The sequence below is a fragment of the Agelaius tricolor genome, unplaced genomic scaffold, assembly GCF_023055355.1.
Source record: "Agelaius tricolor isolate 1412-34295 unplaced genomic scaffold, bAgeTri1.0.p SCAF_2, whole genome shotgun sequence".
In the NCBI taxonomy this organism is placed as follows: domain Eukaryota; kingdom Metazoa; phylum Chordata; class Aves; order Passeriformes; family Icteridae; genus Agelaius; species Agelaius tricolor.
Window position 1 is genome coordinate 39,651,224 of NW_027269262.1, and position 288,358 is coordinate 39,939,581.

Consider the following 288,358-nt stretch of genomic DNA (forward strand, 5'->3'; position numbering starts at 1 on the left):
TGGAAGTCCTGAGGGCAAATCCCATCCTGGGATGGCTGAAACAGTGTCATCAGCCAGTCAAGTGAAGTAATTGTCCTGCTCTATTCAGTGTTGGTGTGGCCTCATCTCGAGCGCTTTGTGCAATTCTGCACCCCACAATTTAAGAAGGATATAAAGATCCTTGAATGAATCCAGAGAAGGACAAAAAAGCAGGTGAAAGGGCTGGAGGCAATATCCTTGAAGGAGCAGGTAGGGATTTTAGGCTTGTGTAGCTTGGAGAAAAAGAGGTTGAGGGGCAGCCTCATCACCCTCTGCAGCTTCCTGAGGAGGAAATGTGGAGAGGGAATTGCTGAACCCTTCTCCCTGGTGTCCAGTACCAGCATGCATAGCAATGGTTCAAAGTTGTGCCAAGTAAGGTTTAAACTGGACATTAGGAAGCATTTCTTTGCAGAGAGTGTGGTTAAACACTGGAAAAGGCTTCTTAAAGATCAGTGACCCAAAGCTGTCAGTGTTTAAGAGGCATTTAGGCAATGCCATTAACAAATGCTTTAGCTTTTGGTCAGCTCTGAAGTGGTCAGGCAGTTGGAGTAGATGGTCACTGTAGGTCTCTTCCAGCTGAGCTATTTTGGTTTATTTTATTCCAAACACAGTGTCACCCACTGTTTCCATATCAACTAATACGGGACCACAAGACCACATAAATCATTCTTTCCTATCTTTCTGCACATGCAACAATATTAAATAATACACACGTTGATGGTATTAAACAAGGTTTAATTGAGCATTGTGAAAATTATTTCCATGTCATTCTATCACTGTGTTTACAATCAGTTTGCAAAACTGACCACATAAAAGATTCATGCTATTTATTACCTTGCAAAGGAAAATAGGAACGACTATTTTTTCCACTGTTTTAGGCACCATTCATCTCAAAAGATGAACAGCTCAATTGTTTGCTACCAGATTTAAAGTTAGTTTTCTTGGCTTTCCCATAATTATGCTTGGTGACCTTGAGCAAATCACTCCTGCACAAATATGTGTATCTTCACTTCCCACATGGAAAATGTGAAGGGGAATGGGTGGGAACATTGGTATATAGCAAATATTGTAGGTGTATATTTAAGATCAGGAAATATTCTAGTATTATTATGGGAAGGTCATAAATTAGCATTCTCACACATTCTCAACTCCAGCCAGGGTAATCATACATCATCTTATTTCGACTCACTTTCAAGTGACTAATTTATGGATTTACTTCTTCAGAGAAGCCTCTGAAGTTCTCTGTGTATATAAAGATGAAATAAATATTTTATTTAGATAATGGAAGTAGCTGAGTTTTCTCTGTCTCGGGCAATAGGGAGAAATCATGAAAAATTAAGGCATCTTGTGTGATCTATAAGAGGAAAGAAAGAAAACTTAAAAAGTGCCATTCAGAAGGTGCCTGAAAGTAAAATATGATCAATAAGTGATCAGAAAGATATGTGTGGGATAAATGTCAATATTAACTACTCCAAAAGAAACTAAAATTTTCTCATGAGAAAGAAAAGATAGTGTACTGACATTCTGTAATATAAATTTTAAAACTAGTGTCATGTGGTGATATTTTATTGTCACCATGACTTTAGACCCGCCAGGAGTGTCCCACCTGCTGGGCTGTATAATACAGTGAACACATATGAAAGGGTTTATGGTAGAGTTAAAAAAGAGCAGCAGAAACTAGCTTCTGGTTTGATTTCCCTCAATATCCATGTTGCACTACCAAGCTGTTAGCACAGAAGTGTTCTCCAGCACCAATTAAGTGTTATTTGTTTTTCCTACAGATTTAGAAATAGAGACAGAAAAGACAGAATCACAATTTCCCCAGTAATTCCTAATATCATTTGACTTGATTTTTAGGCACAGTTATTACTGTGGGCTGAAAAAAATACTCTGGAGCTTATAGGTATTTTGGTCAGTGCTGAAACCATACTTTATCTCTAAAATAGCTACATTTCTAATGGCTTGTCAGAGGGAAAAAAAGAGAAAGATCTTATCTCTGAAGTTAATCTAAATGATACAAGCTTTTATCAGTAAGCTGTTGTGTTGCCATTCTTTCTAGTGCATCAGTATAACCCTAGAAGTACATTTGGCTGCTGCAGCACTTAAAAATCAATAATTATGCACTTTCCATTTCTATCATTCACATCAACATTTTCAATGCAGCCATTTCACACACTGTGGCATCGTGAAGACGCTGGCATAAGAAAAGCAGATGGAGTTTTAGAGAAAGTCGGTGTGCCATTTCACAAGGCATGGAACAAGATCAGAGATCTTTTGTCTAATATAAAACCTTGAACCAATGAACTAATAAAGAGAGGAAGTTTGAATTATGAAAAAAAGAACTATGAATCCTACTGTCAATTCTTGTAAGTATTACATGTTTAAATTCCATTTAAAAATAAATTTTCTCACAGCATCTCTGTACCTTGTTGACAAACTTGTGAATCAGCTACTGGCAACAAAGACAGAATTCCCTCATTGTATATCCCTTAGCATGTACTGAGGGGTAGTGGCTGAAATTAGTTCAGCATTACAAACATGAAAGAGGGTTAAGAATACATAAAAGTTGTCAAAACACAGATACTTCTGCTCTCACATCCCATCTCCAGCAGCCTAAAGCTCAGAAAGGGTCATAAGAACATTTTCTTCCCAGCTTCAAAGCATCTGCAGCTCAGAGAATTCCTGGGAAAAATGCAATTCCTGTGTAAGAAATAATCTTTAAGACTTCTCACTTTTTGTGTTGTCCTAGGTTGCAAAAGAAATCAAGAGATCTAACAACCCCCTCTTGGAAAGGAAATAGCTTTAAATAGAACTAGAGCCCTAAGATATGTTTTCAGTTTATGGGGATATAAGGAATGAAACAAACATATTCCTGAGCAATTACAGCAAGCCTGGTGAAATAGAATCTGCATATACTCATTATCAATTGCACATGGCAAACAAAATTATAATTTATGTCTCCCTTGATGGCTGAAAGTTGCTGATGTTTTTATGAACTGTAAATTTTCTAAAATCCTCAAAATCTGCTTTTCCAGTTTATCTTATTTATGTTACTTCCTCCATGACATTTAAAATTCTTTTTCATGGACAATTAATAAAGTAAAATTTAAATTAAAATGCAATATGTAGACAATAAGGTAAATTTGAGATGCATTTATTTTGTTATGTGACGAGTATAAGAAACACATAGGGAAAAGATTTTTTTAATCTAAATGTGTATGCGATAATTTTTGGGTATTTAAAATAATTTTTTTCCTTCTTTTTTCTAATGAAAGAAAAGTGTAATAGACATGTCACTCTGGTACAACTGGGGCTCCTGTGATACAGATATGTTTTCCACTGTGTTATGAAAGTAAAACACACAAGCAAAGCAAGAAACAAACCACTGACTTCCATTTCAGACTTAACATCTTCCCAGGACAGAATGTGATCCTGCCATAGATCATGCACATTTTAAAGTCCTTTTTCCCCAAGGTAAAATATAGAACATTTTAATTAAAGTCCACCTTTTGCTTTAGAAGAGAACAGTTAGAACAACTGGAAAGGAATGACAATGGCCAACATAACTTCTAGAAATGTGCACCCTGACTCTAGCATATTTTCCTTGGTTCTTATAAAAAATCAGGAATGCATAGAAACAATGCATACAGTATTCCTATATATATCTGACATGCACTTTTTCAATGAAACTTTCTTGTATGTCTTTATGAACAGTGTTGGCCTCTCCTCTTTGCCAGTAACCCTGCAGGGTTTTTTGGTGATCTCCCATATCTTCACTCACTGTCACGGTGGAATCTCCAACAACAGACAAGGAACTTTGTCTGGTCCCAAATCCTGCATTCACTTCCTTCCGCCTCTTTACTCTGGAATGGAATTTTTAAAAAGGTGTGACCACAACACGAAACAGAAAAGTCAGTTCAAGTTTAAACAGTTGCAGCTCAAATTTCTTCTAAGAAAAATATTTCAATAGGAGACATTAGAATTTAGATGGGAAAATCTTTCTGTATTGTACACATTGGATACTTTTTCAGCTGATTCCTTAATAAGAAATGAAAAAGCATAGTTTCAGAGCAATTACTTGGAATTGTCTTTCACAGAGAGAAGTGAGTTACACTTTTGATGACTAGGAGCCATTATTTATTGATTGGCAGTTCTGAACTTCAGTCCTATTGCTATTCAAGACACATTTAAAGCACTTACTTTCAACTCATGTGTCTTTTTGGCAAGAAGGGAAAGTGGGAAATAGTGTAAAAGATCAAACAGGTCTCAAACTCCTCATCTGACAGAATTCTAGCCACTAGTTTGGCATAATGTCTTCACATTAAATTAATAACAATAAGGAGCTAGTATAAGCACTATAAAATTTATAATTGAAACATAACTATGATAAAAGTATGTCAGTTTTTATAATTTTTGAGTTGATAAGTCGCATTCCTAATAACAATGTGCAGCAGAGCAAGAACATCCACTCAAGCTGGGTGCCAGAAACTGGCTATTACACTCTCGGGAATTTAGAGCACAGTGAACAGACAGTAGCCTTGCACAAAACAGCAGACATTTAGCAAAATGTATGATCTTAAGTACACCCAAAGTAGCTGTACTACAAGCTGACTCAAGAAGACTTCATGTAAAAGTGAGGAAATCATGTCAGATCTAAACTGTTTTTGTATGTTACTAGTTTTTATCTCATCCATGATTAATTAATTGTGCTTTAAGCTTAGGGGCATACATCTCCAATTCCCTCCATGTCATCTTGGCACTTTCATTCAAATCCTACCAAAAGCCATGGTGCAATTACTCTGTACTTGTCCCTTTATGTGTCTTGAACAGGTTTTCAGAAAAGAGAATTCATAAACACATTGGTTTACTCTTGATTTTTGGACCCCAATAGTCTTGTGAACAAAGTCTGAATACAATGTCAAAGAACCTGAGACTTTTTACCAAAATGTGGAGACTTTTTACCACTCTAATAGTACCCAGTTAATTCTTTGCAATTTTAATGCATTTGTAAATGCATTCCCTGACAGTGTGGACAGGTCAGTCATGCCACTGTGCACACACATCTAATCTAATCTGCCTACTATTTATAAAACAACAACATTCTTAGAAAAAACAGCGTCACATGTCAAAAACATTTAAGCTGCCAAAGTGTAAAAGCCTTTGAGCTGGCATAGCAGTGTAATTCTTTATAGTGTCAGGGACCCCATGATGCTCCTGTCTACTAATTAACATCCCCACTAATTATTCCAGATACAGACTGATTGCCAAGCCCTACATCAGTAAGAATCAATAAGCTGGCAAGTTCTTCACCCTGCTGGATACACAAGACTAGGTTGTGCAGCAACTTGGTTACTGCTACTGAATTTTACTGGAATCCTTTTGAAAGAGATAGCTGTTTCCTCTTTAATTACTTTCATTTAATGATTTCCAATAATGACTTTGCCTTATAAAAAATTCCAGATAAGTTATATGAACAGCTCCTTATTAAAATACTTGTGCAAAATTACTCAGTTTTATCCTTTCCCATTCATGTGCTAATCAAATATATATTAATATAAATTAAAAATAGAATTCCTAAAACTAGCAACTGAAAAGGTTTTAAATTAAATTTAAAGAAAAAAACCTAAAATATATGAAAAATTATTAGGTGTGATTGATGGCTATGGACTTAAATTACCTGATTTCCTAGGAATACACATGGTAAGTTTTCAGGATAAATCAAGTGATTTGTTTTTAAAATATTTCTTATTTAAACATTTCAGAAACAATTAGTCTGGCATTGCTAGATATCATGTAAGGTTACTGACATTATAAAAAAGTTAGGAGACTTTCATTATGCCTTCTATTTTATATTTAAACTAATGCAGCTGCACATATAATGAGCTGCTACCAGAACTGCTCAGTGAATATTAGAATGGCAAGTTTTAAATGTTCACACAAAGGTACTAACACTTGCCAGAAATTACTAAATCTTAGTTAAAAAACTAGTCCTGATCTGTAACGTCTTATAAGACTTAAGAATGGCTATTGACCAGCTAATGTATAACAACGTCCTTTTGCTTCTACATTGGTTTAAACAGTCTTCAAACACCTCCAGTAAGAAGCCCTGAGATCACTTTAATGAAGGGAATTTTTGCCAGGATATAACTAGAGTAAGTCACATGTATGTCAAAAGGATTTGGCCCAGCTGCTCTTCTCTGCTACACGATATATTTCCTCTGACTACTTCTGGACTTCTGTGACTTCACTGTGTGTATTCCATGTGATGGAAGCAATGAATGACCTATTTAAATGCGAACATTTATGAAGATTGGGCCATAAAAAAATTAGGGAAACCTTTCCCTTTGGTATTCTGTATCAGCCAAACTTGAAAACACGTGGTGTCCAGGAAATGATGTCACAAGAAGTTTTATTTTGTTTCTCAGCTGGAAGGGCAGTAGGAGTCAAGTGAAACGGGAAACTTTGCTGCCAGCTGGAGCTCGTGGAGGTTCCTTGGGTCAGTAGGGAAGAAGCCAGTTGCATGAGTGCTCAAGTAAGAAAAAGGACAAGAGAAAATAACCATAAGTTGTGCCAGTGGAGGTTTAGGTTGGATATTAGGAAAAATTTCTTTAGTAAAAGGTTGTCAAGCACTGAAACCAGCTGCCCAGGGAAGTAGTTGTGTCATCATCCCTGGGGGTGTTCAAAAGATGTGCAGATATGATGCTTAGGGACATAGTTCAGTGGTGCTGGGTTAACTGGTGAACTAAATGATCCTGAAGGTCTTTTCCAACCTAAAGGATTCTATAATTCTATGATTCTATGGTTGTACCATTCTGGTTGTGCAAAGCCTGGTGAGCTCTGCAGCTGTTGCTGTTGCTTTAGCCATCTGTTTGGCCAGCACTGACATTGATTTGAAACCCATCTGCATGTGAAACACTTAACTGTATTTCAAATTACTTCCAGAATGGGACTAAGACTATGCAAAGCTTAAAAATAAAAGAAATAAGCAACAGGTCTTGAAGAAAGTTTTAAAAATGGGGTATAAATTAATAAGCAAAATGATGGGTGCATGGGTTTCAAACTCCAGATAAATAAGCAAAACATTTTAAAGCCTTTTTCCTAACAGCAGACAAATAGAAAATGCTATCAAAGTCAGCTAACAAAATTGTGAAAAGACACAAGTGTATAAAAAGGCAGCATACCATATGTCCACCAATATCTGGTACAACAGAAATATTAAGAAAGCCATTAAGATAGTGTCCCCATTGTACCCAGGTATACAATAACATATGGTACATTTCCTGCTTCACTGTGCATTTCCTTGCTTTTGTTGTTTAGCATCACTATTTTAGAGCTCAATTAAGATAGTTTGTACATGCATTTCTCCACAGAATATTTTAAAAAAATTCACTGCTGTTTCAATTAATCTTCTTTTTAGTGAAAGTTCACAGTAAGTATCGATGGAAGGTAGGATTCTTTCCAAACCTTAAATAGATGGAAGAGCTAGATAGAACTATTTTAAGGTAGCTACACATGATACTTAAATTATTATTGTCATCTTATTTAATCCTCACACAGTTTGCTGTAATGATTCTACAGAGAGACATTACAAGGTTGCTGTTTGTTTTAATCAAGGATGACTTCCCAAGGACAGATGTGTGCATTTCTCAGGAGTACAGATTAGAGGCAAAATCATAAGGGATTAGTGCAGCAGCGTGAATGAAAATACAGCAAGAAATATAAGGTGACTATATTCTGATAAATATCCACCTGTAGGTGTGGAGAAGAGAGGAAAATGAAGATGTACGAAATATTTTTCTCCTTTAAGGGAATTAATTCTTGAAAAACTAAAGTTTAAGGAATTTATGGATTTCCAAAAACACAATGATACTTTGTAAAACACATTGTCTCTCTTTTTGGTATTTACAGATTCCATAGGCCTCTTAGATGAGCTGAATTTTGCCACATTAGCTCAATCCTATCAGGGTTCCTATTTAAATTTAGGACTCCTATGGAGACTAAAAAACAGTTCTCTTCTCAAAGGAATACTCTTAACTATGTCATGTGCTTTTCTAAAAGGGATGTACCGCGTCATGAACTTGATATAGAAAATGAAATAAGAATGAAAATGAGCCCTTACCACTAAGGTCTCAAATATTTGCATCAGAAACGTTTTGATCAAATAATTTAGACCAAATAATTAATACCCTGGATATGTAATTTTTAAATATAAAAAGATGAGAATTCACTTAGCAATAATCAATAATAAATTTCAGTTCAGAACCACTTCCATTTGTCATTTACTGTCTCAACAGTGGTACTATGCTAAGCTGTTTTCATTGGTGGATAAGGAAGGAAGGGATCTCTGGTATGAAACCTAACCAGAGTTCAGAAAGGAAAACTCTATAAGCTTGAGCTAGCATCTACTGGTATAAACTAAACTACAATTCTAGACATTTATTTATGAATAAAATAATTAATATTCTGAGTGGAATTACAAGCTAATGCCCAAATTATAGAACATGGATTTATGTCAGCTTCTGCTTTAATTAAAATGTATTTGCCATTTAGCATTAGGGGACTGTAAAAGATCATGAGTGAACATATGGATATTGAATTAGGTTTCATATTTTACACTGCAGAAATTACTCAAACCCACTGTAAACTCACCCACTATGCTATTCCAATCTCTAAAAATACTACATGTGCTCTCAAACAGCATGACATTTTCTTTAAATGTTAAAGTTGTGTTTCCTTTGAGATCCACAAGACCACAAGCCATCTTTTTCTATATTTCTCATTTAATTATTTTTACTTACTGAACTCATGAAAAATTATGCTTTTATTTTCCTTTCAAGAAAATGTTTGTGTTTTCTTATATAATTATAACCCCTTTTAACTTAAAAAATTTATATAAGAATAAATTTCCCAAGTACATTTCTGGGTACAGTATATTACAATAAGTACCACTGAAATTCACTTTACAATTACATGTAATATTTTCCCTAAAATAGAATATGACAAAATTAATATTTTTATCAAATTTTGCTACTAAACAAGACCCTTTGCTTCTGTATCATGGTAACTGTGCTGAAATTTTGAATAAGTTACCCACTGTAAGAACTTTTAGAATGGTAGAGGATAAATACAACTCCGTGGATACTTAATAGGAAAGGACTCCTTTGAACAGTCTTTCATAAACTCAGGTCTTGTTAACTATGGTTTTCCAAAATAAGAATTGTTCCCATTTATAACATAATTATTTCACTGTTCTGACATATGATTCTGACATATAATAATAATTAAAATAACCTACCTTTAAAATAAAAGCTCTCCTTTTCTTAAATTGTTAATTCTCAGCTATTCAGATATTTTTTCTCATAATAGCTTTGCATAATAACATCTTTCTTCATTTATAACATTTTAGAATATTACCATGGCAGGCTATGGGATGACCAAATAAGAAAACTTTCCCTTTCAACTAAATGATAGAAGAAAAATTCAATCCATTCTCCCCAAGAAAATGAACACAAGAAGTAAAATTTCCACCTTTAGGGGAATGATAGTAACAGGGGAGTAATGGCCTTTCTACCTTTGCTTTCTAGAATACTTTGAACCTCCTGGAATGAACCAGAATACCAATATCATCTGCTTTTACAGTGAAAGTATTCAGAAGAAAGTACATTTTTCAAAATTTGTCTGAAAATGCTTTTTTTCTCTTATCTACATCTCCATTTTTCACTCATGTAATTTTGCCAATAAATATTTAATTCCTTGCATATTACAATAAGATATCAGAAAATTTCCTTATGTTTGAAAAGAAAGCATGCCTCAGCATTTTTGCTCTTGCTAAGCATACATTTAGGCTAAATACAAACTGATTTTGCCATTTTTCTCATTATTCAAAGCACTTTCTCATTATTCAAAGCTTTACATTTGTATTGCAAGCACTCAAAATTCAAGTACATTTGAAGGTGAAAATTGAAAACAGATTTCAGGAATATTGAAGGATGCAGATAGTACAGGTGGCTGTTTTAGGACTTGTAAGTAGACATAAGAAGTCTCACTTGTATAACATGCTTTAATATTTCTTTCAAATACTTTTAAATACTTCTTTCTTTTTTAAAGTGTCTTCTGATTTTGAACACAGGAATAGCTCTTCTAGTCTTACCAAGAAGAAGATATAAATAATATATACATTCCTTTCTGTTTTAAGTGTGATTTGTATAGAACGTTTTCTGTGAGCAATTTTTTTTTAAGAATTGAAAAAAAGGCTAAGAAAGTGCACTTGGCACAAGCCCTTTTCTCATTCCTTTTTTAATACATTAAAATTCACTTGCCACAAAATCTTCACCTACACAATCTCCAGGCCAATAAAAATCATGATATTTTCCCTTCCCAGCAATTACATGGCTGCCAGCTTCAATTTCCTTTCTTTTACTCTTTCAGTATTCTCAACTTTTAACAGTTCCTCAGCATGCATCTTCATGGCTTTCCTCTTACTTCTTCCAGGTATGAAAGATATATCACTATGAAGCAGACATCAACTTTCCTCCCCATGTCCCTTTATTCGCTTGCTATTTTCCATCCATATATGTCATGAAACTAAATTAGGTATTTTCAGAATTATATTGGGGAAGTTCTTTGTACTTTTTCACAAGGAAAACACTACAGTGTGCTAAGATTTAGATTGAAAATCAAGTTCTCCTCAAAAAAAGGGGAAAAAAATCCATGTACATTCAAGAAAAGAAATAATTTAACTCCTGAAAAATTTGCTTCTAATATTGTGGTATCATTCAATATTATGCCTCCTAGTTATTATAGTAATTGAAGGAAAATTATATGAGAGTTCTGGGAAGCACTAGAGAGTTATGCTATAGACCATGTCCTGCCTTGGATCATTGCCCAAAACACTGCTCATCTCTAACAGTATTAAATTCTGGTATCTCTTGAACCGGCTGGAGTGGGAACAAATACTGTGCACAACTGCTGGGCCCTGATTATGAGCTTTGCAACAGGGAAAGCATTTCTTTTAAAACTTGCAAAGCTAGAGATAGAAAGGGAACGTGTGCATTACAATTAGTCATTCTGCTCCCTTCCACTCCTCACAGCTTCAAATTCTGACATGATAGCAGCTACTATCTCACCAGCTGTTAAAGAGCATGCAGCTAGAAAATCATAGAGCTGGAAGTTGGAACCTCAGCTTTCAAGTATCACAAAGCACTAATATCCAGTTCTGTGCCTAGTAGGGCTTTGACTGCTGAAATCATGTGGGAGCTGAAGTGAAAAGCAACAAATGGTGATGGCAATCTGGTGACATGAAGGTTTTGTTATCTTAGGACCTACCATGTCTGATAAAAAACGTACAAGGGCTCTCAGGACCAGTAAAATTCTTATGTATGCAAACAGCAGGGGGAAAGCCTCTGATGCCAAAATGGCAGTAAAGCTGACAAAGACAAAAGCAGTGAAAGAGTAAAGCAGTTAAAGATTAGGTAAAATACAAGTAGATAAGATTTACATCATGCTTATTTTTTTTCCCTTGTCAATTTTTTGCAATATTGTTTTATCTATTTACCAATGTGTTAGGAAAACAAATTGGTATTTGCCAAATACTATTCATAGATCTGGTAAAAATTAACAACCCTGCTTTTCTAAGTTTGGGTTTTGGTTTTTTATTGGTAAGAAAAGTTGCTTTTTCTCAAGTATCAACAACAAAGGTTCCATATCTCAATTATATTATTGATACACCTAATTCAGAATGCATTTCAGGATAAGTTGACCTATTACCTACACACTCCTTTGAAAAGTCCAGTTTATTGTCTCTGGATTACGACATTGCTGGGACAAAATTAATAATGAAATGACTGCATTTCTACCACTATTTTTCTGGTAGTTCTCTAGCATCCAGAACCATTGCATCAGGAATATCTGAGGATCCATTCCAGCTTTGTACTTTAAGGATTCCCTTATTGTCCTGTTGCCCAGCAGCTCAGATAACCAGTTCTGGATCCAGACAATGCATTTATTGTCCTCAGTACACTTGGAAATGGTTTCTAGGCTTAGTTGTTACCTGTTCAGGGGTCAAGGAGTGAGGCTGACTGTCCTGTGGTTTCCCATGTCTCCCTTCTGTACCCTTCTGTGCAAAAGGCTGTGCAAACTGCTGCCTTGTTATCCTTGCCTGCACCCAGGCTCCAGTGACCTCTGTTTCTCAGTTTGGCCAACAACAGTGCCATGCTCAGCTCATCTCCTGCCTTCATGATTCTGTAAATCTCATTCCCACCCCTCTCAGCTCCCTGTCTATGAGTGGAACTGTCCAAGACTCTTTCCTTGCAAAGTACCCAATACCCTCACTTGACCCATTCAGCAGCTGGAGCACACATAGCTGTTGGTTTATTGCACAGTCATGCTTTAAAGCTAAAAAAAAAACCCTAAGCATTACATGAAGATGGAATATTGGTAGCTCCAATTGCGTGTAACTGAGTTTAATTTCACATCCTCTACGATTTTACTTACAACTTCTAATGATAGAAAGGGTCTTATGTTTTGAACATTCTTTCTTTCAGTAGCAATATAGAAATCTTGTAATTTTTTCCTTTTTTTTTTGATAGAATAATTTTGTTACTGTTACAATTTTCTATCTGTTGCTTTGCAGTTCCTTGTTTTTTCAGATATCTAAAGTTTTTGCTACTTCCAGATTAAATTTTTCAAACAATTCTTTAGATGCCTGTAAATTGCTACTTATCAAAAATATATATAATAAATAAAAAAGGTTATAGTTCTATTTATGTCATTAAAATCAATAGAATATTGGATTGAAATGCTGTGAAGCTCTTCTCTGACTAGAGGCAGAATCCGGTTTTCTGCTATGTTTTTAGACAGGCATAGCTGATTTATTGTATTCTCTTTATTTCCTGAAAATTATGAATCACAGCAGGGGAGTTAGAGTGAGCATCACTTTACTGGGTTCAGAAATATCAAAAACATTTTGAGAATATTGTCTTCTTGGTAGATTTTCTTAGATTTTAGGAATTTTTACAGCGTTTTATGGAAGATACAGAAGATCCATAGGATATGCAGAATTCAGAGGCACATACATGAGCTATGCTAGATTTAAAGACCACAGAAAGTTAAACCAAGCAAGCTGGTTGTTTCATCATGTGGTTCTGAATTCTGTTCATATCTTGTAAATGCTGGATTTTATTGGTTTTGTGGCACTATAGTTACATTAACTGCATAAACTGACGCACAAAGAGTATTAGAATTACTCACTGTGAGATTGCAATAGTGATTGGCCTTGACATTTTGGTAAAGTGGCTTATCCATTTCAAATTATATTAGATAGAAAATTGAGCATAGTCCAATCATACATGAAAATAGAGACATGTTTGTTACAAACTCATGTATGTGTATGAGTTAATTTACCTCTGAATAAGAGGAGGCATGAACACAACATTTAATTATTCCTAAACCTGATGGGAGAAATATATTTTTCCCCTGAAAATTGTGGAAGAAGCACCACTGATGGCTCAGCGTTGATGTATCTCTAAAATTTATAGAGCTATATTCACAAAACTAATACAAATCATGAGCACACACAAATAATTTCTGTGGAACAACTCTTTGGTGTCAGTAAGAATTTCTAAGTTTTCTTGAGCCTCCCCTCCTTATAACCTAGAAATTTAGATACAGCATACAAAGAATATGAATAATCTTATATCAACTTTAACTTTGCAGTCTTCAACTATCACTTGAGAATTTTTTATGACAAGTGCAACTGTACTGGGAAGGGAAAGAAGCTCTTTAGTGGCAGTGTCATCTGCATAAGGAAGCACTTAAAGTGCCTCTAAGAGGAATACATTTGCATTCTCCAAGTGTGAGATGCTGTTTTACTTTAAAAATCTTATGTCTGTGAGAAAAATCGCTATGAATCTAAAACTGTAAGAACATTAGAATACTGGATCTGCTTTTCTCTATTAATTTTCTAAATTTTGGAACACAACTGAAGCATGATTGCACAAATGAAAAACTAAGTGCCAAATATTTTACAGGTAATTGTAAAGAAGCACAAGCCTATAAGCACCACAAATGCTGACAGACCCATGTTGACAGACCATCCTTGCTTGCTACTGTTAATTTTGGTAGCAAAATAGATTAAATAGATTGTTTCCTTTTTTTTTTTTGTAAAGGACACCATGATGGATATAGAAAAATACATTATTATTTCTCTGTCTAAAAAGATAAAAGTGCAGTATTTATAGTTATAGGCTCAAGAAACAATTTTGCACATCATCATTCAGGATTTCCAAAGATGATAGTTGGAGATCAGTGGAGTGACAGTGAGATCAATTCAGTGAAAGGAATCATCAGACTGTCAGCATTCAAAAAAAAGGAGAAAAAAGTCATATGGAAATAACTAACTTCTGATCTTCTGATTAGTTATAGACAAGTAGATTGTAAATAATCTTAATTAGCAGAAGTTGAAGTTGAAAACTTCTGAATTATTCCGCTTACAAAATGAATGGCTTTTTTTAGTTATCCCACTGCTTTTTCAGTGAGAACATGCTGCTCTCTTTGAAAGAAAATGGTTGATCATTATGCAGAATTTGGAAAGTGATAAGATACTGTAACAATGGTCTGGAATGGTAAAGTACCAAAAAAAAAAAAAAGAAAAAAGAAGTGAACTGCTAGAAAATAAGTGAGGCACACAATATTTATGCTACAATATTAATCCAATAAATAACTACACGATGAATACTGAATATAGTATTTACTGTACCTGACAAGAATTCATGCCAAACCAAGAAAAGGTTTGCAGAACCATCCAGACATGTTAACACATATATGGTCTTACTTGAACAGCAGAGGTGACTAGACAAACCTCATGATGCGTATGATGGAGTGGAGAGGAACAGGTCACAACCTCTATCAGTACTGAATAAATTTTAACAGTACATGAGTCTAAAGACATCTTGTAGTAAGCTGTTATAAAAGCTTTACATGGGAGCAGAAAGCAACTGAACAATTTAGTAGAGGAAAAGGCTTAAAAGATATCACCTCTGACTGAGGAGTCCTTGATTTTGATTTTCCTGGAATCTTGCATGGTACCCCTGGAACACCTGCTTTGTTCTTAAAGTCTTTCAGAGACTTACTTTTTTCCATCCCAGAAAGAAGACACCAGCTTAGATGGAATTTTGTGTGATGTTATTCTGTGGCACTCATTAGGCACTGTTGAGCATTCAGAACAACATCTGAAACCAACTGGGTTTTGAGGTGGCATCAGAAGAATTGTAAATGTGAAATGAAGTCTGCTAGAACTTGCAGGACTTTTTGCTTCTAGTGTTTTTTTTTTAATCCAACTGAATTTAAGACACATATCCTCCCTGACCAGGGAGAAGCATTCAGATTTATAAGGATGGGTTTCTCTTTTACCTCAAAGCATTACCAATGCAGCAAAATGCAGCAGAAGAAAAAGTTCAGCCTTTTTGATTTCAGATTGGGATTTTTCTCTGTCCAGTAAAACCCAGCAGAATTTTGCCTGTATTATGATTTCAAGGATAAGGTGAAATTACAGTTTCTCCTTTGGAGGACTCTGGACTACTATCAACCTTATACTTCATTGCAACTGATGCTAAATTTCTTGTTAATATTGATGAATTTAAGTAATCCAGATAATTGTAGTGTATTTTATTTCTTTTTTTGAGATCAAGAATGGCCTTAAAAATGTTGAAATAACATCTCCATAATTGTCACTTGAGAATTAAAGCACTGGACTCCTACAAAACTCTGCCTTATTAAAATATATAAAACTGGAAGCATCACAAGTCTTGTAATTTTTGCTGTATGCTCCAGTTTCACATAACTTAGCCTATTTGGCACCCATTTTGCAATATTGCTTCTCTCACTCTGCACTTTCCCATCATCCCATCCAAGATATTTCATTTTTCATATCTCATGAAACCAGCTTTAGCTGGCCTCCTTAGGGGCATGAGTCTAGAATATGGAAGTAAATCTTTGAAACACTTATGAAAATAATTAATCATTCCAATGATAGGTTTCCAGGACCTTCTGCAAAGTGCATAATTGCTTATAAATTCCACCACTTGGTCATACATCACTTTCTAATTAATGTTCCTCTTTTATACTCCTTTCCACATTAGCTTTTTTCTATTGCATCTATTTGTTTTGAATATACAAGTTAATTTTAAAATTATTCTGAAGTCATATATTTTGCTATAAATTGCAAGCTTTTTAGTAGATCAGTTTTGGGTACAAGCATTAAATTTTCCTTTAGATATCTAACCACAAAAGTTTTAGTGCTTCTGAAGACTTTAAGCTTGTCTACTTAAAATTGCAGTGTAATATATATTCTTATGAATTGGTTTCTAAAATGAAATACCATATAATAAAAATCTGATCTCTGTGTGTCAAGTAAATAGTTTTGCTTCAATATTGAGAACCTGTACTTCCTCAAATTCGAAATATTGATTGCATGATTTGCTCATGTTTAGTCTAGTGATTACAAATAAAGAAGTTTTACTGAAAAGTAACTTCAGCCCATCTACTGTGGTGATGGAATGATGCCGCACCCTGGGGAATTTTCTCAAAAATTGTAGGTTGTGTTGTGTGAGGGTTAAAATTTTAGTGGTGGTCACTGCAGGTATGTACTGATGCTTCAAAAATCATCCATGTTTTTTGTTTGCTTCTGTGTCTTTAAACACACTTCCAGTGTGGGTAAGCAGACAAAATCCATTCCTTAAAAGTCTTCTCCTTGTTTGAAGAAAAGTGAGTAACAAACAGTAGTATTTTTTGCAAGTGACAGTAAATGCAAAGCACAGCAGGAGGCTTTCAAGTGTGGAACTGATGGATGACAAACATGCTACCCAAAAAAAAAAAAAGTGTATGTAATGTAAGATTTAACTTTTTGGAAATGTTGTTGGAAGAAGCTATATAATAAAAATTCTTCACATTGCTATGTGAGAACGAGAAGAAAGTGATTCTTCTGGTCCCCAGAATAAAACATAACTGAAATATCTTCTAAGAAGTGATAAGCACAGCTAAAAGATTTAATTGAAGCTCTCAGGAATAAAGAAAAGAGCTGACACAGAAACTGTCATGACAAATTATCTTTTGAGCAATCTTTCACAACCAGAAAATGCACAGTTGACTAGAGAAAACGTTTTCAAAGTCTGCTGAAGACCATTAGCCAATCTCGTCCATGATACACATTTATGCTCTTCAGCATGAAGTCATGCATTCAGAAAAGTTGAAACTTTAAATGATGTGTAAAAAGAAGTGTATTTCTTGTATAAATGTTTTGTGACTTGTATGATTCTTTAAAAAACTTCTGTAAAATCACCATCTTGTACATCTCAAGACTCATAATTACTACTGCATCTCAAGTAAAGCATTTTGCTGTTTAATTACAAGTTAATAATCTGAATAATCATTCTACAAATGGTATTTCTGCTTAGTGACAGAACAATTTCAGGAAAGATCAACAATGCATTTTAAGAACATTCATGGTGACATAAATATTTCTATATTTAAGAAAATCATCCAATACTTCAGGTTAGGTTTCAGACTAATGCACTGGATATCTCTACTGTACATATGAATTCAATACTATTGAAATAAAATATGTTGTTGCAATCATTAAGAAGATTTAGAAAAAAAGACATATTGAAATCTAATTTTTTGTTGTCTTAAAAAATGTTAGTGATTTAGCCAAACTTTTTCTCCACTAGTGACCTAATAATCTCTAAATAATAGATTGAAATAGATCTCATGGAACCATGAGACCATATGTTCCATTTTCCCTTTTGGAACATTTATAGAATTTTGTCAAAATGCTGTTGCTTGCAGGGGTGGATATTTAGTTCAGACACAAAATCCAAAAGAATATAACGTAAGGAAAAGAACCTTTCAGATAAGTAGATAATAATATATATGCTGTTGATACTGCAGATAATCAGCATAGCATAAAAATATCCTCATATACCAAGCTTTTGCAGGTCTATAGGAAGCAATGTGGTTGATGCTGTGGACATAACAACATTGTCAGTCACAATGAAAAAAAAAAAGGGACTTGAATTATTGGATTACTAAATATTTCTTTCTAATACTGAAATTTACTTCTGTGCTGACATTAAATCACTAACAAAAAGAGTTCAAGGTCTTAATAAGTATGTCATAAGATAAATTCATCCCTGATGTCAGATTAGAAAACACATTCCATTTGAGAATGAAGGACATAGAAAAATGAGTTTGAATTATCTGGAACACTGATTCTAAAGCTATAGAGAAACAATATTAATATTTCATTTTTTTGCAGAAGCTAATAGCATCAGGACACTGTACAATTTGCCTTTTGCCTGGAATATTTAAACTGGTAGAAGAAGTATACAAAATCTTGTCTTTACAAAACTTTTACATATCACTTGATATTCTTTTCCTACATTCATTTTTCACAAGACAATGTAATAGCTCATGTTTATTGAGATAGTATCCATGTGATTTGGTACAGCAAAAATGTGAATAATTTAAGCTCTAGATTAGAGGAAGGTTTGGTACAGTGCTATAAATTTGGAATGAATCAATCCCCATGAAGTGACTCCTTTCCCAAGACCCACTGCTTCAAAACTTTTTGAATTGTCAACTCCACTATGAAAAATGGGTATATACATTAAAAATCCAATCAAAAAAAAAAAAAAAAAGCAAACCAACAAACAACCAAACTTTATATCCTTTCAAGGTACTTAATATCTCCACTGCAGAGGCAACAGCATCAAATGCAATTTTTCACACTTTTTTGCTAAGGGGAAAAAATCCTTTTTGAGACCCAACTTTCAAATAAAATTTCTACTTTGAAATTGATACAAGCATAAAAGTTTAGATGTTGCTGATGTTACAATGTATTCATTTGTAGCCATAATTTACTGCCCCTGAAGGACATAATACTGTAGCATGCACACCAATCATATTTTACATCTTTCAGCTTTGCCTGTTCCAAGTCCCACATATCTAGCTGTATGTAATTGAAACCTTCACCTTTTGTCACTCTCTGAATCTGCTTAAATAAATTTTTATTTTTAGAAGAATACATTATTGAAATTATTACTACAATACTTATTCTAAAGGTTTGTTGCTTAATGCTGTTGTTGAGTTAGTCAATTATATAATTTTTAATTAAATTTTTTAAACATACCTCTGTGTGTATCTAAATATGCTGTAACCCTCATCGAAAGCTTTTATGCATTAAACACAAAAAAAATGGATAAAAAAGCAAACTCAGAGTAATTAGTGTCTGAATATTGGCTGAATATTTGATGGTTATTCAGGAAGGCAAGTTTTCAGTGAAATAAGGTTAAACTACATCAAATAAGAATACTGCCCCTGTAAGCATCTGAATAATTCATTTTTCATATAGTCTGAAACCTGGAACCTTATTCCCAGATGTCAAATTTCATTTTAAGAAATGAAAATTTTATATATTCTTTTCAAACTGTTCTTCCATGGCGATAACTCATATACTTTCAAGAAAGAACTGATTTACACTGGATAGCTGCCTCGTAAGATCACAGACTGGAGGTTTGGAAGTCCCTTGATACAGAAAAACCACTCACTCTATTTCTTTCAGTCCTATATAAAGAAAAGAATAATTTTATTCAGTAAAGATGGAGATATTGATCAGTTTAGTTAGATACATCATTCTGAAACATTAAGTCAGCCTTCTCCTCCTCCCTTACTCTTGGAAAAAAATGTTATTAGCAGAAAGACAGCCATTTTGGGGGGATAGTAGTGGTACAGAACTTCGGAATTTATTCTCCACTGAGGACAGGGAAAAAAAAGAAAAAATCCAAATTGTGGAGGAATTGTATGATGGAAAGGTAAGACTTATGGGTAGGCTCTCCTCTTGCTTCTTGCTACAAAATCCATATAAGTTTATGGTTGCAAAAATCAAACGTCTCATAACCTAAAAGTTGAAGGACTGGCCCTCACAACTTTTTGGTGGACCCAAATTTTATTTAAAATACGGTCTTACATGCATGATTGAGAATTGCATCCCTATTCACATCTGCCCTGTTAATCACCCTTTCTTCTCCTAATCTCCTTCTGTCCCTTCCCCTACTATCTGATACTCCTGTTTGCCATTCCCATTGTACCTCTGCCCCCAGTTCCTCCACTGTGCATCACATCAAGGCCAGTCCTGCTGACCTTGGCCCATCTCAGCATGTGGATGTCAGAGGGCAATGTCAGATGCACACACGGAACAGAACCTGCCTCAAAACACTGCAGATTCCACAGGTTCTCTGCAGCTGGAAGAAGAAGTTCTAGCAAATATTATATTACCTCATGATTCAGGATTGATGTACAACAGGTAGACTGAAAAGCTATGAAGCATTTTGATTCAAAACTCTCAACGAGTCTTCAGCGCAGGAAATTGATTTCTGCCAGCTTCATCAGAATATTCCATGTTTTAACAGGGAAGGCAAAAGGCATGTATCTGACAGCAGAACAATCAATTTACCTGATTTAAAGTCTGTACTCTAAAGCACTGTGAGTCAAAAAGTTTAAACTCAAGTATTATTTTAAAGTAAGCAAATATTTGTGTTTTCACGGAGGCTGCACAGTCCTTATAGGGGCTTTATATAGCAATGTACACTCACAGAGACACATACACAGACAGCTTCAGGCCTTCCCAGACAGTGTAATGCTCTGCCATGGAAGTTTTTCAAATGTACAATATAATAAGATGAAGTTTTTTAGTTGTTATCATCACCATCATCATCATTCATCATTATCATATCCAGGTACAAAGGTTGCTATAAACATAAACTGTTTTTAAGCAAAGCCATATAAGATGCCATCTTTTTTCCCCTTTTTTTTTTTTTTTTGGTACATGAGCTGTTGCATACAGGTAGAGATATTATAAAAGTAAGGCCTTATAAAATATGGTTTAGGTCCTGTTACTCTAGCTAAGCTAGCAGTCAGCTTGTAACTTCCCTTGTGAAAAATCATAAGAATGAAAGCAGTTAGCACAACTGAGAACTATCCTGTTAACAGAACTGTTCACAACTGCAAAAAACAATAAATCTATCCCATGAGAATCAGTGAAGAAGATATATAAACAATTTAAGAATAGAGAGTCTCTGCACATACACACAAAAACACCTTTTAACCAATGAATTGAGCAGCGAGAAAACTATAGACAATTGGAGTTGGAGTTTTATACAGGTCTGTGGAAACTGTATAAAAATGAGTTACATAAATAAAGAATTAGCTTTTCCTGCATGAAGAAACTGAGTCCTGCTGCTTATTACCAAAACAATGAGCAACTATAGGAGACTGTGCAAATAGAAGAGTCTACTTTATGAGATTCTGATCCATCCAATATAATGAACATCAAGATTGGTGTCTCCTGAAGTTTACAAGCTGTACATGCACGATACTGTGCTGGAGCAGAGTAAAATTGTTTACAAATTGTTTATATTCAACACTTATGGGTGCTGTTTTACAGATGTCCATAGTTTCTTTCTAACCTTCTAAACACAGAAGTGAAATTGTATTCATAGCACAGCTGCATTTTTCGTTAATTTCAGAGAGCTGAATGTTTCTTAATAGCCACCAAGTCCTCCTCTGGCTTAAAGTCTAAGGTGAATACAGGAGATAAAATCTTGTCATCCTTCCATTGTAAGCCACGGGACAGGACATGAAGCTATCACATTCTTTCCAATGTGCAAAACCCCACACTTTTCTGTTACACTGTTAAAATTACAGTGGGAAGAATCGAGACAGTAGAAATGTTGGTTCATGTATTTCAAAAGAGATCAATTGATTTTAAAGGGTAAAGATCAGAATTTTCTTTTAGAGGAAGTTTTAAGAGCAAATGTATATTATGCCATATTCTGAAATATAATATTAAAAAGAAAATAAAATCTGTATTTTGTATTGTATCATAATGTGCCTCTGGTTTCCACTCCAATTAATTTGGAAATATTTTGCTGGTGTTTATTTTTTTTTTCAACCTTTTTGTCATTATGTTTAAGTAAACTGGAAATACAGTAGATGAATAGCTTAACTAAAGGAATTTCAAAGGATAAATGATTAAAGAATTTGAAGTCTAAATTAGATGGGACTGAAAAATGTGCTCATACATCTCTGTAGTACTAATTTGTCAACTCTCTGCTGTACTCCTGCCCCAAATCAAAACCTAGCTCATTAAAAATGACATCATGCATTTGAGGAACAGCAAAAGAGTTGCACAAATGATGTAGGAGAAAAAATGCAGCATGTTTTGAGTTTCCTTTTTCACTAAGTCTTATTTGCTGGTAATTATGCTTTTGTAGCAACCATAATTAAAAAACTCATAAAGTAGATAACAGCGTAAACTCTCAAACTAGAGAATTGACTAGAAGAAAATATATAAATCTGTAGGTACATTAATCTTTTTTCCAGGAAGATCCTATGGGTTATTCTTCCACTATTTTCAGGTTCATGGTACAATTGCAATTTTTAAAAAAAATTTTCTAAAATTTGTAGTATTTTATATTTTTCCAAAATTGTGCCTTATTGTATTAGATATTTTCCCATTACCCTTATATATATATATTAAAAAGATTAACATAACCACTATCTATAAATTCAATTTCTCAGGTTTAACACCAGCACCATGTCTGTAGAAGGAATTATTAAATGGTACAGATTTTACTGTGTTTCACTTGATTTATCCAAAGTTAAACTTCAATCAATTAAAAGATCAGAGCCTTTGGTACCAGGATCAGTGGGGTCCACCACCACCATTAATTTTAAAACCTGCTGACTCTTTCCCAGACTCAATTCCTTTCTGAGCTGAATGCACCAGTTCTAATTCTGTCCCCTGCACACAGAAAGAAGAGCAGACGATAGCACAGGCAGGATGCTGTGACAGAGTTCAGGAGCCCTCAGGGTGGCAAGGAGAGAGGGAAAAGTGGGATATTCATCAGCTAGAACGTTAGAAACAACACCGAGTTAAAAATGAACCAAAAGTAAATGCACTGAATAAACTCTCATTTTCAAGAATTCAAAAAAAAGCTTTAAGATATCTGAAGAGTAAATGAACTTAAAAATATCACTTCCTTTGTTACCTCAGGTTTTTGCTACAAATGCAGGTATGACTGAAATATCTACTTTTACTATCAAATTTATCAAATTTACTTTTGATAAAGGTATTTAAACAAAAAATTGAAAACCCTAATTGAATTCCAGTAAAATCCAAAAAAGAATGAGTATTTTATAGATTTTGTGAAACATCTCTTAAATTTCCAATTTTTCATTACTTAGTATATTATTTAGTGTAAACATAGTGTAAACAAAAGGAGCTGCAATATCAGTATCTTGTCAAAAAAGGAGATGTAGCCATGTCACTCACTTTCCTCCAAAATGTTTTTGTATTTGAAAATGCAGCTGTCTCAGACACTACAATAGGTATACCAGATGTCTGTGTTCATCAACCCAGTATAATTTCAGTGTAAAGATTCTTCACAATCCACAGAGAATATCAGACATTATATATATATATATATATATCTATATGTATATATATATATATATATATATACATATATATGTTAATTCTACTAAAACCTGATTGGATATAATTGAATAATCTACTTATTTAATAAAAAATTATTGCCTTAATCCTGGATTTAAGAGTTTTATACATCCTTCCCATGATTTTTTTATGTCTGCTGACTCTGTCAGCACATATTTTTATCCATGTGAGGTTCCAATCCCTTTTTTGATCTTGCAAATGCATTTGAAATTATACTCATTAGTATCAGTGGTGCCACAGGCTTGAAAGGCAATTCCTAATGACTTTCAACAGTGGTTAGTTGGGATAAAATGCTAGGAACTCAATTCCTAATACTGGTGATTAATTTTTTTAGAAGATTCTCCATGTTCTTGGTGACACTATTTTCTTCTCATTCATTTTATCCTCTGTTAAAGAGACACATGTTGAAATGTGCAGCCAGTCCATCATATTTCTCACCTGCTTCTGGCAGTTCTTATAATGCAAATACAGCAACAGCTCTGGACTACTGTCATTCATGGTTGCTGTGCTGTAAATGATAATAGCTATCACGTTAGTTGATATAATTCCATATAGTAACAAACGTCAATTTTATTTTTTTTTTCTGGATAGAAATATGGTATCCTCCAAAACTGCTACCTAAGGTCATTCAAATAACACAGCACTGTTAGAGAATACAGGTTTAAATTGCTTTATAATGTGTTTCAGAAATTTTTTCTATGGCCTCACTACATTGAACTAATATTTTGACATTTCTTTGAGCTTGGATTTTCCAATTACAAGATTATGAAAACTCATTTTCCCTTATAAAGTTTCTTTTCTTTTGCCTCTAATGGGAGGAAGGAAGGACTATGCTCTCAGTTTTTCTTCAGGCTAAATCTATAAATATGATGTGGGAATTATTTTGCTGTCGCAGTTGACACCAATCTGACTGCAGGTTAAATAAAGACAAGAGGATCCCATACTACAGAAGGGAAAATACTGGAGGAGATGTGAGAAAATTTTTCTGAAATACTAGTTGTATTCAGAAGTCTATTCAAACTGGACTGTCCTAAAAATGGAACCTATTTGGTTTTATAAACAAAAAATATTTATGCTATTACACAGTGGGACTTGAAACAGCATCACTCTAGGGAAAGTCAAAACAAAGATGAAAGAAAAATCAGCAAGGCATATAAGAAACACTGTGAGGGCACTTCAGAATGCTTTTAAAGATATATTCCCAAACCAGGAAGAAAGTTTGGACAGTACAAAGTTTGGATTAGTACAGTGTACAACCATACTTTGGAACACTCACCTCTGGGACCATTAGAGAGAGATGTCTAAGTTATCTGCCAGTTATGGTGTAAATCTCTTCACTAGAAACATGAATACAGTCTAATGATACATGTGGCCTAAACAATATTTTCTTTTATCCATTCATGTTTATTTGAAGCTTACAGAACCTTGAGAAAGGTAATGCAAACTGAATCAGAACAAAAGATAAAAAATCAGGGGCTTTAATGTACGAATAAATCAGTAAGACCACCCCTGGAACAGGTCAATGCTCCTTGGTACTCTGCTTAACAGCAGGAGTCAGGCAGTGCATATCAGAAGGGGAGAGGAGATGGGGAAGGAGTTACTGGTTATGATGCTTTGCATGGACAGTTTCATCAGTTTGCCTTTGGCCATTCAGCAGATGTGCACTCTGAGCAGTAGCTGTTAAAACATATCAGGGAGATGACCCTACTGAATGTAACGCTCATCTCTCTGCAGAGCCAGCTACTGAGATTCCAGCCTACAAGGTGAGAGGAATGCATAGCCCAGGAACAGCAGAAGTGCTGCCAGATGCAGTAAACCAACTTCAGGGCACCACACAGATGGCACTTTGGAACAGACACTGATGCTGTATCTTTGCTTCTAGGTCTGGAAGCCCAGAAACTGAGACCCAACTGAGCAGGATGAGATGCTATGGAGAGCAAAATAGTCATGTCCGAGTGATTGTACAGACCACAAGTAATCAGGTCAGAAATCAGCTGTGAAGGAAATTTGGAACTGTATTTACAAGTAAGCAAAGATTAATTCTATTTTATGACATTAAAAGAAAAAAAGAGCAATCCTTGAGAAGCTAAACTTCAGTTGTAGAAGGAATTCAGATTTGCAGAGAGTGAATGACAACAAAAGACAACACTTTTTTGTTTTAGTACTCAGGAAGTATCCAATGATTCTTCTTTCTGCCCTTCTGGTGTCTAGAAATGTATGAATCAGACTATAATAATATGGTAAGGAAAGACTTTAATACACTGTATTAGTCCCTTTTGTACTTTGTTTTTCAACAATCACTGGGTGAAATGAAGCCTTGTCCTGGTGGAAAGGTTCTATATGAAACACAAAGCTCATAAATCTTGTGACCTATTTAGGAAAGGAATTTGCAAGAAAGGATTGTTCATAAAACTCTAACAGGTAAACAGTGATAGTGTTTCATCACATCTATTACTTAAAAAAAGATATCAGCCAATAAAATTTATGGGTGGGATGCTTTGTTCTTCAATATTCTCTGCCTCTTATTCTCTTCTTAATTACTCAGTAACATGTACTTTTAAATATAAAAAACAATTTTTTCAGCAAATTTTATATGATGGATTTCAATTTACTAAAACTACTTAACCTCCAGTGATTTAGTTACATGTGAAGTTGTAATATCTTTGTAGAAATAACCAAAATGAAATGTCTTATTAAGAGAAATTATGAGCTGATTAATTAAAGAAACCCTTAATAATAATGACCCTCGTTTCATCAGGTTCCTACTTCAGCCAGAGTGTTATTGATTTAGAATACTGGTGTTATGGTTGTATCCAGGCATTGCCATGGAAGACTTGGAATAGTTAATGTCACAATTAGAGGAATACAAAAATGTTCTGATAATTTGAAGAGAAATATTGTTGGAAAACAACCGGCAGTGTGATGGCCAAGAACCATTAACAATCTGGTGCTTATTTTTGAGCAGGTGTACAATTTAATTATCAAAGCCAATGGGCAATGTTAATGCCAATTTTAGAGATGCAAAATACTGCTGAAGGTTCTGAGCCAACAAGCAAATAAATATCTCATTTCAGTCAGACAATCTAGGATAATAAGGAGTAGTCAAAACTGCTGTGGAAAATACTGCAGGCAAGAAATAAAAATGGTACTTCAATTCTTTGTAGCAAAAATAAGCAATACTTGCCATACAGACACATTCTTGCCAAAGTATTTTGCCCTTCATTAGCTCCTGAGACAAATCCAGATCTCATGCAGAATTACAAAGGGCAAGATCTAAATAGATAAGACAGGCATAAGTACTACATGCTATTATTTGGGTTATTTTCCATGTTTGTGCAATTGTTATAGGTCAGAAGCCTCTAGAAATTTTGGCTAAGAATACTTTATACAAAAAAATACACAGGATCTAGATGATGGAATTTGCTTAGAGTGTCTTTAGGAAATCTTTCTAGATGCTGGAATTAGGGCCCTTAATTGCAAACCCCTTTTTTTTTTTTTTTTTTTTTTTTTTACAAATACCATTACATTGCAAAGAAAATAATTTTTAGTTAACACTTCTTGACAATTTCTGGTAGAAATAATATTAGTAGCTTTGGATATTATTCAGACTTAAAAAAAGCATTACTAATAAGGGAATAACCTGTTTAAATCATTTCCTCCAGAAAGGAAAATCTTATTCCTACAAATTCTTCCATTTTAAAATTTTAAGATTCTTTCAAATTTCTAACTTATGTTGTTCATAATGTGTCAAATATTTTTGTACACTTTTTAATAAGTCATTTTAAAAAAATCACCTTCTCCAGTCTAGTTTCATATAACAAAGTCAAAATCATTATTTTTACACAGAGTGTTTTTCTTAAATAGGTGTCTTAGTCATGTTCACAGTGTAGAAATAAATCTTCACCTAATGGATCTCAAATTTATATTTGAAAGCCTCACTGGAGTTTCAGGGATTAAATAACATGAAAAGTGTCCCTTCTGCATTTCTTCTTAACAAAAAATATACATCCTCTGGCTTTTCTGGGGAAGACACATGGCATTATAGGGCTCAGGCAAGGTGTAATAAATTAGAATGACCAACCACTTGAACCAGACAGCATGGGTCACTGTACTGAGGTCTGCATAATCTTTACAAAGACAGGGATAACTCAGCTGAATTAGGTACTCACTGGTCTATAATCTGGTTTCCCTGTTGCCACCATAGCTGAAAAACAACCATACTGAAGCTGGTAATCCATGGTATTAAAAAAAAATAAAAATGAAAAGAGGGAAAGACAGAGTGGGGAAGAGAAAGATTGAGTGAGGGGAAGAGAGTGATGGGAGGGAAGAGAGCTTGAGGGGAGGAGACTTTGAGAGATAGGATTGACCTAATAATACTTCTCTTTTAGCAGCCATCTATTTTTGCATTCTTGCCTTGATCTGGGTGAACTGGGATTTTTCAGCTTTCAGGACACAGTGAAAAAGAAAATTTCCGCTAAATGTTCAGCCATGGTAGCTCTGTTCTGAATTTATATGACTGATGTGAAACCTAGTGCATCATTACTACACTTAACTTTTAAAACTAAAAATATTTGTCAGTGGATGTAGATAAATACTGTTTCTACATGATTGCAGACTGATCAATTAAACAAATACTTTCTGTACAGGATATTGTTACCAAAATGTTCCTAGAAAATATGTTAAAGGACTGCTGCTAGGTTAGAGACCGAATTGTTTTTATAAGTTTGTCAAGGGTTTTATTATCTTAAACTGCTTTGCTAAAGACCTGCAAATTTCCTACATACTTGAAAGACTTTTTGCAATCTCTAGCTAATTAAGTGTACTAACACAGTTCTTACCTAAGGAAAGGATCTCCTTCAAATCACAGAGAGAAAAAAAGATAAATCATAGAATCACAGAAGGTGGGAGGAATCTTAAAGATCATCGAGTTTCAACTTCCCTGCCCTGGGCAGAGACACCTTCATGCAAGACCAGGTTGTTCAGGGAACTGAGATTTACTGACAGATTATACCTTTATTCCAGCCTGACAAGCTTGGTCAAAGGGAATCACTTAAAAGCAAAATGAGAGAAAAAAGGTATTATACCAAGGTGACAACCAAAGTGAGCCTTCTGCTCTCTTCTGACCACTTGGTTTACATCAAAGAGGGTTGGGATGGTGCTGTCATTGATGTATACTGGTTTTTGGGAATATCAACTCTTCATGGTCATACACATATATCAGTTCCTCATATATTCAAATCACTTCTTGTCTACCACTGAATATTATTTATATAAGGACACAGGAGATATATTAGTTTTAGGAAACTTGGGGAATATTAGTTTTAGAAAACTTTGCAAGTCATTTCCCAATCTAATGTGGCATCATGCCCTAGGTTTTTGTATAATTGTGAAATTTCCACCCCAGTTTGCTCTCATATTTCAGAAAATGGACTGTTCTCTTAAATCAATTTTTGAACTCCTAAGAAATGCACTTTAAGCAACTATGCTGTGACTGACTACTAAACTTGAGATAGAAAGCCTTTCTAATATTATTTTAAAAAAATAAATGTAATACCCTGCAGTTCTGCCACTAATTGCTCTTTATACAAAACTATGTTTTATTTGAAAAAAAACCAAAAAAACCAACCCCCAACAACCAGACATTATGCTTAAATTATTTTGTTTTTATTATTCTTCACTTGCTGTTTTTATGAAAATAGATTACAGCCACTAATTCTTAAGAGTTCAATCAAATTTTGACCACAAACCAAGAATCCCTGCTTTGTATTATCTCTGTTATTGACAGCCTTGGCTGCAGTGATCACAAGACTGTGGACCTTGGGATCTTGCTGAGCACACTGAAGGTTATTTCTAAGACAAAATTTTCTGGATTTAGAAGAGGAAACTTCAGCTTGCACAGAGCTCATTTGGGAGGGATTCTGCAGGAAGCTTCCATGGAGGATAAAGGAGTTACTGAGAACTAGAAGCTTTTTAGGAGCACTCTTCTGGAAGCACAAAATCAGTTCATCCTCTTTAAGGTAAGGGAAAGCAGGCAAAGCAAGAGACTTCCTTGGCTTAACTGCAAGTATCTGAGTCTGCTCAAATGCAAAAAAAAAGAATTGTGCCAGAAATGGAAAACTGCACAAACAGACATTGAGAACTACAAGGGTATTGGCAGGGTATGCAGAGATGGAGTTAGAAATGAAAAAGCTCAGCTCAAATTGAAATTTGCTAGAGATGTTAAAAAATACAAGAAGGGTTCTTCAGGTGTATAAATAACAATCAAAATCAGAAGGAAAATATTAGCCTGATGTTGAAAAGGAGATCTAAAAAAGTAGAGGTCCTCAACAGTCTCTTTACCTCTGACTGCTGGCTTCCTGGCCTTGGGAATAAAAATCCAGGTTGACGAAAACACAGAGCTGCTGTCAGCGTAGGAAGGGTTGTATGTGAATGGTTACATGAGCATGACCCCTAAAAACTGATGAGCCCTGACATTATCTACCCAGCGTGTTAAGGGAGCTGGCTGACACAATTTCCAGGCCACTCTCCATGATCTTTGCGAGGCTATGGAGGTCAGGAGATGCCCTTGCAGAATAGAAGGAGGCTAATGTCACCCCCATTAACAAGAATGTCTTGAGGGAGGATCCAGGAAATTACAGGCCCATCAGGCTTACTTCATTCCAGGGACAGTTATGGAATGAATGCTCCTGGAGGTTCTCAAAAGTCAGATGAAGCAGGAGATTAGGAAAAGCCAGCATAGGTTCACCAAGGGCAAATGGTGCTTGTCAAATCCGATGTCCTGCTACAACAAAGTAACAAGTTTGGTTGATGCAGGGTGAGCAGTGGATGTAGTCTACAAAGCAATATCCACCTAAACCTTTAAAATAACTTATTTTGTAATTAACCACACAAGTTACTTAATTGTAATTACTTAATTACAATATTACTTAATTGTAATATTTCTTTCTTTCGTAGAGTGGTTTTGACCATTTTTATGCTTTCTGTTTCACTATCTTTTCTTTGTATGTTACAATGAAGTTTATTCAAAATATTTGAAATCCTGAATATGATGATCTTTCTAAGAGATTTCCTGTGTACATAACCTTAAATAAAATCTTTCTTCAATGTCTCTGTCTTTAAAGGGTTTATATCTAGGTTTAATCTTTGTTCCAGGAACATTTTTCACAAGTCACATTATTGTTCATGTCAGATTGAAAATTTTAGTAAGAAATTTTAATTTGAAACTTTTGGGGACCGTAAGGGGTATGGCAATAGTGGAAGTTAGTCAAGCATCCTGCAATATTATCTACATGTTTTATTAAGACTAAAAAATACAACAAATTCAAAAGACATTTTCTCGTGGTGGGATGTAAGTATACTTCCATAACCTCAGAAGTGAAGGGAGCTGGAGGTTTGTTGTTTTTGGTGTTACAGAAAAAACCAACAACACTGACATAAAAAAAAAAAAAAATAGTCTGCACCCCAGTTATTCCAAAACCATGGCTATCTCAAGAATAAAAACTTAGTCAGACAGTCCAGCAGTTTAATAGATGAGCACAGATATTATACAAAAAGAAAGAAAAAATGACAGCCCAAAGCCCAGCCTTCTCACTCAGCAGGCTGAGTGTTGTCACTCCCGACAGTAATTACAGAGTGCTCTGCTACATTCAGCACATCAGTCTGTGTTTAGTTGACATTTAGGAATTACAGAAAAGCCAACCCAGCAACTATAGTTTTGAGTCATTTTAATCATTGTTTATTGGAAGAATTTCAGCTCATATTAGTTTTAAACAACTCATGTACCTTATATTCCTAGTCATCAAACGCTTAATTTAAAAAAGTAACTTTGCATATCTTTTTTAATTTTTTTCCCAGCACTCAGGGTTTGATGATGACCTCGAGCATATAAAAAAATATCACTCTGGAGCTTATATAGTGGGAAATCAAGGATTTAGGCCAATGCTAACCTAAAACTCAAGAAGCATAACTAATTTTGCAAACCACATAAGGCTGCTATTGCTCACTAGCTGAGAGTCTTTAGTAAGCCAACAAAATATCACAATCCAAGAGAGCTAAAATTTTGACTATTGACACAGGAAGGTAAACCTTTATGAAATATTGCCATGGATTTTTCTTAATGTGTCCAAACAGTTGCCTATATATTACAAATGAGAATTTGTCAACACAACTAGAAAAAACCATTGTTGTGTTCTCATGACATTCCCACATACCTCTTATGTAAAACAAGAACAAAATCATCTAAATCAGAGCTGTAGATGAACATCTTTCTAGGGCTGTGAGTGTTCAAGAAAGGCCTTTAGCTTTTGAAAGGGAATTGAAATTATGAGAAAGTTAATGGATGTTGTAGATAATTCCTTTACAAATTAATAATTTCAACCTCAAACTGCATCAAATTTCAGAACATATGACAAGTGCTACATAAACATTTTTTGATGAAGGTATCAGCTTGTGAAAAGAAGGTCTGTAGTCAGTAAGGACACACAGTCTTCCAATGTTGTCAAAATTTCACATTTTCTAAACTGCCTTTTGGGGTGCAGCTCAGGCAGGTTATGGAGACCATGCTATACTTTGACTGGAGTAAGTAGAAAAGTCTTACACCAGTTTTTTTTTCTTTCATAACTTTATTTGATGATACAACAGAAGATGTTCAACTTGTTTTTCCAAACACTAACTCTGAATCCAAAACCCTAAGAGGAATTAGTTCTTGCCTATGTGTTTATCAAAAGATAAGATAGTGAAAAGAATGTGGATAGATTTGACCATTTACATTGTTTGAAAGCATTTGCTATGTATAGTGAGTATTTTCACATATAATCTATTATTTTGTCTCAAACGAGTCTCTTCATCAGTATTTTTCTAAAGGCTAAAGTGAAGGAGGTTTGAAGATGACCTGCTGTAAGTGTAAAACCAAAAGGGACACAAGTACTTAATCCTTCACTGAAGAAAGGCTACAGACTGGCATAATGTGTATTTCTTGTTTATCTCTTAGTCACCACAACACCTCTTAAAAATGCCTCTAGTTAAAGCTGCTAGTTAAATTATGAACTACATCCAAACTTCTGATCGATGCTCATCATGGGGCACCAGTATATTAAAAAGTCTCTGTTTATTTAGTCAATTAATTTGCTGGCAAGTAACTCCATTTCAGTATAGATAAATTCAAAATAAATGTGTACTGGTTTGTGATTGAAAAATATGACCAATGGCTGTAGAAGTGAGTATTTTTCTATATCTGATAATTATTACAATTACTAATGCAAATTAAGTGGTTTTTGTACCTGAATACTCATTCAGAATGGTATTTGACAGACAGAAAATGTTACCATACTGAAACTGGAGAAATGCCCTGAAGTAGGAGCTCAGTTATGTAGGGTTTGTTTCTGAGTTTTACAGCTAGAACAACAAATTGCTAATCTCAGTAGAGCAAAGTAGGAACCCAATCCATCATTTCCTGAAGGAGATTCTCATTACTGAGCTATTACAAGGTGATAGGAACACAGGAAATTCCAGAGTACATTACATTTTAATGGCACAGGTATTGTTTAGGAGGATGGGTAGTTCCTATCTGGATGCAATCGAAATCATAATTCCAGTTAAAAGCTTCTTTCCAGACATGTTTATAAAGACATAAATCTCATTTAACTAATGATGGGAGCTGAATGGCAGGAATACAGTGTATATATTAGCACATTATGTTTAGTATGATCCTGTCTGAGGCTGTTATTAAAAGATTACATTTGATGGTCAGTGTTATTTTTTGGAAATTTTCATGACATCTTATTTACCTCTAGCTTTGGGAACCAATCATAACACTTTTTGAGTTCCATTATTAATTTCCACCCTTATCAGCTCCCAGGTTTCTAAAGAATCTAGTTTTGGGTTACAGTTGTTTTTGAAAACCTAATTCTTGCTTTCTTTGCTGTCTCCAGTTTTAAGCTTCATTTTTATTCTAATTTTGACATGAATAATTTCTCAGTACTTTTAGCTATAACTGCTGTAGTAAAATGCAACATTGTGAAGAAACTGATTGTTATAACTCCCATTATAAATTCAGGCTGAAAGTCCCTTCATCAATTCTTGCTTCAATTCACATAGAAAAATCAGAGTATTCAGGTTTGGGACTCTAATCAGAGAGAAGCAAGAGAAATAAAGCAAGATACAAAAGAAATGAAAAAAGGTTCCGCTCAGCTAGAGAGATTATATGATATGAGAATGAAAATAATAGTAATAATAATAATAATAATAATAATAATAATAATAATAATAGTAATAATAATATAAAAAACTTATAGCATCATCTGAAAAATTCCATAGGCAATATTTATTTGTATTTTGCTCACCTTCTGATGCAAGTGCTTCCATCCTAGACTTCCATAGTAGAAAGCTATTTGTTAGCAACATTTGCAGTGACAAAACTAACACTGGGGGATTAAACCTCTTATTGACACACAATGTAGCACTGCACCTACTAACATGTCCAAATGTCAGTTTGGCATCTGTTTTTCCCTTCATCATTCTGGAAGCATAGTTGGAAGGTACTGGAAGAAAGTTTTTCGTTCATAGTCTTTCAATTTTCTCCAATTTGCAAGTGCAAATATTCAGTATGAATTATTTAGAGGACTGCATAGTTATAAATAAAAAATGCCAAAGCAAAGTAAGGTTATCAAGCTATAAATATGATAGTAGTGTTCAAATAGCTAGGTGGATGTAAAATTTGGATGTCAGGTCTCTCTATAGAAGGTAAGGGCTGTTCCAAACCAGCATATTGCTTGCTTGAAACAATGTATAAACCAGTTCTAATTTATCATTAACATATGCCTTGAATCGCCACATAACTCAAACCTTCCTGTTTAATGTGAACTCTTCTTTAACTACAAAATTCTTCTTGGTCTATTCCTATATGATTAACCCAAATCTGACTCGACATGGAAAAATACCAACTGATGAAAATCTCCAATTTGCTTTTACATTCTATTTATACCATGTTCTCTTTCTCAGCAAAAATTTCCATCAGCTCAAGTTTCCTGCCATTACTTTATGTTCTATGTATCCCCTCTGAGCAGGATGTATTGACTGTTAAGTAAAGCAAAAATTCTGAATATTATGTGACAGAAGTGAGTTGGTAGCAATGAGACCTCGATTAGTCCTGTACCATATCCATCTATCACATTCCTAGAGAAAAGGTTTTTGTTCTCCAAATATCTGTACTCCCAGTTTTGTTCCAAATGGCAAGTGGGTTTTGCAATTGTTGAAAAGCATAAAACTAAGGAAATTAGATTGTTAGAGATTACAGCTTTTGAAATCTCAGTTCAAGGAGGATAACCCTGCTTGAAATGTCCCCCTGCTGAACAGATCAACTGCATTTTAACAAGTGGTATCTCCCTATTAGCTCATCTCTTTTTCCAGGCCTCTTCCTGCATAAGAATGTCCTTTACCAGAATGGATGTTCCTTCTGTGTAGGGGGAGAGTGGCGGTAATTTTTGTATTGTACATTTGCATTTAAACTGCTGCTATGAAATATGGGGAACACATTGTTATTTAATTCTTTTCTTATTAAAAAATCATGCTATCAATATTCATTTATTGTGCTTCCTTCACTATTAGCACAGCAGTACAGTGAGTTAATTAGTCATTTTAATAAAATGTGACTGTTCCCTAAAAGATAATTATTAAGCAGAAAATTGCTGCTTATCAGCAAAATACTGGCTTTTTGTCCTACAAATTTATTTTTAAAAATTGATTTGTCACTATAAAGATTATTAGATTAATTTTCTCATGCTTTTCCTTTATTTATGCTAAAATTGAACAACCATCATTTTTCCAATCTACTCTTTATGGTTTATTAAGAATCTTTAATAGAAATAACATTTTTACTCATTAGTTATTTATGTTCATTGAATGCTGATGTGAAAATGTGACTTCAGCTTTATGAAATCAGCAGAACTTGACTATAATGAACACTTCAGAGCATGTATTAAGTGGGCATTTTTCATCTTTTCAGTTTCCTGAAACAAACCTACATTGGCCACTTGATCAATCTTCACTTATTCTGATGAATATTGTCAAGAATTTCAAAATACCAGCACTTTAATAATGCATACTTAAAATCTGATGAAAATACTGCAGTGTGTTTCCTTTTCTCATCCCTTAAGTTTTTTATTTTTACACAGGTTTTTATGTATGTGTATTTAAAAAAAAATAAAGTAGTGGAAGGAAAATATTGATATTACATTAAGACTAACCAGAAAAGAATAACCACCATAGTCATATCCCTTTGCCCAGAATTTGTCTTACCACTAACCTTGCATTTAGATTAAGAACTGCAGATTACCTATGAATAGTTGATGTTGATTTTATGTCTGGTTGAATCAAACTTTTTACTGTCTATAATGTTATATTCTTTATATTTCCATTTTAATATTGAGAATCTGGTGGTGGAGGGAAGAAAGGGATTAAGGCAAAATATAAACCACAGATAATAAGTATATCAAGTATCTGCCTTTGTATTCTTGCTTTAATTTCAGGAAAGAAGTCTTCAAATTTTAATTCAATCATTTTAGTAATATTCCTCTTTTTTTTTCTTTTTTTCCCTTTTTTATTATTTTCTCTGTTCTACATTGTCAATGAAGTTGTTGATACTCACTTGTTGACAAGCAATGACACAAAATCCCCACAAGAACATTTTGCTATAGAAAGCAGACATAGAATGCAAAATATTGCCAGTTGAAGTGGTATTTTGCCCAAGAGGTTGGCCACAAATGCAGGTTTATAAAGCCTTCTATCCCTAAGATCATCACTAATTAGGTCACAGTCACAGAATATATCCTAAACTGCAGTACAGAAGTTATACAAAACCCTGCCCTGCATATTTTGTGATAATAGCAATGAATTCAGCACTAATAACATACAATTTACTATTGTTTTAAAGATATTTTGAAAACAATTATGAAATCAAATAATTTTTAGGTTAAAATGAGGCTCATTCCTCTCTATAGCGTCTATTAACCATGTCCGGGATTAATAATGTCTCTCACCATATTTAAAAAAAAAAAAAAAAAAAAAAAAAAAATATATATATATATATATATGACTTTTATAAAAATATAAATGAGATGCACATGCTAAACTGGCCTTATTTTAATTCTTAACTTCCTCAAGAGAAAAAATACATTGGCCTAATCATCAGTAGTCTGAATGTAGCCTTCTAAACCTAGCAACAGATTATCATGATGAGAAAATTTCCTAAATTTTACTGATAATGGAATAAGTCCTAAGCTTACAGAAGGCTTCACTTTATTGCACTTTTATCTCACTTTTACAGCACATTTTCTTGTGGAAATTATTACAAAATGCTAAAGCAATAGTGAAAACTAGATTTCACATCATAGAAGCATAGTCTTTGGAGATTAGTAGATAATAATTTATATAGAGCTATAGGGTGGTTTGAGTTGGAAAGAACCTTAAAGATCATCTAGTTCCAACCTCACTGCACCAGGCAGAGACACCTTCCAGTAAGACCAGGTTGCTCAGAGCTGCATCCAGCCTGACCTTGAACATTCCCAGAGACAGGGCATCCACAAGTTATCTCGGCAAACTTTTCCAGTGCCTAGCAGTTCTTACAGTAAAGAATTTCCTGCTAATATCTAATCTAAATCTATCCTCTTCAGTTTGAAGACATTCCTCCTTGTCCTATCACTACATGGCATTTGTAAAAAGTCCCTGTCCAGCTTTCCAGCAGGCTCTCTTTAGGTACTGGATGGCTGCTGTAAGGTCTCTGTGGACCTTCATTTTCTGAAGGTTGAAGATGTTTCCCGAGACATAATGTCTTCTATATTCTAAAATGATATTATACCACCTCTTATTAACTTAATACACAAAAAGTTGCTTTTTGCTTAGCAGCAAATATTAAGAAATTTTAGACACCATTCACAGGGTGAAAGGAAGAAAATTTACAGACAGTACTTCATGACCGCCTGAGAAGAACAGATGGTATCTGCACACAGATGCTGCTGAAGGCAGATGACTACTCCACTTTCTTGAAGTAAACAATAGTCTAATTACTGACAATGGTTTGCCATTGTAATAAGAGCAAACAGTAAAATAAAAATTGAAGCATCATAATTTTCGGGAGCAGATGCATGCTCTAATCAAACTAAACAATACTAATTATTACATGTAAATTTTAATAACATTACTGTCACAGCTGGTCTGTGGCTGAGCAAATAATTTGGTTATAAATAAGAAACCAAGCCCAGTTCCATAAACCAGCCCCTGGGCTGAGCTATGATAGGATGGATTTGAACACATACAGGGACTTGACCCAATCATGTTCCACCTTGAGCCGCGGATATCTTATTGGCACAGGAGCTGGGCGGTGTTTAAGCCAGATCAATGAGCTGTCTGGACCAGGAGATTCAAATCCTCCTATTTAAGGAAGATGCAGACAATAAAACAATCAGCTGTCTCGTGTCTATTGTCTCTGTCTCTAACCCACTCCCACCTCGTTACACATTACTATCGACAAAATATACGTTGAGGTGATAGAATTGCTGCAAAGAAATATTTCCTCCCCTTGACTAGCTGACAGCAAAAGATACTATGTGTTTTAAAAGGGCACAAAAATGCATACTGTCGGACAATACCCTTCTCCTGACTCAGAGATGGGGCAACTGAGAGGCATTTTAAAAACTTTTATTCCATTTTCAGTCTCATCAGAAGGATGAGACTATACAGATGTTATAATTCACACCATCACAATTGGAAGCCAACTATTTCCTAATTACATGACACTATAAACATTTCTTGGCCTATCAGCTTTTTGCCACGCCATGCTGTAGATGCCTTAAAGCCAATCATCTAAAACTACCCCTCGTGGGTCCTACTACAATCCATCTTTCATAGTTCTATTTCTAAAAAGTATCTAGTCTTATTTGCAAGGCCATCCTTTGAAACTTTTTTCTAGCTCCATTTCTCTCTCAACAATATCTATCCTATTTCATGGCATTTCTAAGTCAGCATTTCTTATTTCAAAGTTTGCATATGGATGCATACTGTGTGGGCCTTCTGTTCTCAGGCCCTGAGAACTCTCTACAAATCCATTTCCCACAGCATGCCTTAAAAAAAGACCCACACCAAATATGAATACATATTGTCATATTCTAAAAGTTATGATTACATACGAAAGGCAATACAGACTTCTATTAAAGAGACCAGAAATATAGATATCTACTAGGAAACAAGAGTAGAAGATTATATGAGTTACATTAGGAAGTAATATATAAGATCACATAATCCTGGCAATATATATTACTCAGCAAATAAATCAGAAAGGCCAACAAAGATATTTTGCACACTGTATTTACTGAAAATACAAATGTGCTGGATATTTCTCCTTTACTCTTTTCTTTTTCTTTCCACAGTCAGGCATATTGCTATGTAAAAATGTAAGTCCAGTGATGAGATACAAATTGCCTTCTATCTCACAAAACTTGTACAGGCTCAGTGCCCACTTGTTTCTTTTGAAATATGAATTTATTGAATAGTCAATAATTTCAGTTATTATTAAAAAAAAAACAAACAACCAAACAAAAACCAACAAAACAAACCAACACAAAACCCAACAAACAATGAACCCTGACCCTTCCTCCATGATTGTGGAAGTGTTATAAGAAAAAAGGACAAGGGAAGGACATTATTTTGTTTGTGCTTGTTGCTTTGAATATTTGTTCTGTTGTATTTTCTCCTTTAGTTTGCCATGCTTTGACTGACAGGAGCAATTGACATAAAAATGTAACTAAGTACTACACCAAATATTTATTTGATCAATCTGCTCTCAGTGCTCAATTCTCACTTCAAGAGCATCCATACTTATGAAAAATGAGTACTATGACATTCAGCTCTTCACTTTTGGTATCTCAATGATAGCTCCTCATATTAATTTTGAATGACAGCCTCTAATGAAGGGTAACTCCATTAAAATGGAATCGTAAATGAGTTTACCTATGAAATCCATTTAATCATTTTGCAGATGGAACATTATTCTTGGACCACAGGGAAAAATGATACAGTAAGCATCCATGATTCAGACAGCTGCAGAAATGTTTGTTTATTTTGACTGCAAGGTAATTGCTTTGTTCAGAACACAAACTTCAGAATTTTATTTTTTTGTTCTCTTGAGAGACAAATTCACTTTGGCACTGAGAATGCATATTGACCATAGAAAAGTCTAAACAGAGTCATTGTGTATCTAGCCTCTTGTTCCAGCCCTAGTTGTGATAGGGACAAATACATCTGGCCCTTTCCTTCAATGCTGGAGACAAATATCCTTTTTCCTGACTGCAACAGAAACAGTATTAGCCCTAATCCCATTATGTGGTATCAGATATTAGTTTCTAAGTTTGAGAGTTTCTTATAAAAAAGGGAACTTATATTTTACTCTTGCATCTTGTGGAAATAATGGAAGCATTTTTATCACTTTATCAAAGATTTTTCTTCTTATTTTATAGCACTGGGCTTGGAAGCCTTACAATAATTAATAATTTTGGTACATTTAATGAACAACAGTTGTCATAACTAATATGAAACCAGTGTGAAAAAAAATCAAAATTATTTATATAAGAGTTAAGAGGTCTTGAATAAATAAAAAGTAGTATTAAATGAAGAAATAAGTAGATGAAAAAACACACAACATAAAATAAAAAATAAACTTAGTGTGAAATTACAACTGAAAAGATTTAAAGAAGCTCCTGGGCTGAGATAAAAAAGCATTGCTTTGACTAAATCAGTGGCATTATGCTTACTTAAAATAGATATGAATTTACCCATTTCATTTACTTTCTTCCAATCTTTGAGAATCCTCTCAAAAACTTTGCTTTATTGCCATAGAACTATTGCAAATATACAGATAGTTGGTATCTCAGAAGCCCACTGTGCTTGTTTCCTCAGACAATATTTACTAATAATTTATTAATCTGTAGTGATATTGTATATTGTGTTTGGGATGGTGACTCTTATTGAACGCATGGAGGTAAAGTTCCAATTAAAGAGATTTTCTCGAGAAATTGTGGCATCTCTGCTGCTGGAAACATCCAAAGCATTGAGTGGCTCTGAGTAACCACATTGGTCCTCAAAGTCAACCTTTGAGCATAGAGTTGGGCTGGATCTCTTCCTTTTCTTAGGTCCTTTCCAACCTAAATTATTTTGATTCCAAAATGCCACTGAAACTAAAATATTTATGTCTGACTAAAATGTAGAACCTAATTTTTCAGTTTTCCTTCTGATGAAAATGTAGTGAGTGTTAAGGACTTTGAAAAGTTTCAAAACCACAGCATCTTGTTTGATTTTCCTTGCTAAATATTTTAATTAGAAATAAGAGATGATACTGGATTCTGCAACAGAGACTCCTAGGAATGTTTAGGTACATTGACTATTTTCCAGAGAGTTATTAAGCATAATAAGTGTAAATAGTATATATTAAATAGCATGATTTAAAGAAATATATTTGACTGATAATAAAATAGAATAAATGTAGATGATTAATGTTTTGCAACTCAGCTACTGCTAAAGACTTCAGCTTAAGTACAGTATTCATAGATTGAAGATCAAACACAATCAGGTTTAAACTTAGATTTGTATCAGTTGCAATTAATTTGGTTTGAAAAATCCTGAAAACATACACTCTTTAAAATCTAAGAATAATAAGTTCCAGAACTTCAATAATCTTCTTTGTTAATTTCTGAAAGAGAGAGGGTCTAAATTTCCAAAGACACAAGACATGAATATGGATTTGCTTCTGTAAGAAGTATAATTTACTAAGAATAGTCAGATCTTCTGATGTCCAAACTGTAAATAAATTATTTTACATATCGAATTATATGCTATAAAGTTTAAAGTATCTTTAATTCATATTAAGGAAAAATGGCAATATAAACAGAATTTAAAAAGAAAAGAAAAAATGTGTAAAGCAATTTAAAGTATAAAGGCATGCTATAAAAATAAAGACTTTTTCTTTTTCCCTTCTCAAAACTTAGGCTAGAATTGTTATTTATTTCTTAGTATCTTCTCCTGGATATTCTGAACTAAATTTACTTTTATGCAACAGTTAATTGGCCTTTTTAGAGAAACATGTTCACAAAGTTGTCTTCTTTAAACAGACTAATTTTTATTTTTGCCAAGAAGTCTTGCAGACTTTAGTAACTTCTGGGAGTAACAACAAAAAAAGAGTGATAAGACACAATGTGCTTCAACTTCTACTGCAGGCAAAAATTCCACAGAATTTTTGGAGAATCAGAGAGCAGTGAAACCTTCTAACAAGTACAGCTTGAAATACTAAACATGCCCACTTGTACCTAAACAATTTCAGTCCAATAAGGAAAAAACCTGAAGAAAGAGAAAAATCCACAAGTAAATAGCTAAATCAATAAATTAAAAAGTCTTTTGACGTTTACTAAAAAAATAAAAATTAAGAAACATTGATGACTCATCTGATCAGTGTATGACTAAGGGACTACTCATATAAAAAGATATCATCAACAATTAGGATTCTTCCCAGAACAGCAATAGATGCAGTATATGACCGTGTACCATTTTAATTACCCCTTTCAGAATAGAATTGCATTTAATATCCTTCTCCTATCCATATAATGGCAGCATTAAGAGTATTTTCTCAAAATTCCTCTGCCATTTCTCCATATGTCAAATCTTCTGCTAAGAGCATTAGACCCAGGTTCACTCATGAAATTACCAAAAAACTCCAACAAAAAACACCACCACCCCCACAAAATAAAGTAAACAATCCAATTCCAATTCTATGCATTTTATATTACATTGCAAACATTTTCTGGTGTTATCTTTGCTAAAATGGAGTCCCTCTTGTTTCCTGTAATAACAAATAAGGCCAAAAAATGCTAATAGAAAATAGTAATACTCTAATGAAGTTAACAAAGGAGTTCTGCATTTCCACTAACTATGAAATAATAGGAATGAACACAGGCTCAGGGAATTGTGCTCATTTCTGGCGGGAGTGGCATACAGAAAGGATGCAAGGTAATGCAAAGACTGACAAGAAATAGGTTTGTCCTATCAGTGATTTCATACACCAGCCTAACATTTATCCTGCACCCTAAAAAGGGCTTTCCAGCTTTGTTCCAGGCTGGAATTGCTGGAAGTGGACTGGGTTTAATTTGACTACAAAACCAGTGTTTTTGGAAGTTATGAAGTAGGCTCTCAGGAAAAAAGTATTCGTATCAATAACCGAGACTATTTTATATAATAGTAAAATACAGATATTCTATCAAAGAGAAACAACTAAAATTTTTAATAACGTAGTGCGGCCTTCGATCTACAGGTTCATATTGCCAAAATTTGAACTTGCAGAGTCATGAAAAAGAGTATTGGAATAGACAAGGCTTTTAAAGCACTTAGTGTTTATAAGCATTTTATCTTCCCAATAGATATGAAAAGCAAAAGAAATCTGTCAGTGAAGTAACAAATTGATGTGTTAGAGCAGTGAGAATAAAATCCATTCCTTGGAAACACTGTCATGCAAACCAAGACAAGAAGAAAACATGAGTGATCAAGCCGGACTGTCCAGAGCAAATATTGAGCTTGGAAATCTTGAACACAAAAGTAAGAGAAGTGTGAACTTGCAGCAGTTTGAATAAATTATGTTTCAATTGCTATGCCATAACCTGAAAAGCAACATTGGTTTTATATGCAATGAGCAGATTTACATGAAACTAATGATCTACAAAAAGTGTGGTTAGAAATCTCAGATGGTGTGAACTACAGCTGAGTCTTGGCAACCAAAGCCACAGCATTTAATGCTTTATGAGGGATGTGATAGAAAACAAACAAACCTAGTAATCCCAAAGCAGAAATCGCCATAAAAAAGAGGAAACCACCCCCCTCCCCCCCACCTCCCATTATTGCATTAATAATATGAGATAATGTGGTAGATGCACAATATGAAGAAATAACAATGGTTACTGAGGTCTACAGAATTCTTCATCCCAAGGACTTGAAGTGGAATTTAAAAACCCTCTGAATTATTCTGAATATACTGTACAACTCAATATTATCTTTTTGTGCCAAAGAAGGTGTCACTTCAGGAAGCAGTAAGTATTAGGAATATGAAATACACATTATTTGCCACAAATAATCCTGAACTTCTATTTTCAAATATTTATAGTCTTACTTTTAGATGCTTTAAACCAGCATTTTCTGTCATTTGTAAGCACCACATCAATTATTTTCTTTCCTTATCCATGTGTTCTGTTTACAGGGCACAAATGAACTTACAGTTTTTCCTTGAATTTCACATCATGAATTGTAAATTGGAAGGTTTTTTAGAAAATCATATATAAACTTAGTTTTGCAAGGCAGAACACCTCAGAAATCTCCATACCTCATAGAAGTATGCTGCTAAATGCTTGTTGATCAACTGCAAAGAAGATGCATCATTTGCAGGATCAGAAAAAATAAGTTACTTCAAATGTAGAATAACAGTGAATATAAATTAAAAAATTACTGAGATGATTCAGCTTAATCATTGTGTTGTTGCATAGTTCATGGAAATGTATCAAAGAGCCTAAATCCATAAGGTCATAGATTCTTTTTTCTCCATGTAATTCTAAAAAGTAATGTAAACATTTTGATACATGAAAGATAGTAAAATATTGAAAAGAATTAAGAAGGCAACTCATTTCCCATATTAGGGAACATGAAACATTATCAGACTGAGAAGTGTTAATGTAAGCACTGCCTCACTGCAAAAATTATATCAAATATCTTTGTTATATTTTAGAAAAAAGCAATTAAGCTTTAATGTACAACCTGATTATTCATTCATGAGGCTTGATTAAGTTTGATTTAATTTTAATTCCGTTGTGTCACCAAGAACTTTGCCAGTAGACCATGGGGTTTTTCTTTATGCACTCTTCCCAGCCAACTCATGCAATAAAGCCAGGAATGAAGTTTATTAAAAAAAAAAAAAGGAAAAAAGAAAAAACCTCATCTTTAACACAATTACTAAATGATAGACAGAAAAGTTTCTTTCTTCTTGCTCTTTCTGCTAATGGTGTTTCAAAGCATCTCTTAGTAATAAATCTTAGTCTGGAGGTAGAAATTTGTAGCAAACACTGAACAGAACTCCCATGCACACTTCTAAATATATACTCATCTACTCCACCCAGCCATACATTTTGAAGACCAAGCATATTCAGTGAAAATCTGCTCTATTTTTTTACAAGTATTAATCCCAAAGAGCTTTGAAAGATGAAGTATTCCATACTCCGTCCTCACTATAAACATCCACAGATTCATAACAGCCTACTGACTGTTCAGAGAGAAATTTATTTGATTATTTTCAGAATATTTTGCTTTTTATTATTGTACTCCAATTCTGTATTATCTGACTTATTTATGAAAAATCTCATTGTGTCAATGATTTTTCACTGTAATATCACCAATGCAGAGCAGCATGTCCCTGTCTTTCACCAGAACTTTAATTACAATGGGACAGCAGTTCTAGATTGTAAAGACAGCACTTTATAAAACTTACAGTAAATTTAAAAACTTGTTTCTGTTAGGATAAGTCGAATGACATGTAAAAATTTCTTTCCTAAAATTTTACCTGGGAATAATGTCCAGACTGAGCACAGAAGCTAAAGAAAAGAGGAACACTTGTGCCTTTCTTATACTACAACACATATTAGTGGTCTGTAGTAGTAGAATTCAATTCAGTGCATTTCAATAAGCAGTCATGTTTATTGAAATACAACAACTACTGTGTTGTGTGTCAGCTATTTTTTCCCTTGGCTTCAAATGTTATCAAGCAGACACTGCTTAGCATAATGGGAAGAATAAGATACTCAGAGATAAAAGGAAAAAATCATTAATTTGAAGTAAAACATGATACTTTGCACAAAGACATTTCATATTTTCATAGCGAATTTTTTAAATTTAATTTTCAACTCGTAAAAGAGTTATTTTGGCAGTTTCTGTCCGAATTATTACATATTTTCTATAAAATTATTTAAAAGACATTTTATACATAAAAGACCAGCATAAAAACAACTCCATCATACCTGTCTCCACTACAAACAGTCTGGAAACATAAAAAGTTTGTCTCATATACTGAGCAACTTAAAAAAAAAACAAAACCGAACTGTAATAGTAATTTCTTAACTTCTGAAAACTTCTGTCCATGTAGATATGAACACTATGCCCAAAGTCTGACTCCAAGTACAACTGCCACCTTTGTAAAAAGAATAACAAACTTGGTCCCAACATTTATTACACATGAGTGAATGTGAAATATGGCAAGCTGAACAATTTTTTGTATGATTTTCCTAAAAATATTACACAGTTCAAATGGCTGTAATGGCAGGATTTCAAAAGTCAAACTCAAAATATATGGAGATACAGGAGCAACAAGCTACTGAGAGTCAGAGTGCACCAAACACCAACATTAAATTACACTGAAGTTCAGAATTATCACAGAGGGAGCAGCTTAGCCAGTGCACACAGATACATTTTCATGGACTCTGACCCTGAACTCAAGGAGGGAAAATATTTTAGTATACATGTAAAAATAAAAAAATGGTTGGCTATTAAAAAAGGGACTACAGTGCCATAATGAGAAAATGGGAATAAAAGTGTTTTGGATGATTTACTATCAGCATCCTTTCTAAAATGAGATAAAATGCCTGGAGAGATGCTCAGTCTGCTCCCTGACCTTGCTGTGATATGTCATATGAACAGCAGAACTGCAAAGCCCATTCTCTAAGGAGACACATAACATATTTGTGATTTATTTGACTTTATTCAGTAGAAACATGGTTTCTGGGTAATCATCCTACCCTGTGAGTAAAGTACTTGGTAAAGTTAGCAAAACCATAATGCATTGAGTATTATTGGTGGATGTAATTCATATGTGAGTCAGTACTACAAAAAAGACATCAAGTCAGGGAAAGACGAAGGTAAACTTTAAACATATTTATTTCTCTAACTTTTAATCTAAGAAAAAGAGATATTGCAAAGAAAGTACACACAGAAAATTTATTCACACAGAGAAACTGGGCCATGATCAATTTTCAATACAGTTTAGCTTGTCTGACCTTCCTAGACTCATTCTGAATTTGGTAACACAATACAGTACTATTCTTGAATTTTATTTTGCAAGTCTATTAACAGATAAAAATTATTATTAGAATTTATCCTATAGTGCAAGGTTGGGCCTCTTTGATACAGCAAAGTTGCTATTTGTTACAAATAAATACAACTCACACTGAAATGAATAAGTCAAAATATTTTTGGTCCTTGGTACCCTATGTACTTACATGTAGCCAGATTGGATTGTGTCAAGATATTGAAATTAAGATACTAACATAAAATAAGCATAAGACATCTTACTAGAAGTATCATTTCTGACTGCCAAGAAGATTGAATATATAAGAGCTGTTCTGCTGTAATACTGTAATCACTGAGAACCATAGCAAGACTTGCATAAAATTTTACTAGTTTTTTGGATATTTTGTGTGTGGGTTGCTTTTTTTTAAATGAGGAATTTCTAAGTGACTTTTGTAGTTTGCATTTAAATGTCAAAATTCTAGTTTACATAAAACATAAAAGTTCCAGAATCAGGACCTTTCTTTATTCTTAACACTACTCCAAATCAATAATGAAGCAGCTTCCTTCTCAGAGTACACTCTCACTGCACATTGTTACCTAACTGGGAGACAGATTCTCACTTCCACCATGTCTAAACAAGTGCAAAGTAAAATATATAGATATTTTGTTTGGATTCTCTTCCTAATTGATAGTTCTGGAAATCATAAAACTGGCAACAACACTTGACTTGATGGAGCTTGGTTCTGTGCATTTCAGGACTTCGTTTGTTGTATGTCCTGGCACAGCTTTCAAAACCTGGTACCTGAATGGAGATTGTGGTAATCTCTATACTCAAGAAAACATCAATTTTACATTATCTAACTACCAGCAAAGTAAAAATTCCATTGAAAAATTGCATTGCTATCAAAAGTCATCTGATAGCTTCCTGTTTGTCTTAAAAATAGAAAATAACAACAACATACCCCACAAAACAAGACTACCAAAAAAAAAAATGAGGCTGAAAGAGAGAATAAGGGATTAATACTGTGGTGGTTTGACAGGAAATGTGTTTTTTGGGATGCTGTGTTTTTGGCCAATGGATATTCAGGCTTTAATATTGGCATTTAACCTGGCCATTGGGACATGGTCACGCCTCTGAGAACACGGGTTTAAAAGCAGAGCTCTCCCCTGGGAGGGTCCTCTTGGGTTTCCGGCAGGAAAGAGTTCGGGTCTCTCCCCCGGCCCAGCTGCTGGCTGGGCAGGGGGAGGGGAAAAGCCATGTGGCCGGGAGAGGTAGGCCTGAGCCCCGGGGTGGAAGGGTGGAAGAGAGAAAGAGAGAGAGAGACACCGGGAGCCATCGGGCAGCCCCCCCCGAGAGGCACAGAGAGAGAGAGAGAAAGAGCCGCTGCCTGGGACTGTAACCTTGAAGCTTGATAAACATGGGCCTGTGCCGGCAGCACGGCTGGGACGGAGAAGAGGGGGGGGTTCAGCCGGCCACTTGTAGGAGCTTTTAACCCCTTTTTGGAGAATGAGAACTTTACAGAACATTGACCTTTCCTAGAAGATAGAGTGGAAGATGAGGAAGAAAATGGGCCAGTGTGAGAGAGGTCTGGGCAAGCGAGAGATAGTAGAAGAGTAGAGAAGAATCCTAGTGGGAAGAGATGATGGAGTAGCTTTTGCTGGACTCTTTTTGTATAGCCATGGACAGAACCAAGAGGGTTCAGTGTTGATGCCCCTCGGCCCCAGGGGGTGAAAAATATGGGGGGGACAGGTGTCCCAAAGGAGAGATTGTGGGGACAGGTGTCCCAAAAGAGAGATGACAGCCTCAGAACCAAGAGGGTTCAGTGTTGATGCCCCTCGGCCCCAGGGGGTGAAAAATATGGGGGGGACAGGTGTCCCAAAGGAGAGATTGTGGGGACAGGTGTCCCAAAAGAGAGATGGACAGACCCAAGTTCCTTGTGACACAGAGACTGCATTCTAGGGGGAGGCAATGGCCTCAGAACCAAGAGGGTTCAGTGTTGATGCCCCTCGGCCCCAGGGGGTGAAAAAATATGGGGGGGACAGGTGTCCCAAAGGAGAGATTGTGGGGACAGGTGTCCCAAAGGAGAGACTGTGCCTTTTTTGGATCGGGACAGAGCATCCTTAAAAGACAACCCTAGAAGCAGCTCTGGTCCGTGTTCAGTGGTGAGAGCACTGGACATGAAAAGGAAGAGGTCACGACGGCAGATGTTCTCCGGGCGGTGCCACGAGTGACACGGAAACACACGAGGCTTCGACTGTGTTTCCAGGGGAAGCCCATGGTACAAGAAGGACTCCTCTCCTCTTGATGAACTGAGGATTGATTGTCTAAAAGGTGCTGCTGGACCGAGAGTTGGTGATTTGAGGATCAAATGTATTGTGTTGAAATTTGGTGGGGGGAGGAGGAAATGCATTTGTGAAGTTTTCATTTTCCCAGTGTGTGTGTTTCATTTTATCTGTAGTTGTAGAGTAGTTAATAAAGTTCTAGTTCTTTTTTCCCTAAGTAGGAGCCTGCTTTGCTTATTCCTGGTCACATCTCACAGCAGAAACCAGGGAGAAGGTATTTTCATGGGGGCACTGGCATTGTGCCAGTGTTAAACCATGACAAATACTTACTGCCAAAACACCAGCAGTAAAGAAATAGAGGAATCAGTAAGGTATTATGGAAAACAGAGAGAAGTGTAACAATATTCTTTCTCCTCTCAAAGAGAAATATGCATTTGAAAAAAGAAAAAAAGAAAACCAATGCAGGGTTAACAGTGGGGGAGAAGGGGAGAGAGAAAGAAAGAGGCTGAAACAATAGTTGGCTGCAATATTTTTTTTTTACTCCCCAACATCACAAATAAGAAAAGCAGACTTGGAGCATCCTCCAACGATAAAGTGAAGAGATGTTCTGAAACAAACTTCACTCTAAATATTTCAGAACTCAGCAGGCTAAATTTTTGCAACATTGACTCAGGAAAGTTATTTTATCTTAAACACTTCATATAATTGTAATTATCACAACCTCTGTGATTTTAAAAGTCCTTCAAGAATATTTATATGCTGAAGTGCTAAAATTACAGTGGAATTTAGATCCCAACTGTTCTAGATGTTAGAGAAGTGCATAAGAGGGAGCATTTCACAGTCTAAAAAGACAAGAAATTAAAATTAAGAGACAAGGAGAGGATGTAAAAAAAGAAAGAAATTATTGCCTCAGGAAGTGAGAATTACGAGAGAAGTGATTGATCCAAGATCTACTGCAGAGTCACCGCCAGAGAACAGCATGTCCCAAATCCTTGTCTAATCAGACAACTGATAACCCAGAGCAGCAGCATTCGTGTCATCAACAGTTCATGGTGCTTTCATCACATAATGAAGGTATCTTATCCAGTAGAATTACATATAATGAGAAATGGGAAGAATATTATAGGCTTGTCTCACATAGAGACTCCTTTTTGACATCACTACATTTTAGCTAAATCTTTTAGAACTATTTAGCTGGGACCTGCCTTTGCCTAAAAGTTACAGGAGATCTAAGGGAGGCTTTTTAGTTTCATGCAGATTTTTTTGAGTTCAGACACTCTTCAGTACTGTTCCCAACATAAATGTGTCATCATTTTGATATCAAACCTCGAATTTATCACAGGTATGATGTTTCACATCTTTACTGGGAACAAAAATTTCTTTTTCTGAGTAACACTAAAGAGCAAACCAATCTTAAAATATTGACAGACACTAAATCAGACAATTACACAGCCAAGATTCTGACTGTGGAAAGGCTAAAATGTTAACACCTTGTGTCAATAAAAACTGACTTCAATTGAAATTGAAAATTCCTTCGAATTAAATCAGTGAACATTTACTAAAACTATCACCTTAGTCTAGTTAATGGCAATGTGCTAGAATAGCTGTGTGTCAACTTTGTCCCTTACAATCTAGTCCCTTGAAATGAAGCTATTATCTTACTAAATCTAGTGGGCATAAAATATTTTTTTGAAAATATTATTTTAAACATAAATCACAAAAAAAATAAAGAATATCAGCCGAAGTTGGAAATACCTCTGAAGTAATTTGCACAAAGGATTTTGATTTGCATAAAAAATTAATAATGACATTTAATCTAAATAGTACCTGTGTTTCTTACATACTGTAAAGCGCCTTTATGATATTAAGTAGACTCATTATCAAAAGATAAAAAAATATTTATCTTGTCATAAAATAGTCTCCTGAAGGTGTGAAGATTCTGCTTCTGAAAATGCATGAAGCTAGTTCACTTGGCTGCCCTTAACACTCAGAAGCAGATTAAGCATGCTATTCACTTTTATGAAGAACACTATTATACTTAAGCATCTGGATTACTTCTTGATAAATTATCTCCTCACTATTAATTTAAGATGCTAAGTAACTTTGACTTGACTGCAGAACAGCCATAGGACATTTTCAGTAGGAAAACTGTGGAATATATCTTGGACTGGTTGGGAGTGTAGGAATACATTTTAAAAAATTGACTGTACAGGAAGATGCAGGTAGGTGTTAAACACAGTTCTTAACTGCAATAATTCTATTTAAGTGCATCATACAGCATAATTAATATCTTACAAATATTTTGTAGTATTTTTTTCTACAACAATACTTTTTAGATTAAAAAAGACCTTGAATTCTGATGAAGTGATAAACATTGAAGCAGTGCATGAAGACCAAGGCAGTCATAGACCAGAGTCATAGACAATATAGTCATAGACAAAAGTTTCTGTGTATCTTATTAGTTGCATAATTTTCTGTGACAATCCCATAAATTTAATTACTGTCTACCGGGACTTCATAACTCTATAATTTATAGCTTATGCAACCTGACATCAGCACTTTAACAAAAATGCCAAGACAGCTCAATCTGTGATATTTGTACATATTCCTTTTCTTGAAATGGTGAATTTCTTTTCTATGATCACATTTGTTTTTATCTACGATTTTTATTAGTCCATAGAGTAACTTATTTCTTTATGACTATTAATTACAAAAAGAAAATAAGTATGAAGAAATTACTCTTTTTTCATTTAGATGTACCTAGGCTATTTTAACTAGATGTATTTTCTTAGGCAAGACCAGTACTGTATGATTACAGACCTTTGTTTAGTATTGTTCCATAGGTAGATGTGGCAGTATAGCATAAATACAGAGCAATATAGAAATATTTTTTTTTCAAAAAGGAGGTTTTAACATTCAGGGTAACCATGGATACAGGAAACAGCTGGTCATTAAAAGCTCAGAGAACTGAACACCTCCAGCAGTAGCCCAAATTTTTATTGCAACCCTGCATTTTCAAACAAAATCCCATCTGCTGACATGAATATAGAGGTCTCCTATGTGGTTTGGAGCTTTTCCAATATCTGCAGATTCTTTCAAAAGTACACTCAGACCCCACTAAATTGTCTGCCAAATTTAGTATATTAATTAACACTTTCTTGGTTTATTAAATACATAAGCCTTCCTCTATCCTGAGAAGGTAGCACCACAAAGGCAGGAAGAATATTGCAATTAAGAGCTTAACTGCTCTCTTGTGGTAACCACTTTTTGTAATGTAGCTGGCAGAATGGACATTAAAAAGACCTTAGATCGCCAGCTGATCTGCTGTTTGATTTTGGGTCAAATGTGGGTCAAGTAATTGAAAGGATATTTGGAAATTGAGTAAATGTTAAATCTTTTGTATTTAACAAATTGCTAACCATCTCCTTCTTTCTACAAAAACAATTAAGAACAGAATAATAGGCACAATATGAATAAGCACAATTAGCTGTCTCTCATGCAAGTCCTTCTGCAGGAGCATGAGATTTTTTTCCTTTCAGAGACGACACTGCTTGCCTGTACTTTGTCTGAACATTGCTACATCCATCTGACCTTAAGCCCAGCATTTTAGATTTGAAACATAGATGCAGAACAGAAAATTGGGAAAAAAATCACCTTAACTATTGTTGCAAACTGCAAATCAATGTTCTGAAAGCAAATCAAAATATAGTACATCTTCCCTTAATCTATCCATTTGAACATCACCATTGAGATCCAACTATTAATGTCATCTAAATACATTTCAAATACCTAGACTGAATTTGCAGAGTTTTTGTTTGCTTCTTTCTGTTTAATCCTGGCACTGCTGTAGCTTTTGAATCTAATTTAGCAAAACACTAAACTCAAAATGAATAGATTGATTTTCAAATATCCTAAGCACATTTTTACTTTGATGCTGATTATGGTGCAAGGTAATATTTGAAGCTGTTCTCTATATATGTACATGTTTCACTTTTAAAAGCTTTTAACTTCAAAGAATAGTATTCTGCTTCTCATGCTTGAAATAAAAGTTGTCAGATCTTATGCCATGTTTTATTACATATCATTGTACAGTATGTTCTAGGCTATACATGTCTTAGCTACCTTGAAATTCTTCCATTAAAATGTTATATGACAGTTCATGGACAACAGAGCATTACACACATTTTTCCTTCTAGTGACAGAAAAGGATATTTCTTTATCTTAATGTATTTCCTCTGTTCCTGTGACACTGACAACAAAATATTCACAAGACTGGAAATGCAATATAGTGCAGAGATGATTAAGAAATAAGTCACATATAATTTTCACTACAGGACTGTAATTTGAACCCTATGAAATCTCTCCAATGAAAACCTCTAATGGATGAAACTTCTGTTTTGTTTTGTTTTGGTTTTTTGTTTGTTTTGATACATTAACAATCAATGTATACCCTTTTTTTTTTTTAAAGGAGCCATCAAAAAACTTCTAACTGAGCATGAGCTGTTTTCCAAGTTCCATGGAAAAGAAACTTTCTGCATTTTCATACACAGTTGATGGACTGAGGGAGGTATTCTTAGTCTCAAGAACAAAAACTAATCCTGAAGAAGTACTATAGTGTGTCAAGTTTCTCAAAGGCATAACGTGGTGGGCCAAAATCTTGAATTTATACTTGTGAAAATAATTCTGAGTGTATTCATGTCTATACATACGTACATATAGTGATAACAGTTAATAAAATAGAGGAAAATCTTTTAATGAGAGGGTTGATATTATGGCTCAGAAACCATTCTGATTCAGGAGACTTTTCAACTAGTACTGAACTTCTTGTAAAGTATTCTGGTTCTTTTCTAGGCAAAGGCACTAGAAGAAGATGGTGATTGGCATGCTGAATTATTTTTTGTTGGTTAATATCTAATTTCTTCCAAGATAATTCAAAAGCCTTTCATAATTTGCTATACTACATATAATGCCATAAACTACAATTATTGAAAAGATACCCTACTGAAGTTGAAGCTAAAATGTTTGATACAACTAAATAAAATTTTAAAAAATCAGTTTTGTTCTTTAAACTGCCATGAAGTCATATATACTAAATTAATTTTAAAAATATTGATTTTATGGAATGTTACTCAATCCTAATTGAGTGTATTCTCATTAATAAGACTATATGTGTTACTCTGCATTACATAAGACAAATTCACATCACAGGAAATATGATTCAGATGTGCATGGTGTCCCATATTGAAAATGCAACTTGAAATGCAAATTTAAATGGAAAAAACCACTTACATTTCTGTTCAACTTTCATTCCACTAGTTGCTAAAGAGAAATAATTTGTATAAAATAATTTAACTGAAACAAAGAACATGTTAAAAAAGAGAAATGCTATTGAGCAAGCTGTTCTTCAATGCTTCCAGATCTATTCTTTTATTCTTATGGATCTGTACAAACATGACACATTTTTATTGTTTCTATGATTGTACTGTATTTCTGACTGTTATCAGTCATGGCACAAACTGCTGTTTTACAGCTATTGTTGCTTGATTACCTTGGAAAAAAGGACAAAATATTCTACCAACCTCTGCCAGGTCAATGACTTTGCCTGAATTTACCAGACCACTCAAAACTGCACAGGGAAAGAGAATAACAACTCTGCTTCACATGTATATATATTTTTTTCACTATAAGGAACACTACCTCTTCAGCCAACTTGGAGCATGAGGCAAAAATAAAATATTCATTTGGATGATCTTTTTAAACTATTCTATATACAAAAAGAAGTCACAGAGAACTTGTTAAATTTTCCACTAGAGGTAGCAATTTTGCCTGGCTTCATTTCCAAGTAAAACTAGCCTCATTTTTATGTTTTGACCAGACATGAATAGGTCCCTAGAAACAGAGTACAAAATAAAAAAAATCATAACTATGCAATAATTAGATGGATCATTTCTGTACAAGTATTAATAACTTTTTCTTGTCGTATCACTTGTACATATCCTAGAGCTAATGTGTTACTCATTGTTTTCACAAGGGAACTAAATCTTAATATAATTAATTGTCAGAATTTAACAGAATTGACAGTGACTGCCATCTCAGGAACTGTGTGAAGACAGCAATTTTCCACAAGACACGAAAAAACTCATGATGTTCACCAATAAAAATAATAGTAAAATAATATTTCTTGTTCTCAAGAGTCAAAACAAATAAACAGGCAAGTTCTGAATGGGAAAGAGAAAGGAAACATTTGTGCTATTTTACAGTTTTCTCGGAAGAGTGAAACTTATTTAAAAGGAAAGCAAATTAAGCAAACATGGGCCACCTAGACTTGAAAGAAAATAAATGTTTTTTTTAAGAACCATTCACAGCAGTGTTAGGGAAGTCATCAGTTGTCACAGTATGGTATTCACCAGACACAAAATGGAGGAAGCGGGAAACAAACTTGTGAGAATCTACAAATTCAGAGGGTTTTGGGAAAGCTGCAAAAGGCAGGCCTCAGAGGCAGCAGAACTGTGATTACAGCTAAGCAGCAGCCATGACGTAGGTCAGCAGAAAAATTAAACTGTAGAAAAGCAAGGAGAAATAGAACAAAGGTCTGTGTATCAACGCTTGTCTAGAATAACTCTATAAGCTACAGAAAATTTTATCTAGCAAGATATTAGGAAGTTTGAAGCTTAATAATAGAGGTCTGTGCATTGTGTTTTAAGGCTTACAAGTAAGTATTGTATTCAAAACAGGCAAACATTGTTTTAACCAAAGGTACATGTGCTTATAGTGATTAGATAGAACTACTGTCAATGTTTTTGCTTTGTGTGATTGGTCAAAAAGCTTATAAAGTAAGTTGCAACATAAAGTTCTTGGTCTGCTGCCTGGGATGTGAGCTGCTGGCATCTTCCCATTGTCATAACCATGTAATGAGACTGATGCTGGAAAATAAAACAGCTCAAGGCACGTTCTACAGCAGCTCCGTCCCATTCGTAATTTGTACATAGCCCTTGGCTGGTGGCAAAACTCAGTGTAAAGTCATTGATGGCCTCCAATTTCTTGTCTAGATGTAATGAACAAGTTTTCAGTTTAAAAGTTCAAATTCTCTTAGTTTCTTAAATTAATTCTCAACAAGTAGTATGATTCACCTGCCTCTCCAAGCATGCATGAGCATTGCTGGCCATAACCGGTGCCTCTAGTGACATTGGCTACCATGCTGGTGGAGGGAGAAACCAAAGACTTTCTTCTCTTCGTGAGTTTGCAGTGTACAAGAAACTTCCTCCTACAAATAATGCACATAGGGACTTTCGCTTTATAAAAACTAGACCAAATAGCTTATGTCATCCAAAGGATGTCTGATTATTTACTGCAAGTTTTATTCACACCAGGATAACATCATGAACTTATCTGGGAGGATCTAACTATCATTACATATGGCTTATTGTGAAAAAAGCCACAAAATGAGCCATGGTAGCATAGTCCCTAAGAAATAATAAAACATGCCCCAGCCAGATGCTTTAGTCACAGTAAAGGAGTCAAGAGAATAAAAATCTCTAAAAGAGAAGTAATTAAGAAAGCTACAGATATGTAATTGTCTTTCCTAATCATGACCTCTGGAATCCCTGAAGATATCCTGTGAATTTCTGAGCAGTTTCAAATAAGTGGGTTCCATGTGAATGCAACATACAACTTAATTCCTTACTACAGTGAATCTTCACCTGGAAAGAAAGAAATGTAGTCATTCTTAGTATTTCCATGAGATCATATGTCAAATCCCACAAATTTATATTGTTTGCTTCAACTAAATGTAAATGTTAAACCAGAGGACTTTTGGTGGGTAAATACTTTGCAATTTGCAATGATGGATGATATTAAGAGGCTAAGAAATAAACAAGCATCTAAATACAAAGAAACTGGAAAAGGTGATAGGTATTCCAATTTAACAGATTTCAAATAATTTGAAATGTTTATTGGAACTATAAGCCTTTAAATCCAAAAATTTCAGTATACTTTTATATGAGCACAGAAGGATGAGAACACAGGAATTACACTTTTGTTGAATTCAGCTAAGAACTACGGTTATGTCCACAGTCAAATAGCGAAATCTAAATAGTAAACACCTCAAAACAGTATTATTAATGCAATATTAGAACAAATCTGCACTTTGAAGTAAAAATTCTTTTTTGATAGAGAAGGAATGGGAAATCTTCAAGGACTCTAAAAAGGATATTTCTAACGTAACATTAACAGGTATGAGAACAAGGCTCTCACTAAATCTAGAATTAGTTCTAGTAGGATTTGAAATCTGTAACTAATTTTGAAAGTACTTTGCTAGCCTATGCTTACTTGCAGAAATTTTTCCTCACACAGAGCTATTAATTTTTTGTACATTATTTATTCTGGTTATTGTTTCCCTATTTTTAGGCTAGAACTTGCAGCAGAATTTTCTTGTTTTGCATCTGTTGTTCTTAAACACAATTATGAAAAGAGTGAAGCAAGTCATTAGCAATGCATTTTGGAACATAATAGTACTTTGTTATAAAAAGGGTTTTGTCTTGTTTTCTTTTCTTTTGCTTTGTTTCATTTGTTTGCTTGTTTATTTTAGTGATTTTGTTTGGGGGGGCTCACATGAAATAAATGTTGTTTGATGGCAAAATGATTTATTTATATTACACTACAAAGCACACCATCCTTAATTCATTTTGCTTGCAGGACTGGAAGTGGTGGCTCTTACACTGGCAATACATTTCACATTGTATAAACACAGTTGCCAGGCATACTTTAATATATTAGAACTGTAACAATCTAAATGGACTCTAAGATTCTCAAAACCTGTATTGTGTTTTTCTGTGTTGAGAGATTCTTAGCACGCTGCTTTGCTATAAATAAAAAAATACTGGTTTAACTATAGAAAAGTATCTCTATGAACCCATACAAAGCTCAGACAGGTTTCACAAATATGAAAACTGCTTAGCAATGAAGAGGATGAAAAATACTGAACTGAACTGAAACTCTACATAACTGTAGTTATGTCGAATGTAATTACCCAATTTGGAAGGAGGCCAGAGGAAACACAAGACAAATTCTGCCATCTGTTGCAGTCATACCATCTCAGTAAAACCAATGGGCAGAGTTTGGCTCAACACTGATTAAATGCTTTGAGCCATGGGAAATAATCACTGTAAGTGGTCAGTACCTTGGCCCTGTGCCTCTTTTGGAGGATTAGACATTCAATAGATTATCTTTAAACAACTGACTCTCATAGAAATCATCCCAGTCTTCTAAACAGTAAGAATGTTGAATTACCACCAAAATTACTTAAAGCATGACCGGTCGGGCTGGAGATGTTGGAGGATAGAACCTGGTATCATATCTGAAATGAACTATATTTTATACTGGTAATAGTTCTTTGAAGAATTAAAATTCTGAAAGAAAAGTAACTTGCTATTTCTAAGTTGGTTTTGTCCCATGGTTTGTAGTCAGTTGAATTGGTACATTGTACAAAATGAGTATATCAGAAGAGATCTGACTCGAGACATGCAATTATCTCAATTTTCAAGGCTGTCAGTTTGAAGTACAGACAAGTGACTCTCTTGACATCATGATGCTTCAATGGCAGAACTAGAATGAGAATTCAAGGTTTCTGAGTCTTAATTCAGTGGTTCATCATCTGTTACATGACAGCAACCTCCATGACCTCAAATATCTCTTAGACGTTTTTATGACATTTATCTAAAACAAAATTTAATAAAATATTTGATTAATCTGACTTTTAATATCTCTCTAAAGTTTCTTTTCTCTTTTAAATTATTTGTCTATTACTCTCTCAAGTGAATTCATACTGTTCTGAAGGACTGATGGTTCAAGAGTAGGACAATAAATTTTAATTCCACACAGACAAAAGTGGCCTTTTTTATGGGAAGGAATTTCACAAGGAGGATGGTCTTGCTTTATCCATACAACTGCTTTGTTTTAAATCTTCATTCACCTTATCATAAAAACGTAACCTAAATTGTATATGTAGAACAGTGCACTATTATTATGCACATCTGAATATTGTTTGTTATTGAAATAAAGAAGAAGCTTGATAAACTTTATGCCACACTGACCATACCTTCAAACTACCTACCTTAGGGCAATGTAGAACAAAAACTAAATACATTGAGCCTTTTTTTTTAGTTTGGCTAATATTTGTCTTAAAATGTAGAGGATATAAAGTTATAATGGCCTTCGAGTCAGGGAAAGATAAAAATATAAATGTGTAAGAATTTTGCTGTTTGATCCTAGTAGGCTTATTCAAACAATGTTGATCTAAATCTGAGAGACATTATATCCTTAGGTATGAAAGATAATTTTACTTATTTTCAGGGGAAGGAGTTAAAAACAGAAACAGTGCCAATTTATCTTTTCACCTATAACAAGATATCATTCTAGATGCAGACAATTTATTGGCATTATTCCAGGTATAGATACCCTTTATTTTTTTTCTTAATTTGCAAGAACAATATTGATCTTAAGAGCTTTGTGAAGGGCCAGACATTTAGTTAACAGAATTATTTATAAAAATGATATCCTCTTAGTAATGTCTAGGATCACTCAATCATTTCTTATGCTTAGATATGATATTTTAAATTATTTTCACTCTATTAAAATCATGTATGTTCAGAGCAAGTTCCTGCTGAACTTGTTATGCAGGCTGTCACCTGGAACCTTGCAGAAAAAAATTCAGATCTGTTGGGCTGAAAACTTTGTTTCCTTTCAGATAAATGCTAGAATGACACTGTACACTCAACTTTTCCCCAGAATTTATCAGCTTTCCCAACCATTTCTGTGCTAGAGATCATTTCAAAAGACATGGAGCTGTTATCATGTCTGTTCCTCATCAGAACAGCTTACAGTTTTATAAAACTGATGGGTTGAAACTATGCAATAATTTGAGATAATTTTCACACATTTGCATGGTACACTAGTGCAGTTCATGATCCTAATAAAAATGAATAAAGAAATTAATTTAATTTAAAAATATTTTTAGTTTTATATAACATTTTAATTCTTAAAATTTAAATTATTTAATTTTATTCCTTTCATAGATTTTCTCAATTAAAATCTATGAAAAACTGCATTTTTTCCCAGTGATTAATCAGTTAATTAGCCATCTGCATTTTTCCTCTTTGCATGATGCAGGCCAAAATTATTAATCTTTACTATGTCTTTTCCCCATTTGGAGTCACAAAATCTAGGAACCAAACTGCAATCAAGACCAAAATCTGAAAATTATGAGTCTTGACTCTGCCTAATAGGAGTTTCATTATCTCATTTGCAATTGGAAGCTTCAAGGCTTCACCTTGAATGACTTCCCAGAAAAAACCCCGTAGTGCAAAAGCCACCAAAAAAAGTCCTGAATGAAAGAAGACCTACAAGTAAATATTTTTCATGCAATCCACTTCTATTTGCAATTTTTTTTTAATATGAAGATCACTCTACTTGTATATGCATATGCATTTTCTACCTCTCCAGTTCAGATCCTAGTATTCACAAAATTAACCCAATAGGTTCAACAGGTTCTCCCTGCTAGCCAAGCAGGTGTTCCTCTCTTAGAGTCCATGCTGACCACACCCTCATCTTGTCCTTGCCTGGAAGCTATTTGCTCTGTCACATTTCCAGGGATCAAGGTGAGGCTGACTGGCCTGTAATTCTCTGTGTCCTCTTTCTGAGGATAGGAGATAGTTCAGTCCTCAAGCATCTTTCTCAACCACTACTGCTTTTCAAAGATAATCAAGTGGCCTTGGCAAGGACAACAACCAGCTCCCCCAGCACTTGTGGGTGCATCCCATCAGAGCCCAGAGGCTTATGCAGGTCCAGTTTTATTATGTATGTCCAGTTTTCTTATGAATTCCCTGATCTGATCCACTTCCAGCAAGTGGACATTTTTGCTGAGCCAGACTTTTGCCCTGGTATTCCTAAAAGCTGATCTTGCTAGTAAAGTCTGAGGTGAAGACACCATTCAAGACATTTTCCATATCCTTTGTCACTGGGCTCCCCACCCCATTCAAATTCTACTTAGTTTTTATTTTGTCTGCTATGTACTTATAGAAGACTTTCTTGCTGCTCTTGTCATCCCTGTCCTGCCTAAATTACACTTGGTTCTTGACTTTCCTATTGTATCTCCTCATGCTGAGGTAATATCTCTGCATCCCTCCCAAATTACCTGTCTTTACTTCCACCCTCTGTAGAATTCCTTTTTGCATTTGAGTGTTACCAGGAGCACCTTGTTCACCCATGCAGGCCTCCTAGGATTTTTACCCAATTTAATGCTCAAAAATTAGGGTGGACCACTCTAGAGGTCAGAGAAAATCACTGAATATTATTTGGGGGTGACTGCAGTTCCTATAAGGACCAGGATCTGTGAATGGGAGACTGCTTCTAACGTATGTAGAAGTCATTATCCACTTGTTCATCTAGTATCCCCAGAGCAAGATTTTAGCCAATCTCCTTTTCCAACCATGGATTTAATGCTCCTGTTCTGTTGCTTCTTAGTTCATAGAGTACTCCTTTGTTCTCAATTCCCTACCATTCCAACTATGAGTTTTCAAGTGTAAAAAGTCTCATTTTTCACTGAGATTAAATACAGTAAAGATGATAATTAAGCATATTTCCAGTACTTGAAAGGCTTTAATAATTTCAACTACTTCTGTAAAGAACAAACATCACTGCATCTGTAAATGCAGATTACTGTCAGAAAGCATAGGAGATAGGTTTAACATCACTCTTGACATTTTCATTCTTAAATTTGTTTGTGTTTGGTTGGGTTTTTTTTGGTTAAAACCTGGTAACCAGGTTACAACCTGGTAACATGAGGAGTTTTGGAAAACTAAGTACAGTTCTAAAGTGACTCTGTGAGTAAAATACCCCAATTATTTACTCATTTAGAAAACAGACTACGAGACACCTCATAGAGTAGAGCCTAAATGAAAATTCCTGCTCACAAAAAAAGTTAATGGACCAGTATCCTACAATGCCGTAACAGAGTTAAAAAATATAGGTGTTTCTGATTTTATTTATTGAGAGAAAAAAATTATGCATCAAAATTCTCTTTGCTTCTAGCCACGTTAGATTCAACATTATGTTGTTTTGGGCAGAAAACATTAACATTCATAAATAACTGGTATTGCTTACACCTTATTCATCATGCATACTCCAGTTATATGTGTTTTTATACAGCAAAAAGTTTTGGATGTAAATCTTTAAAGGAGTATCTTTTTATTGTCTCTCGTGAGAAAAATTTCATTTTCCTAACTCACCATAAAGAATTTAGTCTAAAACCACATGATAGAATTTAAACATTTACAGCCATAAGAAAAAAGAAAACACATTCCATTGTACAGGAATATACTATAATAATGAGCTACTACCTCACTGGAAACAAGGTAATATTGCTATTTTCAGCAGTATCTACAGCTGTACATAAACGTAATTTCACACACAAAACTTGAGTGCTATGTATTTTTAACATGCATTGTAAAATTTATTTGACTTGAGAATAATAAATCTAAAGAAAAAATGAACCTCTTTATCCTTGAAATTGTAAACTTTACTATAAACTCACTGCCAACACTGTTTGGAATCACACTTACTTGCCTTGATCACTTTAATGATGTGTGTCCTAAACAGTGCACAAAATAATGAGAAAATCTGACAGCACATCCCATTGTTGCATTAATCTACATAAATCAGATTGAATATTAACTGCATGTCAAATATTCCTTCAAAACCTGCTAGGTTATGCTATGGCTTTATAAATGTAGTCCTAAGAGAAGCAGTGAAAATTAATATGTACTATACAGTAAAATGAAAAGTAGCAGAGTCAGAAAAACTAAGAACTTTTCATTTTCCTGTGAGTCTCAGAATACAAATAACAACATTGCACATTTCATCTGAATACACAAGATAATTTCCTGACAATGAAACAGAGAAAACAACAGACAAAACAGAAAACAGAAAACAACCACTTTTGTGGTGTGTTAAAAACATACTGCCCATACCATTAAGTACAATTCTACTGTGCAACGTATATTAACTGCAAATATGTTGTGGTTAAGGGCTATCTAAAGAAAATTACATTAGCATTAGTCTTATCCCTTGATTCCTACCACTCAGATTTAAAGTGAAAACAGGATCTTCATGCTTTTTGCTAAATCACTGATAAATAGCTGTGTTAGGGAAAGGAACGTTGATAAATGTGATACTTTATAACTACAACTTCTCTCTCCTTTTACACAGGTTTTTTAAAAGAAAGGTAGGAAAATATATTCTTCCAGTACTGTAGATATTTTTCCTGTTTTTTTACTTATTACACCAGAAAGATCAGAGATGAGGTTTTTGCTTAGGATCAGGGAGTTCAATAGGTAAACAATATTATAGACTTGGAGCCTGTATTTTCACACTGTAAAAAAGATTCCGGATGAGTGGTAGTTTTATTTTAAAAACCACTTACAGTATGACAAGATGTATATTTTAGAAAAGAAAGTCAAATTATTTTGTAGTTATTCCTTATATAAACCCTTTCCTGACTCTTCTAGGAAATGTGTCAATTAATTTCAGAATCAAAAAGTCATAGAAGTGCTGAGGTTGGAAGGTACCTCTGGAGAAGATCTAGTAAAGAGGTCTCCAAACACTTTTGATCAGGTACCTTTATACTAAAATATGTTTGAGCAGGCATGCCAAATATATGTGTATTCATTCATAAAAGTTCTGCTGTGCTTTATTGATGCTGTAATAAAGAATAAATAAAAACTATAATGACAGGGTTTCTAATGCATTCTGCAATTGGAGCCTTTTCCCTGGAGAGATATCCCTACTGAATGCAGTGATCCTTGATCTGCTACTCAGAGTTTTAAAGGACTTGGAACCTGTGACAGCTAAAGCCATCAGCAATTGCATCTGTGTACCTAAGGTGCAAGCAGCCTGTGGGCTCACCTGGTGAAGCACTGGTGAGGTTCACATTAAGGCTCGGGAAGATCATGAAAAACCAAGCACTGAGGCAAGTTTAGTTCTTCCAGCTTAAGTGAGACAATTGAAGGTTTTACACAGGAATATATAGAGCAAGGATTTGCTCCATATATTCCTGTGTAAAACAGGAAACAGACAGACAAACAAAAAGCCAAACTAAAACAAATAAAACACCCAAATCCAAAATACTCAAAATGAGCCTAAAAATCCTTTCACTGCCCACCATCCCATATTTTCCTATTATTCCTACCATTTCCTATCTTTTCTTTGAAATCTCTTTGCTTGGGTCTGGCCTTTGTGTGGATTTGACTGTCAGAAATTCAATCACAGGAAATGAAAAACCTAACAAAAGCTCAACGAAAATTGACACATTCTTCAGGATAAGGGAAGAACTTCTTTATTTTACTTCACCTCCACCTGAGTTTTTTATGCATTGTGGTATTTCACAAGGGTCATATTGTTTGATAAGAAAATGTTTATTCTTACACAGTTCTACACAAGAAAGAAAAACTCAAGTTTAACAGTAGGGAGAGGCCTTCTTTACCCTTCTTTACACTGTATCATGACTAGGATTACACAAAGGACTATTATAGGCTTGAAAATAAAGCTTGTGATTCACCTCTCCCTGTCCCTTTCCATGAATTCAGGGGAGAGCAAACACAGAACTTGCACACACTTATAGATGAAGAGTGATCCTTGAAATGAAGTGCAATAATGAAAGTCCAGCCATTTTGCAGAGTAGGAAAGGCTGCTACTTCCATGGTCTTACTAATGACACTTAATCACAACAACATCAACAAGAAGAAACTTTTACTCTGACACTGGTGCAAGAGCATTTGTTAAGCCAGATTATTTTCAGAAAGAGGACAGATGCAGAAGAATGAATACCTCACACATACAGATTTAAAGGTAAAGATTGATTTCTTTCACATAATTTTTCATTTGAGGGAAATATCAAATGAAGTATTCATGAGGATCTTACACCTGCATTTAAAAAAAGCCTGCTAAATAATTATTTACAATTAAATTTAATTTTAAAAAGTCCCCTGCTTCTGCCCAATACCATTTTCTAGATAACTAACTGTGGTTTATTCCCTTCTTGATAACCATTTTCATTTATAACTCCTTCAAGTCTCCTCAAAGTAAATAATACTGAGACTTGAGGAAAAATCAGCTTCTTTTGATTTACACTAACGTGACTGCTGAAACTTACTTACATGTATTTTTAAAAGCATTAAGATTTTACCTTAAAACCATGTTGTGTTTTACAGATTAGCCTGTCATGATATCAATGACTTACACAAATACAGACATTTTAAATTTTATATATACATGCACACAGAGGTAGGAAAGCATGTATGTGTGTAGAGGAAAGATATAGAAAGAAGAGTATCAGCAATGGATTAGTCTGATCCTTGTCTAAATTCAGATATAAGTCTTGATTAATTTCCAATAAATATATAAATTTTCCAAACCTTGGCAGCCAAGTGCTTCTGATAAAATAATATACTACTAGTAACTTCTCCTTTGATGTATCTCAGCTTTTGAATACTTGACTCCCTAAGATTTCCTGAGAATTATCAGTATTTTAGCTTCAGTTTCAAGCCATTCTATTACTTTTTTTGCATATATCAGTTTTCCTCATTTTTCTCGATTCTCTATTTTCAGCTTGGTGTAAGCATGCTGTAGATTTTCGAGTTACTTTTAACTAAGAACAGAAAAAAAAACATGACTGGAACTCCAAGATCTCATCTAGAGTTATGTCAAAGATGCTGACTATTGCTGGAAAAAAAAGCATTATAATATTTCCAGTATGTAGGGACAAAAATATTGTATAATAATACATTGGTGGTTGTTATTCTTTTTGGTCTGTATTTGTCCACATTTGCTATATCTAAGGTAAGGCTTTCAGAGATATGTACTTTTTAAATAATTATAAAAAAATATTTCTGCTTTATTTATGCTAAAAAAAAGAATTTATATTTACAAGTGCATTTTTTATTTGAAATGTAAGCAATGACAGAGGCTGCTTGGAAAAAAAAAAAAGAGATTTAAAATAACCCTACTGTGACACTGTCACTATTATCATGTGCTATTCTACCAATCCTCTGCACAATCTGCTATTTCCTCCTGAGCACTAACGTGATATATTTACATTTATATTTACATTACAATACCATCCCTCCCTTGTGATAGTTTTTTGCATTTGGTCAGAAATAATTATTTTATTTTATATGGAAAAATGACATTATGGTTAATTTAATTCTTTTAGTTTGTAGAAGCAGATAATGGAACCAGCCTTTAATATTAAAAAAAAAAAAGACAATGTAGTCTATAAATGCGCGAAAGTGACTTAAGAACAAACACAGTTTTTAATCACATTGGTGCTTGGTACGATTAAACTAAAAATGTGCAGTACCATGACAGTCTGGTGAGAGCAAACAGAAAAAGAGAACTTTATCCTGAGCAAGCAACATAGAACATAAATAAAATAGAACTTGATTGAAGGCAAAATCTGAAGAAACCTGCCCTATCAGCTGCAAAGTTGAACAACTATTATTGACTACCATACTGTTAATTTCTCCTAGTAGTGAAAAAAAGCCACATTAGTGATTATGTGAAAGAAATGGTCCATATTTCCCGTCCCCACCATCTATTACTGCAATTTTCAGCTCCCGTAGTTCACAAATGGTCAACAATACGTCAGAATGACATTTGTAATGCCTGAACTGAATAAAATTTGTTTTGAGCTTCTAAGTAGTGAGCTAATAATTTCTAGACCTTGAACACTCATACCTCATACACTATATTGATGTTGCATGTGTGACTTGTTAGATAACAGAAATTTTCAGAGAGACATCCACTTTAGGGTGAAATGAACTGTATCTTAGAATAGCCCATTCTGCTAAATTAAGTTAAATGAGTTTCATTATTTGTATCCAAAGTTACATTTGAAGTCTGAGCTGCATTCATGCAGGCAGGAAAGTTGGAGACTGAAGGAAAGGTAAAATGGAAGTTTCTATTCAATTAAAAGTAACTGAGAAATACTACCATTATAGTAAATAGTTATTGCATAGTAAATGGTTTTTAAAATTCAGTCTATGTTTCAGCTAATTGTTGTTACCAGCTCACATCCAGAAGACCCAGGTTACACAACCCACTCCCTTTGAGCTATGGTGTAAAAATATTCATCCTCTTTTAGAGACCAGACCCCTATCAGTAATATTAATTATCTACAAACATAAGTTAGAATTCTTCTGTATTTTGTAATTTAGTATTAACAGTGTTTAATTCCCTCCCTTCCCTCACACATATAAATATATATAAACAAAATGGTCTGGAGAAGTGGCCTGGAATATTCTAAGAACTTTGAAATAGTTATTGAATCTAGGACTCTCAAAGCTGTCAATATTTCCTCCAAATACTTGAAAGTACTTACATTTGATTCTCTGACAGAACCAGAGCACGTTAGAGATAACAGTGTCTGTAAAAACTTATGATTCAGTAAAAACAATGACTAAAAATTGATTAAACAAAAAACCAGTATACAAAGTTTCAGTCTGTGAATTCTGAATGTTAAAACATGATTTTAAAAATTGTTCTAATTCCCTTACATGTGTATATTTTCCCTGCTGCAAATTTCTTCAGCTGCTATAAACACATACATTAATATGTCTGTAACCATCTATCAGCTTTGCATTCCATGGCAATTGATGCAAGAATATCGTCTAGATGAGGATAGCTGTCTTTATGTACATGGGGACCTGGAAATTAATGTTACATAGATGTTTTGAATGTCATGAGGCCTTCAAAGGCCACCAGGAATTACCAAAATATCAGTTCCAGAAGATCACTGATTCTCGGAAAAGCAGAAAAATGTGCACCAGAGATAAAGAAGAATTTCCTTATTATCTGGAACACAGTGTTTGCTTTTGAGGTGACTGAATAAAAATGTATTTTTCTGATGGTGACCTCTCCCTTGTAAGTCAAGGTGGTAAGTGAAGAAATGGGCAAAGTTTAATACTGGCATGAAGTGACACCTTTATCCACGCTAGAGTGTTTCAGTCCCAGAAACACATGGCAAACTAATCTTGAAAGTTAGAAGCAAAGGAGGAAAGAGAAATTATTTCTCAACATGCATCTAACTTTCAATTTAGAAATTACAGTAAAACACCTTGTGATCTGTTCAATGCCACAAGTTTTGCCAAGGTTTCATGCAATGCCAAGTATACTGCACGGTCAAGAAACAGCAAGTAACTGGAGAAACACTCTTTTACTGCATTCTTTTGTTTCACAGGTGTGGAATTCAATTACATCAATCTAGATTGTGATAATGAGCCATCATGATAGCCTTAGATCTGTTATGTCCTAACATTTCTAAAAACCTTCTGTCAAAGCAAGCTGTCTTTTTACATAAAGTATTAAAACAGTGAAAAATACTAAGAATTTTATCCTTTTTACCTACCAGAGGAGCCAGCACAAAAGGAATCTAACTTGAAATGCATAGTGCCAATATGTAAAAAAATCCAAAACCTTAGAGGAAAGAAACATTTGCTTGAAAAAAACTCTGAAAATAACAACAACAACAACAAAACCAACAGGACAACAGCAAAAAATTTGACTGCCATTTGCACATTTCTCTATCAAAACTCCTCATGGCACAGCTCAGGGTCACAAAGAACTCTGTCTGGGAATGCATGAATGCAAAGATTTGTGAGTGTGTGTGTGTGGTGTGTGTGTGTGTGTGTGTCCACACAGTGAACAAGAGCAGAAGCTATGTGGGAGTAAACCAGCATGGCCTGTATTACAGTATTCACACACCAGAACTTTGTAATTTCATTTTGAACAGTGAAATTCTTTGTAAATATAAATCTGTTCACAGATACGCTCTACTGATATTGAAATCAATCATTAAAACATGTTAAAAATTAGGATCGATAGTTCAGCTCTGATGTAATTAGACATAATATTTGAAAAGGTTTCTACTTCTCCTGACTTTTCCATCTTCTGAATTCTTTCCCATGACAGAATTTGAGGACAGACATTTGACTCCAAAATGTAATTGTTAATAAAATTGGTGAGAATTTCAATTTTTATGTTAGTGTGTGAGCTTAATGTATTGAGGCAAAAGTGCTAATTTCTCTCAGACCACTTGTACTACAGATAAGAGCACTGAGATATTGAGCTAACAGAGATTCATCAAAGAACATGGGCACACTTCCTAATCCTGTATAGCATCCACCATCCCTGTCACAGCTGAGATCCAGCTGTCTGTCTCTGCCTGACCTTTACAATGGTCAGAATATTCATTAAGACATTTTCTTTAAGTGATATTTGATCATGAGTGTAACAATTTTTCTTTGGCCATATTCCATAACTATTTGGAAGACCTCAAGAACTCTGGTAATATGAAAAATAAAAAGATAGTCCACTTCTTCAAATGGTTTGCTGGCACATCTTCATAGCACATTAGTGTGATTTTCACACATTTTCCCTGTGATGTTTACCACATCTGCTGTGGCCCAGCACTGCTCTCAGCAACATTTTAGCCATGATTGTTGAAATGAAGTGTCTTCTTACTTGTCACTCCCCTAGGAAATGTGAAATATCTCAACTTTGTTTCTGGAATTCCCTACTAGACCAGCCTCAAGAGTGACACACTTTTGCATTCCATCAATACGACCACACCATACCTTGCCTGGCTCCAAGCATGCCATCAGGGTGATGTTAATTTAAAAACCTGCTGTTAAATATCTTGTGTATAGACAATACGATCTACCCTCACAAGAATGTCAGTTCAAATCCAGTACTTAATAGCTTTAGAATTCATACTTCTTCTGCCTAAAGTAGCAGCTTTTAACTAATGCACCTAAAAATGCATTAGTTAGTAAAATATTTGTCACATGTTCAGTCAGATTGCACCAGAAGAAAACATTTCTTTCATCTGTGACAATTTTATATGCAGATGAAAAAGAAATTGCTATATTCTCCATCATATTTACTGTCTCCTTGAGTTACAGTGCTGCCAGATTTTGGTGCATTGTGACTGCAGATGAAAAAAAAGGTGAAAAAAATTAACCCTTCAGAAACAGAACAAAATTTTAAGGCCCTGTCATGAACATAAAACTTTTTCAGTTTTTCCTGATAACCAATATCACTAGTTGGTTTCCAGAAAGTTTTCTGGAAGACATCACTTACTTTACACCCACTACCTGATGAATTCTTTAAAGGGAGTCCCAAAATGTCTCTGAAGTGACTAGCATGGTACTTGTCTACTTCACAGTAGAGTAAATACTTCTGAATCCTTAAACAAGACTCCCTATGGAAAAAAACTGCAGCACTGTGTACTTAAGGCATCAGTGCCCTGTGGATGATCTGAAGGGCCCATATGCCCTGCTAAGTTTGCTGGGCAATGGCTCTATCAAAAAATTAGTGAGGGGCAGGGGCTGGGGTAGGTGGTGCATGGAGTGGTGGTGGTGCAAGATAGGGCAACACATTGCTAAGATAATGAGGCCAGGCCTAGGAGGTCCTGTGGATTTGGAATATAACTCATTTTACTCTCACTGGTCATGTGATAGCAGACAGTAGGGACTGTGGATATTCGAGACGTATCTCTGCCTCTTGAAGTCACAAGCTGGCAAAGAGTCAGGTGTGGCTGAATTTCCTAAGTGTCACTGCTGCTAATGTTTCCCATGTATGGAAAGTATTACCCAGCCAACCACTGATGGCTGAACATAAAAAATCTGATGAATGTCACTCTTGTGCTGAGAATAACACAGGAACAGGCAGGAGGCAGTATTGTAGAAAGAGCAAAGAAGGCTTTATTCAAGAGAACCGCGCGGTTTTTATAGAGTGATCTGATAGATTCTATTTGATTGGCTAACTAACAGAAACATCTTCCTCACACACTGTCCTTGAGAGGAACAGACAGATGAAGTAGAAAAACACCACCTGCAGATTGTTTATCCTTAACAAGTTATCGCATCCTTACAACTCCCAAGAAATTCTCACAAGCTGCTGTAAGAAACGCTTACCATTTCTCTCTCTCTCTGTCCCATGGCATCCACAGATGAACGGGAAGTTCCACCTGAACACAAGGAGGAACTTGACTGTTGGTCAAACAGTCGAACAGACTGTCCAGAGAGGTTGTGAAGACTTCCTCACTGGAGATATTCAAGACATATCTAGATCCAATTCTTTGCCATGGGCTCTAGATGACCCTGACTAGGAATATTTGAGTGGATGACGCAACTGCGCCCCCTTCCAACCTTACCCATTCTGCGATTCTGTCATCTGTTCAAGAGAAAGTGCCCAATCAGCTTTCCTATTGGCTGTTTCGGCAACCAATTAGACATTAAGAAGTTTTTAATTAGAAGTTTTCCATCCTTCACATTTCACTGTTCCTTGTGGTTATAAATTCAATACATACAGAAATTTAATAAAGCCAAGCAGTTCAAGCTTACTTTTTTTTCATTAGCTTCTCTAACACTTCATATCTTACAAAATAGGAATCTGACTTTTAGGATATTTCCATGTTCATTGAGCTGTAATATTTTAAGACATGGGGTTTATTACTTTACTACCATAAATGATTGCCTAATACCCAAAGAGGCCATACAGAAAGTACCCAAACTAGTATAGTGATAGTCTACAAACACTTCTCTTTTCTTGCCTTAAAAACAGATAGTAAATGGATTTTCCTATATTAGTATCCTGAGATCATCCTCTCTGGACAAAATTAGCTGTTGATAATAATATTTCAACTGCTCACTTTTTCACTTTTAAACTAAATGTTTTTCAAGTTTCACTTTGAGTTAAATAAATTATTAATCTATTTAATCTGAACAGTTTAATTTACTGCTCTGATCTTTATGATATTTTACTCAATGTCACAGGAATATGTATATACTCTTTAGCAAATAGTATTTTTTAATTCACTCTCCTAACTCCTTTTGATGTGGATACAAATACGTAGCCTCAACATTGACTTTGTACAGTGGACTAATCAGGAAAAAATTCTTATAATAATAAATGTTCATCAAACACTAAATTTTCCTTTTCAGACTGAAATTTTCCTGAATGCAAAAGACCGAGGAGAGTTGAGAAAAATTAATATACAGACTCTGGAAACTAAAAAAATATTGATTGATAAGAGGAGAAGGAGAAGATCTTGAATATCCAAATAACTTGGTGAAGGTGAAGTAAGGAGAAGAAAAAGGAACATAAAAACAGTGACTGTAGTTCTAAATATAAGATGTCAAAGGAAATTTGAAAGTGGAGAAGAATAAAGCTGTATTTCATGGCACCATTTACCTCTGGATAGCAAACAGGGAAACAGAGTCTGATGGGATAGGAAATGTGATGATCTGAAGGATCACAGATATTATATAGGAGGAAGAAGATGGTCACTAAACTGGAGGGACAATGAAATTGTATCATGAGATCTTACTTCCATTAGAGACAATAAATTCTGCATCTATTAAATCTATTTTATCACACTAAGGAAAGCTTGAAGAGGCATATCCTTTGGAAAGCAGGAAAGGTAAGAAATGAGTACCAGTCACACTGTTCACTTAAGATTCTTTCTGGTTTTTGATACACGATAACTTCTCTCACACTCTGATGCCCTGCACCTAACACCATGGTATGAGATCAGGTCTTTAGAAAGACATTTGCTAATGTAACAATTGATCACAAAAGCCTTTGTAACCATTTTCTGTCCTTATGTTTGGCTAGTTACAGTACACACACCAATCAAATTGCACAAATTAGCTTTCCTTTAGTTTTCTAAAGTACAACATAAATTATTACATAGTACATTACACATAAAAGTTTAACATAATGTTCATGGAAATTCCGAGTGCAGAGAAATTAATGGCTTAATCAAACTAGTTAATAGAGAATATACATTTGTTTTAGAGGAAAATAAAAGCACAGCAATATTTCCATCACTGTTATAAATTTTCATCAGTTTATTAAATCTTTTATTATGCCTAGAGATTCCCCAGCAATCTGAAATGAAATGGCCTACCTCTGAGGTGCTATTAGGATAAGAATAACTTACAGAATAAGCTTTACAAGACACGTAGAATCAATCATTTTTACTATTATAACCAAGACAAATTCCCATTAGAAACTATACTGCACTTACAAGCATCTATTTAAAATTTTTATATACTTGGTGCGCCCAACATAGCAGCACTGTGTCTCAAATTACTTTTGTAAATCTAATTGATTTAATAAATTCACACTTAAATTGCTATTCAATTACTTTTCTCTCCAGCAATTTTACAATCTTGAACATATAGCAGAACGAGAACATAATTAAAGGGCTTATTCATTAAAGAAATTCTTCTGTGCTGGTAGATTACCTGGGTTTTTTCTCAAGATACTGAAGCTACAGCACTTCTCTGCAAAAAGGTTAGCATGGAAAATTGGAACATTATAAACACTGGGTACTACACAGAGGAGACATGCCTTATCATGTAGTGAATGTGGAGAATTTTTCTGTACCTCATGTGACCATATAATACAGAAATATTCCTAATGTTCATTAAGTATTTATTTGTTGTCAGCTAGATATTTATACATTTTTCTGATTTTTAAAAAAATAACTTGAAGCATCAAAAAGACATCAGCTTCTATATAATTACACATATGAATGATTTATAGCTAAAATCAACCTGAAAACTTCATTTCCACGTATGCACATAGAAATGAGAGGCAAAGGTACCCACAGCCAATTATGTGACACAGGCAAATTGCACTAAATCCAAACAAACCAGGGGACAACCTCTTGGCAGAGGTCACAACACAGTGAAAAATATTAGTGTGAAAGTACATAGAGGTACTGAATATTAGTGTTTTAAGTTTCTCTCCAGAACTATGGACCCACAATACTCTAGAGCCTTTATGAGGAATTATTTTTGCTCATAACAAGGTAAAAAAGAAGGAAAGTATCATCTGTTTTGATTGATGAGAAATTTGAAGCAGGGTACTACTACCTGTCTTCTTCAAGTCTGTACAAAACCGAAGATAAAGCGCAGATCAATTAATCTTTAGGACAGTGCTTTGACCAAGACAATCACATCCTCTTTTTCTATATATATCAAGAAACTGGTTTCAGCTTGAAGCTGCAATAAATCTTGCTAAAGTGAGATGTTACTCCTCTGAGCACAGACAGATTGTCTTTTCCCCACAAGCAAACAGTCTGCTTGCTCTGCATTTCCAGCTTCCTACTTAGCATTGCTTAGAGTGGTTTCCCAAAAAGCTCTTCTATCTAGAGTAAATGTGGAGAGGGAATACTGCCACTACTTGTGCCTGGGGGCAAAACAAAGTATTCCAAAGAACAGCTTGACTCTGCTGCTAGGCAGTGCATGAGCTAATTCAGCTTTCCCCCCACCTTTGCACTTTTCAAAAAAGGCTGTGTATTACATGTTGTGCTCTTATAGATGTCCCTATACAAATAAAGACAGGATACTGCTTTCTTCATTTGACTCTCTGTATTTTCCTATGGCACTTAAATAATTCAATTAAATTCAGAATGAGTGAACCAAAACAACCCTCCATATGGAATATGACTTTTAATATACAAAAGTTACACTCATGGATTTCCATATGTGCTTAACTAGAGTACTCAGACTCTTAAATATGATCAATAGAAAAGAAAGTAAACTCAAAAACAATTCTACAAATTTACAATTGTATTTTCTGCAATTTTAATAGTGAAATACAAACTAGTAAAAAATTAAAGACGTTTGTTTAGAGCTCTCCAAAGACATTGCAACTCTCTAAGAAAGCATATATTACTCCTCTAATTAGAATATATCCTAGTTTGCTTAAGCTAGGAAAAATAAAAATTAAAGCAAATTTGGGTTTTGCCTAAATAAAACTGCTTAAGAGTATTAATACCTCTTTGGTTTTGAATCACTTCACAAATTATACAGACACTTACAAGAAGTCTAGATTTTAGGCTCGTAACAGATTTAATGGTGCAATATCTAATCTGGGATTTTGGACAGAATTGTGTGTTTGAATCATACCTGACATCTGCACAAAGCTTTTATATCATAAATTTACTTTGGAAATTGATGGGTTCAGGAGTTTCATATGTTACTATGAGGAAAATGTTTACTTACTTTGATATTATCAGTTACTTTGACATTTTGATGTACCAGCATTTTTTTTTTCTCAGACCAAACAAATGAAAATTTTTTATGTTCTTATCTGACTGTTGGACAAATCTTGCAAAAGGACTACCAAAGCTATTGGAAATGATGGCTCCATTCTCCAAAATTGTATCTGGATTTTATCCAAGCATCACCTTTATGCATCTGAAGAGTTTGCAATAAAATGTGGTCTACCTGTAGATGGGATACAGTCTACCAGAATTTTCTTTGTTTTTTGAAGTTCTTTATTGGTAACACCACAATACAATCCACATACAACCATATATTTTTTGATAAAACTTCAGAAATGCAGGCAAAAAACCATAAATATGCTGGCACTCTTGCATGAAATCTTTCTTCCAGAAAAAAAAAAAATTGAAAATATTTTGTATCACAATTTAGTGATTTTTAATTTTTTTTCACTTATCTAAGAAAAATGGGTTTACTATCTGGAATAAAACATGATGTCACCTACATATACAAATATATTTTTGGCACCCTTGTCTCAAAACCCTTTCAAAAAGAGAAAATGAATTGTGCAAAATTTTAAGAAGGAATATCTTGAAAAAAACATTCTGAAAGCACTAAAAACTTCTTCATTTCTGACATTATTCATCCTCTTTTCTACCTTCATAAACAGAAAGTTACTAAGGTATTGTGAAGATGACAAATTCCTGGTTTGAATAAGTAAAAAATAGAGGGAATTATAAAATCCTGAAAGAGCTACCCACAATTTTTCATTTTAAAACAGGGAACTGCAACTTATATATAGAATGAGAATGCAGTTCCTTATCAAAGAGAACCATTTAGCTAGGGCTCAAACTGCTAAGTCATTTTAGGTCAAAGCAAAACATTTTAATCATCACTCAGCAAATTGATTAACAGTCAGGAGTGACTGAGAAACTCAGTGATTTTTTTGCCTGAAACACCGTTTAGTAATTGGACTCCCTCTTATTTTACAAATCTCATCAATCATGAGAACCATGGTGAAATCTCATTTTCATTTCTTCTCACATAAAAAGTACTGCACCATATATTCCATTGAGCTTCTGCCAAGTAAACCTGACCATGTTCAAACTTAAATGCACCAGTAGAAAAGAGCAAAATATAAACCCATGGCCAGAGCCTGAATATCCAACAATCCACACTTCAAGCCATTTTTTAGTCCCTTCTTACCCCATTGGAAAAGGACAGATCACCAAAAACAAGGAAAAATACCCACTGTTAAGTTTGAGGTTGATCAAGTGCAAAGCTCAGCCTTTCTGAAGTTAATGATTGCTGCTGCAGTTTGCAGTTTTGTCAGCAACATCCCATTTTTGATTGTTTCTATGGTAATCATGGAAATGGTGGTGGTAAAGCAGCATGGAACCATTTATCTTCCTTCAGGATAGCCACTGTTAGCTAATCAGCAGTAGCCCTGCTGCTATTTGTCAATAACCAGAAACACAGTTGTGACCAAGCTGCCTGAGACGCCTGTCAGTAGGGCAATACTTCAAGTTTCCACAACTCTAACAATTTTATCTTTCATTTTTCTAATCAACAGTTTGTTGTAGGACTGCTTTGAATGGCACCTGAAAATGTCTGCACTCTCTGAACTGTATCCAAGCTGAATACCACAGAAAGATGACGTCACTACTCTCTCCACAATTCTTTTTAAATTATTGTTATATTAAAATTGATAGATTCTCCATGTTCTTTGATTTCAGCAGCTGTACTTTGGTCTGGAATATTCTAAAATATAAACAATATATTTTTAATATCCACAATAGATTAGATTAATTTCCAACTTTGGTATTTCACAGTTTATATGAAAAAATCACAAATATTCAGAATGTGGAAAAATTCAATTACTGATGTTAATTCAAAGAGTCATTTAATTTTTCAGCTTCATTTCCTTTTGTTTAAATTGCAATCGTTGCCACTTTATCAAGGTTTTTATATTCTCAGCATGATCAATATGCAGAAACCAAATGAACTGTGTATTTTTTACAATTTAAAACGTACAGGTTTGCAGCTTTATCAATACTTCAATTATTTTTATAACTCACTTGATGTAAAGATTGTTTTCAAATCAAAACAATGAAAATAAGGAGACATTTTTGCAAACAAGATTACTTTAACAATCAAGATATTAAAAATTGCCTCTCTGCCTACGAGAACCATCACTGGAAGCTAGCTAGGCAAAACCAAAATATAGTAATTTCAGAACCTATTCCATTTGGATAGTGAAGGATTTCCTGCTAATTCTTAATATAATATTATTCAGGGTGACTTTGATTTCTTAAGGAAAAAAAGTCATTGAAAATCTAGAAAGTCTAAGTTTCCTCTATTAAAATACAGCAAGCTAAATTTAAGTTTTTTAGTGAATATAACCAGCATGATTAAAGTTTTAAAGTAAAAATTCCTCCTTTTTTACTTTGGTAGAACATAAATATACACATACATATGGCAGTTACACAAAAAATCCTCTGTTCTTTATTCTATTTGTCTCTGAGTTTTTTCAGCAGCACTCCCAAAACATGAAGATTAAAAAACTTCCCCATCATTAAAGCAATTGTAGCAGTACCTAAAACTACCAACACATGCAGAAGTTTAATGCTTAAAAAATCACTACCTTGCAGAGGCCTGCTGATTATTGCAGTTACTGACAGTACAGTATATCAATACCAAAGCAAGCCAAAAATATTTCTTTTACTTTTATTCATATTTCACTCATAGTCATCTCTTCTTTATTATTTTTTTACCTTTGAGTTATTTCTCAGCTCCAGTTGACAGATTGTGTAAATAAAAATCAATATTAACATCCCAATATTAATATCCCTAAAGCACAGAGAACTAAGTGCAATCTCAAAGCTAAGCTTTATTTGTATGGGTATTGTTCTAAATCTTTATTCATACATTATATCCTCGAGTTACAGTAGATGCAGGAAACACCTTGTTTAAATTATTTAGCACTACTCATCTAATATACAAATGTTGGCTTTTAGTAATTACTGATTAAGATCAACTACTGAGTAACAATTAACCAAATATTTTATCTTCTACATGTTTCTCTTAGATATATTGCATTCATATACAAATTTTGGAAGATTGAAATTTTTGACTTTGCAGTTAATTTTATGAGATAAAATATCCAATCACCAAAATTGAAGGTAACACAAAATATGAAGTTGTGCTGAGTGAATGCTATGCTAGAGATAGAGCAAGCAGTCTGCACCAATCCTTCAGGCCATTCATGAACTTTCACAGAAATATATGTAATTAGGACCTACATGCTGTTCAGGTTTAATCCAGCACTTTTTTCCTAAATGACCAGCTCATTAACAGTTGACAAGGAATGATATTCAAAAGGCAGAAGTTCTCAGGAGCACTTCCCACATTACATAGGGGAAGCAAAGGAGATGTACCACTACAGAGCTCACCTAGCAGCTCTCCTCTTTAACATCTCATAGTTCCAGAAGTTTGGAAACATCTCTGCAATATGGTTATGTCTTTCAAAATTATACACAATATATTATGTCACATTTAGGCCATGCAGACACTTGTTGCAAATACTGTTGTGACCTCCTTCCAATGTTCCCTGTTAAGGACTATCATTGTTTCCCTGCTTGGTCAGGAGCAAAAAAACAATAGGGAATTTTTAGAGTACTGTAATAGAAAAATCTAAAAAAATAAAAGCACTGAAAATAGTCTATTTATTGACATAACTTATGTGCATTCCACTCACAAAGATTGAAAATTCTCCAGGGCAGGTATAAAAGGCATAAAATACAGCATACTTCCAAACCTTCCATCCTTATTGACTGTCAGTTTACTAAATGAAGTAAATAAAAATCTCTCATCATCATATAAATCACTGCTCTTAAGGCACTGAAAATTTTCTTTAAGGTATTACTAATCAATTTTAATAATTACTTCTCCTAATTCCCAGAGGTGTTTTCAACGTCCTTAACAGATATGTCAAAAAGACCAACAAAAATCAGTGAGCAGGAAGATTACTCAGTATGATTGTCTATTCACAAGGAGTGTAAGAAATGGATGTTACTGTAGGGGGATACAGTATGAAGGTGGTATACAATGTTATCTTATCCCCCAAAGAGTTGCAGCTCTACCAATTACTGAAGAATAGGAGCAGGCCTGATCTTAACAGGCCACACCTGTAGCCAATAAGAACAAGCGGTATAAAAGAGTGGATTGGTGGGATCAGGAGTCTGATGACTACTGCAAGGACCAGGAAGAGTCAGTGCTTAGAGGAGCTGCCTGCAGGAGATATGGAATCCTTGCTCTATAATGATAATAGAACTTGCAATATATAAGACAACATATTACCACCCTTCTTTGCTTAAAATAAAATCACTGAGCAGATCCACATACATTTAATCGGAGTCAAAAGGCTGTTACCCGTATTGCTTTTATTTTAGCTAATACATCTACATGGGGATTGAATTCAAGCTAAGACAATCATAACTTTGCATGTGACTCTTATTAAACAAGGGTAGGTCACCACAGATTTAAAATGCCAAATAAGAAATCCTGCTTAGCAAGCCTGAAGTACACCCTGATGATAGCCTTACACTTCTATCACATTTACTGATGCAAATATTGTAAATGATGAGTCCCTTTTCTTTTGGATGTTACAGAACTCAAATTATGTTTTATTTAACTTTTTCAGGTCTGCTGCAACAATTGTCAGAGGAAGAAACAACAGAACTTCTTATATGAACTTCTTATACAATCCTCTGATACACAAAAATAGAAAATAAAATTCAACAGTTAATATACCTTTATAAGATTACAGTACAGAAATTTTTGGTGTACACACCTGCAAATTTGAACAGGCAGGATCCATCTGTTGGCAGATATGCATTCATATTCAATCCATAACCTAAGTCACGGCATCACCTTAGTTTTTTCTACCCTCAGCAGTTTGATGCATCAAGCACCAAGATTTTCAAGGTAAAAGATTTATTATCCTCTCTATTCAGAGGACATAAATAACTGTCAATTTATTGAATAAAAAAAAAAATCTTGAATTTTTGATGATTCATTTTTCCAATGAATTGGAAAGAGAAACTGGGCAAAGGAATTGCAACTTCTACAGCTGTTCTGTACAGAAATAGTGGGGAAAAGCAATTCAAAGATAAATTTTACATATAATAGTGCATATACTTGGAAATTACATCCTTATTTTCTTATTTTTTTCTCATATGTCTCTTTAAAACAGTAAATATTGCTCGAAGGTTTAAATCCATTCAAACCCATAGGAATAGAGCCAAAATGAGTAGGCGAGTCTTCCTAAAATTTTTCTTTGTTTTCCACATTTTTTCAATGAGCACATTTAGACTTTTGAGACAAACTCATCCTTGTGACTTTATTTCTCCGACCCCAGTCACAGCAAATTCCTTTCCAAGCAGTATCTTTGCAAGATCTTAGGAAATGAGTTATCTGTGGCCAGATGAACCTTTGCTTGTACTCCCAAGTCAGTTACTTTCTCTTATGGGTATCAGCTGAACCACTTCATGGCTTTTATGGGTCACCATGTGATCAGGATCTGCTGGGATATATTACAAATAGTGAAGTATGGGTTTAAATAAACTACCTTCAAAAGAATCCATGCACCTTGGGCCATTCAATTATAAGGATTTACAGCACTGTAGCAAATTTTCTTTAAGACTCCATGTTCCTCAGGCAGTAGAATTTTGAGAAACAGGAGTGTAGGACAAGGTACATAAAAACAACTAAATGTTATCACACACTGAAAGAAAGCATTTTAGACCAAAGGGAGAGATAATTTTTTTATTTGTTTCATTTTTAGGCAGGAGCTGGAAAACCAAAATGTGAGAAAGGCAAGCTGTTCTGCTGAAGCTGATTAGTTTCATAATGTATCTCTGAAGACATCACTGTCCATCAGTGTCCTTGAATGAAAAGTTAAAAAAGGAAAAATGGTCATTGAGTAGAGCTGCAGAACATCAAACCTTGCTTGTTCTAAAGAACAAGAGCATGGATAAGCTCATAGGGTTCCCTCTGGTACTCCATAGTGAGTTACATTTCACTTTCAATTGTTCAGAGATTAAATTGTTATTAGTCTTTTTCTCCTAAATACTTTTAATATATTAACAGCAAATCTGACGTCTGATGCAACTTGATTTGGAACATGTCACAGTTTCACAGAATCACTAGGTTGGAAGAGACCTTTAATATCATCGAAACCATCCCAGCTAAATACAATAAAAATTATAGTGTGTCTTTGCTATAGCTACCTGTCAGAGAATCAACAAGTAGCTTTCCAACTAATTTCATTTATTAGCCTTAGAAGCAGAACCCTGTTGTTCCCCCGCCACAAAACCACATGAAAAAACCCTAATCCAAACAAGAGATGAAACCCCAAATTTAAAAATCCACACAGTAAAGGGGGTCTACGTGGAATATATCTCAAAGTTTACGCTGAGAGTGTGGTGGTGATGCCAGTCCATGTAGCAATTTGACCTTACTCATGGATGGCCACAGAATTTCTATTAACTCAGCAGTGCAATATCTCATGTCTTGTCTTGACCAGAATTGAGTTTAGCAATGTGAATACGATTTATGGCAAAGGTCTGACAAATCTATAAAGCTGATAAGTAGCAAACATTACCCCCTATACGTTACACTGGGGTTGGAGGAGGCCATCACAGAATGTAAACTAATAATTGCAAACTGCCTTCAGAAACGGGCAAATGCAGTTTAGGCAGCAACCAACAAACAGCAGTCAAACAATGGCAGAGTGTTTGAAAACATTTAAAAAAAAATCCCATGACAGACTCAAATCTGAGAAGGATGAAATGCTCAGCACCATCATAAAGTTCTTCATTTAAAAAAATCAGGACCAATAACTTCCTGTAATCCTCCCCCTGACTCCATCCTCCTGAGGATGTGTACCAACCTAAAATACTAGGCTGACAGCAAAGATGAAAAAAACATCAGAGAAGTGGAAAACTTGAGTAATTTACCTACTACAAATTTAACTGTATTTCTACTGAAAGCTTTTCTTTATTACCTGGATATTTGTCCGTAAATAGCAGCGTCATTGTAATTGAGATAGTAACTACGAATTTGGATTACACAATTAGACTTTAATTAGATGAACTTTATAACATAATCCAAAGTGTGGATGTGCTTCCTGAATTCGTACCAATTTCATCTGATTCTCCTAATTTGAAGATATACTCATTATGAACTCCTTTATTTATTTTATGTTTTCTTTCCTTGTCTTAGTCTGATACTGCAACCACTCCGCAACATTTATCAATCACTCAAAAAGAAAATGCAACAAATCAGACACAATTTCAAAGCTTACTATGCTTGAAACAATGCCCACAAAGTATGGTTTACTTAGAGTAGTGAAGTCCAAATCTTAAACAGAATGACAGTTAATTTTCAATGAAGAACATGATTAAACAGCACTTAACTAATGATTTCCTCTCTAATGTCTATTACTATGAGAGTAAAACAAAAACAAAGATGGATCAGGTTTGTGAAGAGACTACTTTATTTTTTATTCTACTTCTAATCCCTCTTAGATGAGAAGGAAAATCAGAGAACCCAGAAAAATTCAAATGAAGCATTCTTTGCTGTGGCTCAAGAAGTAAAGAAAGTTTGAGATGTCCTCAATGTTCTCATTGGTTTTAACACAAATATCCATTTATGGTGCACAAACAAAAACCCCCAACATTTTTTCTTTTTTTACTTTTGATAGATATTCTATTATTAAGCTAATAATTTGGCAAACTGACAGATACTGCCAACCTAACCAGATGTTTTCTGCTTTATTCCACTCTTCTGATTTTGAGATGTGAAAAAGAATTTTGCACACTTACAGAAAAAGTGCATAGCATGACAGCTGCATGTCCCTCAAAAAATGGGAAGAGATGGGATTTAAGGCCTTTCCAGAACTCAGTTGTTAAGAAAAAAATAATTCTGAATGCTCTCGATACATAGTGAAGTAGGAAGTGAAATAACAGAGCAGAACTCTACTGGTATTTCATGGAATCTGTTTCTGTTGATGGTAGACAGAGAAAGAATAAAAATATTTTAAAGAACAATCTAAAATACTACAAAAGAGCAATAATTGACAGTGTTGGTTTTTTTCTTCTTAATCTTGACAACAGAAGAAACAATCTTACTTCTAGATATAAGTGCCTGACATTGCAACTAAGACAGAGCTATGGCAAACAAAGAAGGAATTATGTTGAAAAAGTGAATCTTCAAATATGATCAAGTAATTAGAGACAAAAATAATTTTAAAAAGACAAATTTTATCACAGAGAATTTGCTAGATAGGAAAGGAAGACAATTAACAAGGAAGCAAGCCAAGAAGCTCGTTTTAACTTTTATTGTAAATTCTGTCTTTGCCACTCTCAAGTTTGTTAGACATTCAAAATACAAAATTTAGACAGAAACCAAAAATCTGTAATTTTTACTGCTATTAAAGTAAAATTTCAGTTCCCCTTCCCTCCTCCCACCCCCAGTATCACCCTTTTATTGTGCTATATTCTGAACACAAAATCCTGAAGTGACAATGGAGATACTCCATATAATTATTTTTAGGAGCATTGAATTTTTGATGTGGTTGAAAATGGTTCTTGGGTGAATCAGGAACCCCATGATTGATAGAATTATTCTTCAAATTAGATTAAAATAAATATGTCAAATAAACATGCATTCTTGCTATTTGAATAGTAATAAATGAATTTACTGCTCTCTGTTTCCTTTAGCTTGGCCTTACTAAGACTGAATCAACTAGAATTATTATACTAGCCATTTTCTAATGCAATCTTCCTCAAATCACAAAACTTCTCATCTTACTATAATATGATCATAGTATTACCACAGACATCATAGATACAGACCAATAAAATATATTTTTTGCCTCTGTAACATATTGTAATGGAATGACAGTAACAGAATCTCACAGTATTATGCAGCCATCCTTAGCTACACAGAGATATGGTATTTTTCCCCCTAGGTATTATTACTTTGTTATTGTCACCATATGTTATGTACAAAAAAAAAGAGCAGATGGAATGTTTATTTTTTAATAAAGATGGGTAAAGGAATCCTGGTCCACCTCCAGATTATAGCTAAAAGCTGTTCTAAAGGCTGTGAATCTATATCTGACAAAATTATTAGAAGCAAATGTCCAATTAGAAATGCATAATGATAGTTTCTCTGTAAACATAATTAAATAAGTATATATCATTGACATAGTTTAGTTTCACTCACTCTTTCTGTTTATCGCCTACATGTTATCAAAATAAAGAAGTAAAATAAACTATTGAAAGAGATCCTATCAACAGACAAGTGATGTCTCATTTCAAGCAAAGTAAAACTGCATTAAATCATCCTCAAAAAAGAGATCAATGTAACCTGAAGGAATCTTTCATAGTTGTACTTGTTTTGTTGGGACAGAGTTGATTGTCTCCATAGCAGCTCCTATGATGCTGTATTTTGAATTACTGGACAAAACAGAGTTGTGACATTAGCTGCTTCAGCTGTTGCTGAGCAGCACCTGCACAAAATCCCAGCCTTTTCTGCTTCTTGTGTTGCCTTGACAGCGAGGGGACTGGGGATGGGCAAGAGGCTGTGAGGGAACACAGCTGGGACAGCTGAACTCAACTGCACAAAGAGATATCCCATACCATGTCATGCTCAGCATATAGAGCTGGAGGAAGAAGAAGGTAGGGAGGACAGGGCATTCAGAGTAGGAAAACTACATAGCAAAAATCTGTTTTTTTCACCATTTACCTTTCTCAGGTAGACATACTGCCCTAGTGTTCAGCAGCATGTAACAGATGTCCTACTTAGCAAACGAGTAGAACGAATTAAAATTTCCAAGTCAGCTCTATTGAGTATGATGTTCACAGATGATAGGAGCACATTCAGGACAGGCAATACATTTTTCTCATGTCTGATTTACTGTGTGTGGTCAAACCAACAATGCAGAGTACTGCAGCACAATTTCTGCTTTTCCCAAAACCAGGGCACGACTGCACAAGTCTTATGAAGCTGATGTGCTTAATGGACCTGCCCTGGACCTCAGGTTTTCAGTTAGGAAATTTTGTAATCTAGTCAAGATTTGTATTTTGAACAAGACCACTACCAAACATCTATTAACAAGACCTCTGAATTCCACTTGAATATAATTTCTGTGGCTAGGGGAGAGAAGAGATATGAGCATAAACATCAGTAAGTTTTTTGCTTGCTTGTTTTTTATTTCAGCCTTGTACTACATCTTGAGATGGCTGCTATCATACTGACAAAACCATTAGTTTTGCAAGTTACAGTCCTTCTGTAAATACAGTCGTTCACATGTCATCATATATTCTAATGCATACATTAATCCAGCTCAGTTTACCAATTCCACACAGCTGCTGTATATTTATTACATACGGAAAAGTTAAAAGCGACGTTCCCATCTAGATTGCTTGTGTAAGCAATTTCATACAGTTGTCCTAAATACACATTAGCACATTATATTAGCACAACATATTAATATATTCATACTTATTAATTTTTTTTTTTACATATTAAACTTTTCTGTCCCACTGATCATTGGAGTTTTGCAGTAAAAACATGGAAATGCTACCTGGCACAAAGGGTTAAAAAACCACCCCAAAATGGTATAATTTTTATATATTCCTAGAAGCAATTCAGTTAGCACAGTGTGGTGGAAAGAATTCACAATAAGCAATTTACAGAGCATATCCAAAGCCAGAGTAATATTTCTATTGTAGCACTCTTCTTCCCCCAGATCACCCAGAAGGTAACTTAAATATCTGTGCTATGAGAACTGTAAGGCATTTTTGACAGGTCTCCTGAGCAATTTACCCAAGGACTATTCTAAAGCAGCATAATTTTCCTGTCAACATTTGTTGGTATCATCGGGGGAGTTTTTTGCAGCAGGTTGGGGCAAAAGGTAAGAGGACACAATACAGAGAAAAAATAAAAAAGTTTTAAGATTAAACTATTGCAGCATTCCTCTTGTCTTGTGAGGACAATGCATAGAAAGATAGCACCATATCATACATTTTTTTTATTTAGTATGCATGCTTTCCACCATTTCCCATATGTTTCTCACACCAAAAATTCCTTTTTGCCCAATCTAATATGGCCTATTTTCCCCCTTCTCAGTAGGAATTGTTCAATCAAACATTCAAATTCTGCTCAACCATTTCCTACCATGCTAAGGACATACTTTCTACCATATATACAAGTAGGAATCAATAAATCAATGATGTTGAGAGGCAAAAAAAAAAGGTAGATCTGCTTAATTTTTTTTTTTTTTTTTGTAAAATCATCTAAATATTAAGGACTCCAAATAAGAAATAGACTATACAAGTACATAATTTCAACAACAAAAATTTTGAGTGAAAGGTTATATTTGCCTAGGGATATATTAGAAAAGGCCGCCGTATCACGGGTGACATTTCTAAATATCAATTTAGCTGATCTTATGAAACAGCTCCTCTTTCTCTGGAGCCAAACTCAACAAATACTCCAGTGCAAGTTCCTTAGCCCAGCAGCACTGTTTAAAAATAAGAAAAATACAAATTCAAATATTTTGTCCACAGTTGAAAGGTAGATAGGAAATACTGATTTACATACAGTATTTACTGTATGTAATACAGCCTACATGGTGGACTCTATCAGCCTGCTTCTACTAGTCCAAATCCACAGCTCAGTAGTTTATACACAGACCACTCATTTAATTTAAGATACTGAATATCTGAATATATAATAATTATTGTGTTGAAGGAAAAATACATCCAGTAGGTAAGAGATCACAACAGGCAGACAAGTGATTGCATAGTATCTATTTTAGTGTTCATAAAAAGCACCTGTAAAGACTTCTGGTTCTGTTATTGTGCTGATTTACTGCTTGAAAATGTAAGAAAGTTGAACTCACATCAATGTGCCCGTGTTTTGGAACATGCCATGAACTGGATGGTTCACAATTTTCCTATGATTCTCCAGCACTACAAAACATTATTGTTTCTATTTCTACCATTAGTATTTATAAAACCAAATTATATTTTTCTGCGCTGGTCTCTACTGGAACCAGAGTCATTTAATAGCTTCATTAATGACAAAGATGAAGGAATTGAGTTCACCCTCAGCAAATTTGCAGATGACACCAAGCTGAGCAGTGCAGTTAATCCACCTGAAGGACAAGATGACATCCAGGAGGGAGCTGTACAAGCTCAAGAAGTGGGACAATGCAAATCTCATGACATTTAACAAAACCGAGTGCAGGGGGCTGCACCTCGGTCAGGGCCACCCCCAGTATCAACACAGGCTGTGGGATGAACAGATTGAGAACAGCCCTGTGAGAAGGACTTGGGGCTGCTGCTGCTGGGTGAGAGGCTGGACATGACCCAGCAATGTGCTCCTGCATCCCAGGAAGCCAAATGTGCCCTGGGCTGCATCCAAGGCACCATGGCCAGCAGGGAGAGGGAGGGGATTCTGCCCCTCTGCTCTGCTCTGCCCTGGTGAGAGCCCACCTGGAGTGCTCCATCCAGCTCTGGGGTCCTTAATATGAGAAAGACATTGAGCTGCTGGAGTGAGTCCAGAGGAGGCCACCAAGTTGATTAGAGGAAAGGAGCTCCTCTCCTATGAGGATAAGCTGAGTATTTAATCTGGGAAAGGGAAGGCTTTGGGCTAACCTAATTGTAAGCTTCCAGGACCTGAAGGGAGCCTACAAGAAAGATGGAGAGGGACTTTCTGCAGGGATGTGTAGTGACAGGACAGGAGGGAATGGCTTCAGGGTAAGAGGGTAGGTTTAGATTAGATATTCTGATAATTCTTTACCGTGATGGTGATGAGGCACTGGGACAGTGCCCAGAGAAGCTGTGGAGGTCACATCCCTGGAAGTGCTCAAAATCAGGTTGAATGGAGCTCTAAACAAACAAACAAAACAAACTGGTCTATTGGAAATTGTCCCTGACCATGGCAGTGGAGTTGGAACCAAATTGTCTTTAAGGTCCCTTCGACGTAAACCATCCTATGATTCTCTGATTCTATTATTCCATATATGCTACTTGGGAGTATGTAACATAGCTGTATTTTTTAAATTGCTTTGTCGTTCATATCAATGTTTTAGGATAAAAAAAATCCTAAATTTTGTTCCCTCCTTGGCTCACCCCTCTTCAGAAAACTTATTTTTACCTTCTATGCAGAAAAAATTCAAACCCCAAAGAAGCTTATTTAAAATAAAATGTACATTTACAACACACCAGCTAACAACTCTTTGTTTTCATAAAACAGCCTAAAGTGGAATGTGCTTTTAATCCAAACATGTTTACAATAATTTTTAAAGCTGTATTATTTTATAGCATAATTCTGTTTTCTTCTTCTTGGTTCAAAGCAAGAAGCCTCAAATAAGTAAAAATTTTCACTGTGTCTAGTTTTGTATGACTATTTATGCATTTAAACATTTAATAATTTGGAGAATAGAAAGAACAAGTGAAGTCTTGGCGTACAAGATTGAACACCAATATTTTTTAAAACTCCATTTAAAATATTACATTGTTTTAATTATAGATATTTTGGAGGGGTTTTTTTCATCAATTGATTCTTTTTTATTTTTTCAGTATGTGAACACATTTTTATAATGGACAAAACACAAATGCGTAGTATAAATATACCTACTCAGAAAATTATAAAAAATTATATAGAATATATTTTATTTTTCTAAAGTACTGTATGCAAGTTAGGGAATCAGATCCAGTATTTAGAGAAAAATCTTGTTTTCTTTTTTTCTTTACAAAGAAAAAACAGAGTTGGTTTTTTTTTCCATGTGAGGAATAAGAAGAATTTGAAACTATTTCTAGACATTTTTCCTCATAAACTCCAGTTTTCACAACTTCTCTTTGATTGGCATTTGACCTTCAGCATTCCAAAGTGTAAAACTTCTGCTTCATGCACATGATTCTGATTGGTTCTTATGAAATTTAATATAGGCTTATCCTGAAGCATTTGATTTAACATTTCTGTGTGAGTTGCATCCGCTGTTCGGTGAAATTAACTTATCTGCATTTAGAAGCTAGTAAGAACCACACACTCAGAAAGGTCTTAAAAACCTCTTGTGATTTGTCATCATGTATTTAGGTCACTAGTAATAAATTCTTTTTAAAAAATTAGAGGCTAAATTGCATTACCTGAAACATTTCAGAAAAATAAGCACTTGGAAGAAAATAGTTTTTGCTTGGATAAGAACTAATTAATATACTGGAAAAATTACTAGAAATTCAGAAAACATATTTTCCAACCCTTTGTTACCTAATCACTTAGTAGTCACAATGGTGTCAGGGCATATAGTTTCTTTAACATTTTTCTATTCCTATTTCAGGGGATGCATACATTCATCAAAAAAATCCCATAAGCATTCAAGGCTTTTTATTATCTCCACTATCCTTCATCTTTTAGTATGAACACCGCAATTTTTTTTACATTATTGAAGCTTTTATTACATCTTGATGGAAACAAATGGAACAGTTTATAAGCTACAAGATTTTTGTGGAGCATTGTGAAAACAGAAAAGAGTACAGTCAAATCTAGCTTTGTTGGGAAATAAAAAAATTTAAAATGTCTCATTATTTTTCTCTAGGACCTTATGTTCTTTCTCTTTATAGGACATTTTCCTAAAATTTTTGAATTTATGGAGTCAGTATTTTTTAAATAATAAAGATTATTCTTGTATATAAAATGAAATATTTTATTTATTAGACTTAAGAAGTCCCAGTAAGGTCAATGAAAATAAAGTTTCCACTGAGCACAACCATCAGTTTCTGAAACAAACAGAAACATCAATAGCTTTCTTCACCTAATCAATGCAGACAGATTGATTTTTCAGAAGGCAGACTATTAGGTATGTCTGAGTACCATGACCTTTCAGATTTTACCAACAATATTCTTCATGTAAATTGATCTGCCTTATACCATGGGAGCCAGGGATGCAGAACTGCCAAAAGCATTAACTTCCACTTAGTTAGCTGGAAATATTACTTACGAAAAAGCACCTTCTTCAATCATGGTGTGCCGTGTGATGAGTTGTAAATGTCTAAGACAATTCAGAACTGCAGATACCTTTACACCTAGTAATCATAAAACCACAAGAGTGTGAATGTAGAGTAATTGATTTAAACTTATCAGTTCTAGGCCATTAGACTTGGTAAAAGGTATTTCCACTCAACTATACAGGAGCCCATTACAGTCATTTCCATTTGAAGGTCAGCCATCACCAGTGTTGACCTTCAACATGACATAAAAGTTATTAATTGATTAGTTTACCAGAACAACGAACAAACACAAAAAAATAACAAAAAAACCAAAACACACCAAAAAAAAAAAACAACCCCAAAAACAAACTACCAAAACAAATCAAACAAAAAACCCCATCCACAAATAAACCAACAAAACCAAAAAACTCATAAAAAACAAAAACAAAAAAAGCAACCTCACATTTAATCAGTCTAAACAGAAGGAACTTATTATTTTGGTGAATTTGGCTGGGCTGAAACTATCACTGTTCAACAGTTTTACAGCCTCAGCCAAGTTCTAATTCAGATACAGTCATTTGATGCTAAGTGATGGACAGAGGGGCTCCAAGGGCAGAGGCTGGGCTGCCTGGGCTTTGAGCCAATTTAGAGGCAGTATAGCTGAGGGCATGCCCCTGCTCCCCTTTTAGAAAGGGCCTTAAATAAAGCTTGGACAAAATGCTCTGCTGGAAACCAAAAGTAAAAGTGCTGCTCAGCTCCTGACTCTGTTTCCCTTAGGGAATGGGTGCCCCTCTGACATATTGGAGTAGAGGTTAACATACTGGTTTTGATGCTGACACTGAAATTACTGTAGTGCAACAGAAGAGGAATTCTGGATTCTAAATACTTACAGCCATTACAACAGTGGCCAAAAAAAAAGCAGTCTCCAGAGACTAATCACTTGCAAAATTACAAGGACCTCTTGCAAATTCTAGGACGGTAAGAAGTTTTCTAAGATAACATTTGTAAGGGTTTCTACAACCTGCTTAAGCAAGGTGTAAAACAGTCTATTAAATATCTGGCACTAAAGAAATTGCATCTTCCAACATGGTTGCAATTCATTTGTACTACACATTTGATAATGTGAAAATAAATATCCTTATTTATTTATTTATTTAAGATGTATGGCTGAGAGTAAGGATTTGTTGTGTTATCTAAGACTTCCTGCTAAATGACTACATGATTGATATTTCTGTGTGTAGATAATAGGTAAAATAATGTTGAAGACTATTTATTTTCCTTTGCAATTATGTTATATGTCAACACAGCTTGAGAATGTCTTGAAATTGTTTTTTAACATATTCACTTCCCAACTATAATTAAACAAAGATATTAGAAATATTTGATGTTATTCCCTTACAAAAAAAAAAAAGGTAAATTCTTTCACAATTTTTTGCAATAAGAAGTGCAGTTTCAGCCTATAAGAAAAGAATATCTGTAGTATCATCAAGTAGAAATAAAATTCTGGTCAAAGCATCTTAAAAAAAAAAGAAAAAAAAAACAGAAAAAAAGGAATTTGCCTTTAGGTAGAGAAATAACTTTGGTCACCTTACATAAACTATTATTTTCCTTCATCACAAATTTTCTGGAACAGAGAAAGGCAAAGACATCAATATTCCTAAATGGAGAAAAGCAAAGCGTATGGAAGAGATGAGGTCAGACAAGAGGTGTTCAAATCCATAGACAAGTATTTATGCTGTTAGGGCACTACTTGTCTTCATTGAATCTTGACAAAATTACCTTAAATAATAACAAAATAAAAGCTGTATTTCTGTTCTCTTCTTTGGCACAGGACTAAATTATTATGAAATTCTCAAGCGACAAATTATTGTGATTTTTTTTTTTTTTAATAAGGTCTAATGAAGAAATACTAGACTATTTCCACTATTTTCAATTAGGTTTAGATTACTCTTTCCCTATATTCATAGAATCATAGAATGGTTTAGGTTGGAAGGAACCTAAAACATCATGTGATTCCAAACCCCTGGCATAGACAGGGACATCCTTCACTAGACCAGGTGGCCCAGAGCCCCATCCAACCTGGCCTTGACCATTTCTGGGCATGGGGCAACCGCAATTTCTCTGGGCAGCCTGTTCCATGCCTTACCACCCTCATAATAAAGAATTGCTTCCTAATATCTAATCCAAACCTACTCTGTTCCAGTTTGAAGCCATTCCGCTTTTTTCTGTCACTGCGCATCTTTGTAGAAAGTCCTTTCCTATCTTCCTTGTACGCCCACCTTAGATACTGGAAGGCTGCAAGTAGGCACCCCGGAGCCCACTCTTCCAGCTCTGAACAAACTCAGTTCACTCAGCCATGCCTCGTAGAAGAGGAGCTTCATCCATCTGATCATGGTGGCCTGGGCTTGCTCCAACAGCTCAATGTCTTTCTCGTGTTGAGGACCCCAGAGCTGGATGCAGCACTCCAGAGGGATCTCAGAGCAGAGCAGAGGAGAGAGGCAGAGACCTCTCCCTTGCTGTGCTAGCCATGCTGCTTTGGATGTAGCACTTTTGGCTTCCTGGGATGCAGGAGCACATTGCTGGGTCATGTCCAGCCTCTCACCCAGCAGCAGCAGCCCCAAGTCCTTCTCACAGGGCTGTTCTCAATCTGTTCATCCCACAGCCTGTGTTGATACTGGGGTTACCCTGACCCAGGTGCAGCCCCTTGCACTCGGTTTTGTTAAATGTCATGAGATTTGCATTGTCCCACTTCTTGAGCTGGATATACTGGGATAAATAAGTAAAAGAGGAAGGGAAGAAGGGATTAATGAGTAAGAGAAGAAGGGAGGAGGAGAGGGAGGGAGGGAGGAGGAGAGGGAGGGAGGGAGGGAAGAAGGAAAAGGAAAGAAAGAAGGAATAAGAAACATTATGAAGGTTGACATAGAGACATATTAATACACAAACTTGGCTAAAAGGGTTAGAAAGTGCGAGCAGATCAGGGACAGCTGAGCCATGATCTCTTCAATGAGCACAATAACCCAAGCTAACTGTTCTGAAAGAAATGGGCTATGCATAGCACGGCAAGGCAAAGCACAAAATATTCCAAACATCTACTGCTGACTGTTTAAAGAACTGAAATTTCCAAATATCAAAAATGTTCAAATCCATGAGCATGGATTTTTGAGACTGATATTGCTGAGGAACAATTCCTTTTGTTCTTTTTCCAAGACTGTTAAAAGACATCCCAAATTGAAGGCTGAATTAGCCTCTCCTTACTTTTTAATTTTTTTTTTTAATTTTTCTTAAAAAGTAATTTGAATCACAGAATATCCTTAGTTAGAAGGCCCCCACAAAGAAAAGTCCAACTCCTTTTCTTGTAACAAGTGAATTTGAAAGTCTGCTACTTCAAAGAAGATGGAGTTGAATCAGAGGAAGTATTTTAAAATATTCAGTAACTGTAGCAAGGTACCTTGCCAACTGAGACAAGCTTTCAAATATTTCACACAGGGCCAAAATTTCGATGTAACTGAAAAGATTAATCACTGATTAATCAGATTTGACAGGCTGGATTCAAAGGAATGAAACTTGAACAGAGCATTGGCACACTTGGACGCACATTTTCCCCTTTACCAAATGACAACTTAATCATGAGACAAAAGAAAAAAAAAACCCTAGTAAAATTCCTGACCTTCTATTAACAGCAATAATGTTAAGAAAATATTTTAGGAATTAATAAAATGGGGGGAAAAAGAGAATTAAAGATCAGGATTTTATCTTATTACAGATTTTGGGAACAATTTGAAAGCATATTCAAATCTGACAATAGAGCAGAAGAAAGTTAAATCAATTTCACATACATATATTCTAGGATACGGTTTACTGTGCTTATTTCATAAGGGAACTATATAAAATATTCTTTCACATGAATAGTGTAATTATCTTTTTACAAGGGGGAAAAATAGATCTTAAAATCTGGCAGTACTTTTATAAAGATAACTAGTAGAAGCCAAATAGGATAGGAGGAACAACTTGCAGAAATTATAAAAACTATTATTAATTCTTTTTCTAACAATTCAACAGCAAGAAACTTCATAGTCTATTGACAATTACATAAACATGAGTTTCCTCTGTATTCACATGGGAGAAGCATGGAAATAAATAATTCTGTGCCCATATTTTACATATATATATGCGTTAGATCAGAGGACCTATCTCAAACTGAACATTGTCATAAATCAAGGAGACAAAATGGGTAGTTAAAAATTCCTGGGATGAGATATCAGACATTCAAGAATTCAAAAAGCCTAGGAAACAGCTAACACAAGGACAATTTTTAAAGTGCTTCAAGAGGGTATAAAAAAGCCCAGAAAGAACTGATATTGACATTCTTAGTTACAAATAACATGAGGCATGGGCAAATATGATTTATTGAGGAAGAATCAAAACAATTTTTATTCAAAAAATCTTAGGTCTTAATAACTTATGCCAGTTTTCTGAATGAGTCAATAAACTGACTCTGCTAGATCAGAGGTCTTGGCAGGCCTTCAAATGGCATTCAACAAAGATCTTCCACAATGATTCTTAGAGAAACTTAGCTGACATAAAAAAAGGCCCTTACATACAGGAATACCTAGTTACTAAATTAGGAAGAAATAAGTGAGAAGGGAAAGAAGAGAGGAATAATTGAGCAGTTTCCATGGTATTGGAAGATCATATCAATGATGGTGTGAAGAAAGAGGGAACTGAATTCATTTTCTGTTTCACTATCATGAAAATGTAAAAGTAGATGTAAAGAAAACAATGTAAATATTTTACTAATGTGCAGCTAAATTTACAATTTTTTGTGACAGGGCATAGTGGATGTTAAAAATTAACGTGTGCTCCAAAATAATTCATAAAAATTACCAAACAAAATTCAGTAAGAAGCATTAGAGTTGAAAAACACTGATCTCATTCTGGAAACTTCTAAGACATGAGTTGCTAAGAGCCCATGACAGTTCTCTGAGACAGTATTCCTGCTGCTCTTAGTAAGTATTCTGTACATATCCATTTTTGGTCAATGTCAGAAATGGGATATAGGGCTAGATGAACTTTTATTCTGATGGCCTTCAAATACTCTCATGCTACTCTGTAAAAAAAAAAAAAAAAAAAAAGTAACTGGCTTTTCTAAAGCAAGCTTTCCCTATTGACTGGAAAAAACAGGGAGGGAGATGGTGCAACAGGGTTGGGAAACTACAGAACAGTACTAAAGATATTATCCTTAAGTGAAATAAAAGTGAAATAAAGTGAAATAAAAGTGAAATAAAAATATTGTTCTAAAAAGAAAGAATAAATATAGAATAGCTAATTATACACACGCATCAAAAAAACATATAGCTTTTCTGGTTTCCATTATCACAATAAAATGTGTAATTAAAAAATATTTATAAGAACTTTGAAAAATGTATCACTACAATTTACAGGTCCATTCAAGAAGTTAGAAAATGGGTGATAAAATAATAAAGTTAAATGAAAAATTTGAAGCATATTAATGCTCCTAAAGTTATACCACTAGTCAGATGCAAATGAGAGATTAATTTTTAAATCTGTTCTTGAACTTTCAGCTTTTCTTGTCAGGAATTCTGAATTTAATATCTTTGAAACTGGAAAAAAATTGGTGAGAAAAGTACGGTGCTGAGTGTTGATCCATAACAGTTTGTAATCCAGTAAATTTTTCCCTGACTTTTATTAAATATCAGCATAATTTGCTAGAGGAAACATATCTGTAAAGCTATATTTTTATTAGTTTTAGCCCTATAATTTAGACAATTTTCTAAGGAATTGAAATGAGCATTTCACCAGAAAGTAATTAGAAAACAAACATATAATAACAACAGTACTCCATGTTGTAATTCTGACAAAATATATTGTGTTTTAGAAATCCATTTAGGGAGCAAATTGTGCAGCCTGTACTCTTTTATCATTGCAACAACCAGCCCCAGTGGTTTTTTGTTGAAACAAATTTATTTCTCCACTGGTTGAACAGTGCTAGATGAATATCAAAAGGTTTAACAATATTACCATAATTCCATCTCTTCTCAAGTTTTGTTCTGATGAAGAATAAAAAATAAATACAACTCAGTCCAAGAGATCCATGACAGAAAACCAGGAATGAAACACATGGCAATTAATATAACCCCTAAGTATTTAAATTCCTCTCTTATCATCCAGGCAAATCATAAAACTCCTCCTCTGTACTGTGGTGCCTTCTCAAAATGCATCCATCACTCCCCAGCCATTCAGAGAGTGCACAGACAGATCACATCTACACGCTCTCTGGATGTGCTCACTGTTGACAAGGAAGCAGTTTGCAACTCTTTTGCATTTGGCCCTACTCACACCCTGAATTGAGCACGGCAGAAGTCGGTAATCAGGGCAGAGCAGCAAAAGTTAACGTAAAAATGACAAAACACAAACACAGGAGTCAAGATTTTTCCTGCTGCTGTGGCCCTTAGTCCACATGTGGCATTAGGCCATCCCAAAAACTTCAATGCTCCAGCCATATCCACTCTCTCAGGGCTTAGAGCAAGGACTGTCAATACCTGAAGTAGAAATTCCCACATGGTTTCCTTTAGAAAGAATTAATGTGTACAAAATCAGTCCGAATTAAAGCAATACCAATTCAAGTGGGGATGATGAAAGAATTTGCCTTAAAGTCACATTTTGTCTTTTAACCAAAATGTAAAGGTATGTTTATGCCGCTGCAGCAGTTTTCATCTTATCTTGCTCCATTTCTTTTTCTTGACTACTTCTTAAATTTGATTTTTCAACTGAATTTGCAAAAGCTGTTTTAATTAATAACTTGTGATACATTTCTGGGGAGCTCAGAGTAATAAGGCTGAGTAATAAGTAATAAAAGTGTGCTACTTTAGTGGTCTAGCCTTTATTAAAAAATAAATCTGAAAGTGAGTACAGTTGTGTTATAACTTCTTTAGAGATGTGCAGAGAAAGAGGGTTTTTATTTTGGATTTTTTTCTTAATTTGATTTTTCTAGATTTTAAAGAAAAGGGAATGCTTGAACTTTGATTTCTTGCTGAACTAAAAATATAGATTTAGGGAGCAGCAATTTAGTCTTATAGCCTTTACTAGTTTTGTTTTCTTTTTTAGTTAAAGTAAGGAAGAATGTCATTCACATTGTTCCTATTCCTACACCAAAACTTTGTATCTATAAAAATTAGAGTTTACACAGTGATAGTGTTAGGAGGACTTCATGGCTATGAAGCAGATGAATTATTTTCTGCATATAAGAAAACCATCATTAAATACCTCACATAATTAGGAAGAACCTAGGAAGTACCCCTTTCATTTCTAAGGGAGGAAAGGAAAAGGTCTAAGGGAAAGGAGACAGTGGATAATCTTCCTATATTTTAAAAATGCAAGGAAAATCAACCTCATTGAAGTTGCATCATTAAAAGTAACTTTTGCCTGTGAAATGTGAGGAACACATCCACCTCTGACACTGTGATGGGATGACCTTGACTGAATTCCAGATGCCCACCCAGCTGCTCTTTCACACCTTTCCTCTACAAGACATGAGTGGAAAAGAAGAGAGAAGGTTTCATGGATTGAGATAAATTTACTTCACAAAAATAGACTTCACTAGGGGAAAATTTAATATATTACCTGTTATAAAAATAGAGTAGAATGGTTAAAAACAAAGAAAAAACTAAAATAATCTTCCTTCTCACCCTTCCTGTCAGGCTCAACATCACTTCTTTACTCATTTTCTCCACTACCTCTTCTGTCTATGCACAAAAGGGGAATGTCAGGATGCATTCTTCTCTCTGCTTCTCTTTCCTCCTCACTTGTTCCCCTGTATCAGAGTGAGGGGTGTCACTCCCATGGGATACAATCCTTCACAAACTGCTCAAGCATGGTTTCTTCCTGCAGGCTACAGTTCTTCAAGGACTGGTTGAGGATGGGAGCCTTCTATGCAGTAAGACTTTTAAGAAAGACTGTTACAGAGTGGGGCCCCTGGGGTCTGAGATTCCTGCCAGGAGCCTGCTCCTGCATGTGCTCTCACAGGCTGCACCTTCCTTCGGAGCACAGGCTCCAGCAGAGGGTCAGGCATGGACAGTAAGATGGCCATTTGCTCCACCATGGACCTCCAGGGCTGCAGGGGCACAGCTGCCTCACCTTGGTCTGCACCATGGGCTGCATGGGAATCCATCCTCTGGCTCCCAGAGAACTCCTCCCCTTCCTGCTTCACTGACCTTGGTGTCTGCAGGGTTGTTTCTCTCACATTGGCTCAGCTTTGGCCAGTGGGTTTCCTTTGGAGCCACCTGGAGCTGCTTGTGTCTGGGATGGGGGAGCTCCTAAGCTCTTCTCACAAAGCCCACAAATGTACGGGTTTTTTTGCTAACAACATGATAACCTTATCATATTATAGATAGAAATCAAACTTAAAATAAAAATTATTTCACGCATCCACAAGCTCCACAATTCAATATTCAGGTCCCCTGAATATTCCATTAATTTAACATGTCCATGAACATATTCCATTAATTTAATATTTCATAGCCAGCTATTTACCATAATTATTAGAGATAATACAAAAGAATAGTGAATATTCCTCAAAATGAATTTATAAGTTTGTTTCAAGGTCATATTCACAGATGAAAGAGAAAATGTTTTTCCATAAAAATCATGTTTTGGGTATTGACTTATACCATCAACAAGGCGGGTTTTTTCATGCTATCCTTTCCTAGATGAACCAGCTAGATCCATTTAGTATTTGTTATCATGATATCAGTCAAATAATACATCTATTAATTTAAATGGTATTTTCCATTTCAAGAGGTACAATCAATAAAACTGCACAGCAACAATGTCTGGTCCCAATTGTTTCATCAATTCTGTTCATCTTGTACAACGGAACTTAACCTTTCAAAAACTGCATGTGGAAACATTTTAAACCAACCTACTGCCAGCTAAGAATAATATTAAGGACTTACGCTTTTTGAAAGACATAATTAGTATTACATTATATATTCAGAACTTCAATCTACATGGTTTACTACTATGAGTGGCAAGAGATAGCACAAATTCTATGTCCTATGGAGGTATGTATACATATTAAAGAGCAAGATAACTGTCACCATGAAACTGTTTAGACAAGGATGTAAGGATTTAATTTCTGTGTATTGATACCATGTTTTAATACTACTAAAACCATTACTAAATAAAAAATGTTGCAATTGTTTGCTTATATCCTCAAAAAGTACAAATCAGCCATATATCAGTTAATAACACTGAATATGGTTTTAAACAACTATTATGGATGATCCAAATAATCTCACAAATAGAAGTTTTGGAAAAAAAGTAGAATACTAGGCAACTGTGTCTTGGTTGGGGATTCACTCTACAAAAAATTAGCTGTATGTCTTATTTCTACTTGCTGAATAAAGCCATAATCATACACATAAAGATGCACAAAGACCTTTAAATAGCTTTAGTTTCAATTTCTGCTGACATAGACATCTAACCATCACCCACATTACAGCAGTCATTCTTTTTTACTACTCTAACCCTGTTTATAATGTTATTTTATTTGAACTTGAAGCTACCCAGAAATAAAAGGGTCTTGAACTAGAACTCAAAGCAATTGTTTTCAGGTTATTTATAGTATTAGAGAAAATCAGAAACAGTCTCAGAATTTAGCAAGGTTCAACAATGACATTAGGATGCATCTAAAAAGGAGTAGACAGGTTCCACCTAAATTTAGTTAGGATGGAATCCTTGAAAAAGGAACACTTTCCTTTCTTAACACCTGTTTTCCATTTAATAGCAGCAAGATTAACTTTCTCATTAAGGGTTTGCCACAGCACTTTAATCCTGTTGCTCTTTAATTTTAATCATGTTGTCAATGGGTGTTGGGTGTTACAGGAGACCTTTTGGTGGTCACAGAAGTTTTTGGTGGTACCACTTGCTCTCTGCAGCCAGAGGCCAGGAACCTTGGACACAGTTAGAAGAATGCTTAGGATTCTATGCCAGATTCTGGCTAGGAGATTGGGCTGGAAACATTGCTGAAGACTGCAAGAGACCTCAGCCGTGGGGATGATGAAGGGCATGGTTCCCAGCCTAAATGGAGCCTAAACACATCACGCGCTCAATTCACCACTCTGGAGGGAAAATGCTCCTATCAAGGTCTTGCTGTGTCCCTCTGAGGCTGGGGCAGGCAGGGGCAATATCCTTGCCTGTAGGTGCGATCAAGAAGTTCTGTTGTTAAGTTGAAGGAGGCCAACAAGAACCTTGTGAAATTTAGCAGTGACGAAGTCTTACACCTGGGAAGGAAGAGTCCCTTGCAATGACATGGTGATGTTTTTTCCAAAGCAGCTGTTGCTTAGAGACTGGCTAGGTGGTGGTGTTGGTCCCTTCTTCATCACTTGTTTTTTTTTTCCTTTCTTTTCCCTTTTCCCCCTTCCCAGTTATTAATCAGTCTCTATCTCAATCCGTAAGTTTTTTTCTCAATTTTGCCCCTCCAATTCTGTCCCCCAAGACACTGCTGGGGAGTGAATGAGGCTGGGTGGGAGCTTCACTGCCAGCTGGGATCAAGCCATCACAAACCCACTGCCCAGAGTAGGTCATGCAGACCTGGATGTTTTTGAGACCTCACTAGACAAAAGCTTGCATAACTCAATCTGACTTCGGAGCTGGTCTTGCTTTGAGCAGGAGGTAGGACTGAAGATCTCATGAGGTTCATTCCAGTCTGACTTTCTGGTGATTCCATGTTTTGCAGTTGTTGTAAATCAGACATAGGGGTGCTTTACTAATGGAGAGAGCTGCTACTAGCAGAGAGACTTGATCACAGATATCTAATAATTGTCTATGCAACTAACTGTTTTTTAAAACAAAACCAAACACATAAACAAGCCAGCACAGACATACAAGCAGCAGAGATTTGAAATATAGTAATATGCCTAAGCAGATGAGCCTCTTTCTGGCCATATCTCCAACCTCATGTTACTCGCATTACAAATAAATCAAGAAAATACTGATGTGATATGGTATGATATGATATGTATATGTTATCATAAAATAAATAGTAGTAAAGAAAAGCTAAAACCCATTGTATGTTATGTAATATATGTTAGGCTTATATGCATGAGCTTCCATTTGCTATTACTCAGTCATGATGGAAACAGAAAAATCCTATGATTACATTTAACAGCTACCAAGTATAAAACCTCTCTCTCAGTCTTTCCCAAGAGAAATTACCTAGTTACTAAACCCTAAATCTAGTTACTTAGCTGTCATTATTCAGCAGCAAATGCACATAAATTAGATGAAATGATTTGTTATTCAGGCAAATAAAAAAAAAAGCTGCTGTTTTTCACTACACACCTCATAGCATTGGATACATACATTTAGTGATTGATTGGTGGGTTTGGGGGCCTTTTTACTTTCTCTTTTCTGAACTTTCAGAGTCTCAATGAAAGTGGGAGCCTTCTGGATTACTATTTAGTTATCAGCATTAAAATCCATAAAATAAAGGAAATATGCTCAGCTAAGGGTCTTTGAATAAATTATCAAGACATTTTCAGCAGGACAATAAATGAACAGATCTTTGGAGGCACAAAAAAATAAGGAATAGGCGCTTCTTTCAGTTCTCCCTCTCCTAAGAAGAGATTTGATGTTCAACAAGACAGGGAAATGATTTGTCTCACAGTTATTTTTTTGCTTTGACCTTCATCAGAACTCTGTAGCTTGCAAAGCTCACTTAATCTCTTCTGTTCCTCCCAATCTTCACTTTTGCTTCCTAGTCTTGTTATACTTGTCATTTCTCCCTGCACCTTTTAAAAATGAACAGAAAATATTTTCTGTTTCTGTACCCTGCAGAAATTCTAAGCCACTGAGGTCCAATTGCTCAAGTCTGGGATGCAGTAAGGGCTGCTTTCTCTGGTATAATCTTTGCTTTATGGACACTTTTTGACATTTTGAAATAGTAATTTTGGGTGTGAATGCTCCCCAAATAATCCAACTAAGTAATAATACTAAAGTAAGTAAAAATAAGCTGATATTTACCAAAAGCCTACTTTGTGTATTTTAATGATCACAACTCAATTTAGTTAGTGTTGCTTTATTTTTTTTTTCATCTCCAGAAGTTCCTGAATTTCTTTTACCTGCATTTTGAGTTTTCTGGTCTCTTCTTCCAAACTTTGTTTTTCTTCTTCTAGTTGCTCTCTCTTTCCCCATTCAGAGGCATTCTCACACTGCATTCTTTCCATCTGGGAAGGTTGAGGGTAGGAGGAAGAATAACCAAAAAAGAAAGAAAAAGAAAGAGGAATAATCTGATTAAAACCCCCTGGTTTTCACTGGGTGAGGCAAATGGCTTCAACTCAGAGTAAGGTCAACACCTTAGAAATCAGCCCAAGGTGTAAGTCTTCCGTGTGTCATAAAGTTAAATATTTTAATTTGAAAATGACCAAGACAGTCAATTTCTCATCAAATGTACCTTCAAAAAAGTAAAGCATGTGTAATTTTTTATACAGTAAATGGTAACAAAATCCTATTCTTTTCCTGTTATTTCTGGAAAAATAGTATTAAAATAATAATAAAGTGTTTTAAACAAAACTGAGATTGATTTTGGCTTGACAATGTCAAAGTTCACTTTTTATTCTCTAAAATCAGCATGTTTTTCTTCTGTTTACAATTTAGAAGGATTGTAATAAATGTTTATTAAACTGAAGAAGTTCTAAAGTATACCTTCAGTGCTACATACAGTTATCCTCATAATCAGAGGAAAGATTTTTAAGTTTTCATGTTAATCTCTTTCTTGTGGTCATGATTAATAGTCTTAAGTGAAATATTATCTTTTATGGCCAATGCTGTAATGCTATTTTGGGATAACTTAATGATTTTTTTCATCAAATCCTTATATAGGACAAATTAAATATATCAACAAAAAGACACATTACTAAGTCACATAGAGTAATTATCAAAGAACTGATTTATTCTTCAGAGACAACTACATAGAGGCTTTTGTCAAGGCTGCAATAAATACTTCTCAGACTTCAAATGAAAATATTGTAAAGTGAATTTTTGTTTATAACACAAAACAGGTACTTATCAAGTTCTAATGGAAAATTTTTCAGAAGAATCATTATTGACAAGTACTTACTGTTAACAAGTTATTATTAACTGGTTCTTAATAGGAGATTAAAAGAGACTAACATAGATTAAAAATTGTGAAAATAAAAGGTTCCAGTTCTTTTGATTGAGGTGAAAAAAGAAGAGAATTGTGAATATATTAAATAAAAGGTCAAAACTTTAAGAGCTTTTTACAATTTTCAGTTCTGTGAGAACTAAAATCAATGGTTTGATAAAAATGGTGACTGAAAACATTGTAAGACACTTCTTCATTGAAGAAACAGGATATCTGTGCCAACAAGGCTTTAGAAAGTGCAATAGAGGTGTGCTTTTTCAGTTCTATTGGTTACTTTTATTCTAAAATCAATTTCTGGCAAATAATGAAAAGATTCTGAATGTAGAGCAAAGAGAATGAGCTGTTACAGCATAATTCTGATCCTATGAATAGTGACAATGTCATTCTCTAGCTAAATCAAATTGCAAACTTGTCTGTTCCCACCTTATTTCTGAGTAAAGAAAAACAATTGGAAACCCAATAAAGTTAAAGAAGCTCATTCAGATTATCAGAAGTCAGTAAAAGTGATTGTTCCACTCTGCTCTGTATTGGTGTTGCCTCGCCTTGAGCACTGTCTGCAGTTTTGGGCACAGGTCATCAAAGTATTTGTGTGGGTCCAGAGTGATAGACTACAAGTTGCTAACTCCAACACACAAGTAAATGTTTGATGCTCACATGTTCCAAATGAGGTCTTTAAAATCTATCCACTGAATTTCTGTACAATAGTTGGAAATTTATTTTATAGTTGGAATTTATTATTACAAGTATCCATGAAAATTCCAGAACATGAGAAACCCTGCCTTCTTGCAAAGGACCTGCCAAAACACAGAGCTGAAATTCTAAGCCTGAAATTTCACATTTTCACAGTGTTGACACTAATCAATACAAATTCATTTTTGTCAGACATCAAATAGAGAGAAATCACAAAACCATCCAAGATTGAATTTCATCAAAAAATGAAACAGAGGATGACTATCACACAAAGATCTGATACCAAAGATAAATTTATTTACCTATGTCTGTAAAATTTTAATTCATTGCATCCAAGATATAACTATGATAAATTTACATATTTAACAGTCCTGATTTCAGCTGGGATAGGAGTTAATTTTCTTCCTAGTAGCTGGTGCAGTGCTATGTTCTGAATTTAGAATGAGAATAATGTTGATAACAGAGGGAAATTTTCATTGTTGCTGAGCGGTGCTTACACTAAGTCAAGGCATTTTCAGCTTCTTATACTGCCCTGTGAGCAAGGAGGCTCAGGCTGCACAAGAAGCTGGGAGTGGACAGCTAACCCAGAGCAGCCCAGGGATATTCCATTCTATATTATGCTCTTGTGTGAAACTCCAAATTCTGATTTATAAAGAAAAGGGAAAGCTTAAGAAAAAATTTGCAACGTGTGAAAAAACCTTCAGATTTTTAATTTTCCCTTAAAATGTCAATATTTTCTCTCTATAAAATATCTGCACAGACTTGCACTGAATTTTACTTTTTAATAGGAAGACCAGAATAATGGTGGAAGCATAGAATGAGGTCAAGGTAGTGTCAATGAAGTGGATAATTGCAAAGGTGAATGGTGGAAATGAAGTACAGAGTACTGACCTTTTGAAACTGGATAATTACATCTTAGAGCTAACCTACACCATTTCATGAATAACATGAAAGGCAGAACCCTGAAAAAACCAAACACAGAAAAAGGAACTCCACCTTGTACAGTTCATTAAAAGGAAAATCTTAATGCTCTTGTTTAGTTTAAGGCAATATAACAGTGGTTGAGGTTCCAAAAGTTTTATTGAAACAAGATTTTTCTCCTTCCCCTTAGTTAAGATAGAGTAGGATGAAGGGCAACAATTAAGGTGCAATGAATGCAAAAAAAAAGATGATGAAGATGAAATCTAGCAGTCAACACAATTTCAGACAGTAAACAGAAGAAATTCTATGCACCCTTCTGCTTTTTTTTTTAGTGCAAAGATTTGTCAGCTTTCTATAAAGCTTGGAAAAGGTCAGAAAATGTATTTAGAGAACTATAATCTTCAGCTTTTTAAAAGAAGCTTTTAAAATAGAGTTGGACAGAACACAAGCATTATGTTAAAAAAACCTGTAGTTTTGATCTGATCTGATTTGACAATGATGTCACAAATAAAAAACTGCCAAACTAACCAGAAATTCTCCCTGTAAAATTTTTATTCTACAAAACTGTCATTTTCTTTACCAAAAGCACATTCTGTGAAAGATAATCTGCATATCTCAAATAAAAACTGATTTGACTGAGAATAAAAGAGTTTTATTTTTTCTTTTTTAAATGTACAATCTGAATCTTACACAACCACAGAAAATCATTAGCTTCTAGTGCTATCTGTCTTTATACTCAGAGCCTACAGGCAAGCTGAATGAGGCCTACAGACTTGTGACCCAGGGAGGGAAGAACTCCTGTTTAAAATAGGGACCTCGGGCAGCCTCACTCAAGTGCAAATGTAAAATATCTGCTTCAGTCTGTGCAGATCAAAAATTAAAATTTAAAATCAATATGCCTTTTTTTCTTTAAAATGACAATGCAGGGCTTTTTTTCATGTTGCAAAGCAAGATAAATGAACACATATTTTCAGGATTCTTGATATCCTCATTGTATTGTGCATGGAGAAAATTTCCATTCATCTATGCTACAAATTATTCTACAGAATTTAAGCAAGAGGTATATTACACTGAAAATTCAATAACCCACGGGTTGATTATGAATTAAGGACTGTGACACCCTCCTAATAAAGAAAACCTATTGAAATAACCATAAATCTTCATAAAGCCACAAGTGAATTTGATTCTTACAGATTTCTTCCCCGTAGTTATTCAGAAAACTCAGCACGAGAAGCAAATTTTTCTTTTCTGTAACTCAGACAGGAATACTGTCTCTCAAAAAATGTCATATCCAACAGTCTTTTCAGAGCCGAGAACTCAAAAATTGTGCACTTTTACCAACCATCTTTTAAATTATTGTACATTGATAAGAAATGCAAGGACAGAGAATCTGCCCTTTTCCCAGTGGTAATTTATGAGATGTCATCAACTTCCAAAGTATGGAATGTGCTTCAGCTGCTAGAAGGAATGCAAACATGCATCCTTAAATATGGCATCTAGGTAGATTGGATCAAATGAGTTGAAAGCAAGCTCTGCTTAAAGATCAAGCAAACATCAAGCAAAAGCATCACTTTCCTTCATTGAATTCATTGTGAAACATCATTACAATTTGTAACATAGTTGTACAGGGTCTGAAGATATTTTATCAGTGGTTTAAAAGAAATGGTATCAAGTGCTTAAAGAGAGTCTCTCAGCACAACTGGGAGAAAAAACTTCTGGGTTGCAGGATCAAGAAAAAACTCATACAGCCAGAAGCATCATCAATGAGTTATACAAGAGAAGAAAATAGTTATGCTGATGAATCTGGTTATCTTAAATCACTTCCAGTTTTAGTTCAGCTGTATCTACAGAACTTGGAAGATACACCATGGTTCCACTCCACTGCTCACTTCTCTTTGAGAAAGGTGTAAGAGGAAGATGGATTTCACATAGCAAGACAATTATGTGAAACTGGATAGAAAACAATTCCAAGAATCTTTTCTACTTGCAAAATAACCCCTATTTTGTTGAGGTAAAGGGGAGGAAGTCTGTTTTTTTTGGTTTTTAAAAATGATTTTCTATTTTTTTTTAATTTTATTTTGAGATTTCTACTCCTAGAAGTCTGTAAGAACATGAGGAAAACTGCCAAAGCTCCTAAGGTCTTAGAGAAAACTCATCAGGTTTCCTGCTTCCAAGATCAGGACTGCTGTATGCAGGTGTGATGTTTGCTGGCAAGAAAAATTATTACTTAGCATGTGTGACAATGGGCAGTTTTTCATTTATTATTTCCAGTATGTCTGGCATTTTCTAGAATTCTTTTCTTTTTTCACCTGAAACGTGCAATCAAAGACTACTAGAATCCATAGCACTCTTTCCACAGGAAAAGGAAGACAAATGTTTGCTACCATTTTATTTGACAAATGCTTCAATGCAGTAAAAAAATTTTACTCTGTTTTTTTTCCTGTTGTATGCAAGTCTGCCAAGAACACCATTTAGTCCATCAGCAACTATACTGAAAGCTTGATAAATGTTATTGTGCCTGACAATATCTTGAGACACTAAGCCCTGCAAGAAATGGAACTTTTTAATGAATGCTTATATTCATAACAATGCCTAGCACCAGCAGATTTAGTAATCAAATGTTTCTTCCTCCTGGTTCTACTCAAATGCTTAAGTCTGCTGCAAGCTGATATCATTGCACTATGCTGACATTAAATGGAAAGTTGCTGATTTACCAGTATTTTTTTTCCTCTCCCCTTGTCTGCACACAGAGAAAATTCTTTTGTGCATATGACTAGTTTAAAAGAAGTGATTTATGCAGGAATAGAAGTTGTCCATAGATATATAAAAAGGTTTAAGCATGAAAATTTACAACAATCAGAAATAATATATGAAGAGAGACATAAATAAGTTCAAGAATAGGAGGAACATGGTCAGGTGGAGAAAATCACCTTTGAACTTAAAGATCTTTCTTTCTATCTGAATCTGGCACTGCTTTCATCAGTTTCTTGTGAGTTCAATTTCATATAGACTGTGTATTATACTAAAATTAACACCGCCTCTCCAAGAGAATCTACTATTTGTTCAAGGAAAACAAATTTTCTATCAATGTCTACCATAGAAAATGATCCATAATGCCTATCTAAAATTCTACTTTCACCTATTATTTGTAAATAATTGAATACTACTGAGGAACTACTTTTACCTACCTAAACATTTGAGATCAGTAACACATCATGCACTTATTTCTACTTTAAAATTTTGAAGAGTTTCTGCATTTTGATCTCATTTTAAACAAGAAATACTTACATTTTTCATGTGGAAAAACTAAACAAGATGACTAAACAAATACTGGAAGTTTCTTTCAGTACCATGGAATGGAAAAGGTAGCCTGGTGGGCCATCTGGGCCAGCATCCCTGTTGAAGCAGGGTATGCTAACCTTCCTCATTGTAATCTTCATAAGAAGATTGAAACTAGAGGAATGTCCAAACAATCAGTGTCTACCAAGAGGTACAGTGCTGCTTATTTAGTCAACATTTTCATGTGTCAAAAACAATTTGAAAATTATGTAGGAAAAAATTTAAAACTAGAATGGACTGTTATAATGAAGATATAAAAACACATGCTATAAATAAAGAGTCTGATATTTATAACATGTAAGGACAATTTTGTCAAGTAGACATTCTTGCAGGCTTGCCAGAAAAACATGAATATTTGCATGAGTATTTAAAGCAAAGAAGAGTATGATTATTTTTTCTGATACATTTTGTGCTGTTCTATTCTCAGTGTTCTACTGATATATAAACCAAATGTTAAACCATTTGTAGGCTGACTTGGAAACTAAGGGACTTTCACCCATTGTTTAAAAAACAAGAAAATACAAAAATGCTGTTTATTTTTTTTAAAGTCAGGCGAAATATTAAATGCATCCACGTGTCCTGACCAGCCAAATCACTAAAGCACATGAAAAATGAGCCATATACTTTATTATTATCTTGCAGAGCCGAATTAAAAAATCTGTAGTTCAAAATGCAAACCTCCATACATATACCCTATCATACCAGTCCATACAAATACCTGTTAGTTTTGTTATGAGTAAAGAGTGTTTCAGCTGAGAGAAACACAGGAAAAAAAAGATTTCTTCATTTTTCACTGGAAAATGTACACTTGATGTACTTGATGAGAAGTAATGCATCTTCTATATGCAAATTTAATATGTGAAAACAGTAAAAATAATAAAAACTAAACATCAATATCGTCATCTACCTTTCAAATTACAACAGAGTATAAGCCTCATCTCAGTGTTTATTATTGATGCAGCTTTGTCTCATATTTTCTAATATGAATATATCAATATTTTATCACCATTTCTGATTGAGAAGCCCTCATATTGTCCAAAAGGTAGCAGGGCATATATTTGCCTACCTCAAAATAAAATATTTGAGTAAGAACCATTCCTCAATTTTGTCAGTTATATTGATATTGACTGAATTTCTGAGTAGCCTAGGTAAAATCCCTGTGAGTACATTCTGCAGGTTGAAGTTGAAAGTGCTCTGGCTTAAGTCTTGTCCTGACTTTCCAAGCATCCTCTCAGAGATCATTGAGGAGCTCATGGGAACCCTCTCAGATATTTGTGGTTATCTGCTGCTGCTGCATCAGGAACTATTGAAGTAACTGTCCCTTCACCACCGGAATCCTGTTTGCTGCATCTTAGACCGAAAAAATGCCCCTGCAAGAAAAATGAAACCTAGATTTCTAAATTAGGGAAAAAGATATGTAATCTGTAATTTGCTCCTCCATCAGTTTGAAAAATTTACTGTAATAAATAGTGCCTGTTTTTTCTTTTTGTCTACAGCCAGTTTAAGATTATCTCTCAGTTGCAAATATCCTATCTATCAAGATACTGGGAATTTTCCAGAATTTCCCTGAAATTCTCCTCTCTTCCATCATAAGATGAATGCAGTAAGTGAGAGCTATTTACTTACTGAAAAAAGAAAAATCCAATTAAATTACCAATAATAAATTGTCCATCAAATCATTCTTCCTTAAAACTTTTACTGTTTAGAAACAAATACTCATATTCTCTTATTTTATATATAGCCAAGCCATGGATAATTTCATGTAGACCCTATACCTCTATTATAATATGGGCAACAGTGGAAGGACTTTATTTTCCATCTGCCTGGGACTAAGACCCTCACCTCTAGCTCACACCACAAAGACCCTCAGCACAGACCCCTTGGGTGCCCTGAACACCCCAATTTAGTCCCATTCCAACAGCACCTCTATGCATTCTCTTTTGCTTAAATCTAAGAGAAACTTCCGTCTCTGTCTAGGGCAAAGAACCTCACCTCCAGAATTTCTGTCAGCATCACTCACAACTTCTCCTGCTCTGTATTTCTCATTTTAGCTGCTGTTCAGCTATATTCCCCTCCTACTTCTATGGCTTGCTGTGTTTCAAAAGTAATGCTCATGGTATAACATGTACCAACATCTATATAAAATATAACTTAGCTGCACAAAAAAGATGCTTCAATAGCTTACTTCAGTAATTTGACTCTACAAAATTACCAAATGATCTCTTTCATCATGGTCTTTCAGACTATCCAGTATCAGTTTTTTATTTGGGCTCCTTTCTAGCCTACTTCATACTAACCACTTCCAAAAATTTTCTCAGTTTCTGGAAATTGCCTATAAGTCAAACACTTTTCACTCTTTCCTGTACAAATCTGATGAGAGCAGTTTTCAGAGAAATTCCTGACTGCAGAAACAAAAGTTGAATAATTGGTTCCAACATAATTCAATTACTATTTAGTCATAACTTTAATGTTAGGCATCCTTTAAGTAGCATGTGACTTGAAGGCTATTTTTTTTTTTTAATAATGAAAAAACCAGTCATATTCAAGTGGTTTCTGTACTACCCGTAATTAGAAACAGAGAATAAATCTAAAGTAATTTGAATGCACTGGGCATCTTTTTGCAGCATACCTTCTACTGCAGGCTCTTCAATTATCTTGTTGTGGTTGTTGTTGTTGTGTTTATCAAAATATTGGTGCTTAGATAATCATGACCTTACATAAAAATTGCATGTACAAGATGCTGTTTGCTGTATTCCTAAATGAAAACGATATTTGAGATGGGACCAACACGACTAAATTATCAAACTATTTTTCCTTTTTTGACTAGAGATGAACATAGTAACTAGAGTTCTAACCAAGATTAATCTATACAAACATTATGCAGTGGTTTAGGTGAGTTTGAAATGTTCTCTGATCTCATTCAAGGAAATAATTCACATTTCAGCTAATCCCTTGGAGAATACTGCTTGAAATTTATAAGGGACACATGCCAACCAAAACTCTCAAAACTTGACAAGCCATCACTCATGTGGAGAGTGAGAATTACAATGTACAAACAAGTATTTCCTTTTGCTACTATGCACAGTGAGGTCAAATTTCTATTCCAGGGAATAAACAAGCATCCCATATTAAGTAATAATCAATTGATCTAATACCTGTAGCTCAAGTCAATTAAAAAAATAAAAGTAAAACAATAAAAACACACTTTAATATTTAGGTTTCACTAAGAAACAAGGTAAAACTTGAACTCTTGACATTTTCAATGAAGGGCTAGATTTGTTTACTTTACAAGCAGTAGCCTGCTTTTCTCATAGTTGATTGGATTATGATAAAACACAGAAGGGGTGGCAGTGGTTATAGAATAAACAAACTATGTTAAAAATTCTAAGTAAATGGCAAAGATTGTTTTAGGCATAGGATTACATTAATATTTTTCTGAATGTAATTTGAAATCTCAGAGGTAGAGGTTTTGGGCATTCTTAATCAAAAAAATTTGAAGCAAAGCAGGAACCTTCACCCCTTAATTTTCCTCACTGACATCTTAGTTTCATGAGAGGGAGAGGAGGGCTGAATGATTCCTTACTCTGTGCTGAAAAGCTCAATTCCAGACATTCTGGTTTATATTTTAAAGGAAAGTAAAATAGGCCCCTGCTGAGAATCTTGGTGGGTTTTTTGTTCTGTTTTTTTTAAATAACACCTGAAATTTTTTATTAAACTTTGCTTAATTCTCTTTTCATCCAAGTATTGCTGAAGATTGAAGTTTCCTGTTTTAAGATTTTTTTTTATCTGCATTTAGCTTACTTCTGTTACTAGTGTTCTTATCAGGGGGAGGGGACCATGTATGTATGTGGATTTTTGGCTGTTTTTCCGAGTCAAACCTAATACAACAAGCTTCTTCCTAAAATAAGGAACACAGACTAAGCCCTGGGAGACCTGAGACTGACTAATGCAAAACCTCTTTTTAATAGCAAGATAAAAAATAGATTTGTATGCCTCTGAGTAGAACTACATGTACATACCTTAATGGAAGCAAAAATGAGCTCCTATTCTATGGAAAGAAATGACCAGACAAATTAAATTTTCATTCTTAACTTTCCAAGCAATAACAATTTATATATCATTTACAGAAAATAATTTTTATATTTGGTATTTTTAAAAATAAACAGCCTAGAAATTTAATTGCAATCAGGATTATAAAAGCTTGCCTTCTGTTACTTCAAATAGTTATCTACTGCTGTGTGTTTATGTAGTTATTATTAGTAATTAATTTACAAACTAGAATATGTCATAAGTCATTCTAATAAGTACTGTAAAAGGAAGATGACAACCCTTCCTCAAAAATACAGGGATTGGTCATAAGAAGATGAATGCAGACATGTAGAAAATCATCTGGAAAAAGAGTAAATAGTGCAATGGGTAATATATTTGTTTATTTGTTTGTTTGTGAAGTTTTATTTGCTGTACAGATGGTCAATAACTCTTTTGCTTACAACCAATTTCTTAGCCAACTTTCCATCCTCACTTTATATTGTTGAATTGAGAAAAACGTATAGCTAAATAAAGAACTGTAAGGAAACAGAAAAATCAATAATGGTCAGCATAATTAGGAAGCATTGCAAACAAGTTCAAATTCTCCTCAGTCTCAAGAAGTTCCTAAACTGTGTGGGTATTACATGTTGCAGATCAGAACACTGTTCAACCCAATTTTAATTGTTAATACAATACTATCAAATTAATAATATTAAAGATATAATAGGAATGTTAATTGATATATTGGAAAATAAGATACTAACTAAACTTACAGTACATTTTTTCATGTAACTGGTAATGAATCATAACAAAAACCATCAAAATGACAGCAACAGTCAAAGTCTCTACATTTAACTTAGGGACTACACAAGTTCCCTTATCTTACAGATGAGAACTGTTGACTTTTCAGATTAATGGTCAAGGGATGCTGGGAATAGGATGTTTTCTGTAACTCTAGGTCTCTACAAATAAATACATGTCAGACTACTAGAATACTAAATAGTGTGAAACCACACTAGAATTTGCAATCATTACTTTCCTGTAGGAAAAGCATCCATACCAACATATTTAATTAAAATTTGCAAGTCTGATTTGACATAATGTGAAAAATTCACGAAAATCAAAATGGCATCAAGGTTCTTTGATGAGTACAAGATATGATACCAATGTTAATTAAAGCACAGATAAATTGCACTATAATACAACAGATTCCTAAAGTTTCCATGTTCTGATGCAGTAAGGTTTTTCCTTAAACATTAACAACACCTGCTAAAAAGGACAGATTAAACCAGTATTCAAGCTTGTTTTCTCCTCTGATCTGTAAGTTCAATAGGATTCAAGAAATAGAGGAAATTACTTGTTCAAGGAAATTTAAAAGTGTTGTGCTGCTTAGAGTTCAGATAAATATATCATAGGTCATTTCTCCATACAGCTCTCCTTTCAGAGTAAGAACCTGAAATATACAGCTTTAGTTGTTTGATCTAGATAAGCAGTTACATAAAATAATTTCTGTAGAGCAGTGGTCTGGTGGAAAGTGCCTGTAGCAATGGTTCTACTGCTTACAGTGTACATGTCTTCTGTTTTATCTGAGCCATACCCAAAATATAACATCATACTGGTAATCTGAAGTTACAAGTGTTACAAGTGAAGAATCTTTTGTGACAATTCCTAATCACCTGTTACTACATAGTTTAGGAACTGATCAAAGGTATATTGATACCAGCAGATTTCTCATTGACTTCAAGGTATCACTCATGCTGTTACTTGAAGAAATATGCAGTATTTCACCAGTGTGAAAGTTTTGCTTCAAAATGGAAGAAAATTATCTAAAGCGGTTTTTCCAGTCAAGCCTCCTCCCAAATTAGATTGTTAATTTTTAAGTGGCACATTGCTCCCTTTTTCCAGATAAGAATAAAAAAAAGGAACTGAATCACTAACTGCAAAATGCTTCTATCTTTAATTAAATACCTTTAATGTCATCAATTTTCAACATTCTACCTGTTGTTACATTTAATTCTTCAGTGGTTTGTTACTGTTTTCAAGTAAATTCAGCCCAAGCTGATTTTATGTGGATGAATGACAAGTAAGACCACTAGCAGAAATATTTACTTTAACAACTAAATGAATGCTAAAATACAATACCAAAAGTTAAATTGAGGACAGTTAAACATATTTTAGAAATTAGATATTAAAAAGCCTTTTTTTTTAACTATACACTGCAAAGAATTAATTTCTGATATAGAGAGCCATATGGCGAACAGACCGCATTAATACATGATTAAGAAGCAACTTTGTCATGATTTTGGGCCTTTCAATCTGAACTATGAAAAATTATTTTAATTAAAGATGCAATCATAGAATCATACAATGACCTGAATTGGAAGGAACCTCAAAGATCATCTAGATCCAACTCCCCTGCTCTGGGAAGGAGCACCTTGACTCATCCCAAAGACCAAGATCGCTTCATGTACACAAACACGCAAATACACACACATCTATGAGTGTGTGCATTTGCACATTCCTCCCTCATCTTCCTCGTTTCACCACCAAGTTCTACTTTCTGCCAGTGGCAGAACAGGCTAAACAAACCTCCTCAAATGGTGCCATTTAGGCATGGTGTTCCTTTCACAGAAAATCTGTGTGCAGAAATATGTTTCAGCATGCACACGTTCCTTCTCAACATGCTTTCTCACAGAAATAACTTTTCATCTCTCACTTGTCCTTAAATAAAAAATAAACAATAAATAATCCTTGTCTTGCTTGGTGTTTTCAATGCAAATTGTGTAATGAAGACAGAGAAAATATTGGCAAGTATGACTCAATGGAGTTTAAATATCTTGTCAGAAGCCAGTATGAGCAAAAATGTCAATGAAACTAAAGGCTTATCCTGCACTTTCCAAATTAGATTTGTGGAAAAATAAACATCAAATGGAACCTTAATTTTACACAGTATGACAAATTATACTTTATGCTGGACACTAAGAACATTAAGTATGTCATTTCCAGAGATAAAACTAAATATGAACAGGGACCTGATATATGAAAAGAGTGTAAAGAATAGTTAACTCTTTGCAAGAATTGCTGCTGAAGCAACAATACAGAATTCTGTCCTTACTGTCTGACCACCTGTCATTTATTATAATTTACACAGGAACACTCAAAATTCTAGACCTAGTCTAAAAATAATGAGATTTTATTACAGGAAAATTAACTGCACCAAGATTCCATTCTATGAAGTCATTTGCATTCTCAAACAATTCAGATGTTGTTTACAGAAAATTGCCAAGTGATATTTTAAATCTCAGCCTTGAGGCTTCTGATATCAAACTTTATAAAAACTCCCTTTGCATGCTAAAATAGACTACTGTCTAGTCTCTATAAAAGCACTATAAAAATTTTTTGTACAGAATTGTTTTCCTATGATAGCCATGCAAAATACTCAACATTTCTGGGCATCTTAGGTAAGAAATTAAACAGAGTAATTCACAGGAGCCAGTACAGCCATTCAGGTTTATGTCTGATAATTACTATTCTTTCTGCAGGATTCAAGGAACAGTCAGAAGGCATTTTTTGAGTCAGGTGAAGAGTATGTGGCAGAATGGATGATCTTACTATATGTATCTAAATTTTCTCTAAGATTATAAGAGTATCGCTTTTCTATTTCATAAATGTCCTAAGTGAATGAAAAAAGCAATTTCAGGTAAACAGCTGTGTAGCACCTTCACACTATAAGGTAACTTCAGAATAAAGATTTCTGGAGAAGATAGAAATCATTCAGAGTCTTTAACAAGATCTACCTGTTTTCAACCTGAGCCTCCAAATAGGCCGTTGCACTTTAAAGAGCATTTAAATGTTTACAGTGATAGGAGAAGATGTGATTTATCCAGAAGCTTCACTTACATCAGTGGAGCTTCCTTCACCTGGGAACAACAGGTAGGAAAACATTCACAATCTCTTAAAGAAAGTAATGCTCCTAAGTAGCAATACATAGATTGTTGTAATATAGTGTAAAACATCTATATACTGAAAGAGAGAACAGAAAACATTTGTTTTAAAAAATGTTTAAAGGTGGTTTTTTTTGGCTCTATCACAAAATCAATAACTGGTGACTTACTTTCAATTGTAAACAAAAAAAAAAAAAAGAGGAAGAACAGAAATGTCTCTGCCAAATACACAAAATGTTCATTTAGCTTGTGTTCCTTTTTATCTAGGTATACTTTTTTATCACTGATGTTCCAAGAAGATTTAACTACCAATTAGTGTATTTTTTACCTCATATCCCACAAACAGGGATATGAATTTCCCCCATTAACTACCAAAGCACTAATTAATATAGAGGAAGAGTACATTCTGTACTTCAGCTAACTGAAAATTCTTTTAAACATAGACCTGCACTGCCTATAGTGGCATTTGTAAGTCTACAGTGCACACCAGTGGACTATAGTAGTACATGCAATTTTCCACTTTTTTCAGGATAGTTTTGTAAATATTCCATCTTATTTAACTCTTAAATGACCAGAAAAGCACATCATTCAGGATTTATAAGGATGGATATAAAATTTTGAGGAAGATTTGCAATGAGTATAAACAAGAATGTTTTATTGTACATAAGATAAAATGATCATTCTATAACCTAAAACTTCAACAGGCTTGCTGATTCCAATTCTGTGTTTACAAAGCACAGCAACACACCAAGGATTTGCTTTGTTTTCCAGAGTCCACAGACCTAACTAATCAAACTCAGACATAATTTTTGTGTTTCTAAGACTGATGGTTAATTGAGCTGTAAACTAAACTGTATCTGAAAAAATTGGATACTCCATTCCTGGGGACATTTCAACAAGCAAAATTATAGATGTAAAATTTTCATGTTCTTCAGAGAACTTAAAGATTCCTACTCTTTCCAACAAAGTTTACTTTAAACCCAAGTCTATCTAATGTCAATACTCTTTCTTTACTCAACAGCCTTTCAAACAATTTTTGCCTTTCTGTAGATACTCATGCAAATACAACAATTAGTGTAATTTTATACGGAGTAATTTCTTTCTTGTTTTTAAAATAACAAAGTGTTTTATATCTTTTAATGGATGAACAGAATTCTTGGAACAAAGAAATTATCAGTTACAACACCAAACGCAACTTTCTATTGTACCTGTTAAAATGGTCTAATTTACGACCCCAAACAAGTCAAGATCAATGCTAGTGTCACACAAAGCTGCCTATAATGCTCATGGTTACTATGATCATAGATTATCACTTTACTACTTTTTTTAATGAGCTCAATATATTGAAAACTTATTTGCAACTTCCAAATTGATGCTGAATGGATAATATGTTAAAACAACGATCATCAAGATCACCAAGGCTTTCCATATTTAGTTTATTCCAAGATGAGTAAATACTTGTCTTTTAATGAAAGTAACTAAAGAAAGTGATTAGTTACTGGGAGCGCTAATAATCAAGTCTTGACAGCTGTGAAGTTTCTAACATTCCCCAAAATCTCTCCAACTTCCAAAAGGCTAGAAGAGCTATCCACTCCTAAAAATGGTTTAATTTGCAGTGGCACGGTCACTTGCAAACCAAGCACTTTTTTTCACATTCACAGTGGGACTGTTAGGCAATCTACCAAAGGAAATAGCAGATTAATTTAGTCAAGGACATGAAAATAATCCAGATGTAATGATTGAACTGCTTTTAATCTAGAAATTCCTTTGTGATTTAATATTGGAAATTTATCTTGGAATCAGATCCCATGCTTAGCCTAGTAGATGTCTGCACTTTGCTTTATTCCACTTTCAAATTTTTCACTGTCAAAATTCTTGTCTGTTGTTCCAGCATCCATTTCTCAACAGTAATATATAGTGAGTAATATTCACATCTGTGTTGTCAACACACAAGGTTTGGTTTATTTCAGTAGAGTTTCCACTTACAGAAACCCCCTCCACTGATAGAAATAATTTCATTCAGATTAGTCAGATTCATCCAGATCAGTGTTCTTTTCTGCAATTTAAAAATGAGATTTATGTCATAAATGTCAGAAGCTGAAAAGAAAGCTTAAAATATTACCTCCTGTTAGTAATTAAAGCAATTGAGCATGTTCCCAAGAAAAAAGCAGAAACACATATATGTAGACATGCAAATGCATAAATATTGTTCTCTATCTCCACTGAATTCTCAGAAAATTTTTACTTCCTGTTGTTCTATTCCTGATGACAGTGCCATAAAGCATTTCATGAAGATTAAATTTCTTAAGCAAAACTATTAACTAAACCTAGATTTCCTCTGTTTGGCACAAGTATAACAAGCTAAAATCCTACTTAATGAGCAAACAGAAAATAAAGAACTAAAATTTAAAGGAACTCAAATATGAAAGATAGATATTGGTTTGCTGCTGTGTTGCATATGCATCACCTATTAACTGGAACTTGAGATTTAATAGACTGCTTGCAATTCTTTCCAGAACATGAAAGAAAACTAATTAAATTCCCTCCATTATTCAAAATTGGAGATGTTAAATTCATAGGACAGTTTAAATTCACCATCTATGTTTAGCTGTACAAGCATACATCTTGAGTTTTGTTGGACCAAAGAGGTCCTCTATCCATTGTCCTGAAAGTTAAAACCTGAAAACTGCAATACAAATATTTTTTATTCTTCTAATCATGGACACAGATTGAAATGAACATGTATTTCCTAACACCAACACAACCAGTCAATGTTCTTAAATTACTCCTTCAATGTAAAAGTACATTGCTTTCTGGCGTCAGACCTCCACCATGAGTGCCCTGCTGAGCCAAATCGGTCTCCTGGTGCATCTACCTGTTCTCCTGAGTATTAGGACAAAACTTGGTCGTACTCCAAGGCCTGACAGGTTGGGTTGACTCCTTTGTTTACCTATCAGAGTTGCGTCCCATGGGAGCCTTCCCAGCAGTTCCCTGACTAAGGCAATATCCTGCTCTCCTTAGGTTCAGAGTCTGTACTCTGCTGCTTGCCTTTCTTCTTTTAGGGTGACTGACACTGCTATTTCAAAGCTACCACAGAGGAGGAAATTATTCATCATCACATAACCAGTTAGTTTCCTTCATATTAGTCAACAGCAGATCCAGCTATTCATCACCACTTTTTGGTCTTCAGCAAGAATTTATTCCTGAAACCCCACTGAAATCTTTGTGATTGCACCAGCTATTCTAACTTTCTAGCAGCTGTAGTCACCCACGAGAGCTGGGATTTACAACTCTGAGATCTGTGTTCTTTAAACACTTTTTTGTTTCCTAATTAGGTCGTCTGTAACAAACTCCTACCACAATGACACCCTCACTGGCCTGTCCTCTGATCCTAAATTCACAAGTCTGATTATCCCCCATCCTTCTGGAGACCTCAAAAGAGCTGAGCTGCTTTTAGATCTGAGGGCAACTTCCATTCCCTCAGCCCTTCCTTGCCAGTGTTTCTAGAAGTCCTTCACAGTACTCCAGCTGCATGGACTTGGCACAGCATTTGAATCATTCCAACATTGTAGTTCTGTAACCACATACAGCTCTAATTCTCCCTGCTTGTTTCCTAGGATGTGTGCATTTTTTAATCAACATTTGAGGCGAGTGTCCCTTCACATTGTTTTATCATTACTGAAGTCTTTCATGCTCCTATCAACCTACGCCCTATGTTTTCCAGCTGACCACCTCTTCTTTATTTCACTGTGGTCTGTAATCTCTCATTGCTTCCTTTCCTAGTTCAGGTCCCCATGACCTCAACCCAGAGCTCTGTGATTATTCCCAATATGCTCCTAGCTGGTGCCCATCGGGATGAGTAGCAGCATAGCAGTCTATGCACTGGACAGACCTTGGCAATCTCTCTACAATTTTCTGGATCCTAGCCCACAGCAAGCCACATAAACCTCAAAAAAGCAAGTGGGGAGCACAGGGGTTTCTATCCTCACAGGAGCAAGCCTCCTACTACTGCCACTTGCTGCTTCCTTCTGATGTTAATGCATGGTGTGTGTTAAAGCTGGTTCTGGTGCCTCACAAGTTATTGCTTTCTTCTCTTATTTCACTTTTGAACTGCAGATCTGTAAAAAGAGCAATCCTACAGTTCCTGGAGGACATACCTTTCCAGCCCTCCTACTGTGGGACTCAATTCACTGTGAAACTCACAGCCTCTGGCTGCCCCTCCCATGTGGTTCAGACTTTTTTATTTCTGGATCCCTATGAAGATCTTGTTAATCTCCTCTTTGCCTTCTCTAATCCTGCCCAGCCTTACTTCCTTGTCCAGGTTGATGGGGACAACACATTTTTTCAGGCAATTTCTACACCTCTACTGCTCTATTTCTCCAGCCTCTCAGGAAGGGTGGCAGGGCTTTCCTGAACATTCCCTCACCCCACGTGGGCCCTTTCTCTCTGCACACAGGGCACACTGGACCCTGATCACACATTGCTGTACATTGGGACCACCAGCCTCACCACACATGGGAAGGGGCATGGAGCCTGCCACCTCTGGCTGGTCCTTCCTGGGAGCCTGTGGAGCCATCCCGGTGCCACTCTCACAGCTCCCCAGCACCTGCGCTGCCGTGGCAGCATCCACACACCCCCACCAGGTCCCTCCCACCTGGCTACACAGAATAATCATTGATAAATGGTGGATTTATCACATTCATAAACCCTGGATGCAAATTTACTCAGCTACAACACAGGAAATTGGAAGTCTAAATTTTCTAACTCCATGTGATAATAATTTACTGCTAACATACCTGTTTCAGGATTTCCAGCTTGGTTTGTCTCAGTTCTTCATATTTCCATTTCCAAAAAAATAATTCATTTTCCATCTTTTCCATTTCTTTCTCCAGAAATACATTCATTCTAAAAAAGTATTTTAAAATTTAGTATTGTACAATTTTGAAGCTGACAGAACAAAAATTACTTTGAATTTCCTTCTCATAGCTTGAGTCATGCCTTTGTCAATGTTATATCTTGGCTTTTCTAGAAACTTTTATTATCATTGCATAATTAGTCCAAAATATTAAGTAAAAATAATAGTTAAAGGGAAAACAGAAATCCAGTAGTACAGTATTGAAACTTTAAATGAAATAAAATTTTGGGATAAACTGAAGAAAATTTAACTTCAGTTAGTGGTTCAGGCCACCTAATTTATCACAAGTTTCTTCACATTAGTGAAGATCCTCAAAGAAAACATATTACATCACTTGTATTTAGTACAAACAGCAGATTAAACACACAGGGGGAAATATCCACTATAAAGACCAGAAACAAAAGATGATTTATGTTAAGTGTAAAAAAAAATAATATTAAAAGATGTATATTTCATGTTTTAAAAAAATAATAGCTCCTGGAAGAAACTGCTAGAAGAATTTTAGGAAAATGTAATATTTAGTGTAGAAGTGGTATGCCTGTACAATGTGAAAAATATGAAATAGTTGAAAAGAAAATTCTAATACTTGGCAATTAAAGAAACTGTTGTGTGCCACAGTAGTAATATTCTATTTTAATGGAGGCTAACATAATTTTTCAACATTTTTAACAAAGATGTTATTGCCAGGCTTACTAGAACTATATTTTGAGAATATTTGGTTTAAATATTCACATATTGAAGCAAAGTGTATTGATGGAATTTGTCTGGGACATTTCTATGCAGCAGACTGCAGGCTTGCACAGAGATAACAAGAGTTGCCTCTGACTGGACTGACTCAGGTCCTGGAAGCAATGTCAGCTACTCTAATGAAGCAATCCACTATAATGAAATATCTCCTTCTCTCCTCTTTTATACCTAAACCTAATGTTCTTGAATCAGGGATCTCCTTTTTCTGCTTAGATTTAGTATATAGCACAGCTTATGTTAGCAAGGACCTAGAAATCCCATAACATTACAGTAAGAAAATAAAGACCATTATTCACAAAGCAAAATGGAGCAATATGTATTTCATGCATTTCAACTCAACCGTTTTGCTTTCAAAGTGATGGGATATTTCATTGGAATGATATCATGACTTCATGGGGGAACTAAGAGTATTCTTAGTGGGACATTTAATACAGTGGAAAGTGAAAGCATGAAAGATGGCATTCTAATACTTTGAATAATTGCCTATTGACTGTACTGAATGCAGTGAAAGTCCTCAGAAATGGTCTATTCTGAAAAGTAAAACAGGAATATACAGTATGTTTTGCTTATTTAGAAGACACTAGTTTTGTTTTGTGTTACAGTAATTAAGTGAGATCACTTCCCTCTGATACCACTAATTGAAAGAAATTATTCTGATTACATAAAGATTACTATTTAAATAAAGGAAACAAAGAGTGGAAGAAAGAATATAGCAGACATCAGAAGCAACTTACTTACTAGAATCAAGTTCAGAGCATGTTTCATGGATCTTGTAAGGAGACATTTTAACTCATTATCTAATTAAATCACAGAATTACAGAAAATGGTTGAGGTTGAGAGTGACCCCAAGGAGGCCATCTGGTGCAAACCCCCTGCTCAAGCAGGGTTGCCTGGAACTGATTGCTCAGGACCATGTCCAGATCTTTTGAATCTCTCCAAGGACGCAGACTCAGCAACCTTCCTGGGAAACCAGTGCCAGTGTTCAGTGATCCCCGTAGGAAAAAAGAGGATTTTTTGTTGCTTAGTCAGAGCCTTTTGTATCCATTGTCTGCGTTACCCAGCCAGTCTTAAGAGGTTCTTCTTTAATATTATCAACTAGCAGTCAACTAGTTTGTGGGCTTTTGGTTTTAGAGGAAATAAACACTTTTAAGTTCAAACACAACAAATTACTATCTTAAAACTAGAAGACAATTTAGATGAGAACACTGATCCAAGATTACAATCTTGATGACAAAAGATAGCTATTTTAAGCAAATGATTATGCAAAATGCTGAGCTACTCATAAGGTTTGTAATTTCCATTCATGCTAAAGGACCTTAAATGTGTAATTGATGTGAGCCATTAGTACCCAGTAGAGAATGTTGGTGTGTAATTTTACACTGCAAACCCAAGGCAAGATATTTTTTGAATGTCAAAACATAAATTTTCATCTCTTTACTTTTATTTCTTTTAGACCTTCTTTCCTTTTGTCCTTTGCAAAGCCTGATCGGTGTGCATAAGGTTATGTCAACATTACTGATGATAGCTCTAAGCAGAATGCAAAAAGCAGAAGTCTTCTCAGGGTGAAAAAGCAAATATCTTGCAGAGAGAGTTGGGAAACCAAGAAGTTTACTAGTTAGGTAACTTAGAGGGAAATTCAAACACTGGATTTGCATAAGCTAACTTGACTCTAGAAAAATGCAGTCAGAGTTCAGGGTGCTGCATATAAACCAGGAAACTGCTGAGAAGTCCTCTGCTGTATGAGTAAGATCATACTGACTGCTAAAGTAACCTCTGGCCTTAGGGTTCAAGCTGTCTATTATCTGTTTGCTTTTGATGCAACACAGCTGTGTGTTCTTGGCTCGAGTTCACTGAGAAAATTGCTAAGTTGTGAGAAAGAAGCTGTGAGAAAATACTTAAGCTAGAGCCACACAAGATAAGGGGAGTAAAAATGCAAACGGGGTGAGATTGTTGAGATAGTCATTACTAGCAACTCCAGAATACAGGAGTAAAAATACTGACATGAGCAAGAACAAAACCTAAGAGAGAAAACTGGAAATCTGAAGTTGGAAATATGGCAAAATCAGCCAATTCTACAAAGTGGTGGAGACCAACCCTTTCTGAGCTAGCAGGTGACAGCCTGCTTAATATAGATTCATCAGCTATCTCAAGAGACTGGTGGCTATTATAATACTTATCCTAGTAACATTATTCCTAGCTATTGACTGTCTGCATTGCCAAATATAGTTGCTTCATACTTAGAAGTTGCATATCTTCTGCTTGCATAACATCTCTGCATGCAGGAAATGTTGCCCTCCTGGAGAAGGAGTTGCTGTACAATCCCTGCTGTTATGTGGAATCACAGCTCGGTGAGCATTTTTGCTGCCTGAGGTTGGCATTGCCACATGTTGCATGTTATAAACGTGCCCCGGTTCTAACTGTGTGCCAGTAAATTTATTGTCTTATACCGCAGTATAAAAGAAATGAATATGAAATTATTCATAAATGAAAAAAATGAAAAAATAAATACATGAAAAAATGAATAAATGAAAAAATCTGTCTTTGTGAAGTGCAGCTAAAAATTGGTTAGAGAGGCATGTGAACAAAGAGACAAACCAAAACATATTAAAGTTTTGCCTGAGAAGTGACTAAAAGTGAGTGGAAATATTATCCATTTTCTAAAAAAAAGTTATTATATATGTATGCATACTTCATTGCTGATGAACTACCCAGGCCCCTAAATATTTCTACCCCAGGAAAATGGGTATGTGAGGCATCAGTCTCCTAACTCACACATATATTTGCTTTCACAGGCAAATGAAATACCTTTTAAGGAGAGAGAGCATGGCCATCTTCTGCTATATGATTCAACTAGAGAATTATTGTATGCTTTCTGCAACTATTTAATTCATATAAAAAAGCACATAAAATATTAGTTAGGAATTGAAAGGATTCTTTACCTCAGACCTGTACTATGTACATGACAGTTATTAAATAAAAAGACAGGAAATGTGAAATAAACTGACAGGAAGGAAATTCTTCAGCACAGTTTACCATTGAAGACTCTCTGAACTGAAAGTGTTGACTGTATTTGCAATACACAGGGCATTTTCTTCCTTTTAGTTTTCTAATTAACTTCAACTGATTTTGAAATTACCGTCCCCTGTAATTACAGCCTGAAGTCTACTACTACATCATCATACATCACATGCTCCATGTTTCCTTGGAAAGCCTTTCTGGTGAGATTCAATCTTTCTTAATGTTGAACATTTATACAACATAAAACTTCTTTTAGGCCACCAAAATATACATTTAGTATTTATGTCAGGCAAATTTGATATGCTACATAAGTGTACAATAAATCTGTAACTCCCTCTTTGTTACAGGCTTTTAACACAGACTTTGCTACAAGTGAAGAGGTTAACAGAATTTTGCAGCTGATTCATATCTTTTGAATTCAAAAACAGCCTTTGCCATTCTACAGTTGGACTCTTTCAAAGGCTGCTGGTAGAGTATATGAAAATTTGTTATTATGCACAAAGCACTCCAATAACTAGTTATAACATACATTAAATATCACTGCATCAATACCAGATTGCATATTTGTATGGGACACCTCTTATTTAAATGACAGATAAGCCAAAGAAAACAATTGTTCACACTTTGCTGAATTGTTTCTCTAAATTCTTATTAAAGCCTTGCAAATAGCAATGAATAAAGTTTAGAAGATATGAGCTCTAAATGCCAACATCACCATATCTATTTTTGAAACTGTCTTCAACCCCTCTATGAGAATTCCAAAAGTAGGATATATTTTGCACTTACTCTCTTTCCTTCTGTAGGATTTTCCTCATCTCAGCCAAATGCAAATTTAAGATTGATACATGTATTAAATCATTCTCTGTTGTCTTAGCTGTAGTACCCAAACATATTTCAGGTTCCTCCAAAAAGATGCTGGGAAGTCCATTGGAGAAGAAATTGGGAGGCTTTGGGGTGATTTTTTTGTTGTCATTGCTTTGGTCTTTGTTTACATCCTGAGAAAACAAAAATATGACACCTGAGAAAAACATAAGTGAAGCAAAAAGTCTAACATAGCTCTAGCAGGGCCTACCAAGGCTCTTCTAGACATTTAAGGAATATAGGAGAAAAAAAGTAAATAGGTAACATCTTAGACAGTTGGACTGTGTATGGGTAGAAGGTGCAAAAATTTCAGTATATTTAAATAACTATAGCTTTCTAATATCTCACAGCTTCTGTTATGACAAGCTTCATATCCAAAATACTTCAAACATGTCTTTACTAAGGAAATATATTCAATTTCTCTTTTTTTGGCTATAACTCTGGTGAAGACAGAATCTTGGAACTAATAAAGCCAGCAATGCAATTTATCCATACAAATAATTCACTGAGAAACTTTACATTAGGAACTCAAACTTTTTATGTAAAGTATATTGAAGCAGGCTTACACAAGTTTTTCATAAGGAACAAAGTATATAGATATCTATTTTGAAGATACATGTTTTGCATACAAAACACTAGAAAAACTAATATCAAAATTGGAAAAAAATTAAAAGTAAAATACACATTTTTGAGGAAGACTGAATGTCTCTTATAAACAAGTTTCCCTTAGAAATATATTTGCTTTACCATAGCTGAGGAAATTTGTTTAAAATCTAATCTCATTTTAGCAGTTTACTGACAATCCTCTTTCACATCACTCTGTTGTTTTGAGTTTTTAGAATAATACCCAAAATTTACATCAGAAAATACTAGAAACCACTGAAAAATAAAAATGTTTCCCATTCACATATAAACTTTCATTTTTTAAGTAGAAAAAATTTTATACTAAGGAAAAATAGTTAAAGTATATTTTGTGGTATTTCCTTCTAATGGCACATTTGTGACTGAAAATATGAAAGGTGTTCTTTTTTGGCAAAATTTATTCTTGCTACTAACATTACCTTCTTTGTTTTATTTTTTCCCCAGATTTCACAGGAATATAATAGTGTTAATATGCATTAGAGAGTAAAATTTCCAAAACAGAATACATACAGATCTAAGATCTTGGCAATTTCCCTTGAATCAAAGTAAAAACTTTCCTGCTTTCAACAATGCGGGAAAAACATTTTCCTTCAATGTGTGAAAAAAAATTTACCTATATTTACAAATACTGTCATCTATCAGAAAACAAGTAAAGTTTTTACAAGGTGCTGTCTATGAAGACTATATAGTGCATTCCAAGGCACAGAATTAAAGGTAGTTAAACATGAACAAATACTTCAATTTTTGATGAATGTACCTGTATCTTTTGTGTAAAGCTAGGAGCTGTCAAAACAATGCTGATACTTGATTTTTTAATTCTATATAATGATTCAATTGCTCTCCTTATCAAATAAAAAGTCTTGAACATTTGCAAAAGAATTGCCTACCTCTTCCCATGCTTCTGAAGTTCAGAGAGAATTAAATGATTTTAGATTTTAGGTTCTTCAGAAGTCAAGAACCTAATATGCTTTTTGGAGGGGAGAAAGAATGTAAGTATACAAAACATGATTAATTCAGACAAGAGAGGTAACCTCTTACCGTAAAACATGAGAGAGAATCAAAACAATATGGTAAATTATTGGATATAACAGTCTGCCTCTGTTCCTTAAGTGTCTAATCTAGTGTGCAAGGGTATGAATTTTTTTCTGTATTTTTCTGGATTAGAAAAATTTAAATGGGTGGGTCTGGGGGCTGAAGGGTTTTGCTAGTGAATGGATCAGGCAGTATTTTGGTCAAAAATCTTGAAAAATCCCATTTCTACATACATATCCATACTTTATCACATCTTCATGAACCACAAAAAATATTTCCCATTCTTTACCTTCTTTGTGTCTTCTGCCCCAGTAATTTTGATGATTTTGGTTAGGTCTTTCGGAGGTTCTGGTTCCAGAAACATTAACAGGCTTTGGTCTTTTTTAATACAGGATATTTCTGAGCAATAGCATTCCGTTTTCCAAGCAGTTCCATTTCCTAAGTTTTCCTTCTCACTTAGTAAATCCTGATTTATTTTTTTAAGCACACTTAGCTCTTTTATGACACTGTCTAGTTTGATTCTCAATTGTCTTGCTTCCTCTCGTGCCTTATTTCTTTCTCCTCTAACTTTGCTCCATTTCTCCCTCCAATTAGCCGTGCAATCTGACCACCAGCGCATGGTCTTCTCCATTTGGGCAGCTCTGGCTTTGACTTCCTCCAGTTCCTGAATTTTTACTGCTTCAAAAATTTCCCAATCACTGCTGTAACTTGTATGCATATGTGCATAATGAGGTGAATTTGGGTAGAAACTTTGAGATGGAAGATTTGAATGAAACAGATGGTCACCTGGTTGCCAACATCTATCTAATTTATCAGGTTGTGTTGGTTGGGTCCCAAAAACCTCTATCTCTTCCATTTGTTTCTGAATGGAGTCTAAATTAATGCTTTGATTCATCATCTAATTTCACTCCTAAAAAAGACAAAGACAGACAATAATTTAGCTTTTAATTAATTATAACGTATGAATGACCTTCAACAGTTGGGGTTTTTACTGTTCTAATAGAGAGTTAATGATGCTGCTCATGTTTTGGAAATGTGCTTTATCAACAAGAAATATCTATTCAAGTATATTTTCTTTAATACTTTTTGAGTACAGCATAAACAGACATATCTATTATTTGGCCAGGATTTGTTTGCAAAGGAAGAGTCATTAAATAATCATAGTGCTCTCAAAAATGTTTGAGCCAAAAGAAAATAGACAAAAGCTTTCTTCCTTCAAGAAAAGATTGAATTGAATCAATATATATTTTAAATATCTAGTAAGAGGAAGTTATTTGTCTAGAACTACAATCACGAATTACTTGCCTTTCCCAAACTGTGGAACTTCATATTAGGCAAAACTTGCCTTATAATTTGCATACCTAAGAAAAAAAAAATATTATCAAAACCCCTGTGACCTTTGGATTTCCTTTTTTCAAGATAAAAATCAAGTATTTTTTTTATAGGGGGCTTTATTTTGCTGTCTGAATTCCAGAAGATTTACACATAGTATATTCTTATATTATTCTTGAAAGTGTTGCACTATCCTTATTACTGTACTGTACCGCCTACCTGGCAGTGGTATGACTCAGCTAGTAAATCCTGCTGCATTCTTTTTCATTATTTATCTTTTGATTATTTATTACTTATTTGGCCTAGAAGAAAAACAGTTTCTCAGAAATTGCTTCCCTAGTGCTGAGAAAATGCTGATGTGGACAGTCTGTAGAGACTAGCCACTTATATCTCCTTGTTTTTTTTCATCTTGGTTATGTAAATTACAGCAAGCAAACAAAAAATTCAGACAAATAAATAAACTTAAGAATCTTACTACTTCAATAGAAGACTAAGTTGTTAGAAGTTAAGAAGAAATTGCTTTTGTATTGTGATATCCATTTGTAAAAAAATGTTTATATGTTACAGCAACTAGTGCCAGCACCTGCATTTGAAATGCAGAAGGCCCATGTTGCTAACAAAACACTGAAGAGTAGATAGTTTTGGCAGTATGATTCAGTTATGTCTCATTTCAACTGAATAGAAGCTTTTGCATGTTTTGTTCCAGTTTTCCAGCTGTTTTCAACTTTTCCGTGATTATCAGGACATTTATTTGCCATTTGTTAGAAGCTTATGGAGAGCTGTTGTAGTGGAGTACGGATATGAGAGGAGGAAAAGGACAATGAAGGACTCCCAGTTCCCTTCATTATCACTGTCTGGTGTAGTACCATTGAGCCCCACAACAACACTACACAGATGCAGCAGAGCTGCTGCCAAAGCTTCATCAAGGTTGAGCCTTTCTTGTTTCTTGACCTATTTCCAGCAATTTAATTTGAATAAGCCTAATCCAAAATACAAATATATTGCCACCCAGAAACTTGTATGAGGCCCAGTCGAGCCAAAGTAACTAAATATTAAACTCTTGCAGTCAGTTGTTAATTTAATTTCTGGGTCATAGTAATTCCTTTGTTTCCTAAAGCTTTAATCAAAAAAAAAACCAAAAACAATCAAACAAAACCACAGTAAAATTTAAATACATAATAATATATAAAAAACATGTTACATAATGTAATGAATACATAATGAAATAGTTGAAACTTTTGGATTTTAAAAAAGTACAATAAATTTTCTTACTTTTTTTTTGTGCCTGCCCCAAACTAGTATATATCTACAGAAATATTTATCACATCTTACATGATCAGGTTTTTTCAGTGGATTTTGCTAGCTTCTTTGCATATTCGTTAAAAGAAGGGGAACATGGGGAACGAACAGTTTACAAATCTTAAAAGATGGAGAAATAAGAATGGTAATATTTTTCTTGGACTGAAAATTTGAAAGACCTGAGAATTATTTATGAATCAGAATAGCCTGTTGCTGATGTTTCATTACAGGTTTGAGGTGATGTTGTCATGTGACGTTCAGTAAGGTTTCCAATGCTGGAGAAATGTTTAAATCACAGATCACAGGGTACTGAAAAGGAAACATTGTTCATGAATTCTTGCTTCCCTCCATTGTGATGGCTCAAGTGTTCTTGAGGCTGGGACACTGCCAGTCAGATCAAACTTACAGCTGTAACAATTGAAGTAGGCTTGTACAGTAAGCTGGTTGTCTTTTAGGCTTCTAATCATTTTATGGTAGGCTGAACTTTGCCTGCACTTTTCAGCATGGATAGATGATGCCAACTCTGTACCTAAAATTCAGAAAAATTAAGAATTAAAAGTAGTCATTCCTCCTCCAGAAGACAGAAGTGCTCTCTCACTGCAAAGTGGCAAAGAAATGGTGCTTTTCTTTGTATTGATTTCCCTATCTCCTTTTCAGAAATTCTAATCAAAACAGGTTTTTTAGATGCCCTCTTTAAGATTGCAAGAGATAGAATAAAATATCATTTTTTCATTAAAAGAGACAGATCTCAACACAACCCATTTCAGTGGATGGCTGACTCAGGATAAAACCAAAAAACAATAGAAATATTACTGAATAAGTGAAATAGGTAACAGAAATTTTATTAAAAGTATGAATTATGAAGATTTGTGCTTGTATCTATTTTTAAAGAAGTGGACTAAAATATTAGCTTAAAAGGAAGCAAAGATTTAAAAATTAAAAAAATGTGTTGATTATTGTAAAAGTTCTGAAACTGTCAAAAATCTCACAGTTCCAGAGGGACGATTAGGATGGACTTATTTTATCTTATATATAGTTCATATCAAAGTCTTTCATGTTCTCAAAAATACTGCACTGATGAAACTATAATAAAAACAAGTCCAACAGTCCAACTGAAGACTGTTTTAGTATTGAATCTGTTGATATTGAATCTTTAATCATCTCTGTAGTTATAATGGTATTTAAAAATTATAATTATTTTCTCTGGTATATGACCACCTCATAGAAAACATCATATATGTACATTGATCTCTGAAAACTCTTATCTATAAAATATTATATATATTATACATATTATATATGTTCCAGGGGGATCAAGAATAATTTTTAACTTGTATGTTAAAGATAATTCAAAGAAGAAAGGTCCATGCTAATGTTAGACACAAATCTCTTAACATCAGAAATATCACAAGTCTAAAATGGACAAAACAATACTGTGTGGAGTTAGTTTTAAAGTCACTACTTCAGTTTGCAGCAACAGACATGCTAGCACAGCATATGGAGCTCAGTGTACATAATTACTAGATAAAAGATAATTGGATGGAAAGATAAAATAAACAGAGAATTGGTGAAAATGGAGGTTTTCTGATCACTGAAGCCTTCTGATCATTCCGCTTTTAACAGCTGAGTGGTAAGAAGGAACATAACATCCCTTTAAAGTTGTTTTCCTTAATGGAATAATTTAAAATAAGCATGAACAAAATATATGAAGCAACATTCATTGTGTCATGTGAGTGAGGTGTGATGAGAGAGTGAGAACAGAGTGATGATAGTTCTCAGACGAAAAAAAGACATTTGGTGAACACAGCAAAGAACATGGGTCTGAAAGATATTTCATTATACTGCAACCTTTTCTATTTACCTAATGATCCTGAACACCAGTAAGAAAGAGAAGAGCTCTTGATTTATTTTTGCCACCAATTGTTTTAGGTAAACAGCAGTATATTCACCCTTGGTGGCACCATTAAACAAAATCACCAGGAGAGAAAAGAATTATTACACTTTCTTCATGTTAATACCTGCTCACTGAACTCAGCTTTTTCAGTCAGTTCAGTAGCTAGAGCAGTGCTTGAGGATACAATTTCAACATCCTTTTTCTAACTGCATGACTTAATCTTTATTTACATGTCTCTTAATTATTAAGACATCAGCCAAATTTTTTAAGGTATTCTGTCTTTAGAGAAAATGTCTGCTTTAGATTAAACTAGTTAATTTTCTTTTGTCTAATCTATAAATTGAATAGGACAAAATGAATCATAGAACTCAACATGTTCTTTTGTAAGTGCTACTGGAAAGCCAGAACTTTCTATGGTATTGCTGTAGTTCACCCATCAACAGACCCTGATATAGGGAGAAGGCTTTGAGAAAATGGGTGGGGGTGATGTGGTCATTATGGGAAGAATATAGGAAGTGATTTAACTCACTCCCTGAAAACTTGGCTGTTTACTAAGGGCTGCTAACTACCAAGCAATCAACTCAAGAAAAGGAGATCAAATTTTGTGTGTCTGTTCCTGTTTTCCTGTTGTAAAGTTGGTTTTAATTAATAAACCTTAGGGGTCCCACCCAGTGGGTAGATAAAAAAATATTGCCAAGTAAATGATTGAAATGTATGGTGAAAAAAACATCACACTGGAAAGCAATCAATGATATTGCTCAGTCTAAAAACATACCCATGAAAATTGCATCTAGTTTCCAAACTCTAAACATCCTGGCAATATGCAGCTAGAAGGTTGATAATTTGGTTAGAAAAAATATAGCACAAAACTCTGAGGCAGTACCTGTTTACAGGAGTGGCTTAGGCACACAGGGACATAGGATTCATTTCAACAGACAATAAGAGAAGATGTCAAAAAAGAGGACTGGTGAAAGTTCTGGCGAAACAAGTTGAATGTTTGTGTCATTTTTTTTAAACAATGGTACAGCACATCACCAACATTCTACCAACTTCATGGAAGGTAAGCTAATCTGGGAAATTTCTCATGTGTGTTACAACAAACACCTGGAGGGTGGAAAGAAATCCTTACAGGAGGAGAAATAATGGTGCTCAGAATATATTCCCTGCCTAAGCCATCGCTGGTCTCACAACTGCCTTAAGCCAGTGGTTTGGTACTTCTCCCTTATGCAGAGAAATAAAATCTTAGCATCGATAACATTTTAAGAATAAAGTAGAACAAGCTGGGTTTAGGTCAAATCTTGTACAATGGATTTTCCAGCCACTGCATCAGCCTTAAAATAGTGAGACAGTAGATCAATAGAATAAACTACTAAACCACCAAATACACAAGAATGGATCTATTAATACTGCATGGGAATCATGTCTGTGAGAACTTGTAAGTTGGCTAAACAAGTGACAAACTCCCAGAAGAAGAACCACAGATAAGGAATTCATATCAGTAGCTGCCCAAAATCCTGTTAAAATAGAAATGAAACCCTTCTGAAGTCCATATAATGAGGTTGCAGTTAAACATACAACTCAGGGGTTATCCAGGTGCCTCTCCTTTTACAATGAAAAAGGGAACAAGTTAGAAACAACTGAGGTTTGGATTATGTCCAAGACCCAAGTGTCTTCTCTTGCAGAAAGTGTGACCCTCCTGCATCACCATGGCAACACTGATAATTGGAACATATACCCAGAACTTCTGTATAACAGATCCTGCATTTTGGAACAACTCAGGTATTGCAGATCCATTATAAACAACCTTTAAACTAGATACAGAAGGAATTCCATCTGCAGCATCACAAGGGCATATTGACAGTGGGTGATAATGTTACATAACCACTAAGATCCAAAGTTAACCTGACATTACCTCCATGTAGTTAACACTGGATATGAAGCTGTACATGGTTGTGACAACAGGGTGAAAGGAGTACTGCAGGCATGTAAGGAAACTAATCATGTACTAGTGGCCCAGAATACTTACAGCATGTGTACATGTGTACACAATGAAAAAATACACAGCAATAATTTCATAAACATTCCTAATAATCACTGTGCAAATCAATGTAAATGGACAAAATAAAGCTACCATTGCTCATGGCTGTGTATCTTAAAAACCAATCCAGCCTACTTCTTACCTAAGTGCCCTTCACTTAATGCAGTTCCATTATGTACAAGAACCTGTGATTATGGCTGAAAAATTAATTACAGTGAACATACATTGAACATAAACAATGTATACACTCCTGCAAGGAATGAAACCTGTACTGATTACAGTGACCATCTCTATGATGGTGGCTACAAAGTCATTGGCCAAAAGGACATGGAGGTTAAAGAGATATTAAAAATCTATTGGGTGAAATTGGTATATGAACTGAATTAAATTGATACTAAAATCCTACAAAATAAATTTCTTGATATTACAAGACACTGAACCTAGGATAACCAAAATGACTTGGAAAACCCTTAGAGAAACGAAAAGTAAAAATATGACAATAATGAACATACAGCTGATCCTAAAGTCTGACATATGCTGAGAGCACTGCCAATGTGAGTGGTCAATGGATGAGCAGCCTGTATGTAGAACTCAGGGGATAGGAAGAGCTAAGGGTGGATATTATCTGCAGCCAACAACTTCTGCTGATCTTCAAATGGGAGTGCTACAGACCACACTTCTGAGCTGGAAAGTGTAAATGCCTGAGCTTATCCCCAATGTTTTTGTAGCAGATCCAACAGCAGGCTGACTGATGGGGCCTTTGTGCTTTCCAGTGTGGTATGGAGACATTCACTCCTCAAGAGAGGAGAAAGAATGAGCACTGGCTTTGACAGCTTGGTAACTACTTTGTTCATGGAAGAAATACAATTTAGAGAACTTATAAATAAGAGAGCTTGTTAATTAGGGAAATAAGGAATTAGTGAGTTCATGTGTTGGACTACTCTGTACAAAGATGATTCCACCATTGTTTGATGTCTTTATGTTTTGGTGGTATTCTTTGAGACAGAGGACTTTTTTAAAATGGTTTATTTTTTTTTTAAATGAGCTCATAGGCTCATAAAGTTTAATTTACAAACTACACTGTGCTGTAAATTTGAAAGATCCAAACAGACCATGACATAATATTCAGATTGTCCTACTTCATGAAAATTAAAAGATAGTGCATTCAGGACTTTTTAATGCACATCCAAAGATGATTCTGTTTATTTTTTTCCCACAGCTATAAAATATATATATTAACAATATTAAACCATATGGTAAATCTTTAAGCTATGTTGTTTCCAAACATTGTATTCCTTACATGTGTCATAACTAAAAATCAGCCAAAAAATGGCCTGAAGAGACAAATAATGCTAATTGTTTACTTCCTATTAGGAGTTACATGATAATTTTTCCCTCCTACTCATACTTCTCTAGTTTCCTGTTAACATAGAAATGTCAATAAAGATCTAATTTATTTCTAAAACCTGTTTTAGTTCCTTCTCATGTCCAGTAACTAAAACCAGTTACGCTATGAAAATGACAAAATATAAAGTTTTGCTTTTAACTTCACAAAGAGAAGTGTTGTGTGGTTTGTCAGGTTTTGTTTCAGTGAGGGATTGTTGTTGTTGTTTTGCACTTTTTTGTGCAATTAGGAAATCTTAAAAATACTTGATAAAACTGGTCTTAAGACATCAATTTGGATAGTATGATGTGTTAAGTATCTCTTTGAGATAAAATGAAATCACAGTGGCAATTCATTAATGTCCTGATATACAAGACTGAAATTATGCAACCTCATTTTCCTTCTATAACATAGCATCTGCCTGAACATTTTAAGAGCAAGAGACAATGTCAAAAACTTAGTTTCCAAGTTCTTTAATTGTCAAAGTTCCTAAAGGACAGGATAAAGACTCAAATGCTTTGCCAAAAAAAAAAAAAGAAAATAGAACAGAAGAACATAAACCAAAAGTATTTGAGAGGTTTTAGAGGAAACAGTAAAGAGAAAAGTGCTAAGTTCCACACTTCTTATAGGTCTGATGAAATTTATAATCTTGGGGGCCCAGAATATCACTATTTTTCTCATTGTTTCTTTATAGTATAGACATTTTTGCCTTGAAAACAAATTAATAAATTTAATATCAGGAGACACTAAAAAACTCCAGAGCAGAAAGGTATAGGACCAAATGTAAGTAAGCCCTTCATAGTAGAATCTGTAAAACTGGAGTCTGATTCCACTTCTGAGTTGATCAACATCAGATGATGAGATGGAATAATATGACAGACAGGGAGGGCAAAACAGAGACTCAAGTTTCAACTTTGCATTCTATTAAAAAAGCCATAAAGAAAGTTTGCCAGCTACTCTATCACGCCTAAAAAAGTAAAAACTAGAAAGTAACTTTAGGAAAATAGTAGTTCTTCAGGGAAGAATGCATTTTACTATGATACAAAACATTGTGACAGACAGGCGTTTGTGAAGTACCCCCAGAAAGTGCATCATTATATTTGTTGTCCATGTATAGCTAAATTCCTGGGAGAAGAGGTAAAGGATGGGCAGCAAAGACAGTGACTGAAAGACAATAAACCACTTAAACCTTAAGATGAAGCAGTAAGTGAAAGGAGGACTCAGAAATGGTTAAACTTTTTTCTATTTTAGTAGCCTATCCAGAAACCAAATGAAAATATAGCAATCAGCATAATGCTGAAATAAGCATTTTACACTATGCAACAGGAGTAAGCCTACTGCTTCTTGATATTCCAGTATCCATTGTGATAGCCAAAATTCTCTGACTCCAGAGGAGGAATCCTTTCTATTATTAATAGTAGTTTGCTTCTCCTGAAGGTCTTAATAATTCACTTGAAGGCATGTGGGGTAAAATTGCATATATATAATTTATATCTTCAAAAAAAACGAAAACATGAAGTAGCCCTAAGTGGCCCTCAGGCTGGCCATGCCAGTCACGTTGCCAGTTTGTCCTCATTTGCTATGCTTTCCCACAATCTATTTTAATCATTTGAAATAAGATTTAAAATTCCAGGTGTAAGTTGTCCCACTCATTTTAGAAAAAATTAAATCTCTAGTGTGACAGAAATTTTTGTAAAGCAAAGGCATGCCATGTAGAATTCCTAAATATGATACTCTGAGCAAGGGGGATGATCTCTAAAGTCCACCCTAACATGATTCTCTGAGCAGTGTGATTTCTGAAGAGCTCTAGAAGCCTGTTCCTCCCAGTTTTAACAATGTTGCCATGACATCCAGTAAATAATGAAAAATTAAGATCACAAATTGTGAATCTCAGAACATGTAAGTATTAGCCAAATGGGTCAAAAAACACCATGTAAGTAGGGAAGAGCCACAGGAAATAAGCTCCTTTTGTGACAACACTGAACTGCCTTAAAAGCAGCAATTCTGTGCTCTTGTCAGGAACCAGCTGTAAGGGACATAGAAAAGAAGAAAAAAGGCTTTTTCCCCCATATCTATTCTGCCAACAGAAACTGAAAATATGAGAACATGTGTATGAAGGAAAGGGGGGAACAAGATAATCAAGCGTTCCCAGACACTTCCCCGGCTGAAGGTCACTTCTAAGCACTGGGGGAAACAATCCAGAATAAACATGCCGGTAACAGCAACAATTAGTGTCTTGCAGGAAACATTTACTTCTTCCTAAAGTTCCACAAAATTTTATATTTGGACTGATGCTTTTATTGCAAAGATTGCCTATACCATGTTTCATCTAACCATGAGGTATTATAATGTGTGAATTGCTCCTGTAAAACATAGTGAAAATTTCCATGCCAATAGGAGAATTTGAACACAGGATTAGTATAGCTGACGTGGCTCGAGGCTTTTAAAAACTGAGTGGTTACTTCTTTCCACAGAATAAAACACCCCTAGGTAAAGGGAATTTGTTCTATTAAGTTACACTAATACAAAAGGTGTCAATAATTAAAAGCAGTAATTTAGGACAAGATTATTTTCACAGCATTTTTTACATTAGTGTTGCTGGCAGGGGTTGCTCAAGATGAAATGCTGTAATTCTCTCTGAAAAAGGATGCACCAAAAAAAGGACGTGGTCCACTTCACTGTGGTCCTATGTACATTTTTTCCTTTTTTCCTTTTACCATTTTCTCTCCATGTCTAAATATCCATTTTAAAATAAAATCCTATTCAGCGTTTCATTTGTGGTTTTTTTTTAACACATGCATACAATATATCTTGTTTAATATTATACAGATTATATACATAGTGTACATACTATATATACGTACTATAAACATATTCATTCATAAAAAAGACAGTTTGGAAGGTAGTCACAGATTACAATAAATGTAAAGACTAAACAAATATTACTCTTTTTTTTGCTTGACTGCCAATTTTAATAAACTTTAAACAGTTTGGATACTATTTCTTCAGATGAGAACCAAAATTATGTACTCTGATCTAGGTCTACTGGGTAATACAAGTGATTACATATCATTGCAATATCTTTCAAAGTCTTTTACAGCAACAAGCTGATCTTTCTTCACATCTTTGAAGTTGTATTCAAATCCTTAGGGTTAAATATGGGTAACATAAATATTTGTACATAGAGATGTTGTCATTTACTACCCATAAGGCCAAAAGAAGCTCTGAAGTACTGCTTTAAATATAATTTACAGTAACTTCATTTCCCCAAGAATGTTTTTTTTGGTTACACACTTTCATAACATTTCACCCATATCTTTTGTACATTCAAGTCTGTAGTATTGATTCTCAGCCACTACAGTTGAAAAAACATATTGTATAATCAGATTATGCAGGGAGGGAAAGGAGTGTGTCTGACACCAACAACTTTCCCAGACGGTCTCAAAAAGAGCTAAGTAGAAGCTCAATCATAACCAATCATAACCCAACTAAACTTGGTAGCTGTGGCATTTGAGACAGTTTGCTTGGCTAGCTCCCCTTTGAGATTTGATTATCACGTTTTACGAGGATATGATTAATGAAAAAAGAGGCAAAATAAACTTCCTAGGTAGTTAGGATAAGTATGAACTCTCAAAGTTTTAGATCCTTTCAGAGTAAACGACTTACAAACAGGTTTACAAAAACTAATGTAAACTGCTGAGTTAAACAAGTAGCCATGTCCCCTAAATTCTAATTTAATCTCAGTGATTCTGTGTGAAGATGGGTAATCTCCACGGAATATATTGCCTGAATTATTATTAGGAAAAACAGATTATGAATCAGCATATTAACAATAACTTCAATTGAGAACAGATTCAGAGTGTATTTAAAACAAGGCAACGGTTAATTCATACAAAATAATTCATATCAGTTAAACATCTGGTCTAATAGATATCTTCTAAATAGCATAGAGAGATTTCTTTAGAACAATAGTATCTGTTCAAACTTGAAACAAGTAATTGCTTCAGAAGAATAGGGTTCACACTGTTTACTACTAGTTCACTATACTGAAGCACTATCTTAATGCTTATAGCTAAAGATACAACTGAACTCCTCCTGTGATTTACAGAAATACCTATACACATCTTGTTCTGCAGGCCCAATGAAATTTACTCTAATCATATTAAAATGGTATGCGTTTTTTTATTTGCTTGGTTTGTTTTTCAGCAATTCCACAGCTAAGACTAAAATTAACCGAGTGCATGAGTCTTCCTCCTCTGTTTACACAGAAAGCAGAGTAAGTTAGTTTCAGGGAGTGTTTAGCATGACAAACATTTTTAACCTACATTGAAATGAGTTGCAGTGCTAACAGGGTCATTCCCTTTACTGGGAACAAGTAGGATAAGCAGCTAACTTCTTACCCCACTCAGCTTAGTTACAAAAGAGCCAGTAGTCATTCACAATAGAAAATCTCAAAAGACTCAGCTCGATCCGAGTTGCCAGGGTGTTATTACACACTGGATATGAGCTCAGCCACTGCACACATGCACTGCCTTGCTTATACTGACAGGCAGCCCTCTAACATGGCGCAGAAGAATATCTTGCATGGATTTCCTCTGAACTTTTCAGAAAGGGGGAAGACTCTTCTGTAGGGAAATATGTAGGGAAATAATACCCAAGGTATATATCATCCATAAGCTTAGATCGGCCTTTGAGTATGTAAGTCATAACTGGACTTAGAAGTCTTTACAAGCATTAAAGCCAGCTGTAAGTTAAAAGTCAAAGACGACAAGAAAACTAAAAGCATCTCATTCAGCTGGTAATTTTCATTCAGGGTATTAGTTAAACAATTTAAACTATATGAAATATTAATAACTGCAAATAGGCTACAAATAAGCTTATAGCACACAACTAAAACAAAAGACCATTGTATCATGTTGAATTCTCAAAGGTTAAATTCCTTTCCCAGCTATTGATGGTATTAGCATTCCACGATTTCATGTTTCATTTACTTATGTTCAAAAGCCAAATCCACCTCCTTGTGAGAGTCACTGTAGCTTCTTACTGAATATAGTTGAGGAGGCCCAACTACTCCCAAACACAACTGAGGATTTCATAGATCTGTGGGATTTTTAGCACATTTTTAGATTAGGCTACAGGTCAGGTCAGCTGGGTTTCTTTCAGCCTCAAAAGTAAAAAAAGAAAACTGAAGACAGACTAACCATAATGAAAAGCACTTTACTGAACAAGAATTAGGTCAGATGCAATGCTAAAACATGTTCATCCAAACAGAAGAGATCATTTAAATGTATAGAGAAGCTTCATTATTTAGAAAAAATCATCACAAATTTATTTTCTAGAGTCCGTACTTCAATTCTATTTTCTTCTGTGTTACTCTTTTGGAAAGTGACCTTGAACTGGATAGCTTCACTTTCATTTACAGGCTTTTTTATCCCACTGAGTTGAGGGGGTCATGTTTTGTTTTGGGCGTTTTTCTGGTGTGGCTTTTTTTGTATTTTCTTTTCTTTCTTTTATTTTATTTTCAATGAAGCGTGAAGATGTAATGGCATATCCCTGAAAAAGTTAAGTTTCTAATCCTTTCCTATACTCTTGAGAAATTCTTCAGAGTTTTAAAACCCTTAACAGTATCTTAAAACCATATGCTTTATGATATGAGAGATCAAGAATTGTCTTGTTAGAGTTTAAGTCATTTATGATTCTTTCCTATTCAAAACATGACCTACTTTTAAAGGAAATTTCATAACACTGGGAGTAGGGGAAATTTATCACAAATATCTGATGATTTGTTTCAGACCAAGACATAAAACATTCCAATGCTTATTAGGACACAAAACAATTTTTCTTCAAAACACTACTCAGAGTCTAGAAACAAGTGATTTTCCCACCCACATAAGCAGACAAGTAAGAACACTCATGAATATTTTGTTTTCTCTGGGTCAGAGCATATCCCTTTGGCTGGTTCAACTACTCTGATATAATTGTATCAGAATTGACAATTCTCTTGTGCGGAGATGTTTTTGGTATCATCAGAACAGTTTTAGAAGCCATATCTTGTATAATTAATGCTTTTAAGAATGTTCCTTACAAAAAGATTGCTACTTGGACATTTATATGTAATTATTCTTGTTTTTCCCTAACCAGTCTAGTATTTTAACACCATCTCATGTCTTTCAATAGCTCAAGGACTTTGATTTTGTGTGATTTAATGCTGTAAGATATTATCCCACGATGATCCCAGTTCCACTAAATCATCCTTGAGGGAAATGAACAAAGGAGTAATCCACATTGTGACTTTTACCTGGATTCCACAGGTACTAGAGTGGTCAAGTAAAATAAATCACTAAGTATCATCTGTTGTATCCTAGATGTCACTTAAACACATAGAGAAGCATGTATAGCCTCTTAGTGCCCGCTTGCTCTAGGCCAATATGTAGTCCCACTAAAAGAGAATAAATTATTTGAATAATTGGTGACTACTCAGCATGGTAGAAGGGAAGTTGGCACACTTTTGCAAAAATGGACACCTACATAACTTATGGAGAAACATCTAAGTCAACTGAAAATACATATAAAAAAATATTCAAAACAATAGGAGCTTTCACGAAAATTCCTCCCTGGTATTACTCCAGTAATGTGATTGACATTAAATATGAATGGGCTTGGTAAAAAACCCAGTCTTATTTAATTCAGTGTAAATCAAACCTAGATGACTTAATTAGCATGAGCAGAGAATCAAGCTGTTCAGGAAGGATCATTTTTATAATTAATCAGTAAATTAAAGATTATTGTATGGATAAAAAGAAAATAGGAGGGAACAGATTAGCTGAGTCATTGGAACAGGCTTCCCCGAGAAGTTGTGGTTGTCCCATCTCCAGAAGTGTTCAAGGCCAGGTTAGAGGGAGCCTTAAGCAACCTGCTATACTGGGGGGTGAGACTGGACTAGATGATCTTTAAGATCCCTTCCAACCCAAACCTTTCTAGGAATCTATGATTACATGGATATCAAATTTGTACACTTCAAATGATTCCAATATCTACCTGTCTGTCCAATATCTATCTATCTGTGTTGAAGTAAACAACAGTAATTAAAGCCTGTTCATTAACAGCTCCTTTCATGCATTCATTTTCAAGTGATTTATTTTTCAGGTTTACCTGAGGTTACCATTAGTATTTTATACTTAAGGTAAAAGAGCAGCCTCAGTTCAAAGCTGGCTACATGCAAATACACAAAAAAACACCCTCAGACATATAATTTCACATTTTTCAATTTCAATTTTTTGTAGATGTCTCTGGAAGTGATATGACTAGTTCTATTAATGATACCTAATATATTTTTGAAATTCATTTATCTTCATTATTTTATGCAAAGAACTGCATTCAGAAACACAAAAGTAACTTTTCTAACAACACAAGAATTCTAAACTAAAAACTAGGACTCTAGCTAGAGGATTATTTATAGCAGAGTCTGCTTCATAAAATGTTTGAAAGAATCAGTGAGAACTAATACAAACAAAATGCAGCTATCTGGATAGTCAGTAGGAAGCCCATTAGTACTATTTGCTATATCTGCTTATTAAACTTAAGAACATTGCTTTTGGAATTTGACCCTTGGTTCTCATTGCTGAAGGATCATCCACAGTGTCTCACACTATATCTGATGCTTGCCTTTAGAATGATCACAGACTGAATATATTTGTTCAGCATCAACAAATCATAGTATCAAAAAATATATTTCATTGCATTAGAATAAGAGCATACAGCTAAGAATGCATTTTTTTCTTATCCTATCTTCAGATATTTCCTGAAGGAAGTTAGGATTATACAACTCATTATTGAGTTGCATAACTTATGAAAACAGAAACACCACGGAAACATTGCTTTCCTACAAAAAAAAAGCAGTACAAGCTTCTGCAAACTCATAATAATATTATCATGACCCTTATGTACATAATAGCACCCCCATAAAAAGGTACCAAAGTTTCATTAGTTTATGCCATTGCATATGCATTTCACAAAGTAATTTTAAAAAGGTTTTCAGTAGTAAAACTGTATAATCTGTGAAACTTCTGCATTTATATTAATTTCTAATCAAAACTAGGAAATAACTTCAACAAACTGTCACTTAGACAATTTTAAAAACTTACCTGGTTATAGTAAGCAAGCATTCTGCTACACTTGAAAAACAAGTTATGTTTAATGGGATATTAGAAGTAATGCTACATGATAGTAGCAAAAAACATATAAGAGAAGAATCCAGCTAGATATAACTTAGGCACATATTTCAAATACTTTTTTCTAATCTTCAGTACTTTTTCTGGGCAGTTCAGACTGTTTTACTCCTTGCCATCAGCATAATAGTAACTCATACTTTGTCTCTGAAGAGATTTATAGAAATTAAACATTAAACCCACAAGCTTAAGACCCCTTACCTTCTGAGTTTGCTGGGCTCCTCTTGCTTCTCAGTGTAACAGACACATGTGTAAACAACAGAATTTCCTGCATCCTTTTCTCATCTGCACTGTACTGGGACTTGGCCAATTGGATTATTTACAGCATTAAGGCCACTCCACAGTAACTTGAAAAAGATTCTCATTGGTCAGGCATTATCAAAACTAAAACCACATTTTTCATTTAAGTACAAGTCATTTATACAAACCATAACTTTTTGTCATATTGTTGTTCACTAAGCATTATTTGCTCAGTGAACAACACTGAGCAAATTATGTTATTTCTCCTTCCATTTCTAAACTGAAGACTCTGACCCTAGTCCCCCAAATATTTTGTGTAATATTAAATTAGTTATTTGAATCACAGTACTAAGCACAGGTCCTAGTATTCAACCAAATTGGTTGGATTTTTATGCCACTACTTGCTCCTGCTATCCCTCCTGAGTTTTAAATAGCCTAGAATAAGACTAGTTTTTCACTCAGCTGGATGATATAACCTTGAAAATACGTGTACTTTCATAATTAGCTCTGCAATTAGTCAGGGGCTCTTGGAGGTTATTATGAAAAACTGCAGTATTCTAGATTATCAGAGAGGTGAAAAGACCAAGGCAAGGAAAGTTGGGAAAAAACACCCAAAACTTTGAAAAGCTCTTTTTTACAGTTACATATTACAATTTAAGGTAAGAATTATTTCTTTCTGGCATACAAACTCCAATGTTTTTGTAAGCAACATGACAAAGCATGACACCACTGTCTCAAGCCTGATATTACAGGCTACGTAATTTGCAGGTCCTCAAGGCATAAAACTGATACAGTTAGACACAGATGGGGTGATTTGCCATGGCTATGAAAAGCCAAATATCCAAATATTTCCCATTTAAAAAAATCCCTCATAATGTACAGAATACTGACAATTCCTGTGTCATAATCTCAGACAGAGAAGCCAGATTTCCTTTAGCTTTAGAGGACATATCTCTACTTCCCTACTGATATCCCAAAACTTTTAGCAGCACTATAGCAGTAGTCTTTCCATCATGATTAGTAGTTATAGCTGCATGACTCTTCTCTTGTCCGTCACTAGGACTTTCAAATTTTTAATTTTTTTTTTAGGGAATTGAACTAGCAAATGCTCCCAACTCTTCCATGTCTCAAAAAATCTATTCCACCTCCAGGAGAAAAAAGGCATTGTCTTCCAAAAGACATAAGTAAAATAGGTGAAAAAAGTTTCTCTCTACATTTCTGTTAAAAACCCAAACCAACCCCAACAAACAAAAGAAGCAAACCAAAGGACAAAAAACGCAAACATCCAAGGCAAAAACTATGACTCTACACAAAACAAGCCCAAACTGAAGCAAAAAATCTGAAACCAAACCTAACACCACAACAAAACAAAACCACAAGTCTGCATCAAATTAGAAGCAAACACACACACACAAAAAACCCCAACCCAACAAAACCCAAATCCAAACAGTAAAATAAGGCAACAGCTACTTTATGCATCTTGCATGGCTTCTTTAGCAACTAAATAGATCCCATCTCCCACTAGAAAAGTCTCTGGCTACATTCCATTACCCCTACTGAGGGAAATAGCTTCACATTTAAAAAAAATCAAGTTATATACACGTCATAATTTAAGCTTCTAACTGCTCACATTTCAACCCATTCATGAGATTCATTTTCCACCATTCTTCACTTGCTACAATCTCTGAGTACATCCAAGAAGGCTGTTCCATGGACCATATTTAAACAAATTTGTTTTTTCTAAAGAAATTGATGCACATTTATTTTGTCTGAAAGAAAGGGAAGTAACTTTGATCACGACTGAAAATGTATTCCCAAGTGAAGATATGTAACAGAGACTTTATCATTCAATAAGAAATAAGCACAAAGGAAAAAGTGTCATTACAGCATGTGAAGGAACTAGCAATCCTGGTAGTGTCATTTAAGAACCTTTTGGGAAGGAAAAACTGTATTCTTCAAGAAAAAAGGCACAAAAAAGAAATATGTATAATAGACCCATAGTAAATAGTAAAGCTATTAAAAAACCCCATAGTAAATAGTAAAGCTTCTATTCTGTTGCATTCTGTTGTAATCAGCAATTCTTGGAGGAATCTCAATTTTATACCATTGTCAAAAATGTATCCGAATTTAAATTTAAAAATTACTGTAAAATTGGGAAGTTACAGTGCTATTTTTGAGTCTTTATTTGCAAATATTTTCTTGATTTTTAGTCTTATTTGACCATTTACCTCGATGCTGTGTCACTGAAGAACAGATGTTGCCAACATGCAAGTTTGCTAACACATGACCTTTACATATGAAGCTGAATTGTCTTCCTAGAACTCTCCATGTATGTAAACAATTCTTAGTTCATACTAAGAACACTCATATATGCTCATCAAGAGAAAGATAAGCAACGCTGGTTGTTATTTTTGTAAGAAAATTGTACTGAGAAAATATGACAAAAGCCTATAGACTGCATCAATAATCTAGAACATATGTATTAATGTATGGCCTTAGTTGTCAATTGTGCTTGATTAGGGTGGAATAGACTCCTTCACTTTGAGTACATTTAAGCTTTGGCAGCATGCCTGACCTGCTTTTTCCAAGATCCATAGAGAAACATTAAAAGAACATGAAAGCCAAATTTTGAATTTTTAAATGCCAAGACTCATCCCTTTGGGGGGTCACAAAGGAAGAGACCTGATCCTTTTCAGGATCACTGAGCCAATGAAGAGGATTAAATAATTTGTCTCAGAGGAAAGTTAGAGCAAGTCTTTCCCAAAACATGGAAGTTTACAATTTACTGTATTGATGCAATTTCCTTAGCAGATATAAGAAATTATCATTCAAGCCAAAAACAATAAAGCACATCAAATACAAATTGCAATAAAACAGAACATTCCTTCTATTGAAATTGGAAAATAGAGAGGGGTATGAAGCACTAAAATTGCAACCTTTTGAAATTGGGCTTCCTCAAGTATTCTAAAAAAACACAAACATATGCTGGTTTCTTTTTATTGACAGAAATATTTTTTAATCTTACTATTTCATACTATTCCGCACAATATCGTACAATTGAAATAAAAAATATCCCATTTCATTTGAATATATGAGAATAGGAGATCATCATTTACTGTGCCTCAACTCAGACATGCTCCCTTAGGTGATGGAGACACATAGAAGACAACTTGATATAGAAGGTACCATCAGGGCATGAAGAAGGAGAAAATAGAGGCAAAAAAAGTCATATAATTTTGAATCCCATTTCTACAGCAGCATTAGCAAATCCCAAACTTAAATAACAAAAAAAAAGCAAACCTGTTACAGAGAGAGATGAATCAATTAAACAAAATGACCAAAACTGAGACTCCATCAAATCTCATGCACAGGGTACTCAGTGTGGGAAAACACACTGTGGTTCCATTTGATAAACAGTCTAGGAAAAAGGCATAGGCTAATTATTTTCTAGAATATCTCTCTAAAATTAGAAATGCAAGAAAGGGATAACATTCTCCTCCTATTTTCTTTTAAGTTCTAACATATCCTAAACATGCGATCTTAGCAAAGCTTTGCTTTCACAAGGTTTAGGTAGTGTATGCATGGAGGGGAGCCCTACAGGGATAGCTTCTGTTAGAAGGTGCCAGAAACTTCACCCAGAGCCAAGATGGACTCAGTGTTGGCTAAGCTGAGCCTTAGCCATCTGAGCCTTAGCCATCACACCATCTGTGATGGGGGTAGCGCTTTTGGGATAATGTGGTTAAAGGGAAAAAACCCCACCCTGCACAACAGCAATTGCACCTGAAGAGAGGAGTGAGAATATGTGACAGAAACAGCCCTGCAGACACCAAGGTCAGTAGAAGAAGGGAGGGGAGGTGATCCAATCACTAAATTAGTCTCCCACGAAGCCTGTGGTGCAGACCATGGTGAGCAAGCTGTGCCCCAGCAGCTCACCAAGGTCCATGGCAGACCAGAGATCCATCTCTAGACTGTGGGGGCCCAGAGCTGGAGTGGGTGGATGTGCAAAGGGCGGTTGGGACACTGTGGAAAGCCTGAACTGGAGCAGATTTCTCTCCACCTGTAGCCCTGTGGAGAGATGGGCCCATGCTGGACCGGTTGCTGGTAGGACTTGAGACCACCCCCTAGGGGAGCCACACTTGAGCAGCCTGTTCCTGAAGGACTGCAACCTGTAGAAAGGACTGACACTGGAGCAATTTGTCAAGAACTGCACATCAGGAGAAGGACTCATCTTGGAGAACTTAATGGAGGTCCGTCTCCCATGGGAGGGACCCCTTATTGGAGGTAGAGAAGAGTCCTCCTTCTGAGAAGGAAGGAGCAGCAGAGACAACACATGAGGAACTGACACAGCCCCCATTTCATGTCTCCCTGCGCTGCCTGGGGGAAGAATTCAAGAATAAAGTTAATCCTGAGAAGAAGGGAGGGGTGGGGGAGAAGGTGTTTTTAAAATTTAGTTTCACTTCTTATTACCCTATTTTGATTTGGTTGGTAAGGAACTAAAATAATTTCCCAGAGACTCTTCTACCCTGATGCAGTTGCTGAGTGATCTCTCCCCATCCTCAACTCATGAGCCTTTCATTGTATCTTCTGTCCTCAGTCCAGTTGAAAAGGAGGTGATACATTGGCTTGGGTTGGCACCTAGTGTCCTGCCAGAGTCAATCCACCTGAATAGGCAACATGCAGGCTAGATTTCATTAATAAAACTATCTCTGTATGTAATACCTCACTCCTAAGTAACTTTAAAACAGATCATAAAACTTATAAGCGACATTGAACAGCAACAACTTAAAAAAAATAAGTCTTAGTTTTATTCCAGCACAGTGATAAAGCATAACAGGAAGAAGCTTATCTAGGGCTAAAACTTTACTCAGCTTTTTAGTTTTCAGTTCTGACTTTGCCTGTGTAAGTTAATTTGATCCACAAGTGCAAACAGTGATAGCAGATAAATGTGGATGATTTATCTTGTAAAGATCTATGCTGCTGATTGAACTTCTTTGCTTATAGGAAGTGAAACAGGAAACAACTATGTATTACACTTGATGTGTTGGCCTGTTAATACTTTTCAGCACATTTTGTGGTAGCAAATATGTGGTAAGCAAAGTTGTGGTAAAATTACTTACATGCTTAAAGATTCTCATAAGCTTCACTTTCTGTTGCTCATTACACTCTTTAGTGAAAATTAATATATAGCACCTGAAAATGGATTACTTATCATACGTAAGTATACTTCAAAAAGCCTCAGCTTGGCAGAACTACTACTGATTCTCAACTACTGATTTCTCTAAGAAATATTAGTAGAGCAGGTTATCAAAATAGGCTCTAAATTTGAAGATTCTTCTTCACCGGAATTTATTTCCACATGATACCAGAATTTCAGTATTTTCTGGTTAAGAAAAAAAAAATCAAGACTAGTCACTTCAGTTATTTTGTCTGTTCCTGATTTTACTCTGAGTGTCTCCTGACCAACTGATGGTTGTTATTACAGGGGCTTGTAGGGATAGGGCAAGGGGTAATGGTTTGAAACTAAAGGAAAATCAATTTAGATAGGATATAAGAAAGAGGTGGGGGTTTTTTGTTGTTGGTTTTTTGGTTTTTGGTTGCTTTTTTTTTACATTGAGAGTGATGAGACACTGGAATAGAGTGCCTGGAGAAGTAGTGGACGACTTCTCATCGGAAACGTTGAAGGTCAGCTTGGGTGGGGCTCTGAGTCAACTGATCTAATTGAAGAAAACCCTTCTCATTGTGAGGGGCAGGTTAGACAAGATGGCCTTTAAATGTCCCTCCCAACCCAACCTACTCTAAGTCTTTTAAAAGGAGTTATGGAACTTGCAGGAGTACGACACTCTAGCAGTTTCAAGATGAGCAATAGAAGTAAAAAGGCAAGAACAATTGATCTCCTTTTGTGATGTACATATTATTTTCTACTGAATGCCTATATAATGTTTACCCTTTCCATACTTTATAAATAACTCAGCAAAATAGTTTCCAAGTAAAGTCTCAATAAAAAATATCATTACAAATTTCTGGTACATCTGATGGAAGAAGTTCATAATTCATATTTATGGCTACAATTTAATGTTGAAGTAATGTAATGTTGAAATAGCAGCAACATAATTTAGAAGAATTTAAAAAGAAATTAAATTAAAAATAAATTAAGAACTTTTCTTTTTTAATGAAAGAAAAAAATTGTTTCTAGGTTGATATTTCAATATGAAAAACTAAAAGAAATTAAAAAGATGCGATTATCCTGCTCTTCAGCGTAACCTGAGTGTAAGGAGAGGTCATGCTAAATCTTTATTAACTGCACAGAGGTGTGATGCTGCTGTGGTTCTAGATTTGCCCACAAATGCACTGATTAGAAAGACTTGCACAGGTGAGTACAAAGAAGGCAAAGACGACTGACAGCAATTTGCATTGCGTGATTTTTCAGTTCACCACTTTCAAACCGCAAAATATGACTTTGAATAAATCATACTTATCAACACATTCCTATAAAAGAAATCAAGTGATTTCTACATATATTTCTGATGAAAAATGCAAAAGGTCCAACACACATATAAAAATTACAAAGCCTTATAATTTTAGGGGAAATATATTTCTTGGTGAGTCTTTCATATGGCTAGGTTTTGCAATTTTTCCTTCTCAGATATTAATTGTAAAACAAAGGTCTTTTGTTCAGAGAAAGTTGACAAATAATGCAATAAGGTGTACAAGAAGCATATGTATCTTCCAGCTGGGAAGGCTGCAGGATGAGATGCTCCTTTTGTTCATAGAATGTGAGTAATATTAAAAAGTACAGCATTAGAAACAACCTTTTCTTTCCCCCCCTCTCCTCTATCCTAAGAATAACAATGTCTTCCATAAGAATACCCCGGCTTTACAGAAGGGATTGTAACAGCAGCATGATGTAACTAGTGTGTCATCTGACCATACCTGAAGCAAGAAAGATGTCTAAATTAGTACTACAAACACTGTCTATTCCACTCTGAAAAAAAACCCAACCAAAAAACCCCCAGTTTTTCACAGTAAATGAGCATTCATAATTTTCATTTCTGATCTAAAAGTAGTTATTCCTTTTACTAGGATAGTATTACTGCTGGCGCTCAACATTCAAACAGACTGCCACAAAAACCTTAATCACTCTAGAAACAGTTACTGAGTTAAAAAGTACTGGTTTACTCACTTTTATATCTATCTCTCTGTCTTTAAGGCTGCCATTCTCAATAATGAAAACATCTTGTATCTTCAGTACTTTAAGTGACAAAATTTGGCAAGATGGAAGCATCTATGTTATTAATAAAACAAATGTTTTTATTTAAGTTTAAATATCTGGACTTCATCTGTATCTATTTCAGAAGGAAGCTACAATAATTAAGTCTTTGAATCATCAGATTATAAATAACATCCGAAGAAAGAAGTGTTTCGACTTTTTCCTGTAGCCCAAAATGAAGATGAACATCAGCAGCATACAGATGCTGAAAATTAGTGTCTTAGTACTACTTATAGGTCAACAGCAGCTAAAGAGGCCATAAAAAGCAAGAACATATTTAAGATCGTTCTATACATTCGTGTGATTATCTTGTTTAGGACAGTTGTCCTTACCCAGGATTAAATGTCAATTGGAACCCAGAACCCATTTATGTGTAGAAAGTCCAGCATCTGCCTGTTTTTTTTTGTTTTGGATAGGATCAGTGTAATTTTGGTTGGTTTGGTTTGCAAGAATCTTCTTGCAAACTTTTACTCTATTTTTTGTTATCCTACATTTTATTGTAAGAAAAATTAATCACAGCTTCAAAACAAACACTATTAATCACCTAAGACTATTATATACAACATAAGAGAGTACAAAAAAGAGATACATATCTACTTCCAACAGTATTACTGAAGAGCATGGGGGGGGAAAAAAAAAGCATTGGTCTGGGCAGAGTGTCAGGCAGATGTCTTGAATTAAAGTTGTGGTGCAAATCACTTCCAGTTATGACAGCAGGAACAGTATTTGTGGATGTACTCGAATGTCACAAATAGGCTGCATGAACTAGGAGAGGTTGTAAAAGAGAGCTGTTATTCATCTAAAGACCCCATTTTTTATGATTTTAAATACCTTCTTATTAAAAGAACAATGCACAATTTTTCTGGTTCTTTCTATATGGTCTCTAAGCCCTACTTACTGATATTTCAAAGTTTACCTGTCAGCAATGATCTAAACAGATGAGGTCCCATGAAGATAAAGGACACATCTGAGAATCAAGATTGTCACAAATGTCACACCCCTAAGATAACCCACACTTCTTGTAGTGCATCCATTCTAAAAAACTTTTCCACATAATTCCTCAGTAATGAGGAACCCATTGGTCAATGAAGTTTTCTAACTCTACCCTTGAGAGCCCTAAAGTTAACATATGCAAGGGGCTGCTCTGGGTTAGCCTGAAAAGTATATCCATCTCACATCACTTCTGAATTGACTGAATTTTATTTTGAATGGTTATATTCAATGGGAACATATCAATGAGAAACCTGAGTCCAGTTTAAACTTTCTTTTTCATACCATGACGAAGCTATTGTCATGTTGTTATACAACTTTTTTTACAGAAATGGAATAGGACACTGCTTATTACCTGTGCTCAGGGACTCAAGTGTCTTCATCATTTCTAGAGAAATACTAAGGCTGATGTCTATACATGAAAATATTTTTACTCTCTCTCTTAACACTGTCTTTTAAAGTTTAACTTCTTCACATTTTTCAAAAATTTAGCAAACTTCTCAGCACAATTTTGTACTGCTTCAGATTATCCTCTCTCTAATGTATTCTCCTTAATCTAATTCTCTCTTTCCATTCTTAGTGACTTTCCATCATACTTAAGTACAGGAATGCCCAGCAGAAATGAAAGGATGAACTTTTCCAATATCCAAGATCCTGTCATAGACAAGCCAAAGAAATACATTCTGTACTGTGTAACTTGACCTAAGTTGATGGCTAGCATTTCTTTCGAATGAGAAGAAAAGGGCAGAGCAAAACAGACACAGAATAAAAACCATTCTGTGGAAACTTCATTCATTAATGCAATACAGACAGATAATGCGAGCAGCTACAAGGCTCATTTTAAAAATATAAAGTATTAGTAACTTAATCCCTCACTCAAATATCTGTGGCAATTAAATGAAGATGGGAATAATATATGGAAATTTGGTGAGCGGGAGGGGAAACTAAAGCAAATCAACCACATTTATGTATGAAAATATCTATAAGTAAGTTCACTCTTACAGCAGTATCTTTACATGTAATCTAAGAAAAATAGTTTTGTCTTACAGTGCAAGCATCCAGTCAGAAACTGTTCTTTGGTGAGGCTTTTTCATTCCTTGTTCTGTTTAATCTCCTCTCCATCCACTGCCTAGATTTGAGAGACATCATTTCCTAACACAAAACAAATTCTGTTCTCTACCCCTCTTAATTTAGCTATGAGGATTCAGCTTTAATAATCACTAAAAACTGTGATGTTGTTAATGAAAAACATGCTTAAAAATATGAATTTGCAAGGAGAAGAAATATGCAGGCCAATTTAGATATAGAATTAGGAACAGAAAATGTCTATAAACTAATATAATATTACCTTAAGTGTACTTAGATTATTGATAAATTTAGTTTTATATATGGGTGGTGCCTACCATCAGCCTATCACAGTGATAAGCCTTGAATCTCTTAGAGTCTTGAGTTCTACTGTTCTACAAACAGGGATTCAAAGCCAAGGCCAACATAAATCCTTGTGAGTGATTGTCTTAACCAAGTAGCACTTTGTCTTGCATTAGAAGTTTAAGTTATAGGTAAAGTTTTCCAGGTAATGTAGTCTTGAAAAATGTTAGTAATTAAAATAATTACAAAAAGTCTTACAGAAATGTTTAAGGAGATTTGTAATCATATCTGTAAAGCTAGAGATTTTTATCTAGAAAGATCAAAGGATCTGTATTAAATGGTTGCTTGTGATATAACTCTAAAAACTAAGAAATATTCAATATACAGCTTCTATATTGCACTTTCCTGCTCAATTGTTTGTTTTTCTTCTATCTGCTCACCCTCCAGGACAGCTTTTGCCACAGAAAGGTGGCAAAAAAGGAAAACATAAGCAATTTTTGAACCAAAACCCCCCAACATTCTGCTTTTCTGGTATTTTAAGATATTATTGTATTGTAACAATTTATTTTGCTGCAATGAAAAGATTTAGTGACAATTGATCTTATTTATCTTTTTTTTGCTAAAGCAGACAAATGGAAATGTAGACAGCATTGTGAAGGAATGGCAAGACCAAATGAGATGAAAATTGTCCTTTGACTTTTCAAATAAGCAAAACAAGAAACTTTCCAAGTGATAATTTTTTCTAATGTATATGGCGTTTAGAAAAGCAGTTATAATTCTGCTTTCAGAACACCAGATATAATAACATTTTTCTTAAGAAAAAACCTAATGCTGCTTTCTGTTAAATTTGTCAGTATTTGCTTTTATTCCTCTGTCAATAAAGAAGGTCAGTGGTAGAAGTCTGCCTTTGGCTAAGTATATCTGTTGGCAACTCTGATTGTGAGTGATGCAGTTGTCAACAGTCCTGTGACTAAAAGACCGGATTTAAGAAATAAAGCATTTCTTTTTCCATTTTTTTATATGCACGTTTTCTATGTTTACTTTTTTTTTAATCTGTGGCTGATTCGAACCACTGAGGTCAGCCTGAAGAAGTTAAACTTGTTAACTTATGTGTGGTTTTGATTTGGTCTTTATTCACAATTAAATGCAGTGTCCTACTATGTATTTTGAGACAAAATTATCTCTTCACTGTAGGAAAAAATCCTCCACACTCATGTATATGACTTTGGGCATATTTTTGTTAAAATTAATGTTATAGTCCAGCTACACAGTAATTTAATTTATATGAAAATATAAATTAGACAGCAAGGTGATATTCATTGAAAAATGAGATGAAACTTACTGCCTGCTGATTACCATTCCTAAAAGTTGTGTATATAAATAAAAGGAGAATATATACGATTATAAGGCAGAGATAACACAAATGAATAAAAAATATTCATAAACCTGAAACTAATAGGCTTTCATAGTTAAGAAAGCACTCAAGAAATAACAAAATCACCTCATCTTTGAAATGATTTTTTTCTTCCTTATTGGCTTTAGCAAGTGCTAGATCCCAAGAGGAGACACGTGACCTTAGGTTATTTAAAATCCCTTAACTGCTTTTGGCCTTAAACTTTTATTTATGTAAACTGAGATCTGGCTAAAAATAATAAACTCTAAATTAAATTGTTATTAATTAATATTGTCTTTATTTATTGATTTTGCTAGTTTCAACATCATATATAATTAGAGCAAGGAAGGACAAGGAAGTTTGTGAAGGGTAAATAAGTCCTATGAGGTGTGGCTGAGGGAGCTGAGGTTGTTTGTTGGAGAAAAGGAGGCTCAGAGAAGACCTTATCCCTCTCTGCAACTGCCTTAAAGAAGGTGGGGGTTTGTTGCTTCTCCCAATAAACAAGTGACAGAACCAGAAGAATTGACCTCAGGTTGCACCAAGGGAGGTTTAGACTGGGTATAAAGAAAAAATTTCTTCCCTGAAAGGGTGGTCAGGCACTGGGACAGGCTGCCAAGGAAGTGGTGCAATCACCACCCCTGAAGTGCTCCAACAGTGTATGGATAGGTCAATGTATCAATAATCCTTGTGGGTTCCTTCCAGCTCAGGATATTCTGTCATTCTATGCTGCACCAGGAGATATGGTTTAGAGGTGAACACAGTGGTGTCAGGTTATTGGATGGATTCGATGATCTTAGAGGTATTTTCCAACTTTATAAATTCTAATTTTATTTGATCTGAAAGATTATTATCTTTCACAGCCCGAAATTCTAAGCAATATGTGAAAATACAAGTTTAATTAGCAAGTACGATAGAAAAATTGGGGAAAACTGCTTTCAGCAGATTATAGTGTTGTGGAGGTCTGATTGTCTTGTTGAGTGAGAACACCTGCATTAGTATTAGCTTTTACTGCATTTCCTGCTGTGGGTCTCTCTGGGCAGCTGTGAGGACACTCAGCCAATTGAAGGTCCTTTCTGTCAGGGAAAAAATGCCAAAGGTGCCTGGCTCAAGTGCCTGGCACTAGAGCTCTAGATTTCTCCACAAGAATGGAAAATTACTTTATTCCAATCCTCTTCCAGTCACTTGAAACATCCCTTTTGTTCTCCCTGACTTGTGCAACGTTTAGATGAAACCAAGGAGATACATAACAAAATTTCCTCTCTTATAGTTCATTCCATGTTTTTTTCATAAAGGGCTGAGCACACAATTTGTACTAGCGTAGTTCACTAGCATTTAATCAGAGTTGTGTTTGGCTAAAATTAAATATTTTCTGTGCCAGAGGAAGACTAGATTAAACTGAATCAGAGAGAAATCTTTTAACTTCTAACTGAGGCTAAAAAGTAGAAAGTATTATGATCATGCTAATATTTTATGCTACAAAGGAATTACTGTCAACTAATGCCAGCAACTGCTACTAGAAAAGAAGTGATGGTAGCCTGCTCCTACTTTACCTAAGTATAGTTTTTACACTGTTTGAAGGCACTGAACAATTTTGCACTTCTAATACATGTTCTGATTAGATGTCCATATCCTGATTAGATGTTCAAGTGCTCATCAAAGCCTTGTTAAATGCATTATCATCTAAATACGTGAAAGAAGATCTTTAGGAGAGGCAACATATCTTCAAAAAGCTTGCCCAGTAAGATTACTATTTTTTCCAACAATATAAAAATGTCTATCACAAAATATTAACTACCTGTGCAAATATTTTCTTACTCAGAATTTATGCATTTATGGATTTTATAAATCTCTTACCCTGTATATGATGTGTCAGTTGCCATACTAACACAATAAACTACTTGAGGCTCATATCAACAGAATACAGCTAAGAAAGACAATCAGTTATCTTAACATTAAGCAGGATTAGATTGCAAGCAGGCTTTCTTTATGTTTCCTGAAGTGGAACTACAACTAAGGTTAAAATATCTTCTGGTATTTCTTTTTTTTCCCCATGAGCTCAAATCTGTTTCTGCTAATAATATTAATATTAAAAAAAAGAAGTAATGGAGAACTTTAATAGGCATAGCTAATAAAGTGATTTAACAGGTACTTATATTATCTATATAAAATTTTGCTACAATCAAGACAATCTTTGCTTCAATAAAATCTTCCATATATACTATGACACAAATAATTTGCAAGCTTGCAAAACTGAACTGCATTGAGTCATGGAAACAACTGGAATTTTTGAGAATTTTTTATTTATTTATATTGTTGTTTATTGAATATTCTAAATATCTATTTTCCTATCCATTTATCTTTATTTTTTCTTCTAATGTGACCAAACATTGTCTATGAAATACTTGCTTCTGAAACAATAATTGTGTTGCTGAAATACTTTTTTTTTAAATCCAATAAGGTATGAAACAATAGTTTCAGATTCTGACAAAGAAATCTTGGTTATAGTTACACTAAAATGATAGCTTTTGTCACCATGGCAAAATACAAAGAGAAAGTGCTGTAAATGGAATTTTTTTTATTTCTCAGTAAAACTGACTCAGCAGAAAAAAATGTTCTGGGACAAACCAGGACATGTGCCAACATTTCTAACCATGTGAAAAACATCTGTCACCTTGTGAAGGCTGGACTTGAACATACCGGTGTTTTCAGATGTTGCTCAATTGTATAGCTACATTCTGGGAGGGACGTTTATGGATATTTCCTGACAGTCAGAAACAAACTGTGTTTCAGATCAACTTTATTTGGCTCCTGCATGGGAAAAGATTACATCAGCTCCTATATCAGTTATATCAACAATTTTTATGGTTAAGTTAAGAGAGTCCTGATTGGAGCTGACCAGTGAAGCTGAGACAATGGTACAGGCACTTTGGCTTAAGAAGAACATGTTTTAAGTGGAGGATACCAAGGAAATTTTGATAAAGAGTTAAGTAACTTGCTAAATTATTTATCCATAATTATATTTACCAGACTTAAAAATTAATCACAAACAATATTTTTCTATTCTCTGGAACATGCACTTTATACACTGTGTGTCAGACAAAGGTATCAAAACTCACTGTTACTGTATGATCATATAAAACATTTGTGCTGTCAAAATAAGCTAAAAAACCAAATATAATATAATAAATAAGCCAAAACTATTTCCTAGTTCATTTCCAGAAGTGAATACTGTGAGCAGACACTGAAGTGTGAAGATGAACAAAATTGTTTGTGGAATTACACCCAGACTCAACCTGCCATGAGACTAGGGCAATATTGTATTTTTTCCAATCCAGTTAATATTGGATATTTTAAAACAGATTAATATAAACTAAAACTGTACTACAGAAATCAACTTACTTGTATACAGAAATTTAAAAATATATTCTTGGTCTTTGTTACCTTTGACAATTACCTTTCATTTATCATACTTTGATACTTGGTCATGACTTCATACCTGCATTCAGGGACATGAAATTCCAAGCTAGACTTTGAATAGATTATACTCTTATGATGAATCCAGTGTCTTAAAAATTTATACTATGTTCTTTTGCCCTTTTTTTTCCCCCCTCTCTGACTCTGATTTTTTGTTTCACTGCCTTCTTGGCTGCTATACCAGTACTTTTCTCACAGTAACTTTTCTTATTAGTAGCTGTGTGACTCTCTGCTGCAGGGTTCAGCTGTCCCTGGTTTGTACAGCCCCTCTGCCTGACCTTGGCGCTGGTTCACTGAGAAAATTCTTGTTGAGGTGTGAGAAAGCAGGCGAGCTAAAACAAGCAAGATATGGAAAGTAAAAACAGATGGAAGTGCAACTGTTGGACCAGCAACAGCTAACAGCTCCAGGACTCTAAAGGACTGAGTAAAACTGTAAAGTAAAGTAAGGGAAGTAAAAAAAAGGGAAGTAAACCCTTCCCTTCCTGCCAGCTCCAGAGAACTAGAAGACAAAAACCCAGCAGCAACAACAGAAGCAGCAGCAGGACAGGTCAGCCTATTTGGAGAAGCTTGGCCCTTCCCCAAAAAACAGTTTATCTGGTCCAAGAGGACTCAGCTGTTTGCAGAGAGGTTGCAAACACCTAACCTAGTAGCTTACTACTTCTAGCCTGCTGTCAAATGTATTCTCCAACAAAAAATCCCTTCATACTCCTCAGCTGTAATCCTGCTGGAGTCTCAGGGGGAAAGCTGCCCAATTTAAGTGAAAAAAGAGGGTTTTATGGTATCTAAGAAAGAATGCTGTGCCTATTGTACAGCTAGCAAAACTTTTTCCTGTCCTATGAGAAATTAAACAAAAAAGCAATTTCTAATTTGAAATTATAAATATTAGAAATTCTGGAAATTTCTAACAATCTAACAATTCTGGGAATTTCTAACAATCAAATGTAAAAATATAGAGCAGTAATTTAGAAAGGACAAAATAAGAACACTTAATGTCCTTATGTAGCCATCTCAAAATTCTAAGTTGATGACTGAAAAATTAAAGATATTTTATAAATATTCAATGTAATATAAATTTTAAAATTTAAGCCCCCTTTTCTCTGCACCCATGACACATTAATTGAAGACAAAACTTTTGCATCAACAGTTCTGTTGCTGACAGGCATTCTCAGTGAAAAAACATTTTGCTGAAACACATTTCTATTTACTTGGATTTGGTGGGGGTGTTCTATTAAAATAAAGACAACTAAGGCATGCTATCCATAGAACAGTGAAGTTTTTAAAAGCCACCTAACAACACTAGGGATGAATCCACACAGAAACTAATTTTCAGTGGCTGGCACCTATGTTCTCAATGTAAGCAGCTAATAAAAGCATATCTAAATCAGCATGAAGTGATTCATACCATTCTGATGAAATCCTGTTAAGAAATTCCAGCAGGTAGGTGGAAACATAACATTCTCAGAGTATCTAAATTCTTGCAAATTAATGTTAGCACACTGTTTCCCTCTCTTGAAACTAAGACCATAAAACACAATGACTGTGATTTCTCACAAGGAAAGTTTCTGGCATAGCAGGTTATTAAAGTCTGTCCTTTAAATCCTACTCCAGAGTTTCTGTGGGGGACCCATCTCTCACATTTTCCCTGATGTTCATGGATATTTCAAATTTATCCATATTATATTATGAGGTTTAATGATAAAACTATACTTATAAAGACAGATGTTATTACAAGTAAAAAAAAAACCCAAAGTCAAACTGTACTTTATAAACAGTGGTATCAGGGAAAATATAATATCTGGGATAAAAGAATGACAGAAATTACAAAAATCTTTTTTTCATATAATGTGTCAATTTTTCCACATTCCCCTTTAATTATGTAAACACTTAAACTCCTTAATATTGTTTTTCAGATTGATATTGGTCTAATGCATGGAGTATCTACAGATCATGCATAATACTGCTTTATTTAACTCAAAGCCAATGTAAATCTTCTCATAGTGTGATTTTTAATTAGATGTTTGCCTTATATGTTCATATTCCTCAGAGCTAATGTTCTGAATAGCATAAATTTTCTCTCATGAGATTTCTCAGTGGAAGGGATTAGAGCAGCCTTCATAAATATTAGACCCCATAACAACCTTATGATAATAATATTTTCTGTGGCTTTGCAGATGAAGTAAATGCATATAATCTATGTCACACGTGAAGTAAATGACAGATGATATGAAATTCAGACTCCTGGACACTGTCAGATTAGAATCTTTAAAAAATGTGCAGAAACCCAAATCTCAGATATAGGAGAAAAGAGAGTGCCAAAACAAGCAAATAAATCTGAAATACTATAAGTAAAAATGCTGGGAGGGTCTTTTTATTCTTGAAATTCAATCAAGACTGTATGATTGCCTGCCAGAACATAATGTTTTCAGGTCAATATAAGCAGAATAATTTCTCATATGAATGGAAGAATCAGAACAGGATAACAGCAAACCTCAAAAATATTTTTAGCAGCTATCTCCTTTACTCCCATGTTATGTTAGCTCTTCCAGTTTCTGCTGCTGCTAATAATCACAGGATGCCGACATGTGTACAGCTAGTTTCTGCCAATCCAAGCAAACCATAGAAAGCATGCTGTAATTTACAGTCCCAAGATGTTGACAGACTGGTTCACCAGCCAACAAAACATTACTTTCTTTTGCAGCTTCAAAGCCTGGAGGGAGGACATAGAGTTCTGTGGAAATCAGTGGGATGCTGGAAAGTTAAGGCATAAGCTATGCCTTCATTACAAGGATGCTGGCCATCATTCTGGAGGGGATATCACAGATCTAACCTCAACAAAACATCTGGCAACAGGGCTGTTTTCTACACAGGCTGTAAAAAAATAGGCTGAGAAAGCTTTTCTTAGGGGCCTCAGCCTAGTGTCCAGCTGTGTGTCATTTTTGTGCACTACAAGATATGTAAAAAAGTAATATTTTATTCATGTCTATGGTCTAATTCTGTATCTTGTGCAGGTGTTTTTCCGATGAGTATGTTACTTTTGAACTATTGGTAATTTGAGACAGCATTTAGAAAATTATTCTGTCATTGTTTTTTTGTCAACTCATGAGGCTGGAAACCTAAAAATCTCTCTAGATTGCTGTTGAAACTCTTGTCTAGCAAATGCTGAATTTTTGAATGTTTAATTGTGCCTCAAACTCCAAAAGAGATAGATTGCATGTTAATACCTTCAGATTATGTCAAAGAAAAACAAATCTTACTTTTTGAACCATGGGAAAACATAAACCCTAATTCTAAGCCTCCAACCTCAGGCCAGAGAAGATGACAAAGCTAGGACAGAGCAAAGACCATCACAGTGCAGCACTGGATGTTTAGTGACAGAAAATCCATTACACTGTTGCATTTTGTTAGATGTTTCAAATACAGAGAATGACCTCTGTTGGTTCTGCTGCATCCTTCTGCTCACACAGAACAATCCCACTTGCAGCTGCAGGGCTGCTCCCCACCTCCCACAGCCCTGCTCAGCCCACCCATGGGTCCAAGGAGGTGCCCAGTGCTGGGGCAGTGGGACAGGCATTGGCTGACATGCCCTGCCCTGACAGACCCCCACAAGGAGCTTCCTCTACCCTACCAGAGCCACCAGCCCTCACAGTGGTATGAGAGTCTCTCCCTTGGTGTTTCACAGTCTCAGGGGCTCAGGCTGTTGCTGGATGCCCTGGCAGCACGTTGCTCAGCTCCCCAGCCAATCTGCAACCAGGGAAGGATGTCCTGCAGGTAAAATGGTGAATGGGACATGGTTTAAGCTCTGCATAACAGAATGCAGTGACTCTCTTTTAAAAAAGGACAACCCTTCTCAAGTGGAAAGTATACAGAGAGATATAATACAGAAAATCATAATAGTTACCAGCCCAAGAGGCTGGTTTTCTTTAATACAGTGTCTGTTTTTTATCACAGTTATTACATTAGCACCCCACAATCTACTTGCATCCTGTTGGCTCTGCAAATAGAGCTCTGCAGATGTTTGCCATTATCCACAATTTAGAAACTATTTTACCAAAGACAAAAAGAACCCTGGGAATTAATCACCCTCTTTGTCAAAAGGCCCTTGAAGAAGCAAAAATGTCAAAACCATTGCAAAGATATAAAAATGTGTTTGGATGTCCATCTAAAACAATACAATATTGTTTTTATTAAAACAAAAAATTATTTTTCTTTTCTTTCTGTTCTTTGCCACGCAAGCATATTACAGCCCATGCTACAGTATGCATTTTAACCCCCTCCATCAGAAGGAGAAAGAAACCATATAGGTATTTGGTACAGACCTGGAGTCACAAATTAACCTATTCAATTCAAAAAGGGTGGTAGTCATCATATGCATAGTGACACATAAACTTGCATGAACTAAGTGGGTTTATTCTTGGGTGGTTGATGGGATCTATAGGAACTAAAATTATAGTGGTCAGTATTATGAAGTTATTTTTACTCACATTCAATCTGATATGGCACCTTACCATGAAACTGCAAAATCATTTTCCATTTTAACTGTAGAAAATTTTAACTGTGGAGTTGCCAAAAAAAGACTAAGGAAGCTACAGAACAACTGTAATTACATTTGTCCTAATTCTTCCTGCAGGTGTTGCATAGTGTCTCATCGACAATATTTTCTGCATATGTGAGGGAAAAAAAATCACATTTTTCACAGTATCAGGATAACAACAAATAGAAAATTATTTAAATAAAAGAAAATTGGCCCTTTTTTCCTTTGCTTTTACTTACAGTTGTTTCCTTCAGTCCATTTATCCTTTACATTACTGGAAAATTGTATCTATGCACTTTCTAGTTTACATTCTGAGCATACAGTTAATTTTTAATTGTAACTGACTTCTTTGGCTGGTAGGATCAAATAAAATTAAAACCCAGGTTCTAATGTAAGTGCTTGTTTATTACATTTTATGTCAATAGCTCAGACATTTATGTAGATTTGCTTACTGGAGACTAATTATGAAATTAAACTGAGCACATAAAATACTTCAAAATTGTTAAAGGTATAGTTTAAGCAAATTGATATGGAAAGCTATTAAGATATCTCATTATTCACCCTATATTGATGCAACATTAACATGTAATATGAAATAAATAACAAGCATCTACTAGCTTCATAGGAACTAAAGCTGTCTGCTTGATTGAGCAGGCATAAGCAATTTTTTTCAACTCAAAATTATATAAAATAACAATATTATTATTATTAGCTGGACTCTGCACAAGCAAAATGTCCAAGTCCCAGCATCAATGCAATAAGAATGAAGTCATATATAGCAAAATGCAGTATTTCAAACTAGAAAATATAGTTTTCATACTTCAAATGTGTTTGTCACTAATTTTGCGATAGAATATAGGTAAGCTCTAAACATATGCTGTGACTATTTTCAAGGCAGTGTAGTCATCACAGAAGAAAAAGCCTTTGCTATAATTTTTGTAGATTTTTGTAGATTTGGTTTATTTTTTGTAGATTTTGTAGAAAGATTGTGCCTTTCCTGTAAGACACCCCTGGCTCCTACTACCAATATAGTGTATTTCCCAAAGATATAACCAAATGGTTACTTCTTACAATTAGTGATTTTGCCCCCAGGTGTTAGTTCTGGCTTTTGATATGGTTTGTTACAGGGCTCTGGGTTATCTCTTAAAGCTGTTGTGCATAGACACCTGACTGTTTTTTCTTATGTGCCTCAGATTTTCCATCTCCAAATCAGGAAAATGTTTTAAGATTTTCTAAGAGTTTTTCTTTATGGGATCTACATAGTGCTACCTTTATGGGAACAAGGAGGAAAGCAAGAGACTTGAAAATCTGAAATGTCCCCTGCAACTACAGAATCAGGTAAACACGTAAATTTTATCATCAGAGAGCAGCTCTGCTTTGATTAATGCAAATCTGATATGAAAGTCCTAAAACAAAGAAATATGGTCCTCAGCATGTTCAGACAATTTGTGCAGAGAGAATTCCTCTTCTGTAAAGGCTATACCTCAAGAGTACCTCCTTCTGACTGCATTACCATATTTCAGCTGACTAGATTATGATTTATCCCAGAAGTTTTTGAGGGCCATCTCAGTCCCTTGAAAGGAACTAGTCCCTCTCCACCAAACTCATTTGTCCCTAGACCACGACTGGAATTCTCATGTAACCTGTAATGCACCATAACCAGTGTATTTGCTTCTTGGCCTCATGAGCAGCTGTGACACATCTGCTCTGGTGTGACTGGTGAGCAGCACCATCAGACACAGGACACTGGTGCCTGGGGAGGCACCAGCTGGCACAGAAGGGTGCACTGAAAGTAGGGGACAGATGCTCTGCTGAGAAGAGCACTGTGCTCAGCAGTGGTGGTGACATCCCACAGGGCACAGTTCCCAAACTCCACTGGAGGAACTGATCCTGCACAGCAGAGGCCTTGACCCAGAGTGAGCTCCAGCTCTGCAGGGATTTGGCTCCAGAGATGCCTGGGGCTTCTGGCTGAGACTGGGACAGGGTGAGCTAGGCTCCTTGCCTGCCTGCACACCTAGCAAAGTATCTGCAGGAGAAGGTCACCAGACTGTGCAGCAACAGAGATAATGAGAAATAGTTTGGAGTAAGGTCATGTGAAAAGAGAGAGTGTCTTTTCACTAAGACCATCATCTATCAAAAACCTTTCCAATATATTGGTGATTCTGTACTCAATAATGAGTAAAAGGGGAAACCAAAAACAAGAGCCCACAGAGACACAAACCTGGCCACAGAAAGAGTCAATAGAAACAGTGCCAAGGACCAGTTTGGGACAGAGAACCTGGTCTGTCTTGGCACACTGGGATGCTCCTCAGTAGCCAGACAGAAGTAGCCCCTGTGCCAGGAGCTGAAGAATGTGATGGTCATTTATAACATCCCATAACATCTGGATCATCTCCACCTGCAGCTTCTAGAACCTAACAGTAATGAAGGGGGGGCAGGTTGACTGTGTGCTTATCAGATGTGAAAATGGAGCCCCCCATGAAGACAGAGGCTGGAAGCTGGTTACTTCTGGCACTCAGAGAATGGCTCCTGCTCCACTTTTAGATTTCCAACTTTCTGACATGCAAGTGCCATCATTTACAATGATATTACCCAACCAGACAGTCCTCAGGATATCAGAGAAAAACTGTGTAACATTGTTATCAGCAGGGACCCTTTGTCTAGCAACACTATCATGTCAAAGACAGATATAACTGGAAAGTCTGAAGGGCGAAAGATAACTCTACTAGTGCTAAGAAACAATGAAACTTTTTTTTTTAACTGAAAAAAACTAATGAGAAAGTGTATTCTAATTTAACTTTATATTCAGTGTAGGTTCAGAGTGCATAAGGCATGTAAGTCATTCATTTCTTAGCATGGGGAAGCATTCCCTTATTAAGTGAGTGACAATAACAGAAGCTTGCTTAGGTCCTGGATTCTGCACACTTCCATCAATTAAAAAAGAGCTTGCCAAACAATTTTGTGTGAATTCCAAAAGGATTATTTCTTTGTACTCAATCATCTTTATCTGTCAAAATAAGCAATACCTCCAAATATATGCATTCAGTTTTATAGGCTAGGTCTAAAAATCAAGATGTACAAGTAATCTTTGTTTAAATCACTCAGGTCCTCGAGAAACATCCATATGTAATTTTAAATTTTGTCTGTGTACTGGCTCAAACTGCAAGGTTTTTATTATGTTTATATAACATCTTCTGCACACCAAGGATCCTTCTAATTTTATCTGATCGCACTAGTACTAATGTGCTTTGACTTAAATTACACCAACAACTATGTTAACTAACACAAAGCATATTTTCTTTTGTTTTCTTGTTCTTGCCTCCTATGCGCTGAATATTTTTTCCTATAAAAAGATGTGGCCAAGTTAGGAAGAAAATACTGTTGAATAAATCTTTATATTTCCTCTCTATCTCCCAAAAATACAATTAATATGTTCTGGTTCTCATAGTGATAGGCAAGCATTCTGGCAGCCAGCAGAAGGGTGAAAATTAAAGTATAGTACTGCTACATACAAATCTTACAGAAGACAGCTCCCTAGAGTTTCATACATTTCTTTTGCATTAATTATTCTCTCAGAGTTTCAAATTATAACAAAACATTATGGCAACATACTGAAAATCACTGCAGTAAGCATAACAGAAATTCAGATGTGAAAACCACTCCTCAACTGAAGTGTAAATGTAAGCACTGCAAAAAATGACTTCAAAGTGTCTGTAAACTTTTCTTAAAAAAAAAAAAGAAAAACTGCATTAATTAAATGACATCATGAGCACAGGCCTGACAACTGTTGAAAGCCAAAACAAATACCCTACAAGGATAATTACAAAAAAAAATACAACAGCAATTTAATTTCACTAAGGTAAAAGCTGTAAAAGCACATTCTACATTTGGATAAGGATGTTCCTATGTAATTTGTACTTCTTGAAGTGAATAGTGTTTGTTTTAGCAGCAAAAAAGCAGTTTGGTTCCCATCAACACCACAATGACTAAAATATAGACACCTAGCATTTGAAACTTTGCAGGACATGCCTATGAGAAAAGAGTGAATGGAAGGGGTTTTTTTTACCTAAAACCCTAAACCTAGCTGCTGGTTAGGGATGCCATGGCTGGACCACAGCACACGCCCACCTAAGCGCAGCTGCTTGTGGCCATGCCCAGCTGCATTACAAGGAGGTCATGAATCTGCTGGAGCTGTGCAAGCAGGGCCCTGCTGTGGGTGGGTGTCAGGACTGCTGTGACAGGGCAGCTACAGCCATGGAAACTGGGAGAAGCTGCTCTAACACCAGAGGCGTTGCTCCAGGACCTGATCAACGCTGTCTGCCTGACAGTCTGGGAGTGGTGTGAGAAGAGATCTAACATCAGCATCCTGCGTAATTACCTATTATACTGTGTAATTACCTGTAATTACTTAGAAAATGCTGTATGCAATAAGTATTATTAAAACTTTTCTACAGCAGAATAGTCCTGTTCTTGCCAGTGTTTCTAGTGTAGAAAGCTTTTCCTTAATGTACTAACACGCTGATTGGGACATTAGACTCATTCTGACATAAATTTTTGGTCATCATTTCAATCTCTTAGAACAGACAAATCAGAAATAAAACACAAACTGAATGCTTAAAGCATGAACGCCAAACACTCATGATTCTAAAAATAAATTTTGGAAGAAATATATTTTTCACCGCTTGGTCAACAATATGCTCAAATCTCCTTTATAGCCCTGACAGGAAAGATTCAAGAGAATTACCTATGATCAGCCATGAGAATCAAAACCTATTGCATGCTGGATAATGTGTAAGTTCTCTCAGTCTGATTTTCAAATTACATAGTCCCATAATGTAGGAGATTCTAAATAAGTGATATATTATAAATGATAAAGCAAACTTTAAAACAAATACAGAGATAAAAAAGGAAAACACTATTTTTGCAAATACCACCCAAAGACCACCAGGTGTCTCTGTAATAAAAGGAATGTATATAGAAATACATGAAAAAAGAATGTTTTTAAAAAAAACGTTTTAAAAGGAATTCAATCTTCAATATATACACAGACACAAATCCAAGCAAAAACAAAAAAACAAAAAAAAAACCCAAAAAAACCCCCCAAAAACAACAAAAAAAACCCCCAAAACAAATCCCCCCCAAAAAAAAACAGCAAACAAAAAAACCCTCTAGTGATCAGTCCAAACTGTTTTAAAAACTAGGGTTATACGGAAATGTGAAGTGTTAATGCAAGACCAGGCAAAACCTACTGCCAGTGTCAGCAGTACTAATGCCTTCAAAATTATGCTTTTAATTCAGATTGTACTTTATGATGTGCCTTACAGAAACTGAAAGGAATCTTATGCAAAGCACATAAAAAAATCCCCAAAGTGTACCAGATAATGTGTAATTATCTGTTCTTCTAATTAGACATGAATTTATCTCACTACAAGTTTATCACAGCTTTGAATTGAATTATGATTTATGACAAATGTGTCACTAGTTAGTTCATTTTATGGCACAGACTTAGGTACTGATAAAGTTATAGTTGTACAAACCCATTATCAGAGATAAAGTGATTATAGGAATATACTACACATCAGTATAGCTGATTCTTGTACTGAAAAAAAAATTACTGATAGAAACACTTATAGCAACACAAATTTGCATATTTCTATCAAAATATTCAGTACCAAATGATGAAAACCTTGTTTGTGACAGTATTGGTATCAAACATGAAAACAAACACTTCTGTAGGTGGCATGTAGTTATAAAAGTGCATAAAAATACAACAACACAAAGTATTTGTTCACAAATGTGAGCTTACCACTTTCAAATTAAAGTACATATCATGCTTTCCCCTTTGTTGCTTCAGTCTGATACATGTGAAAAGCTATTTGAGTAATATTTATTTAGATTATTGTTCTGTTTAACATGTCTTTCACAGCAGTTCTTAATTGTGAGCATTGTAATCTTAACCCTCTGATACCAGGTAAATACTAAGGACATGAATATTCTAAAAGTACAGAACACCTCTACCTAATTAAAGAGAAAAATATATTTTTCTATAGTTTCAGAATATATTTTAATTTAGAAATTAGTAAATTAATTTTTGGATTATTACTGAAATTGAAACATACTTTATATACTTTCATATAACATATGAAAGATTTCATATAGCAGCAAAAACCCCATGAATAGCTGGAAAATTTTTGTATAAAAGCTTTGTGTAAATGCTCAGAAATAGTATTTTGCAAAATTCATTTTTATGTTTACACATTTCATATAATAGTTAATATATTTAGCAAATAAATAATGAAGTAAAAATATACAACAAAATTATACAAAACAAATATTAAAATATAACCAAAAAATACTAGCATCATTGAGGGATACTAATGGATGCAATATTAGAAGGTGTGTAATTTCCTTGGTTTGCCTTCTTCATTAGACAGCATCTCAGCTTCTTGGCTTTTCATGACTTCTCTTCCTCCCTCTCTATCATAAATTCTTGGCGTGGGCTGCGTTACCAACTAACCAGCAAATCTAGCTCCAAAACTTTGTGCATATCAGAACACTCTTACATCTTCCTCTATGTCTCTTTTTCCTATTCAAGCTCTCATTTTCCTTTCTTTCCTCCTTTTCCCTTGTCTTGGCCACTCTAGGCTTGGATGGGGGCCGCAGAGGCAGGCGTGGACCATTGCCTCCAGTGTGCCAGGGATTGGTGGCCACTGCCAGGCTGGGATAAGACCCAGGGACATAGAGTGTGTGGGGCAGGGCATTGCCTCACCAGAACAAGGCCCAATTGGCCCCTTCCCTTCCCACACATGCATCCAAAATATTTCCAGCCAGCAATCTCCTCCATTCTCTCACAGTTGCACACCCAAGCGTATCGATGTATTTATGCATTTATGAGTCCTTATTCAATAGGGCACCAGATGTTCCTGTTTAATCACAGGAAAGCTGCCATTTCTGTGCACGAGATTCTGATCTTTGATAATTACTCTTTTTGACATGAGCATAAGTTCCTCTATCACTCTGTTGCTTGCAAAAGTGGCATTTCAGTACCCTTTTCCTTGCACCTATTACCCAGACATAGTTGAATCTATATGCAATCATTCTCTTTGTGTGTGTGTAAAGAAACATCACTACTGTGCCATAAGAAATCTGGAGAACCTTCCCTCTTTTATGGAATACAACCGTGATGGTGTTGAAGCACGGGCTTGGCAGCAGCTGCACAGACATTTTAGGAAGGCAATCCATTTCAGTGTCTTGTTCCACGTACTGGCAAGTGCAGCAAATTACAAGAACAGGGATGCTGTCAGCTTGTAGTTGAAATATGGAGCTCAGGTGCTCAGGGTGATGGAAAAATCCTGACAGCAGAGGCACAGGAGGATGTGCTGACACACTGATGTGCTCTGCAGAGCACCTCACATCCACAGAGCCCACATCTGACACAGCCGATGCATTCCACATTCCAGAGTCTGTGCTGTGCTCTGCAGCATGGCAGGGTGTAGTTCCTCATATGAAACAGTACAAAAGCATATTTTTCTGAGACCTGTGCATACTTCAGCTGAGCCCTTGCAGGTCCACAATCATGTCTGCATGGTGTTCTTTGTTCTGGTGCTGCAAGTGGTCACAGCTTCCTCTCCTGGGCTGTACAGACTCTGGAGGGGTGCTTGCCTTTTCCCATTCTTCAAATTTCCCTTTGTAGCTATCTATGCATTGTTTCCAGACAGGATTTATCACAAGCTGGAGGAGGCTACCTCTTTTCAAAATCTGTATAGGATACAGTATTTTTTGTCAGCATCTGAAACAGATAAATAAACAGTGTATTATTAGCAAGTGCTTGATATGATAGGACTGGGTCCAGAACCTACTGAAACTGAAGCTTTTCCCTAGGCATTGAAAGAAAACAGTTGTGCAGGCAAAACCAAACCAAACCAAACCAAACCAAACCAAACCAAAGAAAAAAAACCAAACAAATCACCAAGATGAAGTCAAATGTATACTCAGTGTGTGTGACACACTGTGTCACTGAACTATTTCCTAACTCATTAGCAACTTCCCAAATCAATGTGAAAAAAGAGATTAAAACCTTCTTTTTGCTCTTCAAAATGTTAGCAGGAAAGGAACACAACCTTCTACTTTGCAGTCTCCTTACCTGAAGACAGAGGCACAGGACTTCATTAGAGAAAACCCTGAAATTTCTTTCCTCTCCCTTCTTAAAATAATTTTTTGGCAAAAGCATAGGGTCATGAATGATTACAATGGGACAGGTACCAAGCACTGCAAGCAAGGAAAGAAGGTCCATTGCATCAAATTTCCAAGGGTTGTAAGAAAATGATTTTCAGAAATCCTCATACAAGTTCCTGACATGTCTCCCTTTCTGACATGTGATTGGATTGAGCTTTGAGTTGCACCAAAAGACAAAATTCAGTCTTTCAGGATGTAAGAAGCAGCAATGCTAGAAGTGGATTATGTTCCTACGTAAATTAAAGGATATGCAGGATCTAAGAAGTAATAGAAGTTCTGTGTGAAGGGACAAGCTACTGTTTCTTTGAGATGAAATTATGTGCAGATAATTCTTCCCCACATTACATTCCCCCTTCCCACATACACACACACTTGTAAACACTCACAGCCCTGTTGGTCCTCAGTTAGATGTCACTAGCTAGGATTAACACCTCTGCATCCTCCTCTCCTGCACTCGGCTTCAATACAGCTCTCATCCTCCCTAAAATACTGTAGGCTGGGAGATCACAGCCAGAGTGTTTCTCCTCCCTTACTTTCATGATCTCTCAGCTTATACAAAAAAATCTGGTGGCAAAGAAAAATGAGAAGAAAGAGCAAAATTGTCAGCAATTCACTTTGTTCTTCACCTTGTCATTATGCCCTTCCTTTCTATCTTCTGTTTCTCACCCCCTATCTGTAGATAGGCTCTTGAGTAGTTAATGGTGAATGTTCTGTCACACTCAGAGACAGTGCTGAAGGTCACGGTCACTCCTGGGGTTACCCACAATAAGGAAGTTCTATGTTCTATAGGCCTTATGTGCCTTATGCTCCCTCCTCCCTTCAGCCTGTATCACAACAGGATATCATTTCTGCAAAACTCTGTCAGTCAGCAGGAACAGGGGGAAAAAACATCTTACCTTGCCTTGTCTTGCCTTGTCTTGTCTTGTCTTGTCTTGCCAGCAGATTGGAGAGGATGAGCTGTGTCTGTTCCTTCCTTCCCAGTTTCCTGGAGGCCTGAGCTAGGGCAGCCACAGTGGACAATGGGATGGGCAGAGCCAGCACAGGCGTGCCCAGGGTGGAGGCTTCATTACTCACCTCTGCCACAGGGCTTTTGTTTTTGCCCTCACTGCTGAGCACTGTAAAAACTCCTGAACACTGCCTGGCAGTGCAAGGGAAACAGCACTTGGCCAGGAGGGAGGCTTGGGCCTGCTGATGCCTTCCCTTCCAGAACCACCGAGGCTCTGGCTCAAGTTCGAGGACACTGGAAGGGGCACTGAGGTGTCCCAGGCCTGGGAGAGCTGTGGCCATGCTGTGCCATGGGGAGGGCTCGGTGAGGGCCTCCAGGGCTGCCATGGGACAGGCAAGGTGTGAGCCTGGTGAGTCACAGGCAGAGCTGCCATCTGGCCACTGGGGTCCCAAACACAGCATCCATGAGGGTTAGTGCCATGATACGGGTCACTGAATCATCTTGACTGGAATGGATGCAGAAGGATCATTGAGTCTGACTCTTTCAGTGAACTGATGAAAAAAACTAGTTGAGTTACTGGAAAATCAAAAATAAGGAAATCTCTAATGTGAATTTTAGTAATTTTTGTGAGTTCTCTTAACATTCTTTGCTGTCTTCATCTTTTTATCATCAGTGTGACTTGCTGCTATTTACCATCAAAAAATTGTTGGTTCTTTCAACAGATATTGGCTGTTGTGTATGACAGAGTTAGGACTGAAGACATCATTAATTTATATAATACTAACACTAAGACAGTCCTCAGTCATGTGTGGGATTGTTAGAGTTATCTTATTTTAGGTTCTTTACAGTCAAGCATCTCAGCTTTTACTCTTTTAATTCTGAGGGACAGCATAGAAAATGGATGCACAAATTTTTAGGCCAAATAGAAACAGCAGGTTTTCCCAAGGCAAAGGAGGAAATGAACATGCACGAGATGGCAAAAAATGGTTGCATGCACACAAACTTGGATCAGACTCATAGGACTAACAGGCTTAATTCACTGCAAAGAGTACACACATGTTTTGAAGTTGCCCTGAAGTTGCTCCTGACTTGCCCTAGCAAGATAGTGGCTGGGAGCATAGTGACACTAACAAATAATTTACTAGATTTAGCCACTGGCTGCTTTCATGGTTCTCAGGAATGAAGGAAGGAATCAGAAGCAAGTTATAAAATCACCATTGGGCTACAAAGATGATTAAAGGCCTGGAGCACTTCTGTGGAGACAGGCTGAGGGAGTTGGAGTTGTTCAGCATAGAGAAGGCTCCAGTGGGACCTTATAGCATCTTCCAGTACTTGAAGGGGACTTACAAGAGAGCTGGAGAGAGACTTTTTACAGGGGCAGGTAGTGACAGGACAAGGTGGGGTGGCTTTAAACTGAAAGAGGGCAGGTTTAGGTTAGATATTGGGAAGAAATTCTTTCCTGTAGCAGTGGTGAGACAACAGAACAGGTTGCCCAGAGAAGTTGTCCATGCTCCATCTGGCAGTGTTCAAGGACAGGTTGGATGGGGCTTGTAAGCAGCAAAGTCTAATGAAAGCTGTCCCTGCCCAGAGCAGGGAGGTTGGAACTAGATGATGTTGAAGGTCCCTTCCAACCCAAACCATTCTGTGATTTTAAAACTGTTCTGGTGAATGATATCAAGCTCACAGGCCAAAAGTTTAGCACTGTTAATATAGGGATAGAGTTAGTGTTAAGATATGCTTCCCTCACTCATGCCTCATTTTAAGTTACACTTTTTATTGCATTGCCTTTGGTTTTCCTGGGCCTTTCCCAGGAAATTCTCCTTGAATATGGATATGTTATCCCCTGTAAAATAATAATGTGCACAAAGAATTTTAATTTTCTAAGTATTTTATTTATGCAAATGAGTATTGAAATCAACCTTGATATTCTGTTTACAATGTTAATGAAAGTTAGACAGGAAGTAATTTGAAAGATATTAATTCCCTTAAAGCAAAAGTTAATGCATTCCAGTAAAACTAAGTCCACATTGTATTATTTAGACAGAGTTACATATAAGTCCTTTTCCATGCCCTTTATACACAGCAAGAAGAGTACACAACCTGCATGAACAGACTGAAAATCCTTCAACATTAAGATTCCTCTGCAAATCCCCCTTCAAGGCAAGGCCAAGGCAAAGCCTGACTCTTGTCTTTGCTGAAACTCCCCACTCTGAGATTCCAAAAAAAAATGGGACAGCAGGACCATTAAATCATCCTACCCAATACAGATTGGAAGGAGTCTTTGAACCCTTGTATGTTCAATTTCCAATATTTCATTGTTTGCTACTGTCCCTATAATTCCCACTTTTCCCTGCAATATCTCCCAGGATTTCAACACTATTCTCTGAGCTTTTTGCTTCTTACCCTTCACCATGTTTTTTTTCTTTTCATATCTCCTGTTCGGTTCATATACCAAATCATCCCTTTTCTACACTAAATTCTCCACTGAATTAATAATCCATTAATAGTAATACATTAATCCTGCATTTTCTTCAAACAAAATGTCCATAGTAGAAATAACAAAAGCACAAAAACCCCTTGACATTTCTCTGGATGCCATCTATCATTATTCAGCTTATTTGGTTTGCATGTTTTTACATGTTTTTCCATGATACTTTTACTTGGCTGCAGTGCAAGAACCATCTTTTATATGGATTTTACACAGTAAAGCTCCAGCAATAACTGTATAAATATAGCATAGAGTGTCTATGTGAGTATAAATTTAGTTACAAAGAAGTAAATATACAGCAACTGCTTCAATTTCAAGATAAAATAGCTCAAGAATAGCGTACAGCCTGTATTTTCAGGAGACAAGTTTGGTTTACTAAATACAAAAGTTAGAACAATCATATTCCATTACCTGCAAAAAGAATAAAAGCTGCAAATAGGACCTAGAGGGTGTACAAAGAGCTTCATGCAAATGTCTACAAAGCTGTATAAAATGTTTATTTCCCTTTAAAAGTTTTTTAGAGCCAGTCATGAACTGTCTGAACAAGAGAACAGGATTATACTAATTTAACAGTTACTTGGCTATGCCCATTTTCTCCCATATGGATTTTCTACTAACAGATTGATGGAGTAAATAGTTTTCATTGTCTCAGTCTAGACAGTAGTTAGATTAGGATCAAAAAGATGCCATTTCTCATTTGGTAGCATGTCTGTCAGGCATACAGACACCACTTAGCTAACTGTGGTGTACAGAGGGTGAAATGCTGTGGAAAAGAAGTTTTCTGCATTCAGTGAATAACTGTCACTGTTTATTCAATACAGATGTCTGGAACTTGCTAGTTCTCCCATCACTGGAGCTTGAGGGGTTAGGGGAAAAAAAAAATAAATAGTCTTAATATTGCAAAATCCTTCAGTAAAATGTGAGAAGGAAAAAAAGCATCTACCATAGGCCAGAGTCGGATACTGTAGAATTCTAATGTGAGCTATTGTATATACTCTCAGGCCTTGATCTGTTTCTCAGCCTATGACCTGGAAGATGGCTTTTGCAAAGGGCTGGACAACTCTGGGGGTTAACAGATGATTCCAACAGGCTATACCCACAAAGCATTATGTGAACAGTACATCTTCACCAGAGCATGTATGGCCCAGTGTGGAAAACAATGAGTAGCCCAGAGAACACATATCTAATCCATGTAAGTACAAGCACATGAGCACACATGCACAGAGCAGCCCAAAAATGAAGCAACTTCAGCGTCTGCAGGTTGTAGACATTATTCAAAGAGGTAATAGACCCTATCATTAGACAAAAAGGCTTAAACACTTAATTCAGAGGAACTGGATGGTCCCTGGAAAGAATCCACCCTTTTCCAACAAACATTTGCATGTACAGCTGAGGAAAGTAATTCTAGTATAGGGAGAAAGGATAAGAGTTTACACTACAGGAATCAAAACTGAAATGGGATAGATCACAGAACCACAGAGAGGTTGTGGTTGGGAAGGACCTCTGGAACTCCTTTGGTCCAAACTCTCTGCTCAGGCAGGACCATTTAGAGATGGTTGTTCAGGACCATGTCCAGGTGGATCATAAGTATCTCGGAGGTGGGAGACTGGTGGCCAACACTCAAGTCAGCCTCACAGCCACACAGTGAAGAAGTGTTTTCTCAAATTCTGAGAGAATCACCAGTGTTTCACTTTATGGCCCTTCCCTTTTGTACCTGGGCACCACTGGCAAGAGCCCAGCTTTGGTCTATTTGCAGCCCCTTTCAGATATTTACACACATTAATAAGGTTCCCCTAAGCCAAGTCTTTTCCAGGCTGAACAATCCCAGACCTGTTTAAATTGAAGTCTTTAAACAAGCAGTACTACTTGCCCTACCAGGACCTGCAGATCTGCATTGACAGAAAAAACCCCCATAGGTGAAGATAGGAAAGACTGTGACAGGTTTGAACGAATGAGGGAATGACGCCGACATTAAAGTGAGCAAGCTTCACGCCCAAGTTTCACTGCTGAAGGAAGGCTGCTGACACAGCAGTGTAATAGATGTTATGAAATAATTCATGCTTAAAGAGACAATGTATTTTATAAGATTGTAAAATCCAAAAACGAGTCTCTGACCACAAGCAGCCCAGGGACAGATGTCTACTTCGGAATGTCCAAATTCCTGAACAATACCCCGTTTACCTAAACAGCAATTGTCCAGCCCAGCAGAGTGAAAGAAACTCTCATGCATATGCGGGGTTACCAAAGAAATCGGGGCACCCCTGCCTCAGGCATAATAAACTGGATAAAATAGCCTCGCTGGAAGCGGCACTCGTGAACAGAGGGAGGTCCCATGCCATAGAGCTCGGATCTGTGTTCACCCAGCGCCGATCCTGGGCTCGACGCTGTCTCTTTGGGCTGTGGTGGTTTTGAGGGCCGTATTTTGGTCGCGGAAAAAGATAAATAAAATCTTTTCGCATTTTTGATAATTTGGCTTTTCGATTGATCATTTATAACACCAGCAAGGCAGGGGGTGAGCTCTACCCAGGGCAGCGACCCGGCAACATGACAGGCGGCACATGTATTCCTGCTGGAAGGAGGGCGAGGCCTGCTCTTCCAAACAAGCAGAGTGTGAAAAATGCATGTAATTTATGATTGGCTTTTCGCAAATATTAAAATGAATATTATATGTGTTGTGTTAGAAAGTAACGCTGTATGAATTCTCTTAAGTAGTGTGTTAAATATAGTCTTAGGTTATAAAAAATGTTAAAATAGAAGCGATGCTATGTAGGATACTTTTTCAAAGAAAAGACCCGCAGCGAGATAGCAGCCACAGGACACCTAAATCTTTCAGAGAAAGAGAATTTATTGCCCTCTTATCAGAAGAAACGAACTTCTTCCTGCCTCAAAGGCGCTGTTAGGATTCGGAGGAAGAAGCTGACGATGACCAGACAGAAACCTGTATTTGAATAGAATTTATGCATCTTGTATGAAGTGTATGAATATTACAACAGGCTATTGTTTTTAAGGGTTAATCCTTTGTTAACGGGTGTCCTTTTTAGGGCTCGTGCTGCCCAGAAAAAGGTACCCGGACATCCGTAACTCTTTGTATTTATTGTCTCATATTGTCCTAATACAACTTGCCCAAATTATTATTACTCTAATTGTATTACTATTTTTTTAACCATTTTATTACTATTCAACTTTTAAAGTTTTAAAACCAAGTGATTGGCGTTTTTCACACAGAGCACCGGTTCAACTGAACGAGAGTCTCCCCTCTGGGGAGATGACAAGACACTATTCACCCCGCGTGGTGCCACGCTCGTCTCCCTGCCGCCTCCTCGGGCGCCCCTCGGCAGGGCGAACACCCCGGAGCTGCGCCCGGAACCCGCCCCGCCGCCCGCGGCTCCCTTCGCGCCTGCGCCGTGGCGAGAGGTCGGCGCTTCCCCTTCCGGCCGTGCCGCGGCTCTGTCAACATGGCAGCGGCGCCGGGCGGGCGGCCGCGCTGCCTCCTCTGGGCGGCAGGTGACGGGCGGGCGGTGCCGGCTCCGCCGGGCTGGGCTGCAGGGCACAGCGGGGAAGAGCGGCGGGGCTGGGAGGCGGGCAGCGCTGGGGCAGGCAGGAGTGTAGGGAAGCGCTGGGGGCCAGGAGGGAAGGGAGGCTGTCAGCTGGCGTGGGTGAGCGCCCCGGGTTGGTTCGAGCATCACTCACGGAACGCTTTTCCTTCCCCTCGCAGTGGTTGCACATGTGGTGGCGTCAGGTGCGGGTTTTGTGGAGGATCTAGATGAGTCGTAAGTATTGGGGTGTCTTGCCTAATTGCCAAAATATTGTTTGTCTTCTTGTGGGGAACATGACCCCCGACTTCGTGCGTAGTGTTCTTGTCGAGAAAGCTATACTGGAAAAGATTGTGATTTTTGTAGCAGGAAGGACAGAAAAGTTGTGGCCTGAAATATCATAGAATATTCTCTGTTGGAAGGGACCCAAAAGGATCACTGAGGTACAATTCCTTTTCCTGCATAGGACTCCCAGAAAGTCACACCATGTGCCTGAGAATGTTGTCCAAACCCTTCTTGAGCTCTTGGTGCTGTGACCATTTCCCTGGGGAGCCCGTTCCAGAGCCTAAGCACCGGCTGGGTGTAGAACATTTTCGTGATATCCAACCTAAACCTCACCAGCACAGCTTCATGCTGTTCCCTGGGGTCATGCCACTGGCCACCAGAGAGATCAGTTACTGCACCTCTGCTTCCTCTCTTGAGGAAGTTGTAGACTCCCATGAGGTCTCTCCTCCGTCTCACCTATTGAAGGAGGTTCAATTAATGAAGCTGAGGAACATTTTAATTTTTCAGCTTCTTTAAAGCTGTTACTGTGGTGGTGTTGCCAGAAATGGTTTTAGGCTTCCTTGCTTGTTCTTTCTTTCTGGTAGGGCAAATACCAGAAAGAAAAAAAAAAAGCACCAGAAAGTGTGTTGGTGCTTGCCCCAAGTAAAAGCTGATTGCATTTAACCAGGTTCTTCATTAGAGTTTGCAGTGTGGCTGCCATGAGAGGTTGGGAAAATGAGTCTAGGTGCATTCATGCGTGGCCAGAAATGGAAGAGAGAAAAAAGCTGCAGGACTAGTTCATGGCTGCTTGAAGCCCCAGTAATATTTGTGTAAAAATGTGCCTTTATAACAGAATTAGTCCCAAGACTGTGCAAGAATTGAAGTGGCTGGTCCTGCCATGAACTTGGTTGTGTAGTGTTGCTGTTGGTATACTGGTTTGCTGTAGCAGTTTGGTAGCTACACAGTTGCTATTTCCCATGAAAATTACCCAAATGTTTTTTTTGGTCAGATTGTCAGGTTGATATCAAGTGCTACAGAGTGCAGCATGATTATTGGAATTGAAAGAGAAGGTATGACTGGTAGGGAGGAGAAGTTGGCATTAGATGACTGCTTTGGACTAAATTCAGACAGTTAAAGGTGATGTTTTCATGGGGGTTCTATCCACAATAAATTGCATCAAAGAGCCAAAGTGTCAGGAAGCCACTCACATTTTTACAATATTGTTTCTTAATCATAAGATCAGGTTAGGTACAGTGATTTTATGGGTGAGGGGATGGGAACATATGGAAGGAGTTCTCAGGAGAGACACAGCAGTGTCTCTGGTGTTGTGAAAAAACAGCTGAACCATGGGAACCGTGTGGACTTGATTTTAAAAGCTTGTTTTTAAAACATGCCCATATATTCACAGACTGAAGATGCATTCACTTCTATCTGTGCTCCTACATCATGTTTCCACACGTGTGTATTTAAATATATTTGCTGTTCTGGAATGAAGAATCATGATTCTGTTGTCACATAACTTTTTTAAGTAACTGATAAAAGGAAATCGTATTTTAGAACACTTGAATTTTTCAATTACAGAACTATACAGATGCATGTATTTGCAATTGAGAATAAGAATTGAAGAATTGTTCAGACAGGTTTTGTGAGGGATTTTTTGAATTTTTTGTAGCTAGTTGGCGAGTGGGGAGAGAGGTCAGAAAAACAATTTAAATTTAATTGAAATTAAAATTTATTTTAAAAATTTTAAATTTTAGTTTAATTTTGCTCCAAACCAGAGAGCAGTAACTGGGGAAGTTTCAAGTTTTCCATTTTATAGATGCCTAAACATTATGGATGTTCTGCTGTTGCCGAAAGCTCTGTGTTCTCTTGGGATTTTAGTAGTTGTGAACAGTGGGGCCTAGTACAAGGTGCAGGTCCCTTTCCTAAGCTTACAGGATATAGGAAAACAAGGAGCAGAGCAGAGCTGACAGAAGTGCCCAGCTGGGCTGTGGGAGGGATGCATAAAATGAGCTGTGGTTCCTCTTGGCTTGTGCTGCTCTGACAGCAGATCTGCTGCCTCAGGTCAGTACGCATCCTGTGATGGGTGTGGACTTGTTCTAGTGGCATAATGAAGCAGATAAGTAACCTGGCTTAAAAAGGAAGTGTTTTTCTGTCTGTGGGGTGGTTCAAACCATGATCAGAAGCATCAGAAATGGTGCAAGGGGGAAGCAAGGAAGAGATGCAGTAGCTGGGTTGTTTTAAGGCCCTTGGAATTGTGACCTTGGTGTTCAGTTTTGCTTCATGCTGGCTTCTTTTAATTGTTCATGATTAAATGCAGTGCTTGGTTTAAGTGTGGGCTGAGAGAACATTGGATCATGTAGCTGGGAAGATGTATGGGTTTGAGACAAATAATTTTGATTCAAGGATGTGCAACATTTATGCCATCTTCCCATCAGTGTGATTGTGTTTCTGTCAGCTGACAGAGGCTTCCACAGAACAGTTAGAAGAGACACTGAAATTTTGTGCCTGGAAAGCATATTTATAGGGCCTAGAAACAGCATCTTCAGAAAATGCTTCACTGCTCATTTGTAGAGAGATTTCTGGTTTTCTTCAGCAGTGTGAAAGTGAACTTCCTTAATATTGTCTGGTAATTTAATCATTGAAGTTAGCAAAACTAGAGTGAGTTTTGATAGAGTTTTGTTGCACTTCAGATTTTAGTTTCTGTGGAAGTTGATTAAATAGGTGCTTGTAGGTAAGAAGTACATTGAAATTTATTATTATAAAAATGACAGTATTTTTTATACAATCTTAAGTCAAAAGTATTAAGTTCTGTTGGAAAGCTCAGCCTCCAGATGTTTAATTCTTTCTCTCTTTCTTTCTGTGTGCTGGCAAGGTTGCAGTCTACCTTTCTCAGTACTTTATTGCTCTTTACAATTTGCCATAACAGTTGTACTGTGGCAGAGGAAGGATAACATATAATTATAAATTCTTCTTATACAAAGAAAAAGTGATATGCTAAATTGAAGCACAGCCTAGGGTCTTATGATTCAGTAACTGCTTTCTACCTCTTGCATCATAGCCAATTATTTGGCATTGTAATTGGAAGTTAGCTGTAGCTCTGTTAGAGTTCTCAGGAGATGCTGGCCTCTTAGTGGTTCTTTCATTAGCTCTATAGTGCTTAGGGTGGTGAAGTAAATTTTTAGTGAGGTTGTCAACTAAGCAATTTTCTGACTTAAAAATGCTGCTTTCCTTTAGCAGTTCCATAGCATAGTCTCTGCAAATACCTTTCCTGCTGCTGTACAGGCGTTGCAGCCTTGGTATTCCATCACTAAAATAGGCTGGAATTTACCAGTGAAATGCTGCAATTCTGAGTTTCAAACACTCAACACTGTAATTAGATTGTATCCATGATTTCTGAATTATTTCTGTCAAACAGTAAGCCAATATCAGCATTAGTATTTCTTCAAGACCATTATGGACCATTACAGATTCATCTTTAAATGAAATACAATAAATTCTGCCTACTGCTTATGGGCCATTTATAGGCATGCTGCATATTGGGAACTGACAAGCTGGGCTATAACTTGTATTAATTGGATCATAGGTCCACGTTACGCATAATTATATGTAAATATCTCATTTTGCAAGAAGAGTGGTGCAGTAGAAATGTTGTATCATGTATGCTATAGTGTGACTTTAGTCCCAGTCCTAGTCACTTACAAAGTCTGTCTTGTACAAAAATAAACCTTAGGTTAAAGTTCTAGCTAATTTAATTCTCTACACAGAGCTAGTTAACTAACGCAGTAATTCAGGTGATCTCATAGTGACAACAGTGAAATGTGTGAGCAGCATTTTGGGAGATACCAAAGAACTTGGATTTATCAAGTTTAGTTTTGTATTAGAGATTTTAGAATTCAGTTGATTTAAATGCCATTTGTCTAGCATTAAGAAAATTCAGTAGTACCTTTTATCTCTGGGTTTTATCAATAGCTTGATCATTTTTATTCCATTAACTTGGTTTCTTGGTTGTGTGCAACTTTAATCGAACTATAAACTGACACTTCTATAGAAGAATTTTAAAGGAAATTGAACTAAAATTGCTTTGCAAATTAATATTAAAGATAATTTAGTTAGTTTATGTTTAGTAAAGCTAAGATTAACAGTTTAAACCAATGCTCGAAGGGTCTCTATTAGTTGGTATATAAAAACACAACAACAAATATATCTAATATAACTAAGACAACTGAAAAATACTTTTTCCCCCTAGATTCCACATGCTAGTCAAATATCTTCTGTGTGTTTTGGTGTGTGTATTCTTATTTCTTGTTTTGTTGTTTTTTGGGGTTTTTTTGTCTTAGGAAATAGTTAGAGAAACTTAATTGCCACAGCTGTGTGTGTAGTGTCAGGTAGAGGGGCAATATTACACTAAGAAATTAGCATCTCCTTTGTTTCTCCATCCTCAAAGAAAGAAACAAACCAGAAATCTTGTATCTATAGCTTTATATTAACATTATTGTAGACTTTTTCTTTTTCACGCATGCATTTCACTATTTTATTTTCAGATACATAACTTACTGCCTTCATTTTGTCCCCTTTCCAGGTTTAAAGAAAACCGTAAAGATGATATTTGGCTTGTAGATGTGAGTATCTAAGAAAAACGAGAAGATCTGCTGGTGGAACTCAAAAGACAGAATGCACAGTGCTACACTCTGTAGTCAAGCTGTTTCATTGCTTGGAAAATTGTTTGTACATGATGCAGAAAAGCTTCATGACAGTAATTCTGACAGGATAGATAAGCAATCTGTCTGCTGTTCAGGGTGAACCAGGAATATGCTGAATAGACTGCTGAATAGGCTTCAGTCTATGTTTTGAGTCCTTTAAAAAGGAAAGCAGATTACCCAACACACTCAGTAGGTGATAACCTCTTTTGAGAAATTTTATAGTTCCTTTCATTAAATAAATCAGCTGATTTGTGTTCTAGACTTTTGTTAGCACTGAAGGACCAAATATATGAGACCCCTGTTACTTTTCTAAATTATTTGGAATAATTCAGTGTCCCTTATTTCAGGGACAGAGCGTTTTTGAAAAGATTGAGTTTGCTTGTGAATGAGGTAACATTCCTTTTCTCACCCAAATATGTACTGTAATTCTCAAAATTGTATTACTCAGATTAGTGATTTTTGAGTGGGATATGAGCTACTTTGGAGTTATCAGCAGTGTATAGCAAAACAAAATCCAACTTTTTTATAATTGCGACCTTATCTTGTTATATCAAAACATTGATATCTACTGCATGTTGACAAATTCATATTTCTGGATAGATTGTTTATATGATCTTTTTACTTTCAAAAAAATGTTACCATGCAGTCTATTCCTAAATAAGAAATCATATAGTAGTGCAGCAATTTAATGTATTCTTTTCAAACTTGTGCATTCATATTAAAAGTAGGACTAAATCATAAATGCTGCTTGTCATGCTAACCTTGTAACTAACTTGCAATTTTGTTAAGACATAAGGAGTACTGTAAAATAAATACTGTAAAATAAATCTTGCTAATAATTTGAGGGCTAATTGTAGAATGAATTTCTACTAATTATTTTTTTTTTTTTTTTTTTTTTTTTTTTTTTTTTTTTTTTTGTGAAATGTATTTGCTTCTCAGTTTTATGCACCTTGGTGTGGCCATTGTAAGAAACTGGAGCCTGTGTGGACTGAAGTGGGCATAGAAATGAGAAACATGGGCTCTCCAGTAAAAGTTGGGAAAATGGATGCAACTTCCTTTTCTAGTAAGTGTGGTTTGTTTAGGGGTAATTTCATCACAGCCTCTGTTTTGAAACTTTTTTTTTTCCTTGTAATTGTTCTTCTGTGTCATAGCATAAATATAGCACAAACAGTAATTGTAAAAAAAATTCCTAATTATTCTTTCTAAAAGTGACAACTTTCTGTAGTATGTGCTTTTTATCACATTTGTTTCTGCTTGAGTAGGGAATTCTACCTGACAGACGGAAAGTAAAAGCTTCTCAAAGATCTGCTTTTGATATGCCTCTTAGAGTACTGTTATATAAGCATTTTTATGTGGTGTGTCTCTGGAGAGCATCCAGTTTTAGGTTCCTTCTATTACTGCTGGAGGAGTGCCCGTGCTCTTGCTCTTACTCATTTCAGGTAATCGCTCCTGAACTGTTTCACAAAGCCTGCTGAAATAACTGAATTCATTGCATCAGTGATCACTGCTCAGTTGACTTCTTCCCATGTTTCTCTGTAAATGTCTTCTCAAAGAACCAGATTCAGTGCTTTCAGGGCTTCTTTGTTTGCTGATGTCTTTCATATGTATCAACCTTTTCAGAGAAAATCCCAAACCTTCCTTACTCAGAGAAGTGGCTTGGGTAGACGTGAGAGGATTGTTGAATGTTTAACAGTACTTCCTTTGTGTTTGTGTGCTTCTTTATTGTCAATTCGCTTAAATCTGTGGTGAACCTGGAGGATATTTAAAAGAGTAGGTGTAGGGAGGAGTGGGGCCCAAGTGAGATCTACATGTAATAAAATTTTGTAAATACATGTGGTGTTTTTAATTATTATCCATTAAATCTGGTTATTCAGGTTTGTTGTATTTGCCTAAAATGTTATGCAGAATACTTTTCTCAGTGGTATTCCAGTTTTTCCTGTGCTTAGATATAGGAGAGTTTGGTCTTTTGAGATTAAAATTACTTTGTCTCAAAGACCAATTTATTATATATATATCTTTTTCTATAAAACCAAATAAATATGACTTCATGTTTCATCTTAAAGTATCTTAAGTATCTTAAAGATACTTATTTTCTATAGAAAGGTAAGTCTGGAGAATTAGAAGTTTCAAGTTCATGCAACCAGGTAACTTCAAAACTGGGAATACATTTCATGGTTCTCTGACTTTCCAGTCATGTATATAAAATTCTAAATCATATAAATTGTATAGAGTCTTACCCTGAAATATTTGTATTTTTCATCCTGTTACTGAAATCTTGTGCTTTATACCTAGGACAGAATTGGTGCTATGTTTTTGTTATATAATTAACTTTTACTTATATAAAAATCACTAAAAGCTGCAAGGGTTCCTTTGTGCCCTGGAAAAGATTTTCTTCTTAGATTTGCTACCGGTTTTTCATAGTGTCTGATAAATCTTTTAAAATAGTTTTGTATTCTCATTTTGAAAGGGGGAATTTTACATCTGAATATGAAAAACTCAACTCAGCTTAATACCATTGCAATCTAGAGATTCTCTGAAATCAAAGTAATTCAGTCTTGAAAATATCAGAAGGAACTGCATCTGTAATGTGTACGTGTCACTAGGAAGGAACGCGAGTGGTTTGCTCTGCATGGTTTGTGTTTATAATAGGAATATGAAGTAGTATGAAAGAGCTGAACTTTGAGAAGCTTGTTCTGAGAGAGCTGAGATCACAGGTGAACATATAAATCATCCAGTAAATGTTACCTCTGGTAGCTCTGTGGAGTGAGGATACAGCTCTTGCATCAACAGAGCAGTCACCTGCTGTGGTATCAGTTTAATTTTCAAGGCGTTTAGCCTCAGGAGTCCACTGTGTGTGAGCAGAGTAGAAATACATCACACCTAAGGCTGGCACAATTGCTGCTGTTTGCCTGTGCTGTATTCTTCATATCTAGAAGTAGAGGTGATGATATAAGTAAGTAATTTCCATGAAGATGAGAGAATTTTGGTAATTCCTATGGCTGGAATGTTTAGAAGAAGTGTTAAAAATTGTCTCTTCTTGATCTCCAAAGCACACACAAAAGCTGTACAAGGAGAAATAAACTGTTGACAGCTCTTGTGATTGAATGTTCTAATACACATTTTAATGCATTGTAGTTCTGTGTAGTAGAGCTGTAAGAGAAAATTGATCCTCATATGTGTATTTCTTAGAACAGTTGTATTTGATTAGATGCCTGTAGGTGTGCTGCTAGTCTTATTTGTAGTGCTGTGCAATAAGGTACTTGCACCTGATCCAGGTGAACAACCTTAGGGTCAATTTCTAAACTCTTTGCACACAAGATGTCCAACATGTGCTTGCCATGGCACGTTGTTAGTAGCTTCAGAATGGTTTTGTAACAAGCATTGATTCTAGGTACTTTGTGAGTGCAGAGATTGTTACTCAGCAGGGAGTTGCACAAGTATTGGCCACAATCTTAGACTTATTTAATCATTTTTTGAGACTGTGTAGTTTAATTTTGGGAAAAAAAAACTGAATTTGCTGAAAAGTATAGTTTAAGGTAGCTGCTGCTACTTTCACAAGTGGAGGGGTAGTTGCAAACTATACTCCTCCAATTGCTGGAAGCAAGATAGAAGTTTTTAAAAAGATCTGAGGTGAGGGAAAAAGTTCTGCAGTTGTCTTACTTTTAATCACTTCAGTAAGCAGCAGGTAAGTATCTGCTTAGAAAGTGCCTACTTCTGGTAAGGTTCATGATAGTAGACATTTACTTGTGTGGAATATGATTTAAAAACTTTTTTTTAATAACTGCAGTATGATTCTGCACTTCTCGTTAGCCATTACTCTAGCACTTGACTAGTTAATTGTCTTCTGTTTCTTTCAAGCATTAGTATTTACAGTTCTTCGTCCTCAATGCTTAATTTTTGCCTCTTATATTTTCTGTCAATATTATGTGCATGTTCAATGCATGCTACTTTTGGTAAAAGCAGACCAAGCATGTCTGTCCAGAAGATTATCATGACATTTTGAGTTGTGGCACATGAATTGGAAGGTTATCCTGGCACCTTTAGCACCTCTGAAAGAAGTCCAAAATTTAATGATGTAGCTTAATAACAGCAAGCTTTTCTTTGTAAGCAAGTAAAGTAATCCATATTGAGCTAAGTGGCATTTTTTTGTTTATGTGGCTTGAATAGTAAAACATGTTTAAAGATTAAGGTAGGAGAGAAAGAAAAAGTCACTTTGATATGAACTCATTTCTTTCAGGTATTGCATCTGAATTTGGAGTGCGAGGCTATCCAACAATTAAGCTGTAAGTCGATCCTTCCTATTTAATTTCTATCCATGATTTCATGACAAAAGATTAAAAATAGCCCTGTCCATTCAGAATTCTCAAACTAATGTATAGTCCAGTACAATGTCACATTAAATAAAGACTCAATGCTTCTGTGTACTTTTTACTGTGGACATACTGGGTATTTTAGCAGGTTATTCTTTAGGCAAACAGTATTCCTAATACATGATAATAAATCTTGTCAAGTTAGTTTTCTCAGAATAGGAAGCAGAGATGTTCAGCTTGATAATCTTAAAAGGATGAAAATTTTCATGCCATATAGAGGAATTGAAAATTCCTCTGAATTTCCTAAATCTCTATGGTTTCAAAGAAAGCCTGTCAGAATTAGTGAAACTTAATTGAATACTTCACTAATACAAGCATGCAACATCCCCTTTCAACAGAATACCGTGAGCTGACCAACACTTCACTGAAACATAATACGTAAATTTGAAAGGTTTTGCAGATTATTTGATACATTTTAATTATAAAAAAGCATTAAAGAAGTTTATATGCTTTCCTTTTATAAGGACTAATCCCTGAGTAGTATAAATGTTGAGTGAGTTGAGTTTGGTTTGCGTGTGGGGTGTTTCATCATTTTAGGGAGGCTTTTTAATATGGTCATAAACAAGTGTTCTAAATTATCACTTACAAAGTAAATGAGCACTGTGCACTAGAAGAAAGAATTGTAGAAGGATTTCAAGTATTTCAACAAGTCAGTAAATCAGATACTGTGTAAATAAGCTTTTATTCCATAGTTCCATTGTATTGCATTATTGAGTTTTATATTTTACTGACCACTTCTTTGGCTTATCACTTGCTGAAAGGTGACTGTAGTAAACAGGTGAAGGTTGAGAAATCTTATATGTATGCATGTCATTTAGATGATTGCTTTTCTGTTCTTTTTTTGTCTTTCTATTTATCTAGCTTGAAAGGTGACTTGGCATACAACTACAGAGGACCTAGAACCAAAGATGATATAATTGAATTTGCTAATAGAGTGGCAGGGTAAGTATATTCTTCTCAGAGACTGGTTCTGCTGACTTCAAACTTATGTGGGACTTTGAGGTAGGCCAAGACTTATTTAAAAAGAGCAAGATACTGAAGTAAAAAACTATATGTACTATGTGTGTGGCTGCATGGGAGACTGGTGCTAATTTAAGATTATTTATTTCTAAGGCCACATTTCCTGGGTGTTGTGCTTACATTCAGAATTTTCTCTCTCAAATGATGGAGACCTTACTGTGGCCTTCCACTGTATAAGGGCATTTTGTAAGAAAGACAAAGAGTTTTTATCAAGGTCTGTACTGACAGGATAAGGGGAAATGGTTTTAAACAGAAAGAGAATAGCTTTAGAAAAAATATTAGGAAGAAATTCTCTACAGTGAAGGTGTTAAGACACTGGAACCAATTGCCCAGTAAAGTTTTGGATGCCCCATCTCTGGAAGTGTTCAAGGCCAGTTTGTGTGGGGCTCTGAGGAACCTGATCTGGTGAAAGATGTCCCTGCTCATGGTGGCAGGGTTGGACCGGATGATCTTTAAGGTCCCTTCCAGTCTAGCTCAGTCTGTGATTCTGTCACCAGTAAAAAGCATGCATGTTTACATTGTAGTAGCATTTTGTAGTAAGATTTGAATTTCATATTTAAACATGCTATCTGATGAACATGACATGTTATTTGGTGGGGGGTGGGAATGTTCTTTTTTTCTTCTAGTATAAAATAGAATAATAACTTGAAAAACTAAATTAATTTTGCATTTTGGAATTTATTTTTTTGAAAAACAGCACAAAAAACTGTATGACACTTCACATTTTCTTGTGAATTTTTATTTGTTTGGGTTTTGCAGGTTGCACAAACTGAGATTTTTCTATGTCTTTGTTTCTCTTTCCAGACCTCTCATCAGGCCACTTCCTAGCCAGCATATGTTTGAGCATGTGCAAAAGAGACATCGTGTACTTTTTGTGTATGTTGGTGGTGAATCTCCTTTAAAGGTTTGAAGCTTGATTAAATAAAATGACTTCTTTTGGCTATTTAGGGAGTAATTTTAAAAATCTTTCAAAAGACTGAAGTGCATGGTTGTAATAAATTCTTGGGGTTTTTTTATGTTTATTAAAATGCTTTTGCAATCTTACGCCATAAACATGTTTTCAAATTGCTCTTTGAAGATCAGGTGTGTGACAAAGCTTTTGTTTGACGCATACTAAAAGTTCAGAAATTAAAAAGACATTGTTTGTATTTTTTCAGGAAAAATACATTGAGGTTGCTTCAGAACTAATAGTTTATACATACTTTTTTTCTGCCTCAGAAGATGTGCTGCCTGAGGTAAGCTGTTTCCATTCCTACTGCTTCCCCAGAAATGGCATTTTTCTCCTCCTCTAAGTAATTTTGCTGTTTTGATGGCACAGAGGTGGCTTCTTACAGTATGTTTGGCTTTGGTAGATACCTAAGTAAATACACTGAAACATGTAATGTTTGACTCTACATGGGAAAAGAATATAACCCAAATTCCAGTCTGTCATTGCTTTGTTTTGGCCAAAATACTTGTTCAGTCATATTAATAAAATTAATCAGAGGATGAGCAGAACTTGGTGTGGGCCACAGAACTTGCTCAAGAAAGTAGATACTTGGATTTTTAGCCAGTGCAAAACTCTTGTTGCTCCCAACAGTCTTTTCACCAAACACTTTTACAGCTAATTAGGTGGTTTGTAGCATAAATTACTGCTGTTTCCTTAGTTATCAGAAGTAAGTGAAAAGGAAAGTTATTTTCATCTTGTACAGTACAGCTGATCAACACATTAATCTGCCCCAGGCATCAGCCAATCCAGTCCACTGCCTGCAGAATTCTCTTGTGGCTTTTTTTAAGGCTTCTGTGATAAGGAAATTGTTTACAGTTCACCACAAGGGTGTAAAAAATTGATTTTACTGTAGTGAGTCTAACCATTGTTGCTTACTTATTGAAGCAAAATTAAAAGACTTTTTCATTTATTGTTATCTCCAAGTGAGACCTAAGTCTGCCCCATGCCTACTAACATGTGACTTTAAAGTTAGTTGGTGATTAATGGGGTGAGAACTGGCATAATTTGGTTTGTTATTTTGTGGGGTTTTTTTTTAGGCAGCTGCATTTTACAACACCATAAGTAGAACTGGCCTCATTACAAATAGTATATTGTTAGTTCTCCAGAAGCCTTGTATCAAAAGCTACCTTAATTAAAATATTGCTATTTGCAGTTCAGCTCCAGCTGAGCAAGAAGAGTACTGTTCAGTTGTGCAGTGGAAAGAGTAAAAAAGGCTGGAAGTCTTTGAGGTTCTGTGATCACACTGATGTAAGCAGTGAGCTTTTTTTTCCCACAGAGGGTAATTTCCCACCAGTGTCCTTTAAGCTGAAGTAGTGATGGTGTTCAGTATTCTATGGAGAGAAGCAAAAATGTTCAGAAATTTAGTTGTGAGTTGTAATGAGCCTTTGCATCACGGTGATCACTGTTAGGCTTTGTTTCATCACCTTAGGTAATATTGTTCCAAGCTTAAGGCATCTTTCTCAAGCTTTAAGCTGTGCACAAATTGATTTGTCCTTCAACGATGTTAAATTAGGTTTTGGGCAAGTGAGAGAACAAAGCATCATCTGGGACTACCTTCTTGATTGTTCATATCAGCTATTATATTATAAATTACTGCTTTTACCTTCCTTAACGTAAAAGAAAGTTCATGCAGAATGACAGAAGGCATGTCATTTGGAAATGATGCTGTCCTTTACCTTTCCAAAACATCAGTAAATCAGATGATTCAGATTACATGATCAAAATTAAGCTTATGATGTAGTTCTTTCTTAACCACAAATGCTGTTAAAATTTTAGCTTAGAATGCTAGCAAGCTGTAAGAAGTAGATACAGTATTTTTTCTATGGCAGTTCACTAAAAACATGAGCTGAATAAAATTATTTTGAGTTCTAAGAAGAAAGTTTCTACAGCTTGTTTTTTAGTATGTTGCTGGCCATCTTAAATACCATGTTAGCATGGTAACACAGGCTTTTGTTATTTGTCTAAATTAGGTCTGTTTGCAGCCCTGTGTGCTGAAGCTTTTTTCTTTATATTCCCATCAGTCTGAAGCACAGGAAATAGCCCAGATTTAGTGGCACATGTTACTGGTGGTACTATTTTAGTCTGCAAATTGAGGGTCCATTTAGTAGAAGCAGCAGTATGACAGGTATGCTGACAACAGCACAAATTGTGAACTGAGAGCATGATTTATAAAACCCTCAAGTTACAATTTCCTATCTAGAGTCCATGCCCAATCCATAAACTGTTCTTCATGCTACTGCAGATATCAGTAAGAACCACATTTCTTTTATGCTTTGTGAGATCCATCTCTCAAAAATATATTTATGTTGCATTATTTTTAATATACAGAAAGCTGATAAATTTATCTTAGTACATTTAGACAGAAAATATTTAGGTATACTTAGAGATTTTCCCCATGAACTACATTTACATGTTTTCAGATGTTTTTTTTTTGTTTTGTTTAAAAATCTTTTAATCTTCCATGGATTAATTAAAAACTGACTCTTTCAGTATGTGACATTGCCTGAATTACCTGCTGTGATGGTCTTCAAAGATGGAACTTACTTTGTTTATGATGGTAAGTAAAAGTGGACATTACCTTAAGACAAGATATTTAAAGGAGAAGAAACTGGAGGAGTTGGGATTTTTTTGAAGCATATGTAGGGATGCTTGGAAATTCCCCAGTTTTAGGATAAATAGCAGCTCTTTCATGAAGGAAAAGAAAAAAAAATTACTAGTTCTTCCACAACAAAATGCAAGGAATTTTGCATTGCAAGGAATTTTGCATTTTGCAATGCAAGCAATACTGAAGTTGAAATGATGATGTTTGCTTTATGTTTTCAGTAAGATGTAGCTTCCAATATTACAGTTTTGCCTGCATTAACATACTTAGAAAAGTTACTGCTTCCCTCACTGTACAAATTCATCATATACATAGACTGCTTTACCTGGTTTGTTCAGTGTGTAAGGTGTAGAAAGGCCACCTGAAACTAGCAGTATTTTATAGCACTGCTATTTCTACAGTGTATATATGCAGTACATAAGGCCAGTGCACCTGCCACTGCTGTAAAAGTGTGTATCTGTATATATGTGTGCATATCCATAAGAAGTATTATATTGTGCTCGGACTGTACCATAAGACATGTTAGAAGCACGTCCACATACTCATAGTTACATTGCATAGCCTGGGCTTGTAAGCACACCCCTTACTTTCAAAAGCATCTCCTCTTGATTCAGATTGTTTCAAATGCAAGTTGTCACTTTAAGTTGGAAATGTATCACTCAGAAGATCATTCTGCAGGTTTAATTTCATAGGATAAGTAGTATTCTTTGTGACCTTGTAGAATGGATGTACTTGTCTTCCTTTTCAGTTTGTTGCCTCCAGATAAAAATTCACTCTACAGCCTCCGTGATTTGCATTTAATTTTTTTGATCTCTTTTAGGAATTTGGGAGAAGGAAGGCTTGTCAGAGAAACACTTCTTTTGCTGTGTGGCCTGCTTTCTTTTTCCACACCTTCTAAAACAAATGCAAAAACTGTAATAATTCAGGCTTTTGATTTACTTTGTAAAAACTTTACTTTTTCATGATATACCAGAAACAATATTGGAAGTCAAACAAATCATGAAGATGCAGTTTGAGACTGAATAAAGTTTTATGTGCAACTGTTACGACTGGCAGAAATATGAAGAGCTCTCTATAAGGAAAAAGTTACAGCAAAATGCACTTCAGTGCTCTGACTTTTGTCTGGTTTTGTTTGGGGTTTTTTCCTTCTCCATAGCAGGGGAAATGGATGCAGATCCATGGGATGCATTGTGCTTAGAATTGCTTGCTGCTACCTTGTGGCAGATAATTGTTAACCTGAAATTATTGATACTTAGGTCTATACAATAGGATTTAAGGCAATTTATTTATTGTGCATTTGTTTGCATAAAATGCAGCATATATTATATATGTTCTACTTTTTTCCTTGTGGTTTAGATCTGTTTGATGGTATATATTAGAATTTAATTCTTAATAGGTTAACACATCTAGGATCTTAAACTAGCCTTCAGTAGATTGTCAGTCATACATGATTATTTGTTCATTTACATTCACAGTGCTGTTTAATGCATCTGCTTTTTCTTGATCTTTTTGTTTCATTTAAGGACTCTCACAAATACTGCTTTCTGTATTTTTGTGTCTCTACTTTGTTTGAAACTTGACAAGTGATGTACACACACCTCTTTAAAAGCAGGGTTTGAACCTGTTACTTTCTGCACTGGGTCACAGTTAGCTTCTAATATAGTATCATTTATCCTTGATTTGGAAAATAAAATAATCAAATCAACTTTTCATGCTTTTCTATAATATGCTTTTTTGTTCAATGGTTGAAAATAGCTTTAGAAGTTTTAAAACTTAAAATGCCCATAGAAGTGTGATAATTGATGTAACCAAGGTAAAAGGAAAAAGGGAGAAAAATTAGTGGTTGCCTCAATAGTACTGAAATAGTAAATCTGATGGCCCATTTCTTAAAAAAAATTAATCCTTTTTTTTTTTTTTTTTTTTTGGTCAGAGTATGAAGATGGTGATTTGTCATCCTGGATAAACAGAGAAAGATTTCAAGGCTACCTTCATGTCGATGGCTTTACACTGTATGAACTTGGAGATACAGGTGAGATGCTGCTGCTGCTGCTAAACCATTTGACACTATGTACTAAACAGTAAGAAAAGTCAAAAGTGTACTAAGAACATGTTTTTAAACTTTAGAAATTGATCAATATCAGAGTAGAGCTGATAGTGGCAGTATTTTGTTGATGTTGGACTGACCTGTGACTGGAGGTTTCACACACAGTCTACACTAGTCCTTTCCTCACAACATAAAAGTTAGTGTGTCTAATCCTGTGATAATCACAAAAATTAGTAGGACTTTTAATTTAAGAGCACCTTACATTTTGCATAAGTTTCATATTACCTCTTGGAATACAGGGAATTTTAAAACTAGATTTAGAAGTATCAAATATGGATTGTCCAAATATCTTGTTTCTAGTGGATTTAGATATCTTTGAAATGGATGTGGCAAGAAAGGGTGAGGAGCATGTATTGAAGTGGACTTGTCCCAGAAAACTTCAACTTTCCTTTAGCAAAAGTTCTGCAGGCCAAATGAAAATTTTGCAGCCAGGTGACCTCTGGCAAAGGCACACGAGTTGTACTGTTCTTAAGGTGTATATACACTGAGGTACCAGTAGAAATACTGTAAGTGTTGATTTTTCCAGGCCAGGACATCTTAACATCTATATTCTATTTCAAAATACTTGGATTCAATCAACACTGAGTTCTTTTAGGTTTTAAAGAGTATGAAGCATCTATGTTCTTACATGTTTATAAAGCTAATATTGTTACACCTACATTTTGAATGGTTATTTACAGAAATGCTGTTGCGAGTTGTTTAAATATAAGTTATTTCTTCCTGTTACATTTTTGACTAACAGTTCCTCAAAAACAAAACCCCAAAACTTTATTAATACACTGGAGAAGCCATCATGTACTTTAAAGAGCTTTATGTATTAATAGATAGTACCTGGAATTTATCTACATCATCTTTTGCAGTCTAAAGGCCATTAGTTGTCTCCTGCTGTATTTATTAGGTAACGTCTTAGGGTGGAAGGAAATGGGAAGAAATTGAGAATTGATGTATGGAAGAAGCGAAATGGGGAGAAGCTACTATTTCACAAGGAATTATGGGAGTGAATCATAAGTCTTCCCTTAAAACCCTTCAGTATTACTTGAACAAGAGTGACTTTTTATTTTTGAGGGGAATGCTTCCTGTGGCATGGTAGGAACTGAGCAATTGATTGTCTTGATGGGGAGGGTTTTGAGTGAATTGTGGCATCTGGAGAGAACTGAAAAATCAGCCCTCTGGAGCCTTGGGTTAATCTGGTTGATGACTGACTGCACTGTTAACAGTTCTGCTTTCCTAACTGCAAGGGCTTGATCTGGAGAAACCTTGGCCAGCTTTTTAAACGTACTTTTATCTGATTGACCATTCTACTCCTTGCGTTTGGAGGGTTTTTTTTCTTTTAATCAGAAAAACTTCACAAAGTAAATCTTGAAGAGATTGGTATATTCTGGTGTTGACCTTTAAGCTCATCTGACAGAGGGCTGTGAACTAAATTGTGTTTCTGATGTCATGAATTTTGGGCTCTGCCAGTACGTTTTCCAATTTTTTTCCCCTTAATGCTCACAACAGTATGAAAAATAATTGTTATTAAATCCATACAATAGTGATTTAATCACTTACAATCAGTTTGTAATTGCTGCTGTATAATACAGGTCTCCGTAGCCTCATATTTAGGTGTATGCAAATACACAGCTTGAGTAGGAAATAATTTTTTATCTGCATTTTCTCCCTTTTAACTTCTTTCTATGGAACTTCTTTCTATATTGCATTTTCATGCAATGCCAGTGGTGTAGCATTGAGCTCCATCTTAATTTATTTATTTTCAGTAGCTTTAAGACCACAGCTTGATCAGCTTGAAGAGGCTCTTTAGCTGTGATTCTTGTTTATACTTAAAAACTAATTCCTGTCCCTGGAAAGTACCTGATCTTCTAAGTTGACATATTTCCCATTGGAGAATGTGTGTTTCTTTTTAAATGGTTTCAAGAATTTTATTCCTTATTTTAGGAAAACTTGTGGCTATCGCAGTCATTGATGATAAAAACTCTTCAGTGGAACATACCAGGTACAGAATTAAGTATTGGTGACACTATGGGAGAGATGTGCTGGTATGACATAGGGAAGTTTGGAAGTTGCTTAAATATTGAGAAATATAGGTTAAATGAGTGGGTTAAACTTGTAAATGTTCTGACTTAGTGAACTAATTTTACTTAATTTATGGCTTGGTTGAAGTGCAGGTGAGTTCACTGAGATGGTGGGAGTTCCTGTATCACCCTTCTGCCATTTGTTAATGGGATCACAGGAGCAAATGATGATGTCATAGCTTTTAAAAGCTGTTGTGTCACCTTTTAAACAAAGACAAAAGTGCTTGAGTTCTGATGACTTTGAGATGAACTCAGTGAGTTTAAACAAATGACTGTGCTTTAGTTCACTCAAATTGAAAATTAAGCTAGTGATGCTTATATATTAGTTGTCTGTGGAACTTTAAACAAGGGATGTTTTTGCTGGGGTTGGAGTTTGCCAAAGAGGCTGAGAGGAACAAGACCTTCCCTCGTCCCATTCTGGTTGCATATACAGACTCGAAAAATACTGTTCAAATACTGTGTATGCTATTTTCAACCTTTAGGAACTAAGCAAGATGAACAAGGTATTTTTTGATAGTCCTTGTTGGTGATGAGGTACGAATTGCTGCTTACTGGGGAAATCTCAATGTTTATTATTTGTATTTAGAAGAAGTTTATCCTGGATATTCATGCCAATTTTTTTCCTTTCAGATTAAAGTCTATTATTCAGGAAGTTGCCAGAGATTATCGGGATCACTTTCACAGGTAGACACACATGGGACTCTGATGTTTTAATGCTTCTTCTGCATTAATCTTTCTAACACAGCAGCCACTTATTTTTTCCTAAGTGAAAAACGTTACAGTGTGTGCTTTTATATTTTTATTCTGATATTTAAACCATTTCACTAACTGTGTTTCATAGTGCTGTGTTCTAGAGCATCACTTCTTTTGAATTACATTTCTAAGTGTGTGCTCTCATTTTCAGTTATAGGAAAAATATTAATGGAGAGCTTTTGCTGAAACCCACTATTGTGTTTTCTTTTTCATTTTATTTTTAACTGCTTCTCTTTCAGGGATTTCCAGTTTGGCCATATGGATGGAAATGATTACATTAATAGTTTACTAATGGAGTAAGTAAATTCTTATTTGAATTTTCTTTCTACCAAATGTATTTAATTGATAATAATCTTACAGAAAGTTCTTGGCTTTCATGACTTAAAAAAACCCACTGTCATCAGAATTCAGCCTGGGCTGTAGTATCAATTAATTGTTAAATTAAATGGTATAAATATATAATTTAATGTTAGATGTTTGGCTTACTGATAATGCTGATTGAAAAAGCTTATCTTTTAGGTCAACTTTGTTAAATTACTGTTAGAGTTGTGAGGCTTTCTTTCTTAATGTATTTTTATGACGTGCATAGAAACGCACCTCAGCAGAGAAGCATAGAATGCATGGAAGATGCTGTCTGCACTTGATATGTACATGGTATATTTTGAAATATATAAGTGGTTTAACAAGATGCTTGACAGTTGCCCTTACTATGATCCTTTTCAAAAAAATGCATAATTAGAGAGTTGAGTTGCTTGGTTTTGTAGTTCACTACTTCTTCTCCTCTGGCCTTTGGAGGTCTGAAAGAAACAAAAACCAGGAGTCAGTCTGTAAGTTTTCCAAATCCATTTGTCAAGGATCACAACATTATTAAACATGTGTTCATGATCCCTAAAGATTATAGGAGCTTCATAGGGATCCAAAAGCACAAGGTCTGGATTTCTGTAGAACATCTGTAGATTAACACCTGCTTTAAAAACAACTGTCTCTCCATTAAAATTATGTGATTTGATTGAGCCAGTGCTTTATAATTGCCAAAAGTGAGACTTTCCTCACTTGCTTAATTGCTTCTCCTGTGCAGGCTCTTATGTCTGTCTGCTGAGCTCTTCCATCCTGTTTATCTGTCAGTAAAGTGTCTGGTTTTTTGTCTGAGCAAGTAGGGAAGTTATTTTGCTGATTCAACAACGTTTTTCCCTTCTACTCTGCTGAGTACCAGCACAGATGTGCAGAGAAGTAGGGGAGGGAGATGAGATACTTAGGAGGAAGGAAATTAAGGGAAAAAAGACAGAACTTGGAGTGGTAGTGATCTAGTGGCAAGGTCTGTTCAGCTCGTTTGTTTCACTGAATCTGCAAAATGCCTGATTTTATTATTTGTAGTATATGGAAAGTTCTGGTTCAAGTACTCACTGGTTTTTAATTATTTTCTAAACCCAGTGTATACCTTTCAAGCATGAGTAGGAATTTGTGAAAGAATGCAGCAAATTATGTTCAAAGTAGTGGTTTTTCATGTGGCTACATGAATAATTCGAGTTAAAAAAAAAGTATTGCAAGTGCTTCAGTTTGTCACCAGGTGGCAGCAAGTAGAAAGAGAAAAAATCTAAATAATGAGAAATGTATTGCAAACCACATTTTACTGTGCTAGATGCACATCGGAACAAATTCTGTTTTCTTTACAAAGGACAAAATATTGTATGATTTCTGGGGATAGAATAAGACCCATAATAATAATAGTAATAATAATTTTGTGCATTGCAAGAATTATGCACAAAAGAATAAATCAGAATATTATGTATTTTAATTAAAATACATAATTTTATCTAAAATTTTACTTAAAAATGCTTTTCAGTATTTTATTGAAAGCAAAAATACAGCTTTTTATGAGCTAAGGTGTATAATATTACTATCAGCTATAGGTATATGTAGAACTCTCCTCTGCTCTTGAAAGTAACACATTAAATGTGCTTTTGTGAATTTTTGTGTAGCATAAAGAATCTGTACATGGAGGTTACCTTTCAGCTGCTCTACAACCAACTCCAAGAACATCAGTTACCAGACTGTTAAATGCAACAGAAACACTGCACCTAGTTAATAAAACTTGTTCTGTTTTGCTGGAAGGACATTTTTTGGCAGGAATTGGGAACTTTTACCAGACGCTTGCAAAAACAGTGACTTGGTTAGCGGGCCTTCTACTTAGGTCCCTAGTTAGAAAAGAATAAAAATTTCAAGGGGAAATGTTGTATTTATTGACTCCTAGGTTGCAGATTGCCTTGGTGTACAAAGTTGTGTTATTTGGTTGTTTTTTCTAAATTTCCATTTAAAGAATGGCATTATTTTGCTATCCTTGTAATTGCCCTTATGGTTTTTGAGGTGTCACCATGGTTTCAGCTTCAGTACTGGGAAGAGAGTCTGCACCTTAAATCTTTAAGTATTCAGCTTTCTAGAAGTTCAGAAAATTATCATATATAATTAAACTTTTTCACTTTTAAGTTTGCATTTGAATTAAAATCAAAACCAAAAGGCCCACCTAAAAATGTGAGAGAAAATTTAGGATGATTTCAGTGACTCCACATAAAAATGGACATATTGAGTAAATAACCAGTATTTTCTTTAAATAAATTACTATGAATCGATAGCCAGAGATAAGACTGAAATCATCATCAATTTTACATGTATTGCAAATGTACGTGGATAAGACACTATTAGACAAGGGTGAAAACATAGAAAAACAAGGTTTGAATTGCTTCTACTGTGAAGGAAGTACTTGAATTCATTGCTGACAGAGTTATAGAAAATTGATAAAGACTTGGTGAGATTGATAAATCTTAAACGTGTTTAATATATTTAAATCTTTCTTTTTGAACAGTGTACTTTTGCAGTATTAAAATTTCTTAACCTGATCTTATTTTGAATTTAGTGCTATAGCAAACAGAAGAGAAGATTAAACTGGTTTGTGTCCAGAGATAATTTCTAACATTTTTTTTCTTTCCAATTATGATGTATGTGCACATGCACATGAAGGTTAACTGCTGAGTAATAATTCTTTAAAAACTCTGTTCCTTATAAACCATATCTAAAAGAGCTGTAGAAAAGCTGTGCTTGGCATGGTTTCTTCTTTCAACTTGACCAGCAGATGTTAATTGGTAAAGGTGATCAGTTAGACAATGGTTGTGTGGGATTAAATTTTTGAGTTACACTTCTGCCTTTGTTAACTTAAATACTTAATGTATTTCATATACAAGGCTGCTATTTGTGATCTCTTACTATTTGGAAAGTCATAAGGTACCTGATTTTCTGTTGCTCTGGGTATGTAAAATGCTTTAAGCTTCAATAGTGTCACTGACACAGATGTGAAGGAAAGCAATATTAATGAGAAATGTGCCCATACCATTCATGTCTATACCATACCATGCCATACCTTTTCTCTTGCTTTCTTGTTTTTAAAGAATTACTACGAAGAGCACATATGAAGATTAATAGATTCCCTTTTGAAATAATGTAGGGATTACTTGAATTGGAATATTTTATATGGTAGTTGTTTAAATAGATCAACTGTCTCTTTTATGTTTCCAGTGACTTGACAATCCCTACTATTGTTGTATTGAATACCTCCAATCAGCAATATTTTCTACCAGATAGGCACATTGAGAGCACAGAAGACATGGTTCAGTTTATTAACAATATCCTGGATGGTACAGCTGAAGTAAGTCTTCTTAGTGGCTTGGAATATATTGGTTAATGTTTATTTCCTTAGATGCTAAAGTAAGGAAAATTTGTTACTCTGATATTTATGCGTGTGTTTAATATTCCTATCCTGTCTTACTGTCTTGGGGGCTGTCACTGAATATGGGATTGTAAATTCTGCAGTCATGCTGTTTCATGTTTACAAAGCAAGCTTTCTTTTGTTTATAGCATAATGGTAGACAGCTTCTTTTGATATTCCTTTTACTGGTGCAGTTGTAAATGGAGAGATTTTTATTCATCTCCTGGTTTGCATTAAATGCATTTGTTTAAAATTTTGAATGATAGTGCATAATGGAACTGCACCCTGTCTTTTGGGTGGAAAATTAATAAATCAAATAGCTGGAGGAATTACAACTTCAGAGTCAAAAAACCAGTATTATACTTGCTTTGGATGTTAGAAATGGACACAAGCTTACTCCTCTCTGCTCTAAAACTTAAAAAGAGCTGTCTTTTGTTAAAACAGCAAAGTTAATTGGAATTGATGACTTGGATATTTTTGGGTATCTATTTCCTCAGTGTACTGTAAGTTGAGCAGAAAGCTATGTTGTGTGGATGAGGAAGGAGGTCATGGAGCAGAACTTTCATTTGTGCTTCTGGGGAAAGAAGACTTTGCCATGAAGGGCAACTGATAGTTAATAATTTGGCTGCCTGCTGGGAGAAGCCTGTTTTTGGTTTAAACCCCAATTGGCTGTATATTGAGTGCTTCCTGTGTTAGCTGAATCCCACTTTACTTTATGCTGGCAGTTTTAGGTCATTGGCTGGTAATGGCAAATAATGCACAAGATATTTGCTATATGGGGTTTATTTCTGTTTATTTAATCTGCCATGTTTTTGTAGAACATGGTGTAGGTGGATTTATGTGCTGTTCAGGACTTTACTGGCCATGCTTTCCATTGCAGTGTGAGGGGTATTGCTATAACTTGGTGGTTCTTTGTTCTTGAGTTCTCGCTTTTTAAATGGTTTTTAAGTGCATTGAGTTATCAGCATCAATTAGACTCTAATTGTATGTCTCTTCCTGGTTGAAACAACAAATGTAATTGGTTTCTGTCTGTTTGGTTTTTTTTACTTAGAGAAGAATCATTTGTGATGCCTCGTGTTTGTTGCTGTATTGTCAGTTAGGTCTTTCTATCTTTTGTTTGCAGTATCTCAGCTAGAGTGATTAAAGGTCAGTCTAAATTCACATCTCTGTACAATACAAAAATACAGGATCTGACTTCATTTAAGCTGTCTATATTTAAGGTGTCTGTAGACATAAAATTGAGCTACTTTGGCTGCATTCTCTGCCCAAGAAATTGTGCAGCTCTTGAGGAATGAGAGTCTTCAAAGTATGCTGGTAAACAACTAATAGGATGCAGACTTTCTGAACCAGAGAGAAGTTTCTGAGCAGTCTGGCTTTCCCCCTTCTCTTCCTTGGGAAGTGTTGGATTATTCACCTGGATGATACTGTTACTCTCTAAGAGTCTATAGGTAACTTTTTGCGAGTCATCTTTGTGGACTTCTTTTGCTGTTTGGGGGGTTTTTGGTCAGATCATGTGCTGATGAGTTGACTTCCAAATACGAGTTTGTTTCTCTGGCTACCAAGGAAGGTGAAAACCAGTCTTGTTGAGCAGATAGACTGCCTTCTGGTTCATGTAGTTGTTTTGGACACTGCTGAAATAGGGGGCAGTGTAGGTATAGCCTGTCATTGCTTGACACAGGTTTTATTTATTACACGTTCATATCTTCTCTTTGCTTAGTTCTTAGATGTTTCTAACTGTGCTGTTGTAATCCATAAGTGGATATTCAACAACTGCAGGAAAGTTCAGAAGAGCTCTGCAGTTTTACCATTGTTACATGAGACAGTTGCTCGTTTTTGTTAGTTTTTCTTTATCATAGGAGAGAGAGTGTCAGCCCACTGTCTAAGTTGGCACAGATTGTTTAAAACAATTGTGAGAGACCTTTTCATGAGACTGCTGAATAATCTTTGTCCAAGCTTGGCAAGTGGGAGTGTCTGGGCATCATGAGATATAAGAATAATTACTTTTCATTTCCTTCTAAAGGGACTTAAGATTGCAAGGTCTGAAGAATGAACTTTTGGAATCATAACTGAAAAGTGTCAGCAGTTTTGACATGGTTCCATTTGAAATTTCAGGCACAGGGTGGTGATGGACTTCTGCAACGAATCAAGAGAATAATCTATGATGCCAAGTCTACTATAGTGGTAAGTTTTATTTTCATTGAATTAGATGGTGTCCTTGTCAATCAGGATACAAATACTTTCAGAGGGTTTTAAAAATATTTTTTATACGAGTTGTTTTATATTGTATATATTGTGTATATATTATAGGTATATGTATGGGTTTAAGCCAAATAAAATTCTTGATTAGATTTTTTAATATGTGTGATAAATATTCAACATATCTTAGTTTCTTCATTTTTCACTGCTTTTCTGTATGCCTGACATGTATTTTAAGGGATAGAACAGAGAGAATTCAAGGTCATTTCTTTGACCCTTTTGACATCCTTACCTGAAATTGGTACCACTTCACTGTTCTAAGGAATGTTGCATTTTTGTTTAATTACTTCGAGCAGAAGGGATTAAATACTACTCTTTGTGTAGTTTTAAAGCAAACATTTTTACTATCTTTCTCATAAGTTAATTATGCTTAACAAAATTTTGTTGGGAAGATGTACACAAATCCATTTTTTCTCTTGTCCTACATAATCAAATAAACCTATGCTGTGAATTTAAGTTGAAATTCACTTACTTCTAAATGAGTGGCTTCCAAACTTCTGTGAAGGTAAAGTGTTTAGCCACCAGTTTCTGAAACCATTGGTCCTTCTTCCTGTGCCATTAGGCTACCCCTCAACAGGAAGCTCTCTAGAATTTTTCTGCAGACTAATTTTTGACAAGAAGACAAAAATAAGAGATGAAACTTTTTTCTTCAAAGTGGATTTTAATGCTCTTAGAACAATTGTTTCTAAAACTTCAAAGAATGCATAGGATATGCAGTTGGCATGTAAACATTAACTATCCCAATGCAATATTGTAATACTGAACTTGTGTCATTTTTTATGAATTTATAGTAGAAATTGCTCAAGTTGAGGACTCCTTGCCATTTTTACAGAAGAAAGCAAACAGACATACCTTATTAAAAAAAAAACCCACAAAGCAACAGCAATAATAAAACCCAAAACCCAAACCAAACAAGCAGAAAAATCAAAATAACACATCCATTAGGACAAGGGCACGCAGTCTTGAGTTGAGCCAGGGAAGGTTTAGGTTGGATATTAGGAAGAGGTTGTTGACAGAGAAAGGGTGATTGGGCATTGGAATGGGCTGCCTAGGGATGTGATGGGACTCACCATCCCTGTAGATGTTTAATAAAAGACTGGATGTGGCACTTGGTGCTGTGCTTTTGTTGGTGGTGTTATGTCATAGGTTGGACTTGACGATCTGAAAGGTCTTTTCCAACCTAGTTGATTCCTTGGTCCCTCTAAAAAACACTGATTTTCATTTTGGATGTTTTTTGAATAAATACACAGAGTGATAAGAGAAGTAACTTTCTACATTTACTGAAAGTGGTTTTTACTTTCTATTTCAACAGTCTGTGTTCAAGAGTTCACCACTGCTGGGATGCTTTCTCTTTGGGTTACCCCTGGGGGTCATCAGCATCATGTGTTACGGAATCTGCACAGCTGATACAGAGGGAGAGGTATTTGAGCATGAGGGAGCCAAAAAAGAAAGTGGTGATCGAGAGCTCACAGATGAAGGCAGTGAGGAAGAACAAGAGGAGGAAAAGAATGGAAAATACACAGAACTTTCAGATGGAGAGCTTAAACAGAAAGACATTATGGAAAAGAAAAAAGACTAACTTGTTTAGCAAGAGAATTCTCTAGAATTTCCAAATAGACTTATTTATTGGCAGTTGTCATTTATTGGTTATCTTCATGAAAGAGGATCGTTTTATCTGCATAATGGTAGTTTTGACTTGCATGTATTCACATTTTCTCAGAAATTGACAGAAAAAAATGGATATTCTCTTAATTGTCCTTAGTAGATTAACAAAGAGCAATTTAAACTGAAGAAATGTTCAGGTACAGTTCTATACCATTTTTGTAAGAGTTTTGAATTGTTCATTTCCAAAACAGAGATAATGTTACTTGACCTTACTATATGTGATGAACTGCTACTAATATAGCCCAGCTATGCACTGAATCATATAAAATTAATGCTGAAAACAAGGAAAAGCTAAGAGAGCTGTAAAGTGTTTCAGAGCCTGATAGCTGAGGACAACTTAAAAGTTTCCTAAGAAGTCACATGTTCTACCTGTCGCACATTAGTATGGGAAAAGAAAAACCAAACCAAAACAACAAACTTTTCTATTTCCTCAAATTAAATGTAAATTTTTGAGAATTGGAGGACCATTCTACCATAGCAGTCAAGAATGTTTACTAGATATAGAATATGGGAATTACATGCTGTTTATTAGTGCTCTAGCAGCTAAAAATATTGGAAAATTATGTTAAGAACATGATTGCCTGGTAATTACTTTCTGTGAGTGCTTGCACACTTAGAGTGCAAAAGATCTGTAAGATTTCTGAATCCACAACACAGCTTGATAAAGGAAGACATCAATATGAACACCTTCTGACTATTTGTATAATTCTCTAATGACAAGCTTTTTGAATGGTGTTTATTTATTTTACAGTGTATACTTGAGATTGTTATAAATCTTTGAGATAGGCAGTTTTGTTTGAGACTGTTACCTACTCTGAAGGAGGGAGTTAATGAAGCTTACTATTAAACATCGATAAAGATTGATCAGTATAAAGCATGTTTGTTACCAGTTTCATCATAAAAGCCACTTTTAATACAAACCTGTGACTGCAAAAAGGACTAATTTGTGTCCAGGGCTAAAACTCTCCAATGGTAAGCTATAAAGCAGCCTTTGGCATCACTGCCATGAAAAGTACCACAAAAACAAAACTTATATTACTCCACCTCAAACTATTCATGCTGGGTTTTTTCATTTAATTTCTCTCTTTTTTTTTAAGGGTATATTACTGTATAATACAAAATATTATGTCCTCCTATAAGGCAGCTTGATCACATAAGAAATTGCTATTTAGTGCTACAGCACTAATTTAAGGAATTTTAAGTAGTAACCATGAGTAAGCTTAAATAGACAAGTTCTATGTTTGAGTAAATTTGATGATGCTGTAGAATTATAACCAGGGAAAATGTATTGCATTCTTTTTCCCTGTGGGAAAGAAACTTGTTTCTTCTGTTTAAGTAGCTTGGTAACAGCTGGCTTCAGGTTGCCATGCAGAGTACCTTAAGTAGATCTCTGACTTGAAAGATTTTGATTATCAAACAGTATAAACAACATGTAAAGAGATTAGGAATTTTTTTAAAAAAATTCCATGTCTGATTATGAATACAAACCTTTTCCTTTTTGAAGGAAAGATTATAAGTGTGGTCATAGAACACTGAGTAGCAGGTATCTGATACGGTTTTTTCCCATTTTTTATGTATTTTCTGTTTTCTTTCTATGAATTGCCTTTTTTTCATTTTTTTCATTATAGCCAATTGTACATAGTGACTTTAGTTTTCTTGCTTTTTGTTGAGGTTTTATTTTTTGGTAGAACCTTTAGGAGGTGTAGGTTTAGCATATACATGAGGAATAGGTGCTTAAAAATGTGTTTAGAAAGGTTGTTTTTTTTTTTTAATGGCATTGAGCTCCTGAGCAGTTTATTGAAAAAAATTTTAAAAATCACTTAATGAAAAACTTGTAAATTTCTTTGGACTTCTGCACAACTCGGTGCTGATTAGTCAAAATGTAGGACTATTAAAGCAGTAGTATGTTTTCTTTGTCTCTTTTCTTAAGATTTCAGTACAGATCAGTTGCATATTTAATGTTGGCTCAGGCTGGAAACCTGCAGCATTTGACTTAATAAAAAACCTGACGTGGTCACTGGAACCGTGCTGTTCTTTCTCTGGAGTGTAATGAAAAGAAAAAAAAAGCTTGAGTTCTGCTGCTGAACTGTTTCAATGTGGAGCCTTCTTTTTTTGTGGTTATTTTTGTTTGTGTTTATAGTCAGTAGTAGCCAGTTGACTAGCTGTGAAGTATTCTGAGATGTGGACCTGAATAATGATAAATACTGTGGTAGAAATGGATCACACTGGGATCTGTTCAAACTGTAGCACTTAATAGCTGGAGTTAGGAGGAAAGCCTGTGTGTCAGTCACTTCTGAACTCTAATATCCATCAGATGTGTACTGAACTGTTGAAAATTAGACCTGAAATGTACTGCTGTTTTCATCAAATCCTTCCCCCAGCTACATTGAACAAGTCTTGGGGAGAAAAAAAGGGGGACAGGTCATATACTGGGTGTCAGAAGTGATGTGAAATTAGGTGTTTGCTGTGGTCACTCAAGTAATCTAGAATGCTGTCTCAGGAGGGGCATTTTATTTCTTTTCTTCAGTCTCTAGAGGTTTCTTAAAGCAACTTCACTGTAATAACTTTGGATTCATAAAATAATGCTGCTTTTTTAAGTCAAGTGTAAGCCTTTTGTTTTTCTGTAATAAAAAGGACTTAAAAGAGCTTGTTTCCTTTGGATTAATTTAGTGTCAAGCTTAGATGTTACATGTTGTGTAGGAGGCTGTTTCCTGGGATGTTTGTACTTTAGGCCCCCAGTCATTCAGTGCAGAAATGCAGCTGTTATTCTGCAGGATTTTAAAAATACTCTAGAGGTAGGAGTTTATATTTGCTTTTCTGTGATTTAGTGAGCACTCTAGCAGTATAACACAAATGAATCTCCAAAAAAGCAGTTTTAAAATACCAGACCTACAGGAGTTTCTGTAGCAAAGGGAACCTGAGTCAGCCTGTCCTAGCTTACATTTCCTTCTGGAAGCACTTGAGTAGTCCTGGCACTTGGACGTGCTCAGTCTCATGCTGCTTCATTGTTTGCCTGGGCTGCTTTAACAGCTCTTGTCCACACTGTGGTGCTCACTGCCCAGAGGACGGGAGGATGGCACTCTCAGACATCTGATGTGATGAAGATGGCACAAAAGTGCTTAATTCTCATGAAGTACTTAAGCAAAAGGTTCAGCTTGCTCTGTTTTGGTCCAGAACTAATTTACCTTATTCCTCTTGTGTCAGCATGTTTGGAGAAGCAATTGTATTTGGAGGAGTGGGAGGGTGGAGGATTGTTCTGTGGACAGCCAAAAGCTCAGGTCAGTGAAAAGGGTGCAAAACCAGAATGTATTTCCATTAAGCTGTTGAAATCTCCTGAGACTACGTATATGTCAGGCTGTATTATCCTGTGCCAGACTGGTACTGGCTCTCAAATCTTCTCGGGGAGCAAAGCCACTTTCTGCAGCTCTGTTCCCATCCCTGAGCACATCTCTAACAGATCGAATCACACTGAGCTCTGGCACCTGATATTGCTGGAACCAACAAAGACAATTTTGACAGTTTTGTGCTGAATGCTTTGTTGGGCTCCTGGGAGGTTTTCCTAAGCTGTCTAGGCAGTGTACGTGTTCCTGAAACAATTCTCTGATTTCTGAAATTTTAACCATTTTAAGGTAATACTATGAATATATACAGTTTGCTGACATAAAGCACCATTTAGCAGCTGATGTGAACTCTCCTGTTGCTAGCAAACTTCCTTCTGCTTATACACTGAGTAGAGAAAAATGCAGGAATAGCAAGGATACACAGACTACAAGCATTTTACATAAAGCATTTTTGAATGGAGAATTGTGGCAATAATAATATTCAGCAATAAAACCTTTGAAGAGAAGCAAGGAAACCTCTAAGGGAATTACTAGTGAGAGGAATAGAGTTGCTTTGTAGTTCAGTTGCAAGATTGGCGTAGACTTCATCTGGGTTGATGACTGTCCTGGCCAAAATGTTGGGTGGTTTTAGGCTGTCTTGAGTTAAGAGATGGAAGCTTTGCTAAGCTCTATGGCTTACACATGAAGGGCATGAAAATGGAATAGGAGAAAGGAATGAAGGAGGGCCATATGTTTTCATACCAGTGTCTTGGGCTATGAGCTATGTTTAACATAAACTCCCACTGGTATGCATTTAATTCCTTCCAAAAGAAATCTTCTATTCTCTACTTACTGTGCAGAGAGCCTTTGCCTGATAAATTTGCCTGCCATGCCACGAGTAACATTACTACCAAATCAAGGTTATTTGTGGAAGTTTTTACTGTTTCTCCACAGAAATGTACACCCCAGGTTTCTCAAGATCCTTTAATGGTCATCATTTGTTCAAAACAAGACCCGAACCCCAGCTCTCTTTTGTCTTTGGTTGCTACACCTCTACTTTAAAGGAATGACAATTTGTAGAATACTTAAATTTGTGCTAAGGTGGCAACTTGTAGTCTTAATGCTTTCAGGAATTAAAGATCTAATCAATAATGTAGGACGTGTATTTTCATCTTAAAGAAGTGACTTTGGTTTTTCTAAATTAAAAAAAATACAAATATTGCAATAGTGGCTGCAATTTTATTCTCTTTACTTGAATAGCAAATGTTGACTCTTAATCTAAAATAGACAAAATGCTGTTCATAGACCGTTAAAACTTTGTCACAACACTAAGAGAAAACAAAAAGACTTTATGACTTCAGTACCTAAGTCTTTAATCCCCTGCAAAGTAATTCTTTTTTCTTTTGTCATTGAGTCATTTTTGCTTGGAACTGACTGTAACTTTTCTGTAAATCTTTTTTTTCCTTAGCATGCTTTTATGAAAGCATTTGTTTGAGTATTGTGACAGCATACTGTACTTGAAAAATTGCAATGCAGACTGGTGATTTGGATGGCCACTGGATAATTTTGTTCATTTCCTCTTTGCTTTTGTAAAATACATCTTTTTTGATCTTAGCTTTGCATACTGGGCCAGTTGAGCCACTTCTCCTTAGTGCTTCTTGCAGGATCAGAAAATTCACTAAACATAGCCTGTTGTCCTCAGGTGGATATTATAATCTACTCAGTAACATTTTCTGAAAGCAGACTAAAGCTGAAATAAAATTAAATCCCTGTACAGATACCACTATCAAAATATCAGAGTGTTTTTGTAAGAAATTTTTGAGATTTTTTTGTCAACAAACTGTTAAATCTTCAAATATCAGAATTACTTTCTGAACAGAACATCTGGTAGAACAGGAGATGCTTCAGCAAAACGGTGCTCCTATGGTAGACTGCCTCTGAAAGGGTCTAGATGGTCTGTAGAGAAATACAGAGTTTCTAGGAATAAAATTCTACTGTGAAACAAAGAGATCTTCTTTATATAAAGTGGAAGAAAGGTAAGGCTTCCTTCTTTTCAGTCAATATGAAAATTAAATTTAAGGGTATTTCCTGCAGAAGATGGGAGAAATACTTGTTGGCCCAGACAAGCCCTTGACAATGCATTAGTTGCTTCTAAGATGGAGGAGGAGATAAACTGCTGTCAGCACATTTAACATCTAAAAGCTGTGTCTGGCTCCTGGTGGATAAAATAATTATAAATTATGCTGTGCCTTCATGCAAAATTGTGCTTTATGGAAATAAACACTTGAAAATTGAGCTAAACCTTGACATGGTATTGTCACGGTACATATCTTTTGCTTTCCTATCTTTTAAAAATACCTTTTTTAAAAACAAATGCAGAAGGATTACATTTTTTTAATCTTCATGGCTCATTTATGAAATCTCCAAATGCTTCAATTCCATCCAAAAATGCTGTGGGTTACAAGAGATGGTTCAATATATTGTGGTGTTAACTTAAGATTTATCTGATACTACTGTGAGGTAAGATCAACAGTGTTTTGGAGTGGGTTGAAGAAGAGGTAGTATTTTTTAAAAGGTAAATAGAAGTATTGTGTCAATTCCTTAGACAGACAGAAATGCCAGAATATGAGAATATGAGTTCCTTTTTGGATCTTTAAGGAGCTGGGAGCTTCTTGTATCACACTGTCATGATTTAAAATAGAAGGATTTCTAGCAGAGGAAGGGTAAGTAATACTTGATTTCTAGGACAGGATTTAAATGAAGATATCAATCTGGAACATAGTTCCATTCTGTTTCTACACATTGCATATGTGCTGTTATAGTTCAAGTGGTCTGTCTTAGGAAAGCTGTCAGTGAATTAATATGAATCTGTGTTGGGTTTTAGTTTCCAGAGAGCACCTGGAATTCAAGCATAATTCAGAGGCACGGGGTTCTTTCTGTGGGCTGTAGCTGCCTCAGCTTCAGATGTCAGAAATTTAAATGCTAAGATATGCTAAAAATAATGCTTTGAGTTGCTCACTTAGCTTTGCAAAGTCTCAAGCCATGTGAGGAAAATTAATCCAACTCAGGCATTGTGTGTTAGCTAATGGAGATTAGCTGATTATCTGTGATCTAAACAATCTCAAGAAGAGAAGTTGCAAGCCTTCTTTTGGTTTTGCAAATGGTGGCTATGAGGTGGGAGGAATTTTTCGTACTGACATGATTTCATACTACATCTAAAAGGTGTGATCTTGGCTAGACATGTGCAGCAAAGCTCATAAGAGAATGAAGTTTGCAATGAGAGCTAAAGGTATGGTGATCTCAAAGGCTATTCCTCATGTTTAACTGCAATGGAGGCTAGGAAATAGTTGTAAAGTAAACACATAATAAAATAATGAAGCTTGTAATATCCATGTTGAAATGATATGCTTCTCTACCATACCAGTCATCTTTAAAGGGTGCTAATAAGCCTGTGGTTGTGTCAGGATATGATGCACCTTGTTGGTAAGAAAAAGGGAAGTTTCCACAGCACTGGCTGTTCTTTTCACTCCTTCCCTTTGGAAGAAGGGATACCTCTGTCTTGACCCTTGGTGTGAATTAGCACTGCTGACCTCCAAGCCAGTTGCTTTTCTCACACCATTTCCCAGGAGCAGGAGGTTGACTGCACAAAGCAGCATCTCTGGTGAACTGCAGCTTTGGTAGCCTGTGCCACACACATGTGGGTCACCCCATGGTGGTTTTCAGAAAGAATTAGGAGTTGGCCACAGTGAACAAGAGCCAGAAAAGTGGTGGTAGCAGAGACTTAGGAGCCCCAGCTTTTGACACCAGGATGTGTGCTGCTGCAGACAGCTTTAATGGCCATCTGAAGGCACAGGGGAAAGGACGCTCCACACACTTCAAAAAGTCATCATTGCATTGCTGTGATGATGTATCATAAGGTGAGGAAGAATACATGAGGTGCAGAGGTGAGCAGACACAAAAGCCTGTGGGCTGTTTCCTCTGCTGAGGCCCATGCATGCTTGTTTGAAGCTAGGCCAAGGCCACTCTGTTTTGGGAACAGCAAGTTCATGACAGAGGTTAGTCTGTGCCTGTGGATCCTTGGGCAGTGAATTTGCCCTGTCATGTTTCAATTAGAGTGTAGACATGCCATGGAGCATTACGTTCAGTTTCTGGCCATCTTCCTTTGACGTGAAGTGCAGTTTTAAGTGAGTTGCTTAGGCCATAGTTTCATTATACTGCAACTTTAATGACAGTGCTGGCTTAAGGAGTTTCTATCCTCATACCTTTGTAGGCTGTCCTTCAAATTATGGCCAGGCAAGCTATTGGAAAAGCAGTGCTGTGAGTGGAGCAATGAAGTGATCCAGTTGAATACAACTCCTTGGACAGAACATTATGACAGTGTATGAGAGACCAAGAGTTTGGAGGAAGCAGCAGAGGGGGAAACATTTTAATGGTATTTCATGACAAGCTGGCTATGCTGATTTACATATTTATTTTGCCCTCTACTTGCTCCCTCCAGAAACCAAAGGTGATTTGGCCATGTCCTTACAATGAAGGAGCTGTGAGTTGCTATCCCAAGATCCCTCTTTCAGTGGTGAAATAAAATTGTTTGTGATGTCTCTTAACTTCTCCTTTCTAGGAGAGAGTTAAAACGGAAGAAGAAAAATCTGAAGCCTTGTCATGTTAGCAAAATGCATCTTGCAAGGAATGTAACTGGGTAAGAGTGGGATGTACAGAGTATAACTGTGGGGAGTCACTGTCACAGGGATAAGATGACTCACTAGGTTACACATTTGTAGACAAATTCTGCTTTAAAGCTCTGCATGTGCATGTCAAACCTTTAAAAGGCCTGAAGTCTGAGTCCAGACTCAGCAATCTGTTTCATTTTTGCATGACTACTTATGCAAATAACCAAGAGAAGCAGGAGCTACATTATAAGGAGGAACAGGATTTTCAGATTCGCATTTTAAAAGAAAAATTTGTTTCATGAATAGAAAAAACATTCCTTTATTCCTATAAAGGAATTCTAGACTGATCCATCTGGCACGTAGCAATTACAAAATTTTTTGGTATAATTTTCTGTATGGGAATCTAAGAGGTTTATGAGCTGGATAGATTTAAGGACTATTGCAAGAGAAGGTCAAATGAAAATCTCAAATCTGTGAAATGCTTTATTTTGGAAACACTTTCCAAGTTAGATGAGAACAATGTGGTTGTAACCTTGAAGAAGCAGAGGAGACAGAACTGAAAATTATTTATTTTATACTCCTAGTATATATATATATATATATATACTCTTTGACAGAAAAGCAGAAAGCACCTTTAACTAGCAGTGGCCAGAGATGTGTGCTGACCCCTCTTTATGACTGAAAAGACCACTTTCTTCAACCAGGTGTTCATTTGCCTGTTATATCTAGCAATTTATTCTGATTTCTTTCACTTCTTTTTCCCATTGCTCTAATTTTCTTTGTCTCTTTTTGTATTTTGCATTCCTATTATTTTACCATCTTGTTTCCCCTGCCTTTTCCCAAGCTTTTTTTTTTCTTTTTTTTAATCCCTCATTATTTTTGTCCCTATATAATAGCAGGGATAAATATACATTAGAAACAGACAACACTGTAACAATAAATAGTTAGGAATCAGGCTACTGTGTGACCTCTCACATTGTTTCGTAAGATTTTGTTTCCTTAGTGGTCCAACATGCTCAACATTCTAGTATTGCTCATTAACTATGACTGGCTCAGTTGAAAATAATGGGCTATTTTATTATTAAAATAAGATTAAAACTGTTCCAGGTAACTTGCAGATTTGAGATTGAACAGATTTGTATGCAGTACAGAAAACATGTTGTCTTTGAACTTTTTGCTTAGGAATTACCACATATCACTCCTATATTTAGAAAACTAGAATTTTATATTTGCTCCTTTTGAATTTTTGCTGCACTTAATGCAGGATTTAAGGCTTCCCTTCAAACATACAGATAAGCATTTGCTGATTAGCTTTATCTTGAACTCGGATGATAAACATGGTCTTGCAATCTATTTTCTCCCTAGGCTTTTATTAATTTCCACGATTATTGTACAAACAAACTTATCTGCTACTCTTGGTGTTCATATAGTTAATCTTCGTATCAGCAATTGATATCCTGTTAATTAAATGTATGCAGAGCATATATTTTCCAGATTTAAAAAGCAATGTAGACTTTCAGTTTTTTTCTTCAGAGTCTTTTTCTTTCCTCCTTTATGACAGTGTTCACAGGGGTTCTTGGAGGAGGGAAGAGACGAGAATGTTGACTCCATGTTCAGAAGGCTTGATTTATTATTTTATAATATATATATATTACATTATAACTATACTAAAAAGAAATAGAAGGAAAGGTTTCCTCTCAGAAGGCTAGCTAAGAATAGAATGGAGTGAATAACAAAGGTCTATGGCTTGGACAGAGAGTCCAAGCTCTCTGGTCTGTGGTTGGCCATTAATTGTAAACATTCAAGACGGGCCAATCACAGACACACCTGATGCATTCCTCAGCAGCAGATAACCATTGTTTACATTTTGTTGCTGTAGCTTCTCAGCTTCTCAGCAGGAAAAATCCTAAGAAAAGGATTTTCACAAAAGATGTCTGCGACACTCCTTGTCTCGTTTTTATAGTTTTGGAATTTAAAGAAAGGAGATTATATGATCTAGAAGGGAATAATTTTAATGCACTGGCACAGTGTCTGTGGAAAACACAATGGTTACTGTTGAAGAGTTGATATTCTCTCAGCAGAACTACTTTAACTGAGCAGAACTAATGTTCTTTGTTTTTCCAGGCTGCTGGAATGGTGCTCTGATTCTCGAATAGCCAAGGTGTGCTCATGGACACCTTTTACTCCTTCCTCTTCTTTGTTAGCATAGATAGAAGCAGACTACCTTAGAAACAAACTACTGTGTCCTGTGCAATTGATAAGCCACAAGGACAGCTCTCAGAATGAAAAGATCTCATTTCCCTTGTTTGAGATATGACCAGTGCTTGTGAAGTACTTACAAGAATAATTCGACATTAGTCCAAATATTTTATTCTTGAATAGAACTATAAGATCTCTGTAGATTTTTCAAATGTTTCTACCACTGTAGTTAATTACCTTTTTGCAAGGTAATTTTTTTTTCGTGAATTGGTTGTTTGACAGTGGTATTGTGTTAGCAAACTTCTAGTTGGGCAAGCCCTAAATTTTTGTGCAACCTAAAGAAATGCAACAGAAAAAATTATGATTGAGCAAATGCTGTCTTGTAGAATGCAACCCCCAAACATCACAAAAGTTAATTTACCTGTATTCATTAACTCTTAGGATTCAGACTGCTAGTTAATGTAATTTCTAGTATCTGTGTCTGATGCAATGAGCTGAAATGTTCAATTTTTTATGGCGCTGTTAATGCTATGCCACACCCCAAGTCTCTCAGAAAAAAATTGTATTAACTTGGTTCTGCAGAAATGTAGTTGAGGTCTGGTAAACTGTGGTTCCTTGAAATATTTGAACCATGATCCTGGGAGAGAAAAGACTAAGGTAATATGTAACTTAAACAGAAGTTTATCTACAGATTCTTCAAAGCAAAATAACCTTTCCCTTTCAACTTTCTAAAATACTACTGGTTGAAACAGAATTCTAAACTAATATACTTCACTCTCATTGTTTTTACATTCCATTTAACAATCAGCACCTTAATGCTTTTCTAGAGTAAGTTGCTGCATAATGGTAAATAATCTAAATTTATAGTTATATAAACTCCATATAGCTACACAGTTGCTATGAAATGTCTTTATATGTGAACAGTGGAAGCATAGAAAAAATCGAACTTCCTTTAAAATTGAAAATCCCAATGAGAAACAAAATATAAAAGTTCAGAGTAAATTCATCATTAATAAAATAAAATTTTATACCTAGATCAGAGGTGAAACTGTTACACAGGTAAAAATTATAAAATACCTATTTAAATTAATATCTATGTATTTCCAGTTTAATATATTCATATGAGGGCAATATTAAAGCATCATTTAATTATCTATCCTTTAAGTCTTCTGAGATTCAGGAAAAAAATCACACTAATGAATAAAAAGCAAAAAAGATTATAACCATCAGTCATTTGCATAATTCAATTTTCTAGCAGCACATGATTCAGTTACTAGGGAGATTAATAAAGAAAATATAGATTCCCCATCCCCACCCCAAAAAATACTTTTGAATACCATGGGAACATCTCTGTAGTTAACACTTCACATTTTTTAACAAAAATTTAGACAGTACTGGACAATTGCTTGTGAATTTCAAGTCCTAATCTTCTAGCCATTTCTCTCTGTTAACATGGTAATATAAGTAAATACCAAGTCTCTGAATCCGTGTGTTCTTAATGTGAGATCTTAATAATCAAGAGCCTCAACCAGTCCTCCTAGCTCAAGGCAACTGCAATATAATTGAATATTTAAAAGCAATTCAATTGGGGGAAAAAAACATAGCAAAGAAAAAAAAAAAAGAAAATTCAAATAATAATGTTTTAAAGTCTTTTCCTTTAATGTTTTCTCTTTGCAATGTTCTGACATTCATTCATGATCCCCAGCTCTCAGAAGAGTCACTTTGTGACTCTTTGGTTAAAGTCAACCAATAAAACCCAGAAGTGGCTTTTAATGCTTTATGTTTGAAAGTAATTGGTCAGCAGTTTAAATAATTTATATAATTGGTCAACTGGTTTAAAATTCTAACATATATATTTAAGAGAAAGATGATTGTCAGTTAAAAATCCTACTACTCAAAAGGGACTACACTGCCACAAGGAATCACAGGTTTGATTCAGCTCTAAAATAGTTCCATGTGTATAAGTTATGATTGAGTCAAAGTTGTAATATTAGATGTAGAGCTAAATTATCTGCTGCAAGCCGTTTGCATGATTTTTATAAACAAGTTTTCAGAAATGCTTTGATTACCCACTTCAGCTGCCTTTTGAGTAATCCAAAATACTACCTTTCTGTAGAAAACTTATGCACCTAAAATGGTGAAAATTTGAAAATTACTTTGCTGTGCTGTTCCAAGTGGGCTTACAAAATGTGAATGATGATGCTATTTCCAAACCAAAGAAAAGAAAAAAAACCTGAATTCAACCCTCTTTTTCTTTTTTTCTGAAGCATCACTGCTGTAACTCCATGCATTTGTTTTTACTGTTGTGATTCATCCATGAATATGTTATTTTTCTCCATGCTGGGGTATTCTTCAGTAGTCTGTATTTGGGACAGAGGCAGCAAAATAAAATGGGTTATATTTAGATGTTTGTTAAATTTAGTATCTTTCTCCTCATACAAATTCTATTCAGCTTTAGTATGTGTATGTGAATATGAAGATACTCTGTTCTGGAAACATTTCGTATGTGGTGCACTATGGAATTGTCACAGTACTGAATTTCTGGGACTCTTACACTATATTTTCTTCTAAAACGCAACTTTTAGAGCCATCTACCAACTTCTTTTTTTTCAAATATACTTCAAAACGCTAGAGTGTGAGTTCTTTTTCTGAGTCCCCAATAGCTCAATATGTAAGATATTTAGGCAGTTCTTCACCAAAAGAATGGAATGCCAGTTTAAAGGAAGCCAAGAGCCTCATCCATGAAGATGCCTGAATGCTCTTCATAAACATGTCTTAGGTCTGCATCATGCTGATAATACATAAATGTTAGCTACTTTGGCAATCTGACCATAAGCTCTGTATGATTTTTGTGTAGGAACTCCTGGAAAGACAATTAAAACTTTTACTCCCTGTGTGACCCCCAATGTTTTCTACTTTAATGCTTGTTTTCTGTGCCTGTTTCACTAATAGGAAAAAAAAGAAAAAATCCCCAGGGGACTGAGCAGTGCACTAGCTATGATTACACTTTTCCTATATCTTTTGTAATGGTTGAGTAACTAATTATTGATAGGCAAATAAGTCATCAAACGATTCAAAAATGTGCCATATATGACTTACTTGGCTACATATTTGCCCTTCTGATATAACAAATATTTTGTAATTTATCATGACTTTTTTTTTTTTTAAAGGCCTTTTATTCCAGTTGTGTTTAGATTACTTTTAAAGCTGTGTTTTATGGTGATTCTTAATAAAATATAAGAAGTTATATTCCAACTTAGAGTATAGCAAGCACTCATTTTTTAAAATACGAATGCATTTTTTTCTATTTTATGAAGAGTTTTTATTTTGTTTTTAATAAACTTCTTAATCTATTTAAATTTGTCTCAAGGAAAAGTCATTCAAGTTAATAATATGTCAAGTAAGGAATAATGCTATTTTTTCTGTCATTTTTACCTGCCCTTTTTGCTTCAGGAATTTCTGTGAGTATCTTTAAATGAACTTGAAAGACTAAGCTGAGTGTTTCAGAAATTTAACTTGCCACATATAGCCAAACTTGTGTAGATTTTATATCATACTGATGGATTGTCAGAACAGATACTTTTGAAAGGTCAGTTCAGTAGCAGGATACAGATTTTAATACAGATTTTTCATTATATAAACAAGGATTGATATATGAACAAGATAAATTCGTATCAATAAACACTGAATTGCAGGAAAGAATTATCTAATTTTCAGCAGATTATAAATTACTTTATAAATATATAGCTGACTTATAAACAAATGAGAATGGTTCATAACTTTGTCATGATTTCCACCAAGTCATAAATACTAATTGAATATGTATGGGAAGAACCATGTGAAAAATATATTTTGGTCTGTGGTACAGGTAGACTTTGAAGGATGTATTGGATTTACTTATTTAAAAGGTCTAAGCTGTTCTCAATGTAGAAAATCTACTGAAATTTTTAACACAAAAGGGAGAAAATTGAGCAACAACATGGATTAGAAAAGACTGGCAAATCGTATATGTGTCCTAATGTAATATGCAATTTATAATACGTATATGTCCATTTAAAAAAATGGTTAAAGAAAAATACTGCCATAAAGGCAAACAAGCTCTGAGATCCAGATCAGCCCTGATATTTTCCTAGATTGGAAGCTCTTTGATGTCATAATGAAAGCGGTGGAATTTCAGTACAAATGTGTAACCTGTTCTGCAAGCGTGATTTGTTGACGGTGGTAAATGACAAATGTTAGATAGACGTGCTCTTGAGGTGCTGCCAGCCTGTTCCTTCTGTGCACGAGGCTTTTATAGTTTGTTTGCTATTCCTTACGCACAGCTAAATGGGAATATCCCTGTAATTACAGTTTTGTGTGTCATCAAACATCTGAAAAAATATATCTCTCTGGTTATTGTGTTGGGATTAAACCATGGCTCTGTGTTATTAGCTTGCTTGTGGCACTTAATGCAGATTGCAACTACATTGTAAATCTTGCATAATATCCTAAACCATTATTGTTCTTGTCCTGTGTCCTATCTATTAACATACTTTACTGGGGTTGTGTTTAAATTATATTGTTGTGGACTGTTATCAGTTTTAAAATTTTTTATATCACAAGTATGAATAGCAGCCATCGCACTTTGGGAATTTCTTCAATGTGAGCAATAAAATGCTCCAGGAATATGTACAAACCGGTTTCATCACGGTGAGGTTATGAAATGCAATGTGTGTCTTTGTGTCTTAACATGCCTGTGGTTTGTATGCAGTATATTGGCTTAAGAAATGCAAAACCTGAAATGCATTATTGCTTGGCAGAAGAAAAACAAATACTTGCAAGGGGAATAGTTTTGAGTCGATTTGATGACATTTACTTTTTTGGGAAAAAAAAAATCAATAGAAGATTGATCAGAGTATTTAGAAAAGAGGGAAGCATTCTTTATTAAACAATCTCTCAATCCTGCTTTGCTGTCATCATCTTCACAATTTTTGTTTTCTTTCTGTGCTGATGTGTCTTATGTTCTAAAAATTCTTTTTACTGAACTGTCACATTCCTGCCTCCAAAGTCAAAGGGAAATCATTATTGTGGTGACCAACAGCTGGCCTTAAGGTCTCACAAATCTGAACAAGTTCAAAATTAGCAGTAGATAAAAAAAAAAAAAATACATTGGAATGTGTTCATCCATTGAAGGGAAATTTGCCATACTTGAGATTAGAAAGAAAAAGGAAAAAAAAAGAAAGGTGCTTATTTGATAAACAAGATTAACAATATGATTTTTCACTGAAATTGTGGAGAGGATAAAACTTTGCCATAAGGGCTTTAGGATTAGATCATACATAATTTGAAAGATAAGAGCTAAAGTCACACCTACACTGTTAGGTTTGAAGCAGCTTTTCCTGTATATCTGGAGTCTGGTTCTTCTAAGTCCCAAGAAAATGTTACAGTTACTGGTGCATTGGTCATATAACACACTGGTGTGCATCACTCAAAAACTGCAAAGAAGGTACCAGTTGCAATTGGTAGTGTTAATTGCAAAATAATAATAAAAAAAATATTATAATACCTAGAGTTGGTAATAGTTACTTTGTTAAATATTTATTTGACACCATGACATTAAACCAAAACCACTCCAGATTTCATGCCCATTAGGTGCTTTGTTACCTGTGCATGTAACAGGAACAATTCTTTTTCCCAGAAAAATGGAGGAGTGAGGCAGCCTGGGAGGTCTTTTCCATTCCTCCTGGCTATCAGTAGGTAAGCAGTAAAAATTGGTCTGACTAGAAAGTGGAAGGTGATGGTTATTCTAAGTTAGTTTCAGACAGGTATATGCCTGAGCTCTTAGGTGGTGTTTTAAATTATTATGGTAGTAATAGATACACTGCTACATTTTCTGTGAGATGGTTTTGACTCCTTTAGCCCCCCCCTAATAGGGATAGTTTGTCTAATACAAAGATGTTTTCCCAGAACAGTAAAGAGGAAGATTAATTAGCTATATTTATTTTCTTCAAAGAAGCACAAAGAATTGAAACTTTGGCATCATCAGGCTTCTCTTCCGAAGGATGATGACAAAGTTTGGGGCTGGTGAACCAGGTTGATGACAGTCACTACCCACACCCTTTGTCATTTTCCTTTTAATGATTTACTATTTGGCTGATCATTAGCTGGGAAGAAGAAATGTTTCCATAACCGTACAAGACATCCAGGCTCATATCCCTAATTACTATTCTTTGGAAAGATGACAGGACATTTCACTGTAATTACTGCTCAGCTGGATGTGTGCTTATGAAAAAGAACCCATTTCAGATTATTGTATGGGCTGGTAGGATGGCACTCTCTAATGTGTGGTGTTTGAAACCAGCAAAAAAATAGACCCCATATTCTTATTGATTTCTTAGTGTAGCAAAATTATTTGACGCCGAACTTGTGAGTATTCAGTTTCTTTGCACAGAAACTGAGAGACTTGATGTTAAAAAAAAACAACTTTGAAACATAATTAACTCATGATTAGACCAAGACATTACTGAAGGCAACTGTATTAGTTTCAAATGCAGAAAACCAAGGTTATGGCTACTGTAACTTCAGCAAGTGGAGAATCCATGCTTGTAGGTAGCAAACTTGCCCAAAGCATTTTAGTACGTCCTTAAAATGCAGTCGTATTTAAAAGCTGACTAGAAAAACTGGAAGGTGCTGCTTGAAGTATGTGATATCTGGGTGTGTAGGTGTCTCCTTGCTTATTTTTATGATGCAATTAAGTTGTCATTCCTCTACTTTCATCATCATGAAATTTTGCTCAGCTGCATTAGGAGAAGTTGCCTGTGTACAGAGTGGAACAGAATACAGCCAATAGTTTCTGAATTACTGATCATCTTGGTATAAAAGAATGCATATTCAGTCCTATGCTATGCTTTTCAAATGTTTTGTGAAGGAATTTCATTAAAAGTAGTGAAAACAAATTGTCTGTGCCTGTTTTCAAAACAAAACAAAGCACAGCAAGATGTAACTAACACCTTACACTTGTCTAAATCCAGTTACTTAAAATTCAGTCCAGTGAGCATAATGACATTATATACTCCATCTTGCTAAAAATCTCTAACCAAAAAACCAAAATAGCAGTCTTCCTATGAATTCTGTAATGTCTTTTGATGGTATAAATTAATGCTGAATCAAGAAGAACTACACAGTTTTGCCAAAACACCACTGTGTGTATGACAGCTTACTGAATAACATCTGTATATTGAATCTAAATTAAGCTAAAGTAGTTTCTTAATCTTAAACCTTTCTTAAAATAATCTTGTAAGACTTCTTGTATCTTTCCATTTTGAAGATGGTAGCACCTATATAGTCTAATAGAACATATTAATGAGTATTTTGCTTAGTAAAACTTATTTAATATAAAATTAGGTGAGTATTAGAAGCTATTGTGGAAAAGATAAAATACTATGAAATGGTTGTGTTAAAAATCTAATTGTAGCCACTCTATGTTAAGGTGCTTTATGACACGTCATGTGTCACCACATATGACATCAAGGATCCTCTTGCCAAAAGGCAGACACCTCAAAGCAAGCCAAGGACGTTTATTGCAGTAAAAGAAAGCCTACTGACTCAGGAACTTCTAGTAAAGGGAGAAAAGGGCCTTCAAAGAAAGGTGGTGGTGTTTACATCAGTGTCTGTATGGCTGGGTTTGTAAAAGAGTTGGAAGTATTTACTGCATCATTCTAAGACTATGTTTGTATGCCATGCTTGTACAGGAGCTGGAAGTATTTGCTGGTTTATATTGAGAGATATCAGCTGTGTTCATGCCAGTCCTGAGTTATGTTTTGACCTCCTTTCATACATTGCTATTAGTGGTTGACGTGACCTGTCTGTCCCTTATGACAAAGTAATGAACTAGAAGCAAAAATCTGTTGCAGGAGCAGAGTTTGATTTGGATGAGCAATCAGAAGTGAAGTGGAACCTATAACACAGCTAAAAAAATACATAAAAATGCTTCCATCAAGGGGGAACAATAGCTATTGCTTTGGTTTGTGCTACTGCCCGTCTCTGTCTAAACCAGAACTTCCAGCTCCTTACCCCGTGACACTTTTATTCTGTGTCTTGTGCTGTGTTTATACTGCTGAAAACAGAGCTCCACGTTTCACTAAAATCAATTGCTAATCCTCTACTATTGGTAAGACTCTGAAAGCTGAGGCAAATATCATTAGAGCAATGCCATTGATTGGTATTCCAGCTAATGTGTTGGTTTGTCTGCCTAAACCTGCTGTCTAATTAGTCCTGAACAAGCCGAGCAAGCAACCCCAAAGTGACACTAGAGCCTACAAGTGAGTTAATATGCTGTTTCTCATTGTAGAAAGTGTGCCTGTACATGTTCAAGAAACCAATGAAAATTGGGTTTTGCATTTCTGATACAAGGCGTCTTCCTTAATCTCCATACACATTACTGTCTTCTTTATAAACTGTGTAGTGTATATGTGTAAGATATCTACTGTAGAAATCTGAAAGGGACAAGAATTTTAAGAGTCTGTCCCTTTTAATTTAGCTCTATTTTATCTTCTACTCCTGACTGCTTAAAATAAAACCAGACGATAGCTACATATTTTTTAGTTCAAAATAAGCAGCACATGGAAAATTTTAGAAATCTTGAGAAAGTTACATCAGTCAGGTGTTGAACTCAGTTTGTTAGAATAAAAGTATTTCCTGATCTCTGTTTTTAACATTAAGTAGTTCCCAGCTGAAATCAAGAGCGCTTTATATTGCAAATAACAGTACTTGGGACTCACTTTTTTATGGGGATGTAGATCTGTATTTTGGACCTGTGCTCCAAGATGTTGAACTCTACTCCTATATAACTAAATTTTAAACAAACAACTACTAAAAAGGCATTAGAGGAGAAAATGGGTATTTTTAAACAACAAACAAGCTTCATTAAAAATTAAAGCTTTAAATTAACAGAATAGGAGCCAATTTGCATTCTTCCAGAGAGCCTCAAATCTCCTATGATCCAACCTGGTAAATATCTCACTTAGTTTTATTCTTTCAACTCCCACTGCTCAGACTGAGTCTCTTCCAATTAGCATTGTCTGTGCAGGTAGCAGATTCATGGTATCTACTGGATTGTTGGGGCAGTTAGACTGGTGGGTTATAATCACAGCTGGGTGATTTATAGGTTTCCCTGTGTGGGAAAGTTACTGCTCAGTGAGCTGAGGTTTGAATTTACAGTAGTGCTAGTTTATTCCAGTTCCATTTTTAAATATAGTTGGGAACAAGCTCACTTGAAAGTGAATTTACAGTACTTACAGTAGGTTACATGGCAAATTACTCAGCTATAAGTTCTAGCTTAGTTTGTGAAAAGGGGGTGGGGCCTTGGTTTTTGGGGTTTGTTTGTTGGGTTTTTTTGATTTTTTGGTTTTTTTTTGGTAAACAAATCAAATTTTTCTTTTTATTATAACCTACTAATTGAAACTTATGTAATGCTTATGGTTATATGTAATGTTTATGGTTATTCTATTCAGTTAACCTGGTCACTGTTGTTACTAAGGTACATGGATTAGCATTTTACCGAGGTTCTATTCTTAATATATTGACAATATACCTTAAGCACAAATGATGTTGCCTGCTCTCATGAGGTACGTGTCCTGTAAATGACCTTTCTGAATTCTGCATATACTGCAACATTATAGGTGTGTGTGTGTGTGTTCCTCATCTGCACCAGAGATATTGAAAAAACATCCTACTGCATGGAGCAAAATAGTGGCTTACATAGTTAATGGAAACCCAGTAAAGAGACTGAGACAAGAGAGCAAGTAGCTCCACCAGAACTCCAAGTGATGGTCCAGCTCGGATGGGATGGGAGCTCCCTTGAAGCTTTGGTTTCTTTGTATGAGGCCTGGTGGTTTTGTTGTGTCAGAAACCACCTATAATTATTTAATGCTACTAATTTCCTCCAGCTTCTAGAAAGACAAAGCTACAATGCACTTCTTAAAACACACAGACTTCTTGTTTAAGATTTCATTTGAAGCATTTCTTTGTCCTAATTCATCTGTAAATATGATGTTGTAATGCTTGCTTACACTTAACAGAGTACCTGCCAGTGCTTTCAGGCTCTTTAATGAAAGGCAACTTCATTGCAAATTAATTTATGAATTTTAAGAAACTCTGGGTGTGTTCTGTGACAGAGTTCTATTAGTTTGCCAGCCTGTAGCCCTTGGAATATGAAACTTCAGAAGGTCAGATGTGGATTCCTGACACATGCTTATTTTAGAGTTAACCTGTGGCATCTGATTTTTTCTTCTCTATCCCCTTTCCTTGTTAGACATGAATATTCCTGAACTCTCAGGAGCAGAGGGTGATGCCACTTAATGATTTCAAATACACTGTCTTGACAGGTATCTTTTTACACTGTCAGTCATTGCTATAAGATCAACTCCAGGTCCAGTGATCAAAGGAATACAGTTACATTACCAAGTACAAAAAAATGAACTTTAGGGCTGGTTGTTGGAACATGCATAAATTGAAAAATGTTTTTTAAAAACTGCAATTACCCCAGCTTTCCAGTAGATGACACTTTCACCAAAACACTTTAATCTCAGTTCACATAATTTCTGATTCCTTCCTTTTTCCCCTGTTGAGCGGTCATTTTGTGTACCTTTTTCTTGAAAGGATTCCTTGCTTGGATGCTTGATTACTGCAACCTCTCTACTGTTCACAAATATATTAGTGATGCAGTGGAACTGCATCAGTGCCATTCACAGGTGTTCTTCCTGTGATTGCAATGCCTTGTTATTCAATCCTCACCCTTTCCTGGTGGCTTAATGGGTAATTGAAAGTTATGGGAGTTTTGGACCCTTAGCAGTCCCACCACTTGTCTTTGTAAATGCTCATCACATGTCAGCCTATTACAACATAAGTAATATTTAAGAAGAACACCAAGCCACTGCAAAACTTAAGTTTAGTCTTAGTGTTCTAAGGGCAAAGTCAAGGTCATTAAAGAAACTTAATAACCTAAATGGCTTAAAATTTGGAATATCTTCATAATTATGCTATCTTGCAGAATTTTCAGGCTTGCATCAGGAATTCATCTGATTTACACATCAGAGAATTTTGGATGTGCAAGATACTTGTAGTATCGTAGTAACCTCGAGGACAGCTTGTGTGAATGATGAGTAAAGTGTGAGGGAAAAAGATGGAGGCAGAGGGGAAAGTACCCTCAGCTGGGACCAAGGGCTCAGCTTGGCAACCTCACTGTCAGGCAGGGAGGGGAACTGTTTCTATCCAGGAGGAGATACTTTGGACAGATGTCAGCAACCTGCCTTGGAAATCAGTAGTCCAGACACATCAGAGAGGCCATAAGCTGAGAGGCAAAACCTTTCTTTGAACCATATCTGTGTTTCCTGTTTGAGCTCAGTTTCCCATGGCTCTTTTATTGTGTTGTGGCCCTTGTATGGATGACCTGAATGCAAGGAATATGATGCAGGGCTTAGTAGGCAAAAGAAGTAAGAATAGAGTGCATCAAGGGAGCCAGAATGCTATGATTTTCTGCCTTGTTAAAGATTCTTACTTTAGGTGCACGAGGTTTTGGCTTGAGTGAGAGGACCAACCAGTCTGATAGCTGTGAGCTGGCAGCAGCAGTTGGATGGCTCTGCAGACACCGATAGGCAGGCACTTGGGTATCTGGGAGACTGCTTTGGGGCTGGGCATCTATATAATGATCCTGCAGAGACAGATAGGCACCAAAGCAGCTTCAAGGATCTAAGCAAGCATACTTACTAAAGCCAGTGACTCATATCCATACAGAAAGTGTTCTTCTCCTGATTCAGGTCTTTATTATTTTAAATGTTTAATTAAGTCTCTTTGAACCCACAGGTGCAGCCACTTACTGATGCTTGCTATTTGTTTTCTTTTATTTGTCACAGGCTTTCATTTACCAAGGTATTTCAGTCAGAAGACTGAACTACATGTATTTGAGAGGATTTTAATATATTCTTGGAAACTGAACAACTTTGGTACTTTTCTGTTCTATTATCCGGATGCAAGTATGTGCATCTGCTTGTAGGCAGGTCTCTGGTGGCTGGCTTGACCGCTACCATTCCCATTTTGCAGGGTGATTGAAAGTTGGTTTTGTATGTATGGCTGCTAAATTATTTCTTATGAAAAAGTGGTGGTTTTAATATTTCTTTTTTCAGTGAGCTGAATTTCAATAGTCAAATGGCAAATACTAAGAAAAAGAAATCTTTCTGATATATGAGAGGTGAATGAACTACTTACAATTCAGACTTTTTATGTCTGTCTACTGACTAGCCAACATTTATAATTTTCAAAATATGAACACATTGAAAATTATATTTGCTTTCATATGCATCAGTCGTACAAACTTTTTTAACTGCTCTCTTCCAAACCCACTGTTGATGTGCTGATTTTTTTCTTTGCTTTAATTTCTCTGAAGTTATTTCACAATACCTGAGCTGTTAGGTTATGCTTACTAAGTTATTTCACTGTTTGTTAAGCTTTTTCATTTCATGATTTCTTAAAGCCCAGTCTAGAATCCAGGCAGTTATGCAAATCACAGAACTTCTGTCATTGTGTCTGAATCTTTCTATATCAATGAATGATTTTTGTGTTTAGTTTTTCTCGGTTTGGGGTTATTTTTTGTTTTATTTTAGGGTTAGGTTTTTTCAATCTAAAGAATAACTTTGAGGGATACAAAAGATAGCATAGCTTATGGAGTAAAGCTTGGCACAGAGGCATAAGAAGAATAGGAGGAAACTAGTAGCACATGTTTGTTCTGGTTTTGCCAGAAGAAATTTCAATCCATGTCTCCTATTTGCAGGCTAAACTACTCATCACTGAGAGTACAAAGAGAACACTGCTGTGGTTGTTTTGTGTTATTTTATTACATATGCCTGGAACCTAAATAAAATAGCACAAATTTTGTGTTAAAGCATTAACATGGTTTTTGTTCACAGATATTTTTCGAAATGGTTTTCAAAATTTCAGGGGAAGGGAGGTGGAGTAAGCTAAGAAAACTGTGTGCTAGGAAATAAATACATACATACTATAAACAACTTATATAATTTTCAGGTTAAATTTTATTGTCAACTTCAATGCTCTCTGCATATTTTACAGTTTAGTTGGAAAAAGTTTGTAACTGATTGTTTTTGTTCTGACCTCCCCTTGGAGGGAGTGCTGTGCAGACTGTCTGAAAACTGGGCTTTCTGCTTACATTATGCTAAAAATGTCCACTGCTTATCATATTCTGATAGTGTAAATTTGTCTTTAGTCCAGTGTTCCTTATTGTTTTCCATAGCTGTCTGAAGGTGTCTAGCCAGAAGGGAACAGTAGGTGCTGGTATTTATGGCAACTTTGGATGGCTACAAATAATGGCTTACCCTGAAATGTGCTTAGAATCATCCTGGCTTTAAAGTATTTTTGAGACAGGGCAAGCTGTGGGACACTGAGAGCACTGTGCTATAGGTGAGGTTACCAAGATCTCTTCCCTCCCTTCAGCCGCAGGACTCTCCCAATAATGCTGGAAGTTAAAATGAATCATTTATGAGCATCAGTAGACACATGGGTGGGGCCTCTTTTAAAACTGGTATTTTGTTGATGCAACACGTGTGACGGCCTCTTAGTTCTGAATATAAGTGTTACTGAGAGGAAATTAGGTTGGTTGGCAGAGGAGATCAGCCAGACCTTGCAGTGTGTCTTGCTGAGGAGCTGGTATATCCACCAGTACTGTGCTTCAGATACCAGTACATGTAGAAGAAAAAATGGAAGGTAAGTTTCTTGAAACTTTAATGTCCCTTTAACCAGGACTGAAAACAGAAATAATTAAATGAGCATGTGTACAGGCCTAAAAAATTGCACATATTTTTGTGTAGGTATTACTTGTATGTTTGGATGTTCTTTGTGGAACTAGTGAGAAGGGGAAAAAAACTACTTTTAAAAAAACTACTATGAAGGATAAAGCTATGGAAAAGATTTAGTGAAACAATAGCCAATTCTGAAAATAGGAAATAACATGGAAAAGAATAAACTTTACTACTAGCATAAGTACAGAGTACTAGCTTTCATTCTCATGCTAGAAGCAATTATTTTCCAGTGAATGCCTGACGTATTCTGACTTGAATGAAGGAAAAATATGAATTGACAGAGAAAACCCTGTGACTGGTATGGTTAGTCAGGTTTCTACCAGACCAGAGGCAGAAAACCAATAAGAAATGTGAAAATGAACTGCCTTTCATATTTTTTCTGAGCTGTCTTTGCTTAAGAAAGTAATCATTAGCTCATTTATGATCCAGTTGCGATACTTAAATCTGATAAGCAAACTGTGGGCTGACTTTAGAGAACATCCCTGGGAAATGTAATACCTCAGCTCCCTGATGTTCCAGTTCAGCTGGATTACTGAGTGGATGAAGAGTAGTTGTCTTCGTTTATAAACACCTCCAGAGGCCAGGCAAGAATCAGGTTCTTTCAGTGTTCTTGACCGCAGGAATTTGCCATGTGAGCTATAAGTACTTTCGGTTTGACCAGAATACTTTGTGTTATGGTTGACAACTCTCATTAAGATATGAGATTTTCAGTTCAGTTCTGTTGCTCATTCTTGTCAGCAGGTATGTTGTATTCATGAGCAATAATGATGTAATGCACTCCTGTATTTTTTTGGTTATTGTTGATTGCGTGCAAATTTTTATCATGGGTAGCACACAGCTCTGCTTTTGTTGCTGATCTCTGTTGAAGATCTGAATGACCAATGCATGACCAAGTTTAAGTAATTAGATGAGAAACAAGATTATTTTTATTCAAGGAAAACAAATCAGAAAAAACTGCATTTCTTTTTTGCCTCTTCCCTACCTATTCCACCCGCTCCCACCCTCTCCCCAGTTAATTTCAATTATTATTTAATTCAGGATGTGATCCTGGGAAACTCCACTGGTTTGTGTTAAAAATTTCCTGATCCTAAGGGCTTAGCTATGTGTCTCCCCATGAGTGGATACACCCTTGGTTTTGGATAGGAAAAAGTATTTTCCCTTAAATATTAATTCTGTAGGTACCCATGTAGTTAGAGAAGCTGCATTGTTAGATTTTTCTGTAGGCTTAGCAGGACCAAACTTAACACTTTAATATTATAATAAAATACAAGACTTTGTACATCAGTAAAGCCAATTTCCAAAACTGCTGAGAATCTGTGGCTCCCATCATCTTCAATTAGAATGAAGAACTTTGGAAAATAAAAAGTTGTATGCAAATAAGTAAAGATGAATGTTGCCACCCATCCTTCTGGCACCAGTGTCATAATTACTCCTATGAAATGACTGATATGCAAGCAGGATGCCTAAGGGGGAAGCAGCCAAGATTTTTGTCAAGCTAATCACAGTACCTGGGATAGATTGTCAGCATTTCAAAATGTCACAATTTGTGAATATTTCCTTTTCCATTGAGTTCCTCAATGATATCTGCAAACTTTTTTATGACTCTGGGAGTGCAGACTGAGACATCTGCATGCATATTTAACATTATTTTAAGTCTTGGATAGATATTTATACATATCTATTTTTTTCATAAATAATTTGGAGTGCCACTTAAGCTTTCAAATACACACATGTTGTCAAATTTTTTATTTATTCTATTTAATTTTTTTATTTCTTTTATAAAAAAACTCAAACATCTCAAATGATAGCATGTGCAAAACTGTAACTAGACAGAATGTTATAATGTGTGGAGAGACTATTACAATGCGAAGTCAGCTTTTCAAGCAGAGATACTAATATTGGTCTTCAGCATCAGGTATTTATAATAAAATCAGGCACTATATAAAAGAAGTGAAACTTGTAGCACAGCTACAAAAATCAAAGAGTTAGACAAGTTTCCATCTGCAAGCTAGGAAAGTGGTGAACTTGTAAAGCAACTTTTATGGATGTATGTCTCAATTTAAGTCTCGCTGAATTCTGAACAAAGTCTTGAATGAATTTTTAAAGAGTTATCTTTGCCTTTCATCATTGTCTCCTCTGTCACTTAATCTTAACCACAGTCGAAGCTGGGAACTTAATTATATGGGGTTTTTCTTTGTGGTCCTTTCTCTGTCCTGCAGTTATTGAGCTGGGAGAAGTCGACTTGAACTGTCCTTCCAACTGTCAAATACATAATACCCATTTCTTCGGAACTGACAGACAGATTATAAGGAGAGGGCAAGCCTTTAGCTTATATGCTCGCTTCCAAAATCGGGAATGGGATGACTCCGTGGACCAGGCTGCTTTCACCGTGGAGACAGGTAGTCACTCCCAAGCACTCTGTAGACTTTCCTAGTCCCTTGTTAATTAAAAATATTTCCCATAGACTCCAGAAGACTTCTTTCATAGTCTTCATATTCCTATAACCTACTCATGTTCCATGTAAAGAGACTACCTTCCCTTAAATCAGGCAGTTCTTCTAATATGTAAAGTTTTCTCACTCTGCTAGAGAAGTGACAAGTGAAAAAGAAATCCACCCTTGGGAGCTTCGCCTTGCAAATGATGCCTAAGCAAATTACCAGCCTTTTACATGTGCTTTATTTAGTAGTCTGATGGAAGTGGTTTTTATTTTCCTGAAAAGGCCTCAGACCTTGTGAATCAAATGAGACAAAATGCACCTTCCCAATGGGCAGATGTCTGGATCAAACCTGCTGGAGTGCTTCCTACAAAGTTCATCAGCCAAAATGCATCAGTATCAGCGTGTTTCCTCCTTCCAATGTCTGCATTGGCCGTTATATTCTCAATATGCAAATCACATCTTGTGGTCACACATATCAGCGGTGTCTTGGAGATTTTTATGTCCTTTTCAACCCTTGGTGTGCAGGTAAGAACTCTAATGACAATCAGATTGTTTTAAGAAAAATAACTAGTGATGAGTAAAACTGTTGAAGATATTTTTTATTTAACTGGTGTGTGAAGGATGAAGTAACAGAAACAATGAGAATCAAGGAGAGATTTAATTCTGTTCTTTTTAATCTTTTTCCTCCAAGTTCAAGACTGTCTCAAGCCATTGTTTAGATTTTTTTTTTTTAGTGGTAGTAGGGGTGAGGTATAATTTTTTCCCCACAACTATTATAGCGTCTTGACAGGACAGAAAGCATTGGGAAATTTCCTCTGTTAATCAGGAAACACATTTTTGCTTTGAGAGTGACTGAGCACTAGCACAGGTTGCTCAGAGAGGTTGCGGAGTCTGCATCCTTGGAGATATTCAAAAGCCATCTGGATGTGGCCTGGGAAACTGGCTGGAGCTTGGACCAGATCACCTCCAGAGGCCCCTTCCAACTTCAACCATTTTGTAATTCTGTGAATACTGTGTTGTCAGCATAAAATAATACAGTACAAATACAAATTAAATTCTTTGGAGCAGGCTCAGGTGGCAAGCAATTCTGGAGTCTGTAGGACCTCGCCAAAATCATTACATGACAAATATTCACATTGTCTGTGCTGATTTGATCTAAATCAGATACACAACTCTATGTTGCTGAGTGTTTGACTTGTAGAACAGCTTAGTGTGAAGATAAATTGCAAACTCTTCCATTAATGTGTTCTACAGCCAGGAGAGACTTAATAAGGATATTATCTAGCTGTAAGTAGGAATGAATTGTCTGTGAGTGCTTAAAGAGCCCACAACCTTCAACATAAAAGTATACATCAAAAACTGGTAGGAAAGGAAAGAGGGATCCAGTGATGCAGAAACACAGAAGTACTAGAAAGGTACATTTTGTCTGAATGAAAGCTCTTCATCTTTTCCAGATGACCCTGTATATTTGGACAATCAGGCCCATAGAGAAGAATATGTTCTGAATGAACATGGAATACTGTATGAAGGAGTCCACAAGCACATAACCTCTCGACCATGGCACTTTGGACAGGTATTTTTTGATACTTGCTCAGAAATAGATGACATCCATATACTGATAAATGAAGTGTTTGTATTTTTTCAGAAATGTGTGCCTCTTTGTAGTGCAAAGGTTTTTAGGATCAGTTCAGACTATGTATACATGAACCAAAATGTCTGAGAATTTCACTGTAGCCCAAATAACTGGAACAAAGGTTTTATCTAGTAAAATGAGGGAACTTGCACAATGTTCTGGGAACAGGTGGAACAAACACTGTGCTTCAGAAGGAAAATTATTCCATTGGTCAAACATAAGTAAAAATTACATGTTTTTGCCTTTGGTTTTCCTTCAGGCAGATGGGCAATACCATGCAGACTACTAGGAGCTGTGCTTGATTTAACAAAATAAAAAAAAAAAAAAAGAAATAAAGGAAAAAAAAAAGGGCAGGAGAGGTGAAAGGCAACTCATATAATTGAAAAAGACTGGATTATTGATAAGAAAGGTACTTTAGCAACATCAGTATACCATGATGCCTATGTTATTGTCTTTTTCCTCAGTTTGAAGATGGAATTCTGGATATCTGCTTGAAGATCTTAGATATGGGTGCGAGTTACCATCACGGCTCTGATCGTGACCACTGCTGGCGCAATGACCCCGTGCATGTCAGCATGGTGGTGAATCACATGGTAAGATCTGTGGGGGTGAGAGATCTGGGAATAGATCAGGTCACACTTCGTTATATTGTAGAAGGTCAGACTGCACAGTAATCTAACACAGCAGATGAGCAGGGGAAATCCTTCCTGTGCTCAGATTCACAGGAAAATTAAACTTTTAATGCTAATCTTTGATGATTTTGAGACATGCTCAGAATGTGAAGACATGGTCAGCAATTGGAAAAGATTGGGGTTTTTTTCTCTTTTTAGATAAGTAGCCATACCACTAACAGTATCATGAAGATTCCAGAAAACAATGATTACCTGAAAGGAACAAAGCCATTTTCCTGGAATGGAAGTGTCCCTATTCTACAGCAGTGGTACAGTGGCAGATGCAGGCCGGTCAGATATGGGTACTGTGGATCTCTTGCTTCAGTAATGTGCACAGGTATGATAATTCAGTTTGCCTTTACCTAGTTCATAGAGAAAAGAAGAAAGAAAACAAGGATCAAAAACTTCTGACCCTAAAAACTACTTGAATAATTTCACTTGTAAGAATTTTACTAGAAAAGAAATTGAATATTTTTCTCATGCTCCTGATAAAGTGTTTATTATCAACCTTTTGCTTTCCTATACAGGTTGAAGAGCAAGAAAAGTAGTTCCATCTTCTCTGTGACCTTTATATCATGCAGTTATCAATACTGAAATTTTTATTAAAAAACAGAGCAAGTGCAGCATTGTTGAATCATAGAGTAGTTGGGGTTGGAAGAAACCAACACAACCTCCACAACCCCATTGTGGAGCCAAAATTTATGCTTTGGGTGATGTTTGAAGGATAAGAAAAAGCACTAAGTTATGAACAGGAAGATCTATAGTAATGTCTCCCCCAAAACACAAGTGCATTAGGCTATATTCTCCTTTTGATGCAAAAGATTAGATAATAGTGCACTAAACTCTTCAGACAGAAGATCTGAGTTCCAGCTTTATACCATTTATCTACTGAATCTGCTTCTACATTGAATGAAGAAAGTTAAATCGGGGTCCTGTTGGTGAATCTATATGTACCACACTATTTATAAAAAAAAAAAAATTATTAGTGCAGAATCACATTAATGATTTCTGAACTTAAACCATCTGGTTTTGTGGATGTTTTTGGTTTTTATTTTAAGACGGAAGAGTAAAAAACCATTCCTTTCTGCTAAGCTTTTTTCCAAACTACTTTTCAAGAACTAAAAAGAATTTTGAAGATACTGCACGCCAAATATTGCTTCCTATCCATTGTGTTTCTATAACTGCAAATTAGAATATAAGATAATAATTTATAAGATAAGTGAAGGATTTGACTGACTAATTGTGATTTGTTATGATTCATTCATATTTTTTCTTACAGTGATGAGATGTTTGGGAATTCCAAGCCGTGTTGTCACAAGCTTCTGTTTTCCTTGCTCAATTGAGAATCCCCTTGGTATCAATGAGATTTTTGACTCTACTGGTAAAAATCTGTGTGGCAAAGACAAACTATGGTAAAGAAGAAAAATATAAAGTTCTTTTCCCCTTTTAAAAATTATATTATAAGAAAAACGATATAAATTTAGCAGATTGGTGTCTCTCTTTGGTGTATCTCTTTCTTTATGTGCGTAATGCTCTTCAGTTTCCTAATAGTGCATTTCAAAATCATGACATTACTGAAGAGGCAGTCTACTCAATATTAATGTTCAAAAAAGAAAAAAGCAAAACCTCTTGTGAGAATCCATGCTGCTTGCTTATCACTCTCAGCGGAAACAAATAAGGCCATCAAGCTTAGAAGCTGTAAAAGTGTACAGTAGATCACTAAATGCTAGGGAAAATTTATCCCTAATTTGGACTTTTATCTTTAGTCATAATCACTTGGTTGATACCTGTGTTGTCCTCCTGATGCTCCTTGTAATGGATTGTTTAATTCTTATAAACCTTTCAATGCCTGTTAAACTTAATCTAACGAACTGTGTTGTCATATTATCTACTAAAAGAAACAAGTTTTGCAATCAGGGCTGTGGGGTTCAGGAACAAATTTCCAGCCTGAGAGATATAAAGTGAATAAAACCACTCCTGTCATAAATGTCATTAACACTGTTTAGACATACAAAATCTTCAGTTGATCAAAAAATTATCACTGACATGATCTTCCTCTGTCATAGGCGTTAAATTTGGTAATCCAAGAGACATCTTTAACTGAGTATTCCTTCATTCTACAGGCGATACCACTGCTGGAATGAATCTTGGATGGCTCGCAGAGATATAAATCAGTGCTGTGGTGACTGGCAGTGTCTGGATCCAACACCTCTGGAAACAGGCAGAGGTAATTTTACTAGAGCTGGAATAATTTTACTCAGATTATGTTTCCCTGCTATTCAGGTTACAATGTGTTATAACATTTTTGTTCTCTGGTTTAGGTTCAGCTTGCAGTGGTCCTACATGGGTTCGAAGCATCAGGGAAGGGGAACTGGACTTGGATTATGATGGTCATCATATGTTTTCTCGAGTAAACTCTAACTATGTTGGCTGGCTTTCCCAAAACAATGCCAAAAGAACAAAATTTTTCTGTGACACATGGCCATGTGGACAACGCCTAATCACCAAGAGTGTTGGCAGTGAGCAATTTGAAGATATCACTGGAGCTTACAAGTATGAACTAGGTAGGACGAAAACATATTGAATGGGTTAGAGGAAATTTTACAGGGTAATCATATAAAAGTATCAAAGCAATCTCTCCTGTGTTTAAATGTGCAAAACAATCTGAAATTGTCTTTTCATTTTTGAGAAAGAGGCAGATGCTTTTCTCTTCAAAGATCTTGATTTTAAAACTTCTAAATATATTTAGATGATTCAAACAAAGCACATACTAATGGATAGGATAGGATAGGATAGGATAGGATAGGATAATTTCAGCTGGAAGGACCTACAATGACCATCTCATCCAACTGCTTCACATGTCAGGACTAAGTGAAAGTTGAAACATACTATTAAATACCTCTTTTTAAGGCACTGACAACCATGGCCCATCAACCACCTCTCTTGGAAGCCTATTCCACTGTTTGACCAGCCTCACAATAAAGAAATTGTTCCTAATGTCTAGACGAAACCTTCCCTGGCACAGCTTTGAACCATTCCCATGCTTCCTGTCACTGGACACCAGGAAAGAGCTCAGCACCTCCCCTTCCACTTCCTCTTCTCAGGAAGCTAGGAAGAACAATGGGGTCACTGCTCAGCCTCCTTTTCTCCAAACTAGACAAAGTTTTTACCAGCTCTTAACAGGATGTGCATTCCAGCCCTTTAAATAACACTATTTATATGTATATGTTTTGTCTCACCTTGAAAATAGTTTTAAATATTAGCAGATTCAAGATAACCTAAAAAAACCCACAAATTCTTCTAAACGTAGGATTAACACCTTACTTGTTGCTTCTTGTACTGGGTCTGTCAGAAAATATTCCTACTTACTAAATTCATGTATTATTAGCATATTCTGCTGCTCTTACTTTGGGTCATGGGATACTGATTTTCATATTCCAGTAGACAAGGAGGAGTTCAACTAGCAAGATTACATAAAGGAATGAACAGTAGATCACAGCTGATTGTACATTTGCAAGCTCTGTGGGAATTTTTGTTTATTTTTGGTTGGTTGGTTGGAAAACAATTGACAGTTTCTTTGTTTTAATGGCATATTTTGTCTTTTGAGAGAATGGTACCTTTATCCTTTTAGAGAGTTATATTTTCAGTTTTGTACTAACTATACATTTTGAGATTTACATGACCATTTTTCATATTTAACTACTTAAAAGTAAAATAAGGTTTATAATTTTTTCTTTTTTCCCTGAGGGGTTCATTTTCTTCTGTGCATTCAGTCTACTGTATCTCATATTTCATTATCTCATGCATTCGTTCTACAACAACCTGCTACTTTGGGTTTCAGGAAGAAGAAGCAATAAATTTAATTATCTTTATTATTTGGGTAGAATAATAATAGGGTTTTTGTGCCTCCAGCAGATTCATTATCATATATCTTCTTCAACAGGTTCTGTGAAAAACAAAGAAGCCTATTACCGGGCTTACAGAAGGATTCACCCAGGGTACTGCAACGCTTCCAACTGTCATATCGACAGAGAGCTATCGTCTCTGAAAAACCCATTTCTGAGTGACTCTGGAATTAATATGAGGTTAAAGATGGCCAACTGCCCAATGTATGGTGAAGATGTCCAGCTGAACTGGCTGCTTGAAAATTTGCGTAATGAGAGCAAAACCCTGAAGTTTAATTTGTGCGCACAAATTATAACCTACAGTGGTGTCCCAATGGATCAATTTTGGAAAGACTGTGTGAATGTCACATTGGGTCCAAGGGAAGGTAAGAGGGTGAAATTGTCTAATACTCTGCTGTTTTTCAGAGCTAATTGGTTTTTAGGATCTGTGGAGACTTCCTAATAGTGGTGGGAAGTGAGATGTGCAGTGTTAAATATTGACAGCTGAATTCCCTTTAGGGTGATCACTCAAAAATCAACACCATGTCAATACTACATGTATAGTGACAAGTAAATTGTAGTCTTTCCTTAATTTCTCAAGGTTTAGAGATACTTATGAGAGTTTAAAAAATTGTTTCATTGAAATTTCAATTCTGTACTCTATACTCAACACAAAGATAAAGCTGCAGTTGTCTATCAAAAAACAATGTTTTCTTTGGCCAGAAGATATCAGCAAGTGTAAAACACTTGCTTAGAGCACCTAGGCACACCATATGCTGGGAAGTGCAAATGTGTAGCAGAACATAAACACCTGTTTTCATGGTTAATGTCTTTTTTCAGGAAGAAACAAGATCTCTTTCATTAAACCACACCATTATAAGACAAAATTTCATACCGATATTAAAATTCTATTTTATGAGTCTTTAATTTGCCTATATTTGAGTTCTTATTTTAAGAATTGCACTGGGAGGAAAGATTCCAAATTTTGCTTAATAATCATCATCAACATTATCATCAACTAATCTTGAAAATTCACTAATAGATGAATTGAAAACTGCGAAACTGATTGCTGAAGATAGCAATGTATCACCCTAAGTCAGGAAAAATTCTGTTTATTTTCAAAGATGTCACAATAACTTAATATTTAATTAAGCCATTGTAAGTGTGAGTTAAACTTTAGGAGGAAGGAAATATTAATTAAAAATTCAGAAAAATAAAAGAAAGAATTTGTTTTTACAGTGAAAAAAATTCCACTGTGTATATCATATAATCAATATGGACCTTATCTCTGTGATCACAACATTATGAAAGTGGTTGCTGTCTCAGACCCAGAGTGTGGAGAAATTCTGATGGTGAGCAGGGATATTGTGGTCAACAGACCACCTGTTATTGTAAAGGTAAGTAACTTTAATTATGGAATTTGGGATCTAAGGAACAGACCTGGGGACTATTATTGACCACGTCCTAAGTACAATGCAAATAAACTTGAAATATTTTACACTTTTCTTTTATCTTATTGTCTTTTTAAAATTTAGTGAGATTAGTGTGATTTTTAAAGTAAAATAGTTGACTTAGTAATATATAGAGATCATAGAAGCAAGTCAAAAAGAAATGCATATTAATAATCTTTTAATTTTTCCCCTTCCATTTATTTACCTCATTGTAAATTTTGTAAGGATTAAAAAACATAAAATGTGTTTATTTCTTTTTTAACTAGCTACTGAGCCAACCCAGACTGAAAGTACCATGTACTGCAGAGATCTCCTTCTGTAATCCTCTCCAGGAGGATATGAAGAATTGTGTAATGACATTAGAAGGCTGTGGTTTATTCAAAGAGCCAATGACCATTGAGTAAGTTCATCAGTTCTTGAAATGGGGATAATACTGGGGGTTGACTAAGGTGTGCAAGTTCAGAACAGGTTTTGAGAGAGAAAATAGTTTTGATATTTTTGGCGTTTAGCACATGAACAGGACATTTTGCCTCTTATTAGTTTGAGACTCCATTAAAAGCCTCACTCCTCTTGAAACTGATCATTTAAAGCTGGCAAGGAATGCTGCTGCTTCATTTTTCTCAAGATTTAATTTAAGTGGGTGCATCAAATATCTGTCTGCACTTCTCTTTACAAGAAGTACTAGCTAGGTCCCCCATCCCTTACAATCCTATTGAATTTATAATAAAATTCCTCTAAATATTCATGAACTGGCACTAACCACATATAGGAACAATTAGAGAACAACAGTGAGAAATAGCAATATGCATTCTAAGCTCATAACACGTTAATCACAGGAAACTGGAAGCTTCCAAGGTGCTGTAACATTCTAGGAAAAGTAGCTGTTCATTAATATACATTGCTTCTCTTCATGACAAGGAGAACTGAAAAAAGTATGACTAGTTTTGAGGGCAAGAAGTTAAGAATTGTTCTCACTGAATAGTAATGGAGTGGATTCCACAAAGCTGTCCTGTTGAACTGCTGGAAATGGTAAGCAATAAATACACCTTTGAGGCAGAAGGGTGGATTTTTAAGAATTCAAGTCAGTACCACAAATGATTTTCCAATTCCAATTACAGAAGTGACTGTGGGAGTCTTCCAAATCTTCTCTTGGGACAAAAGCTTTTACCATGCTTTTCACAACAGCAAACATGGTTTTTTTGGAAAAAGACAAGAATAACAAAATTGTCATAACAGTTTGTTTCTAAAATATGTCATAGCAAATCAAACTTAATTTGTGCACACATCTTGTAGGTCTCTGAGTGCTAAGGATTAGGGTCCTAATTCTTTTATTTGTCTTGCTCCAGTTTGGGAACGCTGGCATCCAACCAACAGGCACGGACCATCGTGGAGTTTACACCTTACAGGCTTGGCTGCCACCGGCTCCTGGCCAACCTCGGGTGCCACAAGTTTGCCTACTGCAAGGGATGTGCCAAAGCTGAAGTGTGTTGCTCGGCAGGCCAGAATGGTGTCCTGCCCATCGGCCAGAACGGGTCACTCCCTGTGTGTGAGAATGGTTCCGTCCCCATGAACGGCTCTGGGGGAGCCGGAACGGCTGTCCCTGTGGCAGACCCTGCCTTCAACTCCATGTGTGAATACATATGTATCCCAGTGTGCAACCCAAACTGCAGTGCAGGGGGACAGCCTGTGTACGACTTTGTGTACCTCCCTGCAGGCCATCCCTTATGCAACACCATCTGCAACCAAGGCTTCAATCCAAGCATCAATCCCGGTTTTGAGATGGGATGCGATCCTGGCTTCCGTGTCATATGCGAGACTGTACCTCCTGCTACGTGTACTCCAATGGCTCCAGCCATGTACAGCTCCATGCCAGCCCCAGCATCCAACCCTGTTTGCACCACTATGCCTCACGTGGTGTTTGAGACAGGTCGTGCTCCCACGACAGGGGTGCTCCCACACCCCTCTGGAGGTGGAGGGGGGCCGATGTCCTATTCCGTCTCTGTCCCCGCAAATAATGCGGTGAGTGCGCTGCTGACCCACTTCATGGGTGGCCCCAGTCCCAATGGGGCAACCCAGGCAGTCCCTATGCCTGCTCCGCCATCCTACTCCATGTGCTCTCCAGTAATCCACACCATTGGCAACCCCATCCAGTCTGCAACTCCCCTTTCAGTGCCCGGTGCCTCCATCTCACACGTCGTTTGCAGCTCCACGCCCTCTCCCACCACCCAGCCTCAGTGCGGCCCAGCGGCTACCCTGTCCTCCCAGCCCCTGAATGCCGCCGTAGCGCACGGCATGTGCTCCCCAGTGGCCTCCCCAGTGCCCCGTGCTGCTGACCGCAGCAGCACCCCGACAGTGCTGCAGGTGGGCAGTGCCTCTGCATCCCACTCGCTGTGCTCCCCGGCGCCCCAGCGTCCCGTGGGACCCCCGGCCTCCCACTCACTGTGCTCTCCGGCTCCCCGCCCCGTCGGGCCCCCCGCCGCCCACTCCCTGTGCTCGCCCAGCTCCGCCTCGCTGGTGGCCGTGGGGGCCCGCCCTGCCAGCTCGCCGGCCGCTCAGCCCTTGGACTCCTCGGCTGCGGCCTGCCTGCCGTGCTCCCCATCCCCGCGCCCCCTGGCAGGTCCCACAGCCCGCTCGCTCTGTGGCCCCACCTCTCGCTCCATCTCCCACCTTGTGGGCACCTCTGGCTCTCGCTCCTTGTGTGGCTCTCAGTGGGGCCCTTCCTATGAGAGCACCTCTCGCTTTGGCTCCACCTGGGCTCCCACCTCCCGATCGCTGTGGAGCCCCGAGGGGCGTTTGGGCTACTCCTCGACCCGTGCCACCTACGGCACCCTTACACGCCCTCCCTACAGCTCCTTGAACCGCTCCTCCTACACCTTGTCCCGCTCTGGCTACGCTACCCTCCCCCGCTCCACCTCCCCCTCTCCCTCTGCCTATGCCACCCTGACTCGCTCCGGCTCCTGCCCCTCCGGCAGTACCCTGGCTCTGGCAGGGTCCCGCAGGCCATGGAGTCCCACAAGGAGCACTCTCACCTATTTCAAACGCAGATATCTGTAACGGAGAGTAACCTGGGAAAACATGAAGCCAGCGAAATAAAGCCTGTGTGCAGATGCTTTACAAGAGGTTAGAAATAGGGTGATGAAGAGCAGCTTGCTGCTCCTGAGCATTTATCTATGGATTTGAGATGTGCCAGAAAGCAGGCTGTGAGCCAACTGCTGAGGGATGCATTCAATGTAATACTTGTATGTCTTGAGATACGGTACGGTGGAAATGACAATGAATGTGCTCCCTGTGGAGCCATCGTGACAATAGTGGCACAGTGCAGGTAATCAGACTTACTTGCTCAGTCAAGCTGTTTTATAAATGATGTGCTTTCACTCTCTCTTCTCTTGATTTTTTGCAATGCACATTTCTCAGATCTCCCTGGGCTACAGCACTCATAGCAAATCTATCTCCCTGCATGAAATGTGCTGTCCTTGGAATGCTGCAGAGGTGACAGCAGATGTGTCTTATGTCTCATCTAACAGACACTGGGCACCTGAACCCCAGTGTTGTTGTGGCTCAGGTCAGTTCTGCGTGCACTCTGTCTCCCTAGCGGTGTAACACTGAAAACTGCAGAGGTCGCAGAGCAACTAAATCATTACAAATCAGCTGAAGAGTTTAACTGTATCTCTTTTTTTTAATCCTTTTTCCTTTTTTAAATAATAATTTTAGTTTTACAGCTCTTGATGTATTACAAACCTAGTATCAAGAATACAGAGGTCATGTTAGAAAGTCTGAAAAACTCAATGAATAATCAATACAATATATTGGCTATCACAACTGACTGTTTTTCATATAGCATATTTCAAAAATTTTCTCACATACCTTGTATGCATTTAGGTTACTAGGAAAAGCTCTAAATCCACAGCTGAGCCTTTTTGATTGAATATAGCTAGGAGAAATTTGCCACTAGACCTGAACTTAGAAAAGGAAGTATGCTGTTATCCTTCCTTTCCAACATCAGTCCTCCCAGCTGAAAGTTTTTAAGAAGGTGAGTGGAATGTACTGCGTCTTCTTCAGATGATGGTACTGTTCCAGTACTAACATTCTCCAGATGTTTTAGGAGTTGAAATTATACATTGTCATAATGAAACTATCCCTGAATTTTAGATTTGCTCATAAGAATTTTGGATTTACTAACATCACCTCCCATCCCTCCATTATTTGTCTTTAGTAAAGTAGTCCATTAATTTTAGTAGCAAGTGTGTTAGTGGGGTTTTGTGGTAATTTTGCTGGTGCTGCAGAATCTTCAGCCATGTAGCAATAGTATTTCAGTAGTATCATTGTAGTTTACACCTCTATGTGATGAAATTGAGTAACCCTCTGAGGATTTTGAGATAGTGTGGTGTCAGACGGTAGCTATGAACATGCCAACACTATCAACTGCATAGTAATTCTGAGTAGGGTAGAAGAAAGATTTGCCTGGATATTGTAGTAGAGTGATCATAACTCAGTGACTTTGTTTTTTTACACAGTTTCAATAGTCTGCGTTAGATATGTGCTGAGAATTTCTTTGCCTGACTGACAATAAAAATAAAAATTTAAAAACCACCTGTCATTCCATTGTTTTGGTTTCTTTTTTTTTTTTTCAGTAATACTGCTTAAAAGGTGAAAACTAAATCTCTGCAAGTGAAATGGTTTGTGATATCTTCCCTCCACTTCATTTCTGTTAAATTTTCTGTTCTTTTCCTCAAGGTCTGAAATCAAGGCTTCAGAATAAGATCTGAAGTTAGGGGAAATCTATAGATTTCTTACTTTACCTGAAATACTCAGTTTGATGTTAGAGGAAAAATGAAACCATCCTCTTTTCTCTCAATAAACTTTTCCACTTGTTGCATGAGTTTTTCCTTTGCTCTGTAAAACTTTCAATCCACAGAAATGCCAAAATGAACAAACCTTTGGGTGGCAGAGGAAGAGATAGATAAGATAGTGACAGTATTTCCTTAAGAAAAAATGTGATTTTTTTAAAAGTGTAAATAGTACATGGTAGCTACATGATTCTCAAATGACATTTCGGATTCCTTTTCCCAGTAGTGGCATGACTTCTCTGATGTTCCTAATTTCTGAGAAAGAACCTGACTGCATGTTTCAGAAGCTCCACAGATCTGGTCTTTGGAGTTGTTGAGAGCATGTGCGACCTCAGCTCACACTCTTTCTGCCGTATATGCTGAATATGCATTGCTTTTGAAAAGTGGAATAAGTTCATTCTAACTAGAGCCATAGAGGAAGGCAGAAATCCTTTAGGTTCACAATTATTCTGATACTGCATAAATGATATTGAGGCTGTTGTTGTCTCATACAGCATGACATTAACAAAGGGTAGCTCGTAGTCTCTTATCAAAGTGCATTGTACAGTCTCTTACTCACTGTGGGGGGGGGGCAGAGGGGGTGGGCAACATGTGGACAACTAAAGAAAAAGAGCCCCCAAACCAATAATGACAAAAGGCACAAAACCCAGCAGAATTTAAATTATCTTCTTCTTAGGCATCTATGAATGGAAGGCTCTAACCTATGTTTTATAAGGTAATTCCTTTGTCAGAAGACATGGGGTAAATTTCCAAAAATTTCTGTTTTGTTTTGTGGTAGCTTGGTTTGTTTGTGGTTTTTTTTCCCCAAACTGACAAAGTCAGACCAAAATGACTGTCTCAAATATACTCTCTTGCAGTAAAACCCACAAGAAATTAATTTTTTTTGGCTAATGTATTAAATATATTGAAGATTAACAGTATTCAGTAATGTGGTGTGATACATAAAGAAGTCTATTTTAGAGAATGAAAAGCCAACTCAAGCATGGCAGTTATAGTCGTCAGAAATTAAATACAGTACTGTCATATTTATGTGTTCAGGAATAAATTTCTAATTTTAATCTCAGTTCAGGCATGAATTTTATTTAAGTGAGGGAAATATATTCACATTTTTCCCTAGGTGATGAATGTGAAAGAAGGTATTTGCTCATGCATTGTTATAGTTACCCTTTCTGTGGTTTAAAAGTATAAATGGGACTAGTGGAATTTACTTTTGTGTCCAGCTGAAATTAGGTTGTATTTATTTTAGAGATGAGGAAAATTACCATTCTAATATGTGGTAATTTTCAGTTCTTATCCCTAACAGTTCATTAGACCTTTACAAATCATTTTTGAATGAGAAGTTTCTGTGATTTATTTGCAAGTTAATGGTTTCACTTTTAATGCTTTAGGTTTGTGTTTCTTTGGACATTTGCTGACAGCATACCATAAAATACTGGAGTGAAATGTGATTTATTTTTATATATTCCATTACCTGCAAGAAAAATGTTGAAAGGTATAACTCAATGGACAAATTTCCTACCAACCATTAGTTACAGAGGTAAATTAAATGTTATATATTGCGTCAGACAAAAAGGTTAAATTAAGGAAACGCTGTAGTAATTTTATTTAGTGTTAAAATAAGCCAAAATATTTTGGAATATATACTATGAATTGTATAAAAATAAAGGAATTAAATATGCTGACCAGGAAAATGTGTAAATATTCAAAATGCAAAAGATAACAAGGATTTATTTTTTTGTTAAGCAGCAATTTTATGTCACCTATTGTATACTTCCATTATATCTGACTTTTCAAAAGTTGATTTCTTCATGCTGCATTTCCAGAGGTGCTTTTTCAGACCTAAGAAAATGTCTTTATTTGTATAAGGAAATCCTATTCAAACACTTTACAGGTATCCCTGCTCTTTCTTTTCTTCAGTGCCTTAGATGGGAGGATTTTCTTCCTCGCCTTTATATGTTCTTCCTTCTCCTTTGTCTTTGAACTGGAAGGTATGGTACACAGTGTGCTTTTATGCTTATTTGTGCTTTTATACTCTGAATAACATTGGAATAAAAGTTTAGTACAAGATACTAATGCAGGGCTGAAAGCAGAAACTGTTCCCAACCCAAGGATCAAATTCAGCGTACATGAACAGCTGAGCCCTCATTACTATTCTGTTACTTGTTTATAGAAATGATTAAGTCTGCTACCACATTAATTTGGATTTTAAATTATGTTTTGTGACTAATTGGCCACACCTGTCTAACTTTTCAACTAATCATAACTTTTTCTTCTTCTCCTCTCCTGAGAAAAGTTGCTTTTGATGGTGTTCAGTAGATGGCTTTGTTTATTTGAGCAATCTGTACCTTTTTGTGTGTTCACTACCCATCATACATTGAAATTGCATGGGTGTTTTCTCCATAAGACATGTTTAGTGCAGGCTTTGGATCATTGCTGCAGTATTTGGATAAAGAGCATTCACTGCTGCATATGATTTGGTGGGAAAAAACAACAAAATCAAATATCTAGAAAACTAGGAGTTATGTGTAAAGGAGGGAAAATCTTCATGGTGTAAATAAATGTCACCACTATTTACCATTTCCTTTTAGAAAATCTGTTCTGTGATTCTTGTTTCTCTGATTCCTCTTTCTGAATATCAAACCTCAAATTTCATTAAAACTATGACAGTATGTCAAGTCTGCTTTAGATTCATTAGAAATAAGAAAATGCTGGTCTTTGAGACAAATATTACCAGGAATTTTTGCTTTTCCAATCTCTTGAAATATTCCAGTAAACCTAATCCATCATCTACAGCAGTTTCTAGGTAGAGAGCTGAGACATTTGCTATTAACCCTGACCTAGAAATACTCCATAATTCTGACTGAGCTAAATGTAGCATCTTCATCTCTAATTTTTGCTTATTTTTGCTTATCTGTTAATTTCATTTTGACCTTTTTTTACCCTTCACCTCTTTTCCAAACAAGTGGAACAATTAGAATAGCTAGAGACTCCTCAATTGCAAATATCATCAAAATTGCTGCAACAGCCTTCATTAGACATTTCAGAGTAGCTAATAGGGAATTCTGTCTTCAGAGCACAAGCATTACAAGTCTTGGAGAATACTGAGGTTTTTGTAATGATCTTGTTTCTTTCCTTAAGGTGATCTCAGTCAATTTTATAATAGCATGAGTCATTAGGGGTCCCAACTGTACATTAGGTGAATACTAAAGTGCACTTCTCTGCATCACTGACTGAGGCCATTTGCCAAGGACAGTATCAATGCAGAAGGAATGATAAACAGGAGTCATTGAAACCTGGTTTATAAAAACTTTGCAGTGAAACTTCATATGCTCGTATAAAATTAGGTATGAAGTTTATTTGAAGACCATGGATCAGACAGAAATAAGATATGGAAGAGTTATTTCATACAAGGCAAAATTTAGAGACTAAATGCCCAAAACTGAAATTCTGAAGTTTTTGTGATGGATACTGCTTAATTCTGCTGATATGCAAACCCTGCAGGAGCCTTGCTGCTTCTTTTTAAAGTTTTGAGGTGCCTGAGATTTATGTCCCAATATGTATCAACTTTTGTGCCAGCGAGATCTGCATTGAACCCGGTGTACTTCTCATTACTCTTAAGCCAAGTCAAGGTCGAGAAGCTGGGTATTTCCAGGGCAAATTCCTTTAAATGGTCTAATCCCTGATGTGTTGAGAATGAATATAACACACACATATCTGCAAAGTTTATAAATAGCCCTCATAATTTGTATTTAAGCAACACTTTAATGTTCATCTTTAGCACCAAATGTGAGTACAGTTCCAAGCTAGACCCAAAATCTAGGACACAGTTAAGTATCTTATCAATATCCCAAAGGATTTGCTTTCCTTGGGTTTCTCCCACAGTATAATCTTTTTTCCCATCTGTAACAGAAGGGTGCTGTCTTTCTGTTCCCCATTACAGAGGAGACAGTAATTTTCTCTGTCTGGGAAGGGCATTTCTGGATGCAAAGGACTTATTCATTTCCAGTGAGCAAAGAATCAGATAGGAAACTACATCTTGTTATAAATTTCCCAGGCACTTGATGCTGGTTGTACTCTAAAAGAAAGATTTAGCTTTGTTCTGCTGATTCCCAGAGAGATGGATATAACTATTACTTTGAGTGGTGTCCCTAAGCCCCATAACAAAAATTTTTTCCACCTACTCCTTTGTTAAATGTTTTTTTCTTGGGTGTCTCTAGAAAGCAAACTGAAGGCAAACTGAAGGCAAGTTTGCTGAAGGCAAACTACCTAACATTTCCTGGCTCCTTGTCTGGACCACAAACACATTGCCATCCAGATAGCATCCTATTCCTCATTTATTTTTAGAGGGAAATGAATGTATAAATGAGGGAGAAGGCTCCTAAACATTAGTCTTTACAGAGATGATGTAGAAAAGGCATTGTTTACTCAGTAGAAGTTTCTGGTTCAACTCCTTCTGTCCCAATTCATTCACCTCAGTTGCTTTCTTTCAAAGCTGTGTGCTGCTTTTTAGCAAGTGGCTATCTACAAGAAGATTTAATTTGTAAGGATGTAAATTACTTGAGTTGCTTGTAAATGTCATCTTTTATTTCCTCTTCTATATCTTGGCCAACAGAGCTCTAGAAAGCTGACAGAGGAAAGCATTTGCAAAAAACTTGTGCCAGGTACTGTTTTCAAAGATGAAATAATTTTTATAGTTAAAAATATACCTATCAAAATGTATATATTTCCATCTGCATAAGTAAAATTAGGTAGAAAAGTGTTAATTGTGTATAAAGTTTTCTCACAGCAGCAGTGTGCAGTTTTTCAGTCAGTGTAGTAGAATCTCAATCATGTACAGATTCCCCCAGCTCCAGGCCTGCTGCTGCCATGACTGAAGAATTAGCACACACAAGTATTCTGAATAGAAGATCCATATCTGGAGAACAAGCAAATTTGAAATTATTTGGGAAACTCTCTTCAAGGCCAAGTGGTGGAAGTATTAAATAGTTTACATTTTTGTTATTTTGGTTATGTAAAACAGCTAAATAGCTTGAACTTATTTTTCCTTTGTTTTTTTTTAATTTCAGTAGAACAACTATAAATACGAAGAGTACTAGTAAATGAATGCTAATAGTGCTAATAAGAGTAAGCTAAAACAACTAAATGTGTGGATGATACTTTTCTCCAACTTTTGATGCTCATTATTTATTGACTATGTTTTCGTTAAAAAGTTTAGTTCTACTCAGTTTGGTCTTGTGTTTAAAAATAAGCTACAATAGGGCTAAGGTACTGATCTTCCTTTCACAAGTACCAACAAACATGCATTGATATCTTGTATATAAATCTTAAAAAGTAAAAGTATACTTTCAGTTGTAACATAAATAATTCTTTGACATCTCCACAGTGAATAATTTCCCAAACAGCTAAACTCCATTTAAAATTGTAAAGAGTATTTTAAATTATGACATTATCTGGGGTTTTCTTTGTGTGAATCAGCAAACATCTGAAAATAGGAAAAAAAAATCAAATCTTTTTGTTGTAATATAAAAGCAGATAATGGACAGAAAGGTGTACTTTTTTGTTATAATTTAATTTTAAAGCACTTCAGAGCTAAGAACATGGGAATTTTCAGCAATACATGTTGGATATAGTGCAAATTGTTTATCATCTTAAGACTCAGGTAGGAGTAAGACAAAATTTGACAACCTATACTTAACACAGCTAGACTTTTTTGCATCAATAAAAAAACTTGAAGAAGCAAACTCAATTTGGATTACAAATTTTAAGATGCTTTTGCTAAGCTTTTATGTGAGCAGAAGAGTTTTGTCAGAAACTATTAAAGTGTAAATTGCAGCTGATAAACCCCTATTATTATTTGGAAAGACAAAAGGAGCTCTTCCTTAATGAGAGGTCTGAGCCCCGCTTCGTTTTTTGGCACAATTTTGTATTTGATTAAAAGATAATGACATTGGGCACCCATCTATTTGGATTTGTTTTGCTACTACAAATCAGGATATGAATCTATTTTAAGTGCACTTAAGTAGAATAATGTTTAAGTAAGCATTATCTTCACCTGTCTCATTGGGACTGAAAAGTGCATTTAGAACAGAGCAACTGTTTAATTATTTGACTGAGTCGTACCTGATGGGAAACTACTACTCACCATATGGCTTAATGAATCCCTAGTTAATAAGCTGTGAACACCATATCCAAAAGATAATAGAGTGAAATATGAGCATTTTAATTCTAAACCATGTGTCTCAGGTATTAAAAGAAGGAAAACTACTAGGTAGTTTGTGATATTGGATTGGAAGAAAGTAACTACTTGGTTCTGTTAAAAAAAAATACAGAATAATTCACAAGTCACATTTTTTATGACAGAAAGTCTGATTAAAGTAATACTAATCAGAAAAAGAGGTAATATAATGTACTTACTAATGTAAGTATTTTTATTTTTCTCCAAATAGAAGACATCCTGTGTGTTGATTTAATAGTTTAAGTTACTTGGGGGGCAGGAACAAAATGTGTGGTTTTGTCTAAAAAAACCTTTTGAGAGATAACTAAAATAATGGAGTATTTAGAGCTTGAATGTGAAAAACCTTAAAATTAAACCTCATCAAAGCATTGAAGTAACTTATTTGGAAGGAAATAATTGGCATTTTGTAGACATTCCTAGTGTCTAAAATCAGTATATAATGATGCTAAAATATCCTCTTTTAATTAAGAAATTTTGACATCTACTTTCTAATGTCTGGTAGAATATACATACTCTCAAAAGAGTAAAGATTTGCATTGAACATATTTGATTTACTATTAAAGAAATCCGCTTGAGCTTTCTGGGAATGCAGAGCTTGTACTCCAACTTTTGACCTTGCCTAACATCTTTCAGTGTTAAAATCCTTGATTTTAAATTTACCGGATTAAGGATTTTTCATTAAAATGTGAGTCTTTCTCCATTTTGTTTTATTTATGTCCAAGACTATTGAACTGAATATCAAACTCTTTCTTTGACAAATGTTCACTGGGAATATTTCTCCTTTCTGAGATGATAAGAAATTTGAATTTATATTTTATATATATCTGAGAGATGGTCCTACTTGTCTGACCTCTTGTAATTGCTTTGGTATCTGGTATTTAACTCTGGAAATGTTATCGTATAGCTGATGACTGTATGATTAAAACCCCAGGAACGAGCAGCATAACATTTCAAAGCCTTCCTGTGTGAAATCTTCCCTCATCCACCCACTCACCTGTAGGCTCATTGTGGGCTGGGGTCCAGCCTGGTGCAGCCATGCAGCCGAGCTGTGTGCAAGTGGCTGAGAGAGGTGGGGTCCTCCCTGTCTTCACCCTGACCTGGTTTAAAGCTGCAGCTCTTGCCCTTGGTCTTGCCTGAGCTGGGTGGAGGTATCCCTGAGCCTCCCACTTCTACGTTCCTGACCCTGACCACCACCCCAGCCTGGCTTCAGCTCATCGCCATCCCCGTGTCCCTGCCAGCCCATCCTGCAGCCGTGACCCAGCTCAGGCCCTGCTCTGCCCTTCCTGCTCAGGAGCCTTCGGAGCAGATCCCATGCTGGTGAGGTCCCTGCCCTGATGGCAGCACTGTCACACTTGGCTCTCAGCTTCCTCCACCGAGCAGCTTCCTGACAAGCATGCTGACCTCCAGTCAGAATTTTGATTCCTCCCATTTTCTTCTAGGACTGATTTTGCTAAATATTCCTTGGACAATTTTATTTCAGACTTGACATCATGTGGGACAATGGGACAACATGCTGATGCATAAAATCACGTTAGATGTCTTTCTTCCTTCGCTAATTCCCAGCTTGACCTGGCTCCTACAGAGATCAGTGTCCAAAGTCCTGATGGATTCAGTGGAGCAGGAAGAAAACTGTAGAATTTTTCTGGATGAGCACTGTGTGTATGAAGGGCATATGAAATCTAATAAGAATGTTTGATCACCTGAAAATTGTATTCTGAGTATTCTAGTAGTAATTTATTACCTGTATTTCAGCAAGGCTTACACAATACTTTTTTTTTTTTCTATTAGCAATTTATCATCTTCTTCATTAGTAATATATCATGTGCATAATAAGTATTTATTACAGTTTCTCTCTGGGCTGAAATTATGTTTGAGAATGAAAATATAAATGATTTATTGACACAGAAGAATACTAATTACTGACAAAATCCCTGGAAAATTGGGATAAGGCAGAGCTTAATATTGAGATGTTTGCATCTCTGCTGCAAATAAATTTTCAACCTTAAGGTGTGCCTGTGAAGAATAAATATCACAATGTTACTCATAATAAATACTGAGAGAGCAAATGTGTCTAAGCAAAAAAAAATATATAATAGAACTTTTGAAAGAATGAACTTGAGGTAAAATAAGAAGTTGATTTTCTACTTGATGTGATAAAAAAACATTTTCTGTTGAAGAAGTTATTTGCTTGAAAGGCAGATGTTCTTAAATAAACCTTGTTTCCTCTTCCCCCATAGCTTTAGTCTATAATAATATAAATTTTCCTTTTAAATTGTGAATTATTTGCTACTTCTATTGTTATGGCTGCATCAATACTGAATAATATTATTCCTTATTTAGTAAGCACTATTATTAATTACTATGGTCCTGTATTTTAGGCCCCCAATTTGCAGTATAAATAATTTATAGAAACCAGCACGAAAAAGGGCAGACCCTTTCCAGATGGACAAATTGCCTCACTGCTGAATTTTTAGTGGTCAGATTCCCCAAATGTAACCAAACACACCAACAAATATCATAAATTCCCACACAGTGAACAAAGGAAGTTTCTTGTCTCAAAATTATCCCATGCAACTCACCATGCCAAAGGATCCTGGAACTGTCCAGCAGGGAGTATGGATCAGAGGAACAAATCATGGAGCGCTGTAGGTGACTCAGGCTGAGGTACAGTATGATTTTACAGTATCGATGTTAAGGTGGAGCAAGCATATGATTCTAAGCATCACATCGATATTTTACCCAGTACCTGATAAAGTGTCTAAGAAAAGCAAAACCAGGAGATAATTTCGGAGTGCAGACAGGAAAACAGGGATTCTCTCTTCCTAGGCTAATACCTTAAATATTTGGCTGCTCAGACATTCTCATTGCTTCTCTATAGTTCAGAAATTTCCTGCCCCATACACTTCTCTCAGTTCAGCAGCAGAGATTCAAAATGAGAAGTGAAAGATATGTTAGATATGTTGCTCAAAATGGCCTAGGATGAAGTGATATGTCATTCTTCTAGCTAAGGGTATTTCCCTCTCCTGTGAGGATGAGCTATTCAACAGTCTGTGGAATACAAAAGACAACATAATCTCCTCCCCCATGAAAGAAAACGGTAGCTGCACTTTATAGGAATGTCAATTCTATCAGTGCCAAGTGTGCTAAAGAATGTTAGACTTGTGGATCTTGACCTTGTTTTTTGGTACAAATCAGCTGCTTACACTGCTCAGAGACTGAGTGGGATGTGCAAACTGCCAAGTTTGAAGAAACAAACTGGCCACGTACAGAATTACAGTGCCTCCAAGCCAAAGTCCTCAGAACTCTGCATGTACGTGCCTGCATTTGTCAGCATCTCACTTTATGAACTTTAACCTACTGTGAAATTCACCTTCATTTCATGAAAAAATAACAAATGCTAAGGTGAATTCTGATGATGCAAGATACCTGTCCATTTTCTTACTTACGCAGGAAACAGAAGCTGGCTTGTGAAATAACACAGTTAATTTGATTTTTTTTTTTTTAAATATGTGAAAAATTCACAGATTTCCTGCTTCTTTTTTTAAGCCATAGATATATATGCTGGCATTGAATGTTTCTACATGACATGCAGTCTAAAAATATGCTTTTTACTTCATATTTCATTGGGGTTTTTTTTTAAGCAGGTTATTTTCATTTTGCTTTAAGTAGCATTGTATTTGTTTTAGCTAATAGCTCTTTGAAGTGCTCGGAATTGACTGCATGAAGATGACATCATTTCATGTTAGTTTAGGACTGCATAAGGTGGCACTACTACCTGAAATTCTTGGCAGTGTTTTCTTGACCCAAGCATTGTCTCTTGCACTGTAAAAATAAAAAAAATCCCAACACCATGAGACAGCTGAAGAAGGTTCTTTGAAAAAACACCCAGCTGGAAGAAGGAGATTTAAATATAGCTGTTTTGTTTTTTTTTTTTCTGTTGGCTTCTTTTTCCCCAGGTTAATTATCTCAGATGACTTCCCTGAGGTAGTTCATTGCAAGGCCATATGACTTCATGTGCCTGCAGTTATGGGTGGAGAAATAATCACCCAGGAGTGAGGGGGTGGTGGGATGACTCTTTGATGATTGAGCTAGCTTATGTCGTATAAAACTGGTTATGAAACTGCAGTGTAAAGCTCTACTCCATTTAAACGTGATTTCTCTATAATTTATAGAAATTCTCTGTAAGTTCTATAATTTACATAGTAGTAATGAGTAAAGACAGGAAAAGTAGGGGAAAGCAGTTAGATGAACATAGCTGCTACTAAAATGTTCCCACTATTACTTATTTCTGAATGGATTTTGGTAAATAAGCATATATACATGAGGAGATGCAACAAAATGAAACTCAGGAGGGCAAATACTTGTACTCGTTTGATTTCTGTGACTTCATCAGAGCTTCTCATTCAAACTTAGACCTTTAATTTTTTTCCAGCAGGATACTTATGGAGGTAGTTACAGTCTCTTTTCATGAAGACCATTTTATTGGTAGTGCCTGCTCTGTGCTTTGGAGAGTCTACAGGATGTGTTTAGCACCATGACATGTATTTGAACATCCCTCTGAGTCTACTTATTTTTACCCAAACAGTACAGGAGATTTCTTTACCAAAAAAAACCCAAAAAAAACCAAGGCCTTACTCCTCCTCAAGGAGTTAAAAATAAGTGGTTTCATTGCAAAATGAATATGTAAACTTATATACCTGTTTCACTGCATAGAATGTACAAAACCATCAAAAACTATCTCAGAAATGTTTCGTTTTTCTGTGTTCAGCCAAGTAGTCAGAATAATCTGAATGCTTTTGCTAATAAAATGCGTAGAACAAGTGAGAGCAGGAAGTATTTGCAAATGTTTATTTGAATGAGTAAGTCTGAGTCACTTGGATAACATTTGCAACCATTTTCCTTAAACAAATACAGAAAGAAGGAAAAAAAACAATAGTACAGGCAAATTTTAATCCCCACTGTTTTTAAGAAGGATTTGTTTGTGAATGTCCCTGTCATTAAGAACTTAGTCCAGATGTCTGTGTGTCCATCTTCAACTCTTTCCAATGTCCTTCCTCTGCTAATAAAAATTGCACTCATCCAGTACAGGAAAAATGCTATTTAATTAAGACAAATGAAGAATACACATAACAGTAAGATAAAAATTATTCAAAATGAACTATTCTTCTGAAACATGTTTATGCAATTTTGAATTTAAAAAACCCCAATGAGTAAAGTGACTGATGCTTTACATTCTTCCTTTTCCAGGTAGACCTGTCCTGGAGTATCAGGAATAGGAGATGCCTTCTAAGAGTTAGGCTAGGCTCCCTACTTCTGAAAAAGCTGCACTGAGTACAGCATATATGGACCATTTTTTGTGCCCACTAACTTTCCCCTTGGTTCTTAAAAGTATGTTTACATGGAAATGCAAGCAAAGTGGTAATGTTGAGCAGTTGATGCTGAGAATCCAATATCCCAAGAATATGTGCTTCAGTAGTACATGTGAATAGGTGGAGCTGATTTTCCAGGTCAACTTGCACAAAAGAAATGCTGTTCATGTGTTTCGAGATGACTTTGAAATATAAAGCAAAGTGCATAATGGAGATTTGAGAGGTTAAGCTTTAAAAGAACATCTCTGCCCTGTAATTCTAGTGCAGATGCACACACTATAAACATAAGTGTATGTATTGTATGTATCATGCAGTGATCTTGTACTACTGAGCATTGTGTTCACTCCTGAGCAGTTAATTTCTGAAGGCCCCTGCCCAGTCAGCTGATCTGTTCTTTTTCTGTACTTGGTTTTGCTGTCACTTTCACATTGTGGTAAAAGATGAGGTGAATGAAATATATCTTTCCATGAATGCTTTCTAGGTTCTTCCCCTGACTGCAACTGCAGAAGCAATTGTTTGTGATTGCTTGAATAGGCATGATCTTTCCTTATCAATTCCTCATATAGCAGACTGTGTCATGCTGCGTCCTCTCAGCGTGCTGTGGAAAAATGATATGAACTTGTTCATTCACAAACTGGAAACACTGCATATGCTATGCATTGAACTCACACTCCAGTGAGAAAAGATAATTTCAGTCAAGTTAAGGGCCTATCAATCACAATAATTCATGAGTCACATAAACCTGTATGATTCTTTTCAAGATTAGTCCTTTACTCTAAATTGAATTTTAGGAGAAAGAACCTGAAATAACCTATGTATTTCATATATACACCATTTTACTGCAAATCTGAAAATACCCATGTAGCTTACATTTTTTTACCACTTAAACCTATTTAATTAGGTCAAAAAACTATTAAGGTCAAGATCAGATATCTAAGTCACTGGGAACTCCCTGTCAACACATAAACAATCCATGCCAAAAATACCCTTCATGCTTCACCAGAAAGGCACAGCTGGAGTTAATATAGCTTTCCCAGGCAAGCTTATAAGCATCAGGAATTACAGGGTGTAGCATCACGCTAAATATTTCCATTTTATGGACATGACATACATTAAGAGTCTTATGTTTTGGAATGTAAATACCACTGAAACTGGCAGCTGAGTTGAATCATCAAACAGGAGATCGTCTACAATTGCAGAGAAACTGAGCCTATGCATGTCCTGCTTTGAGTATAATGTCATGCCAAGGGAAAGTGAGGGTGGAAGCATGGTAGAAGGATAAAAGGTGATAAACAAGTGGTTTCCTCACTTTTTGCCTCTCTGTGTATATAGGCAAAATCTATTTCCTATCCTCTCAAAACGGTTCCCACATTTATCATGTTCATTCCTGATTTTCTAAATATTTCACCTAAGACCAATGTAGATTTTAAGGCACATTTACACTGAGCAGCTTGCACAGATGTGAAATGATATGAAAATATATTTTTCAACTAATGGAGTAAAGTGGATTTGATATACCTCAAAATTATGTTATTTGCTGTAGATTTTTTTGTACAGCAAAAACATTTTTTTTTTTCTCCATTAAATCAGTGACAGAATAAAAAAGGCCTGGAGACAACAAATGGTTATTAATTCCAATGCACCCAGTGAAACTGAACAGGGTTTAGCATGGGGATTGTTAAGCTACAAAATGAGGGAGAGCATCTCCTCTAGCTGGCTGCAGCCAAGGTGCTTAGCAGAGCATGGAGAGAAGGTGAAAGAAAAGCAATGAAACATAAAGCATCAGGGAAGAATTGAGACAGGATGACATGACAGCAGGTAATGACTGGGAAGGGGAAGGAAAGCAACGAAACAAATGATGTGTTTAAAGCATAAAATGAAGACAAGCAATGCTTCACATTCCCTGCTGACGGGCAATCCGTGTTTCATTAGGATACCTGGTATTTAACCGAGGGAGAGGGACTGGGGAGTGTGCAGTGTGGGACTGAATTGGCAGGGAAGCTGCTAACAAGGTCGCCTGAGGGAGTGGGGACCCAGCTGCGAGCTCTGGAATTGGCTTCTCTCTTGCGGTTTGTGAGAAATGGGGTTTACACACCACACAGTGCACAACTGCAATCTGTACGTGTTCCTTTTGTGGTGCTATAAATTGGTTTCATTTCAAGAATATATGCTAATTTCGAAAAGCAACTCCACCTAGTAAACACATAGAACTTGATCTTTCAGCTTACCCAATAATGAGAAAATGTAGATCTGATTTTTACATAGGCCAGGCTGTTGGTCGAGATCAAAAAGGCTTCCTGTGTTCTGTAACTGACAGAACCCTCCAAATGTCAGCATATAAATACCCAGCTTTTACTATGGAAACTTTTAATTATGGAAGCTTTAACTATGGAAACTTCCCTGCTATAATTCTGCTCCTAAAATTTCCTTTTTGCTCTGATGAAGGAACAGATTAAATTTGGTTCTGCAGTCCTTTTCTTCTGTGCACTTTATCTTCTGATGCTGACAAATGCTACTATGTGAACAGAAAGGAAAAGAGTGGTTGAGCTGGGACAATGAGTAGGTAAGGCATCATGACAGATGTTTGCCTTCCATCTGTAACAACTTTATATATATAGCTGTTCAACTATATATATATAGTTCAACAAGGTGTGAGTACATTCCTCTTGACACTAGGTAGGAGCTTGTTGTTGCATATTGGGTTATCTTTAAGTGGGTTAGGTGAGAATACATCACTCTTTCCTCCATAAGGTCTGTATACTTTATATACTACAGGTTAGTAGGGGAGTTAGTCTTTTTTAGCCACAGCTGCCATGCCATTCTCAGCCAAAAATTGCATGATTGGCCAAACATAGGACAAATGTACAAACAAATTGTTGCAGATGGGGAAAATAAAAAGAGATCCAGAGAAGTACTAGAAGCTTTGGGTTTGTATTCCAAAAATATTTAATTAGGACTAAAAGAAATCCTGCAAGAAAGTCTTTAGGATTTGTTGTGGTTCTCCAGTTCTGACAGAAGATCTGCAGTGTTGTTTAGGACATTTCAGGTTCCAATTACTATAGCTCATGCCAGCTGGCAGCTTCTGCAAGGCACTGCTCATGATCTAGAGAAAGCCTGAATTCCATACTTCCATTTTCCAATACTCTTGCAGTATTACCCATGGATCACTTGTAATTAGGAGGTCATGTGAGTTTTGCTGCATCTGTTAAGATTCTCTCCCCTCCGCCCTTGCTGGGGGCACTCAGAGTGGCCTTAATCAACAGATTTCTAGCCCTGTGCAGCTTTAAACCAGGAAAATACTGTGAGATAAACAAGAACATCTGCTCAGATGGTTATTCAAGGTTTAGTTGAGTTTTTCAAAGTACAATAGTCCCAGTGTTCACTGTGTTGGGATATCTGCACATTTGGCATGAAGGGAATGCTGTGGTAGAATATAGCTAAGAATGGAATTGAAATGGCTGATTTAACCTAGGTGTTTTTAACAATGATGGTGTTTTTATGATACTGTGGTTTGTGAGAGTCTTACTTGATTCTTCAGCTTGGAATTTCTGACAGTTGGCTATATAATGTAGTAGTAAGCAAGAGCTTTTTACTTGTACTGAATAATACTATTGTTTAAGCTGATATGATATTTCATATAGAATCCAGAAATTGTACTGAATAGTGCTATTGTTTAAGCTGATATGATATTTCATATAGAATCCAGAAATTGTAATGTTAGATCCTTTCATTCTGTCTTTTCTAGAATACTTCAGTGGGGTGAGGAAGCTAAGTCACACCTAACAGAACATTTGTAAGTCAAAGCTAACTGGACTTTCAAACCTTGTAAAATGCTCAAATGATTTTTTATTTTAGAGACAAACAACACTCTTAAGTATGTTGCTTTAATAGTAGGGTATTAAAGGTGAGGTCTTTTACATTATCTAAAAATCTTACATTCTCTGTGTATACCATTTAGTTTCTGAATTTTTAGAGATATATATATATCATATTGCATGTAACTCATAGGATACTGTGGATTTCTTGACTTTTTTCCTTAGGGATTAATTCTAACATTCAGTTACACCAGCTGGCCATGTTTGCAGCATCCCCGCTGGTGCCAGGGTGTACCTGCTGAGGTGAAGGACTGAGAACAGAGATAAACCTTTTCCTCAGGAAGTCTTGGATGAGGCTTTTGGAGGCTGGGATTTCCACACAGTGTAGCCCACAAATAAGAATCACAAATATCATGTCTGACTCTTACAGGGTACCACACTTGCTAACCAGGAGTATAGAAAGTAACACTACAGAAATACCTTGAGGAATAGACATATCCTAAATGAACCTTTATGAATTTGTATGCTGTATTTCATATCTCAAATGAGAGTTTTTAAACCATATGGAGACATAGTTGTTTTCTTTTTATGTTTTCAGGGTTTTTTTCCCCAAGAAGAAGACAATAAGATAACTAGTTCACCCTATACCTCTGCACAATTAGCTGCTCTCATTCACCTATTATGCCATGTGTGTTTTCCAAATGGTGTTGTCAGTAGAAGCTCATTCTGGAAAAGGTTTTTTTGTTCAAACTTCAACATCCTAGATACCCTAACCATGTCCAGCCTAGAGAGGGTATCACCTGACACCTGACTGTACAGAAATCCACGTGTCCCCTAAGATCTCACAGCATTCACCATTCCTTGACTCCACGGCACGTCTTGTGACTTCCACCTCTGTCCCCACACTTACCTGTAAATATATAAGGTAATATCCAAACTGTCAGAGTTTTGGAGGCAGTGGAGGTTCTAATTGCCCTGAACGTCTGTAATGTCCTTCTTTTGCAGTCTGTGCCTCTGCAATCTCTCCCAAGATCCCTTAGGGATCCCTTAGGGTTACAGCTGTAACCTTGGAACATCTGAATGGTGCAGACGAAAAGGGAGTGGGGGTTCTGGTCAGTTCATCACACATTGCTTTTGCTCTTCCTCTCTCCTAAGGGAGGACTCCTCACACTCCTCTCCTGCTCCAACATGGGGTCATTCCCATGAGACAATTACTTCCATGAGCTGCTCTGCTGTGGGTCCCTTTCATGGGATGCAGTCCTTCAGGAACAGCGTGGATTCTCCATGGGATCACAAGCCCTGCCACCAAACCTGCTCCAGCATGGTCCCCTCTCTCGAGAAGCCAAGGTCCTACCAGAAGTCTTCTCCAGTCCAGGCTTCCCATGGGGCTACAACCTCCTGACATCCACCTGCTCTGGTGGGGTCATCCCTGGGCTACAGGTGGATCTATGCATCCCTGTTGTCCTCCATAGCCTTCAGGGACACAGCTTCCACACCGTGGTCCCCGTGGGCTGGAGGGGGATCTTTGCTCTTGTGCCTGGAGCAGCTCCTACCCCTCCTTCTTCACTGACTATAGTGTCTGCAGGGCTGCTTCTCTCACATATCCTGATTGTTCTCTTCTCTGGTCTCAATTGTTGCTGCACTACATCTTTTTTCCCCTTCTTATCTATGTTATCCCAGAGACACTACTGCTGATGTTGACTGGCCTTGCCAAGTGGTGGGCCCGTCTTGGAGCCAGCTGGCATTGCTTCCACTGGGCATGGGGGAAGCTTCTGTCAGTTTCCCACAGAAGCCACCTGTTTAGCCCTGCCCACCCCCACTACTGAAACTTTGCCACGCAAACCCAATGCATCCATGGAGATGGGGTAGCTCTGGCCTTGCTCTGGGAATGTCTCCTGGAAAGGCTGCATTTATTTCTCTTCATCCAACTCAGCTGAACTGCTGGCTGTCTGCAGTCCATGGTGATAATGTCTGGCAGACACTCAGTTCCACACAGGCATTATCCACCCTCTTTCTGATGGTGAGTTTCTGCTGTGAGCAGCAGGGCTCTGTCTCAGGTTCATGTTGGCTGGAGTGCTCTCTGATGCCCCTTACAGGGATTGTCTGGTGGTCCTTGCCAAGCAGTGCCGCTCTCCCAGGTAGTGGAGGTCATTTTTGTCCCAGTCAATAATTTGTGATAATGAAAGCTCACAGTCCTGTCTGTGTCATTGGCATTCACTGTCAACATGTTCCAGGCGTGAGACCAAGAGGTTTTCTTCCCCTTCCTCATATCAATCTTCTCAGACAGAATCTGCATAGTAACTTTTTTCTCACACAAACAAATGCATGCATTTGCCAGGAGTCTTTCAAACTTCAACTGCAAGTACATTGGGAAGTAAATTGCAGCCAACATTATTATAATATGTTAAGTTATACAGGAATATTTTTTCAAATGTGGCACCTATCTGATGACATAAAGACTGTAGGTCCTCATACATGTGTAGAAAAGTCTGCAGCCACTTGCAATGTTCTCAGGACCTTTTATGGTTTCTCATTCATGTTTTCTTTCTTCTTTAGTACAGTGCTTGAATTGGTTCCCCACTGAAATGAAAAGACACTGGAAAAAAACCTTTGTAAAAGAAAAAAATTGTTACTATATGGCAAAACTCTCACACATATTCAACTTTTCAGGACCCAGAGTTCATGAAAGTACAAAAAAAGTTAAAATCCTGAAGGCAACAAAATGTCTATCCTGCAAACAGTGAGCAAACATAATGCACTGACATTGGCCTTGGCAAATGACCACGTTGCATTTGTAGACCTTACCACATAATTCAGAGTACACTGCTCCAGTGCTTGGCCTCTTGGCAATGACTTTATGAGTCAAAGTGAATCAGTCCTGTAGTGAATCCAAGTCCTATTATTATCAGGGCAGTAACCCCTCTTAAGTTTGAGGGCTTCCTTGCTTGTTTCCTCCACTTATGAGCCACATTGTGTCCTGAATTTTACTTTACCTTCTCATGTTGCTTCCTTCTCCATGTTGCCCTTACTGTAAGAGTTCGCTGTGTTCTTTCAAGCTTTCTGTTTTCAAAAAAGGACAAGAATTGCCTACACCTTTCACTTGATTCATCATTAATTGCACTTAGTGTTTTCATTTTTTGTTTTACATTGCTTTTAAGATCACCTTTTACTCATATGTATAAGTGCATCAATTCTATGTATAAATAACTCATCTTTTTAAACTATACTGCTGTGATTTTTGTGAAAGAGAGAAGTAAATGAGATGAAGACTTGAGATGAGAACCACTGAAGACTTAGGGTAACCCAGTGCAGAAAATTTTACATTTGTGCAACAATATGAATAGATTCAGATCCTTTTTGCCTGGCAGGAATTAGAAAAATACTGTCTTTTTGTGCAGTTTTGGATGATCTCTGGCATTTCTTTTATTGCTGCCTTCATTGTTTCTATAGGTTTTTTAAAATGTGCTGGCACTGGTAGGTGGCAGTAGAGACACACACATTCAATGACATAGCTGGTAGAGCACGTAACAACTATTTGAGTAGTAAAGTTGAGTATTTAGGCATCATGAAATGACTTTTGATGAACCAATGTCCACCAGCAAATGTCACACCGCACTGCAGATGCCAAACACTGTTAGTAACTGGTAGGTATTAAAGATTCTTGCAAATCCGATATTGACATAAAACTGGAATCACTTAAACAGACTTTCTACCTCTCTGGAGTATTTCTTAGCTGTTTCTTCCTTTGAAAGGTAGAAATTAATTGTGAAGCTTTGGATTTTAAATCCAGATCCAATAATTTTTTTTTTTTTTTGGTAGTCAGTAGCAAGGCCTAAGTTTTTGCTCAGGAAAATTAATAACCGAAGTATGTAGTATTTTCACTCTAAAACAGCGGACAAATTTAAAATCAGTGGTGTGGAGTTGTTCATCAAAGATAGAAGTGAGTCTTTCTGATAATTTTTATGAAAACAGAAGTTTATAAAATGTCCCCATTTTAGAAGCTTACTCATGCTTCTCAGATACAAATTTATTGTGAGATTGTTTGTAAAAAGACACACATATCTCATCTGTTTCAAAAAATCAACGTGATGTCTGAATTCAGAATTCAATGTCTACACACAAGTAAATGCATACTACACGGGTGAGTTCACTGTAATTACAATACAGATGCAGAGCCACAGTCTTTTTAATTTTATTCTTTCTCCTTTTTTTAGTACTTATTTGAAAGCAATGAAATATTTGTATAGAATAGAACAGTTACTCAAATAGTGGCTAGTTTTCTAAAATGAAGTTCTGTCAAGAAAAAAAAGAGGGTATGGCAGTAAAACAAAAAATAGTAGCAACAGCAAATGTAATACCATCTGCCAGCCTAGTTTGCCAAAGTGCCAGATGCTGCCTCTTGTAGACTCTGTTCCAGTGCTTTGGCATCTGGATGGTCCTTTGTAATGAGGCAAAACTTTGACAGTTACTGAATTTTGGGGATATATGTGTGCTTGGCTTAACAATGATGATATTTTCAGACATCAGGCTTCAGCAGAAGCCATCTCATGCAAAGTAGGTAGGTCCAAGCCTACAAAAAAAATACCAGTAGAAAATAAAAGTATTTATACACTAATTATATTTCACTAGAGAAGAGATTTTTGTAATTTTTGTCTCTTCTTAATAAGTGTCTATGAAAGTTATATGTAAACTGTTCTGTAAAGAACTGTGTTAAATAAAATACAGGCAGGCAGAGAACAGAAGTAAAGAATGTTTGTTATTCTATTTGTATGATTTATAGGACGAATCATAAGAAAAAAGGAATTACGAAACAATTAAAACATTCTGCCTGTGATGAATAAGAATAGCCATAGAAAATAAGTAATAAAAAATGTATAGTTTCATGCAAACTAATTTTTAGAGTTACTCAAAAAAAATAAGCATGATTTTTTTACTCTAGTAAAGAAAGAAAAGTCTAGGTTCCATGTGTTTCTTGCAGATCACAATTATTTTTATTAATACACATTCTTAGGGGATATTCATACCATGATTAAAGACAATGTTACATCATTTTGTATATATATTTGTATTTATATTTATAGTATATAAAGATATATTATAGAAGGAAAAATAGTGCTGAGATATAATATGTTGTAATATCATCCAAAGTTTTGGAGCTTAAATTTCTGCAAGCTCATGTGGAGCTCCAAAGAGCTGACTATATACCTTAGAGGAACTTTAAGGAAAAAATTTTAAGGGAGAATTGTGAAAATTTGTTTCTTGGCTTTCAAGTTGATAATCTGAAATCAAAGGCATTAGCTACTTGAAAATCTAGATTTCAATGTTTATCATAAATGTGATTGCACCAATTCTTCTTGCTAAGACATGTGCTTCTGCTGAAAATCTGAGCTGAAAATCAAATAATAGAAAAGTTCTCCAGTAGCCTTTGAAAGCAATATTGTAACTTTAAATTAATTTTCCAGTTGGCCATAGTTGACTGAAGCCATTTCAGTGGAAAATGTAGAACAATATCCTTTTGTGTAGTGTTACCTTTTTTTTAACAGTTGAAATTTCCAAAGTACACCATACTTTGTGAAAGCCAGGCATGCAGGTGCTCATGAAGCCTGAGAAGAGAGTTAGAAATTTCCCTACTGCTAAAACGATGAGGAATCAAAGCCTAGATTGTAGCTGAAAACACAAATGCTCTCTGAAAATAGCACTGAAGACCCTCAAAGCCTATGACAAATAAGAAGTTGTGTAAATTCTTCTTCATGAAGAATGACTTTAGATGGACAGTCAGTGTTGTGCATTCAAGAAAAGCCAGGAGCAATGTATGGGAGCAGAGGCACCTGTTATTAAAAATGGGTGTGAGTCTGTCTGTGTACGTGTGTGCAAGATGTTTTTATCTTTTTTCAGTTTTGTTGTTTATCAGGTCTTCGTTATAAACATGCGGCACTGAATGTGTTTCCCTACCAAAAACCAACCAAACAAACACCTAAAAACCCCTCCCCTCTTTCTTATTTGTCTTCTTTTTGGTCCTTCTTATCAACACTGAAAAGTATGTGTTTAGTTCTGGTAATCATGCTCTAAGTAGAAATGAAAGGCTTTAACTCATGCAGAAGGTGGTATCTTATTATAAATAAGTTGTTAAGTATGAAAATGCAGAACCTGGACTCATTTTAAGGTAGTCAAAGTGACTGTTGATGGAGAATTGGAGGACTGGAGGAAATGGTATGAGTAAGGGAATCAAAGGAAGCTGTGAGGAATTTCACTACTTGGTGGCTGCAGATATTCAGGAAAGTGTAGAGCAGCTAAGGTGAAGGACAGCTGCTATGAAATTTGTAATTAAAACATCTGTGATTTGTGTTAAGACAATTACAGGGCAATGTAATTGTCTTAATGCCACAGGACAGTGGCATGTCAGCTTTTAAAACAAAATTATAACTAATTCCATCAGCTGGTCATTTAGCAGCTAACCTGGTCATTTAGCAAATAAGGATGACTTGTACTGTTAGTCAGCAGGACATCATAAAACTTTAAAGAAGTTTTTTTAACTATATGTTCTGTGTGTGGGTAAATATACCTTTTCAAAACAGTGCATCGAGGACTGATTCTGATACCAAAAAGACTACTAATAGTAGAAGCTATGTACCAATAGACAATACTATTATGTTTCTATGGCCAAGGTTATGTTTTATGTTGGTTATATCCAGAGAATGCCTAGCTGCCCTTTTTGTGTCAATATGTCAGTTCTTCTACATTGTGTGTGATGTAGGGAACAAACTGGTTGAACAGCAATTGACTGGCAAACAGCCTTTAAGTGCATCTGTACAGTACTTTAGCTTTAAAGAGCACCTTGTCCCTTTAAGGCTCAAATGTTAGCACAAGAGCGTTTCTCTCCTGCGTAGCTCAAAGTAAATTCAGTGAGGGGTAAATTGCTTTGGTTACACTTAGTTCTGCTAATCCTTCTTCTTTGCCTCCTTTGCTCTGGTTTATGTATAATCCCTTCCTTCTCAGCTCAGGTGTCTGTTTCTGAGGCAGCTCATCAACACTTTTTTCAGAGAAATCTGTTTTTTCCAAATGCCAGCAGGGCCCCATGACAGCAGGGAGTAGGTTTGTTACTTGTTTGTCTGTTTGTTTGCTTTTCTACCTTTCAGTTACTATTCACATGTCTTATTTTCCTGGATAAGCAAACAAGCTCGTACATTGCACTGAACTGCACTGCACAGCATTTAAAAATGTTTCCTCAGAAATCATGATTGCAGTGCACATCTTCCCTTTCACCCCTGCCCTCTCTTGCTGTACGTTAACACCTATGGGAATCAAAAAGTAAAGGAAAAAAAATTGAACTATTCAATGAAATTCAACATTTCACTTGAAATTTGGAAAGTACAGCAGCTGGACTTCTACTGACATAAAGGCATCTGCTTGAGTAACCTTTTCTTCCTTTAATGGAAGAAAATGCTCTTGTTAAGTGTCCAGAACGATCTAATTTCTTCTCAGAGTATATGCTTTTGCAGGTCTAGTATTACCTTCTTCTCTTCAAATTATTTAGTAAGTGTATAAATTAAAGTCAGTAGTTTGAACATTTTTTCCTTATATATATATCTTACAAAAACATCTATTTTCTCATTATTCTCAGTCCTAAAACTCTGAGAAATAAATGCAGGTGTGAAAGGTCTGAAATATTTTTGAGGCTGTTTGTGCCAAAGGGAATTTAATGATGATGTCTTAATCCCCCAAAGCAACACCTCCAAAACTGACCTATATGGCAAAAAGTATAGTTTTACATTTAAAAAATTTACAAGGAATTCTCTTCTTGACTCTCAAAATGGACACAGGTAAGCAAAAAGGGAATGATTTCCAAGCGTGCTAAGTTATTCACTAATGAGCATAAAGTAGAAGGATTAATTTTAATCGTAGAGGAAAGGTGGGTGTTGAAATCAGTCATAACTACTGTAGTTAATTGGCAGGTTTAACATAGGACAGAAGTATGTTATGGTCTGCAACAACAGATATTTATTGCTTATATACAGCAAAACATTCCATTTAGTCTGTATTGCTGGAATTAATGAGACTTTTCATCAATAACAATTTTAGAACTGTAATTAACAGCAGGCTATATATAGGAATATAAAAGGCTTCTTGATTTCAAATTTGATTGTGAAAAGTAAAGGATTTTTGTACACCACAAAAGGTGTTGGAATGAAGTTAGCATGGGGAGGGCAGACAAAGGATTTTTCCCTAAGCATTTGTTTAATCGTTTAAGTTGCACTTTTTTTTTTAATACCAAAATCAATAATCAAATTTTGTTCTAACTGTAAGCATATTAAATTAAGTAAATTTCCCTTGTTGTCTCTAAAGACTATAGAAAAGATAGTACACAAAGAAAAAAAAAAGCCACAAAAGATGCCAATAATTTCTCCACTCAAAAAGCCGAGTTAATGTCTCTATTTAGTTTAATCTGTCCCTGTGATGAAGCAGGATCTAGTGTGCTTTCTCCAAGGGTTGCACTTTGACCCTCACGAGCCTCTTCTCTGTTACCACAGACCCGTGGAGCCATCTAGCACCTGACAGAGGAGGGTGTCGGTGGCCAACAACTGCTCTGATCACCTCAATAGATGTTTTTCTCTCCAGCAAAGCCATGTTGAGACATAATCTTCTAATTTTGCTACTCCTTTCTCATTTCTTACCACTTAGCTTATTTCCTCTGTCATTTCTTCTTTATGTGTTTTTTATCCCCAATTCTCTTCTCTATCTGCAGATTTCTACCCCTTGATCTGTACCACATATAACCTTTCTGTTCCTTCCTTTCGCAGCTTGGACACCAATTCCTCTTTCTTATATCTGTAGAAATGATGCCCCTCTTTTTTTTTTTTTTTAATACCTTCATTATCAGTCTTTTCATCTTCTCAGACATCTCAAATACTTCTTAGCTGAAAATGGGACAGGTGCAGCTCATCATGAGCCATTCAAAAGGGATACAGTGATTGCTGAACCTGCTCTTAATAATTTGTCTTGCTCCATATTCCCTCTTCTTCTCTTTCTTTGTACCAGTGAATCTCTGGGATTTCTAAAGAAATAAAGGCAAAAATCACACACTTACACCTTTCTTACCTATCTGGGTTGACTAGAAGGATTTTAATATGTAAAGTACCTGTCAACCAATAACATCAGATGGAAAAGGATGCAAAATACAGATCTAGAGGAGGTTCCACTGTCTGCCTTCCTGGAGAAAATTAACATTTTGACCTTGGTTAGTCACTTTGCATGAATATGTGTCTTCTTGGATGAACTTCTGTTGCTGTGGCCAGTTCCTGGGTCTCACTGAGTTGCCTCAGGCAGGGGCAGTGCCTGAAGACTAACGCTCTCTGTTCTGGTTTTGGCTTAAACCATTACACTCTCAAATGAGCAGAACTTGTGTCTACCCTCTAATTACCTAGATGCATCTACAGAGCTTGATTCTGAATATCCTCAATGGTCAGATTTCATCTTCCTAGACTTTCCTTCTTAGAAGGAATCATAACCATGTAAATACTTTTCTTAAATAAAGTGATGTGATTTTCACCTGGTTTTGGGGTTTTTTTTGTTGGATTTTTTGGGTTTCTAATTAGACACATTCAGCCATAATATGTTGGGATTATCCCAACCAGAATTATCCATACATCATTTGGGGAAAGAAAAGCCCACAGAAATATGGCATTGCTGTAATGGTAAGTATTTCTTTTCCAAATCAGGAGTGGCTGTGAAAGCCCCAGTGCAGTGTGTCCTAGTAAAGCAAATTGAGCCAGAGGAGTATGCTTCCACAATCAAAATAATGGTGTCAGGACAATAAAAAAAGGTGAAAATGTGATTCTTCTGTGAGGCTGCTTTCATAAAGCAGCAGGTTTTTTTAACACCTAAAAAAACTGATTAGGCACCAGGATATGAGTCTTACTTCCCACCAACTCAGTAAGAGGTTTTTAGTTGTGAAGGTCCTGAGCTGACACCTGATGTTGATTTAAAGAGACAGGTGATTATCTACAAAGTGAAAAATAATGTGGCATTATTCCCTGAGGTATAAACTGCTATAGCAATCAGAAAAGAGATAGAAGGCTACTGTAATAATGGAGGCAGTGTAGTGTTGACACTGGTGGAGATGAAATGAAGTTGACAGGAGCTTCATTTTGGAGTTGCCTGCACTGATGTGGCTCTGGTAGTTCTCAGTCCCCATGTCAGTTGTCAGTGCCACCAGCCACACCTGAGCCCCCCTCTCTCCTCCATCCTCTCCTCTGCTTCAAGCCCCAATTTACAATTGATACTTTAAATTACAATGCTAGTGCTTACTATGTCCTATTTCAAAAAGCCAACAAATGGGCTGCAAGACCCATCATTATTTCATGGCTTGTGTTTGCTCCCTTAGCTTAAGAAGAATGACTGGTTTTATTGCAGGCTACCATTCACTTTTCTGTGTTTCTGTTCTCTCTCTCTTTCTCTCTTCTCTTCCTCTTCTCTTTCTCCCTGTACCTTTCAGTGGCAATGGATTATAAATTATGAACAATATTCCTGCTTCAAGGAAGCTAGCTACTGCATATCTTCTGGGCTGGCAGGGAGAAAACTTATATAGGGAAATGAACGTGAAGTAAAGAAAAGGTGAAGAAGAAATACTGTTAGAAAAAAAGGAAGATGCAAAAAGTGGGAATATTAAAATGATTTCTGCCTTTGCTCTCCTCCTTACCTCTTCTCTGTTACAAATATGTTGTTAGGACACAACAGGAATTTTTTGAATGAATATTCATTACAGGTATAATTAACACACAGACCTTTTTGTCCATATTTTCATAAAAATATTGCTCAAGAATTCCATAAGATTCTATCAATTGTAGTAACCTCATATTTTTTTCATTGCCACAGTTATCAGTCTTTTGCCAGAAAAAAATGGCTGTTGTTTTACACATCGAAGGAAATTTAAAAATTTGAAGATTATTACTCTTGCTTTTAATTCAGGATCTCTGTGAATCACCATGATTGCAGATTTTTGCAGAGATCCATATAAGGTGGAGATTTCATAGTTTAGGTTTGAGCTCTAGAGTATATGTAAAAAAAGGAAAAATACTCCACTTATTTTGCATGTCATTCATATAAATATGACCTGCTGTGCTAAAAAAACCCCCACTTTTCTAATCATCCTGGCAAAAAATACACATTTTCTTGTAATTGTATTACGTGAGATGCATTTTAAGACTTCATCAAGTCAAGAGAGGTATAAAGTGAACTCTGTCTTAAAAATAGGGACCATAAACATGTAGGATTCTGAAGATACCTGCCTCAAAATTTAATGTGTACAATTCGTTTACCCTTTTTATTTTGAGTCATTTAACCTGCAAATTTCATCCAGTTATACACCTCTTGCATATTCACTACTGTCAGTCATAAGGAGTGTTACATAAAGGCTAATAGTAGATAATTGTTTTGGCTTCCTACACCCTTGTAGTTCTCCTACACCCTTGAAAGGCTTCAGATTTTCCATCAGCATTCTTAGTGCAAGAGATACACTGAGACACTGTGCAACAAAGGGTTATTGTTATAAGCAGATACAACTTTTTCTGCCTTGATTTTGGGTATTTGCTAGGAAAACTTTTTAACCAGTGTTGCCAAGGAGTGAATTTGACCTGTTTCATAGTCTTCGCACCTGTTACAGACAGAATTGTCATTAAGTGCCTGATATTTTTATTCCTGAAACATCTTGGTGTTGCTGGAAGCATATCAATTGATAACAGAACACCTTTTAAATAAATTCAGTTTTGAATAAACACCTGTTCATGAAATCTGTAGCTCTCTCTGTGCAGTGTGGTAGCAGATGCTCTTGATGAGTATGATACAGACTGACAGGCAAGTTAGATACTCCCAAACTATACTACTGATGAGTCTGGATGCTCTGGAAGATTATGTGACAAAAAACGGTATTTCTCTCTGAAATAAAAAAAAAATCCTTTCTGCATGAAGAAATGAAAAATTGTTTTTAGTTTAAGACCATCTTAAGATCCAAAGTATTATTTGAGGTTTGAGCCAAACAGAATTCTCCAGAGATTCTGGCTTTTCCTACGCCTTTCATTTTCAGATGTGTACTCTCGCAGAAAAGGATTTCTGGTCAAGGGAAATGAAATTTCAAAAGCACAGGTAGGAAATGGGGTTTGTGCTGATAATACTGAGCTGTCTAGATAAACTGAGAGACACTGTTAGTCTTTTGCAAAGGCTGACACGAGATGTCTAGACAGGCAGGTTTGTACAAATGCCAAAAGTGAACACAAAGTCAATCTTTCCCTTTTTTTTTTTTTTTTTTTTGGCTCCTATGGACTAAGTAGCTTGAAAGTCATAGGCAGGTTGAGTAAAATTAAATTTTACTGTTAAAGAATTTGGCCTCAGTGCTTTGCTGTGTTGACACAAAAATGTGTGGTGCAATCACTAAGGAAGAACGGAATGGAATGGAATGGAATGGAATGGAATGGAATGGAATGGAAAGGAATGGAATGGAATGGAATGGAATGGAATAATTTCAGTTGGAAGAAACCTACAAGTATCATGTAGTCCAGCTGCTAGTGGGACCTCTAAGAGATGAATCACAAGAAATCTCAGAGCAATGTGTCCCTAGTAAGAATTTTACTGCCACTGAGAGACAATTCTACTTGCTCCTGGCCCAACACAGTTTCTGTTCTGTTCTCTTGCTCCCTCAGCAGCCTGTGATGACAGCCACCACCTGCTGTGTTTCCAGGTTTTTTTCCCTCAGTAAAAGTGAGTTAGGTCTGGTGACAAGCATAGTTCGTTACTTCAGCTGTGTCTACAGCCAGTCCTGAAAGTATTTTAAATGTCCAAAATTCTACTTCTATGCATAAAGCTTAAGAATTGATTAATATTAAGAAAGAAAGTAAAGCAATGAAATATTGTGTTGGTGGGAGCTACTAACACTTACAAACATGAGATTCTTGGATTGAAATTGAAGGTTCTTAACCATGTGAGTAATATCATGCAAACCTGTAAAGCCATAAGCATAGGAATAAATGTTCATGTTTTCCAAGAGAGATTTGCACTGAGCCTATGCTTTTCAGAATATTCAGCTATTATTTGGGAAATAATATGGGAAGCAAAGTGAAAAGGTGTCCTAACAACCTAAAATATTCAAAGTGAGAGTAAGACTGTGAGAACCAGTGAAAGGTCTGCCTGAGTTAGCTGGGGACAAAATGGCAGAAGAAAATCAATGTAGATGAGTGTGAAATTATGTAAAGAGAACTCCCATCCCAAAACCTGACTTCACCTGTGCAGGGATGCAGTTTGACCAGTCATTTGGGAATCTGATCTTAGAATTGTAATAGTTTGTGAAAAACTCCATGTGCAGTAGCAGTTGGAAGCAGATAGGATATTAAAAATTATTAGGAAGAATAATGATAAAAACACCCCTATGTCTTCATTTCAAATCACTCAAATCTATTAAACTCTGTGTCATTCTTGTATTTTTATCTCCTGAAAAGTATTACACCCTCAAAGTGTTCAGGAAAGGGCAGTAATAATGATCAAAGAAATGAAATAGCTTCGAGTGGGTAGAGAACTACTTTCTGTCCTGTAATTATACCCTTCCCAAGGCATTTCCTATGGGCCTCTGTAGGGGACAGGATGCTGGGCTGTGAGAACCTTTGATGTGGCCTGGTATGGCAATGCTTTGGCTTTGCTGTGTCTGTTGTGGAGGGAGGAGTATGATACCAGGGCAAACCAGCAGAGTTAAATTTCACTGAAACACAATATTCCCTACTGCTTTCCTTTGAAGAAGTGATGCTCTCCTTTTACAAGGGAAGTGTAAGAGTGAGTAAGGCTGTAAAGGAATTCAGGTAAAGCACTGCCTCATCTTGAGAAGTTCAAACACACACCTTCCATCTCTAAGGGGATTTCCTCCCTAAAAGGCTGGAATTAAAGCTATTCTCCAAATAAATATTTAATCAAGTTTTTGAGCTGCATTTGGCTATGTCTTCATTAGCAAGCAGCACAGCGGAACAGCAGCAGATCTTTAGAGTGAGTCAAAAGGAACCCAGCTTGTGTGCCAGGGATGGCTCCAAGGATGAGCCACACACTGAGGGAGTCAGTGGAAGGTTTCACTTCACAGCCATAACCCTGATGCAGCACTACATGCTAGTATGGGTGTGCTCTATGGGAATCTAATTCTTGGCCCTTTGTGTAATCAGGCTAGATATAAAAGGAGACTGAAAAGCTTGTGTTCTTTTTCTCTGATACAATAATTATCCCTATAATTTTTTTTTTTTAATTTAATGGAAGAGTTGAGCAGAATCATCTAGGACAGTCAGGAGAGGTTGATAATATGGGTATGAGTGTCTTTGGGTTGAGATTCTGCTCAGCAGAATCCTTGTGAGGTATTGCACTATTTCCATCAAACTCTCCTCTCAACTGCTTCACAAATGAAGGAACAATCCCATGTCGTCTGCCAAAAAAGATGTTTTAGGCAAAAATGACTAGGTGTTTATGAATCTTAAAGTGGTATCTGAAGCCCTCTAATGTTCATCCTAAAAGAGTGAAGAAATGTAAGTCACTTCAGTTTCTTCAGTGTTTTTAAAAATTTAATGCCTGGTTAATCTCAGAGGTGCATAACTTTTTCTAAAATTACAGATGAACTCAATAGTTACACACATCATAAGAACCCAAATTGTGAATTCCGCCTTACGGTTGTGAAAAAGAGCCTTCTTTTGTCTTTAACAAAAAGCAAAATATAAAAAGGAATGAAAATAACATTCTGTTGAGGGCTTTCTGTCATATTTGACATCTTAAGATCTTCCAAACCCTCACATTATGCTTCAAATTACTCTTTCAGTTTATCAAAAATGAATTGTTAGAAAGATATATTCCTAAAGAACATGTAAGCAATAACTTGCTTATCTTCAGTTATATCTGGCCTACTTCATCTGGATTTCAATGCTGACAGAAGCTGCATGTGTCGGACCTAGGGCCATTTCAGTTTTCAGCAGCCAGAATGTTGCCATTTCCTACTTTCTTCAGGGACTTGGGTTTTGTAGCAAGGTGTAAAACCTAAAACCCATTTCCTCCCCAGTGAAAAAGTAATTCCTTCTTCTGTTATTGTTTTTTGTAGTGTTTATGCTGTAGTCTAAACATTCATTTGGGGTTCAGCCCCTATAGACCTTATTTCCTTTAGATACTTAACTAATTCCTCTGAACTGCAACGCCTTTCACATTTATGGACATAGGTGCTGTCTAAATGGTAGTAATTTCCTGACAAGGACTATGAAAGCAAGAGTTTTAGCCAAGAACATAAGGAATTTTTCAGCTTCTTATGTTTGGGGTTTTTTGCTTGGTTGGTTGGTTTGATTTGGTTTGGTCAGGGTTTTATTTATTGTATTTTTAACTCACAGCAATTTTCAGACTGTTTTTCATAACACAGTTCATTAACTAGCTCCTTTAAAAAATGTCTCTCAAGAGTACTACAGATATCTTTTGGCTGCCATTTTGTTGCCAGGAAGTAGGATGGTTAACTGCAGCCAGAGAATGCCCAAAGTTCCTAATATATCCACAGGAGTAACAAGAGTTTGTTGCACAGCAAATTATTCATTGCATTAAAAGGGGAATGACTCCAAAATTTTCTGAAGGCTTCTCACTCTAAGCAGCCATCTATTCTGTGTTATTACCTATTTTTTATCTGCTACTTATTTTTCCTCTGGGAGAGGAAATTGTCTGGCGGACAAAATAATGCAATCCTCAGCTTTGATTTCAGTGGAGAAATATTTTACATTGACATGTGCATGAAATAACTCAAAGAATTTGCTTTTAATTGCTTTGTAATAATAGTTTTGAATGACCTGTAATTGAAAATGCTTTTCTCTCAGGTTTATCCTTAATTAAAAGCAGCATTAGCTTTTTTCCTCATGGTATAACCATGTGAAACAAGGAAAAATACTGGTTTCTGCACCTGGGACAGTGTAATATATAAGTATGTAAGGATACTTATATGGATATAAGTATATAAGTATATAAGTATATTTATATGGTATTAGTAGAGACTGAGGGACAGGAGCTGCACATGCAACCCTGCAGAAAGTGATCTGGAGATTTTGCTTGATGGGAAGTTCACAATGAACTGTGAGTGTTCCAAAAGGGCCAACTGTATCTTGGGGTGCTTTAAGCACAGTACAGAGGACGGGCATAAAGAAGTGGTTGTCCTGCTAAACCAGAGCACTGCAGTGGCCTCAGTTGGAGTATTCTGTACAGTTTTGGGCTCCACAAGATGAGTAGGATATAAAAATATAATGTGATGACCCCAGGTGGGCAGCAGTGGTGAAAGGAGTGGAGGGCGTGACTTGGTATGGGTAGGTGAGGATGCTGGGTTTGTTCAGTTTGGAGGGGATGGAGGGGTGACTGTGTTGTTGACAGTTTCCTCATGATGGAGACAAAGGTGGTCCTACTGCTGATCTCTACTGTCAGGTGGAATGACTTAAATTTGCAATTTGGAGTTTAGATTATATACTAGATAATTTTTTTTTACTGAGAGGTTGGTCAAACAGTGGAACAAATTCCCCTGGAGGGTGGTTACCGCCCCAAGCCTGTCACTGTTCAAGAAGCAATTGGGAAATGCTCTTAGACATATGTTTTAACTTTTATGTTACCCTTCTTGAAGTTAGAAGTTGGACATGCTTATCCTTGTGGGTCTCTTCCAGCTCAGGATATTCTGTTGTTCTGTGATCCTGGTACAAAGGTAAACTTACCCTTTGTAAACCCATCAGAAAAAAATGCACGGCTCTTTTGTGTATTTTTTATTACACTTTTGCTTAATTATGTAGTTAAAATAGATATTAAAACTAATTACTGCATTTCTTCTTCTTTACAGAATTTTGGAAAATGGTAAGTGAACATATACATCAAAACCTGTGATAAGGAAAATGAGAATAAAGCAGTACGAAATGTACTTTTCAACTTTAATTTGTGTTTGCATACACAAAATACTTCTGTGTGTATTACTACTTATAGCACTTTCACCTAAGCCTTATTTACAGTGAAGCTTGTTCTAATAATTAACATAAGCCCTAAATACAGTGAAGAACAAGCTAATGCTATTCAAGTTTGAAATATAAAAACCTACATGAATGTTGAGATTAATGCTTTATAATTTATAACATATTTTGCAACTTAAATCTTACTAATTTTAACTGTGGTCTATTTTAAAAACATTTGTATAATAAATGACTACTTTAAAATCTTACTGTTGTGAAAATCAATTATATTTTACATGTATATATAGACACAGATCTTTAAAATTTGCGTATTTCTATTGAAAACTCTCTGATATTAAGCAGCTGAGAAACTGGACCCTTGAAGTCCCTTTAAATTAGCCTACAATAATTGAAAATGTACCCAATTAGATTAATCTAAAGCAGGTCATGCTCCATTTCAAAAACACCTGTTTGTATAACAAAAGACAAAGAAGTATAAATCCTCAAAGTTCAGTGGATAAGATATATTAGTAGTTTATGGATAAAACAAGCCTTTGCATTACAATTCAGCATGTGAAGTCCTTTGAAGTCAAAAAATTAAATCCTTGTAGTGTCAAAGTCAACCTGTTCACAAAGAAAAGGTACTTACGTGAAAGATTTTTAATTAGATATGAAAGGACAGAGAAGGAAGACAGACAAGTCAATTATTTTCAAACTTGCTTGAATTTAGGCAGTTGGTACCTTTAGCTGTGTCCAGATTCTCTTTCAAGTGAATCTCCAAAGGCAGGAGGAAAAATGGCTGTATTGTATATAATTCATGCTGGTTTGGGTAAAGCTGGATATATTTTGACTGCTATAGATATTTTAGCTTTTTTTTCTTTAATTCTAGATTGTCTGTGTTCTGCACTGTCAGTTTTCCCCTCCACACTTGCTTGATTGGACTTGGATCAGGGAAGACAAAAATCCTTCTGTCTTTGTGTGTCACCTTTTTCCTCTTTCTCACTGTTGTTGACACTTTATTTTGCTTCGGTAAAGATAAGATATCATTGCAGTCATTGTGATTTTTCCGTTCCAGACAGTCTGTTTACTCCCACTGGGTATTTTTAAAATTATATCTTTAAAGAAAGGTCTTTCTTTTCACTAATGTCAGACAGAAACGACAGTAAAGAACAATTCAAAACACAGAATGCTCAGGTCCTTGATTTCAGCTAAGTGTCTCAGGAAAGGCAGAGTTTTATCTGTTAATTTTTACCTTAAATGATTTATCTTCATTGCTTATCTAGCTATTCAAATGCTCTATTCACATGTAATTTAATTACGTTCTTCAGGATAACAATCTTTAGCCACAGCAGCATTGTGCTGCTTCAGCACTTATCCACTACAGAAGAGACACCGTTTACTTTCAATAACAGAGTTTGCTTAAATAGGCATTTAAACTTGCAAACAGCAGAGAAATCTGAGCATAACAAAGAGCTTAAAATATCTTTATTACCACAGCAACACTGCTATGAAGGCAAGGTCTTAATTTTATTTTCCTTCTCATAGTCTTCTTTCCATATTACTTGGATGCATATTAAAAAAAACCAAACAACCTTTTATAGGTAAAATTGTGACCTATCACCAATCACATATCCAGCAATACCTTTTTTGAAAATCATTTCCATACATGTAATTCTAAATCAGAAGAAGATCTTTGTTAGAAAGCCAAAAATTACACTTCATTTTTGCATTACTTGTATATATTAGATGACTGTTATGGTATAAACATACTGAAACTGAGTGTGGAATAAATGCTATTGAACTCATGGGAGACTTGTAACTTAACTTTATGAGTATGAAGGATTTATTTATTGATATAAAAGTACTTTTTTAGATGATTGAAAACTGAACTGCATTCAAGAAGAAAACTCTGGAAGAAAACTTACTTTATTGCTTCTTGTTATGAAGTGATTTTTAACAGTGGATTTTTCTCCTATTGCTTGCTGTTGTCATAATCTTTCAGAATATAAAATCATTTATTAATTAATGATGATAAAGGAATAAACTGTATTGAAAATTTTGGATCTTTTGAGTTATTCCTCTCATGTAATATGTTCATGCACTCCTGTAGTTAAACTCTGAGAGCAACTGAAATGAAATGAGAGCTCCAATCAATTTCTGTTTTCTTGCAGAAGGAGAGAAAAGAGAGCTGTTAACCTACTGGGTATAAAAATATTTAAGATTACCATGTAATCTTAAATATTTTTAATCCTTTTTGATTCTGAATTCCTGAGCAAAACCAATATATATATATATATATATATATATATATATATATATATATATAAACCAAAACAAAAAAAAACAAAAAGGAAGGAATATGAAGTTGGTAAAGATGTTCTACTTAACTATTGGTCTATTGGTTCAGGGAAAGTGTCCAGTGAAATTAAGATGATATTGTACTCTTTTTTAGAAACAGCTGACTCTGTTTTACAGACTGTTACAGAGACCCAAATGACACTATTCTCTGGCTCTCTGTTTTTTGGGAAAACACTGAGAGTCCACACAGCTGAACCTATTCAGCTTCACATCAGTGGTTACAAATGTGTAAAATTAAGTAGAGGAGCTCCTCAGAGGAGACTACTGAAGTGCTGCCTCTATCTGATTTATATGTAAGTGTAGATATTAATGTTATATTGCAAGTAGAGTAGCACACAGGGTTTTGGTATTCTCTAGAGGCTTTCAGATTTTTACTTGAGGAAAAAGTGAATAGAAAACAGTAAATAAAAATCAGTGTTTTCAGCCTATTATGACATCCCTGTTATAGCCTCCTAACTATTTAATTTGGAGTTCTGTAGATAAAGCCAGTTTCTCAGTTTCAGAGTATCGGTTTCTAGAGACCATTTTAGTTATTAAGAGCTAGATAATTAGACATCTGGAAAAAAACCTGAATATATTAGACTTTTTTGTGTGTGTGCATCTGTGAGGGAAAATGAAAAGCTTTCATCTGAATGATGTTCTTTGTCACATCATTTCAGTATGTCCTATACACACAACCTGTTGGGATGTTATCATGAAATCTGAGTGCTCTATATAAATATCACCAGTTGGTTTAGAGTATTTCTGTCTGATGTAATTTTAAAAATCACATTTTAAACTTTTTTTCATCTCAATATTTGTTGATTGTTTCACATGTAACTCAGATATTTAGAAAGAATAGTAAATAAAGATGAATTCTCTGCCTTGCAATGGTTCCTTGCCCATTCAACTGATGTCAAATTGTTTCTCATTATGAGTGAAACATACATGATTGTTTCCTACAGCATTGGAAAATTCTGTTTACCCCTAATTCAAAAATTGATGAGACTGGACAACTGTTATAATCCTGTTAGATATTAGATTTTTTTTCTTTGTTTTTTTTTTTTTTTTTTTTGTTTTTTTGTTTTTTTGTTTTTGTTTAATATTGATGTTATTATATAGAACAGTAAGTTTTTTTTTACAGAACTTCAGTACCACAGAACTGAAAATTTTTTCGTCTCTTTTTCTTTGGCTGGACATCTGGTGGCCATTACCAACCAAGCATTCTGATGTGTTATTCATCTGTGCTGATATGGCACAAAGGATTTTGCCACCTGTTCAATTTTTATTCACTGAATAAAATTATTGTATTTAGATGGGAAGCTTTTACTGCTTTGAGTTAAATGTGAAGGACATAGTATCAGAATGTGAAGTTCATCAGGCAGTGCTCACAAAACATACTACAGTTTTGAATCTCAAGAAGTGTAATTCCTCAGGGAAGGTTTGCTTGCAGTTGTTTGGAGTTGCACTTGTGTTTACAGACATTGAGTACTGTACTAAGCTAGTCTCTGTCTCAGAAAGTATGGCTGAAATTTTTTTCCACTGATTTTTGAGGCCTTGCATTTTTAGAATAGTAAGGATCCCACACTCTGGCCCTACCATTGACAATCTATGAGGTGGCACTGGTTGGTTATTTCTCAATTAATCTGAGATCATGATTACAAACACTCTGAAAATAATGGAGGAACAATCCCACTGCCAAACTTAAAGGAAACAGGGTTACAGAGCTAATCTGCCAAATGGAACAAGAAGAGGTTTTTAAAAATATTATTCAGACATTTATAATGGAGATCTAGTCTACATAGCGCAAGTAAAAATATGTCATCATGAATTTCAAGGATCCAGTGAAATTTGGTATTATATCCAAAATAATGCTGAATTTCCCAAGTAGTTAATATACTTGAATGCCTTTGAAAACTTCCAGAGGGCAAGCATGCCCAACTAATTTTAGGTTTTTAAATTAATGGTTAGTCACACTGGACATAATGCTTCCTTTTCCATCAATGCTAATCAAAAAGAGCTAGAAGTGATTTAAAATGTTCAAAGTCTAAAGGTTTAAATGATATAAAGTCCAAAGGAGATGAGAAACTCACAAGTTTGCACAAAAATGAAGTGTCACTGCTCTACTTAAGGCTTGTGGCTATTCTGAGGTGCTCAACATCAGAAAGACAAATGTCTTGGGAGAATGTAGGTCATGTCACCCTGTGTTAAGAGGGAAAAATATTTTGCATGTTTGGAATGACATAGATTGCATGTTGTCCTGGGTTGACTATGATGATGGCTTTATCCCCATACATCTGTTCTGAACTATTGAACAAACTTCACTTGCCAGTGAGTTTTCTGCAGCTGTAAATTTGTTTGTATGCATGGAATCATGAGATAGATGAAGACATTTCTTAGGTATATAAAAGAAAGCAAACATTCCTTCCCCCTGCAAGCTCTCAAATAACTGTAATCTCAGAGACCTAGAATTTTTACATTAAATTCTAATTTCAATTAAATATATCATCATGAATTTACTTTGGGTGTGTCTTTAGCTTTAAGATGAGGTGCAAGGACAATATGTATCTCAGTGAAATACATAATTTCACTGAGTTTTGGGGTATGTTCTCCCTGCAAGCTTACAGAAATTCCTTAAAATCAAACTATTTCCCATAGGGAGATGACTGAAAGCTTTAGAGCCTATGGCAGTTAGGGTCTCTGTTACCCACTTAAAAAAATCTAATTTTCTTTTAAATATCACCGAATCATCAATGTTAGAAGATACCTCCAAAGTCATCTAATCCAGCTGTCAACCTAACACCATCCTAATCACCCCTAAACCTATCCCCACATATTTGTAAAATAATAATACAAAATATTTTGTACCACCTGAAAAAAGTTACCTTGCTCTATTAAATCACCTATGCAATAAAAACGACTCTTTGAGATTAAAATAGGTTCAGATATTGTAAATTTGAAAGTTGTCTTCCATCTCTGGTTATATTCTTTGCTGCTCCTATTCATAGAAAGAGTTCAAAGAGGGAAAAGAGATGTTATGGATCATCGAGTCCAAACTCGTCTAACTTCAAAGCTAAATTAGGATGCTCAAGGCCATAGCCACATAACAAGGGATTCCGCTGTTGCATTTCTTTGATGTTTCTATGTACAAAATAGAACTCAAATTTACTAAGAATTTTGCAAAACCTGTTTGATATTTTTAAAGTATGAAGAAGGTGTTTTGGCTTCCTAAGATCTTATTTTATTTTCCTTCTAACTGATTTCAAAATCCCAAAAAATAAACAAAATATTCTTTGATCTATGAAGACAGAATCATATTTTTATGACAAAAAAACCCCAAAAAACAACCCAACAAAAAAAAAAAAAACAAACCCAATCTTTTGACATCACCGTTCTAAAACAAATGCTCAAGCACATAACAAAGTCCACAAGAAGTATAGCTCACCAATGCAGCCAAAATTTGGTTAACTTTTGCTAACTTAGTCAAAAGTACAATAGGAATGTGTCTTCTTTCTTTCAGTATAAAACCAATCATTTTAAATTTTTTAGAACTGGGAGACTGCTATGTCAGTAGAGACCTAAAATAGTGGAACACTCTTTAACTAAAGAATGAGATAGAGAAGACACTATGAAGAATATAGGTACAAAGTCTCCCTCTCTACCAACAGATGCTTTTTATTTCACTGAAGTGATTTTCACACAGCTCTTTATGTGCAGAATTACCTTTAATGCACTTTTTTGCCTCTCATGCAATCTCTTGATCAGCTTCTAGCATAGAACAGATTTTCAAGCTTTGTGTCTGGCATCCAAAAATCCTCCATTTCCATTTTGGCACACTGTCCTTCAAACACTCCTGCTAGTATATTAATATGGCTCCTTAGATGTTTTCTTCCACTTCCTGGAACCTATGCTAAATCAGATATGTACCCATTTCTGGAGGAAAAACAAAGTTTCTCTGATCTTTTTTAACCTTTGAAATTTTAAATGCTACGTCAAAATCATATTATTACTACTTGGTGCAAGAATCAGTAGCATTTAAAGAGTTGCCTTGCAAATATTGCAGAATTTGTTTGAATGGCTGGACCACTCCCACTTTTCATTTTCATCCATGGTTTTAACAGGGAGCAGGGGTACAGTGCTATTCACTCCACAGAATTGCATGGGACAAAAAATTTTAAATTGGTAGCCAGTTCTTAAACTTTCAAAGCATTTTGAAGTCTAAATGTGGTTTTAGATTTAATTTTCTCTTCTCAGCAACCTTTAGAGAGAACTATCAATGTATTCCACTTGAGATTACAGGGATCTTACAAGGTTTTCAAAGCTAGATCATTACATGAATAGTACCCAGTTTTGCTCTCTCTGGAGTAAAATAAACTAAACTGAAAATTTTACTTGAAATAATAATTAATTACCTTTCAACTGAAATGAAACATGAAGTAGTAAAGGAAGATATCATAGAAACACTTTTATTTGAGATGACAATACTAGCATAAAACAAGTTTTGATATGTGAAATAAACATGGTATTCTTAAATAAAGGTGGCAAAAGATATTTCTTTTTAAAAGTCATACATTGACTATGAGAACAAAAGATTTTTTTGATATTGCATCTTAACTGTAAGGGATAATTCAGTGTGTGAAACCTGAAGTTTTTTTCCCAGAAGTTGGCTTTATACCACTGTATGTACTTTAACATAAATGTGGTCATTCTGGAGCTACAGTGTCCAGAGTCTTCCCCCAGTAACCACTGCTTTCATGGGCAACAGTGGTACTGGTGTGTTCTTAGGTCACAGATTGGCCCATGATTTTCTGATTATTTGTATTTAAGTATTGTATCTTCATTCATTTGAACAGTTACACTGAATTGTAACCTCTGTGAACAAAATACATATACCTTTGGTTTACATTTTTTTAACCATAGGTTTACTCATTTTTTTTTCAATTTATAGAAATATTAAACTTTCTAATCTTTCCTGGACTCAGAAGAGTGAGAATGTTTTCTTAGCTCCTCTATTCCTTCAAGGATTTAGACTCCAAACAAGGAAAAAATTAGTGTGGTGTGGACTTGGAAAATTTGAACTTTAATAAAAATATGCTCTGCATATTTCACTAGCTTTAACCCGGACTTCCTCCAAGATCTTTTGAGTTCCCATGTGAGGAGTTTGGATGATAAAGGGACAGGCCACATGAGATTGTGCATCTCATTACAAGGCAACACAGATTCAACACAGAAACAGTTTCAAAATGGCTAATTTCTACTTTGATGGCAAAATACCTTACTGAGAAGTTATTTCAATGATTTTGTATATAATTAAAAAATAATAGTATATTTACAGGCAAATTGTATTTGTTATGCTTTCTTTGGCTACATGGCTTTGCACCTTCAATTTCTGGGCTAGGAATGCCTTAAATATAAATTCATTATCTACCTCTTCAGAAATCACCATAGATCTTCCTTTAAAGGGTGTTGAGACTTGTTGGTGACAGATACAAATAAATATAGGATAATGGCACAGGTTAGAGCAACTGTAGTTTCATCCATAGGGAGATTCATAACATCTATATTAAGTTTTTGATCCATAACTCTACTCCCAAGAGCCACTTCCTCCACTGACTAACTGAAGGCTTTAAATTAGCTTGTCAACACAGCTCCTCACTCCAGGGCTCTCAGATCTGGTAAACACCTAAAAGGCTGTAAAACTTTGAAAAGGGATTTGAACTGCTGCAGAGGTTCAGGAGCAGTCTGTAACTCATTCCTCATATGAAGGCCAACTACCATGCTCTCATGGAATAACTCTCATTTAATCCTACTTCTGATTCCTGAAGAACCCTCTCTCTTCCTGTGCTCATTTTCACAGGTACAGTGAGGGTTTAGAATGTAGAAAATGGACAAGGGAGTTCTGTTTTCCACGTGATTGCATCTATTTATAGTTTAATGGTTTTCTGCACCAAAAAGGCTAGATTTTATAGCAGCTTTGTTTCCTTAAATCTTTCATGACTTAAACTAGCATTTTTTGGGTTCTTGTTTTCAAAAGTTGCTTATCACTGCCAGCTTTTCATCTACTAAAGAAATCAAATTTGTTCTGCTTTCATAACAGTACATTATGAATACCACATGGTGTCTCTGGCATTTGCTATTTTGTAAATTAGTTTAGAAATACCTGTGGTGTTTCTTAGCAAAATGGTTGTCAATAAAAGAATTAGCAGTGATGACATTTAGATATTTATAGAACCCTCTTCCGCTCAATAAGATAAGATTATAGTAAAAAGAAACCCCTGTGGATTAAAGGCAATGTGCAGCTGATCTTTTATGTGCTAAAATGTCCCATTATTTCATAATATATATTCTGTTAGTATGTTCTGTCTTGCAAATCTATGACTAGCTGCCAAAGCATTTCATTAGCTAAATGAACCATAATAGAGAGTAGATGACGTGCATGTGTTGGTAATCATTTATGTAGTTTGAAGCAAGACGTGTTACCTTCCAAATGACCACATTGTTACGTGACTTTTCCTTATCAATTCTAATATTTCCAAAAGCTGCTGAAAATTTTCAGTGCTTTTGGTAATAGCCTGGTTACTTCCAGCCTGTGGGACATCAATGAGTGCTCCACTCTTAGTGAGGAGGGATGGAATGAGCATGGGATTCTCTGGTAACTCTGCTTAGAGGATTGAATTTCCTACCCTGGAGGCTGCACTCAGAAGCAGGTCACTCTAAATCTGTGGGCATAAAGGCAAAGTTCTCTGGCCCTCAGTCGAAGCAGGGGATAATCTGCCCTTCCAAACCATTTAAGCATAGTCTGTTTCATTCTTCCTGGATACATGAAAGTCTAGGGCTGAGCAGATGCCAGGGGCAGGAACCCAATAAAGTAATGGGCAGACATGCAGCAGTAATCCCAGAGAAAGAATCAATAGGAAAATTATCAATATTGATTAGCAAAGACAGACAAGGTGTCTGCATAAACTCCAAACACTAAGATTCAGCAATACTTTACCACCTCAGTCTAGGCCAATGTGAGCATTTTCTAGTTTTCTGTTGTAAGAGGCAGTCAGTTTAGTTCATTCATGAACTTTGCTCAGATTTGAAATATACCACTGCAGTCTACCTTCATTTTTAATAAATTCTCAGGTGTTGCTTTGCCTTCATGGAAAGTTTATATAGACAACATTATACATTTTTATAGACAACATTTATATAAACAACATTAAAGTACCACAGAGTTGTTTTCTTTCTCCTCTTGACTGATGGAAAATTCTCAGTTTTAATAAATTCTTAATACGCAAAAATTTTGGACAAAGTTTATTATTTGCTGTTGATCATATTTCTAACTAAGATGACAGGAAAGTAACTCCCAAGTTGATATTTGCTAGTTATATGACCATTTATAATATATCAAGGTGTATATGAATTTTTAAAAGTCTACATCTGAATTTTTCTGATACTTTCTATGGGTATCTGTTTTTAGTTCCTTACAACTTTGCTACAGTTTAATCAATTCAAGCAGACATTTTCAAGAAGACATTACTAAAACTTGCCAAACATTTCAAGGAATAGGTCAGATGAAAATAATTTACATTTCCAAGGAGCAGGTTAGGAAAAAAGTGTTCTCATATCCAAGTTTGAAAAAAAATAGTTCACTTTTAAATTAACGTTTCAATTTTAAAAGTTTTTTCAACTCAAAATTAAATACTGTTTTGTATGTGACTTACCTAGCTTTTAGTCACATTATTAAAATACAATATTTATTTGTTACCCATACAGAGATCTTTTTATAACTTATCTAAATTACAAGAAAATATAATTTTGTAAGTGTTGATAGGACTGTAGAAGACTTGCACGGTGTTTCCAGGCTTTTTTATTCCTGCATTTTCCTTCTTGTTCTTCCTCTAACCTATTAACATCGAAGTTGGGGAGGAAAAGAGCTAAAAAGTCTTGGTAAGAGTCTGTCTTTGTTAAGCATTATATCTGCTGTTGGTAGCTAGTGAGCATGAAGAATAAGAGGATGGATGTGATAGGAAAGGTGATAAAGGAGTAATGGATAGATTTGTGAGTAAAAGGGAGGAAAAAATTGCAAGGAAAAGAGTCAGGAAGTAAGTGAGCATAAATGGTGAAGTGTGGTATAAAACAGTACAAGGCTGAGAGCTGACCAGTCCTAAGGCTGAGATGGGGCCTTGGGTGGGGTTTTGGGAGGAGGTGAGTAAATGTGCTGTGTGAGGGCAAATGCCAGGGACAGAGTCAGGACAAAGGGCAGTGCAGGAGGCTGTGGGGTAGGTCAAAGCATTGTTGGTTGCTGCAGAAAATTTACCTTCAAAACTCAGAACTGAATGCACAACTGATTATATCTACACTGCTGCTCCTAGAACTGAACAACAGAAGAATAATTGGAAGTGTGCAAAATAGGATTTCAGGCTACATTTGGAAATGTTTTAAAAACATGAATTGAAGAACTCCATCCATATCAGTTCTGACAATTCTTAACTAAGGTCTTAATTTTGAACTCTACATTCTTTTTAACCTTTTTTTTAGCTATTATTTTTAGTGTAAAATACAGATTTGCATTTCACCCATTCAGAGACACAGACTGAGATTTAGGTCTCTTGCTGTTTCTATGACAACACACCCAGCTCAGTGTTTCTGTCATTTTCTAAAGTACTCATCAGGTCCTTTTTCTTCATTTGTGGTTTACCTGTTACACAGTAAAATCAGTTGACATGTACCGATAGCTAACAGAGGCTGTTCACTTCCTTAACATAGAACTCACATCATCAACAAGAAATATTAAATTATGTTGCTGTAAATTAAATGCTATGGATATACAAAGATTTTGGTATTAAACCATTCTTATACAGAAAGTACCTTACCCCAGTAACTTCTGACCAGTGGGGAAGTAGGCTGTATTGACTTAATATTTATCAGCTTTACTTGATGCTTCTCTAAAAAACCCTGAAGTAGTGTTGTGGCCAGCTGGTATTTCAGAGTTGAAATATTGGCTGAGTGTTCCTATTTCGATTTGAGAAATTAGGAGTAACAACTGTCATGATAAAACAATCATTAATTAAATAACATCAGGATGACATAGTCTCTTAGCAACAGAGAAATACAAAAAAATCTCATAGATCAATAAGGCTTCTGTAACTGATTTTTTCAGGGAAGAGATAGAGATAATTCACCTGTAATATTTTTACAGGGAAAAAAGAGAATTTTGCTTTAAATAGCACTATACTGCAAAAGATAACATAGCATCCTGGCATGAAGTTTCGAAATTTCCTTCAGTTTCTGGGTTCAGGGTCTATTTCTATAGTAGAATAAACAGTGTAACATACTTAATAGATGCTATTGCAATAGAAATTATAATAGAAAATGTAAATATTGCTACTTTGTTTTTTTCAGAATACAGGGCAGCAGAAAGAAATTTGTGTCTGCTCAGAACACTACATATTTAGCCATGAGGACTTTTTTCGGTGCAAGATCTACATGAAGAAACCACATTTCCTCCAACCTTTTAATAAATTTAGATCTCATATAAATGCTATTGAGTTGCAATGTCATGTAGGGGATGCAAAAATCTTGGCACTGTGAGGACTTCAGTTTTAAGAGCTTCACCTTCTTCCTTTTTCAGGAACAATGCAGATTTTCCTCAAAAACTAGTGGGACTGAAGGCCCATTTGTAGGTTAGTCTCCTAAAGACAAAATTCTGCTAAAATGCTCTATAAAGAACACTTTCTGATGAGCACTGTATGGATATGATCCTGGGGATTTCAACCCTGAAAGCCCTTTTCAGTGACAGATAATTTTTTGAATATTATGAGTTGCTTCAGGTCTATGAAGCTTTTCTTTTTTCCTACCCTATGTCAGCAGCTTGCATCATTCAACCTTTTCCCCATCCTCTTGCTGCTACCAAACCTTTAGTCTTTTTCCTCATTTGCATTTTTGGTCAATTCTTCTTCCAACACAGAATGTATGGCAGCTCTAAAAAATA

At 35.7% G+C, this 288,358-nt stretch overlaps 3 protein-coding genes across 3 annotated transcripts; 2 read left to right on the plus strand and 1 right to left on the minus strand.

Moving 5' to 3' along the window:
- Positions 1-3,156: 3,156 nt before the first annotated feature.
- Positions 3,157-128,419, minus strand: CCDC102B (coiled-coil domain containing 102B). Its single transcript, XM_071448976.1, has 5 exons — positions 127,805-128,419; positions 125,767-125,975; positions 121,097-121,205; positions 102,335-102,439; positions 3,157-3,881 (listed from the first exon to the last, which is right to left on the minus strand). Exons 1-5 carry the CDS (start codon positions 128,411-128,413, stop codon positions 3,792-3,794), a joined length of 1,122 nt encoding a protein of 373 aa, XP_071305077.1. The 5' UTR covers positions 128,414-128,419; the 3' UTR covers positions 3,157-3,791.
- A 49,591-nt stretch (positions 128,420-178,010) lies between these two features.
- On the plus strand, positions 178,011-207,354 carry TMX3 (thioredoxin related transmembrane protein 3). The gene is made up of 16 exons (XM_071456532.1): positions 178,011-178,126; positions 178,338-178,392; positions 183,002-183,041; positions 184,062-184,185; positions 187,360-187,405; positions 188,354-188,434; positions 189,317-189,416; positions 189,670-189,747; positions 191,991-192,057; positions 194,033-194,131; positions 196,142-196,199; positions 196,909-196,962; positions 197,271-197,327; positions 200,599-200,728; positions 202,901-202,969; positions 204,357-207,354. The coding sequence occupies exons 1-16, from the start codon at positions 178,078-178,080 to the stop codon at positions 204,621-204,623; spliced, it is 1,374 nt and encodes a 457-aa protein (XP_071312633.1). The 5' UTR covers positions 178,011-178,077; the 3' UTR covers positions 204,624-207,354.
- Positions 207,355-230,601: 23,247 nt separating this feature from the next.
- LOC139587534 (protein-glutamine gamma-glutamyltransferase 5-like) lies at positions 230,602-243,408 on the plus strand. Its single transcript, XM_071421968.1, has 14 exons — positions 230,602-231,141; positions 231,462-231,704; positions 232,634-232,752; positions 233,277-233,405; positions 233,643-233,837; positions 234,011-234,027; positions 234,542-234,549; positions 234,763-234,895; positions 235,607-235,710; positions 235,805-236,047; positions 237,427-237,753; positions 238,607-238,764; positions 239,085-239,218; positions 240,165-243,408. The coding sequence occupies exons 2-14, from the start codon at positions 231,506-231,508 to the stop codon at positions 241,870-241,872; spliced, it is 3,474 nt and encodes a 1,157-aa protein (XP_071278069.1). The 5' UTR covers positions 230,602-231,141; positions 231,462-231,505; the 3' UTR covers positions 241,873-243,408.
- Positions 243,409-288,358: the final 44,950 nt, after the last annotated feature.

Coding starts and splice junctions, on each gene's coding strand:
- LOC139587534 (XM_071421968.1), top strand. CDS start 231,506: ATGGGCAGATGTCTGGATCAAACCTGCTGGAGTGCTTCCTACAAAGTT. Junction 233,406..233,642: donor GCATGGTGGTGAATCACATG/GTAAGATCTGTG, acceptor TTCTCTTTTTAG/ATAAGTAGCCATACCACTAA. Junction 237,754..238,606: donor CACATTGGGTCCAAGGGAAG/GTAAGAGGGTGA, acceptor TTGTTTTTACAG/TGAAAAAAATTCCACTGTGT.
- CCDC102B (XM_071448976.1), bottom strand. CDS start 128,413: ATGATGAATCAAAGCATTAATTTAGACTCCATTCAGAAACAAATGGAA. Junction 125,976..127,804: donor GGGCAGAAGACACAAAGAAG/GTAAAGAATGGG, acceptor TTGTTTTCTCAG/GATGTAAACAAAGACCAAAG. Junction 102,440..121,096: donor AGCTGGAAATCCTGAAACAG/GTATGTTAGCAG, acceptor CAACCTTCCCAG/ATGGAAAGAATGCAGTGTGA.
- TMX3 (XM_071456532.1), top strand. CDS start 178,078: ATGGCAGCGGCGCCGGGCGGGCGGCCGCGCTGCCTCCTCTGGGCGGCA. Junction 184,186..187,359: donor GGATGCAACTTCCTTTTCTA/GTAAGTGTGGTT, acceptor CATTTCTTTCAG/GTATTGCATCTGAATTTGGA. Junction 192,058..194,032: donor AACTTACTTTGTTTATGATG/GTAAGTAAAAGT, acceptor TTTTTTGGTCAG/AGTATGAAGATGGTGATTTG.